Below are 288,358 nucleotides of genomic sequence, written 5' to 3'. Positions count from 1 at the left end.
TTTGATCTGTGAATTCAACTGATCCAATCTGGTTGCAGCAGTTAAAGGTAGGGTAGGCAATTTCGCAGCGGCTAGCAATAGCAAGTTAGCTTTGAAAGCATGAGATCCCACCCTCTCTTCAGAGCATCTCCAAAGCCACGCCTCCTTCAAAACACATGAACGCACACAGCAGACTCTGCAAAGTGTCACGAGAGACATTGTTAAACTACATCATGTCTCAAAGCACATAACGTTACAATAATAATGAACATAAACAACTTACAGAGCTCTATTTGAGCTAAATTGGAGAACAATATCTTTACTCTAGATTACGGGATATTTTAACTAATTTGCGGTATAACTAGTCGATCGTGAGTGGCTCAACAGGTAGATATATAGATAAACTCATCTTTCAGGCATTTTACCGACCGGGTTGACACTTAAGCGTGAGAAATCGGGGGTGTGGCGTGAGAGATTGAGAATTGGGTCAATTGCGTGTGTCTCACGCTCAATGCGTGAGAGTTGGCAGCCCTGGTGTTGATAGTGTTGACATAGGAACACTTAATTCAAAGTCTGAGGACGTGAACAGAAGTCCGGTTAGAACGTCATGGGTTGCCATCTTGTAATTATGGTTACGACATGGTGCAAACACGGCATATGCTTGTTATTTTGGTTCAGGAGGAACTGTAAAAGGCAGCTGCTGTTTCTTTGTGGTCCTCAGTTACTGTCTACAACTCTGCATAGGCTTGTGTAACCACCCTGAGTGGTATTTGAACCGTGGTCTCCGGCGTGGAAGGCGGGCGCTCTGACGTCAGTCACTAGCCTCTTACTGCCCTATGACAGTTACACTTACTTGCAATGATTGGACAAACATTTTATTTTCTTCCACAGAAGTTATGTACATGTTTTAATATTCACAACTTTTCTATTATTGATTGCTATCAGCTATTCACGATCAGTGAAGAGAGTTTCAACCAGTATAATAAAAAGTGTTTATAAAAAAAATTGCCTATACCCTATCTTTAACAACTCACTGATTCATGATCCGGTCACAGCGAGTCTCAAGTAATCAAATCACTGAATCGTCCAAGAACCATTTGTAATAGGATCCTCAGAGGTCATGTGTGCTAGCCAGCTCATATTTCATAACAATGTCAGAATGAGCTATATAAGTACATATTCATAAGTAATTTGACTTTAGATGCTTAAATATATTCAAAAGTAAGTACTTTTGTACTTTTACTCAAGAAGAAATTTTAAAAGATTGGGCCTATTTATACTTTTACTGGAGTAAAATTTAATCCGGGTATCTATGGCACTTTACCACAACTTACTTAATCCTGTGCTTATGTTTGTTGCTGGTTTGTTTTAGTCAACCCATGACTAAATATACTCACTAAAAGTTGTTATTTCTCAATGTGTAATATAAACCACCAGGCAACATGAATCATGGTCCAACATGCTCTAGGTCACATCATTACAACATATCTGCAATAGCAAAATTTTAATTTCTGTCCTTTGTTAATGTATCTACATTTATGAATTTGGCTGAAGCTTTAATCCAAAGCATATTTTCGAATAATCAAATACTATGATTTTGTAGTTGCTACCTTGTGCTACCATTTGAGCTATACAGGAAATAAGATAAATGCTAAGATACAATGTGTTATGTGAACATTGAATCAAATGTCATTCTCTGAGTTCTAGGGAAGAAACAGACGTTGGTCCTCTTGAGTCAGCATTTCATTATGAGCTTCAGTGGAATGAATATCCTGGAAAGTATTGCTCAGTGCGTGATTGTTTTCTTGCTGTTATTTCTGGTTGGAGAAGGAAATAACTGTCTTTTTCATCAGAAGTGTAGGTACATGTACAGCCCTACACAAAAAAGAAATCCTTCAAGGATTTGTAAACATGATCTCATGAGTATTCTTATGTATTCTATGAAATGTTAACATTTACTCGCAATTTGCATTGACAATAAAAACGCATCTAAAATGTAAATAATTTACGTATGAACATTTATAGAACACGTTTACGAATCCTTTTAATGAATACAGAATTCATGAAATTAATCAGTTGATATATTGTACTTATTGAGATTATGTTAAAATGTATAAGAAAACGTAAAAGAATTTAATTAGTAACAATTTCTAATAGATTCACCTAAACGGTCCTAACAATATATTAGAAAGTGAATAAAACAGAGAGCTGCATTAACGCTGCAAATTATCGAAAGATTATCATATAGAAATCAAGCAAGCCTTTAACACAACCAGTGTAGAATCAAAACCCTTGTCCTACATCTGCAAGTCTCATCCCTTTTTGCACAGCTTCAGGACAAAAAAACATTATCCTGCATTCATTATTCATTATGATATTCATATTCATAATTCAGCTGAGTGCCTCTGTGCACAAGGATGAGGTCTCTGAGCTTGAACATGTGCCTCGTGTCATTTTGTTGCTGAATATAATATCTGAAGGATCAGTGGAGTTTGGAAGGATGTAAAGAGTGAGAAGGGAGTGAGGGAAGGAAGTGTATCTGATGGAAGAGATGACACCTCCTCCTCAGAGTCTCATGGCTTTGGTGATGAGGTCGCTCCCCTGGGCTTTGATCTTTGACACAGCAACAAGCGAGTAATGAGCGTGTGTGTGGGTGTGTGTCTTAGGGAAAGAAAAAGCTGATTTGGATTATGTGTCCTCATTGTGTAGTGCTACTGCGTAATATGAACAATTGTGTGTCTGAAGGTTTTATGGCTGATTTCACAGTCAGTTTGCCTTAACATAAGAAAGCAGTGAATCTCATCTTCTAGCCGTATTCTAGCCTCATATGGAAACACATCAACAAAATCATTTTAATTCATTCATTTATTTGTATTTTGTCATAAAGATGTCTTGTTTAAAATTCTTTAAAATTATTTCAAATTTAAGCTAAATCAAAAAAAAAAAAAGACGAACGCACATAAAATTACAAAAACATAAACTAAAATTCAAATAAAATCCTGAAACAATGAAAGTTTTAAAATATTTATAAATAATACTAAAATAATTCTGTTCCAACCCTGTGTTTCCAACTTTTCCTTTATTTATTATCTATTTTTTAATGAAAAATATATGAAAATATAGGCTAGAATATAGGCTTCATTCCCTCTTAATATTTTTTGTTTCTTAGATGACATATTGTATTATTTATATGATTAAGAAAACCTATTGAGTTCTTAGGTTGTGTGCCAACGCTGTTACCATCATATTGTTTCTCTCTTAAAATAATGAACTATTTAAAACTATATGATAAAAAATATTATATTATATATGTATTAAATAAATATTATAATGACATAATGTTTTCAAGCAATGGAGTAAGTCTCTTTCTATCATGTTTTTTGTCGTTCTGAAGGCATAAATAAATCCCAACATTAGAATTTAATAATTTAGCTTGAGATAAAACAATGCAATTTAATAACAGTTAAACACATTACTTGTCTGAATTGGTTTTAAATATGATCAAACTAAAAAAGGATGGAATGACCTTTTTTTAAAGATTTTTTTGGTGCTCTGTGTATGTGTATATATGATTAGTAGGTGTGTGTACTCACCTAATTGATGTGCCATACAGAAATCTGGCACATGCAGTCTTGACCTTTGACCTGTAGCGTCTAGTCACACTCATCCTCTTCTCTCCTGGGGCTCTCCATTCAGAACGAGAAGGACAGCAGCTGCTTGTCTACATGAAGATAAGGAAAGAGGATTTGGATTTGGGTATTAGGGAACAGATGAAAGGAAGGAATAAAGTAAATGATTACTGTATCTTGTTACACAGTCCTCTTGTCGACTAACTATTTGTCTTAACAATAGTTTTATGGATTTATGCTCTGTAAGGTTTGTTTTTTGTTTGTGAAGACCTATTGTTGTCATCATCATCATCATCATCATCATCACGGTTTTCTCCATCATCATTTTTTCACCTCACTTTTGCTTACTCACGCTCACAGTGTTTATCCTGTGGACAGATGTTACATATTTGACCCTCCAAGTAACACCATCAAAACATGAACTTTTAACATGCCACTCTTCCTCTTTCTACTTCCACATGCACTTATCGTGATTAGTTATCATGAACAATTCTGACAAGAGGCGGTAGATTTTAATACACTCTCAAGTAGCCACATTCAGAGACATGTGTAATTCAAGTATGCCTTAACTCCCTAAACAACACTACGTCGGGCACAATAGCGGTTTGTATTTGTATACACATGTGCAAGCTAGTGTATAATAGAAGCACACCCAGTACTAATAAGCATGAAGCAGCCTTGACTTGAAAGAACTATTGTTTACATTGTCTTTATTTCCTGATAAAGGCTGACAGAGAGTAGATGGTGCATGTGTGTGAGGGTGAATCTTTTTGTGCATGTTAGGGGGCGGGGTAACCAAACCTGTTTAATTCAGTTTGAGTCTTTGCTGCCTGGCATCTGCTGATCCCTCTGTCATGGTCCTGGTGGGTGGACTGACTCACTCACTCTCACTCACTCACACACACACACACACACACACACACACACACACACACACACACACACACACACACACACACACACACACACACACACACACACACACACACACACACACACACACTCACTCACTCACATACTCACTCAAGCACTCACAAACTCTCTCTCTCTCTCTCTCTCTCACACACACACACACACACACACACACACTCACTCACACACACACACACACACACACACACACTCACAAACTCACTCTCTCTCTCACACACACACACACGCACGCTTGCTCGCCTGCTCACTCACTCAATCACTCACTCACTCACTCACTCTCTCTCTCACACACACACACACACACACACACACACACACACACACACACACACACACACACACACACACACACACACACACACACACACACACACACACACACACACACACACACTCACTCACTCACTCGCATACTCACTCAAACACTCACAAATTCTCTCTCTCTCACACACACACAAACACACACACACACACACTCACTCGCACGCTCACTCACTCTCACTCTTGTAAGCTTTATGGAAAGTCACTAGACTGTGACCTTATGCTTAGTCAAAACATTTTTCATATCTCAAATGTCTCTTGTACCACATAGGCACTTTTCATTACTTTACAGTAAAAACTCTGAAGCTATAACACATGTGGTTGTGGTCCAGTATATGGCACGTTTTATAATCTAAGAAACATCTCACACATCGATCGCTGCTGTCATCTGGTGCTTTCTCATTATTTTTCTTTCCAGTGTTTTTTTGTTATCCAAAGCTGATGGCCTTATCTTTCATGTTTCATCTTGCCACTCTCTCTCTGTTTTACATAAGTTGGAAAATGAAAGGTAAGAGATAAGAGAACCTTTCCCATGGCCAACAGCATGGACCCTTTCCCATGGGTCCATCATCCAATGGGAGTGAGTCATGGTGCTATAAATAGCTGACAGGCAGGGAAAGGGAAAAATAGTATTTGTTTATGAGAATGAAAACGTGTGTATGTGTGTGTGTGTGTGTGTGTGTGTGTGTGTGTGTGTGTGTGTGTGTGTGTGTGTGTGTGTGTGTGTGAGAGAGAGTTTGTGAGTGTTTGAGTGAGTATGCGAGTGAGTGTGTGTGTGTGTGTGTGTGTGTGTGTGTGTGTGTGTGTGTGTGTGTGTGTGTGTGTGTGAGAGAGTTTGTGAGTGTTTGAGTGAGTATGCGAGTGAGTGTGTGTGTGTGTGTGTGTGTGTGTGTGTGTGTGTGTGTGTGTGTGTGTGTGTGTGTGTGTGAGAGAGAGAGAGAGTTTGTGAGTGTTTGAGTGAGTATGTGAGTGAGTGAGTGAGTGTGTGTGTGTGTGTGTGTGTGTGTGTGTGTGTGTGTGTGTGTGTGTGTGTGTGTGTGTGTGTGTGTGTGTGTGTGTGTGTGTGTGTGTGTGTTGTGTGTGTGTGTGTGTGTGTGTGTGTCATTGGTGAGAGACTGTCATTGGTGATTGAATAGCAGCATCCTGGGCTGGGTTTATGCCAGTCTCTGTCTTAGTGTAAGGAAAAATATGCAGTTTTTAGATGTGGTTTGGGAATATGAAGACATTTAAAAATATGTGTATTAATATTTCATTATACAATTTAGAACAACCAAGCCGTTTTCTGTATATCTTTCACTATGTGATTAGAGGGTTAAAAAGATGCTCATGTATTATTATAGGGATGGTTCATTAAAAAAAAATCTGTAATCAAATACTCACCCTCATGTCATCCCAAACCTCTATGCTTTTCTTTCTTCTGTGGAACACAAAAGAAAATATTTTGAGAAATGTGTTGGTTTTTTTTCATATCAATGGGCACCAAAATATGCACGAGAGAACTCTTACTGTAAAACCTCATCAGTTATCTATGTGAAGAGACTAAATAAAAACAACAAAAGAAGCTTTGAGAGTGTGTCAAGGTGTGCTTTTCCTCTCCTTTAATTAAGGCCAGTTTTGGACCTAGATTAAGCAGAAGATGAAGTCCTGCCTCAGTTAACTGGAAGTCATTGAAAACAGACAATGACTTGTCTCTCCACAAGTTCATTATAATATTTAACTCCAGAGTATCATCAGACAGGTTTTCTCAGAAGCTTCTCAGGAACATTTACTCGGAAACCCGACTACATCTGACTGTGACAGAAATGTCATTGTTTCGCATCAAGTGGTTATAAATGAAATGGATCGTATTTTAGAGTAAAGAGTAATCAAAATGGAATTAAAGGAGATAAACAGTGGGTAATATTTACTCTTTTCTGTAGTATTTAAATCAGGCAATTTTCTTTAAGGAGGAAAGCTTTTGCTTCTCAGTCTTACTGTACATGATAAGGTAAAGCAATAAGCTTATGCATGACATGGTGGTTCTATTCTTTAGGTCTGTTTGCTCTTTTGTTTTGTTTACATGTCAGCATTTTTTTAAAACATACTTCTGTTGCAATTGATAACAACGAGTATGGAAGTGGAACTGATATACTTCCCTATTTCAACTGTTTATTTTCAGTAGAGAGCAGTAGCCTGGCATTTAATGAGACATAATGTTTGTAATGGGAGAGGATTGACGGTTGGGGTTCATGGCCCAGGGGACTGTGTCTTTGTGTCTCTGAGTTCTCTGTTTTCCTCCGTCATGGCTAACAGTTAAACCGAGCATTGAACAATGGATGCATACGGCATTTGGCCCCAGAGTGGGAGTGAGTAATGGGGGTTTAAAGATCAGGCTTCTGCTTTTTTACAAAACAGTTTTCTTATCCTCTGCGTTTCTTTTCGTTAATTAGGTCTCGACTCATCTAGTCTGCACAGACCTCATCTTCAATTAGCAGCAATGTAATATTTTCTTTGGTGCAATATAGTCCCATACAATGCCTGTATATCTTTGTTAATAATATAATAATTATTTGTCTAATAATAATAATAATAATATATATATATATATATATATATATATATATATATATATATATATATATATACAGTAGTCAAAATTTGAAGTGGATCAAAACCTTTCATCAAAATTATAAATGAATTTTGAACAATACCAGTTCTTTTCTTAGGACAACTTTGGTTAACTTTTTTGATCCACTTCAAATGTGGACTACTGTATATATATATGCATACATTATCAAATAAATCATTAAAATATTAACTTAAATTACAATTAAATCACAATTACAGTCAGTAAATTAAATTTAATTAAGCTATTGCATTTGTCTTCACAATTGCATCTCAATAGCACCTAAAGATGACAAAAAGTGAAAGGCTACTTTGTAAGTTAATTAAATCACTTTGAATTCACCTTCTGCTACTTTAGTTTATCAGTCACTTCATTGTATACGCAGACGAGAACAAACACAGTACTATAGTCAATCTGTGCCTATTAATGAATTAACACCATCCCCCCATAACAGCCCTGTCTGGTGCTGGCTGGGCCCATAGACTGGCTGGGCCTCAACCATTTTTTTACAGTCTCACCACATGTAGTCTAACACAACTGCTTTATTTAGATAAAATCACAAATGAAGGTTCCTCCGCTGATTAATAAATATTTCTGTAGTTGTAAACCACCCATCATACTGTATAGTTTGCTCTTGCCTTACCGAGCAGCAGCAAAAAAAAACAAAAAAAAAAACAAGTCTAGGCCATAATTTAAATAAAAACTTTTAGATTTATAGGTTCAGACTTTATGTATTCAGCTTGTAAAGCCTACTCTCCTTGCAATGTAAAGTGTTTATTAGCATTGCTGACATACAACATCACCCACAAATCACTTTGGAAACAGGTTCATTTTAACTCTAAGTTACCTGATTCAGGCCTGGACAGAATTGAAGTATTAATGTGAGCAAAGTTTATGCCAGAATAAAACCATATTATTCGAGGTAACTTATATAATATTGTTTTTTACTCTGATTTATTATCAGTTACTGTGAGTTTTGAATAGAGGCAAACAATTACGTAATAAGTAACACATTCATTGAGCGGTGGTTACCTTGGAAACTACCCTGCGTTTTCCAAACTGGGAAGCGACCAATGGCGGGATTCGGCTCATACTATTATTTGCAGGATTGGGGGTGTTCACGCTGTGTACAGGCACCCTGACCTATTTTTTTACAGTCTATGACCCTGACCCGCTTTCTTGTCCTGCTTTTTTAAAAATGTATTTTATATGGTAAGAACATGTTTAGTAAAAATAAACATATATTTGTGTGGTAAATTAAAGCATATGTTACCGCTGACGTTGTATTTTTCAACCACAATGACATTAAACCCTCATATTTTATGATTTGATAATGGTATATTCCCCGCAGAAATTCAATTCGCTTTCAGTGTTCACTGTTCATGAAAATGTAGCTACTCTCACTTTTTGTCTCAAAGACATTTCAGCTATTAACTAAATTCATACGCTACAATCCAGTTTGAATTTCACCTGTTTAATGCCTACTCTGGAAACGCTGCAGTGTCGCTTCTGAGGTGAGTGATAAATAAATAAATACATGAATGAATTAATTATTCTCAAGTAGACTGAATGTCAATTTATGCTAGTCAAATGATCATTGGGTATGGAATATTCGAAATAAAAAATGAAGCAAACAAATGCTGAAAAGACATTCCAGCTGTTTAATCTTTTGGTTTAGCGGATTTTTCACATAATGTTTACAAAGTATTAAACTCACAGTTTGTCGTTTAAAATTATTATTGAGCACATCCAGTTCAAGCAAATGTTATTACTAATTCTTATATCAGTGAATGGTATCAGGATATTTGTTCGTTTGAATCGGTTCACAGATGGTCTGATGATTCGTTCAATGATTTGTGCAAAGTCTTTTTCAGCGAAGTGGTTTAAGTTAATTTTAATATTGTTTATGTAAAGGCAGATGATATTTGTGTTCTTGCCGATTATGAACTGAGATATATTAGTACAATTTATGAGAACGTTATGCCACCGTGATTCCAGGGACCGCGTGATGACGTAAATAAAATAATCCCTGAATCTTTTGCTTTAAAAAGAACTGTTCGAAAGAACCGATTCGCGGCCCTTTATTGCAGAATGTCAGTGTTGCAGCCGAACTAGGCTTTGAAAATGAATGTATAACGTTAGTCTTGTTAAAAGTGGAGCCCAAGGGCGAGTCCGGGGGTGAAGGTTTACCACACACATTCTCCGAGAGTGATTTAACCTTGACTGTAGGCAGCACTGCTCATTGAAGAAACAAAATAGCTGCACAGAAGTAGAAGTGACAGGTGCTTCCTATCTGTTTCACGTTAGTGTTTCTTTTGCACTATTTTTGTACTTAAATGACGGCTGTGGATAGAGCATATTTTGTTAATAAGGAAACTTGACCATAAGATTTTGATAGGCCTTGTTTGGAAAAATGTGCTTGTGCGTCTGCGTGCTTCAGTCACCAAGTCAAGTGAAACAGATCATATAAGATCATTTAGGAAGACAGATTGGCATTGTTTTGTTTTAATGTACACATACTCTTTATAATGTTCTGACCTCATGTTCTGACCTGATTCCACTGCAAAGGAAATTGAAAGGGATTAGTTTAGGCTTAGAGTATGTTTTTGTTATTCCCTGTTAGTTGATAGCCTGGGCGTTATCATTTCGTGTCTGTCTAAATACTGAATTGCATCATTTTGACCTTTTTGTACAGGATACGTCTTAAAGCATAACAAAAATCATGAACAGCGATTCATGTCTGTGCACTAGTGCCCCTTTTTGCCCCTCTTTGTGGTGTTATTACTAAAATTTTAATTTGAGATCGATGTTATTCTGCATTAGTAAGACATAATTTCCGTCATCAGCACAATCCGCAATTTTTTGTTTGTGCATTGTTTATGTGCAAGTGATTTGAGTGCTCACTAGGCAGTGAGCATCCAGTGAATGCATATATTTTTGAAGGGCATGTGCGCTCAGCAGCAGAATGCGGAAGTAAATCCAGGCCTAAGAAGTATTTGGATGGAGAAAAGACCCTCATCACCCCATATGTGGCAAAAGATTGTCCACTCTTTAGTTGAGTTTTAGTGCTGATGTCAGTTCTGAAATCATCCTCCATAGTGTTGGGAAATGTGGGATCTGTCTGGATGTCATAACACAGTCTCTTCATGGATGACTTCATGGTCTCCTCTATCTCTTATGGTTGTGCTTTGTGAATTTCCAGGATGACTGTTGCTCCGTACCGCAAGTCAAAATCCAATTTAGGAATTCAGTCAGTGGTGAGTAGAGGTCTATCAGCAGAGGAGGAGGGGGGGGGGGGGGGGGGGGGGGGCTTTTACTGTTAAGTAAAGTTTAGTATACATGTAATCTGTGTATTCTCTGTCTCTTCCGGAGCAAAGTCTGTTTTTCTCAAACCATACACACACACACAACCTCAACCACAGACTAGCCACTAGGTCCTAAGCACGTTAGTTTGCAAACCATGTGAAGAACCACAGCCTCTCTCTCAGTGATTGTTGACAGTCTGACTGCCTCAAGGCTCCAGTGAATATAAAATGATCATATGCTCAGCAGAGTTAAGATGATTAGAGAGAGTATCTAAGAAATTTTTGCGTCCTCAGAGTGATCTCATAAAATTTTCTAAAACCATCAAATGTTTCTGATAGTTTGAAAGAAGCGTAAAGCATAACGTCCGTTCTAGCAGGTCACGGTAGTCAAGCTCGCATCAGCTGATCCACGTCTACCTATAGGAATACGACGCCTATCACTGTATACATATAAGCTCCGTCAGTATTATCAGCAGCTATCGCGTTTCTCAGGAGCCAATTACCCTCCTTCTCTCGTCCAGTCAGGATTTGGCATTATATTCCCCCTGAATCAGACTAAAATTCTCTAAGCATGTTGTACATTAAAATTAATTATTATATCAGCAATACATTCATGCTGCTCTCCCTGCTTTTATCCATGCTAGGCTGCATGGATGCGCAGGGAGTTCTTGCCCTGAACAGAACCACCGCCAATCCAAACTGTATGCTGTCAATCGTATTTGATGATATTGGTCCTGTCCTGACAGAATTTAATCTTGGTGATTTCTTTTGGGAAAGTGTTTAAATTAGTGAATAGGTGTCACTCAGTTTCTCAATAATTGATGTGTTGTTAACAGCAAACACACAATAGCCACAGCAGAATATGATGCTGACTGTGACGCTGTTCCTTTTTAACCACATAATGTTTTATTTGAAAGGCTAGTATTTTTTGGACATTCACAATTACACATGAGGCTTTTGTATAATACTGCCAAATATAAAGTTGAAATTAATCAACTTTATATTGTTGATTAATACAATATAAATTGTATTAATCAACAACCCCCCCCCCCCCCCCCCCCCCCTCCAATAAGCAAAAAATGCTTTTTGAAACTTATAGTCTGACTGACTAGGTTTAAACCTTATTGCCTGGCCATAAGAAGCTGATGCTTCTCTCTCAGAATCTTTTTGACCACAACCCCTAGAAGTTTATTATGGACTTCAGAAATGTTTGCTGATCAACAAATATTTGTAGCCTATATTTTATATTTTAACTGCTAGTGTAAACCTAAATAGTGTCTATTGTTGACTTTTGTAATTAAGTTCTTCAAACTGCAAATCAGTTTTGATAAAGAGCATCTGTTAAAATTAATTAATAAATGTAAATATTTTATTTTATTTAGAGAAAAACATCCAGACACACAGTATGAGCATTGAAATTACAGAAATATACAATTCTGGCATGGTCAACAAATATGATCAACCATACAAACAGTTAAAAAAAAAATCTGTTATTTTTATCTCTGGATGATGCTTTTGACCCATAAGAAGTTTGCCACATCAAACGCCCACATGCATTTACTAAATACAGTTCATTCAAGTTCGGACTTCAGAACGTGACCAAGCTTCTCCCTTTTCCTCACACACTCTTCTAAATCTCCAGGTTTTTTTTTTCTCTGAGGAATGTGAGTTGTCTCTTTCCAGCCTCTCCCTAGAAAACTGCCCTCCCAAGATAAACAGCGCTAGTCCAGCCAGCCCTCCGCCCTTCCCAGAAGCCTGTGTTTTCCCTCCGGCACGTGAGAGAATGGATCTCCTCCCCTGTGTGGCACTGTGACTGAGAGTTCACTAACCCCTGATCTCCTTCTCTCTATTGGTTGGCTCAGGTGATCTTGTTTTTGTGTAACCTATTCAAATCTATGGTATTGACTTGGTTGGCATTTATAACAAACAGTTTAACCTTTTTTTAGTGAGTGAAGCAGGTGCTATTTCAGACAGTCCTTTCAATGCCGCCCACTTATAACCAGGCCTACACAGAATTCAGCTAAAACTCTCCATATTTAATTGGAAATTCTATAGTTTCTATTCTGCAGAATTTCATTCAAAAAATTGCTCCGATTCGTCAGGACCTGCTTTTAATGCCGCTTCTGAATTCGGAGGGAATTGGACTGGTATCTGTCTCTATTCTAGCCTTTGATAAAGAATAAAGAACCCACATGCAAATTGAAACCGCTTATTCAAATGCAGCTAAGTATGTAAACAGTTTGTTATGGTAGGTGACTCACCTCACTTTGGTTTTATTGAGTCATTTTCATCACTGTTTGATTAATCAGTTGATCAGCTATGTTTATGTGTGCACATGTGCGTGTTCACAGAGGGGTGTGTGTGTATTTGTGACGATTTAGTGGTGTGAAAGCCCGTTTGGGCATGTCTGTGTGCAATATGAGATGTTCGTATTTGACCCTTTGTGAGTGTGTGTGTGTGTGTGTCGCTCCGAGCCTACTCCGAGCGTGGTCTGATCTTCAGAATGAAAGATGGGCAGGAGTAGTAATCCTACACTGCTTCATAATCCTCTCTTTCAAAGACACTGTCATTCTTCAGCAGCTCAGACGAGCACCCAAACAGATCAGTGCTGACAGCGTTACCAGTGTGGCACACAGGGCAGCCAGGCTCTTAAACATTAGCATTGATCCTGCAGCATGAGCAGCATTAATGTAAACACTTCAGGAACTTGGGCAGGGGATGAAGTTACGACGTGAAGGTGGAAGATCAGAGGTCTTCATATGCATGGAGTTTGAAGATGTATATAGAAGTTGAAAAATAAACAAGATAAATCATCTTGTTGATGAAAGTGCTGCATTCAAACAATAATTACATAGCATGATTAACTAGTGTAGCCTATGTCAACAATTCAAAACTAGTTCAGACTAGAGGTGTTTTAATTCATGTTAATGTGGAGGACTCTGAATACCATACGTATACCCTATGTTTAAACTATATAATAAATAAATTTGACTAAAAAAATCGAATTGGACTGTTAATTAAAACACAGTCCGCTGTGTTGCATTTGTTTGTTTTTTATCAATTTATTTAAATTTTGTCTAGTTTTATGTATTTTGCATTGATGATAACAGAGACTAAAACTAGGACTGCAGAATCAGATATACAAACTGTGAACAAAACATCGCGAGCGCTTTCTTACCATTTTGAATATCAATCATGCTGATCGCTTTCTGCATTCGTGACGGCTAATGTAATGAAAATATTCGCAAATTGAAATGCTCAGGTAAGGTGACGTAAAATTATAACAGCCTCAGTATAAGGTATATATCTGTATATTTTTCTATTAAAATTTATTATAAATATAATATGTAGTGGCGTAATATGTAGTGGTAGGGCATGTGTTGCAACAAAAATCCTTGTTGCTTATCATCGTCTTTATCACAGTTTCACGGTTTTCAGTGAATGTAATCATTGTTTATAGACAGTAAAATGTTGCAACCTTGCACCTTGAGTTTAGCCTGCATTATTTTCACAAGCCAGGGGTGCACATCCGTGTTGCAAATGTGACATGCAACTCAATGTGCAGATACGCTTCAGGTACCTGTATAGGCGGTTTTCACGCATCGTCAGAGTTTATTAAATTATGCAACAATTAATCGTCATTCTGTCAATAACACCCCTATATTTCAGACTTTTGGTAGCATCTGCTCGATTCACTTCCCTCAAAACAGATAGAGAGCGCCAGCCATTCCCATAGAGATCTGTTACCATAGCCACAGGCATACATTCTGTGGGTATTGTGTTTACGGTGGGACTCAGGTATGCCCCCATGGCATGAGAGTGTTGGTTTCAAAGGCAGCCAAATGGAGAGGGATGGGGTAAGAATCCACACCTGGACTTGACTGAATGAATAGACCCAAAGAGGAGGAGCTATTATGGTCAGACTTATTTATTTGTTGTGCATCTGGATGGCAGAGGTTATCTGTTTTCAGGAGAACATTCACCTTCACACAATGGTGGTCCGCCAAACCAAACTTCATTCAACCACTCCTTAAATAATCCGGTTAATCATACTTGAAAAATGGAGAGGTGGAGTCTCCAAAGTGAGTTTGAAGCGTGTTACACTGGCGTGTAAGTGAAAATGAAGTGTTGTTTCACAACTTTCATTCTTTTCTGTCCTCCTGAGTTGGATACAGTCCACTCCCTGCTCTTACAGGATTTTACGGGATGACCTTGTTTTTTCCCAGACTCATATTCTGAGAGCCGAGAAACCACAAACTGTTCTTAGCAGTCTGCTTCCAAGAACAGAAACAGACATACTAGATGATTCTCTCCAGTTTTTCTCAGGTAATTTCTTCAAGACCTTCCTGTAATTGTCCAACCGAATGATGGGATATACTTATGACCACCACTGCTTGTCTTTCTTTTTTCTGGAGCACTCTGTTTACTTTGATGAAGCCGACAGACATTCTTATATCACTTCCTCTCGTAGTCTAGGTGTAATGTGGGAAAAGATTATTAAGAAGTGTTTTGGGAAATTACTGCCACAAATATCCTGGAGGTGACCTCCAATCGGAAGCACAAGCTCCAATGGGAAACCACTCGAGTTGAGACCAAGAATAGGCTGTGGTGGAAATATGGTGGAAGCATGTACTGAGGTGCATGAATGAATTAATTTGGTCATGTGTCCGTAGGGAAGTGTCGTGCTTCCTGCTTGTATTTATCCAGCCCTGCTCTGTCTGAGAGAGTTGGCTGGGAGGAGCTATCCAGGAAAGAGGGAGGAGGACAAGTATTTGAGTTGCCATCTCAGTTGCGCTCACACACACAGACTCACACACACATTAACTGGAGCGCTGCTGACTCTCTGCTGAGCTCTGTTCTTCTAAAGGATCTTGAGAGCTTCGTCCTGCTCTCGGAAAACTTGTCCTGGTAAGTTAAGCAACCCGTAACAGAGTTATGACAGTAATCTATTTACTAGTGGACTTGTCAAATTCTTTCTGAACTTAGTTTGTGTTTACTATGAGATATCTGTTGAACTCTGGCTTTGTAGTTTGTATTAGTTTTTTTTTATCTCTTTGTCTTTTTAAGATTTTATTATCAGCAATTGTATTGACAATAACAGTGAAACTCGTGTATAAGACTTGTCCTCTCATTTCATCATTATTTATGAAGGATGTGAGTCTCTAATGAGTCTAATTTGAGCATGCTGGGACTGGACTAGTACGTAATGGTTGTTTATATGGGATCTGTAAGAATCGTGTAAGTGTATGGGTGATTGAGTTCAGGTTTTAGGCAAATAAAATAGAGATAAACTCCAGGTTTTACCCCCATCTCATTAGGGCTTTTATTATATTAGTTAAAACAGCTTTGAGCTCAGTTGTTAGATTGAGTTGGTTTTTGTGGGTGGTAAATGTTGTTTTGTGACATTGTTAGGAATACACCTAAATTAATATTCTGGTGAATATTTATTTATAAAGCTGATAATTATTTTCATGTCATGGCTGTTTAATATATTGGATGATATTAAAAGTTTAACTATTTATTTCTTTATACTTTATACAATTTTTTTCTAAATACATAAAAAAATTGGTGAATGTAGGAATCATAACATTATAACTATAAAATGTTTTAACATTATTATCAATACAAATAGTTTAATGTTATGGCCAATAACCATTAAATGACATATATTAAAAGTCTAAACTAATTTCTTCAAATATAAAAAAAACACAAATGATTTGTTTTAAATGCTGCAAGTAGGCATCACAGCATTTTTATGTACAGTATAAAAAATGGACAGTCGTTTCGAGATTTGCTAAAAATTACATTTAACAATGTTATTAAATTATAAGTGATTTTAAAGATTAACTTTAAGTTAGCTTTAGATGACAGCAAATGCTGTCTAAATGTAAAAATAGAGGAAAGGAGCATGCTAAATTAAGAATTCAACATTGAACAAAAACGTGATCTGATACATTGTGCATCCCTTATATGGATGGTGTCAAAACAATAGTGACTGTGAAATGAGGAACTGAGTGTATGTAACAACAACTTTGAGGGATTTCTGTGTCATATTGTCTGCATATTCATGAAGGAAAAGATCTCTATCTTATCTATCTCCCTCTCTCTGAAATCCATTAACATTCCTGGCTTGGTCAGGTTAAACTGGGTTAATAGGTGACCTCTGCTTATGTGTGTTTAGAGGCTGTGTTTGTGTTGTGCTCTAGTTTTTTTTAACGTAGTTACTAGTTGTTTGTTATTCTTGTGTGTGTGTGTGTGTGTGTGTGTGTGTGTGTGTGTGTGTGTGTGTGTGTGTGTGTGTGTGTGTGTGTGTGTGTGTGTGTGTGTGTGTGTGTGTGTGACTGTGGGAAAGCGGAATTGGTAGCTGCGGTGGAAGACGGTAAAAACAACACTCTGGGCTGAGGCTTAAACCATCTCATCTTTGTGATTACATACTGTGCCCACACATATGCTTTTGTGTGTCTGTTTCTCTGTTAGCAGACACCTAGGCTGCAATTCTGTGCAGATGTAAGTGTGTATGTTTAGTGAGTGACATATCTCTGCATTACTTTGTCAGGCCTGAGGCAGGCCACAGGGTCAGGGTCCATTTAAAGGACCTGGGGGTCATGGATTCCTGAGATGAGTCTGACATGGACAAGGTTGCCATGGTTGTAATTAAGCGATGATCAGGCCATTTTGCTTGATCGGTATGACAGCAAGTTGCATCTCTCTTTTCATCTCTGACAGTGCTGTGAGGATGTTGCCAAGGCAATTGATCAGTACTGGAATAAGAGTTTAAAGTGTCCTCTGATGCCACAGCTGGTACTGCAGAGCTTCATCTGGGGGAAACGGTAAATCACTAATAATCGTGTAAGTGACAGATCACCCGGGCCTCTGGGGTCAGATACATCTGCGCTGCGTTTAACCCTGGTCTGAAAACTCCAGGGATCTGATTTGATCTAATCTGGTTTTCTATGATTTGAAGTTTTAAAGTGATGGACTAAGGGAAATGTGGAGAATTTATGGTAACAGTGAAGCTGGCCCATGACGGACAGATGGACTTTTTGCTCTCATCTGATTATCTTATTATAGTCAACATGAGAGATGGAGGAATAGACCGATCACATTCTCTGCTTGTTTCCTTTCTAACACGCCTCTGTGACACATAACCATCATGATGTTATCCTACTTTTGTACTTTTTTCTGCTAATGATAAATTGGTATTTTGGGCATGTTAATGAATCATTTTAACTTAAAGGGTTAGTTCTCCCAAATGAACATTGTGTCATCATTTACTCAAGTTGTTTCAAACCTGTATGAGTTTATTTCTTCTGTTGAACACAAAAGAAGATATTTTAAAGAATGTTGGTAAAGAAACGGTTGATGGTAGCCATTGACTTACTTAATAGGAAAGAAAATACTATGGAAGTCAATGGGGACCGTAAACTGTCTGGTTACATACATTCTTCAAAATATATCTTTTTTTTGTTCAACAGAAACTCAAGTTAGGTTTGGAACAACATGAGGGTGAGCAAATGATGATTTTTAGAAGAACTATCCCTTTACTAACCTTATGTTCGTCCGTTTTAAGATTATCCATACTGGATTTTAGGATTTCTCTCCAATTTTTCTTTGTGTTATTTATACCTTTTTGGCATAAAATCTACATCCCCTAAATGATATAAATATTATAGAAAAGATATACAAGATATATAAGATAAATCAAATATTTGATTAATACAATTATTCATCATCATAAATAAAATCATTCATAAATGAAATAATATTAGGGCTGCAACAATTAATTGTTAATAAAATAATGTGTTTGTTTTCTTTTTTTATAACTTTTAATACAGTGATTTTAAACTGCTTTTTGGCTTCAGATCTGCTGACAAACGGTTTTCTTTTTAATAACGTAAGGCTTTTTTTTTTTTTAATTCACATGATGTATAACAGCCTACGTGGATACATTCACTATATTTGTTGTCAACCTTCGATTTGCACAATGGTTGGGCACTGGAATAGCATGTTTTTGTAAATTTGTAAATGTAATTTTTATCTGATTAACCAAAGAAATACTTGACAGATTACTTGATTATCAAAAATAATTGTTATTAGGTACAGCCCTATATATTATTTACATTTGTATATTAATTATAAATAAATAATTCTAAAAATGCTATAATCATTATTTTAAAACAACAGAAGTCTGTTATGCCCTCATTTAGTTTGGTAAACTGTGAGTGTAAGAATTGGCACTAAGGGCAACTGTATTTATCTGTATTTAAACTACATTTATCTGTAGGGATCCACATGTTGGCTGTAATAATAAATGGGAGATGAATGATGATATTATCCTGAGGGCTCATTCAGACATTCAATGTTAGTTGTATCCTGGTCTAGCTGTGGGACGTTTAGTACAATACCAGGCTCTGTCTAATGATGTTGTGTTGAGAGGTCATCCTGGCCTGCTGTGGACGGAGGGGAAACAGCTGTGCTGTGCGTTGCCACACATTGAGAAGAGAAGGCTGTTTAAAACTCTTTATAACCGGCTGTTCCCTCGCCGATAGAGCTTTGTGGTGGTTATGGATGGAGGCACTGTGAAAGGTTATCAGGCTAAAGGCTTGAATCCTTTGGGGCGTCTTTATCGCGGTCGCGGAGGTGAGTTGAGTGAGAGGTGTGACTCTGTCAGTGCAGTAAAAGCCGTCCGGGAAAACCCTTGGGAATGATTCTAGTTAGCTTGTACTTACACCTAACACCTACCGTGTAGTGCAAGAGGTCAAATCTTTAAGTGAACAGTCCCACAAATGAGGTTCATCTGTCGGCCACATCCAAACAAAGCTGTTACTGCTGAAACAAGCCGTTCTCAATAAATCAATTGAGTTCTGTCACATTAAAGCACTAGAAATTTATAACTAGTTGTTGCTGAATAGGAGTGCTCGTCGAAAATTCATCTTATCTGACTCTCCTTATCTGCAGAGGTGATGTTTGCCTCACCGTGACTCTTTATACACCTGGTTGTGATGGTCTCCGCCTGAGTTGGATTTACACATTTCCTCTCTCTTTTCCAACTTCCTCTCATGTTGCCAGTTTGGAGGGATTCCTGAATTCCGTCATTACTCATAGTGACGTCAGATCTTCTGCGCCCAATCCTTGCTCAATATCTGAGAAGATTCACAGGAACTTCCTGGAATATTGACACGTTAAATCAATGATGAAAAGCATGTAGTGTCAGCCTGTGAGGAACAGGAACGTAACTCTAACATTGCACAGGTGACAAAGCCTCAGAGTGAATCCCTTCGGGCTGCTAGGAGCAGGAAATGTTGGTTTTGATCTGTTTAGAGCTGTCAGCATCACCATTTCTATTCTTCCCTTCCATAGCAAAGCACAGTAACTATACATTTAGTTTTTTTATGACTGAAATTTGGTCACTATGATCTACCCAGTGACAAAAGTGTGAGAATTGATAATGAATGAATCAGAATTCAATACAAAGCAATATATGTTGAGTCCTTCATTAAAAACAGATGAAAAAAAAATGATTTCATCTTGTTTTTAAAGCATGTTTTGTTTTTAAAGCAAGTTACATTTTTGGCACATAACACATGTGCTATGAACATGATGCCTCAAATTGTGCATTTTGTTGAGGAAAGAATGTGACGTCATGTTTCTAGCTAAATTTGTCCTATTTTCTACCTGGAAGATGATAAAACATGAATCATAAAAAACAGAATCATAGAGAGATTGGGCTTTTTTGATTTGAGTCAGTAAGCTACCTAGCAACCCCCCAGAACAACACCTTAGCATCCACATAGCAATGGACTGAAAAAATCTTTGAACACCATAGCAACACCTTGATATTGTGATGATGAGATATTCTTTGGCTAGCAACACTCAAGTTATCTTTAGAAAACTTAATTTCTTTGGTATTTATTGTATTACATGCATTACATGCCTTTGGAATATTGAAGACTTCTCCTTTAAAATATAACAATTTATCAACTATCTCACTCTTTATCTGTTTTTCAGATGTCTATCCTTGCCCACATCTCTGTCTCTCGCTCCCTCACTTTCTCTCTTTCATTTTCTATTCCTTGTTCTTTTTATTTTCCCCTCTCACGTGTATCTCTCATTTTGGGCCTGTTGTCGCAGCAGTAATTGATAGATATCCTTAAAGTAGCAGATCCCTTTCAGTCACAAAGAATTCCCCTCTAATTACATTGCGGAGTTTCTTTCAGCCAAAATTAGTGAGGTCATTTTGTACTTTGTCCCTACAGCTGTAGACCGCCGCTCCAATGGGTTTTAGGAATAGCTTATTTGCATCACATTTTCCTCTATGTAGTGTACTGTCATTAAATCATTAAACACTAATAAAATGAACATTGGAAATTATACATCTATTCGAGTTTAAAAACACCCACAAAAACATCACTGTTAGATGCCGTGCTCAAGCCCTTAGCAAACATTTTCCATTCACGTTTTTGCAGCCCAACCAACAGTCCAGTACACCACTAAACACTGTGGGGAACATTACATCAGCTCTCAGAAATCAAGACCAAGATCTTTATTTTGTGCCCAGAAAGGTTTGCTTTGGAGATGCCTGTGCGTTTCTGTGGTTGTGGCAGTCTGCCGTGGGTGTGTGTGCCTCTAAGTGTGTGTGTATTCCTGGCTCTCCCCACGTCCTCAGTGTTCCGGGTCCAGTTGGCTCAGCGCTGAAATGCTTCTGTTATCTCAGTCAGTTCACACCACGCTTGTGCCCAAAGCTGTGGGCTGTTCGTGCCACCCTCGCTGCTGTGGCCCTCACATTCCACTGCGTGTCTGCTTCTGTTAGGGATATTATTTTACAGGAGAAGTAAACACTTTCATAGTTTTTTTGGGATCACTGTGTGCTGTAAGATGAATATGATTTCCACTCCTCTTGGATATATCATTGCTGTAAACAGTGGATCTCAGCTGTCAGGTTGCAACCCATATTTGGGAACCAAGTTTTTCTCATTACAGTCTGCACAGGAGAACTGTATTTTTTACTCATTCAAAGATCAGATTAAGTCATTATGTACAATATCGGTACCCATTATATTATCGGCCCAACACTCTTGATTTAATAACACTGCAAAAAATAATCTTTAGGATATCTCAAAATAAATATAAATTTTTCATAAAAGTTCATATAATATGATGCCTGAATTCATTTGTAGCATTTAAATAGACTTTTAGTGTATTTGTTTTAACAAAATATAGACTTTTAATATCGCCAAATTAAATGTTATCAGACAGCCATACAATGAAAATACTGGTATCTGATGACTTAACAAGCCTAGAATTTCTGCTAGCTCTCATTAGTTATCCATATTTGTCTCTGTAAGCCCTCATGCTTGTGGTCTAGGGATGCACCGAAATTCTGGGCCGAAACCAAAAATTCTAGAAAAAATTCTCTTGGCAAAACAAAATATATAATTATGTATATATATATATATGTTTTAGCATGAGGGCTTATATATATATATATATATATATATATATATATATATAATTTTAAATTAGCTAATTGTTAACAGAAACAAGTATACTAATACATAGAAATTTCATGTTGGCACATTATTTGAGCGGACTTTGCTTTTCCGATGAGCGGTACATGAGTGCAGCGTTCTGGGCTGTGAGCAACTGCACGGAGCGCACGTGCATAGTGGGAAATATTGAGCAGAGCGTCACACCGCGCAGTGATAACGGCTAGAGTTAGAGTGAATCTTTCTGGCCAAAAAAACCCAAAATGATTGAAAGGAATGGGAAAGGAATGATGATCCATTTTGGTTTTTGGACACTAGAGCTGCCTCACCCCTAGCAGCATAGCAGGATCCTGAGCAACTGTGCTTTCTATTAAAAGCTTGGCCATTGAGAGACAGCTGTGTGTGTGTGTGTGTGTGTGTGTGTGTGTGTGTGTGTGTTTGTGTGTTTGTGTGTGTGTGTGTGTGTGTGTGTGTGTGTGTGTGTGTGTGTGTGTGTGTGTGTGTGTGTGTGTGTGTTTGGTGTGTGTGTGTTTGGTGTGTGTGTGTGTGTGTGTGTGTGTGTGTGTGTGTGTGTGTGTGTGTGTGTGTGTGTGTGTGTGTGTGTGTGTGTGTGGATCATCAATTAAATGCACCACAGAATTTGACCTGGATAAGCATTTATTCCAGTACTCTGTCCATAAGCCTCTTATAAGACACAATAACAGATAGATAGAAGCATGCCAAGCATGTTTAAATGGTTCTGTTTCCATAGGAATGGAAACACCACAACACTAGAAATTTCTCAATGCCAGTGCTAACCTACTGTTAACTTACCTGTCACTCTGCTGTTTCAGTTTCTTAGCCATGTATGAGATGGAGTCACGTATCTGAATGGTTCAAAAACCAGAATGGAATCATTAGTAGGAACAGTTATAGTGTTTAATTGTGTATCCAAAGCAAATAACCCTGCAGGGTCATTTCGACGGGGACCCCTTCACAAAATTTAGTTCAGGGCCCCCAGAAGTGTAGGACCAGCACTGTTATTCTTCTAGTTTTTTTTTACCTATAGCCAAAGTGCAATATATGATCAAACTACTTGTGCTACAAACCTGTGTGTTTATAATTAGAACAATACATCAAAACTATTTGGTAGGATATACTAGTTTGCAATATAAAACAAGAAATAAATTGAAGCGAATGACACCGAAAGCCAGACAAACAAATTAGGTATGTTTGATTTGAAGCAGTGCCGAGCAGAATTATCGGTGTAAAAGTACCGCAAGAGTGATTTGTATTTTGAATCTACAATGGCCGTGCCCTTACAAATACTGTAGCTGTGCCCACTCTTACGATAAAAATAAGACGGATACATTAAAATTGCACAATTTTGGCAAAGCCTTTTTATTATAATAGTGTTATAATAACTTTTTATGTAAAAATGTCAAAAATACATATATTTAGCCTACATGACATGTTTCTTTTTTGGAATACAAACATTTACACGGAGGCTGTCATAACCTGTTCCTCAGCATTTAATGAATATATATATATATATATATATATATATATATATATATATATATATATATATATATATATATATATATATATATATATATATATTTATATAGTGCATAGGTTTATCAAAATGTACCTTCATATCGAATGAAAACAAAGCACAAAGCTTATTGCGAAATAATGGATGAGAGATTTGCATGCTGCAAATAATGTTTAGTTCATGCATCAACTGAAAACAGCATAAACTAAAAGATCGATTCTTGGGGTTTAAGAATCGATATTGGTTCATCAAAATGAGAATTTGAGGAAAAAATTGAGTAATCAATATTTTTAACCCAGGCTTAGCTAATAATTATCATAACATTAAAGTTCAATGAATCTCCACTTGAAACCTGTTTTACTTGCGTAATGTGAGAAAAACAGAATATTTGAATTTGAAACAATAGCAATATGTGATTATCCATTAGCCTCTGTAGCCTAAGTGACGGCAGCAGAAAAGGAAAGTCGTTTCAAAGGAAGAGCAAGCTACTACATTTTGACCATTTACAAAGCCTTACAATTTTATTATGTGGAAGAACATGCACTGATAAAATGTTCACAATAAAACCAGGAACATACATTAAAAAAGGAAATGGGGTCAACTTTGATTTCATGTTGAAAATAATTGCATTGTAAGCCAATGAGCTCATTTAAGCAATTTAGGCTATTTATTGTTAAGACTTTTGGGCGAATGTCAGTAAGGTTATTAACAGTTTTCTCTAAAGACGTTTCACACTGTTCTGTGATTAAAGTTTAAGACTTTATTTAGGTTTTAAAGTGAACTGTTGCTTGGTAAGAGAATATGTCTATCTTTTTTATTGCACTGAGTCTTTTCTATCTTATTAGTGGAAGAAAGGCAGGGGGAGCGTAATGAGGATGAGGGGCCCAGACACAAAGTCATGCTATAAAAAGATTAATTAAAAATGTGTATTTGACTATAATGGTGATGATGGCGAGAAATGGCAAGGAACAAGCCTCTCAGCGCTCTTGATGATGTAATCCAAACCTTTAATGCAGTAACAAAAAGGAGTATGTGGAAGGGAAAAATTGCCTTCACTCCCCTGATACCGAGGATCAAGAGAATATGAAAGCATTATAAGTTGTGAAGACAGAGAGAGAGTGCGAGAAGTGTCTAAATTTGAGCCAGAGCCAATTTGAGAGCAACTCTCTTGTCTGTGTATAGTCTTACAGTAAGAGAGAGTTTTACTATATTATATTAAACTAGCTTGTCTGAGTCAAGCTGTGTGGATGCTCATAAGTGTTTCGGACAGATTTAAATAAGTCTTGGCTTAGATCTAGGCTGAGACCAGAATATAAAACATGATAATCTGCCTATAATGTACTCTAGAGACACTACACAAAGTGCATTTGTGCGCTTATGAACACTGAACAAGTGAAAAGCAGGACATTTAAATATTTTTATAAGACGCTACTGTTTGATGTAATTGAATGTAAAAGATTGCAGCTGTTCTTTAGCTCTGCTCTTTTCTTTTTTGTTTCTTTTCAAAGAATCACATTTGAATGAAAATTCAGTAGGAGTGTTTGTTGTGAGTGGGGGGAAGGGTGCGATTGGTCAGAGTTCCAACCCTCGGCCAATCGGAGATCATCTGCTGGCTTACTCCTTTCTCCTCTTGTGCTTGCAACACTTTTCTCTTTCCTGATTGGCTGCTCACACATGCAGCATCTGGCGGCTTTAACAGTGTAGTGGGAAGGGCCAGACAGTGCATTAAAACCAAACGTCTGCCCCCATTCGCTCTAGAGTACACCGGTATCTGTTATGTGTGGAGCAGAGGGAATGAAAGGAGGTCCTCTCTTTGCCTACCCATGTCTGACAGCATCTCTCTATCTCTCTCTCCTTCCTCTAGGAAAACAGTGCAGGATTACAAGAAAAAGAGTTTCAGGTTTTCAAGGAGGGTTTTACAAGTCTGACACATCTGGAGATTGAAAGGAAAGGACTGAGCCGCCGTGCTTCACCAGAACTATTCTGCTAACCTTTCAGCTGCGAAGAGCTCACTTCAGGATCTGCCCGTCCTGGTGGGTCACTCAGCCGGACTGATGTGGAATGCGACCCTTTATGACCCCATCCCATGGGCCTCTATTCAATGAGCCGGACTCGGGAGAGAGCAGATAATAGAGGCGAGAGGCCGGCACACAAAAAGAGTGAAGTAACAGCAGCCGGAGTGTTCAGGCTGGTAAGAAAGTTAAAGAGGTTATTGAAGGTGGGAAAAAAGAGCTTAAAATACAAAGGAGAAGGAATAAAGAGACCAGTGACTACAAAAGTCTTTCTTGGGACTGCAAGACATTCTTAATCGCAAAGAAAACTTTGACCCTTAGTCATTTTACCTTTTAAATTCATCCCACTGCTACCCATCATGCCAGTGGAGACCCTCCGTCCTACAGATGGCCGTCTTACTGGGGGTCCCTTCACCTCTGCCATGCCTTTCCGTATCCTCAATAAAGGCCCCGACTACTTCCGCAGAGCGCCTGAGACAGGAACATGGAAGCTGAGTGCAGTTGAGCGCCTGGAAGCGGACAAGGCCAAGTACGTAAAGAGTCAGCAAGTAGCACTCACTAGACAAGAACCTGTAAAACCCCCAATCATCCGCAAACCACTGTTATCACCAAGCATGATGATGCAATGCAGAATAAACACTCCACCAGCGAGGAAGATTACCCGGCGGCTACTTGAAGCAGAGAACGGACCGGACCATGGCATGAGCAGAGGACCACAGCTCAACCTGGAAGTACTAAATAATCTAATCAATGTCTGCGATGGGCCACTTGCATCCTCCCCTACGCCTTCCTCTCCTTCTCCCTCAGGCTCCTCTCCCTCTTCTGGGGGTCACAGTGTTGGTAGTGGACAATCTGCAGAACCTCAGCACTATACCAGCTTCAAAGCACACCTTGCCTCAACGCCCAACTCTTCTCGCACTTCCTCTCCTCTTAACAATCAATCATCACCTGCAGAACCCAGCCGAAGGCCACCTCCAGTCCCAGCCAGAGCTCCCAGATTGGTACCACAAGGTAGTTACGGACCGCCCAACTCTGTAACTGTGCGGCGGGTGGATGTGCGGCCGCAGGCCGAGAGCAGAAAACCTAAAAGATTGCCTCTACAACCCAAACCTAGACAAACCCAAGTAGCTCAACCACAGATAGCCCAGCCACAGGCGCCTCCCACACCTCCCACTAAGCTGCAACCTTCGGCAGCACACCCTCCATCCCCATTCATACCCACCAGCCCACTGTTTCTGCAACCTGGCATTCTACCCCCCGCTTCCCCCGCGTTCACCCGCCTTTCTTCTGCCAGCTCTCGAGGGTCACGTCCAGGTTCAAGCCGGAAGCACCCCTCCCTCCATCGGTCCAAGTCAGACTTGAGCGACCGCTACTCTCGGGCCACAGCTGACCTGGAGCGTTTCTTCAACTACTGTGGGCTGGACCCAGGTGAGGTGGAAGGAATGGGTGGTGTGGAGCGTTTCGCCCGGGCCAATTCGGACATTGTTTCAGTCTCCAAGCTCCGCAGCGTCAGTACGTCTAGTTCAGAGTGCAGGGATGGTGGGGATGGACGGCAAGGGGAAGAGGAAGATGACGATGGGCCCATCAAGCCCAGTGAGCGGGTTCCTTACGGTATCTCAGTCATCGAGAGGAATGCACGTGTCATTAAGTGGCTCTACGGTATCCGACAAGCAAGGGATGCCTCACAAAACATCTCCAATGTCTAGAAGCTTCTCTCTGGCTGTCTACCAACCCAGGACTACCAGACATAGACAATATAAATGGAACAGAGGTTTGTTATAGCATCCAGTTGATGTCTATCACACACATCTAATATTTATTACGTTCTTGTTTGAAGGCTGTTTGTATTTGCCTTACTAAAAGGATAATGTTAATGATGTTTGTTACATAAAATTTACATGGACATCCTGTTGTTTTTCGAGTGTCTGCAAGAATGATGTACCTCCAAATGCGGAATACTACAGATTCTCAGCACTGTGACTTTGATACATTTTGATTTAAGCAATAAGACTAATGCTAAAGGCACTAAAAGTGATTGAATGGATGCTGATTTTGATGAAGAAGGTAGCAGTCGATCTGCCGTGCTGGTGCTGTTCAGGTACAAAGTCTCTATAAAACAGCAGTACTGTGGGACCCGTGGCCTAAGCTAATTCCTCTAGGAACCATTGTGTTTGTAGTATTGGAAATGAAGCAGGTACTTTCTAGTTTTAGAAATCTTTGTATTGGTTGAAGAATTGAAGAATGATTGAAGCTATTTAGGATGCTTGTGTTTATGAGGTCATCATTTGGTGTCGATTGTAGTAAGACCTCAGGGATATGTTTAATAAGCCACACCTAGAACAGACACTACAAAGTCCTACCAGTACACGCATATAGAAACTGAGATGCACACAAACCCCTGCTCACACACATTTGCTCTATAGGTGTCAAATTCACAAGTGCATCAGAGGTTTGGTGTAGATGTTTTTGAAGGCAAGACTGTGATACTGTGAAGAATTCAGAGCTTCCACAGAGGCACTGCTCCTCTGCAAACATGACTGATAGACTGTTATTGTTAAATATATGTTTAGACATTCAAAATATAAGCATGTGAGAGCCTCTTGTCAGCATGCACATGTCGATGTACAGCTGTATTATGTAGCAAAGCACAGTTGTACAATGTGCACTCAAACATGCATTCCAAAACATGGACATACATTCCATTCAGCTTAATGTTTATGTATGATTTGTGTGGGTTTCGTTTGTTTGTGACTGTTCCTTCTGCCTGTTTCTATGTTTTGGAGAGGTTATGTTATAGGCAGTTGTGTAAGACAGGTTAAGTGTGAGAGCTGACAGAACTGAGAGAGAGTGTTTGGCTCAATACTCTCAGGGTAATCAAAGCTGTTAACTCTGTTAACAGAGTTTTGCATTTTAAAGTAAAAAAGAAAAGCCTTACAAATTATTTTGATGGAATTTGATTGAACATGTGCATATAGACAAGTCATATTGAGGCCACACAAATGTTTACTTTTGGTTGACAGTCTTTAAGATAATGTTTTGCTTTATTAAAAGCGAAATAATCAAGATTATTTTTTTTCATAGAATTGTGCAATCTAAATATAGCCATAAATGCATGAAAAGGTAACGCAAAGCATTTGAATACATTAAAATACATTGCTCTGCAGTACATTCAGAAATAATACACACAAAGGTACAAACCCTCTTACACTTCAGCACAGTAGTTATTAAAGTTGGAGGGAAACATGGTGGATCTGCTCGTTCTCTGAAGTTTACAGTTGACTCAGAAAGAGTCGAATGCAAAACCGGTCTTTTGAAGATGTCAATAAAGAGATGATGTTTTTGAAAACAAGCTGTGATTTCCTTATTTTCTGTATGATTAATTTGAGGACTTTAAAACTTTACCTAGATCTTCTACAGGAAAAGACATTTTAACCCAGGCTGCAGCACTTTTAAAAGCCACTTTACATGAGGAACCAGTTGAAGACGTTATTTTGTCCCTTGAGACAAAGTGTTGAATATGGCATATACAGTCCAAAACAACACTGGATCCCATTGTATGGACAATTAAAATAAAAAACATGCAGGTGCTGGTCATATAATTAGAATATCATCAAAAAGTTGATTTATTTCAAGAATTCAACTTAACAGTTGAAACTAATATATATTATATAGACTCATTACATGCAAAGTGAGATATTTCAAGCCTTTATTTATAATTTTGATGATAATGGTTTACAGCTTATGAAACCCACAAATCAAAATCCCAGAAAATCACACAGTAATTACACAGGAATACCATGGTCATTGAACCAGGTTTTGGTTCTGTTGGCAGTGTGGGCAGGTGCAAATCCTGATGGAAAATGAAGGAAGCATCTCCATAAAGCTTGTCTGCTGAAGGAAGCATGAAGTGCTCTGAAAATGTCCTGGTAGTCGGCTGCGTTGACTCTGGATTTAATAAAGCACAGTGGACCAAAGTCCTCTTTTCTGATGAGAGCAAATTTTGCATCTCATTTGGAAACCAAGGTCCCAGAGTCTGGAGGAAGAATGGAGAGGCACACAATCCAAGATGCTTGAAGTCCAGTGTGGAGTTTCCACAGTCTGTGTTGGTTTGGGGAGCCATGTCATCGGCTGGAGTTGGTCCACTGTGCTGTCCACTCAACGCAGCCGTTTACCACGACATTTTCAGAGCATTTCATGCTTCCTTCAGCAGACAAGCTTTATGGAGATGCTTCCTTCATTTTCCATCAGGATTTGCACCTGCCCACACTGCCAAAAGAACCAAAACCTGGTTCAATGACCATGTTATTCCTGTGTAATTACTGTGTGATTTCATGTAATATTCTAATTTTCTGGGATTTTGATTTGTGGGTTTCATAAGCTGTAAGCCATAATCATCAAAATTATAACAAATAAAGGCTTGAAATATCTCACTTTGCATGTAATGAGTCTATATATTATTATATACTGTATAATGAGTCTAATATATTGGTTTCACCTGTTAAGTTGAATTCTTGAAATAAATCAACTTTTTGATGATATTCTAATTATATGACCAGCACCTGCATTTTGTGTTACACAGAAGAAAGCGGCAACATGGAACGACATGAGGGTGATCTTTTCAAGGCTGATGTCTGCTTTCAAATGTATTCTATATTGTAAAATATTGTGCCCTGAGGTCGAGTCGGAGGCTCTCACAGAAGCAGCCTGTTGCCCCAGTCACCTGTGAATTATGTCTAACCTTGAGCAGACATGCAAAGAATTACAGCCAGGGAGAGAGGGGGATGTGACCATGTAAGAAGATGAAGAGGGCAGAGGTGTGATTAACAGCATCTTCTGCAGGCCAATTAGTTTTTATTGAAGAACCTCCCATTTTAAATGAAACTGGTGGAAGAACGAATAAGGTTTATGGTATTACTGTTCCCTAGTGAGGTGGTTTGAGGTGAGGTGTATTTATCTCTGTGCAGTAAACTCATGTAGACAGATGAGAGTGCGAGTGAACTAGAGACGCTAAGGGAGGAGTACACTCATACAGTATTTACTGACACACCAGCTGTTTCATTCAGAAATGCACACAAAGTACAGTAAACACTTCTGCACCTGCGAGCCTCCGGCATTATATTTTAATTTTCATTTCTGGATAATGACGGGAAACAATTTTTTAGTTGTTTCATAAGCATTTCTTGGTGTAATTGACTGTATTATGCTCTAGTAAGCAGTTCTAGTATATAGTCCCCTGCTTTCATTATATTACAGTAAGTTAAAACATTATACAGCAATTCAATTGGTGTGTGCAGTGTATTTTGGGGGTATGCATGCACCAGTGAGGCTGTAAATAATGAAATTACATTTTATTCAGGGGCTTTTTAAATCGAAGATGAAAAATGTGAATTACATTGAATCTATAAAATTCAAGGGTGCTCCCCAAGGGTGCGTTCTCTCCCCACTGCTCTTCTCCCTGTACACTAATGATTGCACTTCTAAAGACCCCTCTGTCAAGCTCCTGAAATTTGCCAAAGACACCACTGTCATCGGTCTCATCCGGAACGGTGACGAGTCTGCTTACAGACTGGAGGTTGAACAGCTGGCTGCCTGGTGCAGTTACAACAACCTTGAGCTGAACAAGCTCAAAACAGTGGAGATCATCGTGGACTTCAGGAGGAACAGCCCAGCACTCCCCCCACTCACCATCATGAACAGCACTGTGGAAGCAGTGGAGTCATTCAGGTTCCTGGGCACTATCATCTCTCAGGACCTGAAGTGGGACAATCACATTGACTCCATTGTAAAAAAAGCCCAGCTGAGGAAGTTCAACTTGCCAAAGAAGCTGCTGATTCAGTTCTACTCAGCCGTCATTGAGTCTGTCTTATGCACTTCCATCACTGTCTGGTTTGGTTCAGCTACCAAATCAGACATCAGGAGACTACAACGGACAGTCCGGACTGCGGAGAGGATTATTGGTGCCCCCCTGCCAAACCTCCAGGACCTGTACTCTTCCAGAGTGAGGAAGAGAGCAGGTAAAATCATCACAGACTCCACTCACCCTGGACACCACCTGTTTGAACTGTTACCGTCAAGACGGAGACTCAGATCACTGGCCACAAGAACATCTCGGCACAGGAACAGTTTCTTCGCACAGGCCATTTCCCTCCTGAACAGTTAACACTCCTCCCAAGGCATACGCCTGTAAGTGCAATACTCCCACTGTTTAGTGCAATACCCTACAACTCAGGTGATACTTATATGTAGATTTATTTATTCATAATATTCAAAACACTGTAATATATGTTCATAATCTGTAAATCTGAAAATGTCTATTCTGACTAAACCCAACTGTGATACATTCATTCTCATATATTTATATTTTTATTCTTTATTCTTAGAATTTGTAGTTTTATGTTTCATGTTTCTTGTTGTATTTCTATATGTCCACTGGAAGCCTCAGCACCAAAACAAATTCCTTGTGTGTGCAAGCACACTTGGCAATAAAGCTCTTTCTGATTCTGATTCTGATTCTGATTCGGAAAACACATTAGAAAAAAAAAATAGTCTCCCAAAATGAAACAGTTTCATTTTGAACAATGTTGAATTTACAATGTGCATTCACTGTAGCTTTATAGGCTTATTCTTTGGCTGTTGACCGGCTTTACTTATGCTGACGTTGTTTGTGTTGGTGTAAAGAACTTGTTAAATATGTTGCTTCTTAAAAAGGTTTTTTTTTTATATCGCTACATAAGAATTATTATTATTATTATTTACAGTGGTGGTGTGTGTTGATGTAAATCACAAAGCACAGCAGCCACAATGTGTGTCACTGCCTGACCCGTGGGCTCACTCACAGCCGGTCGGGAGGGGGGATGTGGTCGTAAGCTGATTAGATGCACAGGGCAGATGGGTCTGTAAGTGTGTATGAAACTGGATGTGATGTGCGCTGAGTATTGGTGAGTCTCCTCTCACCAGCCTCAAATGCAATGAGCTGAAGCCACTTAACCCTCACTACTCATCTGCTTAGAAACCAGACTGTCAGCAGCTGAATTTAAGGAGATAAGCTGTACAGATCTATGTCAGTTATGGCTAGTCCTAAGCATCAGATTATATTGCTGGTGGGAATGAACTTTGACCTATTTAGTATCTATGCTTTAGCAGAGAAAAGCAAAGTCAGTTCACTCAGACGTGTTTTGCATCAATTCCGGGCCATATTTCAGGTAGCTATTTTGGGGATCCATAAGAAACTCACTTTGCCATACTATTTTAAAGACTTCAAAAATAAAACATTTACATAACAAAATAGCTTTCAAGGTGCAATGACAATTCTATCATCATTTACTCAGCCTTATGTTACAAAGCTGTATGACTCTTTTATATATATTGTCTATATAATGGAAGTCAATGGGTTCCAATGTTGTATGGTTTCCAGCATTCTTCAAAATGTGTCCTTTTGTGTTTTGTAAAAAAGCAAGCGTAAAAGCAAATCATTTTAGGGTGAACTATCCCTTTAATAAAGTCCTGAACTGATCTGATTGGTGCCGAATTATGGACCATAAAACACTTTACTCTTATTAAAGGGAAAAATATGTTTAAGGACAAAATAATTGTATTTAAAAATATATTTATATATATAAATGTATGACCTCATCGATAAGAAAAAAAAAAAGTTTGTGGAGAGACAATGTATAAATGGCCGAATTCTGAAAGGAACACTAAGGGAGAGGATGCAAAAACTGAGGCCGATACTTAATATTTCATCACCTTCAAAGATCTGAGAGAGAAACACTAAGCAGGTGAGGGTACTGTTTAACAGGCATTGCACCCTATGGACATTTGATTAGACTTTCTCAGTCAACAGTCATAATTAAAATTATATGAGAGCTGATTTTGAAGACTAGAAAACTAAAATTGCAGCCCTCTTGAGTAGCTTCCCAATAGTAAAAGTTGCTTCTTTGGCTTTATTATTGTGAGAAGCAGTGTATGCAGTATATGGTAGGAGAGAGCCATTGATCCTGGCTTGGGAAAGTTCTTTAGGAAATGTAGAGCATTCTTATGTCTGTCTGCTCTGTGTTTAAACTCATGAGATAGAGGAGGGTTAGCCAATGGGATGAATGTTTATTTGGACTTTGACCTAATTGCTTTGCTATTCTTGCTGTAAGTTGTAAAAACGTGCCTTAAAATATACCGCTCAAAGACCTTGTCCATATGCTTATTTATTATGTCAGGCTAACAGGTGGTATTCGTGAGATAAACCAACAGCCCTTTTTCATATTTGTGTATCACATGCAATGTCTATTCTGAAATCAAGTCGATGTTTTATGCAACTAGGAGGAAAAAAAAAATCTAAATCAAGGCCTGTAAATAATCTTGATGATTTGCACTGACAAAATCTAAAAATTTGTTAGACAAATTCCAAACTGAGCTGCTATAGATGGTCAATTTAAAGATATTGCCAAAGCAGTGGAGATTAGGTCAAATCCAATTAAATTAAATTTAAATACTGCAAAGTAAAGTTAGAAAGTAGCAGTCAAGATAAAAATACATTAAAAAAATATGACCAACTTTCTTCAAACTCTTTATTTGACTTTTCTGCTTTTTCTCTTCTACCGCTTTACTTTGTGGCTCAATTCCTCTTTTCTTCTTGTCTCTGGATATTCAATTCCAGCCGTCTGTACCTTATAAACGTTATTTCACATTTCCTCTCTCGAGAACAGATGTGTGTCCAACTCTTAGTTGTCTTTGCATCATTCTTTGAAATTACACGGTCCCAACTGATGGCAGGTGTTTTGGTAGATAAGAGCTAGACTGTTTGTCTGGTTCCTGTTTGAATCTCAGAGTCTGTTTGTGTGTGCGCCCAAAATCCTTCCCTTTATTGCTTTGGAAAGGAAAGTAGTTTTGCTTGTCTCTACATGTTTGTTATGTTGTGGGCATAAATTATTAAAGAGAAACTGCTTCATACAATTGGAAAGCTTTAACAAAGCATTGATTAAAAGTAATTCCTCTCTCTGTTCTTTGAGTGTGGCTAATTGATTGTACTTGATATGTACAGACTTCAAAGTTATTGGATGATTTTAATGCAGAAATAAGCTTATTTTGATTAAACAAATGCAGCCTTGGCGAGCTGTTAATGTTTTAAAAACATAAAAAAATATCACTGTACTAAAACTAAAAGCAAATTATTAATATTTTTTGGAAAATATTTAACTTGCATTACACGGATCTTTTTTTAAAAACCAATTATTATTATTCATGTCATTTTATACATTTATTTTAAATCTAACAAAATTATTTAAAAAAAATAGATTTATTTGTAAAGCACTCCCCACTGGTCTTTGTTTGTCACGGAACGTGCAAGGCAAAAAGGTGTGAGGACTCAAGTGCAGGAGAAATTATATTTATTTACAAAAGATAACAAACACAAAACAAAACCCACGACAGGGAAAACATAACTAATAAATATAAAACAAAAACAGAACATGAAACTTACTGGAGGATCACAGGGAGCAGGAAACATTAGACAACGATCCGACAAAGACTGCAAACAAGAGGAGACTTAAGAAGGGAACAAATCAAGAGGGGACAGGTGGAAGAACTCAAACAATAATCAGGTAACGAGGGGGAGGGATCAGACAACGACAAGAGCACATGGCCCAAAATAACAAAACACCCATGTGCAACACAAGACAGGACAGGCATGTGACATTGTTATCAGACAGGAAGTTGCAGTGAGTGACATCCTGTCCCAGTTTTATGCCAAAGGATAATGACGTCGAGAGAAAAAAAGAGACAACTTTTAATTAAATATTCAAAAGACTCTCACTCACCCGAATGCACCTTCAATTTTTCATAGGCACAATTTTTCTGTTGTCATAGAGGTATGCGTACTTGTGTGCACATAGTATTTCATCTTTCAGTGTGTGCATAGAAAGATGGATAAACGGCACACACATCATTTTAGTCACACTAAATGAGGCGGCAGTACTGTAGCGCTGTAGCTCCGCTACTTTATGTGAGGGAACTTGCAACATGTAATTTACATTCCTCAAATCGCCACAATCCTCCCTCCAAAACATGTCTGTCTGAATGGGACAGTAACCGACATGACAGATATGCAGTTGTGACTGGCCACAAACTACATCAAAACAATTCAACTGAAACTAGCAGGAGACAGAGAAGATTCGCTAGTCTGGCGCTAGGAGCTAATCCTTTATGTTTTGACACAAAAACAGTATGTGTGGTAAACTTTGGATTACACTTTTGCATATTCAGACACACAAACAAATTATGAACCAGTCAATATAACATGGGTTCATACTGAACCACTATGATTCATAACAAAAAGGAGCTGACTTAACACAGTTAACACAGTTGAATTTCTTCACTTGCACCTTTATTGCATGTGCTGGGTGGCTCATATGAACTCACTGCATGAAAGACGCAGGGAGGACGGGTGTGGGAGGAGAGGTGAGGAGTCGGAAGGGGAGCTTCATTATCAGAGCCCCAGAAAACACAGCATGCAGGCTGGGGTGTGGAGAGAGCCGAGGTCTGATGTCAGGTGATCCGGAGATTAGATCACCTCTACTGGAGCAATCTGCGTCACAGCTCTGAAGGGCTTCAGGTGAGTCAGAGGACAGGTGAGGAATGTGCCAGGGTGGGCCGCAGGTGATGGGGTGAGTAATAGAAATGATGGTGCATAAAAACCAAGTGAAGAAAAGAACCTGCATGATATTACCCAGCACTACACGCACGAGATGAGTAATGTGTCAAGCAAGAACGCATTAGACAACAACAAGCGGTTCAATCCGGTGAAATTCCACACCTCTCCTCTGTTTCTGCCTCCGGTTACACTAATATCTGCTCCTCTCTCTCTCTCTTGCTTTCTTTTTCTGCATGTTCAACGGGTCTTATGAAAACTCTTGCAAAGAATATTATATTGAGTATATGAGTCAGATTTTTTTGAATGTTTAAATATTTTAAATATATGAAATTGGTTGACTAGATTTTTTTTGTTGTCTTTGTGAGACTTCAAAGGAGAATTTCAAATAGGCTAAAGTTAACAAAATCAAATAAATTATTTACCAAATTTTACCATCTACAAATACTGTTCAGACTATTATTTTATGCTATTGCCATTGTTTTATGTTTTTCGTCAGATTTAGATGCATTAAAGTTGTTGGTAGAATTTTTTTTGAACAAAAACTAGATTTTAATGGAAAGTAAATACATCTAATAGTTTACATAGGCCTATGTTTATAATATCTATATTTTCACAGTATAAATGTGTCTTTATATGTGAAAATATTCATATTTTAGGAAGGGGATCCATCATAAGGGCATCCTCATATTTGGTGATCTAAGTCATCAAAAAGTTTGAAGCTCCCCTGCAAATTCAATGCCATAATCGACAGATATGCTATCTCAGACCAGACTGTACTCAAGAACTGCATTACAAAAACAAGGAACAACCCAAACAAAGGACCTTCTGAGTGCTGTGAGCCTTCCTTCACTGAAACAGTCTTGAAAAATATCTCTGTGGAGGGACAGGTTCAGCTGACCTTAAGACACAGACTGCAGACTCAACATGCTGTGTGATCATATACGTCAGCAACAGAGGCAGTGGGAGTAAAGCTGACGACAGATAAATGTAGACCTTAAAGGGATAGTTCACCCAAAAATGAAAATTCTGTCAGTAATTACTCACCCTCATGTTGTTCCAACCCCGTAAGACTTTCGTTCATCTTCAGAACACAAATTAAGATATTTTTGATTAAATCTGAGAGCTGCATCACTATCTTATGCACTCAAGTCTTTTTTTCTCTCTCTCTGCGCAGATAAGTTGTGTGAGTTTCTGATATTAAAGTCCCTGTAAAGTCAAAATTAAGTATGTGTCCTGAGTTTGTTACACCACAGAAAAATGTGTTATTAGTCAAAATCTTGAAAAAATGAGCAGTAGTCTCTGCTCTCAAACGCTGGGGGCGTGTCTGCTGGCTGCGCTGAAACCACACCCACTCGCGGGAAAGCTGCCGTGTGGACCATAGACATAATAAATACATAGACGCCCTATTGGCTGCTGGAGCGTACGTCAACGGCGCTGCCATATTGCAGAGGGCAACTTTCCCATACCTCTCATTACGGGAATTGAGAAAAATCCCTGTTTCGTGTGCTGCTTGGGGCTGTACAAATCACCACACAATTGAAAACAGGTCTCGGGGAATTACCTTTCACAAACAAGACTGAACATTTTTTTCAGGTTGTATTTGGTCATTATATAATTAGTAATAGTAACGTACACCATATACAAACCACTGAAATCGGTTGATAAATGTAAACGTTATTATTGTTTTTATCCAGGAAAACCACAGCTTACCCGTTTTTGCATTTGTTTACAACGCAGTCTTGCCCTCAGCAAAATGGCGGATGCGTTGACGTATCGCAGCAACGTTCCAAAGCGGCCAATATGGCGTATATGTATTTATTATGTCTATGGTGTGGACTACAGAGTGTTTGCACCTACGTCACGATTTGGTCAGTTATCCGGATGCACAGCCATATTGGAGATACTCGGATGTAAACAACAGCATGGATTGCACTGTTTATGTACTACTGAACACATTGTTACACTAATTTATGATGTCTAAACTACGGAAAAAACACATGGAAGCTGCAAAATCATATAGAGAAGGACTTAGTAAGCAGGAAAGAGCACGGAATTTTAACGAACTAAAGTTAATATGAGGTAAAGATTATTACCTATATTTAATTATTACCTATTATTTAACCTTCCAACCACTATAGATAGATTCTCAAATAGCTTACCTGATCTATCTCAGCTGCGCAGTGCACCCAAACAAACAGATGAACTAGAGGAAATGACTAGCAGTTTGAGCACCATGTTCTCTAGTACACTAGATATTGTTGCACCAATTAGATTAAAAAAGGTTAGAGAGAAAACTAAAGCACCATGGTACAACAGTGCTACGCATGCAATCAAGAGAGAAACTCGTAACTTAGAGCGTAAATGGAAACAAACTAATTTAGAGGTCTTTAGAATCGCGTGGAAAGACAGTATGTCACGTTATAAAAAGGCTCTAAAAGCAGCCAGGGCTGAGCATCTCCGCAAACTAATAGAAAATAACCAAAATAATCCAAGGTTTTTATTCAACACCGTGGCTAGACTAACAAATAAACAAACATCACCAGAGCAAAATATTCCATTACAATATAGTAGTAATGATTTTATGAATTACTTCAATGAGAAAATAGAAAGCATCCGAAACACAATTGTAAATATACAATCCTCTATGATGTCTTATGATTCAGCCTCAATTATGGCCCCTCTAGAACAACTACACCGTTTTACAACTATAGGACAGGAAGAGCTAAATAAACTTATCATTGCATCTAAACCAACAACATGTTTATTAGATCCAATACCCACTAAACTACTGAAAGAAGTGTTACCTGTAGTCGAAGAGCCTCTTCTTAATATTATTAACTCGTCTTTATTTTTAGGTCATGTTCCAAAAATATTCAAGCTGGCAGTAATAAAACCTCTCATTAAGAAACCGCAATTTGATCCAAATAACTTAGCAAATTACAGACCCATCTCAAATCTTCCATTTATGTCTAAAATACTAGAAAAAATTGTGTCCGCTCAATTGTGCTCTTTCTTACAAGAAAATGATATCTATGAAAAATTCCAGTCGGGATTCAGACCGCATCATAGCACAGAAACTGCGCTAGTTAAAATTACAAATGATTTACTTTTAGCTTCTGACCAAGGCTGTATCTCAATACTAGTTCTACTCGATCTTAGTGCTGCGTTCGATACTATCGATCATAAAATACTCTTGGATCGACTACAAAACTACACTGGTGTTCAGGGACAGGCATTAAGCTGGTTTAGATCGTACTTATCAGACCGTTACCATTTTGTCTGTTTAAATGGGGAAAAATCAAAGATAACGTCAGTAGACTATGGAGTGCCGCAAGGATCGGTGTTAGGCCCTCTGCTATTCTCAATATATATGCTGCCACTTGGTAATATTATAAGAAAACATGGAATTAATTTCCACTGTTATGCTGATGACACTCAATTATATATCTCATCACGACCAGATGAAAACACTAACTTATCTAAATTGACAGAGTGTCTAAATGATATAAAATGCTGGATGACGTGTAATTTCCTGCTATTAAATTCAGATAAAACGGAGGTACTACTTATTGGTCCAAAAAACTACCCACAAAATCCCTTACAATACAACTTTAATTTAGAAGGATGTCCTGTTACTTTATCCACTACAGTAAAAGACCTGGGTGTTATACTAGACCGCAACTTGACTTTCGAAAATCATATTTCATATATTACAAGAACAGCCTTTTTCCACCTTAGGAACATTGCTAAGCTACGCAACATGCTATCTGTTTCTGATGCAGAAAAGTTAGTTCATGCATTCATGACCTCGAGACTAGATTACTGTAATGCTTTATAACTCTGGAATAGCCTTCCTGATATTGTACGAGACTCAGACCCGCTGTCCCAGTTTAAAACTAGATTAAAGACGCATCTCTTTAACCAAGCATTCACTTAATGCTTAACCTTTGATACTACTGCTGAATCAGTTCGAATGCATTAACATTATGAACATCAGCTATGCTAATTATTTCCCATCTGCCTTTCTGCTTTTATCTCGGGACGCTAGTCCCGAGGTAAATAGCGTTCGTCAGCTCCAGTTTGTATTCAGCCTCTCACGGAGACTTCAGATGCCCCAACGCCTGTGAAGAGACGACTTGACGCCTGTGAAGAGACGACTCAAAGCCGGCGATATGTTATGCCATAAATTAATACTTGATTAACTAACTGTATTTTTCTATGTACATTTCCGAAATGCAATTTCTGTAAAGCTGCTTTGAGATAATGTGTATTGTGAAAAGTGCTATACAAATAAATTTGAATTGAATTGAATTGAATTGAATTAAAGATCCGACGAGTTAGCTTCTCTAGCCCTTACCGCTATTACTCCTTCTATTTCTTATCCCGACATAGGCTACGTTCAGATTGTCAGAACAAAAAAAGCATATGAAATCCATTTCAAGCTACATCCATTATATGGTTTGAAATCCTATTCAAATCACATATCAGGAAATCCACTTCAGTCTGATCGATCTGATCGGATTTCGCGTGGTATGTGACTTTCTCACGCCACTTAAAATGTAAACGCCAGACGTTGTTATAGGGAACATTCTGAAAGTCGCTGCCGAAACAAGGTGTTGTTGCAAAGTGCCGGAAAAGCAAAAAATTATTATTTTTTAAACCGGTGCAGATAAGAACGCGGAAAAAAGCTGTACATACCAGCCGCCTACAGTTCTACCGCTCAAGACACAGGAGTCCAGCACGGCGGCTACACATTTAGATTGTTGTAAAATTTAAATAAGACAACATCTCTATTGCAAACCTAAATGTTTCTAAATGCAAACCCCTCCATCAATGCAACGTCATTGCCATATTGCCAAACAGCAGCATGAACACACAAATCGGATTCGAACAGTTGCGATACACAGTTTGGACATCATTTTATATCAGTTTCCAATCAGATACAAAGATAATCGGATTTGGACTGACAGTGTGACAGTGTGAATGTAGCCATAGCTAACTACTTTACATCAACATTTTAGCCATAGTCAACGCTTCTTTAAAAACATGTGGCTGATGCTGTGCCTCTCTCAACCAAAAACACCTTCTTTCATCTGTTTTTTTGCACTCTTCTCTTTAACTTTTGGCAGCCTATAGAACTCTAAATGTTTTTTCCGAGTGCGACGATTAGTACAGACCAAAACACAAGATTTTTCAGCAGCAATAATCAGCCAAATATGCAAGTCCGTTCAATTCAGTGCCATGTTTAAACCCTCTATAATTATAAAATAGTTTTATAACTTGTCGGAGACCAGTTTTCTCCGACGAAAGTTTATAAAACTATTCCATGTAAAATGATCACTATAGAGGCGGGTTTGGGGCTGTGTTCCTTTGGCTGTGATCAAGGTGGCTCTTCACAAAATTAATCCAACTCTTCTTGATGTGATCATTTTTCGGAAATTTAAATAAGGACACCGATCTGTTTTGTACGTGATCGCATCCAGGTACTACGCATTTCCGTGACGAAATCATAGCTAGCTAGCAAACTGTAGACTGTAGTAACTAATACTACTGACAGTAACTCAGTACTCGCGATTGAGCGGCAAACTGATATGAATGTTCTGTATTTATATTATTAGGGGAGGAGCCAGCCTCAGTGGCTCTAGTGCGTCATCAAGTAGGGGCGTGTCCAGGAGCTCAGGTGCTCCAGTGCGTCATCAAGTAGGGGCGTGTCCAGGAGCTTAGGGGCTCCATTTCGTCATCAAGTAGGGGCGTGTCCAGGAGCTCAGGGGCTCCAGTGCGTCATCAAGTAGGGGCATGTCCAGGAGCTCAGGGGCTCCAGTGCGTCATCAAGTAGGGGCGTGTCCAGGAGCTTAGGGGCTCCAGTGCGTCATCAAGTAGGGGCGTGTCCAGGAGCTCAGGGGCTCCAGTGCGTCATCAAGTAGGGGCGTGTCCAGGAGCTCAGGGGCTCCAGTGCGTCATCAAGTAGGGGCGTGTCCAGGAGCTTAGGGGCTCCAGTGCGTCATCAAGTAGGGGCGTGTCCAGGAGCTCAGGGGCTCCAGTGCGTCATCAAGTAGGGGCATGTCCAGGAGCTCAGGGGCTCTAGTGCGTCATCAAGTAGGGGCGTGTCCAGGAGCTCAGGGGCTCCAGTGCGTCATCAAGTAGGGGCGTGTCCAGGAGCTTAGGGGCTCCAGTGCGTCATCAAGTAGGGGCGTGTCCAGGAGCTCAGGGGCTCCAGTGCGTCATCAAGTAGGGGCGTGTCCAGGAGCTCAGGGGCTCCAGTGCGTCATCAAGTAGGGGCGTGTCCAGGAGCTTAGGGGCTCCAGTGCGTCATCAAGTAGGGGCGTGTCCAGGAGCTCAGGGGCTCCAGTGCGTCATCAAGTAGGGGCATGTCCAGGAGCTCAGGGGCTCCAGTGCGTCATCAAGTAGGGGCGTGTCCAGGAGCTCAGGGGCTCCAGTGCGTCATCAAGTAGGGGCGTGTCCAGGAGCTTAGGGGCTCCAGTGCGTCATCAAGTAGGGGCGTGTCCAGGAGCTCAGGGGCTCCAGTGCGTCATCAAGTAGGGGCGTGTCGAGGAGCTTAGGGGCTCTAGTGCGTCATCAAGTAGGGGCGTGTCCAGGGGCTCCAGTGCGTCATCAAATAGGGGCGTGTCCAGGAGCTCAGGGGCTCCAGTGCGTCATCAAGTAGGGGCGTGTCCAGGAGCTTAGGGGCTCTAGTGCGTCATCAAGTAGGGGCGTGTCCAGGGGCTCCAGTGCGTCATCAAATAGGGGCGTGTCCAGGAGCTCAGGGGCTCCAGTGCGTCATCAAATAGGGGCGTGTCCAGGAGCTCAGGGGCTCCAGTGCGTCATCAAGTAGGGGCTTGTCCAGGAGCTCAGGGGCTCCAGTGCGTCATCAAGTAGGGGTGTGTACAGGAGCTTAGGGGCTCCAGTGCGTCAAGTAGGGGCGTGTCCAGGAGCTTAGGGGCTAACTCCACAATTCAGTACTTCACAGTTCACAGCCTTTGTAATATGTTTTAGCAATACATTTCTAACATTTATAATGCGTTTCGAATTTTTCTTTAGAATTGGCTTTACAGGGACTTTGAAGGCATGGTGAAAAGGTTGATAGTTGCACCATCTAAAGATCATATTTTCTGATATTAAAGGCATGGTGAAAAAGGAAAGTTCCACCATTTAAAGATAATATAATTGCTGGAATTTATGTTTTTTACATTTTCTTTTGTCACAAAAATGTATGTATTATGTATTATGAATAACAGGAAAGACCAAATCATTGTTAATAGCCACAGCACCACTTTCAGTGATGCTGTTGAGTTGAGTTTGCCTCCTACAACTGCCTGAACATCTTATACCCAGCAGGCCAAGGAGCAACGCTGGACTTCTTGCAGAGGTACGAAACAAGCAGTTAATTTCATACATCGAAACAGTAATGAAATTTTCCGCCATCAGCAGTATCACTTTCTCGGGCCAAAACACCGCCCTTTTCACATCTGTCACCAATTTGGGTGTTAAAATGGACTCTCAACTCACCTTTGACACCCACATCAAACACCTCTGTAAGACATCATTTTATCACCTCAAGAACATTGCCAAACTCCGTCCAACACTCAACCTGGCAGATGCAGAGAAGCTCGTTCATGCCTTTGTGTCCTCCAGGCTGGACTATTGTAATGCACTCCTCATCGGGATCTCTGGCAAAAGCATCCAGAGACTACAATACATCAAGAACAGTGCTGCCAGGATCCTAATGAGGGTGCGCAAGCATGATCAAATCACGCCCATCCTAAAATCTCTTCACTGGCTCCCTGTCCCACTCAGAATTGAATATAAGGTCTCCCCCCTCACCCACCAGTGCATTCATGGGCATGCCCCCCTTTACCTACAGGAACTCATTCCCTACCAGAGCACCGCACGCACTCACCGGTCCTCACGCACTCTCCGGTCTGCAAACACAAACACCCTTTATGTCCCCAGAACCAAGCTCTGCAGCATGGGTGGTAGGGCCTTTTCATCGGCTGCTCCGAGGCTGTGGAATGCCCTCCCTGATCATCTGAGGGCCCCACAGACTACAGATGTTTAAATATATATATATATATATATATATTTTTTTAAAAAAGCTTTCAACGAAATGTATTTTATAGGTTATTTTTTAAAATTATATTACTATAAGCTCTGTAGCACTTTGAGATTGCTAAAATGTAAAGTGCACTACAAATAAAATGTTATTATTATTATTATTATTATTGAAATACTCTCTCTAGCTACATCTACATTAATCCAAAAAATATGTCGCACATAACTTTCTCTTGCATAGCATACATACACACTGTCTCTCTTGCAAACTCCCTCCACAAACATGCTCTGTGCTAGTTAACACTATTTTGATATTTTTACTGTTAATTTATTAAAAGTTATATAGTAGGGTCTAAACCCCAAGAAATCGAAAGTGGAGAAGAGCACTTCAAGAAAGCAGCTGACTGTCAGTCAGTCACAGTATGTGTGTCAAACTACGCTCCTGGGGGGAAACTCCTGCGAAGTGAAGCTCCAAGAAGCTCCAATACACCTGCCTGGAAGTTTCTATCTATCCTGAAGACATTGATTAGCTGGTTCAGGTGTGTTTAATTAGTTTCACAGAGTTTAGCTTCAACCCTGAGTTTGACACCTGTGTGCGAAAGGTTCTTTCACTCTGAACCAAAATGACTGACTATGAATAGAAGGCATACATGGAGAACATTCTTCAGACGAGAGTCCAATCTCCCTCCATTCACTTGCACATCAATTTTCATCAGGGTCATGCATTTGTAATTCATTTGTTGACCAGTGGTAAGGGTTTGAAGGCAGACTGTTTAATTATTATTCAACTGTGTACGTTTTTTTGTATTGTTATATATGTATTCTGCTGCAATTGTTTAAAAACCATTACTAGTTTTAAAACTGTTATTCTGTTTATACTGTTTTTATTAAATATAAATTATGTTTGCAATTAAGAAGCTGGTTATTTGTATATAGCAGTGTTTAACCTTATTTATAGATCATTTTATTGTTTTTATACAAGTGAATATGATCCCTCAATAAACATTAAAAAGCTAAAGAAAAGAGCTAAAGTTTTTCCGTTGTTGTTTTTTCCCGCACCCCAGCTGCCAGAAAATTACTGGGTTTTTTTTTACAGTGCAGTTAGTTACTAGCACAGCTGATGGGTTGTGCCTGAACCACAACAATCCCCTCATATTATTTCAGACCCTTCCTGTCTCGTCCCACGTGTACTCTGACGCACATCTTGGCCATTATGATGAAATATCTGCAAGAGTCAAAAGAGTGTGTCTTTCCTAAAGCATGTAGTCACACTTCAAAATGTATGGTTGTCAAGCAACAAGTGAGTAAATTTGGCCTTTAGCAATATTGGCCAACTTTATTTGGAACTGCAACATAACACATGCTTTAAATAGTTGCTGGTTGCCACAAACCGCTTTAAGAAGAACTTAAGTAATAACTCATCTACACATATTTCTACAGACATCTATGCTATGTCTCGCTGCTTTTTCTGCTTCTCACACGTCAGTGGCGCAAATTAAAAAAGGTTCAAAATGTGCCTTGAGACCCGCAGTTTCTCATGTTTTTAAACGCAGCCAAAGACTTAAGATATACAAATACGGTGCACTCATATTACAATGAACGGGAGAAATTGCAACTCACAATATGGCAGAATAAGTCCCGCCTTCTAAATAAAAAAACCAATCGTGTCACTTCAGCTGCAGTTAGAAGCTCTGGTTGCTGTAAAAAAGTCAACGCTAATGACTCCACATGTGCACTGGCTGGTCCAGCCTGAAAAAATGCAGTCATGAGTTTTTTTTGTCATGATTTGAGCATTTAGAAACAAAATTTATTGGATAGTTTTCAAATTTCATTATTTATTATTTTATAAATTAACATTATAACATTATATGTTATTTTAAATATGAAATTTAACCTTAACCTTGGTGAACAGCTTTGAAGAATTGATGTTCCCCCATTCAGATTGTCCTAGCATAACTAAAATAGCTGCCAGAGAGGCGTTTTAAAGATGGCCACCGAGTGAAATTATTTGCCTGAAAGGGATGTTGGCTGCATCCAAAATCGCATACTGTGGTATAAATGTAATCTGGACGTTCGATCACCATGTTGTCATTATCATGTGACCTTACGGCATCAGTTATGTTGCTTCACTGCCATTCATAAATCGTCTCCTGTGGCCTCATGGGATAGTAAGGAGTCCATTGTATGCACACTTTAGAATCTAACCAGAAGAAGTAGGTCATCAGGGTACTTTTTTCCTACTCTTTTATGAGCACTGTGAATTCAGACATACTACTTTTGTCATATTTCTGTTTTTCACATAATAGGGAAGGATGCGATTTTCGGATGCAGCCAACGCAACATTTAAAGACATCCATCTAGCGCATGTAGAAAAACAATTTAAAGGTAGGGCATAGAGACACAATAAAGCCTTCTGTGTAGCCTTTTTTGTCGGTAAAAAAATTACAGAAATGGATGCTAAGTAATATTATGGCTGGTATCTCTATTCATTGTCGTGGCAAAAAATATACATTTGTATCCTGCGTGTTGGAAAGTTGTAAAACATCCTTATAGGGACCATTCACACAGAATGCATTGTTTTTAGATGTGTCTTTTCACAGTTGAGCTCTGTGTTTTTAGAACTCTTTGTTATGCGCAAAACAAAGAAAAAGACAAGACATGAGCGCAACAACATTAGTCTAAAAACAATGGGAAAGTAGTGCCGAAGAATATAAAAACGCATTCTGTGTGAACAGTCCCTTATTTTACAGAACTTCCCAGTTTAAGAACAGTCTGATTATTTATGGTTAAAGCAACCTGGTAGGCTAATTCCAATAGCGGTGTAAAAGTTGGACATACGATTTACTAATCACAGTAGCCCCTTGACCTTATATTAGAGGATATTTGAAATCCTTAAGTATTTTTCCTCCACACTTTTATAGCACTGTGTTTGTGAGCTTCCTCCACCAATGACTGTGCTGATCTGTGTCTCAGTGCACCAACAGGAGATTCCCCAGGGCTCTGTAGTAGGGGGTCGTAGAATTAGGTCTCGTTCAGGTAGAATAAGAGGCTTTGAACTACAGTACAGGCAAAGCTAGTCTGATCTCCCCCAAATACTCTCTGAGATCTATCCAGCTCAGTTATATGTATAATATGAATACATTTGTGAAGAGAATATCAGTCATGTCCAGTCAATATCTAATCAGTCATGTCCAGAACTTTTGTTGATAAATGCTATAGTATCAGATGCTATGTTTCAAAACCCAGTGAGATTTAACAATTGCATTGCAATGAGTTCAGTGAAAAGAATAAATCTACAATAGCGGATGAGGCAAGGGCAAGATAAATATGGAAAAATATGGAAAATAATAGTTCCGTTTTTTTTTTTTTTTTTTAACCAATTTTATCCAATATGTATGTGTCGTATGTTTAGATGTATTAGAGTATCGCACTAGCTTAGCAACATGGTAATAGCAAAATCAATTCGGAGTCAAATCTCTTACTACTAGGAGTAGCTACTATTTTGTGGTGTGCGGAGTTTCTGCTTGTTTTTTAGTGTTCAAAATCAATCAGTTATGAATTTAGGATGCTGCCTTAGAAGGCACTGTCTTTTAGAACAGAGCTAGTCTAAATTCTTTCTTGAAAAAATCAGATACTCTGCCAAACTGGATTCATTCAAAAAGCATTTCCTGTTTAATTTCCAATCACTGTTCTGCCAGAACTTTACCCTGTTTTTTTTTTTTTACCTTAGTTTGCTCACTTGCTTCCCTTAAGGAGTGAGTGCGTGTGTCTAAGTGTGAGAGTTGGGTTGCAAACCTATTTCCGTGTTCAGTAATGTACTTCATATTTTCTGCTTGCACAAGCTCACTTCGTTAAATCTTGCAGATGGAGTAGTGCATTTTTCATGAGACCTGCATGTGAATGACTCCAAACAGAGAGATTGAAGAATTATCATGGGAATTGCAGTGAGGTCAAAACCTTTAAAACAGTATATTTATGCTAGACTTTTCAGAGCTTAGCCCAATTCTGTACTGATGCTTTTACATCAAACAGATACACTCACACACATGTAGAAAGTATGTCAAGACACAAATAGATCATTTTCAATTTGCTAAAAGACAAATACTCATCATGCTATGAACATACAGTACATCCTTAGGCTATCATGGCTCATTAAATTAAAATAATGCTCAGTATAAAATATGCAATTCAGTTTAAACCGAAACATAATTATCTTGCAGATTGCATTGTAAGGGCAGCCTACCTGCAGTTCCCAAGACAAATGAAAACTGTAGGAGCACGAAATCTTTCTGTGTGCACACATTGTTATCAGCCTCAACCACAGCTTTCCTCCGTCTGTAAGATCCCATGCATACTCAAACGACCCAGTTTGGAGACATTGCCTTTGAGACATTACTGTTTCTTTTTGAAGGCAGCTTGAGCTGCACAGCACGACATCACCATTAGAGAGAGCGTAGGATAGGAATGAAAAGAAAAGAAAATTATTAGCAAACCAGAGCATAATAATAATAATAATAGTGAAATGTAGTAAACAAGTGAAATGAAATTTTAAAAAATATTTATATTTATATTTTATTTTACTGTCATGACACAAACTATTCACCTAATCAGTGTATAATAGATAGATAGACTAAAGAATAATATAGATGATGGGAATAGATAGATTGATAGATCTTGTGCATTAGAATATGTAACAGTAAGAGTCAAAGAGAGGTTGGACTGTTTGAGGTTTGAAATATTAGGACTCTAGCTAAAAGATATATGTAGGTTAAATAAGGTTTAGTAAAATGCCAGACTACATGGTTGCAATTGAGCAAATGGTGACATTTCTCAAATGTGCCAGAGTATGAATCTCTCTGCATGAATCACTGCCTACTAACTTGAAAGTCATTTGTATTTTTGATGTCTGAAAATCTTCACCCACACTCCAGGCTCAGGAGTGTGTGTGAGAGAGAGATTTACATTACTGAGATTTAAAAAGTAGGAAAAAGAGAGAAGCGAGAGAAGCAGGATTGGAAAGTTGAGGCGGCAGAAGCATCATAGCTCTTAACGCACATTAGTGGAAGGCGAAAGTGGGCTAGATTTTGCATTTTTAATTAGAGAAGGGATTTACTATCTGTAAGAATCCTCTGCTGAGTGAATTGAGAGGGAAGTGAAAGGACCACAGAATTAAGAGATTTTGATGATGTTGTTGTTTTGTGTCCTCAATACTGCGTTTCATGATGTGCATGTTTTTCTATAGCCCCATTTTTTTTTCTCATTTCTAAATTCTTTCAGCTACTTTCTCTTGCTGGCATGTCTCACCATCAGTGCATGACTTAATAGGTCTGTGTTTGGCTCTGTCCTCAGGTTCCCACACAGCAGATAAACTAGAAGGACATACTGCACCACACAACTGTTGATGTCACAGTCCAGAAATCTCATCTGTTGCCAGAACACTGTTAGAACAACAAGAACCATTAAAGGAATATACCAGTTCAGTACAGTTTAAAATGCAATTTAATCCTGTGATGTCAAAGCTGAATTTTCAGCATCATTACTCAGTTTTCAGTGTCACGTGATCCTTCAGAAATCCTTAGGTATCATTGGGCGCTGTGGTAAAGCCCCCGTCCTGATCACCGTCAGTCCTGCAAGCTGGCTTAACAACATGATTGAGCTCATATTTATGAGGTGAAACTGATTTGTTTGTAATATGCAGGCCTGCTTTTCCCAATGGTCACTTGGACTGTGAATGAGTTTCCCATTCCAGCAGCTGTAAAGCAACAGAACAGCTGTATGTGTGTGGTTGATACAGAGCTGTATTTAATCTTAAAATGTACACTACTGTCTTTTATCCATCTCTTTCTTTTTATAAGAAATTCACAAAGTCTGCATTGTAGCTCTCACATTTCTTCCAGATCCTGTGCACCTGTTGCTCCCTCAATGTTCACAAGTCATGGTAATAGTGTGAGTGTTGATTACAGCTGTTGAAGTGCAGCTGTGCTCAGATCTGCAGCTCTCCTTGTGTCTCAACTGAGTGCTTACATGAAGACATGATCTTTAAACATACACTCTTCAAATGTTCTATATTGGGTGGATAACATTTTAAAGTGGGTTTTTGAAAATTACCTCTCATGTAGTGTGTAACCTAGCTCTAAGTGAATAAAAACAACCTGCAAAGTTTTAAATCTGAAAGTGCACCGTATATAAAGTCATTGTCTTTCAAAAGTAAGAGTCGACTCTGAATCAAAGAAATGAATCGTTTTTCAAACGAGTCATAAGCCGTTTCGTTGTGACGTCAAGACGAAATATTAGCATATTGCCCGCCCACTTATTGCGCGCGCAGGGAAAACTTGAACCTCATATCCAGAAGAAGCTGTGCTCTGTGTGAAGGTAAAGCCAGTTTTTTTCACTGCCCAAGGATGATCATGTGATGAATCAATGGTTAAATATCATCTTTACCAATATACCACAGCAGTAATCCTAAACTTTTGCTGTGTTCCCTTTATTTTACTGATGACTGCTTCTCAAATCTCTGAGTTCAATGCAGGATTCGTAAACCGCTTGATCTTGAAAGATGGTGTTCAAAATACTTAGTTTTGAGTTTTATATTTGTGTAGGTCTCCTGCTAACTGGTTAACTCACATTATTACTGTCTTACTGAAATACTTCTGCTAATCAGTTGTGGGCCAGGCCACTTTTACCTAAAACTGTGTCTATTAATGCAGATTGTCTGTTGTTCTCACTACTTTGAGGAAAGATTAAGCATGGAAGCAAGATTTGTTTTACGTTTGTTACATCAGTCATTAACGCTATAGCTCAGCTAATGTATACACTGTTATTGAAACAGTTTCCACATGTTCACCGCAATAAATTAGAAAAATGCTCAGTAAATAAATAAGTAAAAGTATAATAATTGGTTTGTTGATGGACATGCACTTGTTAATACTGATGGTGAGGAATTACAGTTGCAACTGCTCATAATGTACCTCAAACTGAGTAGTGTATCACTTAGAAACGTCCTGCTCGGGTCGGTTTGGGCTTGGGTTGAAAACTAGTTCTTCCAATGTTTCAACTTCGGACTCGCGCTCGGATTGATATGGTAAAATCGACGTCATTGTTTTTGAGAGATTGATTTATCTGATGAGTCGATGGAGAATCAAAATACAGGAAAAACTGAAATATTATTACAATTCAAAATAACGGTTTCCCATTTTAATCTATTTTAAAATGTAATTTATTCCTGTGATGCATCATTACTCTCCAGTCTTCCATCCAGTCTTCAGTGTCACATTATGCTTCAGAAATCATTCCAATATGCTGATTTGATGCTCAGGAAACATTTCTTACTATTATCAATGTTGAAAATGGTTGTGCTACTCAATATTTTTCTTTCTTTTCTTTTTTGCCTGTTGAGGAAGCATTTTTAGGCATCATAGATGAGATCCCAAGGAACCGGAAAGTAGGCATCTGAATTATGTTGCCTTAAGATATTTTGTTTTAGCCAAATTCTATGGCAGCATCTCTTGCAGAGAAGACAATTCCAATATCCACTGCAATGAGGCTAGTGAAAAATACATCCAAGATCGCATGTGTCTCATTAATGCTTCAATTGAACCTAACAATAGAAACGCAATTCAGATTAATCCCATCAGTGCTATTAAATACACTCCCCTCCCCCTCACGCACATCATTTAACCTACATACACACACATGCACACACACGGGTCACAGAGCAGCCAAATGTTCACTGATATTCTGGGCATTCAGATGTTTAGCCAGAAGAGGTCCTCATTGGTTGTCATGGCGACTCCTCTCCTCGCACTATTTTATTGAGCATGAGAGGCCATTGCCTGGGCGTCTGGAGGAGGAATACTGAGCAGAAGACCCTGATGTTCGGAGTCTCAGTGTCTGAGAGAAGATGTGATGCAGCTGTGATAGCAGGCCGTAAAGGCCTCTAGACCTGCACAGACATTTTGGTATTGGTTTGTTAATGTCTGACATTTTGTCTCACTTTCATTGTCTGACCTTAGAGGTTCATTGTACTAATAGTGTCATAAAAACATTCACAGTCTCTGACTAATTGTTGATTGCTTAAATAATTACAGGATGAACTGTGGAAATGTCACACCTGTTCTAACAGGATGCGATGTCTGTTTCCCTTTCACCTTCTGTCGGTGCTAATAGGATAGAAATATCACGGAGGTAATGTCTCAGTTGTTTGTTTAGATCGAATGGAGAGCAATTGGAGGCTTTTGCGCAAGTCTCCTGCATTTTAGATTAGAGAAAAACGGCGATAATCTCACATATCTCAATGAATCAATTAAATTCAGCAGTTTGTGTATGATCCTAAAACATAAACTTTAAACTTTTTCATCAGATACTTCCTTCAAATGATCTACTATCCAGATTTATTTTATTGCTCTATACTCTGAATGTATGTCAGCAATTGTCTCATTTGTATATTTTTCTTTTTCTTATTTTCTGAAGAATTTTTAAAGGAAATATTAAGCTTTTAAGAAATTTTAAGATTAATATTTAAAATAAATATTAAGCCATTTTAAGAGAAATAAAGAGAAAAAAATCATAATAGTTAGATATATAAAAGATATATTTTATTAGACAGACAGACAGACAGACAGATAGACAGATAGATAGATATATCTAAAAATAAATAGTTACTCGCTGGTGTGTTCACAGTAGATTTATTACACTCACTCTGTCAAGGGGGAGATCAATCTGCCCTCTCTGCATTATAACCTGTGTGCTTTTGAACACTGTGGGCTCTTGTAATAACAGGCTGGGTCACAAACCGTGAGTCACCTTCTCATTTTCTGAGAAGATATGAGATCTGGGAGGTTTCTCCAGTTTGATGTTCCTTCCACAGTGAAACAGGACTTATAGTGGAGGGAAACTGCTTTGGGTCCATCTATGCATTCATACAAGTGGATAGACAGAGAGAGACAGATGGAGGCAGATTTATGGAACATGGGAGGGACAAGAGTGAAAAAGATGGGAAAAGGGATGGACAGGAGGGAGGAGAGGTGGTCAGGAAGGATGCGGTATAGTGGTGAACTCTGATTAAACTGTCAGAATGAAAAACGACAGGTCATGGGACACACACACACACACACACACACACACACACACACAAAATTCTGGAAGCTTTTTTCCGCCAGGACAAAAAAAAAAAAAAAAAAAAAAAAAATATATATATATATATATATATATATATATATATATATATATAGGCTATTGCAGCTTTTTATCTGACAATTTGGACTGTTTTTCTTGCAATTCTAAGAGGAAAGGTCTGAACTTTGAGATATAAACTTGCACTATAAAACCAAAAGGTTTTGTTAAAAAAAAGTTGCAATTAATTTTTTTTATTTTTTTGTCCATGGCAGGGAAAAAAACGACCCAAAAAACTAAATTATGAGATGTATCTCCGAATTCAGAGAAAAAAATGTCAAGATTGCAAAAACATGGAAAAGTGCCATAAAAGATGCATGTAAAGGGGAAAAGATGACAAGCAATGGGAGAATAATCCCATGACTCTCCGGTTTACGATCAGGCCTTTTCCTGTTGATCCAAACTTTATCTCCATATCTAACCCAGTGAAGAGCTATAGAGCTCCATACAAACAAAGCTAATCCTGGGAGAGGAACAGATAGCACGGGAAAGCGGCCTTGCTGAGTTAACATCAGTTTTCATAGATGTAAATTAAGATTAAACTAATTTGTATAACTGTGTAACAGTATAATTTGTTATCTTTGTACAAAACCACTTCCCTTGTCTTTGATGTCCAAATATTACATTGTCAAACTGAGAGTATCCTCCAAGTGTCATGGATCATTCATGGATGGGAAAGACCAGATCCATCCGTAGTGCCCATGGGAATCGATTAGTAAAGGTGACCATCGTTAGAGAGGAAGTAAACAGCGAGTTCTGTTTGGAAGTCATAATCTCTGATAGGCTCATGAGTCAAAGGTCATGTGGTTAGTTTCATATGAAGGGGTGGTGGCATGAACAGGACGGATGGACGGAGAGATCCTATCTGCCCAACAGTAACGTAATTATTTCTCAAGTGATTTTTAGAAAGTGGAAAATTAGTCTTAATTCACTAGATCAGTTTGCCCATTAAGACACCACCCAGAAGAGAGATGCATCATGGTCTTATCAGCACAGAAATTGATGCACATAACAGTTGCTCTCCCTTTCTTTTAATCATCCCCATCCTGTTTACATACAGTATATATATCCTACAGTATAAATGTGTGGGGCAACCACATGCCTTATTCTTAGGTTACACATCTAAAACATACTCCCATTTCACATAATGCTTTGAAGAATCATGATAAAAAGTTGAAATTCTGACATAAAAATACAAAATTATGAGATGAAGTCATAATTATGACAGAATTTAGACTATAACTCATACTTTTGTTCACCGTCTCACAATTTTAACTTTTTATGTCATAATTATAACATTTATTGTCATAATTTTGACTTTTTATCAATGAAGCTGTCTGCAGTTCACAATAAATATCTTGTATAAATCATGTTCACACTTTATTGAGAGCATCATAAAAACGTAGAACATCAGTGAGCTTGAGTGTTGTGTCAGCTACATTTAAACATCTGATTGGGTGTTGCATTTTTGTGCTCAACGGACATGTCCTGTGATTGGTTAAGGTGCAACGCGCAAAAAAAAGCAAAACACAACCCCCCAATCCCCCCCACACACAAACACAATGTAAATATGTAATTGTGACGCAACTGGAGTAGATGTAAATGAAATTCTCACAGCATGTGTCGACACTGGATTTTTAATATTTCTTTAATACATATTTGTTTGTCCTCTAAAGTCTGCATCCATGTGTGCTTTTGCCCACTCGGAATCTGAGCTTTTGACCCTAACGTTACATAATATAACATTTCCTAAGTGATATTAACATAAACGGTGTCTGATCAGTCATATTGCTAGTAGCTATCTTGCTAATTTACAGTTGTATGCTTTCTCTAGTATCACACCCAGGGAGGAAATTACTGTTATTTTGATATGTTGTCAGAACGTCCTTCCTCATTCTGGCCCTGAGTCTGACTGCTCTTCCTACTCCAGTCGAGGGTCACAGGCCTCTGCTCTTTGTATTGTGTGTTGTGAATTACTTCCCTGGCCTTTAACACAACAGTGACTGCAGGCCCGCATCCACAGCCAGGCTGACGGTGTGGGTTTCCCCACGATAATGCTGGTTCTTCCTCTATCTCGTCTTTCTCTCTGTTCGAACACACCCACACTTTATCATTGTCAACAACGGTTATAGAAAGAGCTGATGCTTTCCATATTTGTGTAATGCTGATTTCATCAGTGAACTTTAGAAACATATTTTAGCATACTTTTTTCATGGTATCTGTTCAATCTCCTGAGAAGGAAAAAACAGTGTTAGATAATCATGTTTAATCTGATTAACGGTTTGTTCTTTGATTCCTCTTTTTTTTTAATAGCAAGGGAAATATTTTAAGTATATATGTTGGTATAGTAGTGATCTCTGAATGCAAATAGCTGCAGAAAGAGGACACACTTTTCTAAATTTATAAGAACATGCAGCAATAATGCATATAAAAATAGAAATGTTGTTTTATTCCCCTAAGGGCCGGTATGATGATTAAAATTTGAGGGCATATTGCTCTCTTGAGCTGCAATGTGTGTGATGGGAAAGGAAAGCTAGGGGGTGAATGATGACAGCTATGCTCTGGTGTTTAGTCATGTACCACAAACTGATTATCTGTGAAGATCAAACGAGCCAGTGCACTGGAAAACAAATAACAAAGCATCACCATGTTTCTCTCCTGAAACAATATGTGCCAAATTAGATCCTTCCAAACTAATTGAGCACATAGTTTGCTTCTGTTTAAGGACCTTTGAATTAGCAGTTGCTAATGAATGAATATTAGAGGAAGAAAGTCCTGCAAAATCCAGGTCACACAATAAATAAGTCATTGTCTGCTCTGTGGTGTGAAATCACGTGTATGTGAGAACTGTTTCAACCCAAATTCTTTGCTTTGGAAATTTTTTTTGCCTAGCTACACATTATTTCTAAATTATTGTAGGCCTACGTGGAAAAAGAAACAATGTAAGTTATTTGCTATCATTTGAACCCCTAAAGATCCCTATTTTTTGTGCCATATTATTATTATTAGCCTATTATTATTAAGGTAGTATTGCATGACAAATGTGGCACCATGATTAAAGAAAACTAACTAATATAATTTCCATAGTTAAAAATTTAAAATATATAATTTGTTTCTAATATAACAAAACATACTTGATGTGGGCCTAAAAAATTACTGCGTAGTAGAGATGAGAAATAAGGTGACAAATAGAATGGACTGTATTGCCATCTGCTGGTTGATACAAATGTTATGAAAGGGATTGCGACCATATGATTGCGACTTACTGCATCTTTAAATTCTCAATTCTCCACGTGTGCTTGTAGTAATAACTGCACTATATATTTTTAATATATATATAAAATTATGCCACCTTATAGACCATATAGCCTACATAAAAATGTGCGAATCAATATTTGTTAGATTTTCTTTTTTTGAGGGTGATTATAAACCTTAAATAAAAAATTTTAAGAAACTTGCCAACATTAATATCGATGTAATGGAAAGAGAGGGAATTGAAAACAAGAAAAATTAACTCTAAACGTTTGCTCCCAAACAGCGGAACTAAGCTTTCGTTTCCCCTGTTTCCTTTCGGATCTTTCCATAGCGTGACACATCAAAATGGCGGAGCGGGAAGAAGCAGTGAGGGGGTTCATCGCTGTTACTGATGTTGATGAAGAGAGGGCCCGTTTCTTCCTTGAGTCAGCCGGCTGGGACCTACAGGTCAGGGTCACACTGATCACCTTTTTACTGAAATATTGTGCTGTGAAGCACAAGCTCTGCAGCTAAGAATTCAACAGACTTAAACCTCCGCTCACTGGCAGCCAGTGAAATCTATAACCGGCTAACGAAATGTGCAAGTCACTCTTCATTATAATCAACAGAAGTATCTTACACTGATTTAAGTCGTTAATCACACATGATGTGATTCACACTTCAGGATTTTGTAATCAGTATTGCCTTGAAGTGGATAATGTTTTTAAACCGTGCGTGCCGGTCTATTTTACATAGAAATCCATCCATAAGCTAGCAGCTTTAGCTTGTTCAAATTATACTAATGTTTACATTCGTGGTTTATAGTTATTATTCGTCCTGAAATATATTAAATTGTGATGTTTTGGAGTCGTTAATATAATTAATCTGATGTATCTAATTACTGAAAGCAAAAATTGTTGTGTTTTCTGTCTGTAATTGACCAACAGCGTGTCTTTCTGTGAAATGAAGTGACAGCTCTCTCTCCTCTGTCCCTTCAGCTTGCTCTAGCTAATTTCTTTGAAGATGGAGGAGATGATGATATTGCGACCCTCCCTCAGCCAGAAACTGGCCCTGTCACTCGATCCACAGGGCCAAGGTAACACAGGTCAACCTACAAACTGTTTGAGCTTCTCTATTATACAGTATCAGCTATATGGTTAAAGTCATAATATCAGGTGTGTTGTGTTTAATGTAATCTCTTCTGATTTCAGTGAACACAGAGTGACATCCTTTAGAGATCTGATGCATGAGGATGAAGATGAGAGTGGTGATGAAGAAGGCCAGAGGTATCAATATCTTGTACAGTTAATAGCAGCTAAAAATGGACATTTCTTAATATTGGGGTTTATATTATTGTGGATTAATGTCAATACATTTTTAAATCATATGCCCTCGTAATCTTTTAAAAACATTTACTTGCCTTCTCTGATGACGTGCACAGGAGTGAGGGCTAGACAATAATCCCTCCCTTCCAGCAACCCCTCACAGATGATATCCCAGCAATTAGCAAAATTGGACAATGATCCAATCAATTTGCAGTGGACAAAATCAAATTTCACCCCCACATTTTTCATTCTCATTCGAGAAGCTGTTTCACTCGGATATACGTCACAATAGGGAAGAAAAGATGACCGCATTTCGTGACTTTAACACGAACATGAACTCTTTTGTATTCACAAGACAAGTTACTTAAAGGGAAATGATTGCATAAAGGAAACACTGTCTTTTAGGTCTTTCTCCGTTTTTGCTTTTTGCTGTTCGTTCCTATGGCCCTGTGGTGACATATATTAAAAGTGGGGGGAAAAAATCAATAAGTGATTAAAAAAATGCATGTTTAATAATTATACCACAGTTAGACATATTGTTTATAAATTTTGTTAAAGTCCCCATGAAATCAGTTGAATTTTTTGGGGTTTTAGTATGAACATATTAGCCTTACTGTTATCTATAAGCTCCATCTATGTGCTCCAAAAAAATGACAAAATGTGCATTTAGAAGATATAAGCATTGAAAACGCACAGTCTTCCGCCAATATGGATTAATGATTTTGATGACATCAAAATGTGACACTCCATACTCGGTTGGACGGTTACACAGCACTTCAGCTTCTCATCAGATTTTTATGTCAAATCAAATGCTCTCTACAATCTAAAGCGTCTAGAATCAATGTCCTTCCGTCTTCCTGTTTCAGTGGACTCTTCCTGTTTCATATGTTAACACAATGAATAACGCTGCGCTTTACAAGGCACTTCAGTGGGCCTTTAAATAAAATATAGCGTCACCCTCCAAGACACTGCTGTCACTGCTTGGCATGTCAACTACCCATATACTCTGTAAGAGGATGTTTTCTCAGTCACACTTTTATTCCATCTCTAATAGCCAGATAAAGACATAAATACTTTCACTTCTGCCTTTACATGCGATTAATATCATGTTTACACATATTTAATGCTCCTTTTTTTGAGTAACATCAGACCTCTCCTCCTGCAGGTTCTTTGCCGGGGGCTCAGAACGCAGTGGGCAGCAGATTGTTGGCCCTCCCAAAAAGAAGAGCCCAAATGAGGTGGTTGAGGACTTGTTTAAAGGAGCTAAGGAGCATGGGGCGGTTCCTGTTGACAAAGCAGGCAAAGGACTTGGAGAATCCAGCAAGTCCAAGGTAGTTCTTCCACAGAGTAAACTTTACTGTATTTTAAAGATAATTTGCTTATTGCATATAAATATATATATATTTATACTTATGTCTCATGTGATTTTGATGTGCTTATGTTTCCTTTCTGTCTGCTCATTCTACAGCCGTTTATAGGTGGTGGTTATCGATTGGGTGCAGCACCAGAGGAGGAGTCTACTTATGTTGCAGGAGCTCGGAGACAGCCTGGCAGTTCACAAGATGTGAGTCACCTAGCCTGTGCCCGCTGAAGTCATTCAGATGTAGAGACAGATCTGCTACAGTGATTTGTGCTGTACCAACAGGTGCATGTGGTGCTGAAGCTCTGGAAGGCTGGCTTTAGTCTTGATGATGGAGAGCTTAGGAACTACAGTGATCCCGGGAACGCTCTCTTCTTGGAGTCTATTCGCAGAGGGTGAGCTCTAAATTAATTCATGGATGTTTGGCAGACGTTTACAGAAGTTTAGCTGATTAGCAGAGGTTAATGTTCCCCCTCAAGTCACTTCCAAAAGCATCCAACATTTTCCATTAAATGCATTTAGTTTCATGTTGGACCCTCTTGACATTAGCATTGAAAATCCTTATTGGTTGAACACTATTAGATAGTCCTCTTCTAACTGGTTGTCAAATTGGACTAGATGATCCACTAAATCTCTTTGTTACTTGCTGACTCACTCAGGGAGATTCCTCTGGAATTGAGACAGCGTTTCCGAGGTGGTCAGGTAAACCTAGACATGGAGGACCATCGGGATGAAGACTTTTCCAAACCCAAGCTTGCTTTCAAGGCCTTTACTGGAGAAGGACAGAAACTCGGCAGGTTGGAAAACTCTTTCTTCTCTTCTGATTTCCTTTCACTGAGCTGAAGGTGGCTTAATTACTTAATTGCACTGTTTCTAATGCTGAAACACATCTGTAGAGCTGCTCGGTTCTGGATAAATTGAGAATCATGATTTTAAATATGAGATCATAATTCTCCCACAGTTCTAAATGGACAACTAAACTAAAAATGTAATTTACTAGAGGTTCTGAAGAAAAGGTTAATCCGTCTATTGTCTATAAAAAAATATCTTTAACAAATCTTCTGAATGAATGACAAATAAATATTTGAACGGTCACTTTATATTTGAAGTGTTATTATTTTCAAAAGGTGATTTACTCTATTTCGATCACTTCCGTAGACATCAGTGTTTATATCCGAACTATGAATTTTGCTTTTTTAAATTACTTTTTATTTTAATATATCGTTTTCAATTTTGCTTTAAATTTCAGTTTAGTTTTAGTTAGTTTCATTAATGGTTTTGTTAGTTTTAGTTTAGTTTTTATTTTGCAAAGACATTTCTATTTAGTTTCAGTTTTAGTTTTAGTAATTATAGTTTAGCAGAACAAACAAAACACTTCCAGTGTAGACCAAAGCGAGACGCTTAATTTCAGCAAAGTTTAATGTTTTCCCAGATTACAGTTAACTCTTGTACATCTTGACATCTTGATAATATAAATAAAATAATGGTTTGAGATTGAACAAAGCACCAAATAAATGGTATAAATGGCAAATAAACTTAAAAGTATACAAGAAAAAACGGTGAAAAAATCAGACAAACTAATACATATTAAAGATGAAATCTTTTTAAACATGACTAGTTTACTTTTTTCAGCTGTAAATGTAGCAGAGTGACCACTGGTACCCCCTGTGTGTGTGTGTGTGTGTGTGTGTGTGTGTGTGTGTGTGTGTGTGTGTGTGTGTGTGTGTGTTTGTATGCTTGTATGCGCGCACTTGTGTGTGTGTGTGTGTCGTGTCCTGGTATTCCATACATTGCGGGGAAATGTCTTAACGTGGATAATAATATTAATGCACCTTTCACCCTGTCAACCTTCATGAAAACATGACATCTGAAACATACAGTAGCCTACTTTAGCCTAGTAGTCTAAAATAAAGTTTTTTTTGTGCTTGACGGACTTGTTTTGCTGTTGCACCCGCGTCTCGCAAATGAAACGGCATTCTAAAAATGCTGCGCTCAAGTTAAAAGAAGTCCTAACCCTAGCCCAATTTATACTTCTGCGTCGAACTCACGCCGTAGCTACACCGTAGGCTGTGCGTAGCGCTCGTACCCTTCGGCGTACCCTGACGTGCACCTCTCCAAAAATGTAACAACGCGTCAATTCTACGCGGACGCAAGCGCTGTGATTGGCCTGCTAGAACCCCTCCCTCGGGTTTCACATGCTCCCTCTGCATGTGTATTTGCGTGTCAACGCGGACAACGACGCAGAAGTATAAATGAAAACCAAAGCGTAGTCTATAGCGTAGAGGCTCCGGCGTAGGTCCTACGCAGAAGTATAAATTGGCCTTTATTACGTTGTGTTATTTCCCATTCCACTGCAACAGACGCATTCTTTATGAACAGCGCTTAGAACTAGCCATTTGTTCTACGTTACGGTCCCTCATTGAGCACATCACAGAGAGACAGCGGTTAATCGCCTCAGCAACTTCTTCACGTGTGAAGCCAAGCGCCATATCAGGCATTTCCTTAAACAGCCACAGGTCAGATTTTCCGCCAAAGTAAAGAGCTTATTAATTATGAAAACAATTATTTATTTTTGCTAATTATTATTTTATTTCAGTTAGTTTTTCAGTAACTGTTGTTAGTTTCGTTTAGTTTTAGTCTTTCATTTATTATGAATTTTTAATTTTATTTCAGTTTAAGAAAATGTTTTTTGACCAATAGTTTTAGTCTTAGTTTCAGTTTTCGTTTACGAAAATAACCTTGTATACATGACAACTGCTTTCTCTGGGTCAGCGGCAGCACCAATGCAGATTTTAATGTTCGTTGTGTTCATACTTGCCAAAGGTTTAATAGACATTGACGAATCATAGTCAACTGTTGTCATGATTGCGGGGATGTTTGAATCGAGTTTGTGATCTTTTAATAATTAATTGTGCGGCTCTATTGGCTAATGTCTCGTTGGACATATATACTTATTGACTGATTGAAACATTGGAGGACAGCCTTTTTTCATTTGACATATTTTTCTTAAATTAAGAGGTTACTTTCATTAGCAATAATTAGAAAAGTAGAGTAGTCCTCTATAGCAACTTCCACGATGACATAAGATAAGACTTCTAGCGTGAAGAAAGAGATTTTTTTTCTGAGAAGAAAAAAGAGTCCCGGTTTGCTGTGGTTGTTTGTAAGGGCGGCACATTTTGGCCCCAAAATTTAGCAAATATATCAATATGACTATAGTAATAATATTAATTATTATTGTTAATAAAATAATGCCGTTTCAAATCCGTAAGACATTCGATCATCTTCATAACGCAAAAGAAGATATTTTTGAATAAATCTGGGAGCTTTCTGTCCCTACATTGACAGCTACGCAACTAAAACTTTTAAGGTGTAAATTTATCGTACAACTGTAAAATTAAAAATGTCTAAATTTTAAACAATCAAGCTTTTATTTTGGCAGTAAACTAATGGGACACCGTAACGCTTCTCTTTTGATGACAATCTTTGTGATTTGATTATCACACTAAGCCATATTACAATTTTGTTTTGCTTCGATTAATCGCGCAGCCCTAATAAATCATGAATTGTTTAGTTTGATGGGCACTTTGGAGCTCTATCAATTCATTGTACATTGTGGTTCTACTTGATAACACTTGATCATTAGATGTTATATAATTGAATGTGGCTGAACTGTCCTCATTCTACACTGTCGTCCCTCAGCGCCACTCCAGAGTTGGTGTCGCTCCAGAGCAACCCGCTGGACCAGTCTAGCAGTGAAGCTGAGGCTAGTGCTTCCATCAGTGTGGACAGCTCTCAACCTGTCACCAGCATCCAGATCAGACTGGCCGATGGAGGCCGGCTGGTGCAGAAATTCAACCACACCCATAGGTAAAAGTGTTATAAAAATGCTTTGAATATAGTGAAAAATCTTCCTCATGACTGACTTGACTGTTTCATCTTTCTCCATCTCAGGGTGTCTGATGTGCGTCAGTTTGTGGCGAGTGCTCGTCCAGCTTTAGCCGCCACTGAGTTTGTTCTCATGACGACCTTCCCCAACAAGGAGCTGACGGACGAGAGCCAGACGCTGAAGGAAGCCAACCTGCTGAATGCCGTCATTGTGCAGCGGATAAAGTGACAGCGCCATCCGCTGGCCTGGCTTTATTAAAGCACTCTTGAGTTGGAGATTCCTGGACTGAAAGGACTTCTAATTACTTACTTTTTTTTTTCTTTAGTGATATGTTATTCCCCTGTGACAGTTTTGAGGGTGGTGGGTGTTTCTGGTTAAGCAGAATGGAGATGAATGGGGAAGCAATCACACTGTGATGTAGTTAAAGGAAAGGAGAGAGAAACCGAAGCGAAGATCTAACAAGTTTTATGATTTTAGAATAACTGTTGAACATCTCAGATTGATTAAAAAGAGCTGAAGAGTGAAGAGTTTTGACATTCTTTTACCTCGATGTCTATCTTGCAGCTATATGCTGCTTCTGCTTTACCACCTCCTCAGTTTGATTTCTTGTTCTGTGATTCTTCTCTTAGCATTTCTCAGAACTGTCATTAAGAATAAAGTAGCCTTAAAAAACCCATACAGTGACACTGATCTCCAAAATCAACCTCAACTGTCAATTATCAAAATGTTTATTTTTACAAAACAATCTTTCTTTTTTCAGATTTGAGGATTTTTTGTTATTTAGGTTGTCATGCTATATTATTGAGTTTTTTTAAAATATTAATTTTGCCTGATAATTGGTTAAGAGCCAAGTTCAGTTTCGGACACTGCTGCTGGTAAACAAATCAGCGGCCTTGTATTCTATGCAGAAACTGACTATAAATCTGGACGTATTGCGTGATTGTGAGCTGTGGTGAAGCTGATATTAAACCCCTTTGTCTGGCATTGGAGAGCGCTTTCTCTTTTTTTTTCTTTTTTTTTGGAGTGTTTCAGAGTATGGGACCACCAGGTGCTGATGCCCTAGGAACTGCCCCCCCCCATCCCCCCATGTCAAGAAGCAATTGTTTTTGAAAGCTTAGTTTGACGTAAGATCATGCTAGATGCGTGATGGAAGCTATTAGTTCAGAAACTGGAGTCATGAGTTTGTCATGCACTCCCAAGGTCTGTGGAGTCCACCGGCTTGCTGTGTATTTGTGAAGAATATTTTCGCATTTAGCACAGTAATGAAATTGAAATCATACATTCTTGACTTAATTGAATTTATTTATAAAAATACATCTTTACATTTTAGCATATGGATTCCACTATAATGTATACAAGTATGCCTCCAGTATTAAATGAGATTACGTTATATGGCCCATTTTATTATTAATTTAGCTATAATTCAGCTAATCGGATATATTAGTCATGGTTGCCTTTTAAGAGTTAACTAAGTTGAGCTAATTTTCGGCATGGGCTGTGCGGCTATATTTCAGCTGTGTATATTTATGTGCGACTACATACGGTCAAAATAAGCGAAAAATAAATGTCTTGTTTGTTGCGTAGAGATATCATGAAGTATATAATCACTCAGTGGAGTGTGTCAACAGCAAACATTCTTCGCATGGCTTGTCTTTTTTTAGGAGACTCGTTGCTATTCCCTTTTGCGCAGATGGATGTACATGATTCCACTGCACAGGAGCAAAGGTACACAAGCCCACGCCAAGAAAAAGCAGTAGCCAAAGTGTCCTGAGCTCAACTCCCGAGAGTCCTGAAGGATTTCTTTATTGTGCAGGGTGTAAATGAGCACAGCAGTGAAGGCGTTGAGGCCTGAAAGGAGACAGAAAAGGTCAGAATTTTTTTTTGTTTTTTCTCGACTTGAGAGCAACTGAAACGAGTGTTTATGTATTTTGGGTTGAAGACGTAAACCTTGGGTAATAAAGCAAATTAATTCAAAGAACACACCGGCAAATGCCTGGCAGATGCCGGTGAGGTAAAAGAGTCCTCCTTTAGACATGGTGAAGAGTTGTCCCAGAAATATCAGGAATGAAATGGAGGAGAAAACCACGGACAGGACCATCAGAACCTGGACAGCTTGAAGCCACTCTGGTGGAAACAAAACATGGAGACTATTCTAGGCAGCTTTGAACCTCTGTTTGGTGACGCTTATCGCAATAAATCCCCATATTTCAAAATCATTTAAGTGCTCAAATGTGTTATTTTACCAGTCTCTTGTGATGTTGCACAAAACCACGCCTCGGTTTCATTGTCAAATCGGCAGTTGTACCACAGGTCTGAGTTTTCTGTGCCTTGCCAAACCCACCAGGACTGAATCATAAATATGCATTAATGTTTTTAGATGAATGCACATTATTCTGATTTATGGGGATGAAGTGCTTCATATACTTACCTTCTCCATGGTGGCGATAAAGAGAACGGCCAGTGTGATGAGATGAAGCAGCGTGACAAACATCAGAAGGGACGCCATGGTGATAAACAGCACCTGTCAACATCTGAAACGTTCTCATCTGTGCATTTCTGTGTTGTAAATCAGGACACCTATTTCACATTTAAAACGTTTTAAAATATTTTATTTTCAAAACTATATTTATTATACAGTTAGTGTTCTTTTATATTTTTTATAATAAAATAAATTATGTAATAAAAACATTATAATATAATAAATAAAATACTATTGTTTGATATTTGATATTAAGTCAAGGGTTCAAGACACAACTGCATAATTGTACGTTTAGCCTCAGGTTTTTCTGCTTTTGCCAAAACCTAGACAGGGAAAAGGGCAGGAAGTAAAAATACTAAGTAAACTAATTATGGCTTAAGTCCAAGGCTGAGAAATGAAGGCATTCTTTCAGACTTTTCTAAGTCTTGAGACACACTGCTTTTCTTCAGGTCAAAGCTAAAGAAGAACAGCCTCGGGATAAGTTATGTTCTCATAACCAGTCTTCAATCATTCTCAGAGAATTTTTACATAAAGAAAAACTAAAACGGTTTTGTAGACTTCTGACTAATAAAATGATGTTCAAGCAGATTCATTCTCTTGTTAAAATCCTTTCATATTCACAGCAGAGTTTGAAGTTGTTAAGTATCTTAAGTTATATTTTATGGTTTGTGTTTTTAATAAGTTTTTTATTATTATTTCACACTATAAACAATAAAAGCAGATCAAATAGAAGTAAACTCACCAAATGAGATCCAAATCCAGCAGTGGATAAATATACGATGTATTGACTCTTTCAGTGTTTATTCAGGTCTGCTGTTTCTCTCCTCCCTTTTCAGCTCCAGTAAATTGGAGGATTTTTTGGGGTCAACTTCAGAAACGCCCATTTCCTTGCTGTTGGGTTAGTTCTGTTGTCCTGCACACAGTCCCATCTGATCCTCCTTGTGTGTTCAGGAAATGCATGAGCATGGGCACACGTCTCTCTTTCCTTACAGTCGTTTATCATCTCAGAGGGTGTGCGCTGAGTTCCTATGGGCGTCTATCATAACTTTAATCTCCTTTGATGATGTCGATTATGTGAGTGGGTTTCATTCATCATTGCCCATGCGATGGAGTTATGGGAAAGCCACCTAAATGGAGTAAACTACAGGAACCCTAGTGTTTATTTGTCCTGTTGTGTGCAGTAAATGTAGGTGGGGTGGACCAAGGAAAAAAATAAACCCTAATATTTATATATGTTATAATATCTTTATATCTATATTATTTCTACAAGTGTTACAAATGCATTGACACAAAAAATACAATACAATATTTCCATTACTGAATATACATCTGTCCATTGTATTGAACGCAATGCATTAAAGGGATAGTTCACCCAAAAATGAAAATTCTGTCAGTATACTCACCTTCAAGTTGTTCCAACCCCGTAAGACCTTCGTTCATCTTCGGAACACGAATTAAGATATTTTTTGATGAAATCTGAGTCTTACGGGGTTTGAACAACATGAGGGTGAGTAAATGGTAAAAACTGACAGAATTTTAATTTTTGGGTGAACTATCCCTTTAAAGGGTAAATTTCTTATATGCGTAATCTATGCATAAAACTGCCAGGGCCGTATATCTACCGGCTCCAGTTCTGCAGCCTCCCCATATAGCTTAATTGCAGTGTTGGAGTCTAGACTGTAAAAAATAGGTCGGAGTTCGCACTCGCCTTTGATTTGATTGGCCATATCTCAAACATTTCGTGCGCTAAGGCAAACCAGCCTAAATATTTTACTTTTTAGACTTTTCGCCATTCTAGAACATCAGAGTGGTGTGTAATGGAGTGCAGCAGACCAGCATCAAGAAATATCGAATTCTTGGTGTTTTTCTTTCTCAAAGAAGGGGTGTTTATGAATATGTGCCAAGTTAGCCAATTAAAGGATGAGGTTGATCACATTTGCATGAAATGCCTTTCCAAAAGACAAAGAATATACGATCTTATATGATTTTAATAATGTTTAAAAATAAAGTCTCACTAATGGGCAGCAACGTCAAATTGTCCGCACGGCATTTACCGCAGTAATTCAGTTGGTGGGTGGTTCAGTTGCTGGTTGTAGTTACCACTCCAGTCCAGTAGAATGCAGTCTCAACTCTATCATCCCCGGTGGTTTCGTGGAAACTTCTCAACGTCAGCGAAACAGCAATGGCGACAATACGCTATGGGTGTTCACGGACCCAAACAAGCAGAGGAAATTCATGCAAAAACATTTTTAATAAAATACAACAAGGCCAAATCACAGGTGTTGGGTTGACTAGAGGGTCTCAGGTGAGATTTTAAGTTATTTAAAGGTCCAAACTGCCCCAGAAACGTGTCTTAGACACTGTTTAACGTTACATACGAGGGCCTGAAGACCCCTCAATCTAAAATAACGTTAGTTCTCAAAAAGTCATATATTGCATTTCATTGAGAGCGATAATCCGACAAACGATTTGAGTAGGGTGGATGACAAATGTGTAGTTGTAGGATTTTTTATTTAAAAAAACTGATTTAGTGATTCTCTTCCTGCTTTTCAACTTAGCAAACATGATTAGTTTATGATTGAACTATTTGATAAAGTACTGATGTTTTATGTATTTTCATTGCTTGCTAAATGTGTTTAGTGCTAAAATAGTCTGATAACAATGGGAGCAAAAAATTAATATATTTGAAATGTATTTATAGTGCTTGAGCAGTGTTGTGTTTGTGTTGTCGAATGAAGATTCCTGCGGTTTTGCTGGAGGAGAGAGATAAGAGAGCTCAATGGCAGGGAATACCAGTGTTATTGAGGAGACTTCATGAGAGCAGCCATCCTAACAGTGATCTCACCAAGATTGACAGCATGGTCATGGTAATCAAAATGTCGTCCATTCATAGAAAATGCCTCGCCTGAAACCCATTCATATAATTTGTGATCAGATGTTAATGGAGTTATTTTGTGATTGTGCAGGAGCTGTCGTCATTGCTGTCTATGGAGGCCATGTCATTTGTCACAGAGGAGCGTAAAACACCACAGGAGTCGGTTTCACCCAATACATATACGTTTGACCTGTTTGCAGGAGTTGATGTGAGTTTCTTGCAATTAAATATAATGCCTGACTAATCTTGTTCAAGATAAGTTAAATTCTATTCATTTTGAAGGCATTCATGGTAATGGCTATTATTATTCATCTTATGTAGTTTCTAGTTTTCAATAGTTCTTAAGCTAGAGCCCCTAAGAAGTTAGACTACTTTGCAAAAGTTTGGGGTTAGTGCGATTCTATTAAAATAATAATACATGTATTCACATAGAGCAGTAAACTGACAGTAAAGACAGTATAAACATTTACAGGTGCTGGTCATATAGTTAGAATATCATCAAAAAGTTGATTTATTTCAGTAATTCCATTCAAAAAGTGAAACTTGGATATTATATTCATTCATTACACACAGACTGATATATTTCAAATGTTTATTTCATTTAATTGTGATGATTAAAACTGACAACTAATGAAAATCCCAAATTCAGTATCTCCGAAAATTAGAATATTACTTAAGACCAATACAAAAAAAGGATTTTTAGAAATGTTGGCCAACTGAAAAGTATGAACATGAAAAGTATGAGCATGTACAGCCCTCAATACTTAGTTTGGGCTCCTTTTGCCTGAATTACTGCAGCAATGCGGTGTGGCAACGAGTCGATCAGTCTGTGGCACTGCTCAGGTGTTATGAGAGCCCAGGTTGCTCTGATAGTTGCCTTCAGCTCTTCTGCATTGTTGGGTCTGGCGTATCGCATCTTCCTCTTCACAATACCCCATACATTTTCTATAGGGTTAAGTTCAGGCGAGTTTGCTGGCCAATTAAGAACAGGGATACCATGGTCCTTAAACCAGGTACTGGTAGCTTTGGCACTGTGTGCAGGTGCCAAGTCCTGTTGGAAAATGAATTCTGCATCTCCATAAAGTTGGTCAGCAGCAGGAAGCATGAAGTGCTCTAAAACTTCCTGGTAGACGGCTGCGTTGACCTTGGACCTCAGAAAACACAGTGGACCAACACCAGCAGATGACATGGCACCCCAAACCATCACTGACTGTGGAAACTTTACACTGGACTTCAAGCAACGTGGATTCTGTGCCTCTCCTCTCTTCCTCCAGACTCTGGGACCTTGATTTCCAAAGGAAATGCAAAATTTACTTTCATCAAAGAACATAACTTTGGACCACTCAGCAGTGGTCCTGTCCTTTTTGTCTTTAGCGTCTTTGTCGAGACGCTTCTGACGCTGTGTCTTGTTCAAGAGTGGCTTGACACAAGGAATGCGACAGCTGAAACCCATGTCTTGCATACGTCTGTGTGTGGTGGTTCTTGAAGCACTGACTCCAGCTGCAGTCCACTCTTTGTGAATCTCCCCCACATTTTTGAGTGCGTTTTGTTTCACAATCCTCTCCAGGTTGCGGTTATCCCTTTTGCTTGTACACTTTTTCTACCACATCTTTTCCTTCCCTTCGCCTCTCTATCAATGTGCTTGGACACAGAGCTCTGTGAACAGCCAGCCTCTCTAGCAATGACCTTTTGTGTCTTGCCCTCCTTGTGCAAGATGTCAATGGTCGTCTTCCCCATGATTGTGTAGCCTACAGAACTAGACTGAGAGACCATTTAAAGGCCTTTGCCGGTGTTTTGAGTTAATTAGCTGATTAGAGTGTGGCGCCAGATGTCTTTAATATTGAACCTTTTCACAATATTCTAATTTTCTGAGATACTGATTTTAGGGTTTTCATTAGATGTCAGTTATAATCACAATTAAAAGGAATGAACACTTGAAATATATCAGTCTGTGTGTAATGAATGAATATAATATCCAAATTTCACTTTTTGAATGGAATTACTGAAATAAATCAACTTTTTGATGATATTCTAATTATATGACCAGCACCTGTATAATATAAATGTTTTTATATCTGACAATTGTGAGTTAGTTCTCAGAATTGTGAGTTTGACTTTATCAGAATTGGGAAATAGTCGCTATTTCCTTTTGTATTTTGTTAATTCCGTGGCAGAAACAAGCTTCCATAATTTTCAGCATTTATAATAAAAATGTTTATTAAGCACCAAATCATCATATTAGAATCATTTCTGAAGGATCATGTGACACTGAAGACTGGTGTAATGATGCTGAAAATTCAGCTTTGACATCACATGAATAAATGCAGCTAAATAAGCAAGGCAGAGGTTGTGCTTCAAATGATGTCACTTTGATTTACTTTCACTGTCATTCCATCATTAAATGTTCTGTTATGCTCTATTTTCATCCGTCAGTAAAATATTGTAATGCTTGATCATTTTATGATGACATTGATGCTCACAAGAAGAGTCTTATCGAGCGCTGTGTTGGATGGAAGGTTATTATAGTTTTGCATTTTTGCAGGTTTTATTTGAATATCAGTTTCAAATTTCCTATAAATTTCAGTTTAATTTTAGTTAGTTTCATTAATAGTTTTGTTAGTTTTAGTTTTTAATTTTGAAACACATTTCTATTTAATTTTTTATATATTTAGTTTCAGTGTTACTTTTAGTAATTATAGTTTAGCAGAGTTAACAGAACACTTCCAGTTAAAGACATTTCAGCTAAGTTTAATGTTTGCAGTTTACAGATAACTCTTGTGCAAACCTCAATAATAAAAATAAAATAATTCTTTGAGATTGAACAAAGAACCGAACAAATGCAACTTAAAAGTGAAAATTATTCATTCATATATAATCATTAGATGGGATGAAATCTTGTTAAATGTGGCGTATAAGAAAAAGAAAAAAATTCATGTATGTCATTCTTTTATTGTTATTTACTATTAATCCTTTCAAACATTACTCTTGTATTGATCCATTAATGCTTTTTGTCTATTGCATCTTTTAATATCATATACTCATATTCGTGTATTCTATTCAGACCAGACATTTAGTATACTTCTGCTCTGACTAATGTACTTCTATTTGTGGGATAGACATGCTATTTGTTTTTTTCCGTTTTCTGCTCAGTGTGGTATCTTGTCTAATATGTGTGGTATTTTGTTTAGATTCACATGAGATGGTTATCTTACTTAAGGTAATTAAGGTACAGCTCTATTTGCATAAGGTGAAAATACTTATTTGGCCATTTCTGCTTCTTAGAGCTGGTTCACACAGAAAGAGGTTTGCTTTGAAGATGCAAAAATGTTACTTATTTTAATTTGAATGCCGCGTTTTTAGAGCGTCGTGTCATGCACGTGATGCTGCAAAAGACTTGAGCGCAACGGTCATACATTGAAAAATAAAGTAGCGCAGTGGGGGAAAAAAACGTGATTTTCCGGTACAGGATGAGAGCTTATTAACGATTATTTATTTTTGCCTAATTATTATTTTATTTAGTTAGTTTTTCAACTGTTGTTATTTTCGTTTAGTTTTAGTTTTTCATTTATGTTGAAATTTCTATTTTATTTCAGTTTACGAAAATGTTTTTTCTACAATAGTTTTAGTCTTAGTTTCAGTTTTAGTTTACGAAAATAACCTTGGTTGCATGTTCTTGGCTTTGTCTTCTTATTTTGCTTTTGTGGTGTGGAAAAGACAGCAGACACTGCACTCTTGAGAAAATCTTACAACCAGCACTTAACTACATGGAATCATAATATTTGAATTTAAAAGGAACCAGTCTGTTACCGTAATTATCATACTGGTAATCACAGTGTACAGATTTGTTAGTTACTCAGTATGCTTTTGTCATTTGTCTACAGCTATTTGTAGAGATTCTGATGCGGCCAACACTCACAGTACAAGGAGATCTACCCATACGTAAGCGTATTTAAATATTAAATCCAAGCTTCATCATTTCCACTCTTCTTATTATTATCTTCTTACTATTTTTTAGGAAAGAGAGAGTGTTTGATGTTTTTCAATTTAATTAAAGGTTGGCTTTATTATTTTTAGTGAGCGATGATCTCATCAAGGACTGTCTAAGCGGACTGTACAACTGCTGTATATGTGTAAGTATATTAAAAAAAACATGACTCTGAAAGGATAGAAATAATAATTATGAATTATTTCACTTGTTTCCTTGTGAGTAACAGCCTCTTCTTTGGTCTGTCAGACAGAGGGTGTTACAAAAAGCCTTGCAGCGAGGGAAGATTTCGTCATGTTCCTGTTCACTCTCATGTCCAACAAAAAGGTTTTCTTACCAACTGCCACTCTTATTGAGGACATTCTGAATGTCAGAAAGGTAAAAACAAATGCATATACACTACTGTTTAAAAGTTTGGAGTTGGTCAAAAATTTTAGGAATTATTTATAATTATATATTTTTAATTATTTATTCAGCAAGGATGCATTAAATTGATCAAAAGTGACAGTAAAGACATTTGCAATGTCACAAAAGATTTCTATTTAAAATAAATGCAGTTCTTTTGAACTTTCTATTCATCAAAGAATCCTGATACAATTTTATATCATGGTTTCCTTTAAAAATATATTAAGCAGCACAACTGTTTTCAATATTGATGATGATAATATTAAATGTTTCTTGAGCAGCAAATCAACATATTAGAATAATTTCTGAAGGATCATGTTGCAGTGAAGACTGCAGTAGTGATGCTGAAAATTCAGCTTTGCCATCACATTAATAAACGACATTTTAAAATACATGTAGATTAAAAGTGTATTTTGTATGATGTTCAGAAATGTTCTATTTCTCTTAGCAGTGTAGTAAATAATTTTATTTTCTATTTTAACCTTAGGAAATCATTCAGCTGGAGAAAATTCCCAACTTGGCTAGTCTGGTCCAGAGCTTCAACCAGCAGCAGCTGGCCAACTTCTGTCGTATCCTCTCGGTCACCATATCAGAGCCAGACGTTGGTGTAGATGACAAACACACTCTCCTGGCCCGCAGTACCCACCAAAAGACCAGCACGTGCACATCACGTGCGGAGAGCAACCAGGGTTAGAAAACACAACTGCAGTTAATCCATAAAATAATAATATACGTTCTATTGTGTCATGTGGTCACACACTTGCTCTGATCTGTCTGCAGTGGCTCTGCTGAATATACCAGGCTTTATTGAGCGCCTTTGTAGGCTCGCAACACGAAAAGTTACAGAGGCGGCGGGTGCTTCTGCCCGGCTGGAGCTGGAAGACTGGCATAGTTGGCTTGACAACGCACTGGTGCTGGATGCTCTCATGCAGTTAGCAATTGAGGAAGCGGAGCAGAGCAGTACAGGTGAGATCCTCTTCTCTTTCTTGCTCTGTTATTTATATTAGCTGTGATACCTCTCCATCCTTTCCTGTTACCTGGTCTCATCCACTCTGGCTGGCTGTCTTTCAGAGTCATCTGATGAGAGCTCCCTGTCCTCCAGTCCGCTCAGACACAGGCTGCCCCAATCTATGAAGATTGTGCACGAGATCATGTACAAAGTGGAGGTTCTCTATGTGCTGTGTGTGATGCTTATGGGCAGACAGCGAAATCAGGTAATGTAATGGGATTGAAGTGACTGTGAATATTAATATGATCAATTTGACATGGAATGAGCTAGGGCTGGGCGATAAATCGATTTTATCGATTTACTCGAATGTGTAGTTTACGTTGACTTGTTTGAATGAAAATCGTTTTTCTCTTTAACATCCGCCGACGCTCTCCTCTTGGCTCCCGTAGTTCCGAACAAACAACATGCCAAATGAACAAGACCATGGCAGCACAAGCACACCCGCCAATACATTTACAAACTGAATCTGCAGGGCTGCCAACTCACAAATTCACCGTGAGACTCACGCAATATTCACTTTTTACACGCTCTCACGCCACACATCCATTTTCTCACGCAGAGAAAAATAGCGAAGCAAATTTTCAAAAGAGGACACTGACAACGACAGACAAGACAGAGAAGGTTACTATTGATATGAAACAAATTCTCAGCTCTCACATTTTCTCAATTTAATTACGAAATCCAAACAATAAACCGTTTTGGTGCTTGTAAATGTGACGTGACAGATCGCTGACAGATCTCAGTTCAAGCGGCACGTGAACCGATCATCTGTTACTCTTTACTACTAGTTAATAGTAAATAAACATGAATGATCAATAGGTAATTTAAAAGATACAGTTCAACTTACCAAAATGTAATAAAATCGATCGATCAGTGTTTTTCAACCGCTGAAAGAGGTCCATAAAACAGCTGGAGAACTATGTCACGTAACGTTACATTTACCTCAGGAAAGCCATTTAATGACCCATAGCACATTAGGTGGACTTAAAAAAATTGCTATAGAGAGGAGTATTTTGCTAAATATAACTATATTACATATTTATTATATTTTTTACCTATATCATTAAAATATTACAACATTATTATAAAAAAAACACATATTTCATTTGAGATGTTATTTTTAAACTTTAATAATAATACCAGCTGACAGGGCTTTGTATGTTTACAGCATTAGGTGAGTTTTTTTTTTTGGAGAACAATTAACATAACACATTAATGTACTGTACCTAATATTTATCCAAAAGAATCGATATTGAATCAAGATCAGAATCAAATCACAAGAATTGAAATAGTGAAATTTGTGTCAAGCAATAACATGTAAACATTGTGTTGTCACTAAACTTAATAAAATTATATTTAGTTACCAATTGTTTTGACAATCACAATCCACTTATTGTGATGCAAGGTTTTTTATGTTTTTTTACAAATCCCCCCAATCCCAATCCACCCGTTTATGTTATGTTATGTTACATTTCACTTAGTAAGCTTGAGTAATAGGTTGATTTTAGGGCTGGAACAATGCATCGACATAATTGATTGCGTTCTGTTTATGTTTATCCCAAATCCCCTGTCATGTTTTACAAAAAATCATACACAGTACCATTCAAAAGTTTGGGGTCGGTAAGAATTAAGTCTCTTATGTTCACCAATGCTGCATTTATTTGATCAAAAATACAGTAAAACAACAGTTTTGGTTTGTTTAGAATAACTAATTTATTCCTGAGATGACAAAGCTGAATTTTCAGCATCATTACTCCAGTCTTCAGTGAATCTTCAGAAATCATTATAATATGCTCATTTGCTGCTCAAGAAACATATCAATGTTGAAAACAGCTGTGTGGCTTAATATTTTAGTGGAAACTAGGATGTATTTTTCCGCAATTCTTTGGTGAATCGAAAGTTTAAAGGAACAGCATTTATTTTAATGCTTTGAAATTTTAATGCTTTTGTACCATTATAAATGCATTTATTTATTTTTGGTATTTTTTTCAAAACAGAGTATTAATTCCTTTAAACCCAAACGTTTGAACTGGAGTGTCAGGGAACTACACTAACATTTTCCACTGGTGGCACTTGCGCTACTAACTTTTTCAGTTACTAGCGCAAAACATGATTTGGTCGCACAAATTATTTATATAGTAAGCCGCTCTGGATAATAATGACCAATAGTGAAACTGTATTGCATACAGATGTGCTTTTTATTTTACTCTCCATCTTTTAAAACACATGCCTTCTTGTTTTCTTTAAAAATGGTTGGGATAGATTTACTGCAATAGAAAATACAGTAGCCTACACAATAAAGTGCTAAATTAATTTCTTTTGGATTTCACCATGCTATGGTTGGCACAGATGGGCAGACTTCTGAACTCTTAAGGAAAATTAAAATAAATATAATATGTCATTGTGAAGCTTCAATGATTCGTGTTTGAATTGTTTTGACGCAGTTACAAATTTGGACAGTCCTGCAATTGAAGGCCCACAGAATTTACAGTAGGGCTGCACGATATTGGTAAAAAAATGACATTGCGATATTTGATTTTTCTGCGATATATATTGCGATATAAAAACAATTTCACCAGATGACTTGAATAGCTCTACTTGGAAAGAATGAATCATTCTAGAATGACTCTTGAGTTCAGTGTTGGACAGATCAGTTGTTATTTTAACCATTCATTAAAGTGAATCGGTTCAAAGGAGTCAGTTCGCGAATCGGACGTGTCATTAACGGACCACGGCACACGTTGTGTGATTATCCAGGCAGTTTAGGACATCGCACAAGATTTGTCTCAACACAGAAAACATTTCATCACCAGATAGATTTTTTGTTTTGTTTATTGAAAGAGTGGTTTATGCCATCTGAATGTGTGGAAAGCTTTTCAGAGAAGATGAGGCAACGTTATTTTAGCACAATTCACAACCAGTGGTAGTTCAGAAAAAAAAAAACTTCGGTCTTCCGACCTTTTACCATCGTGTATTCTCAAAGATATTCAGTCAACTCAATTCATTATTATGAGCGAGGGAGGGAGAGAGAGCGCGCGCGCGACTGGGGCTTTCACTCTCTCTGCTCGTTCTCTCAGTTAAACAAGCGCGAATCCGCGAAGCCAACTTGATGTGTTGAATGCTCAGAGCGCGTTATAAAACGTATTCTTAAAATACACATTTCTATTTTAATAAATGCTCATAGTAAATCATAGCATATTGCCTAAAACATTAGGTAGGTACAAAAATAATCAAACGGTGATACATTTGCGACCCATTAAAAATTAGGGTCGCAATGGCATTTCAAAAGGTCGCATATGCGACCATTTTGGTCGCAGTGTAGTTCCCTGAGTGTATTTTAAAGAATTTATATATTTTTACTCTTGTTACACAGGTTCACAGAATGTTGGCAGAGTTCAAGTTAATTCCTGGACTCAATAACCTGTTTGATAAACTGATCTGGAGGAAGCAGCCATCGGGTCACGTCCTACATCGACAGAACCAGAACTGTGACTGCAGTCCAGTAAGCAGCAGCCTTTCATTACTCAGACTTATTTATATGACTCTTAGATATGGATGACAATATACCTCTTTTCTCCTGCACATCAGGAGATCTCTTTCAAGATCCAGTTCCTCAGGCTGCTGCAGAGCTTCAGTGACCACCATGAGTGAGTATAACACTTAGAAGCAAGGAACAGGGAATGTTAGACTCAATATTTCTACATTTCTTAGCATATACTCAACTTATATTAAACCATCTATTGATCACAGGAATAAGTACCTTCTTCTAAGTGGACTGGAGCTGAATGAACTGAGTGAGATCTACCTGAGTGCGAACATCTTTGAAATGGATGCACTGAATAACACAGACAGGCATGGTGACCCTTTTCATATCATATACTTCAGTGCTTTCTTATGTTTTGAGAATTGGTTTCCATTAACTTTTGTTAATTGTTTTACAGGAACCTTGTGTGTGATGGTAAAAAAGGTCTTCTTACACGGTTAATCTCTGTAATGAAGAAAGAGCCAATTGATTCTTCATTCAGGTAAGATCCATAGTTGCATTCGTAATGTTTCCTTCCACAACATGACATCTTGTGTCTTGAGTTTGACTGGTCACATGACATTTCTCCATGTCTTTTTCACAACTCACTTCAGGTTCTGGCAGGCAAGAGCAGTGGAGAGTTTTCTGAGAGGAACGCCATCTTATGCCGATCAAGTTTTCCTTCTCAGAAGAGGCTTGTTAGAGGTAAACACAATGTGTGTTGAATCCATTTTTATGCTACTGTTTTTTGAAAGAAATTAATAATGGTATTCAGTCAGGGTGCATAAAATTGATCAAAAGTGACAGTAAAGACATGGTAGTCTACAGTTATGGAAATATTAAGCTGTCTCATAATTTTTTTCTTTCAGCACATTCTATATTGCATAATCGACAGTGGCTGTAAGTCGCATGATGTCCTTCAGAGCTACTTTGACCTACTTGGTGAGCTCATGAAGTTCAACATTGATGCCTTCAAAAGATTTAACAAATATGTCAACACTGAGGAGAAGGTGGGATTAGAGTCAGATCTTCTTGATTTTTCTTGTGGCACACACACTAAAGTGATTCAGTCGATCTCAAATCTTTCTTTCGACACCTCAGTTTCAGATGTTCCTGATTCAGATCAACAGCTCTCTGGTGGACTCTAACATGCTGGTGCGATGTATCGTCCTGTCTCTGGACCGTTTTGAGAGCCAGACTGAAGACATAAAAGGTTTGACTCAAGTGATTGAACGATTAATGGAGAGATGGATGAAAGATGAGACATGTTTTCTTTATCTCTTTTTCTCAGTGGTTGAAGTGTTTTCAGAATGTCGCCTCTTGTCCTACATGGCTCAAGTGGAAAACAGGTTGTTCTACCTATATAGACTGATCAGCATCATCAATGTACAAACCCTCACTCAGGCAAGTTGTAAAATGTATTTTTTTTCAGGGGTCGGCAACCTATGGCATTAGTAAAGTGCCAATATTAAAGTCTGCTGAATCAGTTACCAAAGAAATTGTCAATATTTATCAGGAAAATAAGATTTTCTTATCAAAATGATAAAATGTTGTTGCAAATATGAGTAAACATCCTGAAAGTTACAAAATAAATTTAAATCAAAATTTCTGGTGCAAATTAAAGGCATTTGTTGATCAACAGGTCAGGTGATGTTGAACTAAAACATTTAAATAAGTGTTATAAGTGTTATTTAGCCCGTTAAATCCTTCTTAGACTTAATGCTGACAACAATGGAAGCACTTGGGAGAAAATTGTCTGAAGACATTTCTTTGCACAAAAGAGGACAGACACACAAGGATTTCCTAAGCAATGTTTTTAAGGGTAAAAATATATCAAAAGTAACAAACTCAAAAAGAATGCACTTCCTCCCTTCACTTTCAGCTTTCATTTTGTGACGAGTGTTTTTTGCTAAGAAACTAGCAGGAGAAATGACATGCAAGTGTTTCAAAGCTGGCAAAAGCTGTGAGAGGAGTGACTGATTCATCTCACTCAGTAACACGCAATGTGCAGAAGTAAAATGTACTGTTGTTGTCCACACAAGAACTACCTACTGTAGACAAAGCGCAAGAAACTCTTTTAGTCTTTTCCCAAGCCCATATTAACAAAATCAATCAATATTCTGGTCTCATGCTAAAGGTGTGAGAGAGAGAGTTGTGCTTAATCAATGGTGTCATTAATTCACTGGAAACAAAGATTCTACCTTCTCCTCATTCCATGCGTTGTTAGGCGCGTTTTCAACATGACAATGACTTATGACCTTAAAACTGTTAGGCACCTGGGGTGGATCATAAACAGAATGGATGTGAAAATTTGGTTGTGAACTTGTACACTCAATGCCAAGAAGGGTTATAAAGGAAATACTATGCACTAGAATATTATCCCCTGGTTTTACAGACCAGGCTTAAGCTTGTCTGTGAAAAAGGAAAAAATAAATTAAAAAAACGCATGTATGATCTGAGCTGTTTTAACTGAAAGCAACTTTCACTGACATATCTTAAAATGCGTGACTGTCATTGTTCTGTCTCAATTTGTTATATTTAATCAAGGGTGTACTCAGTTTTGCAACCTTTCATGTAAGCACAATTGGCTAATTTGCTTATTTTACAGATATTGATGACATATTCTCTGTTTTTATTAAGTCTGTTTAATAAATTTCCATTTTTCTTGATAATAGTGTAAATATCTATTTTCTTGAATTGAAATAATGATCACTAAGAAATGGGAACGTATCTTTGTTCAGAGGAGGTGTACTAATTAATGCAGAGTTCTGTGAATGTATGTGTGCGTATGGCGCACTGAATAACTAGGAAAAATCAAAATGGCACTTAATGACAAAAAGGTTTGCCGACCCCTAATTTATGCTGTTGCTAGATATCCAAATGTGAGAGATCATTTAAAGGTCACTGACATTACACTAATAATTTTTTTGTCTAGATCAATAGATTTGTTCGAAATACCTGAAAAATGCAATGCATACATAGATTGACTTTACATTACTAGTAATAGAAAATGTAATTGAGTCATACAAAATGTTTTTTTTCTAAAACCAACATGAATACAAAGATTACATTTCTAATTCTTGAACTAAATTTTTTATTCAATATCATTGACCCTTAAAATCTATTGCTGTGGTTTTGACCAATCACAGGAGAATGTGAGCTGTCTAAACACCAGTCTGGTGGTTCTGATGCTGGCGCGGAGGCGGGGGAAGTTGCCTTTCTACCTGAGTGCTCTGCGAGAGAAGGAATATGCTGAGAAATACCCCGGCTGCCTACTCAACAACTTCCACAACCTGCTGCGCTTTTGGCAGCACCACTACCTCAACAAGGACAAGGACAGCACCTGCCTGGAGAACGTGAGCTCCTCTTGATTCACCAAACGCAGACTTTCTGTCACAGATGTGAGTTCATAAGGCATTACCTTTTGTATCTGTTTCTCTACAGAGTTCTTGTATTCCCTTCACCTACTGGAAGGAGACAGTATCAGTGCTGCTGGGTTCTGGTAGAAGCTCACAATGTGCCATTGCCACCTACATTGATGAAGCCTACATGGACCTGGACAGAGACTTCATGGAGCTGTGACTATAGAGACTGAAAGGACTCTCTTTACATCAGAATTACATCATGCCTAAATTTATAAGACCTTGTCCATTCAGATGCATTACAGAATAGTGTGTATGTGCGAAGTGATGAGTATGTGAGTGCAAGTGTATCTGGCTATTCATGGCACTGAGGTTATTGATCTGCTTGTTCAGCCGTGTGTGTGCGTGTTGGCTCACCGTATTAAATGTGAAATGAATGTCCTTGGGAATATGTAATGCCACACTTTAGAGGTGTGTATAGTGTGTGTGTGTATGTGTGTGTGTGTGTGTGTTTGTTTGCAATGGCACTAGAGTCTGGATGTTTTTCAGCTGGTTCGTAGAGTAACAGCCGCCTTGTTCTCTACTGCTGATCTCTCTTGCCTCCTGTGGGTCGAGTTGTCAGTGACACATCCAGACAAACTCCTGAAAGTAGTCAGGAAGAGCCTAACTACCCATTTTCCCTCACTGCAAAAAAGGCTGTTTCATTCAGGGACATCCTAATGTCTAATGTTGGTGGTTGGCTTAGTTTACATACTGCCTGTATATTTATGTATGTTATGTACGTAGTTCTTACTTCAAAATTTAACTTTTAAGCCCTGAATTACAGAGTGACGACACAAAAGAAAATAAAGAAATTGTTTTATCACAAGCATGTTTCTGTCTGGCTACAGCATAAGATTGCTTATTCTATTAAAACAGTATGTGAGATTTTAATTATTTTTTGTATGTTTATTATTTTATTTATTTTTTACGGCAAGTTGCAGTTTGGCTTTACTTTATATTTTATGTAATCTATGATCTTTGTTTAGCTTAGTGAAATGAGCCAAACAGTTCTTCTTAATTTATAAACAACGCTTTATAATAATTTGATACCTGAGTATGTTGGAACTAATACTTTTTTTGTTGTCAGATTTCTGCTAACGAAAAGAGCTTTGCCTAAAGCAAGACACCACGGATGAATAGGGTAAAAAAATAACTCACAATATCACACTTTCCCAGTAGATTGATTCTGCAATTTTATGGTAAAATATTCTTATTGTGTATTTTAATCTGATTAAATATGCACTAATTTGCATACATTTCCAGAACAGAAATCTGAGCATTGGATAAAGCCAGGTTCAAAATTGTTTTTTGTTGACATAAGAGTCTAAGGTTTTTTTAAGAGAGAATTTTAGAAATTTCTTTTACCGTGAAAATACTGTTAACAGCTAGAAAAAAAAAATTAAGAATGAAATGTATAAATCAGGCAAATGATACGTGAAGAAACCCATTGGAATATGTATAGGAATAAAACTAAAGTTTGGTGTAAATGCTACTCAAGCGGAGATTTAATTGAAAATGTGACAAAGATATATATTGCAATTACATTCTGCAAATAGATTAAGTGCAATAAAATAAACACTTACAAGTGTATTTTGAATGTTGACCAGTGTATGAAAAAAAAAAAAGTTTTTGCCTGTAGTGTCTTGCCTTACACAGATGAACTAATCTCCAGTCTGGTTAGGCTGGACAGTTTTGTTGGTTTTACTTCATACAGTTTTTGGTAGCTGAGTCATACTGGGTGACCAGCATGAAGAGCTATGGAAAAATAAATCTTTTTTTTTTGATCTTCAGAAAGATTCCCCTTTTCACAGATTCTACATAATGTTATATTTTAACTATTTATTAATTTGAAATCAGCATTATAAGCTATGAAGAAATTCTAGGAGACCAACTGTGAGAACTTTCACACTTTTAGTTTGCATCCCTAGAAAGAATATAAAGTGATCAATTATCCCACTTTGTTGAAATTGAAAGCATGGGTTTGGCAAATTATTTGGTGATGCAGGTTGAGTTTGACCAGAAAAACAAGAGCAAGGCATTCTTAACATTTTTATTCCACATTAATTTCTGTGCAACTTGACATGATCATGCAAACATTTCCATTTAGGCACTGTTTATTTATCATGTCCAAATAGCTTTTCAAATACACTGTGGACTTCAACTCAGTCCAGTTTAAAATCAGAAGGGTACAGGAACTTTAATGACTGTGATTTTCCACAACACAGCAAATTATGAGCTCTGTAGCTTGAGCCTCTTCCAAGAAGGATGTAGACCGCTTAAAAAAACTTTTCAAGACTAGTGTTTGATATCTGAAAATAAGCATTTTATCTTTGCAGGCTGCAATTGCAACGAAAAAAAAAATCAGTTTTAGTTGACTTTCAGTAAGCATTAAACATTTCCAAAACCTCTGTGCCTTGCAGCATATTACAAAGAGCAAAAAAGAAAGGAAAGGTACTTGTCACAAGCTACATGACTCTTAAAAATCATCTGCTTTAATCATCTTCACTCCACAATCTGTGAACAAAAAGTTATGATTGTTATGATATGACTCACTTTTATTGGTTTCTTTTTCTTCCATTTATTCACTCTTAAAAGGCCAGTTCACCCGAAAATTAAAATTCCGTCATTTTCATTTTCTGATGACTTTGTAGGACTTTCTCTCTTCTATGTAACATAAAAGAGGATATTTTGAAATGTCTGTTTGTTTGTTTTTTGTCTAAATGGCTTCAGTTTTGTTGTGGCAATTCATTGACATAAGTTTAATTTTTGGGTGATCTATCTATACAAGTATCTGAGATCAGTTTACTGTGTTACCTTGACAACATGAGTCTCTCGAGTGCGCACACGCAGCTTGTTGACCTGAGATTCAGCCATATCTGCCCTCTCCTCGGCCTCTTCCAGCTCATTCTGGATCTTCTTGAACCGAGTCATATTGCAGTTGACCTGCTCCTCCTGCCACACAACAACGAGATACAATGCTCTGTAATCTTTAAATAAATGGACAATGCTATATTGTTTGACAGGTCACATGATGAACAAAGGAAACATTTTGTTACTGTCCAACACTGTACCATATTTTTATTTGACTGAGTTGATACTGCAAGGGAATGGAAAATACGTACGACATCCTCAGCTTGTCTCTTGAAGCTCTTAACCTTTGCCTGTAATTTGTCAATCAGGTCTTGCATCCTCAGGAGAGTTTTCCTGTCTTCCTCTGTCTGCACAGAGAACACAAAGTCTTTTAGATGTGCTGGAGATGATAAGGGCACACAGTTTTTCCTGCTGGGTCATGTCTCCGTGAGTAATACCTGGTAAGTGAGCTCTTTAATCCTCCTCTCATATTTTCGCAATCCTTTTTGGAACTCTCCACTCTTCTTCTGCTCACACTCCAGCTCTCCCTCTAGCTCCCGCACCTGATGATTGAAATGTTCCCACAGATACAGATTACTCCATAAAATGTTATATTCATGTCTGGACCAAATGGACTTTTTTTTTCTTTTTTCGCTCACCCGAATTTCCATTTTCTGAACCTGTTTCTTTCCTCCCTTGAGAGCAATCTGCTCAGCCTCATCCAGACGCATCTGCAGGTCTTTGATGGTCTGCTCCATGTTCCTCTTCATCCTCTCCAGGTGACTGCTGGTGTCCTGCTCCTTCTTCAGCTCCTCCGCCATCATGGCTGCCTGATGATGGATATGTTTGATGGATATGTTACAATATAAAACAGCACACTCAAAACAAGTGTTTCAGTGAAAAATTAGATAAGATTTTGACATTTTCTGGCCATGCAAAACTTAGTCATAAGGCAAACAGTAGTAACTCACATCAGTTATGGCCTTCTTCGCCTTCTCTTCAGCACTGCGACACTCCTGCAGAGCATCGTCCACTTCCCCAGATAGCATGGACACATCACCCTCGAGCTTCTTCTTGTGGTTCAACACTACCGTGTTCTGTAGAGATCAGTGGATTGTGAGGTAAGATCATGACATTTGATTATTGATCATTTGTTTCATTCATTTATCATACCTGAGCATGCAGCAGGTTTACTCGCTCACTGGACTCCAGAAGCTCGTGCTCAGCGACTTTACGCATGCGGTCTGTTTGTTCCACCATTGCACGCAACTCCTCCAACTCTGCAGTTAGCAGGGTGTTTCTCCTTTCTGTGACTGCCACTTGCTCCTTTAGGTCCTCACACTGATGTACATACTCATCTAAATCTACTTGCAGTTCCTGAGAAGACACAACAATTGCAGTTGACATTTGAATTTTTACACACTTAAAGGGATAGTTCACCCAAAAATGAAAATTCTGTCAGTATTTACCAACCCTCATGTTGTTCAAACCCAGTAAGACCTTCATTCATCTTCGGAACAAGAATTAAGATATTTTTGATGAAATCTGAGAGCTGGATCACTCCTCCATACTAGTCCATAGGCTTCTTCAGGGATTGACACTTGTTCCCCGAAAAGTTATTAAAGACATCGTTAAAATAGTCCAAGTGACTACAGTGGCTCAATCTTAAGTTTATCAAACGACGAGAATACTTTTTGTGCGCAAAAAAAACAAAGATAACGACTTTATTTCAACTATTAATTTCCTTCTCTGTGGGCCTCGAGTCAGTTCACTAGTGTAAAAGCGTAGAGCTTCTGTTGTTGTACGTCACACATCACACACATGACCAGCGTCGGCCAATAGTGAGCCTACGTGTGACGTAGCTCTACGCAATCACACTACGTGAACCGACTAGAGGCCCACAGAGAAGGAAATGAATAGTTGAAATAAAGTCGTTATTTTTGTTTGTTTTTGCGCACAAAAAGTATTCTCGTCGCTTGGTAAACTTAAGATTGAGCCACTGTAGTCACTTGGACTATTTTAACGATGTCTTTAAAAACTTTTCGGGGCTGGCAAGTTTCAATCCCTGAAGAAGCCTATGGACTAGTATGGAGGAGTGATCCAGCTCTCAGATTTCATCAAAAATACCTTAATTCGTTTTCCGAAGATGAACGAAGGTCTTACTGGGTTGGAACAACATGAGGGTGAGTAAATACTGACAGAATTTTCATTTTTGGGTGAACTATCCCTTTAAATGTATGTTATAAAGATTAGAAGGCATGCACTGATATAAAGATTCTTGGCAAAACAGATTAGTTGGTAATTATTTTTATGTTAAGTCTGATATTAAAATGTATACTATTTTGAATAAATTAAAAATAAAACTTCAAAAACTAAATGCTTTAGGCATCACAACATTATGAAAATGGATTCATTTTGAGATTTGCTAAAGATTACATTTACAATTTTATTAAAGTATTAAAGCTTTAAAGATTAATTTAAGGTAATCCAAATGTAAAAATAGGGAATTGAGCACAATCAATACAATATCAACGAATACGATAAAAAAATCTTAATATTGTGCATCACTAGAGAGTATTTAAAGTTGTAGTTAAAGATTACTCTGTTTCTAAATATTTGATTGTTATTTTAAATCTGCATATTGCTACAATCAGCCCTCCCATCTCACCTTGATTTGAAGCTGTAGGTTGCGCACCATTTTTTGAGACTCCACAGCCTGTCTGTTTGCGTGGTTCAGATGGATCTCCATCTCATTCATATCTCCTTCCATCTTTTTCTTCACCCTGATTGCCTCATTACGGGCCCTGGTTTCTGCTTCCAGAGTGGTCTGCATGGTGTCCAGAATCCGCTGATGGTTTCGACTGCATAGGTAATAGTCACGTGTTTTAATTATATAGTGATATTTTAATAGTTTACTTTTTTTTTAATAGATATAAAAAAGTTCCTTACCGGAGATTGTCAATCTCTTCATCCCTCTCTGCAAGTTTCTTTTCAACCTCAGTCCTGGTCTGGCTGAGTTCCAGCTGGATGCGTACGGTTTTACTCTCCTCGTGCTCCAGAGTGCCCTGAGTCACACAGGGTTAGCAACACATTAGCTTTTCACCCAAGTACATCATTATAAATGTCTGGTGGTGAGCATAGTCTAGTATCTCAGGAAATATTCATCACCTCAGCCTCCTCCAGTGCTGCTTGAATGTTACCCTTCTCATGGTCCAAAACCTTCTTCATCTGTTCAAGCTCATGGATAGTCTTGTTGCCTTGACTAATCTGATCAGTCAAGTCAGTGATTTCCTCTGCAAAACAAAGGTTCATTTTGAAAAACATTCTGGACCAAAATATAACCTCTCTTGATTAATATAAATGTATGCAATTTCACAGATATATTCTTTCCTAAAGTCTATGTACAGTCTTTGTACCCTGCAGGTTCTTGTTCTCCCTTTTGATGGTCTCCAGCTGGTCAAGGGCTTCTTCATAGGAGTTTTTGAGTTTAAAGAGCTCTGTGCTGAGACTGCGTGACTCTTTCTGAGAGCCTTCCAGCTCGGCCTGTGTTTCCTCAAACTTCTGCCTCCACTCAGACAGCACCTGGACATAATAATAATAAAAACAGGTGGTAGTAGAAAATTAATAAGAACAATGCTTATCTCTTCTTCTGGTTAAATGAAATATTTAAATGTACTTTTTTGTCCTGACCTTATCAAAATTGCGTTGCTTTTTGTCCAGTGCAACAGCCACAGCATTAGAGCGTTCCAGGTCAACCATCAAGTCCTCAATCTCAGTCTGCAGACGGTGCTTGGTCTTTTCCAGCGAGGCACATTTGGCATTGGAAGCTTCCACTGCCTCCTCAGAACTCTGGAGCCGTGCAACCAGCTTCTTCCTGAAGAAAGATAAATCAGCTTTTTAAATAAAACAGTCATTCTTTTTGATAAGTGAAAAAGACCCTATGTTACATTGGCTGATGACAGAGTGGTCTCTTACTTGGCATCCTCTAGTTCATCGGTCCTCTGAATGGCATCAGTCTCATACTTTGTCCTCCACTGTGCAATCTCCGCATTGGCTTTAGAGAGAGCACGCTGCAACTCGGATTTGGCCTCCTGCTCCTCCTCAAACTGCTCTCTCAAGAGCTCACAATCATGCCTGGATGACTGTACCGCATGAGCTAAACTGTTCTTTGCCTGGTACAAGGACACAAACACAATATAATATTAAATGTGATTCACTCTTAGTTTAATATATTGAATATATAAACACTACCAGTGAAAAGTTTGGGGTCATTAAGATTTTTTAAGAAGTCTCTCATGCTCTCCAAAGCTGCATTTATTTGATCAAATACAGTAAAAACAGTAATATTGTGAAACAGTTTGTTTAAAATAACTATTTTCTATTTTGATATAATTTAAAATAAAAAATGTTCCTGTGATGGCTAAACTGAATTTTTAGCAGCCATTACTCCAGTCTCTAGTGTCACTTTTGAGCAATTAAATGCATCCTTGCTGAATATAAGTATTCATTTCTTTCCAAAAGAAAATTACCCCAAACTTTTGAACGGTAGGGTACATTTTTTCTAAACTTTACCTCTCTGCCACAATAATGTAATACTTCATGTCTTTCTTCAGCAAACATTGATATGTGATTAATTGTGGTTAGAAATTGTAATTAACTGACTGCCCTAATGGCATAATGCATCCAATGTATCTGTAAATTCGGCTCACTTTGCATTCTTCTTCTAGCTGTTTCTTCATCTCCTCCATGGTCTGGGTGAGAGCACTCTTTGTTCGCTGCAGTTGCATGACCAGAACCTCTCTCTCTTCCAGTCTGCGGCTGACCTCAGCTGATAATTGTAAGAGTGAAAAGAGGGAACATCAGTTGGTACTTTACCAAGTGCCAGTTACTTTGTTCTTAAATTATTTGATCTCTGTGTTGGCACTTGTTTCTAAGAAAAAATGTGAATCATATTTTCTATAGGAGACTTCCAATCATAATGTATAATATATTTCCGGCTCCTGATCTTTATTCCTTTTTAAAGTGTAGGACACTGACCACTTTCTGTCTGAGCCCGTGCTTTTTGAGAGGTGACATCCATTAGCTGCCTCTGGAGTTCCTCCACCTTGGTTTTAGACTCGTTCAGCTGGTCCTCGTACATCCTGCACATTTTCTCTGTTGTGGTCTGCAAACATCAGTCTCTTTGTTAATTCTCTCACAGTTCAATTGGCACTGTAAATATAATAACAATAAATAAAGTATTTTTCACCCCAATTCATGTTTACTCTATATGTTTTAACCATAAACTTTATGAATAGTAACATAATGGCATTATGAATCTCAGAAACCATGTTAAGCTCATTGAGATGTTTTACTTTGGCTCTGGAGAGATGTTCAAGGTTAGACGCCAAATCTTCAGACTCCATTCTGGCTTCTGCCTTTTCCTTTTCCAGCCTTTGTTTGACCCTCTGCATGTTGTCCAGTTGCTCGCCCATCTCTGCCACAGTGTCCGCATGCTTTCTCCGTAGCATGGCCATGGTGGTTTCATGATGCAGAGAGGCTTCTTCCAGATCTCTTCGCATCTTTAAAAAGTCAGCCTCTCGCTTCTTGTTCATCTCGATCTGGGCAGCAGTAGCACCTCCTGCTTCCTCCAGACGTTCACTCAGCTCTTCCAGTTCCCTTGAAACATCACTGCGTTGTTTGTCCGACTTTAATCGAGCTGCTCTTTCAGCCTCAAGTTCCTCCTCAAGCTCTTCTATACGGGTCTGTAAACAGTTTACCATAATACTGTTAGATTAATAACTCATTATGCAAACACGTAATGTTCGGGCAGTAGCCAGATAATTTCTTTACCTGTAATTCTTTTATTTTCTTCTGAAGTTGAATAACCAAGGCTTGCTCCTCTTCAATCTTTGCACCTATCTGAACCATTTCGAGGTCTTTCCTACACAAAAGACCAAGTAAAGATTTCATCAGAGAACATAATCTTAGAGCATTTTTGTAGCACAGTACTTCCATTTAACACGACAACGACTGTGTAATGCTTATAAAAGCTCACTTCTTTAGTCTGTCCTCTAGCTGCTGTTTGTTGTTCTCCAAATCCATGGATGACTCCATGGAAAGCTTCAGATCGCCCTCAAGCTTTCGCTTCACTCGCTCCAGATCCATACGCACTTTCTTCTCTTGCTCCAAAGAGCACTCTAACTGTTCCAGTTAACAAATAATAATAAACAATGAAATCTAAGAAATGTATTACTCAACCATTGTGCTAGGTTACACTGTCGTGCAGGCTAATAAGCTTTTCATTTCCACTGTACTGTGAATAAGGAGTTTCCAATTGCTACAGACTCTGAAATTTGTCTCATAGGGTTTTACTGAGCCCAGTTTATACTCACATCATCCACCTGCTGCTCAAGTTTGATCTTGGCCTTGGACAGCATGTTCACTTTGTTTTCCTCAGTCTGCAGGTCTTCCAGAGCCTGCTGATGTGCATCCTGGAGGGCTTTCTTCTCTTTAGTCAGCCTCAGGATGGATTCATCCAATGCAGCCATTTCCTCCACCAGATTTTTCACCTGAGCCAACCAGAGATAACTAGTTAATCAGTGCATTAGAGAAACTAATGCAGACCACATTGTCCCATCCATGAACGTATCAGTGTTACCTTGTTCTCAGTGGCATGTTTTTCCTTCTCCACCTTGGCCAAAGTAATCTCCAGGTCATCCAGGTCTTTTTTCAGCTCAATACACTCATCCTCAAGTTTGCGTTTCTTGGCCAGGATGGTGGCATTAACCTCCTCTTCATCCTCCAGTCTCTCTATCAGGTCCTTAATTTTCCCCTCCATCTGGATCTTAGCCTTGATCAGCAGGTTACAGCGGTCTTCAGCATCAGCCAGATTATCCTGTTCCTGGGGTCAGAATGTAAAAATGAATTCTTTCCAGCTTTCCTTTGACTAGTGTTTGATGCATAAAAGCAATTACATATGATTGCTATTAACTATGTGATTCTGAATCATAACTTCTTGTTTCATTGGTATGATATACTCTTGCACTCACCGCTTGAAGTTGTAAGGAGAGGTCATTTTTCTCTTGCACCAAAGAGATCTGTTTCTCCTCAAACTCCTTCCTCTTCAGCTCAGACCTCTCAAGAGCCTCCTTTAGCTTCTGGAACTCCTCCTTCAGTGTAGCCAGCTCCTTCTCTGTAGCTGCGCTCCTCAGCAGGGGTTTGATCTTGAAGAACAGACACATCCATGGCCAGTTCTTGACTGCGTAAAAGGCACGGATGTTCCACTGAATCACCATCAGAGCTTCCCTGAGTGAAGTTAATCAGATGGTTGATCAATGACATTCTGTATATGACTATCCATGGAAAAATCAGGTTTAAACACATATGCCAAGTTCTCAGAAATGTACTCTTTATATTCATGTTGGTTTCATATGGTTCAAAAAAACTAAAAGTTTAAATATACTGATCCCAAAAATGTCATCTTGTTTTATCATAAAGTAAAATATAACACATCTTCCTTACATGTGAGTGCACATCTTAATCATTATATATAGATAATTTCAAGGTAAAAAATAAACAAAAAATGAATTACTTCTCAATAAAATAACTTTTAACCTTTTTACCTGAATGTTGGGTGCACTTATAACTTTTAACCTGCATGTTGGGTGCTCCACAACCCTTTCTTTCTTCAAAAGTTTTTAGAATGAAGCTTTTTTCCCCTTCATTTTCTTGATATCAGGAGACTTTTACTACCCTGGTATGTTTAACTTCAAGCTAAAAAAAAATTAAAGGGAATTTTATGCCCCCTAATTTATATCATAGAGGTGCTGTATTAAAGTCAATGTGTGTAAGACTTGCATGTTAAACATATATATTTTTAAATAAATAGATCCATGAAAGATTAACATAATGTCATTGACCCTGGTGCTGGTATATATGGAGTGGTGTAGGAAAATATTTTGGACTACATAAAACATTGGGTAAATACATTACAAAGTTTCAATATAAGATACATAATAGGGATGTCCCAATCAAGTTTTTTGTGCCCCCAAAACGATCCGAGTGAATGAATATTGAGTATCTGCAGATAGCATGTCCAGATTCTATACTTGCAATTTCCTAGTGCTTGGTGCACACTTCAAGTACACTGGATTGATTTGAATGTATAATCATACACACACACACACACACACACACACACACACACACACACACACACACACACTTGAGCTTATTCTTTTCCTTTTAATGGCGGTTGGCAAACCCACTTGAAGGTGCATACCGCCACCTACTGCACAACACCAGAGTGACAGCTGATGTAAAATTAAGGATCAGGCTTACTGATCAATAAAAAAATGTTTAATCGACCCCAATAACGATTCTTCAGATCAGCTCAGGACATCTTTAATACATACTGTAAGACGATCAAGATGAAGCCTTTTACACTCTCTCAAAACTCCTTGTGTCCAAGGATAAAATAACCCGTATCCATATTGTAGCCTGCACCTCAAACTCCCTGCCCCTGTTGTTCTAAATTAGCTCAGTATGTCCAGCACCAAATAGGGCCAGGCTGCCACTCGCCATTGTTTCGTGTGTTCTAAATCAGTAATCCCACTGTGATACTGAGCATGCCTAAAGAGTAAATCAATTCCGCATTGCTGAAGCGGCAACACAATCAGGAACAGTCAAAGGTCAGGAAGAGGTTGTTGATTATCTAAAGCTGAACCCTTCTGAAAAAACAGGAGGACTTATGTCCTGTCACCTGGGATGGCATTCCAGCAGTTTTCAGCCTGCTCCCAGCCATATCCATTCTGGACAAAAGAAGGTTATTTATATTAAAGATCGGAGGGGGCACTCTGGTAAGGAACCATCAACAACTGGTATGTGCGCTGTTTGCAGGATATATGACCCACCTCCACACCTGCTTTTGTAAATGCCATTTTGGGTGGAGGGGGTTTAACTGGCTTTTTCTGTAGTGACCACACACACACACAAAACAAACGGACACACGCCAGACACACGCCACAACATAGTCCGCATACACTTCAGACATTCCTCCCATAGATTTACAGGCTCATAGGCCTACACACCCTCTCAACAGTTTATCGACATGCTTAGAAAGGGCTTAAGGATACGATATCTGCAATCTGACACCTTCTTCAGTCAGTGAGTAACAACAAAACTATTTGCGTTTGGCTATTTAGATGCTTTATGACTATTGTCCAAATAGCACATACTTCTCTTTCATCATCCTTCTGCGCTCCATTTGCATGAGTTTTCCTCTGCAGAAGGCCTGCAGTAAGGTGAGGATCTTAGACAGACGTTCGTCTCTCATGTCCTCCAGCTGGCCAAGAAGTCCCGCCTTAAAGAAAACCTGAAGAAGGACAGATTCACAGGTCAGTGTAGCCTGGGATGTGTTTTAAGTAACTGAAAATACAGTAGTGGGCATGATAGGAGTGAAAGAGAACAATTTCATGAACCTTGCTGTGGCCAAACTTGTACTGTGTGTGGTCGATATCCAGAGACCCAAGCAACTTTTCTACAGCTTTCCTGCTGTCCACATATGTGTCCTCTGGGATGGCCAAAGGGTTCAGGATACGGTAGCTGGTAAATCATGACGGTTTAGTTAAATATCTTTATTCATCTTTCTATTGGGGTTGTGCACCATTCAAAATTGACTTGAGAATGGCTTTTAAATTGTTACATTTTAATACAAGAAAGTAGAATTAAAGTAATGAAAATCAAAGAGATATGCATTACTTGTGATAATGCACTACCTGTGTTAAATTTTCATTTAATTACCATTCACTAAAATAATCTTCCTGTCATTCCAGCATTATCCAGTCTCTTGTGTACCTAATTACAAGTGTGACTTATGAAGAAAAACTCACCGCTGTTTGAACTCTGCATAGAGAATCCGGTTGGGGAATCCCTTCCTGCAAATGCGGATTCCTTCAAGAACACCATTGCAGCGAAGCTGGTGCAGAACCAGAAATGGCTCCATCATCCCTATCAGAAACAAGAACAGAAACTGAAGACTGATGGTGTGTTTGCGGTTGGTTTATGTAGATCTTTCTAGCATAACAAATGGTTTTATCCTCAACACTGAATTTTTTTGTACCTGGGGTCTTTGACTCATTGGGGATAATGCAGCGCACAAAATGAGGCTGGGTGCTTCTCAAATTAGCCATCAACTTGTTTAGATTCTCCTAGAGTGATATAGAAGGAAAGGTCATTATGCAACATGTTAAGATTTAAACAAATTTTAAATCAGCTCACAGTCTCCATGGTTGTAACTACTGGGTCAGATCTTACCTACGTCTTTGCATCTGCAGCTGGTGAAAGCTGAGCCAGCACAGACTTAAAGTGATGTTCATGGGTCAGATTACCTAAACATCACTGCAAGTCTTAACTGGCTCACTTTCCAAAACCATTTCCAATATCTAACATTTGCAGATTTTTTTTTTTGCAGAGAAGTGAAAAGTTGCTTTTATGGTGCATTTAGACATAACGTCATTTGATATCACACAGTATACCTATAGAAAATGCATAATCTCTCCTCCGTATCTCCTCACTCTTACCCACCTTATGCAGCTGGGACACTGTTTGGAATGAAGCACCTTTCTTCCTCTTCTCTCTGCCCCCTGGCTTTGCTTCTGTACTTGTAACAATACGTGTAAAACACCTCAGTACAATCTGGCCTAGTGGAATCATCTTTTTAATATCAGTTGTATTAATATACACCTGAATCTAAGCTGATGAAGTTCTCGAAGAGGACTGCCATTAACTTGTTGGACGATCTCTGGAAGATTCCCACCACTGTTTCATTTAGAGGATCTCTGTTTTTGTCAAGCCATCCATTGATGTTGTACGGCACCTGACAACATACATGTTATGTGAATTGATATTATGTGTTAAGTGAATTATAGTAATCAAGTGATTTATCCTTTGCCACTCTTGAGCTATCACCATTGTGCCATTAAGCAAGGCACTTAACCTCAGCTTGCTCCAGACAATCCCTGTTACTTAAATGGTGCCATTCTAGGGTGGCATTGCATACTGTAAATTGCTTAACAAATTCCAATGGCTCCAGTAATGCGGCTTACAAAGAGTCTATTATTGTATGCTATGGTAAATATGTATGTGAATATGATGTTATTTTCACTCACCACTCCAGCGTAATGCACCAGCTCAAAGTGAGTGTCATATTTGCGTTTTTTGTCTGGCCTCGGTTTCAGGAAATTGGGAGACTTGCCAAGGTGATTATCGTAAAGTTTAGCTTTGAAGCTGCTCTCTGTGGCTTTAGGGAACATGCACTCTTCCTCCAGAATAGACAGTATACCCAATGGCTGCAAACAACACAAGAAGGATGTGACAGCTAGAGTTGCTCAGTATTATCTTATACAAACTTACACATGCTTTCACAGAGTTGTATGTAATTCTATATCAACCTTCTCAATGAGGTCAATGCAGGCTTGCAGATCTAATCCAAAGTCTATGAAAGTCCACTCTATGCCCTCTGTCTTGTACTCCTCCTGCTCTAGGATGAACATGTGATGATTGAAAAACTGTTGCAGTTTCTCATTGGTGAAGTTGATGCACATTTGCTCAAAGTTGTTGAACTGTTCAGGGAAACAGAAGAGAAAGAGTTTTTCAAATAAGTGAGTACAATGAGTACTGAATAATGCATATGGGTGGGTATCAATGTACATTTCCTGAATCCGTTCTAAGTAAGTTCACAATTCAATCTGATTGTTATTTAATGTTATAGTCCACTTTAGACATTCGTTCTACTAACTATAAGTATCTTTGCAACTTTATGTCAGCTACAAGTCATTGGAATATTAGTAGACTGTCTGCTTAATATCTGCTAACGCTTTATTTTGATGGTTTCCAACAGACATTCTACTGACTATGAGTAGCTTTTCAAGTACATCAACTTTATCACTAAAAAGACTGACTCAAAAGAGTTATTTGTTTGTGAATTGGACTAAATTGTGTTTGCAATGCATATTTTTTTATTCACTACCAAGAACCAGTACATAAGACTCGATGAATCCCTGAAAAGTGGTGCAGGAACCACTTCCACAGGGTAAAAAAAATGAGCTTTTAAGAATCAAAATTGTGTCAATCTAATGAAATTTGCGATTAATGGAGAAATTCCATATTTTTCTAATCTTGTATCTTCTATCTTTAAATACACATCTGATGTGGAGACAGTGGTAATGAGTGATGCAAAGCAACATACAAGCAATTTACAAATATACAAACTGACTTACCTCAAAGATCTCAAAGCCTGCTATGTCCAGCACTCCTATGAAGAACTGACGGGGGATGGTCGTGTATAGGGTTTTATTGATTCTGCTCACCAGCCATTTAAACATGCGGTCATACGTGGCTTTGGCCAAAGCACCAACAGCATAGGTCACCTGTCATGACACAAAAGCACAAATACTCTCACTGCTTGGTGAAATTAAATAGCAGGGATACTAATTCATCATTTACTGACCAAACTGACCTGTTCAACTGTCTGTCCTTTGACAATGTACTCACTGCCCACTTTCACTCTAGGGTGAAGCAGTCCTTTTATGAGGTCAGCTGAACTGATCCCCATGAGATAGGAGGCTTTGTCTGCACCTGAGTAACAAAATCACAGCGCTTAGCCAAACCAAGATGCTGGCTGAGACGATGCCCTTGCTAATGACAGAATCCCTCTTACTTTCAGTGCCATCTGCCTCTGCTTGCTCCTCTCTCTGCCGCACTTTGAACTTCATGTTGCCAAAGTGCATGATGGCACCGACTATCTTGTAACAGCCATTCTTCTCCTCAGGAGTGAAACCAAGGGTGTCCATCGCATGCTAGAGAGGAAGGTAAGCAAGTTGCATTAAAGGTGAGTGATCATTCTGTGTTTATGTGGAATAATTATCATCTGTATCTCTTTGCAGTGATCTCCATCATACAAATACTTACATCAGTTGCAAGCAGCTCATCTCCATCATCCATGTGGTCAACAGTTATAACACCCTGCGAGCAGAAGTGGTAGTCAAAGGGATTTGATGACACCAGCAGCATGTCTGTATAACACATGAAAGAGGTCTGGTTTTTAAGTCACACAGTGCACTGAGGATTGAATTCTGCTGGCATTTTAACATCTTTATTTGATGTATACTTAGTTCTTTAGCTAAAATAGTAGTTATGCTGTCTGTGTTTCCTCTGAATACCTAGGAGTTCTGGTTTCCTTTGCGAGAGGATCTGGTAGTAGATGTGGTAGCTTCTCTCTCCAGTTTGCTGAAAAATCACTCTAGATTTTTCCAGAAGATCTAAACAAAAGAGAATGTGAAATGGAACAGGATTTGAAGGAATAACAATATATATAATCTATTAACAGTATTATTTTTCAAATCAGCTTACAGATGTCGATGTCAGAAGATGCAAGTTTCCCTGTAGGAGCAAAATGGATTCGAATGAATTTACCCTGTGTAAAAGAGAAGGAAAAAAGTAAAACGGAGAACGATACTGTAAGAAAATGAGATGTTGTGCTCATCTTACGATGTTTACTCACAAATCGGGATGAGTTGTCATTCCTCAGGGTTTTTGCATTGCCAAAAGCTTCCATAGCTGGGTTGGCCTCAATTATCTGATCCTCTAATGTACCCTATTTACGTTGAAAACAGAGAAATGTTTTATAATCGAACACTAAAATTAGATCTATGAGTAGGATAGAACAAACTAATGGAAATGAAAATGAAATATTATCTGTCATGATTGAGGGGAAAATAGATTAAAGCAGGATTTTTTCTTTTTTTCAAAAAGGCAAAGTGAAAAGGGAGCTTATAATGTTAAAAACAAAAGGCAATATGAGAGACATTGCAAAAAGGAGATGGGCAATGTAAAGAGTGGTATAAAAAGGGTTTATAAAATCATACTGGAACGGGAAAACAAAACTTGGGAAACAAAACTCTGAGGGTCACTCCTTATCGGTTAAAAGGATGTCTGGATCCAAAAGGAATAGATAAACATTTAGACGTGATTAAAAATCCCCAAAAACAAGATGTAGAGGAACAAAAGTAAGACTCGCAGGGAGACAAAAACAAGGGATAAGGATGGGTGATGACAAAAAGAAAAAGAACTAGAGAAGTTTCTGCCCTTACTCCTTTTTTGCCCCCTGCTTCACCAAGAGCAGCTATAATGGCAAAATACTGAATTACGCGTTTCGTGTTGACAGTTTTGCCAGCACCGGATTCTCCGCTAGGCATGGACAAAATTTATGTGAAATATACATGAAACATTATTAAAACCAAGAAGAAAGATTGAAAAAGAAAAAAGAAAATTCTTCAAAATGACAAAAATCCATTTTGTATACCGCTTCATGATTAAATAATGAGCAAAAAGGATTTCAGATCATTCTGACCTAATAGTTGTAGAACAGAATGTCGTGGTGGAAGCTTACTTACGTGATAAGCATTGACTGGTTTTCACGATCTACAAAGAAAAAAGTTTACTGAGTACATGGCAAAGAATAAAGAACGAAATGCATTATCTTTTTACCAAAGTGCTATTCAGAATCAAAACACATGCAACAAGGCCTGTGTGAAATAGAGATCAAAAGTGAAATATGTTTCAGACCATACTTTTTAGCATGTCATTGTAGGCATTGTCTGCTATGGAATAGATGTGAGGCGGAACATCTGAGCGACGCTTTCCCTTATACGCTGCAACCACTTCAGGAGAATAGACAGGAAGCCATTTATACGGGTTCACTGTCACACAAAACAGCCCTGAATATGTCTGTGGACAGACAGAAAAGAACACGCATGAAGACTGAGAAACCCAAAAAATTATCCAAAAGCTACGAAGAACATCAAAGAAACAGATAACTTGAATCTCGAGTTATTTTTAAAACTCTTTTAGATATAGAGAGCTGTTAAATAGTAAATGATAAAGTCGTGTCTCACATAGATCATCCAGAAACTGTAGCGACGGCTGAGGTTGAAAAGAACAGAGGCCTCATTGAGGTGCGTAAGCATGGCCATGTCTTCAATCATGTCAAACTTCGGGGGATTCATCTGCTGAATGTCATCCTCTTTCACTGTTAACAGCTGTCAGTATTAGATTAAAGAATTTAATCACCACCTTATGATACATTTTCTTTTTCCACTGCAGAAGGAATGTAGTCACTTGAATGACAATTGTAGAAACATGTGAAATTGGCCTGGTGAACTTAACTATTTGCTATACAATAAGCACAAAAAAAAAAATCAGCCCACAGACAACATCAGCATTGGTATACACTGCAATAAAATGTAATCTTTTTTCCTCAAGTGAAAACACCTAAAACAAATACTTCAATTTATTTATTTTTTTCCCCTAATTTTTTTAGCATAAGCTTTTTGCTTAAAACAATAATTATTTTTGCCAATGAGGTAAGAAAGATCTAATTTCTTTTCAAAAATTGTAACTTGTAAGAATGTACATATAATTACTGAAAAATAAGACAAAAATAGTGATTCATATTTTTTTCAGTGTGGTCACAGAAAATAACATGGGCAGTTTAAGCATCACTGACCATTCCATCTTTGGTCTCCACCATGACTTTGTCTCCATCGGTATCTTTGATCTCCACCTCAATGTAGGCTTCATTCTCATCTGGAATATAAACACGTTTCTTCCCTGCACACAGAAGTATTTGTCACTTCTTAATTGAACTGTTAGACAGGCAACATAACAAACCATGGTAGATAAATCTCTTATGCATGCAAAACCAATTAAACATAATACTACTATTATTATTATTATATTAATTTATAATTCAGGTTATAGTATATATTGCATTTATTTACATTTAAAATAAACAAAATTGCGTGTTATGTCAAGATATCTATGCGTTTTCACATGCACAATACAGGCTCATCTTAATTGTCTTAATTGGATTGGATTTAAAATTAATTCTTTGAATTTTTATAGGATTCTGCACCAAAAAAAAAAAAAAAAAAAACTCGTTTTCACATAGGACACAAACAGGACGTCTGACAGTACCATCAAACGCATGGGACTGCGCAGCGAGTTGTTCCAGGTTGGTTTTACGCAGGAATGTGGCCGCATCTCCGAACTCCCTCAATTCCATAAAGCGGGACATGATTAACGCTTCCGGTCCCGGACCTGCACTCAAACACCTGTAACGTCGTAGAAACTTTGTTAGAAAAAAAGATTTTCTCCTCTTTGTTTTGTTTCACATAGGCATGTGTTGAAAAAAAGCCAATCTCTAATCCACAATCTTGGTAAATATTTGTGTACAAAAACCTCGGATTCTTCAAAACGGGCAAGGCACGACGCACTATCCAAACAGCGCTGTGGAAAGCACATGCGTTTGAATACTGACCTCAGTAATGTCTAAACGGGTTGGCCTCGGAAGAAGTGGCCTGGTCCTCTTTTATTGTTCCCCTCAAGGTCAGAGTTGGGGAGATATGTCAGATATTCCCATGTGTCCGTGTGTGTTCAGTTGCTCATTGGCTGCGCGTCCGTGCGGTCCGTCCCTGCGCGATCACAAAAGGCGAACAGGTTTGACGAACCGTACTGTAAGGGGTTATTTTTAAAACAACATTGTTGTTGCTTGTGATTAATGTGCTGCTGTCCAGAGGTTAAATGCACGACCTCTCACTATTTCTTTAAAGTCTTCAAATATGTTATGGGCAAAAAATGTTATCAGTAAAAAAAAAACTAAGGCTTTGGAGGGGTTGGACCCTTATCAAGGCCTGAACCCCCATATGGAAGTGCAAACAAAAGATTGGGGAGAGGAAAATGGTATTTTTGTAAAAAAAAAAAATTATTTCTAACAATATTTCCATAAACAATAAAGTTAGATTTTAAATTAAATTTACGCTTGAGAACAGTTTACCTGTGGTAACAATAGCAACAGTAGCTCGAGACTTCCGTTATGAGGAATTGTATCGGACGGTTCATGATTGACAAACCAGTTCAAATGTATTTGTTGTGTTTATACGAGTGGTTTTTTTAAATCACGTTAGTAAATAGAAATATTATTATAAAGAAGGGTTTTGCAAGACAGGTAACCCTTGGCCTAGGCTACTCATAAAATTACATTTAGGCTTTATGAAATTAGTTTATTTGAATATAAAATATAAATGTAATTTTATATGTAGGCTAGTTGAGTTTTAGTTTATTTATATTTTTATTACTTAATGTATATTTATAATATGATTACTTACACATTAACAGCATACCTGATTGAATACAACATGGGCCAGTTCAGATAACTATCAGGGGATTTTTAAGAGTAGGCTCAAACTGTGTTATGACAGGATGGAATATGGTATTTAAAGGAATGGGATCACTCTGTGCCTATAATTTAGGGCTTCCTATAGCTAACTTCTGAGACAAGGATTTTTTAAAATTGTGTTACAACTTGGTGCAGTCCATTTCTGTGAGTGTAGGGTATCTATCTTTGCCTCATTTGACAGACAGTTGAAAGACATAGTGGTATGTTCAATATAACACACAAGATCTGTATAACGTTCATACTGATACAATCAGATCCTTCTTAGCAAATAGGCGCCTCAGAAGCTGTCGACCTTGAGGGGTAAAGCTGAGATAAGTGTCCTCTAGCAGAATCCAGAGCCCACTATGTAGTCCGAAAATAGAAGAGAATACAACTCCTGTTCCCAATAGCCAGCATTCCGTGCAGAGATAGCCATGCTGTCTGGCATGAGTTTGTGGTTAAAGAGGCGGTGCTCTGCTTTGTTTCCTTTAGAAATTACTGAGAGTGATCAGCCAGTGATTAAACACTGAAAGAGTGTCCACACTATCTTCTCAACCCTATAAATACTGAAAGAGGTGCACAGATGTCATCATTTATGTTTGATTGTTGAAAGTGCTGTTAAACAATTCAAAAGTAAGCCTTATTTTTATATTATATTGTATTTTTATTAATTTACTTTTTAATTAGGCCTACATTTATTTTTTGTAGTGACATCAGAAATGATATCGCAAAGAATTAGGCTACTTCATACAGCAATTTCCTTGTTGAGGAAACTGCTTTTTGAAAACATAGTTAGAAAGCTACAAACAAAAAATAGCTAACTATACTGAAGTTGCTTAAGGGGGCAATATGTTTTTATAAATAAAAAGTATACATTTATTCAATGGTGTAATTTATCATTTTAATCAAAACAATGAGTGCTTTTAAATTAATGAAAAAATATGTGGCAGTAACTTAAACAGACCAATTTATACATGGACTACTACAAACACACGCTAACTTAACTAATTAATAGTACATACTGCAAAGACTTCTGTTAATTGTTTTGCACTATTTACTATGAATTACACAATGGAAAGAGAGATTGAATTACGATGAACCAATTCAATAGAATGAATCAGACTTTCCAATGTTAAAATAGAACAGCGACCGTTTAAAATGATTAATTTGTAATAATGAATCAGACTTTCCAACGCTACATGACAGAGAGAACCGTTTAAGATGAACTGATTCACAAGTATGAATCCGACTTTCCTCAACACATCAGGGTGTGGTGTTTCTTTTTAGCTCAGTAATTAAATAAAGCGATGTAGTGTTTGGTCTCGCTACTCATTGTAAAAAAAAATAGCTTGTTACTGGAAAAGGTAAGTTACTTTGAAAAGAATCTACTAAAAATGTAGTTTTAGTTAGTCGTTTTATTTTGCTACTTTTATTAATTTAGCAGACAATTAATGAAGCATTGTCTAGAAACTAACTATATTTTAGTTAGTAACCATCCAACATTGTACAATTCATTACAATGTCACTTGCCATAAAATAGCAACCGAAATGGCACACCTGAACAAAGCTTCCAGGAACCAGGTTTTGAAGTTCTACACATGGTGAGCAGTTGTTACAGATTATCAACTCTCATACAGTGGCACAAGCCTATACCACAGAGGCCAAAAAGGTCAGAGGTAGAGGAAGGAGGTCACATTCTGTACACCAACACTCAATGGAGGCAAGGAAAATACACAAACTACCTCTTAATGAATGTTTTCCACTTGCCAATACAAAAATACAGTATCTCCCGGTCTTTTAAATCCTATGTGTAATCTATCCACCAGGCGCAGACATGTGAACCATATCCCAGCTGAGCATTCGGCTCCCCCCACAATTCTGGATTCTACATTAGTTTTCCCGCTGACCTGCCTCTGAAAGTGGCGTAAGACCCTGGCACACAGCAACCCCCCCTGCACCTGTGTGTGTGATTGAGAACCTAGAAAAGAAGAGTTTGGGAAACCCTAAATGCCCTAATCTCAGGATTACCAGCTGGCCCATCCCCACAAATCGGCAGTAATGTAAGCTAATCAGTCTTTTAGCAAGTGTCTCAGTGGATGGAGACAACCAGTGCCATTCTCCCCCATCCGGCTCCAACGCTCGGCCCGTCTGCATTGTCTTAGGTCTCCATTGCACCACCATCCTTCTCACACACACTCAAACGCATAGCCTAGATATGAGCACCCACAGCTGCCTGTCTATTTTAGTCTGGATTTTGACAGCAGTATATCTCCCCCCGCCAAGATCCCCTGTAACAATCCCTGACGCCTTCACCAGAACAATAGCCAGCAGCTCACATAAACCTTTTAAACTTAGAAAGCGCTCAGGCTCAAGAATAGCCCAGCCATTCTGGCGCAATCTCCTGCCACACGGTAAGCCCAGAGAGGACGGACAGAGTTAACAAGGCCTTGAGTCAACACTGACTTAAACAATCCATGCCTGATATAATTCTATATGCGCAGATGCTCAAAGTTACATTTTATAAAATAGACAGATTCGACTCTAAATTCTGATAGGATGAACTGCATTTAAAGCCGTTGTAAAATATGCATACACACACACACACACGCACACACACACACACACACACCTTAATGCGCCAGGCTGCTCTGCCCATATAAGGCTAATTATTAATTGCTGGAACAATTCTTTCTTCTTCTTTCTTCTCATTATTATTAATATAGTAATGATGAGAAGTATGTATTTTTAATATAATTTAATTTAAGTATTGAAAAACAATCAGATTAAAGTCATGGTCAGCCTCTCTGGCTCATCACTTTAGAATGTTTAACTGCTATACATTTACAGTGATTGAAGTGATAAAATGAGTGTGTGTGGTGTGATGAATGGTGACCATGTGCAAACCCTCATAACCTCACTTTTATCTCTCCATTGGTCTCATTGTCTCTTAACATTCACATTATAAGCTTCCGCTGTCATATTTAGTATTTAAATAGTACATATAACCTGCAATTAAAATTCCCAGCCCCACTTAAATACACCTGCACATCTCCACATTCATTTACTGTCTCTTATCAATAGAAACCTTGACAGATTGGAATGGGAAGTGGATATGGGTTAATTCAGTCTTTCTCCCATACAGCATACTGCTAAAATGTCTCTTAACAATTCAAAAGGGATTGAGGGAAACATCCACTTGGCTGACTCAGAAAACCCACATTAGCCTTAACCAACATGGCAACAACTGAAGGAGAACGCACACGCAGGAATATATACCCACAATTCCCTTATAGTTAGTGAATCTGTTAGCGGTGTGTACTGTATAAATGTTACTTTTTGTAGTTGTTTAGAAATGTTTTCATGTATAAACTTTCTGTATAAACTTGATTATATAATTCTATATTATTTAAGACATCATGTTTGCATGTTCCGTTATGTCTAGCTGGCACAATTTTTTTGTTGAAAATGAAGAAGGTAGTGGTTGTGAAACAAAATATTTCTGTCGTTATCACCTTGGTTGCAATGGCGATCAGGTCAGAGAGATGGTATAGCATTATAGTTTAACTAAGTTCATTTAAGGCTGCTGAAGAAAACTGTCAAGTGCTGTATGGCATGAACAGTGTAGTCATACATTTGTTTTTGTCACAAAGCCCTTTCCCGGATACATGGAAATGTTATGTGAGGGCCACAGCAATTCACTGGTTCTTTTCAAACTAATTGGGCAATATGAGACAAAGGCAGTGCATGCGTGAGGAATTAACAGCTGGCAGCTTTGCTTTTGAAGCTACACTAGTTTTAGATATTAGAGGTTATTTCTAGTGCTATGCACAGGTGGCATATAGATTACGAGTGACACAAGAGAGAAGGGGAACCACTGTAGGCTATCTATATTCACTTTATCTTTCTCCTCTGGCTTCCTTGTTTCTTTCTTTCTTTCTGTCTGTCTTTCTTCAGGAGCAAAATTTAGTTGCTACTGCCATCTATAGGACAACAGACGTAGGCTACGTCTAAGAAGTTACTTAAAAGCTAAGCAACGCATATTATGCAATACTGTAATAAACTATATAGGCAAAGTATTAATATATAATTAAAAATAAATTATAAAGGAATTATTTAGGCTAATACAAATAAATGATTGTGTCCAAGTCCAACCTTACAAACAATGACATGGTAACAATACTTTATTTTTTGACAGATGTGGTAAATACAAAAATGTGCGCAGTTTTATTATGTTAACTTGTGTTTTATATGGTTTGTCCTTGACTAGCAGCGATCTCATTGGACTAGTATTTTGAAATGGTCAACGTCAGCTGATTACAGTGGCAGTGTTGCTCGCAGTAACAAACACGCACATATTGTTATTGGTCTTACTTATCAATACGCGTCACTAAACCTACAGTTAACGGATTTATTTGTTTATCAATCGTCCCGTGATGGCGAAACGGATCACGAGAGAAGATGCGTTAACACGGGAGGGCTTCAGACATGCGTGTCACATTATGCTTTACGGAGACTCTGGTGCCAAACTCTTCGGGAAAATCCCAATCAAACATATAGTTCTGGTAAGAAAGAGTTCGTTTACTGTGACCTAGGCTACAACTTTTTACCTTTATTTGAACAGGGCGACTACGACAGGTTCCAAAGCAGGAAGTTTAAAAATAACGTGTAAATCAATGTACGCCGTTGAATTTATGAACCTGAATTGAGATTATGTCATTCAGATGCAGATGCGCTTTGATGGCTTGCTGGGCTTCCCAGGGGGGTGAGTTCATCTTTCTACACCTTACATTTATACTGATTGTAAGATAGCACAACTAAACAGTCTTAGTTTGTGATAACTCCTTATCAGTACAAAATAATTCAAAAGGGTGGGAATGAAGCACAAGATAATTAATTAAATGACTGACCCAATGCAAGGTTTACTAGAAAGAGAAACCAGAATTAGACCAATAAACAAAACAATTGACAAAACTTATTGAAGAGGGAAAATAAACCTCTAAGGGACAATGAGTTCACACAGTGTATTCAAAAGAAGTATTTGTAACAACAACTTTTATAACTGTCTGCAAACCATTGTTCTTTTGTGTCACACTTCTCATGACAAAAACCTGACTGGTCAGACAGTTTAACTGTGATTACCACTGAGTGCTGGATTTGATGCCGCAGAGAAGAGTGTCATTAAACGAATATTCGATCTGTAATTATTCGAAGAAATAAAATACTATTCGAATTTTACTACGTTGCTTTGCTGGCAGTAAATGCTGTGACTCCATGATAAATCCCAATCACTTACTCGCAGTTATAATTAAATACACTGTTTGGTGCTGTGGAGCGTGTTGATTGTATTTGATCACATCAGCCTCGTGAAGTTTGGAATTACTTGGATGAAAATTATTTTACTAAATGATATTACAAAACGGAATTACTTTTAATCAAATTAATTAATGATACTGAGTTATAATATCACCACCACAATGAGAAATCACATGAAATCCAAACAGCAGTCGAATGAGGAAAGACAGCTGACCATCACTGCATTGACGACTGCAGTAGCGCAGCTGAATCCGAGTGAGCGAGAAGATTACTTATAACTGCTAGAAAAATGATTTTGAGATCTTTGACATATGCTTCATATAAGTTTCGTTAAAAAATCATTCCTTAACAGAAAACGCGAAGTGCTGTTAGAAACTTTATCAGTCACTGTGTATGGCAAGCCGTTTTAACTTTTATTCATTTCCAGGATATGAATTCTTGATATCAACAATTCAATTTTTGATATCAACAATTACATTTTTGATATCAACAATTTAATTATTGATATCAACAATTTAATTCTTGATATCAACAATTAGATTCTTGATATCAACAATTGAATTCTTGATATCTGTAATTGTATTTTCACTAGTGAAATGTCACCATAGGCTGCCATTCAAAATTAATTGTTGATATCAATAATTGATTTCTTACTAGTAGAAATACACATTTTCATATCAATAATTACATTGTTACTAGTAAGAATGTGAATTCCTGATATCAATAATTCAATTGTCACTAATTGAAATGTCTATTCTTGATATCAACAATTTAATTGCTACTAGTAAAAACTTTAATTTTTGATATCTGAAAATGTATTTCTGATATCAATATTATTTCAGATATCTAAAATGGCTTTCTTACTAGTAACAATCACATTCATGATATCAGAAATTAACATTGTCACTAGTGAAAATGGAATTATTGATATCAAAAATGAACATTGTTACTAGTAGCAATTCAATTGTTGATATCAAGAATAGACATTTCAACTAGTGACAATTGAATTCTTGATATCAAAAATAAAGGTTTTTACTAGTAAGAATTGTATTTCTGATATGTGAAATTGGAATTGCAACTAGTAAGAAATCAATTATTGATATCAACAATTGATTTTGAATGGCAGCCTATGGTGACATTTCACTAGTGAAAATACAATTACAGATATCAAGAATTATAGTTTTTACTAGTTGAAATACAATTCTTGATATCTAGAATGAGCATTTTAATTAGTAAAAATGTTAGCATTGTTACTAGTGGAAATGTAATTTCTGATATCAAAAATTGCCATTGTTACTAGTATAAATCTAATTCCTGATATCAATAACTATAATTTTAACTAGTTAAAATTGAATTGTTGATATCAAGAATTCATATCCTGGAAATGAATAAAAGTTAAAACGGCTTGCCATACTCTGTGTCCCTGCAACGTCTGTCAGCGGCAGTGCGGTTTTAACAACCGTGCGTACGGGACATAAGAATCCATAAACTACACAGAACCCCACTATTTGCCGACGTAATGTTTAAATTCAGGCAAACTTTATACTTTATGGACAAATATACATAACGAAAAGATGATACAAAATGTAATACCTTTGGAAATGGCATCTAAGACTTTTTAATACTTTTTAAGGGCCTTAATTTTCTCTAAATTGATTTATCAACTTTTAATACTTTTTAAGATTCCGCGGACATCCTGTGTTTATAAATGCACTGTAATTATTCATGTATAATCCGTAGATTTGTGAACCCGTCTAAGGAGACGCTGGAGGCGGGGCTTAGCAGAGAGCTTCACGAGGAGGTGGGCGTGGCTGTGTCGGTGGGCGTGGACGATCACATATCCTCCTGCCTTTCTCAATCTCCATCCTCCCCTCGGCTCATCACACACTTCTACATTAAGAAGATGACAGAGCCAGAGCTGAAAGAGGTCGAGAGAGCAGCTGTAAATACAGCCACAGACCATGGTTTAGAGGTAAAAGCTCTGTCTATTCTTTTCATGTGCGTGTAAATGTACTCACAAACTCTTACTATGCAACTTTCTTGTCTGTCCCCAGGTAATGGGTATGGTCCGAGTCCCACTCTACTTCCTTAAGAATGGGGGTGGTCTCCCCTATTTTCTGTCCCACTCGTTCATCTGTAACTCTCGGGCCCAGCTGCTCTCTGCCCTGCACCATTGTAGGCTGCTGTCCCAGGGGGAGCTGGAGAAGGCTGTGAGACAGGCTGAGCAGATGAGACACACACACAGCGATGATCCACACTGACATTAGTTTACACAGCGGTGCCTTTTCACCCCTGGGCCATTACAGCTACATCACAGTAGCCCAACCCCCCAAGTGCCGGTAGAAAAACCCTTATGTCCTCACCCTACCTTCAGTTCCTGATTCAGCCTTGTACAGCATGTACTCTTCGTAGATATCCTGTGTCTCAAAGATGCAGACCTGTTTAATAGAACCCCAACCCTTTATCATAATTTCACTAACAATTCATGACCCCAGGTTCACTTAATAGGATTGTTATTGTTTGATAATAATCTTTTTGCATATGGCAATAGTCCCTGTTCTACAATATTAGAGCATAAATTAAGCAAATTAATGACTCTGAGATGTTGATTATACCTAAAAAAATGTAATTTGTTTTTGATAATTTACATATGTAAATGTATTTATTATTTATGCATAGTTGCCTAAGAAAGATGAATGATATCCTTATGGCAGTGAAGCCATACTGTTACTATCAGATCGGTTTATGAGATTTATATATTTGCAAGAGAAATGGTGAATGCTAGTTAGACTAATAAACAGCAGATGACATGTAAGGCTTGTGTCTTCCAAATTTGTATCAAAGCTGAGCTTTTAATCACATCACACTTGCAGTACTTACAATGGCCACAGAATTGTGCTAGCAGGCTGGCTTATTTGACAGGCACTTTTTCTTGCAAGTCTTTTTCTCTGGTTGTAGGTTAAAGCTGCAGTGTGTAATTGTACAAATAATAATAAAAAAATTAAACACTCTCTTATCTGCCATTGGTTTGATTTGATTTATTAGACAAAATAATAGTGAAAAATACACTAATTTGTCAAGGATAACACAATAAAGTTTAACAAAAAACTTGTTTCCATTGTGGTCCTTGATGTAAAGCACAACTTCACTCCTAGAGACAGGTTATCCAGGCACTGCATAGTATACTGATTATACTTACAACGCTACAATAAGAACACACATTATCAAAATTTACATCATACAAACATCCACCCAAAAACATTAATATAAATGAATCACTAAAACAACTTATCAAATAGCCAACTTTTGACTTTCATATTAAAACCAACTGTATTTGACATACTCTTTATATCTAGAGGCAGCTTATTCCATTGCCCGTGAGTATTCAAAAGACCTTCGACCGTACATTGTTTTAAAACGACATAATGTGATATCCATTAGACTCTGCCAGGTATTATAACAGTGTTTCTCACTTACCCTAGAGATATACATATTAAAATAGGAAGGAACTCTTTTATTAATTATCTTGTGTACCATCTTTAATTTAGCAAACAGACAGTCTTTCCCCAAACTCATACCATTGTTTGCACAATGCTGCAGACTCAAACAAACAGCAATGTTTTAATAGAGGTACAGTGTTTACACTTTTTTACACTAATTTGTTGTTTTACATAACCTTTAAATTCGTGTTTAAACGTTACCCATCAATAATTAAATGAGAGTGCAATGCATTAACTTTCATTTTAGCTTCCCCTTTTTTAAACTATTCTGCTGAATTCATGACTTTCAGAATTTTCATAATCTTTTAGTCAGAAACGCCATTATTCAGAGTTCTTTGTTAACTGACTCATGTGGTGGATGCATTTTCAGTAATTCACTGTTCTATAAAATTATTACGTTACGATGTGAACATTTCTTGTAGCATGAAACTTTTTCTGCCTGTTTACTTTTCTTTTATTCTAAACATATACCATGCCATATATTCTGGAAAAATACATCTAACTTCAAGAGAGTCTTAATATACAAGTAGTGGTCTATAAGGTGTTTCTATTTCCCATTTTTCCCATTTAATTTAATTTTCCCATTTAAATTTTTATTGCAAATTATATTATCAGCATCAGAATTGGAGTGAAAGTTGAAATGAAAAATTCCTACTGTCCACAAGTTTGTTTGAAACCCGATGTTCATGTTCTCCAGTAGGGTTATTTGAGATGATTCAAAGATTATCTTGAGATTATTATCTTGAGATTCAATGGGAGCAAGAACACCTGACCCATCTGAATAAAGTCACATGCTGCAAATTTGCTTAAATTTTAATGTAAAATATTTCCTATTCATTGAGTTTTTTGTTTGTTTAAAAAAAATTTTTCAAATAAGCCTCTTTATTTTCAAGTTAAAAAATGATTTTGAACCTCAGATTTTCAGTGTGAGCTAAGACTTTTGACCCTACTCTATGATCAATGCACACGTCTGTGTGTGTCATTGCCACGTTCTGCAGTCCATCAGCATCTCTGAACCGGAGCTTTGTTGATGTGTTCATCAGACCACAGCAGGTGAAATCAGCTAAGTTATCACAACTCTGCGTTCATTTGCATCGCTGCATGTGCAGTTTTGATTATGCGAGGCTATGAGTACGTGTTCGAAACCAGAGACATGAAGTAGGTCAAAGCTGTGAGGACTGACTGACCAAGTGGAAACTGAACTGTCCCTAGGGAGTACAGGCCGGGGTAGAACGGGTTGATGCAGGAAGAGGGGAAATCGTAGAAACAATCGTATCAGAGGCAGTGCCGACAATGTTGAGCTGCATATATGGTTGTTACCTGCCGGGCTCTGTGAGTCGCTTCTCATATTGCACAAATCTGACAACCTGTTATAATGTTCACGTCACATCATGGCTTCTCCCCCAGCCACCCTCACAGTGGAGTCGCCTTTCCAAGCACTCATGGGTGGGGTGATGGTTCCCGTAGACCATTCGTTTGCCACAAGGGAGCTGGAGCATGGGCAAACAATCCTTGTATTACATCCATGAGTTTATAAGTCCTTCTTAACCAACTGCACACAGCATCACACATTCATATCGTTTATTATGCTCACTGAACGCATGTATGTTGTGTTGTGAGTGCGCTCTTTTTAATATTGGTGCTGCTGCACTGAATTTCTCTTTAGGGATCAATAATCATTCTTTTTATACCTAGTGAGATTGGGCCGCACTGCAGCTGCAGATGTTTCTATCAGCTGTGTGTGTTTCTGTCTGGCTGTATGTGTAATATTGTCTGTGTGTGTGTTTGTGTGTGTATGTTTCACATTATAGGATTTAGGGAGCTTTATTTCCCTTTATTTGTCACATCCTGAGGATTTTATAGTGAGAGAAAGAGAACGAACACAGGCTTAACCCGAGAGAGGAAGGAAACAAGCACAGGAAAGATGGGGGAGGTGAAGGGGTTGAACTTCTCTTTGCGCACTATTAGAAAAAAAAAAAGGTTTAATCGGTTTCTACCACAGGGTTCTTGACTCAATTTTAAAAAACTGTTTATACGAAAAGCTATTTCAGTTTTTTTTCTGGTGATAATGTTTACAAGCTGTTCATGAACGTACACTGAACAAAATTATAAACGCAACTCTTTTGTTTTTGTACCCATTTTTCATGAGCTGAACTCAAAGATCTAAGACTTTTTCTATGTACACAAAAGGCCTATTTCTCTCAAATATTGTTCACAAATCTGTCTAAATCTGTGTTAGTGAGAATTTTATTCAAAATGCCATCAATAAAATGCACCTGTGTTCGTCCATAACATACACCTACCCATACCATAACCCCACCATGGGCAAATCAATCCACAACTTTGACATCAGCAAACCACTCACACACACAACGCCATACACGCTGTCTGTGAAGAGAAGACCTCTCCAAAGTGCCAGACGCCATCGAATGGGAGCATTTGCCCAATCAAGTCGGTTACGACGACGAACTACAGTCAGGTCGAGACCCTGATGAGGACGACGAGCATGCAGATGAGCTTCCCTGAAACGGTTTCTGACAGTTTGTGCAGAAATTCTTTGGTTATGCAAATCGATTGTTGAAGCAGCTGTCCGGGTGGCTGGTCTCAGATGATCTTGGAGGTGAAGATGCTGGACGTGGAGGTCCTGGGCTGGTGTGGTCACACGTGGTCTGTTGAGTGGCTGGTCGGATGTACTGCCAAATTCTCTGAAACGCCTTTGGAGACGGCTTATGGTAGAGAATTGAACATTAAATTCACGGGCAACAGCTCTGGTGGACATTTCTGCAGTAAGCATGCCAATTGGATGATTCCTCAAAACATCTGTGGCATTGTGCTGTGTGATAAAACTGCACATTTTATAGTGGCCTTTTATTGTGGCCAGACTAAGGCACACCTGTAAAATAATCATGCTGTCTAATCAGCATCTTGATATGCCACACCTGTGAGGTGGATGGATTATCTTGGCAAAGGAGAAGTGCTCACTAACACAATTTAGACAGATTTGTGAACAATATTTGAGAGAAATAAGCCTTTTGTGTACATAGAAAAAGTCTTAGATGTTTGAGATGTTTCAGTTCATGAAAAATGGGGGCAAAAACAAAAGTGTTGCGTCTATAATTTTATTCAGTATATTAAAAATAAGTTAAAACAAAATTAATTAATTAACTGATGCGCCTGACAGAACCCTTTAACCTTTTTTTCTAAGAGTGCCTAGCTTAGAACAGGAATATTCAATTATTTATCAAATTAAATATTTATTAAATGTTAAAACACAAAATGTAAATGATTACATTTACATTGATCATTTTTTCACACTCTTGTCATTCCAAACATGTATGACTTTCTTTCTTTCTTTCTTTCTTTTTCTTTCTTTCTTTCTTTCTTTCTTTCTTTCTTTCTTTCTTTTTCTGTCTGTAGATATTGAAAAAAAAAGTTTTTTGTTGGCCACAATGAAAGTCAATGGTAACCAAAATGTTTTGTTACCAGCATTCTCCAAAATTCCTACTTTGTGTTCAGAAGAATACAGAAAGTCATACATGTTGAAAAACAGAAGCAGAGAGTGTTTACTTTATCAGGGGAGCCTTAGTATTTTGTCTACATAAAGAAAGTCATACAAGTTTGGAATTACATGATGAGTAAATCGGATGGGGGGGGGGGGGGGGGGGGCAGATAATCTGTGAAAAAATAAAGCTCCTCTGGGTCCTCCCTGTGGTCTAATTGCCATTTGCAGAAATACACCGCTCCCGGTCAGAAACAACCAATCAGAGCCAGGAGGAATGTTTTAGCAGTGTCAATCACGCTCGTGTACGCGTTGATTACCCCTCTCTTGCACAGCGCGAGAGCATACCGTCGTTCGTGACTCTCCTGTTCGAACTTGTTCATCCAAATGAACGAATCTTTTTTTGAGTCATTTCGTTCATTCAATGAAATGACCGATCGTTTCGCTAGATAAGACCCTTATTCATCGTCTGGTATCGTTTAAAGCCATTTGAAGCTGCACTGAAACTGTCATTTGGTCCTTAAAGCGTTTGTGTCCTTGAAGTCCATTATATGGTGAAAAAGCCTGGAATGTTTAAATCAAAAACCTTAATTTCTTTTCGACTGAAGAAAGAAAGACATGGACATCTTGGATGACATGGGGGTGAGTAAATTATCAGCAAAAGTTTTTTTTAAAGTGAACTAATCCTTTAACGTTATCTTACTAGCTACTGTATTTATAACTTAAAGAAAGAGTGCAACGTTATAAAGTTACATGTATTGCAAAATACATAATGATTTGGGAACCAAGTTTGTAGTCAAAGTATGGGAAGGCCATAGTCAATGTAAAGCATATTGTTGATGTTTCGTCCCTATTAGTGAATGTTCCATAACTGTTTATAATCCGCCGTCATCGGTGGTCCTGCTTACTAGCCTGCGCGTTCACGGCAGGGTCCGCTGTGGGGGAGGAGCTGTGGAGGGAGGGCTGTAGTGCAGCAGAGAACAAGGGGGTTGGGACCTGTAAGTTGTGCTTGTTCAAATTTTCAGGCTAAGTCAACATTTTCTCAAAACTCCCTACTGCAGCTTTAAAGGGTAAATAAACCCCTGGTCAAAGCCTGACTCCACCCACTGGCAATATTTGAAAAATGCTGGAAAAGTGGGCAGAGCCCAGCGGACGAACCGAGGGCGGGGCTGAGCGGGGGGGGCGTGCACCTGAGACCCGCAGTGACAGCTGCTGTCAAACTAGCTAAAATGGAGTGACGCAAGTAGCTTTGCAACAGAGCGGTCATTTGAAGTCGAGAACTTTTCTCCCCCACCTTCACCTGAAGTGGAGGAGGGTGAATTGTCTGTGGACACCAGCTCAAACTGTGGTCTTAACTCCCGCATCGCGATCGGCATCCGATTATTCTTATATTCAGTCATTTTGAGGTAATTTTTTCCAGGATTATTATTACTATTACGTTCAATATATTTTGCTGCTATGTGAAAAAAAATTATCAGCAAATCGCTCCGGCGCGTTTGTCGACACCAGAGGATTAACTTTAGCCTAATAAGAAGGAACATAAATTGTGATTAAAAATATATGCTCACTCACATCATGACGCCGCTGCGGTGGTTGAGTTCATGCAGGAAGAGCAGAGTTTGGCAGCGCGAGTTGTGTGGAGAAGCCCATTTCCACCTCCATTGCGTTGGAGAAGCAATCCCACGTCAAATGCAGGTTGCACACTGGAGCGATAGGCGAGATTAACTACCTAGGCTACACAAAATAATCTAAATAACTATATAAATGCTATGCTAACTAGATGCTAATATATACAGTATCTATCCTGATAGTTTTCAATACTTGTAATTCCAACTCCTGACAGTAGTTTTGACGGAACCAGATGCTTTTATACCAGAGGCTGCCAAGGGCGTGGTGAGCTCGCACCAAGGGCGTGACCGAGTGACGTCAGAGAGTATTCTACGTCAGAGAGTACCCCTACTGCAGGAGCTTTCAGTTTAACCTGAAGAGGGCAGCACTCAGACGTTTTTACACCATATATTTGAAAATTAAAACACTTTATACCTTAATGTCAAAACATTTACTCGAATCAATGAACAGCATTTATGAAGCTCCATTCTTAAAAATAATTAACTAAAAAAAGTTGTTTTAGTGTTTAGTTACCCTTTAAGGTCTTCTCATTTGCAAAACTAAAATTGTTCTCATGCATATGCAAATGAAGTAGATATTTTTACAGAAAGATAAAAAATAATAATTAAGCTAACCATTTTTGTTTCAACAACAAATGTAATGATTGTGGCACATTTACAACCGAAGACCCACACACTCAACACTTCTCAGTATCCTTTAGTGGTTGCTGTGATGAGTAAATTGGCGGTTATGTGGGCACATTTTCCTGTTTGGTGCGAACTCATCTAAAAAAATCGTTATTCCTGCTCTTATTGTATGCATGCATAACAAGCAACATGAATATGTGCACATCCAGACCATATACTAGATGGGACAGATAAGCCATTAGCACATGACAGCGCGCGCGCGTGGTGTCAGCAACAGTACGTTCACTCATAACGTGTTGCATTTAAAAACGAGACCCAGCGCAGTTGAATGGAAAACAATGACGTTTTAAAAAAAGTTTAACTTCGACGCGGCGTAACAGTCAACTGTCCTGCTATATAAACGGTGCATGCAAATAAAACATTGCACGCAGTAGAGCTGAAAAACGCATTCTGTGTAAACCGGCCATTACAGTGCCAGCAGGCAGCAGGTGTGTGTGTGTGTGTGTGTGTTTGCACGCGTCGGCCATTGTTTGTTTATCACCCAGCTATAGCTCTTACCCATTCAATCCATTTTGGATTGGCATTAGCATCAGTTTTATAGCTCATCTGCAAGATCATTAAATTGATTCATGACTGTACATTAAACCTGAACGTTTGTTATGTGTGTGCGCGCGCAGAGAAAGGGGGCTGGTAGTCCTCGAGCACAATGCAAGGTCATAAGAGAAGCATTTCATGGCCACAGAGAGGGGGAATATTAGGAATGAGAGATGGAACAAAACAGGAGGGGGGAAGTCTAAGAGAACAAGACAGCATATTCATATCCATCCCTGTATTTATAGTAAGCCTGCGGGGAGGGGGCCGAAGAGGGCGTGGCTTCGGTTATGGTATTCTCTCTGATTGCCTGAGAGCGGAGGAGACAGAGAGAGAGAGGCTGTGTTTCAGCATGCATGCATGCGTGTGTGAACCAAAGGGAGCTGTTTTCTAGCATGCGTGTGTGTGTGTGCATCCACCTGATTTTGAATGCACTCCTGAGAGAGAGAGGGTCATGTGTGTAGAATGTGTCAGAGGGGGTGAAATCAAGCTGGCTGCATGAAATCTGTGTGACTCAAACACAGTGTTCTGTGTGTTCAGCGAGACCCTTGGAGAATGAGGTAAGACTGGGCTTTCTTTATTTATGACTGTAAATTCACTGAGCCTATTCCTCTCAGCATGACGGGTTGTATGTTTGTGTGTTCGCCCTCCATCTCCTCACACGCAGTGGAGGCTCACTGACATGTTTGTGTGTGTGTGTGTGTGTGTGTGTGTATGACAGCGAGCATTTCTTAGTTGCATGCATTGTCCCCTATATAGGATGAGAGTGTGTGCGTGTTTTTGGCAGATCCGTCTGACGCGTCCACACATAGGCTATTCGTGCTTTTGCATATATGTGTGACTGTGCGCATGAATGCCACACATCGAGAGAAAGACACTAACTGACACGGGCTGCTTCCTCTTTCAGGGTGTCTCAGTAGCATTGATTGTTATCAGGCAGTCCGTCTCACCTCTTTGCTTCAGTCTTCCACATCATCACCACTCTCACCTACTCTACCTCTGTGGTGTTGTTATTTGGCTGAGGGTTTCCCTGTGTCGGTGTCTCTCTTTCTCTTCCTCTTCCTCTTGCACAATCTCCAGCCTTTAATTTTCACACTTCAAATCACCCTTAAAGAGACAGTACACCTTGAAATGAAAATTCTGTCATTGTTTAGTCACCCTCATGTTGTTCCAAACCTGTATGGTGTGTCTTTATTTTGTCAAACATGTAAGGAGATGCTCATGCTGCCCTTTTCCATACAATGAAATTAAATCATGACCAGGAGTTAAGGCATCAATCACTATAAAAGTTTCATAAAAGTAGTCCGTATGACTTGTGCACTATTCCAAGTTATCTGAGCTCATACTATAGCTTTACGTGAGGAATAAACCTACATTTATTGTGCTCTTTGAATAAAATTTTCTCCGCTACCCTCGCTCTCAAATCTCAGTTATGGAATCGAAATATTCAAATATTAAATGCATAAACGTATTCAAATCATATAGTCACATTCAAATTTGGCATGTCACGACTGGTTACAAGACACACAAGATCCAGTTACATTTTGCATCACTGGTGTCAAACCTGAATAAATTTTAAAGGGATAATTCATCCCAAAATGAAACTTCTGTTATCATCTGTTCACATCTGTTCACTATCATGTCATTCCAAATCTGAATTGCTTACTTTCTTCTGCAGAACACAAAAGAAGATATTTTGGATGTCTTGTCCATGCCATCAAAATTAATGGGGACGAAAACAACACTGGATTGTATGGCCATAAAAAAGCACTGAGAGATTTTTCAAATTATCTTCTTTTGTGTTCCACGAAAGAAAGTCATGCAGGTTTGAGATGACATGCGGGTGTTGTGAGTGCTAAATAATGACTTAATTTCTGTCGCTTTCTCACAGAACAGTATGGCTTAAAATGGCTTTAAAGACATACGTTTATAGTGCTTTTTGCAAAAAAATTTTAGCTTGACAGACTGGTTATCATTTACTTTCTTTTCATGAAAAAGAGAAGTATCATCATTCTGATAAACTTCTCATTTTGTGTATCATGGATTAAAGACAATCATACAGGTTTAGAACAATAAGAGGATGAGTTCTTTTTGGGGAGAACTAACCCTTTAAATGCGGATATGTAGCATTTGGGATAGATGCTCCCTAGAAAGGTGGATTGAAAGATAGATGTATGAGTCTTCAGAGGCAAAACTTGGCAGAAAAGCAGGGATGAAACGCAGGGAGAGGCGAGATGAGTTCCTTGCACGTCACGATATCAGACTTCAGGGGAAGTGCAGGAAAGAATTCAGTGACTCAAGCTTCTTAATATGGGATCAGTGTGTGTGTGAGAGAGCATGTCCGTCTGTGTTTTCATGTACACATGCTGAAAAGGAGCGACAGTGCAGAAAGGGAATCATGATTGTCAGATAAGCAGTCTCATATCAGCATGACCTCTCAGCTCCTACATTTACTGCTCTGAGCTGTCCCTCAAAGCTCTGCTATCTATACATCCCAGAAGAACATTGTATTTCTCAGAAGCTGCTCTTTCATAGCTCACGTGAGTTATGGGAAATGAGACAATAGGACCATATTGCTGTTTTTATTGTATTTTTGATCAAATAAATGCTGCTTTGGTGAGCAATGAGCATAAAATAATTATTTCAAAAACAATGAATAATCTTACTGACCTCAAAACTTTGAACGGAAGTTGTATGAGCTGAGAAATTAGCTATGTTTCCATCCATAGTGTGATAACTTATGTGCAAATTTGGAATATTGCATAAAACATTTGCGAATAAAGCAGCGTTTTCTTCCCACGTGTTCAAGAGGATAAAATTGTTACTTCCTGGGACATTGGTGCAAAATATCTGTATTAAAAATGGAAGTTTGAGATGCTGCGCGATGCGATTGGTCCAGTTATCCAATCACATCCACTGTTGAGTAAAGTGTTTCCTTCATAGTTTATGTGCATGTCTTCTAATTATTTATAAAAAAAAAAAGCGATTTATTTGACCACATTAGTTTTTATGCCCATTTTTGCGCTTTCCATCTTTGTGTTTCCATCCAGCTTTTTTTATGCGATATCCCAAAATGTGCATAAAAATAGGTGGATGGAAACATGGCTATTGTTGAGATCTCTTCTGAGTGAGATTACTGGACCTTTTCCTCTGGAGAAAAATGGGAGACTTAATCGCATTGCTGACTAGGAGAAACCATTGAGATTATACAAAGATCTCATTTGTGATATTTCATTCCTATGGGGAGCTATCAGAGTAAGGCATATCTTAATCAACTTAGTCTCAGGCCATATTTGCTAATTGCCTTTGCAGAAATGCACTTGATCATAGTCCACAACATGTATGTTCAGAATAATGCTTAGTTTATTGGTGCTTGGTGCGTTTGTGATGTAATTTACTTGTAGATAATGTACATTTATAAGGTCTGTGGACAGACACACATTTGTAGCTTCAAGAGATCACGAGTGTCAGGACTAACTGTGTCACGGATGTGGTTTGCATTATCACTGGTCACATCACATGAGTTTCTGTGCTGTTGTGTAGGTATGATGTGGTTTACTGTTGTGTAATTTGACAAGTTGGTTTGTTTCCATTTTAAATGGTGTTTAATGTTATGGATATATTGCATTTTATAGTGTGACTGTGGGAGCTGCAGGGAAATATACATTGTGTTTTTTAGCTGTTTGTTTTGTATGTCCACTACTGTTCGAGCATGATGCATTAAATTGATAAAAAGTAGTAAAGAGTTTTACATCGGAACTAATGATTTCTATTTCAAATAAATGCTGCATTTTTGAATCCTGAAAATAGTATCACGATTTTAAATTAAATAACATTTTTACCGTATTTTGATTAAATAAATACTGAGCATGAGAGACTTCTTTCAAAAATATAAAAGTATCTTTCCGACCCCAAACTTTTGAAAGATGTGCGCAGTGCACTTCCACAGTTTGTGAGCTTAATGTTATTTAAAGGGATAGTTCACCCAAAAACATTTAGTTGTCTTTCTCTCTCAACATGTTTTTTTCCCCTAGGAAGACAAAATGAGATGCAGAATGTAGAAGCTGCCCTTTTCCATGTAGTCAAAGTAGGCTCCAAAAAAAGACAAACAAGGACCATAAAACTAGTCCATACAACTCATATTCTATTAGCAAAATCTTTTGAAGCCATACTAAAGCTTTTTATGAGCTGTCTATCTGTCAAGGCAAAAATGTTGCCTTGAAAATCATATTTTACAGCCATGGTTACCATTTACAAAAAAGCGCAGCTTAGACATGCAGCTAATTATCATCTTTTGTGTTCAACTGAAGAAAGAAAGGTTTAGAATGAGTGAAAGTAAATGTACCTGATCTTTCATATTTGGGTGAGCTATCCCTTCAAATAAATTTTTCGGGATGCATTACATTCAGCCTTTAATATTTGTGCCTTTGTCCGTGTGGAAGGAGCATCACTCCATGGCAATGAGAGAACACAGCGGTGTGTGTTTGCGGGGTCCCTGTGGTGCTCTGCTCTGAGAGATAAGACCAGAGCTCAGCTTCTTCCCAGCCTCCACTGGGAGCGTAAAACAGGATTGATCCCATGGATCTCCAATTCCCCTCAGTTTCTTTAACTCAAGTCAATACAGTATACAGATCAAGTTTAAACGAGCAGATTCACTCAGTCAGGACACTGGAGTGGTTTCACACAGGCATTCCACTGCTGGATCAATATATATGCTTGCTTGTGTGTAGCTGGCAGATTTCAAGGGTGCCCACAGCATCAACCTGAACCGGGGCCCTGGATACCCCAACTACTGCCCTGCATATAGGCCTATTTATGTGATCGATTTGCCTATTGCCTATTGCATATATATATATATACGGTACACCATTGTCGGTAACGATATAAAAATGTTCGATATAGCGCTCGATTTTTTCATTAAAATGCGTGCATGCATCTCCTGTAGATCTTAAACAGCCTATCAGATGTTTTGATAAATCAGCGTGCTACCAATGACAAGCAAACTACCAATAAGATCTAAACCGCTAGGTTGTGTTGCTCTCATGTTTGGTTGCATCACCGCTTTGACATCCCAATATCTCTTAAAGTTTTAGAGGTTTGTATTACAGATGTTGATCTACCTCAAAGATTGGCTTGATTGTTCTACGTTTACACTTTTACATTGCACACATTTTGTAACATTTTATTTAAGTTCAAGAGTTTTTTTAACACTTACTTTTTTATCTTAATATAAGACATAAAGAACATAATATTTTTGTTTACATTTTATTTTTGACTGCTAAAACTAATATACTTTGTTGTTTGCCTTAATAATGTGGATAAAAAAACAGTGCTTTAAATTCAAACTTTTCTACTTAATAACTTATTTTAAATAACTTATAACTTAATTGTCAATAATTATCGATACCGAACGATATGACACATTATATTGTGATACATTTTTTTAGCTATATCACACAGCCATATATATATATATATATATATATATATATATATATATATATATATATATATATATATACACAGGTCCTTCTCAAAAAATTTGCATATTGTGATAAAGTTCATTATTTTCCATAATGTAATGATAAAAATTAAACTTTCATATATTTTAGATTCATTACACACCAACTGAAATATTTCAGGTCTTTTATTGTTTTAATACTGATGATTTTGGCATACAGCTCATGAAAACCCAAAATTCCTATCTCAAAAAATTAGCATATTTCATCCGACCAATAAAAGAAGTGTTTTTTTAATACAAAAAAAGTCAACCTTCAAATAATTATGTTCAGTTATGCACTCAATACTTGGTCGGGAATCCTTTTGCAGAAATGACTGCTTCAATGCGGCGTGGAATTGAGGCAATCAGCCTGTGGCACTGCTGAGGTGTTATGGAGGCCCAGGATGCTTCGATAGCGGCCTTAAGCTCATCCAGAGTGTTGGGTCTTGCGTCTCTCAACTTTCTCTTCACAATATCCCACAGATTCTCTATGGGGTTCAGGTCAGGAGAGTTGGCAGGCCAATTGAGCACAGTAATACCATGGTCAGTAAACCATTTACCAGTGGTATTGGCACTGTGAGCAGGTGCCAGGTCGTGCTGAAAAATGAAATCTTCATCTCCATAAAGCTTTTCAGCAGATGGAAGCATGAGGTGCTCCAAAATCTCCTGATAGCTAGCTGCATTGACCCTGCCCTTCATAAAACACAGAGGACCAACACCAGCAGCTGACATGGCACCCCAGACCATCACTGACTGTGGATACTTGATACTGGACTTCAGGCATTTTGGCATTTCCTTCTCCCCAGTCTTCCTCCAGACTCTGGCACCTTGATTTCCGAATGACATGCAAAACTTGCTTTCATCCGAAAAAAGTACTTTGGACCACTGAGCTACAGTCCAGTGCTGCTTCTCTGTAGCCCAGGTCAGGCGCTTCTGCCGCTGTTTCTGGTTCAAAAGTGGCTTGACCTGGGGAATGCGGCACCTGTAGCCCATTTCCTGCATACGCCTGTGCACGGTGGCTCTGGATGTTTCTACTCCAGACTCAGTCCACTGCTTCCGCAGGTCCCCCAAGGTCTGGAATCGGTCCTTCTCCACAATCTTCCTCAGGATCCGGTCACCTCTTCTCGTTGTGCAGCATTTTTTTGCCACACTTTTTCCTTCCCAAAAACTTCCCACTTAGGTGCCTTGATACAGCACTCTGGGAACAGCCTATTTGTTCAGATATTTCTTTCTGTGTCTTACCCTCTTGCTTGAGGGTGTCAATGATGGCCTTCTGGACAGCAGTCAGGTCGGCAGTCTTACCCATGATTGCGGTTTTGAGTAATTAAACAGGCTGGGAGTTTTTAAATGCCTCAGGAATCTTTTGCAGGTGTTTATAATTAATTAGTTGATTCAGATGATTAGGTTAATAGCTCGTTTAGAGACCCTTTCATGATATGCAAATTTTTTGAGATAGGAATTTTGGGTTTTCATGAGCTGTATGCCAAAATCATCAGTATTAAAACAATAAAAGACCTGAAATATTTCAGTTGGTGTGCAATGAATCTAAAATATATGAAAGTTTAATTTTTATCATTACATTATGGAAAATAATGAACTTTATCACAATATGCTAATTTTTTGAGAAGGACCTGTATATATATATAAAGAAATGCAGCCTTGCACTTTTTTTGCCTGAAGTATCAGATTAGAGTTTACTATTTAAAATGCTTCAACCACTGCCAAGAGTATATATCAAAAAAGCTCTGGCATGTGCTGGCCTACACTAATTCAATACAATTCAACCCCATTGTGCACAAATCCGATTCAACTCTTGTGAATCAATAATAGCATTATCATAATGAAGTCTCTGCTGAACTCTGATTGGCTGACTCAGGCTTTTGACCTCTAAACACTGAGATGGAGGAAGTGAAGAGCAGACTGTCATGACTGCTCAATGACTAAGAGTACATTATGTGCCTTTTGCATGGAATCAGTTGAGTTGATGAGAAAATGTTGCCTAAAAATAATGTTTATTCTATTTAAATTATGGGTAAATTGCAATATTTATTTATTTATCTATTGCCATTGTTGCATGAAACGCTTTGTGCTCATGTGACAGGGTTAAAAAAAAATTGGTGCTTGATTTAGTTTGAAACAATTTCCACTCTTAAATTGCTAGTAAATTTAACAAATAATTACAAAAAACTAGCAAGTAACAAATTGAATTAAACCTAAAACTTTGAAGTAGTATGTTTTTTTTTGTTGTAAAATTTTCTGTTTTATTTACATAATTTTGCACTGCAATGCTGCTAGTCGATTTTATTACATGTTTTACATTATATTATTATATGATGTATATTATTTTTAAATTATTAAAATTTTTTACTATAATTTAATTTTTTAATTAGTTAACGAATCAATTAATTATATATTGCATCCAAAGTCCTAAATCTGGGATTTGTAATGAAAAGCTAATAATTTATTAAATTATAAAAATATACAATTTTAATAAAAATAACAATCAAGATAAAAGATTAAATATTTTATTTGTTTACTTGAATGTCACGCGACCATTAACAACATCAGAGAACTGCGAACATGCAAATGAAATATTAACTTAAAATCCCAGGGGGTTCTTCACTTAACATTTCACTTCAAAGCAATTTGGCTTACAAAAAAGTTTATGAATCCCGGACCTAAAACACGTATACTATGTGCACCAACACTTTTAAATACATGCATTACTATTTTGAGAAGCCCATATATTAAATACATTAGCTCACAATGTGCCGAATATTTCTTTTTGCATTTCTCAGGTTATATACAAAAAGGAAACCCACCTGTACATGTGTGGTACTCTAAATTCTTAATGCACAGTGCTGGAGCAGCACTCCCCTGGTCTAACTATGACTGTATGGGTTTGTGCCAAGAGCCATGATGACTCAGGTCCCTCCACCCTCTCATAAGACCAACGGCCATCACTGGCGCAACTCACAGGAACTCCTGCGCAGTTCAGGCTGCCATTCTACAACAAACAATCAGTCACGTAGCTTGTCTAAGACAGAGTCAGAGCTAAGTCAGATCTTTCAAAAAATTCCTCCCTTATCTTTCTGATGTGATTAAGGCCTTTAATTTTAGAGTTATTAGCTTAAGCTTTAGACTAGTGGTTCTCAGCTCAAAAGTGGGTCACAGGTTTGTCTGATTAGATTGCAGACAGCATTGAAGATGCTAAATTGCAAATAGTAAAATGCAACTAACCATATAATTGTTCGTAGTTATGATAGCAAAATAAACAGGCTTCCTAAAAAAGAAGTAAACAGTTCCTATATTGTTGGTTGTTGATATCAAAGGCTGTGTGTCTAACCAGACTCTATTTTTGTTGCAAACTGATCTGTCATTTGGTGGAAGCAGCCAATTTAGGCACGTGCCAACATGGACAGTTTGCATTGTACAAAAATAAGTACAATTTTGGTACTGTGTTCGGTTGCCACTTGACGTTTATTGTGAAGTACTGTAAAACTGTTGAGAACTTAAGAGGTTGGTTTTTAGAAATAGTAAAATGTGTGGATATTTAACTTAGGATTGACAGGATGTCTTCATATGACAATCTTTCTGAATCACTCACACTATAGAAGACAAACAGGATGTGGGCAGGTGCATTCTTTTTGCTTAACCGTTTTCGTCTTATGGAAGTGCCCGTGACACGTCATATTAAAGTAACGTTCTTTTCTCTCTCTTCCTCTCCTGTCTCTCTCTTATCTTGTATTTACTTCCATGTTCCATTTTTGGGTTGTTTCTGTCTTATACATTTGTCCTTGTCACACCTTCTTACAAAACTTCTGTGTTTCTCTCACTGTCTCTTCCAGGCAAGGACAATCGCATTTAACCACTGCCTCAGGAAACAGATCTAGAAAACTATCAGGCCCCTGCAACGTTCTCTGCTCTGAAAACTAATCTTTTAATGCACATGCTCAGTGCTGAGAGAGAATTGCTTTGATTGGAACTCCCTCCGTGTTCACAAACACACAAACTCACACACATCCATACACATGCACACAGAGACTTCCCTGTTCCGTTTCTGCTGAGGGCACAGATTGAAAGACTGAAAAGAGTGAAAAGATTTTTCTTTAGAAGCCCAGTATAAACGTTTTTCTATAATGGAAATATAAATCATTTTGCAAAATAAAAACACCAAAACGGAATTAGAGTATTTTCCTCGTGAAGAGGAAGGAAATCTGCGTGATCATCTCAGACTGTGAGCCACTGTGAACAAGTCAACAGGAGCGCTACACCAGCAAAGGAGACCATGACATCACATGGAAAACTGAGAAAGGAAAAGGGGTGTCTGGCGGAGTATGAGACTCAAATCAAAGGTAAAAGAAATCTATTTGATTGTAGAATATTTAGTAAAGATGTTTGTGCAAATCCTTTAACCATCATCTATGGCATTGTGTGTGAAAAAAACACTTTGTCAGAAAGTGCATTGGACTGTATAGCCTTTAGTTCTCTGTTGGCAAGGTGCTTAATTTTAATTAATTGGAAACAGTCCTGTCCCCCTTCTTTTAAACAGTGGGCCAGAGATGTTTTACATTTCCTAAGTTTGGCAAAAAATAAGACTTAATTTAAGGGGCTCTCGGTCTAAGTTCACTGTCATCCTTTCATAAATTATCTTCAAAACCAATTATAACTGTAAGTGGGTGAACTGATGCTGGTGTCAGGTTTTGCTTATGATTTACTGATGTTATTCTTTATCTTTTTTTCTTTATATACACATACAATGTAAAATAACAATGTCTGTATGTATGCTGTGTTGTTGGTTTTGTTTTTGTGTGAATATGTTTGCTGTTGATTGTTGTTTAAACAAATAAAAAATGGGTAAATAAGAGAGAGAGAATTAAATCAATTTGATCTCATGCTCTCTTTTACTTGGCTAGGTAGTACAGACTAATGTACATCTCAAAATGTAATGTGTGTTCTATGTGTGAGATGTAGGCCTGCACTGTGATGTATTTATAGGCAGTATTAGGGATGCTGTCTTCCCTCATCCAATCAGCTCTGAGCCCCAGGCCAGAGCCACTAGTGCCAGGAGATGCAAATTCATCCGTTCATGGTGCTTTTTGTGCTGAAAACCATCTATACATGATCTCTTTCCCTTCTATCTCTTTGTTCAGAGGTGCGTGGTCAGCTATCAGAGCAGCTAAAAATCCTAGACGCGCAGCTGGAGGTCAAGACCCAGCAGCTGCAGGATCTAAGCGAGTACCTGCGCAGACGAGGGGAGATTGAGGCAGAATATGCCCGCTCTCTGGAGAAACTCAGTGAGAAGTTCACAGTGAAGACTAAGAGGTACCCACCCTGCTTTTTGCATTGATGTGTGGATGGATGGATTTGGGTGGATGGAAGTATGGATGGATAGGTGGGTGGGTGGGTGGATGGATGGATGGATGGATAGGTGGTCGATGGATGGATGGATAGGTGGGTGGATGGATAGGTGGTCGATGGATAGGTGGGTGGATGGATGGATGGATAGATGGATAGGTGGGTGGATGGATGGATGGATGGATGGATGGATAGGTGGGTGGGTAGATGGATGGATAGGTGGATGGGTGGATGGATAGGTTGGTGGATGGATGGATGGATGGATAGGTGGGTGGATGGATGGATGGATAGATAGGTGGGTGGATGGATGGATGGATAGGTGGGTGGATGGATGGATGGATAGGTGGGTGGATGGATGGATAGGTGGGTGGATGGATGGATAGGTGGGTGGATGGATGGATGGATGGATGGATAGGTGGGTGGATGGATGGATAGGTCGATGGATGGATGGATGGATGGATGGATGGATGGATAGGTGGGTGGGTGGATGGATGGATGGATGGATAGGTGGGTGGGTGGATGGATGGATGGATAGGTGGGTGGATGGATGGATGGATAGCTGGGTGGGTGGATGGATGGATAGGTGGGTGGGTGGATTGGTGGATGGATAGGTTGGTGGATGGATGGATGGATAGGTGGGTGGATGGATGGATGGATAGGTGGGTGGATGGATGGATGGATGGATAGGTGGGTGGATGGATGGATGATAGGTGGGTGGATGGATGGATAGGTGGGTGGATGGATGGATAGGTGGGTGGATGGATGGATAGATGGGTGGGTGGATAGATGGATAGGTGGTCGCTGGGTGGATTGATGGATAGGTGGGTAGGTGGATGGATGGATAGGTGGTCGATGGGTGGATGGATGGATGGATGGATGGATAGGTGAGTGGGTGGATGGATGGATGGACAGTTGGGTGGGTGGATGGATGGATGGATGGATAGGTGGGTGGGTGGATGGATGGATGGATGGATGGATGGATAGGTGGGTGGATGGATGGATGGACAGGTGGGTGGATGGATAGGTGGTCGATGGATGGATGGATAGGTGGGTGGATGGATGGATGGATGGATGGATAGGTGGTCGCTGGGTGGATTGATGGATAGGTGGGTAGGTGGATGGATGGATAGATAGGTGGTCGATGGGTGGATGGATGGATGGATGGATAGGTGAGTGGGTGGATGGATAGATGGACAGGTGGGTGGGTGGATGGATGGATGGATGGATGGATAGGTGGATGGATGGATGGATTGATGGATGGATAGGTGGGTGGGTGGATGGATGGACAGGTGGGTGGATGGATAGGTGGTCGATGGATGGATGGATAGATGGATGGATGGATGGATAGGTGGATGGATGGATGGATGGATGGATAGATGGATGGATGGATGGATGGATGGATGGATAGGTGGGTGGATGGATGGATGGATAGGTGGGTGGATGGATGGATAGGTGGGTGGATGGATGGATGGATAGGTGGTCGCTGGGTGGATTGATGGATAGGTGGGTAGGTGGATGGATGGATAGGTGGTCGATGGGTGGATGGATGGATGGATAGGTGAGTGGGTGGATGGATGGATGGACAGGTGGGTGGGTGGATGGATGGATGGATGGATGGATGGATAGGTGGGTGGGTGGATGGATGGATGGATGGATGGATGGATGGATGGATAGGTGGGTGGGTGGATGGATGGACAGGTGGGTGGATGGATAGGTGGTCGATGGATGGATGGATAGGTGGGTGGATGGATGGATGGATGGATAGGTGGTCGCTGGGTGGATTAATGGATAGGTGGGTAGGTGGATGGATGGATAGATAGGTGGTCGATGGGTGGATGGATGGATGGATGGATAGGTGAGTGGGTGGATGGATAGATGGACAGGTGGGTGGGTGGATGGATGGATGGATGGATAGTTGGATGGATGGATGGATGGATGGATGGATGGATGGATAATTGGGTGGGTGGATGGATGGATGGATGGACAGGTGGGTGGATGGATAGGTGGTCGATGGATGGATGGATAGGTGGGTGGATGGATGGATGGATGGATAGGTGGATGGATGGATGGATGGATAGGTGGGTGGGTGGATGGATGGATAGGTAGGTGGTCGATGGGTGGATGAATGGATAGGTGGGTGTGTGGATGGATGGATGGAAGTACAGTATGGATAGGTGGTGGATGGATGGAAGGATGGATGGATGGATTGGTGAGTGGATAGGTGGGTTTATAAATAAAATATAATTTTGTAACTGTGCAAACAATCATGAAAAAAAGAATATATTGTATTTATGCATAGTTTAATACAAAGAGCTGAATCGCCATTCTCACAGAGAACATTTTTTACATTTAAAAACACGAAATGCAGTGGAATAGAACCCCCCCCCCCCCCCCCCCACACACAGTCTCGAGACATTGAACTTTTAACATTTTGGATGGGTGGATAGATGGATAGACAGATAGAGTGGCTTCACGCAACGATTTGTTCAAACATATCATTTTATTCAGTTACCAAATAAGTGACTGTATTTGTGAGTGAGTCATTGAATCATTCACTCAACCAATTCGTTCAAAAACACTAATCAATTTAGGAACACCACTACTGTGTTATTGCTCTGAGATGCTGTGGCTTTGTTCTGAAATATTTTCATTGGCGGAGCAAAAGTACATGAAGTAACTGGCAATATTGTGTCTAATATGTGAGCTACTCCATATTAACTGTTTAATTGTTTTTTATTCATGTTTCGCTTTTTTGTATATTTTTGTATATTTATTTTTTATTTTTTTTATTGACCTTGTAATTTTGAATCAAACTGGATTATCTTGTGAAACGGAAGACTTCTCTCCAGTGATATATGCCAGACTCACAGACTTCTCCAATCATTAGTCCTCTTAAAACCGCTCATTTCTCGCAATCAACTGCAAGCTCACATTCAGAGCTGCCTTCATTCAAACAACAACCAACGGATAGAACCAAGTTCCCAGCATACATTTTTCTTTTCCAGGATTCCGTTGAACTCTGAAGTATGTCACAATAAGGATGAAAAAATCTGTTGCTACTTCTATTAGATTGTGACTTTAACCAACTCTTTCATTGTCTCTGTTCCTTTCTCTCTTTAGGAAGGAGCAGTTGGACCTATCGGTGGCTCAGTGCTGGTCTGTTCTGCTGACCCAGACCAGGCAGGAGAGTAGAGATCACAGTTCACTGAGTGAGCTCTGCGGCAACACACTCACGCAGCGGCTCTCACACTGCATAGAGGACACACACCGCCTGGCAAAGCGGGTATAGAATCCCCACCATATTACCAGCTCCGACATCTAATTCCTCTCTCTTTCTCTTCCTCTCTTATTTACCGACATGAAACACTCCCACACAAAACACAGCCAAAGTATCTTCCTTATTTCACACACCAACTCTTATTCTCTGTTTCAGAGCAAGGAGGTGGGACTCCAGATGCAGGATGAGCTATTGAAAGTCACCACAGAGATGCAGACGGTAGGTCGGAAGCTGTTTTGCTGTGAACATGCTAAATTTACACTGAGCAACACGCTCTAGTGAACTGAAATAGTCCAAATGGCATCAGCTTTGAATAACATCATCTCACTGCGGCCAAAGACAGCATGATTAAACATGACTAAATACCACATGATACACATATTTGCTCATGCATTCACGATTGAATGTGTCTGGATGTCTTTCTATAGACCTCAGTGCAATTTGGTCCATCCTGTAGCACAAAAAGCCCACGTGGCCCCCTGCTTTCCAGAGCTCATTTTTCTCGCTGTGCTCGGGTCAGAGCTGCAAGATCAAGCCCACTGACCCCGGCTGACAGCAGCTGTGTGCTCTCTACCCTCCAGTAGACCAACAGCTTGCCTACCACAAGTGTCTTGGCTCAAGGCTCAGTGGTTTTTTTTTGTATGTCTTTTTGCAGTCTTAGAAGGTATTTAATGTCTCTTAAAATAAATACGCTAAGCTTGATCATAAAAAATAAAAATAGAGATTTATAAGAGTATGTAAAATGGGACGTAATTGAGTATGTCACCTTGGCAATTAGTTTTATTTACCTGGTTTTATTTATAAATCAAATAGTAATCTTAAAATGTATATTCCCGGTTTCACAGACAATACACGGACTTGAGCTGTCTTAACTGAAAGAAACTTCCACTGATATATCTTAAAATATGTCAGTCTCATTGTTTTGTCTCAAGATGCACATCAGTAATGTTTTTTTCTAGGCACTTTTATAAAAGCTACTTAAATGTCCTAATTGAAGTTTGAACCAAGGCCTAATCATGGCTTAATCTAAGCCCTGTCTGTGAAACCGGGCCATGGCTTATTATGGTAAGTAATAAAAAGATTAGCCCATGGATTAAAAATAACTTCATATTATTATTATTTATAATAATAAAAATGTATTATAATTGTATTATTGTTATAATTATTATAGTTTTATCTAGTTTTATCCATAGATTTAACAATAAGCTTCAAATGTCTGGCTTATTATGTTAAAAACAATAACAGCAATTATTTGCCTGTGAATAAAACAAGAAAAATTCAAAATAATGATAAAGATTAATAATAAGAATAATAATTCTTAATATTATTGTTGTTTTAAAAGATATTTAAATATTACTGATAAACAAGATACAATATGAATTTTCTGTGCTTCTCTTACAGGCTTTGAAGACTTATCATCAGTACCACATCGACTGTCTGGCTGCTGAAGGAAAGCTCAAAGAAGCCACACGACTGGAGGAGAAACAGACGGGCAAGTCATCTGATCTCGGGCTCATCCAATCAGGGGGGCAGAGGCGCAGCTCTGTGAAAAAAATCGAGAGACTGATGGAGAAGGTAAAAGCGGTAGTTTGTGAAAAAAGAAATATGTTAACATCCGGAGCTTTGCTCTGTGAAGATGGCACAGGAAGAGCAAGATCTCACTTTATCTCTAACCCCCAGTTTCCACTGTACTTGTGTTTCTTTGTGTGTCTTTACAGAGACAAGGGAAAGTACAGGAAACTCAGCTGAAGTGTACTAAAGCTCGTAACGATTACTTGCTCAACTTGGCAGCAGCTAATGCCTCCATGAATAAGTACTATCTGGAGGACATTTGCACTCTGATTGATGTGAGTCTAACACACTGCTGTCCCATTACCATCTGTCTAGACACTCTTTAGGATGTGGTTGTTTTAGTTCCCTTTTCATTTTGAATTGACCTCTGACCATAAAAATGCACAGACCATTCTATCTAATGTATTTACTGTATGTGTCCATTGAGAGAACACTAGAGAAAACCATCTACACTACCAGTGAAAAGTATGAACACGCTTCTTAAACAGCTTTTGATCTGAAGATTTATGCTTAAATGCGTTAAAAGCTATATTTTTAGGGCCTATGTATGAATTTCTTGACGCAACTATTTTTCATGAATGAGTAGGATCCCAAAGATGAAAAGAAACGAGCCAACCACAGCATACATAGAGTACTGTTAAAATCCCAGGATGCACCTCACAAAGTCACTAGATAATTCCCACGCTTCCATTTGTGTTATTTCATAGTTTCAATGACTTCACTATTGTTCTACTTTTTGATAGGCAGTGTGCATCTTTATGCCACTGATATCTTCAGCTCTCAAGTGAGCTCTGAAATGTGTGTGATGGTTTGTTATTCCCATTGCCTGAGGCACGTAGTAGAACATGTCACGTCAAAAACATCACAGCAGGTTTAGTCAGTGAGCATGAATCAGAACATTCCTGTTTGCTTAAACAATGACTGTATTTTCTTCTTTTTGTCTTTATCTTGCCATCCGGCTGATGTTGAATGCAGTGCTCAGATCTGGGGTACCACCTGTCTGTGTCTCGGGTTATACGCGGATACCTCTACAACAGAAACCGAACCCTCCAGAATATGAAAAATGGCTTTCAGCAGCTAGACACGGCAGTGACTGGACTCAACCAGAGCCAGGATAGAGATGCTCTGCTTCAGGCCCACAACACTGCATTTTGTCTGCCTTTCCGCTTTCAGTACCAGCCTCACGAAGGAGACCAGGTAACGCATGAGAGAGACTAAATGCTTTCAGTGCAGCTTTAAGTAGCTCTTGAATGAATGAAATCCTTGAAATAAATAATGCTAATATATTAAGAAACTAAATTTTTGTAATGTTTTACTAAAAATGCAATATATATTTTATATGCACAACCTAGTGTTTTTTAAAGAAATTATTTTATTCAGCAAGGATGCATTAAATTGATCAAAAGTCCCCATAAAGGCATTTATAATTTCTATTTCAAATAAACACTGACCGATCCTGTATCCTGAAAAAAAAGTCACAGTTTCCATAAAAATATTGAGCAGCACAACTGTTTTCAACATTGTTAACAATAAGAAATGTTTCTTGAGCAGCATATCAGCATATTAGAATGATTTCTGAAGGATAACATATTCAATATATATAAATAGAAAACACTTATTTTAAATTGTAATATTTCGCAATATTACTGTTTTTTCTGTAGCCTTGATGTGAGCATAAGAGACTTCTTTCAAAAACATGAAAAATCTTTGCAAACCCCAAACTTTTGAATGCTAGTGTATAAATAAATAATAAATAAAAATGAATAAAACTTATATTGTATATAAATAAAAGATTTTAATATAATTTAAAGGCATAAGTAAATAGTTTTAATAATAATTTTTTTCACTGGTCTTGAACTTTATACTCACCAGCAATTGTGGTCACCCATAATTAATTTTTTGGCAACTGAAAGAGTTTGATAATAAGGGGTTACCTAGATAAAATGAATAATATTGAGCTGGTTATGTGGCCATCATGAGGGGCGGGTGTTATGTAGAATAAATGTGTATGTGTGTTTGTGACAGGTGTGTGAGGTGAGTGCAGAAGGCCAGGTGAGGTATGAGCTTGAGACCAGATTCCAGCAGCTTCAGTCCAGACTGGCATCCGTTACCTTGGAAACTGACGAGGTAAAATCTATGCTACACTCTTTACTTTGGTGCACTCCTCCAGAGATGCTCATAGCAGCGCTATGCTTCTCTTTCACACTGTTATTTTCATTTATCAAGTGGATCATTGAACAACACTCTGTGCCGCTCATATATCTCACACCTGTGAAATTCCTTCAGGTCAGTAAGACACTTAAGACAACACACTCAAATCTTCTGGAGAGTATCTGTGATGATGATTGCATCCCCAACCCGGACGCCTCCGCCGCCCAATCAGTGGAGAGCACAGGTGACGGAACAGGAGCCAAACCCAGCCTCGCCAAACGCAGAGCCAATCAACAGGACACAGAGACCTTCTACTTTACAGTAAGAGCTCTTCCCAACGTGGATTGATGTGATATATGACCAGAAATATGTGGAAACTCCCTTCTATTCAGCAAGGATTCATTCAATTGATCAAAAGTGACAACATTGATAAAATAAGAAATGATTCTTGAGCAGCAAATCAGCATGTTTGAATGAATGAGTAATGATGCTGAAAATTCAGCTTTGATCACAGGAATAAATTACCTTTTAAAAAATATTGCAATAGAAAACAGGTGTTTTAAATTGTAATAGTATTTTGAAATATTACTGTATTTTTGATCAAATAAGCAGTCTTTGTGAGCATAAGAGACTTCTTTCAAAAAGAATGGTAGTGTACTGTATACTTTGGGCTTTATAATGTTCATGCAAATCATATAGCAGAAAAGTAAATACCTTGATGATTAAAAATAACATGGTCATTCATATTCAATGTATTTTATTTTGTTTTTTGTTTTTCAGAAAGTGAAGGAGAATGTAAGCGGCAGCTCTCTGATCTCCAAACTCGAAGCCAAGCATGACCTACTTAAAGAGGCCATACAGAAAGGTAACTAACCACAACTAATCAGTTCTGCGACTAAAACTAAAAATATACAGTAAATAAAAGAAGAAAGAATGAATCTAAGAAAAATCACTATCCCCTCATAAAATATAGGGTAAGATGGTGTAAGATGCCTTATCACAATAAAAGTTTACAGTTTTATTGTGGCAACAGTGACTTTAGTAACTATGTATTCTGGCAAAAAATGATGTGTTTGAGACTCTCTATCCTCATTTTCCCTCTCTCTCTCTTTTGCAGCCGAAGCCATTGATAGCGACCCCTCCAGGTACGTCTCCCATCCCATCTGTCTCTCTGTGACTATGAGCTGTTCACACAGTCATGTGCTGACAACACTGGCCGCAATCCAGCAAACATCTGCTCTTGTTTCCTGGCTGACAGCCTTTGTGTGCTCAGCAGAAATTAAGACGGCTCCATTGAGAAAAGTAACGATCAGTTTAAATGACTCGAGTGATCGAACAAAACACAATCAATTTCATAATGAGGCTAAAACATCTCATTGTGGGATAAATAGAGTGCGTATTGCCCCCAAACGTTGTGCATGCTCTAGAGTACATGTCTGTTGTGTTGTTGTCTGTTCTGTGTGAATTACTGTTATGTTAGCATGTTTGCATGAGTACACTGATGCCATAGTGTCACAGTGGAGTGCCGGTGTATATATTTCCCAGAATGCAGCCTGGTAGGGCAGTGCGTGTGCGGAAAACCAGGCCCTGCTCCCAGTACAACCACAAACTCTTCTCTGGAGACATGCTCTCCTTCATTCAGGTATAGCCCTGCGGCTGACAGCCCTCTGCTCTGTAACAGACAGATTTCTGTAATGTTCTTGCTGTGTTCCTCTAACTCCATTCCCTCCATGGCTTCCTTGACACTAGTGCCTCACTCTCATGTGCTTCTGGTCATGTGTGTTGCATTTGTGCAGTTCTGATATGGCTTTGAGCATGGCCTTCCCTCTATCTGATTATTGCCTCTGGCCTGTTAATGATTAATTGTGAATTTTGGTGTGACCAGTCGGCTTGTAAATCTACAAGGGAATGTTAAATAATGAGAACATCCATGGAGATAATGTGATCACTTCATGCTCCCCGAGTAAGGTTAGAGACATTGGCGCGGTTTGCACGATTGTGTACCGAATCTTATTTGAAATGACATGCTACGTTATTTCCATAAGGTGACATGGCTGCTTATTAAATCGGCTGAGACAGACGCGCTCACAGTGTTCTCTCCAGGCATCTGTGCAGCCTAATAATCCGTGTGCTAAGCACCAAAAATCTGTGTTCACCTGTGTGATTGAAGGCATGCATATTTTTCTGCATGTGTGTGCTTATAATATCCATTGTGTTGTTCTCTGAAAACTGCATCATTTCAACAGTTATCAAAGCCTCTTGCTTTGATTCTCGTATTTAATGCATCTTCCATGTTATGGCCTATAAAAACAATGTGTCTTGCTTTTCATTGAAACTGCTGTAAAAAGTGTTTTTTTAATAGCCTTGGTTCTGGAATTTCTTCCTTGTTTTCTCCATAGGGATTTAAAAAATACAAACGGGGAATGAACAGTTCAAGGAATTAACTACAATCCCATAGAGAATTATGAATGAATAAAAATCCAAAGGCGCAATAATAAACTATTGACACTTTTACATATTTATATGTGTGTATATTTATAAATGTGTAAATATAAGTATATGAGTAATATGAGTGTAAATTTAAATATTCACTAATTTATTTATTATGTAAAATTTATGTAAGTATAATAAAATGAGTAAATTAAATTATAATTATATAATATATAATAATGAATCTATATTGTATTTTTAATTATTTATAAATACAATAAAATAATTATAGTTCATTAAAATAATACAAAATAATATAAATAATTTTTGTTATTATCATCATTAAATATTCAGATATGTATCTTTGTTGATTTACGTCTTGATTACATCTTACTAATGTTTCATGTGAGTGGGTTGTTTCTCTTGAGCCCTTTTGTCGCAATTTCTTTTTCCTTGTGATTGGTGAAGATTTCTGTATCTTTGGGTGTTGAATGAAGTTAAAATTACACTTGTGGCTTCTACATAAGAATAGATTGCTTTTTATGCTGTCTAAAAATCTATATGGAGAAAACGAATGGGATTTTTTTAGCATTGTATGATGCCTCCTTTGGCTAACTCTCATTTGCTTTGCTGAGTTGGTGTTTTACAAACTTAGATTAAGAGTGGTTTCAAGATGTAGCCCTCTGATAGCACTGGGGAACTCCAGACTTCACACGTTTTTTGAGCGTATACCTTAGCTGTTGCAATAGAGCTCGGGTAGTGTATAATACCAGCTAAATTCTGCACCGTCTAAGAGCTGTCACTCTTGCTTTCTGCCTTATCTGCACTTGATGTCCTTGGCTCTTTAGCAGTGTCCTTAGAAGACCATTGACATCTGACCACCCTGCTGAAAACACTAGCTTAGACCAGCATGCATTTGGTTGCTTGAAAATAATGTCCATAAACCATTTTATTTATGAATATATAAGAGCAATATATATTTTTAGGTATGTTTTTAACAATTTTTAATCAACATTTAGCCTTTTTGCTTTTTGCTTAAATGGATAGTTCACCCTGAAATGAAAATTCTGTCATCATTTACCACCCTTATGCTGTTCCAAACCGGTATGAGTTTCTTTCTTCTGTTTAACACAAAAGACGATATTTTGAAGAATGTTGATAACCAAGCAGCATATAATATACATATATATTTTTTAACATCAATGGCTACCACCAACTGTTTGGTTACCAACATTCTTCAAAATATCTTCTTTTATGTTCTACAGATGAAAGAAACGCACACCCTTTAAGTAGTTCTGAAGTGTGAAAAAAAATGAATTGATAAACATACAGAAATTCCATCTAGTCTCTCAGTTAATATGAGGCCATAATTGCTGCTTGATAATTATGTCAATTACTCCTTGAACTTCCTTTTCTATGCTATTCAAGGGTGATTATTGTTGGTCTGAGCATAACAAACATTGAACATAGGTCAAATTGGTCAACCAACATGGTCTTTCTGGTGAAGCTGATCAGCGAGGGAAATCTTGATGGTTATGCTATTTAAGAAGCATATTGGGGAAGCCAGCATCCACCAGACAGCATATGCTGGTGAGCAGTCATGCTAGTGGTTTCAGCAGGATGATCTCTATTCTCTGAGATTCCCACCGTGTGTCTCTCTGTCCCTCTCATTTCCTGGGAGCTCAGGCCTGTAGAGCACTGCTCTGCCATCTGGCTCTCTTGCACCATGAGAAACTACTTCCTTCTTCCACTTCCATTCTCTCACACTTTTATTCTATTGTGGTGGAGTGTCTAACAGTGTCTGCTACATCCTGCATTAGCAATGGCTAGTGTATCTCTTCATCTTAAGTGGACAGTAAATCTATGAGATGTGCACTCTCGTTACACCGCTAATAATTGGATAATGCAGTCAGGGCCACAGAATTGCTTTGCCAACAACACTTTTTTTTTTTTTTTGGCTTGATTGGTTTATCAATGGGTGCAGCCCAGTAAAATGGACATTTATTTTTTTCCAAGAGGATTGAAATCAGATTTAGGAAAATTGCTAGCATTGAGCTACTCTAACATGTTGTTTCTGACCCCAAATCCCTTAAGGAGCATAGTTTTGTGTCCTATATTGACGAATTTCCCATTGAAACAAGATGTTTGGGTGAGATATTTCCAAGTAATTGTTATTTCTTTTTTATGATAAAGGATTAAATGATTAATGATTATAGGCATTATATCTGCTCCTTTCAATAATTCTAAATACTTTTTATTTCTGAAATGTTTCGATTTTTAGAATGGACATTAGCTTATTTAACCACATCAACCGTTTAAAATGTACTACAGTGCATACAAATTTTGTCGGATTTTTGCATTGGTCTGAACAAAAATGGCAGACAGCTTGAATGAAAATCCACTCTCTGTCAGTAGGTGGCGCTTATGGAACGGCTGAACTAGAGCTGTTACACAAAGCATTTTGTGTTTTATTATGACTTTTACATTTTCAACGTTCTTTAATGTTGCTGTTTGAGCATGAAAAAGGTCTGCAGAGTTAGAAAGCACAAAGTCCTTCCAAAGTCCATCTCGCCAAATGATGGACCACTGTTCACATTTCCCGTGATAATACATTAAGTAGACTAAATATTCAATAAATGAGTAAATAAAGTGAAAAGTGAAACAAGTAAATTAATAAAAGAGGCGCCAGGGTATATTATGTTCACACAGATGGCTTCGAAGACGTGGGTAATATGGTTTAGACATTTTGCAACGCGAACTGAAGATAAACTACAGTTTGCTAAATCCGTTTGCCAGTCGGGAGAGATTTATCGCGCCCCGTTCCCCTCTGTACACTGCACGAACACTGCACAAGAGCTGAAAATCGTCCCAACTCAAAAAACAAGAGTCGCTTTATTCAGAATCTGGCTCAAAATCGGACGAAAATCGCACCATATATGCCCATAAAAGGGCAAAATATGGCCTCTTTAAGGCCAATTGAGACTGAGACTATGCTAACTTTGCTTAATGTTGGATATTATTTACTGTGAGTTTTTCAAATTATAATAATCAAATACGGTTTTAATGATAATTAAAATATGCTATGGTGATACTAACCGTCTGGAATTTTATCATGGCTTATCGCCAAACCTTTCCTACTTATAAATGTCTTTACTGCCACTTTTGATCAGTTTAATGCATTCATGCCCAAAACACCCCAAGCTTTTGACTGGTATTGTATATATCTACTAAAAGTGTTTTTTGTCAATGTCCAGGAGTACACTAGCAAATAAATAACAAAACATTGACTTATCTAATTTTGATTTTATGCTACCTTTAAGCCCCTTATTATTGTCTAGACTCTAGCCAGTAGGCCTACTACCTTAAAACAGAGCATCTCTGACATGTTGCTTTTCATCTAAACTCCTTGTTCTCTGCTTTTGTCTTTCTCCCTTACCCCAATTTTTCTTCCCCTTTTCTGACTGCCTTTGCTTTCATTTGCTTTTGTCATTCTCTCCCCATTTTTCATGTTACACACTCCTTCTGGTCATGCCAAACAATCTACTCCTCCGTTACATGTCCCTCCTGTCTCTTTCTTTCCTTGCTTGGCTGGCTGTGACTGTAGAAGGAGGAGACGGATGTCGAGGACTCAGGTACAGCTGTTTCCCCTGTCATGCATGCATCTGTTTGTGTGGGTAAATGTATCTGTGCTCTCTGCACTTTTTGTCTCTCTATTGGCACATTGTGTTTACTATTCTTCATATGTATATTTGTTTTATTTCTTTCATGATTGATTGCAATACAACTCTGTTCCCATCCAGATGTGCATAATTATTATTCCCTTTTTCCCTCCTTTCTCTTTCTAACAGAGCTCTGGGCAACAGATCCCCCTAGTGGTGGAGAGCTGCATTCGCTTCATCAACCTGCATGGTAAAATTGTCAATTGCAAGACAATCCCTTATTATAGTTACACTCTGTCTTTTTTCCTCATTAAATAGGTTTTACACATAATGAAACATAATACTTTTAATATATATATATATATATATATATATGTATGTATGTTTGAAATGATTTACAATTACATATGAAAACAGTCATATATCAGTATTATTCATAGCTGACTGCTAATAGTACATTTACTGTGAGCACCTTTAATAATGTAGGTAGTATTAATGTAAAGGAGTGAGTATTTATGTATGTGTGAATATGAATGTGATATTTTAACAGGTCTGCATCATGAAGGCATTTTTAGAGTTCCTGGATCACAGACTGAAGTCAATCATATCAGGGATGCCTTTGAAAGAGGTATGATCATGTTTAAATGGATGAATACAGGGTGTATTAAAATAAGACTGTTGCATAAAGCAATGCCTATTTGGCTGGTAATTATCACAAAACAAAAATAAATCACTGTGTTTATCACAGTGTTTATATTGCAATAATGACCGACTGAATGTAAACTACCATTCAAAAGTTTGTAGGTTTGTCAGAATTGTACTTTTTTCGGTAAGGATGCATTAAATTGATCAAAAGGGACCGTAAAGACATGTATAATGTTACAAAAGATTTCTGTTTCAAATAAATGTTGTTCTTTTGAATTTTTTAGTCATCAAAGAATCCTGAAAATAATGATCATGGTTTCCACAAAAATATTAAGCAGCACAACTGTTTTCAACATTAATAATAAGAAATGTTTCTTGAGCAGCAAATCAGCATATTAGAATGATTTCTGAAGGATCAGCTTTGACATCTCAGGAATAAATTACATTTACAAATATATTCAAATAAAAGAAAAGATTTTAAATTGTAATACTATTTCACAATGTTACAAGTTTTACTGTATTTTTGATAAAATAAATTCAGCTTTGGTGAGCATGAGACTTCTTCCGAAACCATAAAAGAATCTTACCGACCCCAAACTTTGAACAATTAATAGTGTATATTATCTTATATTTATATACAAATATTCCTTTTTGTTCAGTCTATTGTCTGTTTCTCTTCTCGCTAACTGTTCTTCTCTCTTTTATTTGGTGATGCAGGAGAGGACCCGCTCACGGACAGTGAGAGTGACATTGATTCAGTGGCAGGGGTTCTGAAGCTGTATTTCAGAGGTCTAGAGAAACCTCTGTTCCCCGAGGAGAGCTTTAGCCGTCTCATGGAGTGTGTCCGTAAGATGCCTTTCATGTCTGCACATTAATTTGCATCAGATAACAACATATCAAACCTAGTGGCATCTGCATGCAAATGAAGTTAGAGCATTTCTCAGAATTTTAAGTTCAATTTAAGTTTGGGGTCAGTAAGTATTTTTGTAAAGAAATAAATGAATACTTTTATTTAGGAAGGATGCATTTCATTTATCAAGTGACAGTAAAGACATTTATAATATGTCTTACTGGCCCCAACCTTTTGAATGCTAGTGTATATTGCTTTAAAATAGTTAATGTAATAAGTTACTGTTTTTGAAAGTCTTAATTGAGTTGACTATTAACTCTGTGTCTCTTTCAGAGATGGAAAACATGACAGAAAAAGTGGTGCAGATTAAGACGATAGTCTCGACCTTCCCCAGACCCGTCATCATAGTGATGCGCTATCTCTTTGCCTTCCTTCATCAGTGAGTCCTGCTCTTTTTTTTAATAAAGGCCCACGTAATCATTCCAAACCTGATTATGCTTTGCAGTGATACAGTGTGTAACCTTTTTTGTTTGTGTCTGTTCAGTGTCACTCAATACAGTGATGAGAACATGATGCAGCCGTATAACCTGGCCGTGTGCTTCGGCCCCAGTCTGCTCAGAGGGGTGGAGATGGGTGGTGATGAAGTGACCCTGGCACCTCAGATCAATGACCTTGTCAAGACCATGATCCTCCATCACGAGAACATTTTCCCAGGGCCATCTGAACTCCCGGGCCCTGTCTATGAGAAATGCATGACTCTGGAGCAGGAGTACTGGTGAGTCATAATGCCCTGATATACTCACGACGTATCTCCTTTAAGGGGTAAAAAGAAGTTTGAAACACCTGAGCAATGGTATACTGTTAGCAAACATACTGCTTAGAGGAGTGTTTAGATGAATATGTAAATATGGGCTGCACGCTTTCCGCTCAATAGTAAAATAAACACAACAAAAATGACAGCAATCAGAAAACAGCAGTTAAGAAAGCATCTGATCAGAGCGATATAGTTATGTTTGCATCAGCTCTGCAATTCAGCACTCCAGTCACGTCACATTTATTTATACACCACTTTATACAATTAATTGCTTTAAAGCTAGCAGCTTTACAGTGTTAAACATGAAAAACAGTGATGCTTTCAGTTAGAATTATAACTTTCTACTGTGAAGCAGCGTGTTCATATTTTTACTCTCATCTTGACCTTGACGGACTGAACAGAAGAAATTAACCAGAAAAAGATTTCCACGTCAAAGAGCACATAATTGCCACAGACCAGTGGTAGTTTGAAGGTGTTTACCAGGCAGAGCGAACTTCCCCGGAAAATTTGCTTTGGTGTTATTGAACTTTGAACTGTTTTTGGCCTGATTTCGTTTAAAATGACATCACACCAGTTTGTTTTTCAATCTCGCTTAAAGTATATCAGGGCCTTTAGAGGGACAGTCATCAAAAAATAACAATTCTGTCATTGTCTTTTAAAAACCTTTTGCTTTTGTTTTTGGGTGTTGCACAAAATATATCTTAGTTTTAGAAGAATAGGAAGCAATTCTTGCCAGGATTTTTCTAGTGTTTTTTTTTAACATTTAACTAACGCCAACCTCTTTTTCCAGTGAACCCATCACAGAGGAGGGCGAGGGAGAAGCTGAACATCCTCCCAGTGAAGATGGTAAGAAAGTACAACATACATCATGACAATTTATTTTGAAACCTTTGAAGTTTGAATTAATCTTAATGTATCCATGTGTGTTCTATGTTGGGTTTTTGTGTGCTGTGCATTGTGGACATTCAATGTTGGATTTTGGCATATGTGGCATTTCTGTTGCCATGCTTTGTGTTGTCTGTATGCTTTGTATGAGCAGAGTGTGAGGCTGTGGCAATGTTTGATTATGTTGCACGCTCTGCAGCCGAGCTGTCATTCAAGCAGGGTGACCACTTCCTACTACACACCAAGGTCTCTGCTGATTGGTGGAGAGGGGAACTAGGAGGAGTGAGAGGCCTGATCCCCCATAAGTACATCAGTATGGTAGAGGGGTAAGACCATATTCACCATAAACCACACGAGGTTCCTTCAAACATTGCATTGGTGTTACTATTATAGCTACATATGAACAATAAGACTTATACAAAGAAAAGTTTAAAATGTTACAAGCACCGTTTCAAAACTTAGTCGTAGATTCAAAGCCTTGTTGCTTACTAGTTACAAAGACAGCATCCTGACCCAGTAAGGGATTGATTTATAGCGTAATGTACTTTATAGACAGCAACTCTGTGCTCCACACTTGTGTCTCGACTGGATTAAATTGTTCAATAGTGGCAGTAGAGACATTTATAATGTTTCTATTTCAAATAAATGCTGTCATATAAAACTTTCTAATGATAAAAAATCCTGAAAAACCTTACCAACTTTTGAACGGTAGTGTAAACATAAATATGAAAAAAAGACATAGCACAAACAAACATTGGGTAAAATAATCTTACACTGAACAATTTTTGTCAATATTTCCAGTGTTGAATGCTTTTGAAACAGCTAATGAGTATAATTTGCTAACCAAATTGATTATTAATTATTTGAAAAATTTGTTGATTAGCAAATATCTGAGCACTAATTAATCTGCTTTTACATTACCATGTTTCAAATATGACTGATACGAAGCATAGGAAATCAGTCAGATATGTCATATTTCATTTGTCACTAACAGTAAAAAAGACTGTGAGGGACAGTTCATTCAATATGTCATGCTGAAAATAAGGCTCAAGGTCACATCTAATGTTTTGTTGACATAAAGTTCAACGCCTCATTCATGAAATGCAAGAAGACCAAACCTTTACAACCAATCTTGCATAAATTGTCGCATTCAATTCACTGCAGCCATTTACCTAAGAATGGATTTATGAATGATATACGCAGATTTGTTCTGCTTGTATTGTTTTATGAATGAGACTCATCAAACGGGCTGTAAATCAATCCCTCGCAGCCTTGTTTTTGCATTAAATAAAATATGGTGTCTAAACTGATTAAAGTCTATGGAAACCATTGCAGAGACATAAAGAAAACATAATAAACAAACAAATTGCTTTTGTTCTAATACAATATCTTGGTAGCCATAACCTTACCATTAGCTTTGGTAACCTCATCTTGTTGTCTTCTCATCCTCAGAGCGGAGCGAAAGGAACGAGGGAAGAAGGATGACAGCAGAGGGGGAAGTACAGGAAACCTATCAGAAGAACAGCAGCAGTCTGAACAGAGCACCAGGTACATTCTCTCAGACCGCTGGTAATAATGCACCATGGATGCTCTACACAGGCCCACTGAGATCTTACTGTATCTGCACTGTTTGCTGTCGTTCCCCAGGATGAGAGTGAACAGTGACAGTGCTTCTTTGCCCTGCCGGCAGAGGACCAGCAGTGGAGGAAGCAGTATAGGTGGAGGCAGCAGTGGGAATGTGAGCCCCATACGGAAGCTCACCCTGCAGGTGCCCGAGGGACGACTCATCCTTCCTCCTCAGTCAACTGCAGCTGCACGCCAATTCTCAGGGTAGGAGAACAGAAGCTGTTGTTTTGATTGTACCAGCTGCTGAAAGGCTCATGCATGAGGCGTGATCTGAGGATGTGAACACCATTAAACCCCAATGAACTTAATGAATTATTTTTTGAGATGAAAAAAATGAGTTTAGGGTCAGTAGGATAAAAATTAAAAAAAAAGAATTATTCTTTTATTTTGGAAGGATGCATTAAATTGATCACAAGTGACAGTTGAACCATTTATAATGTTACAAAAAGATTTCTATTTCAAATAAATGCTGTGCTTTTGAACTTTCTATTCACCAAAGAATCCAGAAAAAATGTATTGCGATTCCACAAAAATATGTTTATCTTTGCTACAGACTGTGCAATTTTTGTAATTCTATAAGATCATTACCAATCACACTGTACAACATGGATCTAATAAGCATGGGTATGTAGACTGTATGATAATGACACCTACTGAATTGAAGGCTATGACGCAAGTTAGGAATGGAATAAATCGTCATCAGCATGCGCTAGTGGTACACAAACAGAGCAAGATGAATCGCACTTTGGCAATTGTGGTTTTTATGTGCGCTGAAGGAAAGGGGAATATGGAAGCGGTCATGGCGAGGGAAAAGAGGCCAACTTGGCATGGCAATTTTGTAAATGGTTTTTTGGGAAAGTTTAGCGCAATATCGCGTTGATCAATATGCCATTTCATGTTGCATTTTTATTGGCTAGTCAGGAAACAGAAAATGTCAGAGAATGATCCTAGGCTATCTTTGGTCACAGGACCGTGTCAACGGCCATCTTTGAACCTCTCTCACTGTATGACGTAGGACCACTGTTTAGGAGACATGACCACAGAAATGACCATGATTGGTCATCTTTCGTCTGGAACAGCCCAAAACAATACAATGTGTACTGGGCATTAAGCTGCAAATTAGATTGATTTCTGAAAAAATCGTGTGATATTGAACACTGGAGAAATGATGCTGAAAATTCAGTTTCGCATTACAGTAATATTAGAAAGTATTAAAATAGAAAACGGTTACTTTGAATTGTAAATCTATTCCATAATATTACTGTTTTTCCTGTACTTTTTGATCAAATAATTGTAGCCTCGGTGACCATAAGAGACCGATCCCAAAATTTTGAATGGTAGTGTATGTTGTTATAAGTAATTTCATTTTTTTCACTTCTAAATGCCTTTTTTTCTCTTCAGTCATCAAGAGCGCAGACACACTTTGGACAGTCTGAGGCCAGTAGGAGGAACACCAGACAGACAGACAGTACATATCGACAAGGTCTGATTCTCATACTGACTGACATTTCACAAAGATTTATTTATTTATGATGAGCTAACATATTTTTTCAGGTTTAAATTGCTGAGAAATTGTAAAAATCCCCCATAACTAATAAAAAAAAGGTTTTTGAAACTAGATTCATGTATTTAGTTGTTAATCATCAATTAATTATTTTAATATATTTCCATTGTAAATAAAACAGGTTTGAAAACAAGCAACTTTGTCATTACAGCAGAAGTACCAGAAATATCTTATCTTTGTATATTACTTGGACAATGGGGGCAGAGCCGATCCTGACCTCCCTGGGGCCCTAAGCTAAATTCTGTTAAGGGGCCCTCCTATCTGACCCATGAGCCATGTAAACCATTTGCCATTGTCACACAGTCACACCTGACACCCCAATGCTCCCACTCCTTTAACTAGTACTAATGAAAATGTAATTCCTGATATCAGAAATAGACATTGTTACTAGAAAAAGAACATTCTTAATATCAAGAATTCACATTTTAAATAGTACAAATCTAATTATTGATATAAAAAATGCATCCTGTATTAGGGATATAGGTAGGCTATGTCCAGCCAATCAACATTTGAAATGCAATATAGCCTATAAATCAAAAGTCAATGTCAATACATTGCTTTCCATCTTGCTTTATTGCAGAGTTGTAACTAAACTGACTTGGAGACTAGATAATCATTGTCTTGTTTTAAAAGTATGTGCACCTATGAGGAGTGCCATCATGCCCATATTGTACTGGTCCCCACAGATGTTTTGCTGGAAAGTGCGCGTTTCATTTCGTGCACGCGCATATGAACGCATGTTAACCCATGTTAACGCACGACGCGGTTATCTTTTCCGAGCTGCAGTATATAAACAAAGCCGTTGTCCTTTGTTGTTTATCAAACGTAATAAATAGTTGTATTTCACTCTCACTTTTTGTGTCAGGCACAAAGTCACAGAACACAACCCTCAAAGCCCTGGAAGTGGCCGGTGTTTTAAGCAAGACACAGAAAGACCAAAATATGCACTTGCCAGCTGGGTTAGCAAGACAGACACTAGAGATAGATACACATCAAATTAACTTTACTGTTCTTTGCTGACATCAAACTTGGAGAGGAGAGAACACAAGTCTACCTGATTGCTGTTCCCACAATTCACTCTAATGGTGTTTTTTTCCTCTCTTTTCGTGATCAGAAGAATATAGTTCCATTTAATTTTCTCAGCGAAATTGTAAACTTTGATAGACATGGTTTGACACGAGGGGGAGGCGGGGCCCTGAGTAATTTGCGGGGCCCTATGCAACTTGCGTAGTGTTTGCTTATGTGGCTGATCGGCTCTGAATGGGGGCCTTAGAATCTAAAAACCTGAGAACCACTGATTTAAATCTATGAACATGGAAACCTATATAAAAATCCTTATGTTTTAATGACCGATTCTCTCGTTCTCATAGGAGGTCAGTCGCCAGATGAACTCTGTGTTTAGGGAGCTGTTGTCTCGTCAACCTCCTCAGGACGTCTCGGGTTTGAGTGCTCCCCCCTCCTCTCCCCCTGCATCTGTCCCGTCGGTTTCCTCCGCTGCTGCTCGACCTCCGGTGAAGAAGGGAGGCTTCGGCCTGCGCAGCAGAGGTCTCTTCAAACCCCAAGACCAACAGGACTGAGGGAGAAGAAGGGATTATATATGCGTGAATCTGAGTATGAGTGTAGGGGGAACAGCAAACTCATCACAGATATGAATATATTTTTCCAAACATACAATATATGGTACTATTTACACCTTATTAACTAAATTTCTGTTGACAGTAACTGATTATGGTTTTGTTCGTGTGAGACCAAGTCATTGATCCTATTATTGGTTGTATTTGTGTTTTACTAGCTTTGATAACAGTTAAGCTGGTCCTCGGTCAAGAATTTCCTACTCTAATCATTCACCGCAGTGATGTCCAATGTGTCTGATGTTTTTGACTGTAGTGTTGGCTGTGTTCTTTTGGAAAAACATAACTTTCTGCTGATGATGTATTCATGGAGCACCATGGAGTCCCTCAAAGCACATAGATTCTGATCGGCAAGTGAATTGTGGGAATGATGTCCATGACAGACAGAGTCCACACTGTAATTTTAAATATAGACGTGTCACCCTGAATGTAGCAAGAGATTCACGAAGGCCACTCAGATGTTTGCGAACCAAGAGATCGACTTTCTTATTGGAGTTTTTCTTATTCAGTTTTAAATGTTTTTTTGTTGCTTTTTGATATTATGCATAGCTCAAGTAGTTCTAGGTACAACATGAATATTAAAATGCTCCAGTGTTTAATTTTTAGATAATTAATTTAGGGTTTTTTTTGTATCATTTGCCATTTAATGTTTTTCTTTTTTCTTTTCTTTTTTTACATTTAATTGCATTACTATTTGTACAATTATTTTGCATTACAATGGATAATTCTTTAAAAAGCATTCTGTCGTAAGGGAACCAGCACATATGCATGCAACAGGTGGGACGGCCAAAATAAGCACAGCTCTGTAGCCTTTTTTTATCCCGCCGGCTCCATGTGAAAAATACAACTGTGAAGATAAGTGCCACAAAGAAGCTCAGGAACTGTCCAACAGAGAAGTGACTGGAGAAAAGAAAAAACTGTGAAAGGCACATGTAGTCACAGGAAGTTCAATGGCACTCACTTCCTTTTCGCTGCACATATTAATGCCTCTGGTTACTGGTCTCCCTCGACTTCCACCTTCCCCTTAGCAGTGTGTGTCTCTGGTAGATGATGTCATCATTGATATGTGGATTACAATATTATCTAAATAAATTATAGATTATAAAATAATGTCGACTTGCCAAATATTTCATGCAAAATAATTACTCTTACAATGTTATAAAATATTATATATATATACTCTTTTATCATTTATTATATTAAACTAGATTTTTATTTTTCAGTTTTCATTTTATTTTAAGTTTATGTAGTATGTTTTGTTTGTTTTGATTTGGTATTTCTAATTAGCTTTATTCTATTTTTTCATATTTAGATATTTAACTTTTAACTTAGATAGGTACTTTAACTTAAACTTGTATTTTATCTGTTTCAATTTCTTTTTAAATTTTCATATTTGATTTTATTTCAGCTTTATTTCAATGAAAACTATTTTTATTAGTTTATGGGTTACATTTCACAACAAGGTCCTATTAGTTAATCCAATAACTAACAATGAGCAATACATTTGTTACAGTATTTTTCAATCTTTAGCTATTAAAGATTATTTATTTGATCATTTCATTATTTCAGGTTAGCTAAAATTAATTAATGTTAATAGATACAACTTTTGATTTTAATAGTAAATGTTGGAATTAACATTAACCAAGATTAATAAATGCTTTAGAAGTATTTTTCATTGTTTATTTTAACTAATGAAGTTAATTGATGTTAACATATGGAAACTTATAGTAAAGTGTTACCAGTTTTGCTTTTAGTTTTACACTGTAATACAATGACATACAAGTGTCTCTTACCTGTCCAAATATTTTTTTAGGGCCACTATGTTTCCTAAAAGAAAAAAATAATGTATCTAGGCCTAAAATTAGATGGTATGAGAGGAAACTGGCTGTGTGCGAATAGGGTTAGCCTGTCCGGTAACCTGATTAGTGGTGCCCTCTCCATTCCTCTCCCCAAAATAACTCTACGCTCAGCCTACTAATTCTTCACTGGGTACACACACTTCCACAAACTAGACTATGGTAAAGAACAGAAGGGAGAGAGAGTGAGGTCACACTGCCTTACAGTAAAACGCTCCGCTCCATTCCTTCTGATATAGGCCATATATTCATCTGTTAGATGTGGATGACGAGACAGTTTATGGAGATTTGCAGTGTCTGACTGATCAAAATAGTCATAACCTACTGCCAACTAGAGTTTATTTTTGGAGCAGGACTGAATATTGAATCGGGTAAGTGATAAATATTCAAAATGGCTAAAAAATATATTTTGCTTCCCATTCATCCATATAAAATGCAATTCCATATAAGTATTCCATGTAAAATTCAATGCATGTATGTCAAATGTTTTTTTTTTTACACAATCTTTTCAAATTGATTCATGAAATGTCTACGCCCATATGCCATATACAGTAGGCCTACTGGTGGGTTCATGTCATCGCTTCTCAGCCAGACAAGCATGTATGACAATATGATGCGTAATGAGTGAATGTAGTAAGCAAGAGTTGTCAGGGTGTGTCTTGTCTGACTTGGGTTTGTATTTGTCACATATTTCCTGTAATTTAGTGGTTCTCAAACGGGGCCTCAGCACACTTCCAAGGGGAGTGCAAGATCAAAAGTGCAAGGGCTCAAAATTATTTAAAATGTATAGCCTAAAACGTAATTGCGAGATTTCAACTTTTCATTATTTTGGTCGATCTGGACATAGGCTACAGTATAAAGGAATTTTAAAAGTGTGATTTCTACACCTGGAAAAGTCTTGGAATTAACAAAATAAATGTTTATACATGCATGTAGATGGCATAAGCATTACTTATGGAAAAATAAAAAAAATAATGTAGGCTATAAAAAAACCCTGTGTACAAACTAGAAGTTATGTAAATTCAATTGTAATAAAAAAGGAGCAGTTTTTATTTATTTATTTATTTTTTATTAACAGAATTTTAAAAGTGTGATTTCTACACCTGGAAAAGTCTTGGAATTAACAAAATAAATGTTTATACAATACATGCATGTAGATGGCATAAGCATTACTTATGAAAAAATAAAGAAATAATGTAGGCTATAAAAAAAACCCTGTGTACAAACTAGAAGTTATGCAAATTCAATTGTAATAAAAAAGGAGCAGTTATCCGGATTGTAAGATTTAACTATTTTAATTATTTTAATATGATGCAACTCCTAGTTTATGTGAATAAAAAGTTCGAACAGCTTTGTCATCCTATAGCAGATATCTTGTAGGGGTCTTCAAATAATGTCTTTGACAACGGTGGCCTTGAAGTCAAAAACTTTGAGAACCACTGCTGTAGTTTATCTGAACTAAAATGTTTAATCTAACATGTTTAACCCACAGATATGCTAAAAATCTATCATTCCTACACACTGTAAAAACACATTGTTTGTTAAACTTAAAAAAGTAAGTAACTTGTTTGACTTAAAAATGTAAGTTCATTGAAATTAAAAAATGTAGTTAAAACAATTGAGATGGGTTTAATCAACAGAAACTCAAAATACCATGTTATCTGAACCACATAAATTATCCAAGGTAATTTGACAAAAGGAAAAAAATTTACTAAATCATGAAAATTTTTACTCGGTACTGTACTGTTCTCTTACGAGAGTGTCTCTCGTACTGCGTAATATCTTACGCTATGGGGAAAACTTCTTTTCCACGAGATATTGAAGCCAAAAATTATACTTAATTTTGAATGAATGTAAAACCCTGTGCAGCAGCATGCGGACATAGGCAAGACGGCTTGCGCGCCTATTGGCTGCCCTGCGGCAACAGCAGCAGCCTATCCAGAGTGGCCCTGCGTGACACTTATCCAATGGGGGCATTTCGCGCCCATTTCGTCACGTCCCGCCAGAAAAGGCGTGGTCTCGCCCTATAAATATAGCTCGATAAGGCTGGTACAACTGATTTTCATCTCTTCAGCGAATCACTACTGCATCGCTGGATCCGGAGTGAGAAGCCGCGCCGTTGACAGAAAGCCTTCTGCGGGACGAGCCTAAAAACCTGAAGCCGCTGGCCTTCACCTCGCCGCCTTCCGTACCTGCTACGCTTTCCGGCGTCTATATCCTTTCAATGCTAAGAGTGTGTGTTCGCCGCTGCGACTCACACTCTCACTGTATATATCTCTCTCTCTCCTGAAAGAGCTGCGTCTTTTTAAAGATCCAAAGATCCTGCGGCTCGTGCCGAGCCACAATCAGCGACGGGCGGCTCTCGCGCTCGCTGACGGCGAATGCCCTCATTACGAGCTGATGTCCATGGTGACTCTGAGGACTCGTCTGGCATCCTTCTCAGAGCCTGCTCTTCCGCCCGCTGTAGTGCCGCGCCGTAAAAGCGCCGTACTCAAAGGGTCCACGAGCCTTCTCCAGCCCGTGAAAGCTCACCGGTTCGCCCGCCAGCTTCACCATCTTCACTCGAGTCGCTCGCTGACGGACAACGGCCGCCGCGCGCCGCCGTTTCCGCCGTTAATGACGACAAGATAGCTGCATCTGTAGAGAAGGGCAGCTGCTTTACCCTAGCGTCGGACAGTGAGGACTGGGCGAGCTCTGTGGACGCCCCCCCCTCTGCCCGAGAGTCGTCAGGGAAACGGGCCAGCATCAAAACCGCGGCGCGGCTAGCTTTCTTTACGTTACAAGAAAGCTACCCTGCCTCCCGTGGACATGCGTCACCGGCGAAATGAGGAAAGAGTGCTTTTTGGTCCCGCCGAGGCCGGACCAATCTCCATTTCTCAAACATTTCTCAGCTCCTCGTAGTCTGAGCGGCTGAAAATGTCAATATTGCAGCAATGAGCCTGTTGTATAACATGCAAGCCTGCAAACAAACGCCGAAACACACAAAACTGTGATGACGCTCTCAACCCGTGGGCACTTGTCACCGGCGAAATGAGGAAAGAGTGTGTTTTTGTCCCGCCGAAGCAGGACCAATCTCCATTTCTCAAACATTTCTCAGCTCCTCGTAGTCTGAGCGGCTGAAAATGTCAATATTGCAGTAATGAGCCTGTTGTATAACACGCACGCCTGAAAACAAACGCCAACACAGACACAAAACTGTGATGACGCTCTCTTATTTGCACGAGAGACCTGTGTTCGATCCCAGCTCTCGCAGCAGATAAAAAATGAAAAAATTTTAAAAAGTCTTGCCGCGGCCAGAACTTCCACCGAACTTTCGCTCGTTCAGTTCCAGAAAATGCGACTGTTCCAGTATATTTTGCAGTAAACGAAATCTGTCTAATCTGTCATAGAGAATTCGAGCGCGACCAGGCTGCCCGCCGTGATAGGCGCGCCTCCCGCCTTGCACACTGTAAACACAGTGTTTAGAGGCTTGTTCGACTTGAACCGGCGCTGCACAGACCGATCGGTTGATGATATCAAAGTACCGCGAGAGCGATTAGAGAGCAGATGGCTCCTTATGCTTTTGAATCGCTCTCGCGGTACTTTGATGTCATCAACCGATCGGTCTGTGCAGCGCCGGTTCAAGTCGAACAAGCCTTTAGTCTCAGCACACCGAAGCTCTGCGGCCGCCGCTATGCCGCGGCCAGAGCCCTGATTTCATTCTACCTCTAGCTATTCACGAAGAGGCGTGGGCAAAGCTTCCCGGGGTATCAAAATGGGTGTTGAACACTATAAAAAGAGGCTATTCGCTAACGGCGCGAGTCGAAACCACGTTAAACAATGAAGTATCTCATCTACTTCGAGCAGAAATAGCGTAACTGCTGAGCAAAGGGGCCATAGAACCTTTATCTCAGGCTCAGAGCGAAGGGGGGCTCTACAGCAGATATTTTCTGGTACCGAAAAAAGACGGGGGTCTCAGACCCATTCTAGATCTGCGACCGCTGAACAGAGTGCTTATGAAGCGCCAGTTCAGAATGCTGACAACCAGTAAGATCCTCGCGCAAGTTCGCCAAGGAGACTGGTTTATGTCAATAGATCTGAAAGACGCCTTTTTCCAAAATCAAATAGCATCACGTCACAGGCGATTCTTGAAATTCGCCTTCGAGGGCCAGGCATATCAATACACAGTCCTACCATTCGGCCTATCCCTCGTACCCCTGAGACTTCAGGACATGCAAGTTTTGAACTACTTGGACGATTGGCTGATTCTAGCTCAATCACATTCAGAGCTTATAGAACACAGAACCACATTACTCGAGCATCTCGAGAATCTGGGTCTCACAGTCAATTGGGCAAAGAGTTCACTGTTTCCCAGCCAAAAAAATCTCTTGTCTGGAAACAGTGCGGGACTCGCTGTCTATGACAGCACGTCTGTCGCCGGAGTGCGAACTGGACATTCAGCGCGCCACGAAATCCTTTCGCCGCGGCACTAGTCCCGCTCAAAAGGTTTCAGAAAATGCTGGCCCACATGGCCTCGGCATCTTCGGTACTTTAGCTGGGCCTGCTTCACATACGCCCACTGCAGTTATGGCTGAAAGCGCGAGTTCCACCCCGGGCATGGACCTCTGGTCTGTTTCACCTCAGGGTCGACATGAAATGCGTTCCGGCTCTGGAACCTTGGAAAATAGCCGACTGGTGTCAGTCAGGCGTGAGTCTGGGGACTCCCTCGAGTGTGACGGTGGTGTCCACGGATGCCTCCACATCGGGATGGGGAGCGCTGCCCGAGGGCAAACCGTTCTTTGGCCAGTGGTCAGAACGGGAAAAGCTCCTACACATAAACTGTCTGGAAATGCTGGCAGTCGACAACGCGCGTTTGTCCCCAGATAAAAGGCCGCCATGTCTTAGTCCGGTCAGACAACATGTCAGTAGTGGCATACATAAATCGCCAGGGTGGCATCAGGTCCCGAAACCTTTACAGGCTGACGGAACGCCTCCTGATCTGGGCTCAGCACAGCCTGCTTCCACTGAAAGCAGCGCATTTGCCTGGTCGCCTGAATCTGGGACCACACTCTCAGTCCAGAAACAATGTCCCAGCAGGGGAATGGTCGCTGCACCCGCAGACGATCCAACTGCGGTGGGAGACATTTGGCAGAGCGCAGGTGGACTTGTTCGCGTCCCAAGAAACAATCACTGTCCGAACTTTTTCTCCAAGAGCAGGGATGCGCTGGCCCACGTATGGCCCCACTGCCCCCTCTATGCTTTCCCCCCCGTCTCGCTCCTGCCTCAAGTGCTGGAACGAATCAGGGAAAACGGATGCCCAGTGCTGCTTGTGGCTCCGCTCTGGACGAACCAGACTTGGTTCCCAGTCCTGACGCGGCTGACCAGCACTGCCCCGTGGCCGATACAGGTGAGGAGAGACCTCCTCTCTCAGGCAAAGGGCTCGATTTGGCATCCTCGCCTGCAACTATGGTCCCTACATGCATGGGCCATCAACGGGTACCCGCTAACCTCCCGGAGGGAGTGTTAAACACGATCACGCAGGCGAGGGCCCCGTCTACTAGACGGCTCTATTCCTCGAAATGGTCTATGTTCTCTGCCTGGTGTCAAGCTCAGGGCTTTTTACCCGTAGACTGCGGGGTCACGGAAGTACTCTACTTCCTTCAAGAGCTGCTGGATAAGGGCAGAACTCCATCCACGCTCAAAGTGTACGTGGCGGCCATAGCAACGTTTACAAAACCTGTGTCTGGCCAGTCACTGGGGAAAAACGACCTAGTCGTGCGATTCCTCAAGGGAGCTCGGAGGCTGAACCCTCCCAGACCTCCTCCAGTCCCGGTGTGGGACCTTTCTACGGTTTTGGAAGCCATGAAAGGTGCCCCGTTCGAGCCAATCCATTTGTCAGACATGAAGCATCTGTCTTTCAAAACGGTGTTTCTTTTGGCTCTCGCTTCAGTGAAGCGCATAGGGGACTTAGAGGTTCCCGCCTTACAAGCCAAGCTTCTGTCGGTATAGAATTCAGTGCTATCTGCCCCGCTGTGCCCAGATGCTGAGTTTTGCTTGTGCATCGCTCACTGAGCGATATAACCGCTCCATGGGTGTTGAATAACCCGTACTATTACCCAGTTCAGGCTGAACACGTTAACCCTGTCTGTGTGAAACACTGTTAACATAACTAGCTCCTGTAGGATGCTATTTCATGGGGAATGATGCTTGCAGCCTCTCTTATCCGACTCTCTGTGAGTCTATGGTGATTATGCACTATATGAGCCCCGGGCTACTGCCCTTGGGACTTTGGTGTCGGATCCCAGTACGCACGGCGTTTTGCATTGTGTTCCCCATAGCGTAAGATATTACGCAGTAAGAGAACGTACTCGGTTACTAACGTAACCTCGGTTCTCTCTAGAGAGGGAACGAGTACTGCGTATCTTGCGGTGTATACACAGCTCTGGTTCGCTTCGGCGATGAAAACCAGTCCTACCATTCTAATCGAGCTATATTTATAGGGCGAGACCACGCCCTTTCTGGCGGGACGTGATGAAATGGGCGCAAAATGCCCCCATTGGATATGTGTCACGCAGGAACACTCTCGATAGGCTGCTGCTGTTGCCGCAGGGCAGCCAATAGGCGCGCAAGCCGTCTTGCCAGTGTCTGCATGCTGCTGCATAGCGTTTTACATTAATTCAAAATTAAGGATAATTTTTGGCTTCAATATCTCATGGAAAAGAGGTTTTCCCCATAGCATAAGATATTACGCAGTACTCGTTCCCTCTCTAGAGAGAACCGAGGTTACGTTAGTAACCGAGTACGTTTGCTGAAATGTTTGTTGAAATTTCACTCAAACACAGTGTGATCTGCTTTGCAGTCAATATGATGCGAGACGAGTATTTGGTGGAGTGTAATATTGTTGATGATGATGATGATGATGATGAAGAAGATTATTATGTGAAGAAGATCCAGTCGTCTCCGCCTCCTCCACCACGGTTCTCCACCCCTTCCCTCGCTCATGTTGAGATCAGGGATCCCTGTGGCATCAACAAACACTTGAAGGTGAACAAACTCAACAAAGTGTTCACTTTTCTCATTCCGAGGATGGACATTCAGGATGTTATACAGTAGTAGCTTACATGAAATAAGAATAACCAGGAATAAAATTCACGTAACTTTCTGTTCATTGTGACACCATCAGGTAGAGTTTAGCGATGTTTTGGCAGAGCCCGCGTCCACACACAGCTACGACCGTGTGTGGGTGTACAGCGGAATCGCCTTCGAGTCCACGCGGCTGTGGGTTTATCGCTGCCTGACGGCGCTGTGTGCGGTTCCCCTCTCCTGCCTCTGCGGCTGCCTCTTTGCCCTGCTGGCCTGTATGCACATCTGGTAGGCTCTTTTTTAAAGAATTTTTTTTTATTATAGATGTTCCTTAAAGTTTTTTTAAAGGGATATTTTACCCCAAAATGAAAATTCTGTCATTTACTACTCATGTTGTTCCAAACCTGTATGAGTTTCGTTCTTCTGTTGAACACAAAAGAAGATATTTTGAAGAATGTCTATAACCAGACAGTGGAGATAGCCATTGACTTCCTTCCATAGTATTGACACAAAAAAAAAAATACTATGGAAGTCAATGGGGACCAGAAACTGTTTGGTTACAGACATTCTTCAAAATATCTTATTTTGTGTTCAGCAGAAGAATGAAACTCATACAGGTTTGGAACAACATGAGGGTGAGTAAACGATGACAGCATTTTCATTTTTGGGTGAACTATCCCTTTAAACAGAAATATTATCACTGATTCTATTTCCTTCTTCTTGTCATAGGTGTGTGATGCCTTGTGTTCAGGTGTGGCATACCTGCCTGCCCTGTGTGAGGTCACTGTGGATGAGTGTGGTTAATATCTTCATCACTCCATTCTGCACATCTGTGGCTCGCTGTTGCAGTGGCATATATGTGACAGTCACCAAAGAGTGATGAAACACAATTAAGGAGGACTTTGAGGAAGCTTGTTAAACTGCTTTCCTCTGAATTAAAATGACAAACATGAATCCTTCGAATTTTTTATTGCTCCTTTGAAGTTACAAAATAAAGCATGTATTTAAACCATTTAAAGAAGAGGATTACATGCTATTATAGCCTGTAGGTTTTTAATCATATAATAATAATCGTTTTAAATTATCTTAATGTAATAAAAATGTTGCATGTCAGAAGATAGTTTGTATCTTTCTAAGCATAATACAAAAAGAGCCTCACACAAAATATCAATAACATCTTTTTTCATATAATCTGTTTATATTTTTCTGTTTGATATAATGTGTAATTGTCATGTATTATCGATGAAGCCAGATGTCTATTTTGATGATTACCATGTCATACATGTATTTGAATTAAACAAACACTTACATTTGTACATTCAAGTTCTCTTTATTTATCAAGTTTTGTCAACAACATTTTTATTATGTGAATTAAGTCAATCTGGACGATAAAGCACTCAAAAGCATTAAATACTTTTTATTTATTTTTCTTGTATTTGTGAGGCCAAACAAAAACGTTTGTATAATGGTATTCGTAAAATACTTTTCACATGTTTCAGTACTACATGTGATTGAGCTGAAATTGCTGTGGTGGACTGTGTTACCATGTAGGACTGGAGCATTTTATAGCCCAAAACAGAGATAGTAAATTTGTGATCATTTTGATTAAAAAAAAGAACTTTACGTTTTTATTATTATTGTTGTAGTTGTTGTGTTATAAACAGCTAAAAAATAATAATTTGTTCAGGTCTTGAAAAAAACTATATTATAGGATCTCTGGAGTATTCTTTACCAAAAACATGTCAAAAATGCCCTGAAGACATAAAAAAAAAGGGGTTAAAACCTCATTAATAACAAAAACGCCTCTGGTGAAGAAGTCTTATGTGACTTTACTGTCATTTGTCTTCCCATAATTCCTCTACCCGGAAGCAGTGCACAGTGTGATGAAGCGCGGAAGTATCGCGGGGGAATTCCTCGACAGTTTGCACCTGTCTGAGCTTTTCTGGATGTTTTCATCTGATTTACTATATCAGCATCGATTCTGATTTTCCAGCTCGGTGAGGTTGAAGATGTTGGCCGACCTGACCGTCCGCGTTTGACTATAAACAGGGCCGTGTTTCTTTGGCGGAAGACCGACAGACAGTGGATCTGTTTTCGCCGTAGACTTATATACTGTAAACGGCTTAAATAAGGTAATAATTACCTTCATATTACATCCTACGATATATTTATCAGAGAATATATGTGTATATAATGAGTCTGAATTGTGTTACTATGTGGTTTTGCATGTTTTAGGGTTTAAAAGCACTGATGCTAACTTAGTTCGTTAGCTGAACGCGTCTGTAACGAGCCTGTAAACAAAACATTGAGTCTCGCCTTTCAGAAAACGTAAGTTGTTTAAAATAAACCTGTCGATAAGAACTAAATATGAGGTCAATTTAAGAGTCAACGGCGTCTTTGAGGTAGCTGCTATGTGTTTGTTTTCAGCGTGAACACCGCAATGAGAAACAGTGATATTATCTTTCTTTATGGGAAAAGGAATCATGAGATGCCTAGACTATAGTTTTCTTAATTTCAATATGATTTAGGGTTATTATTTTATTTTAGATTTGTTTTTAAGGGCAGACGTGTCAGTGAATAGCCTAATTTAACTGTTTTAGCATTTGTTGTAAAGTGAAACCGGAATGAATCTATTACACTTTAAATTAGATGTGAGATTGTAAAATAATTTTCATCCAAGTTTGTTAAAAGCATTACCATTTAATTGTGCATAAATAAACTGTACCTAAATGTAACTTAACAATAAAAAAAATGGAAATATCAGGGAATGTTAATTGTTTCAGTTCCTGCACCGAAAAAGTCTGAAATTAATAACATTGTAAAAAACACCAAAAAAACTCTTGTGAAATATTATTGCTATTGGTACAATAGTTTTATTTGTCAACATTAGTTAACTACATTAGTTAATATACACTAACTATGAAAAATATTTAATAAAGTTATACATTTATTTATTTGATTTACTAATACATTAAGATTAAAAGTTATATCTGTTAATATTATTTAATAGATCTGCTCTAATATGAACTAACAATGAACAGTTATATTTGTATTAACTGTATTTTTATTAACTTTTATTGATAATATATAAATCAATAATATGAATAATTAATTAGTCAATCACTCTCAAATGAGCAGTAGAACAATTTATAGCCCAAAACAGATTAAAATACATTTGCAATCATTTTGACACAAAGTAATATGAATAGAATAGAAAGACACATAGAATAATAATGAATATTCATAACCAAAAATTTAATTTCAAATCTAGTTATGATAAAGTTGTTTTTACTAGGTGCTGTTCCATTCTTTTAACGCGTACACATGGTAATTTATTGAAAGGTGAAGAACCACCATCATGCCTTCCATGTCAAACTCTTTTAAACATATTTTACTTTACTGCACAATTTTTAATGTACAAAAAGTCAACATTTTTACTCAAAGATATGTTTAACTGATGTATTTAAAAAAATCTGACATGGCGTTAAAAATAATTTAAAGTAAATAAATTTAAACTGATATTTAATATCCTTAGCCATGAATCATAAACAACTGGAAAGGTAATGGCGATTCAGAGCTGCCGATGTTTATTATTGGCTTGTCTTCTCTCTCTCTCTCTTTCAGGATCATGGTCCAGCCGCAGCCGTCAGGCGGTTGCACTCTGCAGTGGGAGCTGACTGGAGAGGAGACAGTGGGTGCTGGAGGTCAAGGATCATTGTTAGCCAGTTCACAGGGATCTCTGAGGGTCCCCCCTGAATTAGCGGGAAATGAAGTGGTCCATAGACTTATAACAGATAATCATCAGCTACGAGGTGAGACGATGAAATCTATGCCAGACTCATTGCCTATTAAATACAATGCATAAACAAATCCAAACGTTCCACAGAGGCTCTGAAGCGAAGCAATGATGCCCTCAAAGAGAGATGTGAAGAGATGGAGGGGTGGCAGAGGAGGTCGCGGGAGGAGCGAGAGTTCCTGAGCTGTAGATTTCGTGAGGCCAGATCTTTAGTGCAGCGGCTGGCGCAGGAAAACCAGAGCCTGTTAGGACAGCTCAACCACAGCATTGGTCCATGTGTCGGCATCTCTAAAGATACTGGAACTCAAGGCCAGGACCAAGAGCTGAAGTGCACCAATGCAGAGAAGTCTGCCCTAATGGACTCACCAAAAGTAGGCTCTTTTGTTAATCCTCTATTCATAAGGAACTTGCAGAAAGTTTTTAGTTCATTGAATTAAAATTAACTTCCCCTTTTTGTTTCATCCCGCAGGTATTAAATGAAGCTGTACTGATAGACCGAGCTGAAGGAGACACTGACAGACACACAATGCCTCAAAGTTTGGTAATTTACCATAAATCTTATTCTCAGTATGTGAAATATAACATTGGTTTTTTTTGTGTGCAACATTGCAATCTGCTTTAACTTCTTTTGTGTGTGGTGTGTTTGTCCTCCTCTTCTTTACTGTGTTAAAGTACAGACCATGGCTAAAAATAATGTTGTTTTTTTAATATAGCCTATTTTTGCCCTAATCTTTACAAATCTCTTTACTCTTAAGCCTGTTGATGGCTCTAATGAATTCCTGAAACTGCTGAAAAGCCATAAAGAGAAGCTGGAGGAAGGGATGAAGGTGCTGAGGAGGAGGAATGAGGAGCTGGAGAAGGAGAAAGCAGAAAGTGAGAAAGAGCGAGTAAATCTCCTTGCCACCGTGGAGCAGTTACACTCCAAACTCACTCAGGTAGAGCATTTTATTTCCACAAGTTTATTGCAACAATTAGATGTGTCATATGGTTAGTTGACAAATAACATGCTTTTTTGTCATTTATATTGTGTAACTGCTCACTGGAGCTCATTTGGAGTTAGTTCTGCAGTGTCTCATTAAAAACTGCATGCATAATATTTATACAAAAAGGTTATTTTAAACAATAATAGATGAAACTACCATTAAGTTTGGGGTCATTTAAAAAAAAAAAAAAGTTGCTTATGCTCACCAAGACTGCATTTATTTGATCAAAGTAAAAACAACAATATCGTCAAGTCACATTTATTTATATAGCACTATTTACAATACAGATTGTTTCAAAGCAGCTTTACAGAGATAACAGAAAAAGATTTACAGAAAATAATGCAAAAAAGTTTGTTTCCAGAAGAAAATAGCGTCAAAGTCCAGATATAAATATATCGTGAAATATTTTTACAATTTAAAGTGTTATATATTTTAAAATGCAAATTTATTCCTGTGATGGCAAAGCTGAATTTACAGCAGCCGTTACTCCAGTATCTAATATGCTGATTTGGTTGAATGTGATTTTGGCTCAATGTTGAAAACGGTTGTGCCGCTGCGTAATATTTGTGTGGAAACCATAATACATTTGATACATGATACAATTCTATTAATTGATGAATAGAAAGTTCTTTTGAACTGCATTTATTTTAAATGGAAATCTTTTTTAAATTGTAGCCTTTTAAATATCTTCTCTGTCACTTTTGCAAAAAATAACGAATTACTGACCCAAAACTTTTCAATAGTAATATAAAGCATGTCACACCACAGGACACTGTTACTGGTTTCTTACAGGATGTTAAATAGCTGCTCTTGTTCATAGCATACTTTGGTGTAGTTTATGATCTAATGAACTACTATTGATTCATCCTCTCTTTATCAGAATGTTACAGAAGAGTCAGTCCAGCAGACTTGCGCTCTCACCGTTCCTGCAGAAAGGTACTTTCCAATATTCAGTTTACTCTGCTGTCTTTCCCTACAGGTGATAGTGATGCTCCTTTAACTTTGCATGCTTGGATTGGATTGTAATAAATCTCAAGGTGCTTTGCTTCCTATCTTTTAATGTGAATGGTTTGGAATCTCTCTTCTCTGTCTTCTGTCTCGACTCACGTGTCTGCTTAGCCCTCACTTGGCTAAACTAACTGAGCAGCTTCAGGCTACACAAGGCAGGTGAGGGGAAACGTATCTCACTGTATGTGTGCATTGGTGTCCTTCCCCCTCATTCGTGTTGCAAGAACATGTTGTCTGTAACTGGAATGAGACATGCACTGACTAGCATAACTAGTATTAATTCGGGGTCGTGAGGATTGTTTTTTAAGGAAAAAAAGTAATACTTTTATTCAGCAAGGATGCATAAAAATGATCATATATATGGTTCCAATGTCTTGAAGAAAATATTTTTCTACAAAAAAATTAAGCAGCACAGCTGTTTTCAACATAAATAATAATAAGAAATGTTTCTTGAGCAGAAAATCAGATTATTGGAATGATTTCTGAAGGATTATGTGACACTGAAGACTGGAGTTATGGCAGATAAATTACATAGAAATTCCATTATTTTAAAGTTTTATAATTTCACAAACTACTGTTTTTACCATATATTTGATCAAATAAATGCAGCCTCGGTGAACATAAGAGATTTCTTTCTAAAAGCATAAACCCCAAACATTTTCATCAGTAGTGTGTGTATATTTATTGATAGATTTTTAGTTGGACCAAATGGTGAACATAGTAAATGCAGCTCAGCATACATGAGAGCTCATTGTTGTCCTTGCATCTAGCCAAAGGGAAAGTTATTTGAAGAAGCTAAAATATAAGATTTCGATTTGTTTAACATTTGGTCACTAAATTTCCCCCACACTCGGTTATTTATTTTTTCATTTTGATTACTTTACTGTTACTTTAAAAATGTAGAAAATACTAATAATAAGGAATGAATTGATGTGTCAAAATTAGGGATGTCAATTTTCACAAATTCCCATGATCAATCGTCGTTTAAATTAACGATCAATTAATCGATTAATCGTTAGCCGTAATACTGCAATATGCGTCTACTGCCGGTAAACTGGGGCACTTTGCTAGCGCGTTATTTAACTCAAAGAAACGCATCCTATGTGAGTTTAATAAATAAAAGACAAAATAAACATAATATTACAAATTATATCTGCACAAAATTTACGAGAATGCATAAATGAATTTGAACTAAGTTATGTGCCATTCAGAAAGACTCATGTAGTGGAGTCTTCCTGGAGCAATGTGACATAGCAACTAAACCAAAATAATTCAGTGTTTTATTACAGTATTGTTCTCTTTATAATGTTATGTAATATGACAGTCCCAATAGGCATCATTAGTCGTGCATTGCCGTTTGAGCTGCGTGCGCTGAAGCGTGAAAGGATCACCGTACACTTTACTACATACACTTTTAACCAAATGCATCCTATATGAGATTAATCAGATATAGATAGGCCTACACAAAATAAACACAATATTACAACTTACATTTGCACAAAACAAAAGGCTGCGAATGCACACGCAAACTTAGTCATGATGGTGTAAAATGGTCCCAAACATAACTCCGGCACGCTCGCTTTACATTTTTCGCGGTTGAGCAGCACGCACGTCCATGAACCTGCTTAATCGATGATCGAGAAATTTTATCGATTAAACGTATTATCGACAATTAATCGATCGTTGATTAATCGTTAACATCCCTAGTCCAAATACAAGTGGCAGTACTTTCAGTGGTGAACTGCAGTAAGATGACCGGTTAATCGTGTGTCTGTCTGTCTTTGCTGGGATGTAGATACAGGGAGCTCCAGGAGAAGCTGGACTGTCTTCAGAAGAATTCTGCTCAGAGAGACAGAACTGAGACACTTCTCAAACAGAAAGAGAAGGACTTTGTTCAGGTACATAAGCAAAGATACAACCTCTGATTCCTCAGGCAAATGCCACTTCTTTCTGTGTTGAGTTACGGCAGCATTTCCAGTAATTTGAGATGAGGGATCATCATCATCATCTTTGTGTTTGTAGCTGACAAAGGATAGTGAAGCTCTGAGAGCTCAAGTCACGTCCCTTCTCGGTGAGTTGAATGAACGACAAAACTGGCTGGAGAAAAGTGAAGCAGAGAGACGAATATTAGAGGATAAGTGAGTGAATCTCTTCATCCTTGTGCATGTGTTTGATTATGAGAGTCGGCAGCTGTGTACAAGACCTGTTTGATCTCCCAGATTGGGCAAGAAGACAGAACGCCTGCAGACTTTAGAGAGAGACATGGAGCAGCAGAAGAAGCAGCACAGTGTGACAGTGGACAATCTTTTATTGCAGACACAGAACCTAGAAACTGCTCTGAAGAACGAGAGGCTCGTCATAGTGGAGGAGAGGTGAGTTCAGCTGGATGGAGAGCCCCTTAACAAAAGCAGCTTCCCTTTTTTCATTGTTACCGTTGTAACAGTAACCCACAATTCCTGTTGCTCTTCCTCATCTAGGAGGAAGCTGGCCCAGCTCCAGCATGCATACACATGTCTGTTTCAGGATTACGACAACAAACTTAAAAGTGAAAAGCAAGCCAATCACAGGGTAGGTAGCTGCTATTTGTGCTCTATTATGTTGGTTATGAAACTCTAGTTAGCAGAATTAAAAATATATATTATGTACAGAAAGCGAATAAAGGTTGCTTCCATTCTAATCTATGAAGCTTTCAATCACAACTCGAGGTACACAAAGCTGCACTCTTGCAAAACTCCTGTTATGAAGCTGTCTACACTAATGGATCATTGTGTTTATACTTTGTTGGTTACAAGGAGTGGATTTGCGAGCGTGCAGAATTCGTGTTGTTGAGCGGATTCTGACTTAAACACCTCGGATTGGCCATTGCGTTCACATGCTCAACAGATATGTCTGTGATTGGCTACAGTGCTCAACACTGCAAAAACATGTTGTAAATCGAAACCTTTTTAAAGGTGCAGTGTGTAGCTTTTGGCGACAGCTTTCATTGCGAGTTTGCACTAAGGGCTCAGCTTACTGCTCACCCCTCCCTTTCGAAGAAGCTACGGTGGCTAAAACGGGACAAACATCGTCGTCTGAGACGGCAGAGAATAGCCAGAGTAAACCAAGTTTCTGTACCACAGTCCATTATAAACCACATCATGGATAAAGATTACAAAGCCATAGTCAGGTGAGGATCAAGGGTCTTAATACATAATATAATAATAGTAATCAGCTGATTGTCTCACGAACGTAACCAGCACATTCTCCCCACATAGCAAACCCATAATATAGCGAGGGAGAAGAACCACATGAAACTATGCAACTATATATTTTTTCTAACAGGGTAGTAAAAGTTTAGCTGGCTAATATGAGCTGTTACTGTGGCTGAGCTGGTTAAAGCGTTAAGCCTTGTTTAAGCCTTGCGGCAAAAATGACATGATTGTAACAGCGCGCGCCTCCGCATCCCCTAGACACCATTTACTACACACAATAGGCTTTTTTCTCTGATTTTGGAAACTCGATCGACTTAAATGCTTCCAAGATTGACGGGTTGGTGATTCCTGTAACTGTTTTACGGTCAATGACAAGAGTAGCCTACTAATCAGCTGTCTCACGAACGTAACCAGCACATTTATCCCCACATAGCAAAGCCATAACACAGCGAGGGAGAAGAATTAAGTTACATGAAACAATCCAACTACATATTTACCACTGACAAGGGAAAAGTCATTACTCACGGTGTTTATGGCTAGCTTCTTCTAGCTTTCTGCGGCTTCTCTTTCAAGGTAGTGACGAAACGCGTTCTGTAACGCTGTTTGTTCGCTGTCGGCTACGGTAGAAACATGACGTCACAATATGGCGACCTTCATAGAAGGGGATTCCCGCGCCTATGTAGATATAAATGTCTCACTCTAAGGTAATAAAAACATTACGGTTTATTAAGTAAGTTCTTTATACACCACTGAACACATAGTTATGGATGTCATATTGCATTTCTGTTAATAGATACTCAAAATGTTTACACACTGCACCTTTAAATACTTATATTAAGTATTTATGAATCATTTAAATTAGTTTGTTTTCAGTTTTCATTTCAATTTTAGTTTAGATTTTTGTAATTTTATGTGCTTTTGTCATTTTTATTAAAATAATTGTATATATATATTTTTCTTATTTCAGTTTTTAGTATTTTTAGGACTTCAACCTAACCTTTTTAGATTTTAGTAGTTTTTTTTCAATCTAATATTTAATTTTATTTTATATGAGCTTTTTCAATTAAAGATTGAAGATTGACATTTTAGTTAACAATAACAACACTGGTGCTGTGCAACCAAGATACAGAAAAAAACATCAAACAAATACAAAACCCTTTGTGATTGTGTGTAAAAGTCAATAAGCCTAAATAAATATTTATTAATAATTTGATATTTGTAGGATACTTTTTTTTTACCCCACAAATTATGTTTATATTGCTGTTATATTTAAAAATAAAAATGTTTTAAACCATTTTTAAAAGATTTTTTCTTTACTTTATGGTGGACATTTATTAGTCATTGACCCATCTCTTAAACTCATATGCTTCAAAACTAGAAAACTGTTATGGTTTCATGTTTGTGGTAAGCACTTTTGAAAATGGGTCAGTGCATGGTTTGCACTATATGTGGTTAATCGAAAGTGTATGTGGTATTTCCATTTCAGAGTGGAGAGGCAGATACTCTAGCTAACAGGTTAGCAGAGGCTGAGAAAGCTCTGGCCCTGAAACAGGATCACATCGATAAACTCAAGGAGGAAATGGAGCAGCTGAGAGCTACATTAGAAACTATACCAGTGCTGAATGCTCAGGTGAAAAGAACACATTCAAATAATCACTTACTTTGTCTTTGTTATAAATACTCGTTCAACATGCATGCTGCATATAGTAACAAACACAATCGAAAATTTTCTTTTTTGCAGGCAGAGATCTTTAAGATGGACTTCCTGGCTGAAAGGGAAGCCAGAGAGAAACTCAATCAAAAGAAGGAAGAGTTACAGGAAGAGCTAAATAAGGCACTAGTTGAGATAGACAGACTCAAGCAAGAGGGAACGTCACGGTATGAAAAGAGATGGAAGCAGTGAACAATACTTGATATTTGGGTACCATAATGATTATTTACTGATTTAAAGGCATAGTTCTCCCAAAAAATGAAAATTCTGTCATTAATTACTCCGCCTCATGTCGTTCCAAACCCGTAAGACTTTCATTCATCTTCGGTACACAAATTAAGATATTTTTAAAGAAATCTGAAAGCTTTCTGTATCTCCACAGACGCAACTACCACTTTCACGTTTCAAAAAAACTCATAAAGAAATGGTGCAAATGGTGTGGGCGGTTGTGCGCGTTGGATGCGCAAGGCCCCATTTCTTGTGGCGGTGTGCACGGCTTTTTTGTAACAGCGAGTGCGGCTCCGCATCCGAAGATGCACGACTTTGAGCGAATCTAGCCGACCATGTTTATCTCACAGCACCGGCACCAAGTTCTTGCGTCTAAATTAGTTGCTTACATTAACAAAATGAGCCTACATTAGCAGACATAAGCCCCTTAAATAAAAATAAATGGCCATGTTTTATAAAAATGTTCACAAAACTAAATGAAAATATGTAAGATAATATTAATTTAGTTGTAGGTTACGTTCTCATTGCTGATTCCTGATGGTTTATAGCACAAAAAATTGAGTCGCCCCCTGTCGTTTCAAAGAATAGTACAACGGCAAGTATAAATGCCTCGTCCAAATGCAAAGAACCAGCTTTGGGGGGCCCAGCTTGCAAAAGGTTGAGAGTCCCTGCTTTAACCTTTTGAAATGTTTCCACACTTTGGATTTTCTGCCTGACATATTACCACATGGACCAGCCATGTTAGCGATCTGTCACTGCGTGACTTCGCCAATTCCTGTTTTGTTTTTTTTCTTCTGCGACTAACCAACTAATAAAAATTTAGTCAACCACGCCTCTTCTCGTCGACTATGAGGCGGCAGCCCTAGTGCTTAACATGGTGGATGCATGTGCGCCTTACAGTGTGAAACACGTTCCGGACAGTTGAAGGAACTGCCACTGTCCCATTCGGACCAGTGCTGCACGGTCACAAAAGTTTATCATTTGCACTTGTTTTTAGCCAAGTCAATTTAAACATTCGAGACGCGAAAGAGAACGCAATTCAACACAAAATGTCCAAGAGTTATATGTTGATGTTGTCTCTTCACAGAGCTCGCATTGAAGAGATGCAACAGAGACACTTGGAGAACTACAGGCCTCGACCTCACCCGCCCCCTCCAACTGGTAAAACCCCTTATTCAGAGTCATTTTCCTTCATTTTGAAGGACTTCATCTTATTCACTGGCTACATTGTAAATGTAACAATTATCTGTTGTATTACTTTACCTGAAAATGTTTGGGGTCTCAACTTGAAATGTCTGCTTTTGAAGCACCTTTCACAGGAGCAGCCATGTTCAACCCAGCCCAGCCTCCATCTGCACGCAGAAGAGATGATGAGCAGGACGAGCTGCCTGATTACCGCTGCCCAAAATGTATGTACAAGGCTCCAGACATGGATACCCTGCAGATCCACGTCATGGACTGTATCCAGTGAGAAGAGATGTTCAGGTGTTTTTTCATGACACCTGAGTGAACTCTAACCACAACAACAAAAAATGAGAAGAGAAAATCAAGAACCTGCTAAAGACAAGAAGAGAACTGACTGAGGACTCATTTAATCCTACTGCAGATTGACTTGAAGTAGACAGATGTTTAGCAGATGTTTTTATCACGTGGCTATAGAGCTGCCACCATGTTCTTGTACACTTAGTGTGTGTATCTCTTTAAAATAAAGCTCATCTGTACTGCCTTTTTGTGACAGCAAAGTGTAATGTACTGCACGTGTGAATGTTTGTCTGCTTTACGTCTGCTCACATCTGACAGTGACAATGTTTCCTTTATACCTGTGGTATTTCTTTCTCTAGATGTATGCACTCTTGAGGATTCATGCCCGCCTGTGTTAATATTGTGTATCATCAGCCAAAGTGGATATGGAAAAAACAACTTTGTACAGACTATTGTTATGGAGAGATTTACTGAAATAAAGATATGAATATAATGAGGATCTACTCTAATTGACTTTCTGTCAGTTATTCACTTTAAAGGAATGGTGAGAAACTCCATCAAAAGAAAGAGTTGCAGTAGGAGCTGAATAAGGCACTAGCCAAGACTGACAGACAAAAAAGAGGGACCCTTATGGTACAAAAATAAATATTATATTACCATGGATTTTTAATAGTAATATTTGTTGTCAATTAAAAATTCCAACTGAATTAATAGTAAATTGTGGAAGTTTAATCCAATTTAATTGCATATGTTTTAGTATTTGCTAATAAAATCCTACCATTGCAATTGTTAAAATATCAAACGTGAAATTTATTTGTTTTATTTTAAGTAATAATTCCTTTTTATTTTAACAACCAAAACATTTCACAAAATTTGAGGTTAAATATATTTCATATTTATTCAACTTAATGTAAATATTGTATTAATTAGATTACAGTAAACAATACAGTTTAATTAGTGCTGTCAAATCGATAAATCGCATCTAACATACAAGTTTGCGTTTATATATATATGTGTATAAATATGATGATATTTCTATATATTAGTCTTAAGTATATACAGTATGTCTCTGTGTGTGTGCGTCTGTATATGCACACACACACACACACACACACATATATATATACTATGTGTGTAAATACTGTATATATACACACACAGAGACATAAAAAATATATATATAAATATTATAATGTAACATTCTGTAAAAAAACTTTTATGTTATATTATTTTGACAGCACTAATTTTAATACATTCAAATTACAATAACAACGTATTGGTTACCATTTATTTTCTTACGTGTTCAAATCATAGACTGTAGGTTAAATTACTTTTGGGCCACTGTAGATAAAATACCGATGAAATGTGGATGTTAGTGTTTTGCTGAGGCCCTCTGGCTGTGGGTTTGAGCATAGACTGTAAGGTTTTGAGCCACTGCCACAAGTCCTGCAGTACCGGCGGCTTTCACCAGAGGGCGCGCTCGATATCATACACGTCATTCTTCCGTTAGGGTGACGTGTCTGTCTGTGTTTCATTGGGTGGACGCTGCTGGTGTTGCTCTCTTTCCCAGGTTTGAGCGAGTAACGTTAGAGGTGGATTCAACTGCCCGGAGATCAACATGATGCGAGTTATACCAGCTATTTTGGCTTTATGTCTGAGCTTTTGTGCAGGTACTTTGCCACTTCTTTCAATTAATGTTAAATATACATCACCATTCATTCTCAGCTTTCAATCTATCGAAACAGGCTAACAAGAAGATGTTGCGAGCTAACGTTACATCGAATTGATTCCGTTTTATCTCATTAATCCATTATAAATCTTTATAACTAGCGTTTACTTGAATTCATTCAGGGACTAAACTTGTTATTCATAAAGACTGTAACGTTACGTGTGACCGGGGTTTTCTTTCCTCAGCTGAGACTTGCACAGACCCAGTCATTTCTCCGTCTTCATACACGACCACAGACGCGCTCATCTCTTCTGAGACTGTGTTCATCGTTGAACTGAGTCTGGCGTGTGCAAACGGAGCTCAGGTGAGTGGATTGACGGTGCTATACAGTTTTATATATATATATATATATATATATGCACGGTTCATTAATACAGAAAAGTAGACAAACCCAGCTTGTTTTGTTTTTAGAGTGTTGCCCTCTATGCAGATGTCAATGGCAAACAGTTTCCTGTGACCAGAGGCCAAGATGTTGGCAAATACCAGGTACGGTTACAGAGGTTTTAAATGGATAGTTCACCCTACAATTCTGTAATCATTACTCACGCTAATTTCATTCAAAACCCATAAGACGTCCGTTCATCTTTGGAACCCAAATGATGATCTCTGAGAGATTTCTGATTCTGTCTCTCCATTAAAAATCTATTCAAATGTGCAATCCATGGCTTCTGTAAAGGCATGATTGCTTTATATGATTATTTAATTTAGGCTTTTATTCACACATAAATGTTTATCAGCAAATCTAGGTAGAGCGCTCAAATATGGTAAACGGAAGCTCAACCATACTTTACTGATTCACTAGAATGAACCTCATTAGTTCTTGCTGAAGCACAAAGGTGCAGCGTAACACGAGAATTAACCTCATTGGTTCTCACACACTTACGTTTACCGTATTTGAGAGCTCAATGTACGTTTACTGATCATATGTGAATAAATGCTAAATTAAATCTGTTCATCATAAAAGCAATCGTGTCTCTTCAAAATGCTTGGATTAAACCATTCGAGTTATATGGATTTCATAGTCCTTATGAACTTTTTCGAAGTGTCATAGTTCTAGGTAAATAGACTTTCAGTGGAGGGACAGAAATCTCATATTTAATCAAAAATATCTTCATTTGTGTTTCAAAGATGAATGACAGTGTTATAACTTTAAGGTCTTTTAATGAATCTGTTACATGTAAGATACCTCTACATATGTAACCAACTGTTCCATTTATCTTTGTCCAGGTCTCATGGAGTGTTCCTCATAAGCAGGCCAGCTCTGGCACATATCAGGTCAAATTCTTTGACGAGGAGTCTTACAGCACTCTAAGAAAGGTTGGTGAAATTAAGGAATGATTGATTTAAGATATAGATCACTTAAAACTGAAAATTCTGTCAATTACTTATCTTCATGTCATTTCAAATCTGTATGAATGACTTTCTTCGGAATATTAAAAGATTTTGAAGGATGTATTTTTTTGTGCATACAATGGGAAGTCATAGGGCACCACCAATATTCTTCAAAATATCTTATGTTCTGCAAAAGAAAGTAAATTGTAGATTTTGGAACAACATGAGGGGGTAAATAATTACAATGTTAATTAACTATCCCTTTAAGATATTTGATGAGACCGTGTTCAATGGCGCTGATGAAATTTTTGAATGCTTTCAGGCTCAGAGAAACAATGAAGATGTTGATTCTATCAAGCCTTTGTTCTCTGTCAATGTGGATCACAGGGTGAGTATGCATACTAATCTTGATTGACAATCATCTACCGTTTCTGTAATGAAACTAAGAACAATCTATAAACTTGCATTAACAAAAATATACCACCCACACAGGTTAATTTTGCCACTACTTGTTTTCTATGATTTGTCTCTCTATTTGTTTATTTACCAATATATCTATATTTGAATTGCAGGGTGCATGGAATGGTCCCTGGGTGTCTACAGAGGTCCTGGCTGCTCTGATTGGCATTCTGGTCTACTACCTGGCCTACAGCACCAAAAGTGCTATCCAAGCTTAAGATGAGAAGAAAAATCCATTTTCCACCATACTTTTCAAACTGGTCTTCAGGCATTCCTCCTGCCATTTTAATGTGCAGAGTTTAGTGCCATGGACACCTTGGCTGAAACAACAGTTTGGTTTGCTGTAGAGCTTAATTGAAAGTATCAGTATGATCAACTGTTGAAGTGGTGTTTTTTCTAATCTTTTTTTTTTTTACCAGACACTGTCAAGAATTTAAGACTTAAAATTTTCATCTATGCTATCATTATTAAACCTCAAAAGGTCAAAAACTGAGGTGATTTATCTGTGACTCATCATCATAGTCCAGTTCTGAATGTTGAAATGCCCCAAATATCAATGAAATTCATTGAATATGGGAATAAACATTTTTTCTGTAAGTTTTCCTGAGTCATTTAAGTTGATGAAGAGTGTGTTTAGTTAACCACATTTACCCCATTAAAATTGAGACATCAATAAATGCAGAGAAGCGCTCCGAACCGGGTGACGTAGAATCGGCAGACAATCGCTCACTCCGGATGCACGCTTCTACCTCAGATTCCATGAGATTGCTTTGACTTTGCTTTTCAACCCTGAAGAATCAAATTGCTCTGAAAAATGCAAAAATAACCAATTTCCACTTACTGATAAAATTTAGTTTTTTCAGCGCAGCCTGTACATATGTGCACTCTTCATAAATGGTGTTTTGTGGTTTCATGACACTTCAATATTGCTGCCTTATGCTAAATTACTTATTTACTTAACGTGAAAAAAAAAAGAAATTTAATCTACACCCCTTACACCATAATACACTTTTCAAATGTATTCAAAATAAGAAATTTAATAATATTGCATAAGAATTTGTTTTCTGGGACACTTGAAATTCAGCTCAGTAGCATTCCAATTTACGTGTAGATGTTATTTCACTTTGAGTAGAGTAAACCTTTGCAAATTCAATTGAATGGATATGATTTGGAAAGGCACATACCTCTCAAGCTGAAAATGCATATCAAAGCAAAAACCAAACCATGAGCTCAAAAGAACTGCCTGTAGAGCTCAGAGACAGAATTGTGTCTAGACAGATCAGGGGAATACTACAAAAAATAATCTGCTGCATTGACGCTTCACAGAAGCATGTAGCCTACATCATCCTTAATGGAAGCAGTTTGGATCAACCAGGGTTGCATTTCCAAAAAGCATCGAAAGCCTAATTTTATCATAGAACAATTGCCACCAATGGTCTGTACGATCAACTTAGGCGTACAATGTTTTTGGGAAACTTGGCCCGGGACTCTTCCTAGAGCTGGGTTCCTTGCCAAACTGAGCAATCAATGGAGAAGTGCCTTTGTTAGAGTTGTGACCAAGAAGCTGAAGACTGATCATGCCCAAACGTGCCAAATCAGAGACAGCTGCGTTCAGCCAGCGTTCAAAATCCGAATCGTTGAAAAGTCTGTAAGTGTTCAGTCTTAGAATGTTTCAGCAAGTCGTTAAGTGTTTCCCCGGCTTAAAGGACCCTCTCAGACTGTGAAAAACAATATTCTCTGGTCTGATGAACCTCAGTTTCAAGCATCATGTCTGGAGGAAACCAGGCACTGTTCATCACATGCTTAATACCATCTAAACAAGTGTGGTGGTAGCAGCATCATGCTGTGGAGGTGTTTTGCAGGGGCTGGGGAACTCGTCAGGGTAGAAGATAAGCTCAACGCAGCAAAATATAGTGATAGCCTTAATTAAAACCAGTCCGGAGCACTCAGAACCTTAAACAGGGCAGAAGGTTCACCTTCCAACAGGACAATGACCCTAAGCATTAGCACACAGCTGAGACAATGCAAGAGTGGCTTATAGGCAACTCTGTGAATGTCCTTGAGTGCCCAGCCAGAGACTGGGCTTGAACGCAATCGAACATCTCGGGAAAAACCCTGAAAATGGCTGTCCATTGACGGCCCCCATCCAACCTGACAGAGCTTGAAAGGATCTGAGAAGAATGGCAGAAAATTGTCAAATGCAGATATGAAAAGTTTGTCACATCATACCCAAAAAGACTTGAGGCTGTAAGGTGCTTCAACTAAGTACGGAGTTAAGGGTACAAATACTTATGCAATTTACTTATTTCAGTTTTTCCTTTTGTAATAAAACAGTGTCACAAATCTGTTTTTTGCTTTGTCATTATGTTATATGGAGTTTAGATTGATAGTAATTAAATAGTAATTTAAAGTAGATTAAAATAAGGCAGCAACAACAAAATGTGAAAAAAGGCCTATGAATACTTTCACAAGGCGCCAATGTTCTCACATTCATATATTCACTATTCACTACCTATTTGCAGTATATATATATATATATATACTTTTTTTGAGGCAGCAGACGAAACAAGGTCATGATTAGCTTCGAGTACATATGGGATTGTCCATAGTACATTTGCATCAATCCCAACGTCTGATGTACCTTGATGGGCAGAACCAGAATAGGCGGAGCTTAAAATAGCAGACTATGCCTATGCGATGTTTATTTCTGAGGTGGGTGAAGTGTGACCAGTCAAATGAAAAATATGCTAGCGATAGTTCAGTTTGGTGCAAGATTGATTTTGCCAATTTTTCTCTCTTATGTTAAGTATATTCAACTAATAATTTGTCTGTCTGCGACGAATTATCTTACTTGTGCCATAAAATGACAACCAGCTTCCCTCTGCAGGATGACTTGGTTCAGTCCGCAAGCACGCGTCCATACTCATTTCTATGACCAAGCGTGTAGAATAAAACACGCTCTCTGTTTCTTTGAGGCGACTTACGTTTCCTCTCACTTCGCCGTGTTTCACCACCTGAATGAGTAATAAATACAATTCAGCATAGCCATGTCAGTTTCCGAGCCACAGTCAGTGGACTCTTGCGGAGCGGGAGGGTATGGAGCCTTTTACCCGGCGGGATACCAGGCGCTTCACCCGGAGGAGCACGGCCTAGATCGCGGCTTCCGACTCACGGCCTTTTCCGATATGAAAGGATGAGGGTGTAAAGTCCCGCAGGAGACTCTGCTCAAACTCCTGCAGGGACTAGAGCCTGACCGCCCGCCCGGAGAGGACGGCGGCTCGGGGACGGGTGTTGGAGACGAGACCGCTGATTTCGGGCAACTTGTTTCAGTTCCCCAGGGTCCTCGACTAGGTAAAGTATGAGTCGTGCGCTGATCTGTCACACCATAGCTGTCAAAAAGCGAGCACTGATTCGTGAACCTTTCGTTCTTTTGACTCGGATCTTTTCAATGAATCGGTTCCCCAAAGAGCAATTGGACCCAGAAACCAGAGTTTGTTACAGATAGTAAGATCATTTGAAGTGAACCGAGGTTTTGTCTGATAGGGTGAAAAGTAAGTAACTTAAATACCCAAATAGTATATTTTTTTTTAAATAATTTTATTTTATTTTATTTAAAAATAAACATTTTTTATTTTTTTTACCCCCCCACTGAATCAGTTTTGTGAACTGGGTTGTAGAACGAATGGTTTAAAAGAAGCGATTCAAGGAAATGAGTCAGACTTCCCCATCATTGCTTTCAAACTGATATAATGTCATTTTAATAGAATAGTTAATCAACCGGGTTAGCAAAGAAATGCTTATTTATGGAGACGTTTTTTGCTGTAAAGTTTTGTTTGTGTGTGTATATGTATATATATGTAACGTCTGTGTTAGTAAAACTCTTTGTTTAACCTTTGACTTAAATCCTGTTAATTTAAAACTACTGGCAAGTATAATGCAATAATGTGAAAGAGATGTGAACTATGGACTCAGGATTCTGCAAAAATGCTTCTTACCATTGCAAACTGAATGATTTTTATAAAGATTTAAGACCCCATAGTATATGATTAGCTTCTATAAACATTCATGCACTTTGCAAATTATTTTACAGTGAGTGAAAAATAACTTCACTGTTCTTGTCTGCAGGTATTGGAATGGACTCATGTGTGATCCCTCTGAGGCACGGGGGTCTCTCCCTGGTCCAAACCACAGATTTCTTCTATCCTTTAGTGGAGGATCCTTACATGATGGTGAGTGAAATCTTATTAATGTTTCGTAGAAGTTTTGCCAAACTTTACAAAAAAATGTGTCCAACTCATGTCTATTCTTTTACAGGGACGAATTGCCTGTGCAAATGTTCTGAGTGATCTGTACGCTATGGGCATCACAGAGTGTGACAACATGCTCATGCTTCTCAGTGTCAGTCAGAAGATGAATGAGAAGGTGCGCTGGAATCTCTCTGATTTCATTCTCGCTGTCGTATAATTTTTTGTTTTATTTTTTAAAGCTAATGCAAAATGTCATTTTCAGTATATATGGATTTGTTCAGAATGTTTACTACATTTTTGCATTATGTTTGTGTAAAATGAGAAAGCTGAGTGTGGCTAATTTGATTTGTACTGTGCTGATGTTCTCTCAGGAGAGAGACCAGGTGATGCCTTTAATGATGAAGGGCTTCCGTGATGCGGCGGAGGAGGGCGGGACTTCAGTAACCGGGGGACAAACAGTCATCAATCCCTGGATCATTGTTGGGGGCGTGGCCTCTGTTGTGTGCCAGCCCAACGATTTCATCATGTGAGTGTTTCTGTCTGGTTTCTCATGTATCAAATGTCTGTATATCTGTACACTTGGTTCTGAATCATCTAGTTTTTGCTAAACAAACATTTACCACATTTTCAAAAGGAAATATTTATTGTCTGACACTTCACAGTTTGTTTTTGTGTTGTAAATGCTCATATATGTCCGCTTGTAATATATATATATATATATATATATATATATATATATAAAATGCAGGCCTGAAAGTGCTGTACCTGGAGATGTGTTGGTTCTCACTAAACCTTTGGGAACTCAAGTAGCAGTAAATGCCCATCAGTGGCTGGATATAGTGAGTATACCACTTTCATCTTTGGAATGATTACTTGTGTGGTTCTTTTCTCCCTTTCTCCTTTAAAGGTGCTCTAAGCGATGTCATGTGTTTTTTAGGCCAAAACATTTTTTGTTACATACAGCAAACATCTCCTCACTATCCGCTAGATGCCTGTCCTCTCAACACACTGTAAAAAAAACACATTCTCTGCAGACACCCCAGGCTCCAAAAACAGCAACAAAAACAAACTGGGTTAACCCGCACCGCGAAACATAACAAACTGTTCCAGCCAATAACCGACAAGAACGATTTGAGGGTGGGATTTGGGGGATTAGTGCGCGGATGAGGAGGAGGTAGGGTCTAGCTGGCCTCCGTTTTGTTTGACAATACTTCGAACATCAACAAGAAGTTACGTCACCCAACATCGCTTAGAGCACCTTTAAGTAATGAAGAGATGGCAACCTCATCTCATTTCTCTCTGTATCTCTTTTACCTTTATGCTTAATTTCTTCAGCCTGAGAAATGGAACAAGATAAAGTTGGTGATTTCCAAGGAGGAGGTGGAGCAAGCTTATCAGGAGGCTATGCTCAACATGGCCACCCTCAATCGCACTGGTATGTCATTGCATAAGCATTATTAGCATGGATTATTTTTTAACAGTGGGGCCAATATTCATTACACACACACGTCCTAGTTTTGCAACTCTTTTTGTACTAGATCAATTGGCCTATATGCGTACTTTCAAATGACGAGGAACAAAGAAAAAATTAATATCTTTTGCAGTACTAATAAAGAAAGATACATTTATTTTTCATTTGTTGCTTAATTTAATTACTACAAGACCTCTCTAGGCATATACACTACCGTTAAACAATTTGGGGTCAGTAAGATTACAGTTTCCAAAAACATTAAGCTGTATTTTCAACTTTGATACTAAGAAATGTTTTTTGAGCACTTAATCTGCATATTAGAATGATTTCTGAAGCATCATGTGACGCTGAAGCCTGGCGTAATGATGCTGAAAATTCAGTTTTGCCGTAGAGCTCTATGATTCTGAATAAATTGATGATCACAATTTTTAGTTTCAAACAAATTCATTACGATTCTGCCATGAACAGACATCCAAACAAAATAACATAATTTACTAGAGGTTCTAACAAAATCTTAATTTCTGCAGTCTATTTAAAATATTTAATTAATTTGATTGAATGATTTAAAATTGGTTTGAATTAGGGCTGCACAATTCATCACAATTTACATTTAGTGGCACTTAAAATCGATTTGGCTCATCGTGATTTTTGGAATTGCAAAGGCTGCGATTATTGTTTTTATGCGTTGGTCGTCATTGATGTACCGTTCTGTAAACGCTCCATCTGAAAGCACTGTGAGTTTGGGTAACTTAACGTGAATTTGAAAAAGCAACACGTGTCAAACATCTTTCCTAACATGAGAAGCATTTAAGAACCTCATGTCCAACAAAAGACGACATTTAATAACATGCTTTTACACCAAACTCACTTTCATAACAACAGTTGAGCATCCTTCTGTGAGAGAATGTGGCTTCTTACACAGAATAAGGCAGTTGTGTGTTTATTAGGCCTCGTTTACACTGCAGGTCTTGATGCCCAATTCTGAATGGTTGCCTATATCCGATTTTTTTTTGACCGTCAGTTTACACTTTCTTTCAATTGTGACCCATATCAGATTCATGTGTTTACACTTAGATCTGAAACGTTGTGCATGCTTAAAGGGGGTTCTTGCCCAAATGGACGAACGCAAAATTATGCGTGCAAATGAAATGCACTGTAAACCCTTTGGGTTGGATTAGGAGTGTATGGAGTGCATGTGTATTCGCCATAAAGTGCATATCATATGCACGCAAAAACTGCTTATAATATGCACTCAAAAACTGCTTATCATATGCACGCAAAAACTGTTTATATGCACGCAAAAACTACTTTTGGCTAAACTATTATGAAAAATAATATATTTAATAATATTTGTAACTGCTTTCTCTGGGTCAGCGGCAGGGCTACGTGCCGGCGGGCTTTAGAATATCATTAACTATGACCGCTGTTATGCAGTGGAGTCTCAAGAGAAGCCAGGTTATCCTGGTACATTTTTCTGTTGATATGAAAAATCAAGTATATTTAGCAATATAGCAGGTGAATTATGTATATAATGTATACTGTATTACAATGTTATGATGAACTATATGCCTTTCTCCACTGATGCTCTGAGTTGTTCAAAGAGTTTCTAAGGATACTGATTTTTAGAAGGCAGCTGATTATTAGCTGTTTGATAACGTAGTCAAGAAAAAGGCTAATCATATTAATTACCATTATGTGTCCGCTGTTGTAGAGAGCGATACATAAAACGCATCACCAATCTGAAACATCGACTTGTAGACGAGCATGTATGAGTGAGCGGAGGCAGGGCTCATTTGCATATTCATGGATCCGCGTATACTACATGAAGCTAGAGTGTAGTGTAGTCCAAAGAAAAAACTTTAAATATGCCATTTTGGTGATCAACGATAAGTTAAGGAATACAATTATTGACAACAGGGGGACTTTAAAATATATTACAAAAGAAAATGGTTAGTTTAAAGTGTTATAATATTTCATAATACTACTGTTTTTACTATATTTTTGATAAAAATTAAATGTAGCCTTAATGAGCTTAAGCGACTTTCAAAAACATGAACTAAATTTTATTGAGCTTAAACTTTTGAACTGTGGTGTATAAGGTAATTTCAGCAGTTTTATAACAGGTTTTACTTTGTTTTTAAATTATTTTTTTTTCTCTCTCCAGCTGCAGCCTTAATGCACAAATTTAATGCACATGCTGCCACGGACATCACAGGCTTTGGGATCATAGGTCACGCACGGAATCTCGCCCAGCAGCAGAGAAATGACGTTGCCTTTGTCATTCACAACCTTCCCATTATCTCCAAAATGGCCGCAATCAGCAAAGCTGGTGGCAACCTATTTGGGCTTTTGCAGGGCACCTCTTCTGAAACATCAGGTGAGGGTCACAGCTCTGTGCACGAACACAATCGTTTTAAAGTGAACTAAGAATTATCATCATAACTTTGCAATTACACTGAAAGTGGGCTTAACATAATCAACATTGGATAATTTCTTTGTAAATAAATATTGTATTCGCTTCAAATACTGTAACAAAAAGCACTGTTAGTCTGTCGTTCTCCCTTCATAATCCCAACTGACAATCTTAAATTTGAAGTGAAAGGTAATTTCAAATGTTCAAAGACTTGTATCTTTATTTTCTATACATTTTGTAATCAGTAGTAATAAATTAATGGTAAATTGAAGAATTAAATTCTTACTATTCAGCTAAAATATATTAAAATACAGTTGACTAACAATATGGATATTCACATTTGTTCAAATTAAATAAAATAAAAATAAATGCACATGGGATTCAAGGTCCTCCACAAGTTTTTTTTACGGTATTAACATTAATGATTAATCAAATTAATCATTTATCAATTCCTGAAAATGAACAACCCTGGTCAGTAGAGATTTCTTCAAGCTCTTGGGTAGATAAAATCTTTTTCCTGCCTCTCTCAGGTGGCCTGTTGATCTGCTTGCCACGGGAGCAGGCAGCCCGGTTTTGCGCCGAGATGAAATCCAGTCGTGTGGGTTTGTCGGGAGCAGTGGGGCAGGATGGAGGGGTGGGCGATGGGCAACAGGCTTGGATCATTGGCATCGTGGAGAAGGGCAGTCGCTGCGCCCGCATCATCGACAAACCTCGGATCATAGAGGTCCCGTACCGTGGCTCTGTGGTCAACGCGCAGGAGGCGAGCAACAATAATGCTAGTCCTCCTCAGGTTCAGCAGACATAACAACTCCGCAATGCCACAGGATCTCTTGTGATCATTACACTTTACCCCTGACCCTTACTATGATTGATTTGAATGTGTGTGCTCATAACAGACATGGTGTTTGTGAAGGACAGAGCATCTATGGTTACTCTTGCTGTCCATTCCCTCCCCCCGTTCAACCAAAGGGTTGAGAGCAACAGACCAAAAATATTTGAACAGACCTGGTGGGAGATGGAATGGACAAGCTAACGTATTTTCATCTCTCATTCTTTTTCAACTCATACTTTCAAACACACACACACACCTCCACTCTGTTTTCTTTATTTTTTTTTCCCGGTTGACTGTTTTTCAATGTTTAACAGCTATTCTTTAAAATAATAGTTCGACCAAACCATAAAAGCCAACTTAAGTTATTAACCCTTATGTTCTTTTAAATCTGTATGCAGCTATATGCTAAATTTTTTTTTGTTGAACACAAAAGGAGGAATTTCAGGCAGACATTTTTCTATAAAAAACAGTGAAATCGGTCCTTCTGCACTATATTTCAAGTCTTTTGAGGCCACTGCAAAAAGGGTTTTTTGTCTTATATTACAGTACGAATATCTAATCATTCTTACATTAGGAAACATTTTCTTGAGAAGCAAAATGACATCTTGTTTATTGAAAAAGTATCAAAAAGAAGTGATTTAATACTTAAAACAAAAGAAAAATGTTAATGGGGAGAGAAAAATAATCTTGTTTTTATAGTTTTCTTACCCCGTTGGCTGATTTGTTTTTCTTCTTTTTTTAAGTTTAAACTCACTTAATTTTGATACATTTTTCAGAAAACAAGACAATCTTATATTTATTGTTTCTCAATTCAGTGTATGAATGCTTTGAACTTTTTCGGACTAAGAAAGTGAACAGACAAAATTTGTTAATATTTTTGACTTGTTACTCGAGATTAAGCAAGTAATTGTATATGGAAAAATTGCTCATAATTCTGTTCAATTGAAAACAGCATACAGGTTTGGAACAACATGAGGGTGAATAATTAATTAAATAAAACCATTTTTTTTGTTGTTGTTGCAGAAATGAGAATGAAACCATATCCAGAGCTTAATTTTTTCTACTTGATGAGGTGGAGGCTTTGAGACCTCACACTAAAATGAAGCCGGGTTTACTAAGAAAACATTCCGATGAGATCTTGATCGATCAGATTCATTGAATAGCAAATATCCTTAATGACAATCAGACGTGTTTTTTTTTTTAAGCCATCTGACAAAACCGTGTCAAAGAAACACTATCACACCAATGTATCCTGGGGCCTGAGAAATCATAAATGTTGGATTAGTTGAGATGTTTAGTGGTACAAACAATATTTATTTAGTCCAAAATTGAAATGCAATTATCCAAATTTCAAGTGTTTTTAGGTAGCGTTTATCTTGTATCCAGTCTGATTCATCCATCTGGTTTAATAGGTCATTCTTGTAACATTCAATCATGTCTGGTAAAATTAGGTTATAATTTAGTCTTGTGGGTATTTTTCCTCAATAGAGTGACTTTTTCACTAGTTAAAGTAGGTTAGACCGGTTCTTCATTTATAAAAATATGGACAACATGTGTCATGGTTTTAGGGGCAGCAGATAATTATGAATGATTGTGGTGAGACACATGGATGATCTTTTTCTTCTCTCTCAATAAGTCTGTTGATTTTGAACAGAAGATAAGGTAGTCTGGTTCTCCCTCTTGTATCTGAGAAAGGGTTGAGCAGCTTTCTCCGGTCCAGCGGGTGAGTCCAGAATGCCAGTTGTGCTGTTTGAATGGCTAGGATAGACCAGCAGTGTCCACAGTCCTCTTTATGACACCTCTCTCTTTAACCCCAGCTCATGGGACAGGTGAGGTTGATGTTAGATAGGAAGGGATAGGCTGAACTGCCACGTTCATTCTCCTAGCACTGGTTTTGTCATTGCAGTTTTTATTCATTAAACCAATGTGACTCAATAAACTTGTAATTTCTCCAAACTGACTCTTAATCATTGAAGCTTGAAGCTTGTTTTATTGTCTCTGTTGTTGACTGCCTAGATGTGTTGTATGTAGTTCACCACAATGTGTCAGCAGAGTGCAACACTGTAGGATGGAAGCGGCCAACAGAGTCTTGACTCTGTTCTCTTTAAAGGCTTGTCTCAACATCATTTCTTTCTGCTTTAGTTGATATTTTTTTAAATCTCAAATGCAGTAATCGACAGCTGAGTGTTTGATAAAGCACTTTTAAGCGTATGGCAATTGGCAATTGTTTTTTGAGCGAGGGGATACTGAAAAGGAATGAATGAACAGTCAGAAATGTGCATAATCAGAAACGCATTGTTTTCATCTTCTGCCAGCAGACAGATGTAGGTTGAAACATTTGACTTCCATAAAATTTGAGGTAATATGAAGAAAGAGTAAGTGGCAAATAAACATCACTTGACTTCTATCTTAAATTGCATTTGCTGTTAGGTTCATGCAGAGAAAAGCAGAGTACTGGAGAATACACTATCCATTTAGAGAAAAAAATGTCTTAATTTTCCATTTTAATCTATCCCTCAAAATATTTAGAGTCTGTTCCAATGCTTCAGTATGTGTATCAGCTCGATATGAAAACTTATAAGAATTTGTGAAGGCAGAGTTCTTCCCATTTCTACCCTGTCCTTTCACTTTTAGGCGTTGTCTTTTCTTGCCTAAATGGGCAATTAGACCACTAAAGATAATCATCTCTCTTTCCATCGACCTAAAACATTTTATTTACCAGATCTACTCCTGCTATCATCTAGTTTGATTTGATTATGAAAGAGCGAGATTCATAATCTCATATTTAGTTTTCCCCCCTCACATTCTGCAACTCCTCTTTTCTCTTACATAATGTCCATTTTGGTGCAGTCTTTTCAGGGTGAGGAAATACTTTAACTGCTTCTGATTCCACTCATTTTCTGTTCACTGACTCTGTCACCATGCCCGGTCTAAACCTGTTCAGCAGAAACCTTGGTGGACCAATTGTTGCACTGTCCATTGGTTCTCTTTGTACAGCAGAGCATTGAGTGTTTGTGCTCATCACTGATTATTCAATTTTTGTGTGTTATGATTAGGGATTGAATATTAATTTTGAAAGCTTCCCTGCTGTTGAATTTATGCTTTCGCTGTTAAATCCTCAGTCCTACAGCAAAAAAACCTTTTTTGTTGTTAATTTGAATTGGCAGTTTGTAATTAACATGATACTATACATTTTTTCGTCCCAACGTGCCTCAAGGCCACCACCATTGTCCCTGTGCCGAAGAAGTCCACAGTGTCCAGCCTCAATGACTACCTGCCCGTCGCACTCACACCCATCGTCATGAAGTGCTTTGAGATGCTTGTCATAATGCACATCAAGACCATTCTGCCCCTACACATACAGTTCGCATACCGCCCCAGACGCTCAACAGACGACATCACACCCTCCACCCAGCTCTCACTCACCTGGACAAAAAGGACACATATAAGAATGCTGTTCAAAGACTTCAGTTCAGCATTCAACACAATTATTCCTTAGCAGCTGATTGGAAATCTGACCCTGCTGAACCTGAACTTTTCCCTCTGCAACTGAATCCTGGACTTCCTGTCTGAGAGACCTCACAGTTCGGAACAGCTTTTCCAGCACACTGAACACCGGTGCCCCACAGGGCTTTGTGCTTAGTCCATTGCTGTTTACTCTGCTGACTCATGACTGTGCAGAAATGCACAGATCAAACCACATCATCCAATCCGCAATGCTCAACTGTGGTGGGTATCATCAGCAAAGACGATGAATTGGCATACAGAGAGGAGGTGCATCGGCTAACGAACTGGGGCAAAGTCAATGTGGACAAAATGAAAGAGATGGTTGTTGACTTTAGGAGAGCACGTAACAACCACTCTCTGCTTAGTGTCCACTTGGCGGAGAACCTCATGGTCTCTCAATACCAGCTCCATAGCGAAGAAAACCCAGCAGCATCTCTACTTTCTACAAAGGCTGAAGAAAGCCCATCTCCCACCCCCTCATACGTACCACTTATTACAGAGGGAGAGTTGAGAGCATTCAGAGCACCTGCATCACTGTCTGGATCGGGAATTGCACCATCGAGGAACGCAAGACCCTGCAGCAGATAGTGCTCGGCTGAGAAGATCATCAGGGTCTTTCTTTCGCACGCACGCACGCACACACACAAACACGCACGCACGCGCACACACAAAAAATCTCTGAACATAAAATACCAAACTTTGCTAATTTAATCACTCAAAAACTCCCCACTGTTTCTTGTCTCTTATTACTGTGCCCTGCCCAAAGTAAAATCTTTACTGTCTCATGTTGTTTGCACTATCCACAAATGTACTTTATGTAGTCTGCATATAAATGTTCATTTCTTATTTTGAAGAACGCTCAATGAAGTGCACATACGACACACTGAGATCTAATGTTCCTGATCAATTAAATTTTGAGTTGCAGCAACTAATTCATACAAACAAGTAAAAATACCTAGCTATGTTTAATCTATTTAGTATAATTTAAATATGTACAGTTTAGTTATGTAGTCCAGTGTTTGTCTTATGTACCACCATGGTCCTGGAGGAACACTGCTTCGTTTCACTGTGTACAAGCTCTATATAGCTGAAATGATAATGAAGATACTCTGACTCTTATAGTTCCAAAATGTTATAATAGTTGCAAGATTCTTTATGTCAGCAAAGTATACTTTTATAACTGAAAGATAAGCAAATTAATCAAAATTACCTGTTTGATTAGCATTGATAGTGTCTGTAGTTATGTGAGCAATTCATTTGTGAGTTCTGTATGGAGAGCACAAGCCCCTAAGGATCTGCATAGATGAACTACAATGACTGCCTCTGATGTAATTGCATTTTTGCAGGCAATCTCCAAAAATACCCTTTGCAGCTGTTCTCAGATCTCCACTTCTAGACATCAAGACTGAGTGGTGTAGCAGTCAAAAAGATTCATCTTTTTCAGTGGGGGTTTTATCTTGTCAACAAGGTAAAGCGAGATAGTAGGGTGCTGTATAAAAAAAATCTAAGAAAGAAATTAATTTTATTCAGTAAGAATGCAGCAAATTAATCAAAAGTGACAGTAAAGACCTTTGCAATGTTTCAAAAGATTTTTTTTTTTCAGATAAATGTTATTTTGGACATAAAAAATATATAAAAATATTAAGCACCTAAGCTGTTTTCAGCATAATAATAATAAATCATTATGCACCAAATCAGCATATTTGAGTGATTTCTGAATGATCTCAAAAATTCAGCTTTGCCATCACATTTTAAATTAAAATAGAAAACAGCTATTTTATTTTGTAATAATATTTAAAAACATTACAGTTTTTGCTGTATATTTGGTCAAATAAATGCAGCCTTGTTGAGCATAAGAGACAGAAAAATCATACTGACCCCGAATCTTTGAACGGCGTAGTGTGTATTCATTTATAATTAGAAGACTGTATTCAGTGCTGAACAGTATTCAGGAAGTTGTAAGCTAGTGTTCCATTCTAAACATATCCAGTTTCTATTTCTCTCTCCTCTCCTAGTATCCCATGTGACCCTTTAAGACAGGCTTGATTAACCAGTTAACAGGGGTTAACGGGCATGGAAGAATGTGCTGTGCATTACAGTTAATCTTTTCTTTCTAAGTGGGATCTGATGGTGATGATCACATCAGGCGTCTTACAGTAGCACTCAAACTGAGATTTCAGATTAAGAGAGATAGCCTACTGTAGTATCTTCTAATTCAACTGGTGAAATTCCCCTTAAAACATGTGGCTCTTCTTATACAGTCATCTGGAGAAAGTATGATTTTTCTCATCTGTGATGCAGAGGAAAAATAGCCTGTCATGTTTTTGTGAAGTTTCTTTGCATAAAGGAAAGAGACATGCAGCCAACATCTTGACCCCAGGCATGGCACCCGTCTGCCTGTCATCTCCCAGTCAGCAAAGGCAGGGTAGATGTAGACCGAAAGCAAATCCACAAGCATATGGTTGCACTGGAAATCCATATTATAATGCATTTCGTTTTTTTTAGCTCTATTGTTCCATAAGCCCCTCCAACAACATAGAGTCGTTCACATGCCACAAAATATCTGGGATGATATCAGTAGAGGCTGACACGAGAGCCAGTCTGTCTACAGTCAATTCTCATAAAATTACAGATGTGCAACTAATCTCAAATAATGTTTGCAATGTATTTGCACTTCTCATTTGCATCATCACAAGTTTAATTCACAGAGCAAGTCCACTCAGTATTTTTAATAGTAAGTATAAATAAATGGATGGCACAGGAGTAAATTATTCTCGATTTACTGCGAATAGAGTATTTCTACAATGGTATAACTGAAAACATTTTTGATTTACAATAATTTTCCATTTGTATATCAACCAGTGCAACAAAATAAAGAAAAACATTGCCATTGTTTTGGTTGCGATTTGGTGCTAATTAAATAACCTCAACATACGTGAAGTTGTTAAACAATTCAAGTGAGTTTTCCTAGTACATCAAGGCTGTAGCTGCTGTTTAACAAAAGTGTGTTTTAGATGCCTATGAATGTGAGATTTTTTTTTATACAAGTTATATATATATATATATATATATATATATATATATATATATATATATATATATATATATATATACACAGGTTACCTTATGAAGATGAAGCAATTAAAAAGGAAATAAATAAAGAACAACAAAGTAAAGTAATATAAAAAATAATTTATTACATTGTCAATCATAGGTATTGCACATCTTATGTATCAAATATGTGATTTATATTCATCATTATGCATTGAGGATATTAAAAAGGTCACTAGCTGTTAGTTTTCTCAGAATTGTTTCAATATGATTACTATTAATATCTAATGGTTAGTAGTTTACAGTTAATCAAGGTCAATGATATACTGTTAGATAATAACATCGAGAGAAACCTTACATTTTTACCAATCAAAAGTGATTGTTCAATTATATGATTTGTTACCAATTCCTTTGTTAAATGAGGATATATTAATGCATTTCTGATCTCAATCCTTTTGTCATCAAGCATGAAATGTGATAAGCCAAAATATTTGGAAAAAACAACTATTTTCTCAAGCTATGAAAGTAAGGCTTTCCTAAAGAGTGTTTTAGACTTTCCAAATAAATCTAAAATGCTTGAAAAGTGTGTTTCTAATAAATACTTGCAGGGGTGAGATTAGCACTCAAAAATGTGAGATTGAACTAGTCCTAGAACTACCACTATTCTACTGAATTCCTAATTGAACTAATCAAGTACATCTAGAATCTGTGCATTACAAACATGTACATATAATACTTTTCTTTATAATAAGGCGCTTAAGTTGCAGTGTACATTTTTTCTTAATCCTTTTACACTACTTTATTATAATGTTAATATTTTCTGTACAAATAAGTTACTCTGAAGCATGTGAATGGTCCCGATTCCAAATGACACAAAAAAACAAACAAAAATCAAACAAAGAGCAGAGGTAGAGAGCTAAAAGAGTGACAAACTTGTGGATGAAACTGAAATTGGTGTGATTAGTTTTTACATATGTACATAATGTAGAGTCTTCAACTATAGCAGTTGCTCTTGAAATGTTGCTACCTACAATACATATACCTGTATATTGCTGTTCATTTACCATTACACTGTTTCTTCTGTAAAAAAAAAAAAGATATTTTTGTGTCTAGCGGTGGTCAAATGTAGATTTCTGCCTGCTGTAAACCCTTCCACTGCAGCAATTCCAATAATTTAGCTAGTACTCAAATACTGTAGACCAATTCAATGCACAGTGTCTTTCTTTAGATTTGACATTTAATTCAGAAAATCACTAAGCTGTCACTGTGTTTGATTCCCATGTAATAGGCTGATATTTTCGTAACATTCGCAGCATCTTGCCGCTGGTCTTGTGCAGCTATCTAGAGTATATCCAGATAACGTTTTGTCCATTCTTTATGTGTTGTTTACATGCATTTTCCACGCTTACTTTGTACTGTGAATTCTGATATAATCCTGTGATGCTAATCTATGAAAGCACTCGGTTGAGGCATGAAAGAAAGATGGAGAACAATGGAGGACCTCCGATCCTTCGCATCCTAACACATCCCCCTCCTCTTCCCCTTGATTCATCACCCCAGTCTGATTTTGTGTGACTGAATGGACAGTTGTCTGTAAAATGCACTAGGCATGGCGATGTGGTTTTGTCTTTCAAACTGATGCAAGTTGTTATTAATGGATCAGTATCTGCTGTTCATATTGTGTAACCACCATGTACCTGAATCTAAAGGACATGTGTGGACATTGCCCCAGTCCTGTATCAAACGGCGCACTTCATGCACACTTGTGGAGTTGGCGCGTGCCTGTGAAGTTCATAAGATCGCATGGTGAAAGGCTGTTCACGAGCCCAAATGTATCCGCCATTATGTCACCGAAATGTGGGCAAAGAGTAGCATTTGGGAAAGGGTCTATCCCATCACATCAGTGGTGTGTTTGCCATGTGCTGGTGTGTGTGTGTGTGTGTGTAGAAGAGTCAGGCCAGAGGTCAGTATATGGAGTCCTTGGTGTTGGTTGACGTGTGAGTTGTGGTTGAGTCGTCCGGCAGGGAACCTCGACGTGGGGATCCGGTTTGGCAGTGCAGCAGTGCGAGCAGCTCACGGGACACACTGCTGGAGAAGGCTGTGTAGATCCACGGGTTAGTGCAGGAGTTTAGACTGGCTAGCAGCATCAGGATAGTGAAAGCAGCCCCTGTATAAGAGATAAAAGTCAACTCAAAGCCATTAGTGTGTATTAGTCTACTGCATTGACAATATAGCAATATCGTTGTGTAAATAATCTGTGCAAGTCTATGAGATCATCTACCAGGTGAAAATCTTAAAATCGCTTCGAATAATAGCTTTAAAGACTGCACAAATGCAAATAATAATCCCATATTCATATATTTTGAATTTGCAGTAGTGACATTAACTGTAATTACCTGGACAGAAGCTGTAGTTTTTGTAAGGAAAAAGTCCATAAATGAATTACAAACTAACACAGTGAGTATATTTGCATATAAGACAAATATAATACGCTACCATTTTAAGGTTGTTGGTAAGTTTTTTAAGAAGTCTCACTGTTCACCATGGCTGCATTTATTTGATCAAAACTACTTTAAAAACACTAATATTGTGAAATATTATTATAATGAAAGTGTTATTTAGTCTTGTGATGTCAAAGCAAAGAATTTTTAGCATCATTACTCCAGTCTTCAGTGTCACATGATCCTTCAGAAATCATTCTCATATGCTGATTTGCTGCTCAAGAAACTGCTCAATTATCAATGTTGAAAACAGTTGTGCCACCTAATCTTTTTTTTTTTAGGATTCTTTGATGAATAGAAATATAGATTTTTTTTGTAGAAAAATGTTGAAACATTAATGTCTTTACAGTCATTTTTTTTACTTTTACTTTACTGTCAATTGTGCTGATTTTCATAGTGATTTGGTTTCCAGGTGGCCGGTCAAACTGTGCAGACAGTCCAGTTTAATACAGAGGTGTAAATACCAATGAGATTACCCAACACTCAGAAGAGTGAGCAGGTGTTTTTCTGTTTATGTGTTAAAGGGAAAGAAAGCAGGGGACAGTTAAAAAAGAAGAGCAAAATAAAAAGGGACACATTGAAAACATGATTGATTATTTCTGCTTCTGGAGATCTCTCCTCCCACAGACTTTAGTTCCAGCCAAGCTCGAACACACCTGCCTGCAATTTCCCAGTAAACTTGAAGACCCTGCTGAACTGATTCATGTGTTTTTGATTATACTTGGAATGAAACTCTGCTGGAAGGTAGATTTCCAAGAACAGGCACCTCTGTTTTTGAGAGATTCCTGGAGAATGTGTTGATTGTTTGGTTATTTAACACCCCCCTGCTGATGGCAAGGCTGAATTTTCAGCATCATTACTCCAGTCTTCAGTGTCAGATGATCCATCAGAAATCATTTGAATATGATGATTTGCTGCTCAAGAAACATTGTCTTCGTATTATCAATGTTGAAAACAGTTGTGCTGCTTAATATTTTTGTGGAAGCTGTAATTTTTTCCTTGATCATAGAAATTTCAAAAGAACATATTTTAACTATTTAAAATTGATCAAAAGTGACAGTAAATGGATACTGGCTAAATGAATGTATTGAATAAATAAAAAATAAAAAATTGAACTGAACTGACCCCAAACATTGGAACAGTAGTGTATTTTTCGAATCAGCCATAAAATCTGACAACAATGGTATACTAAATTTGACTTCTTTAGCTAAAATCACCCCCCAATTTTTTTTCTGAGTTAACTAATTCACATGCACAAAAAAAAGTCTCTATAGTCGAAAAAATATTATTGGAACTTTTAACTAAACGGCGGGACTTTCAGACTGTCACGATATTGACCTTTGTGATTTCTCCCATTCATTTTTTGCGAGTGGACTGTCTCTTCTAGCTTATATCGTCTCCGATTTGATTAAAAGTGTTGCATGATTGTGAAGCAATTTCCTATTTCAAAATATTGCCTATTATATAATGAACCCTTTTAAAAATATACATCACAGTGTTTATGGCATCCAAGAACCCTATAGTGTGCAACAGTCAGGCTCCAGAAGAAAAAAATCCATTCATTTTCTCCAGAAGTAAATTGATTTTAAATGATAGCTTATAAACTTTTAAAGACAGACCAACTGTGAGCTACGAGGTTGTTAAAGTCCCTTGGGTGTTAAAGTCGGCCTTCATCCTCCCGTCGTGCGCCGACAACTGGTGACATCATCGGCAGTGCGTGCCCACCAGTTGCCTTGTGCGCTTATGTGAACCTAATAAGCTGATAGGAGCATCCATTCCGGCTGTAGCGGGTGACAGTTGAGTGTGGCAACGGCTTTACCGCGAGTGGGTGTGGTTTCAGCGCAGCCAGCGCACACACCCCCAGCGTTTGAGAGCAGAGACTACTGCTTATTTTTTCAAGATTTTGATAGCTTATTTTATGTACTTGCCGGCTTTTTTATCATTCAAATTTGGCTGGGTGTCTAATAACACAATTTTCTGTGATATGACAAACTCAGAACACATACTTCATTTTGACTTTATAGGGACTTTAATCAATGGTATTTGCCTCTGCTGAAGCCGTCAGGCCGCATGATTTCATCTTATTTTTTAAATAAGCGTGTTTAACAGTGGAATTCCTGGTGAAAAACTACATTACCCATGCTTCTGTACAGAAAATTACACCAAGCAGCGAAGCAACACAATCCAAAATAGCTCTTTAGCCCCGCCCACTCCCATGAGGCACTGCAAATATTATGTACTGAAATGTTTGTATATGTATATTTTGCAATAGACATTGTTTTGTTTTTTGTTTTTTTACATATAATCAACATTTGTTAATGAGTAGTCTTATATTTCTCCATTGTTTTTAATTTGATTATGTTGTTTGCATTGCTTCATGGGATTGTAGTTCTTTCCCTCAACAAAACCATTAAAGGGTTACTTCAGGATTTAGCATTAAGATTTGTATTAGTAGAAAACCAGTAGTATTTTCGAATTACCTTGCTTCCCCCCCTCATTTCCCCCTGATATGAGAGATTTATGTATTTTTAGTCTGGAAAAAATCCTCCGATGACGCAAAAATCGTCATTTTGCGTCATCGGAGGATTTTTGGGCCAGAGGCTTAAAACTACAGCCAGTACTAGTAGCTAGTTCCGCATGTTTTCACTACGCCCGTATGGGGCGGGATCTCACTCACAGAAAGTAAGATATTGTCAGCCATCTTTCTGTAGAAGCTAAGCTAACAGGCTCTTGCTCTGTGTATAAAGTTTGTATAGTGGGCTAATCACGATAGCGGAAGGTAACGTTAGTTTAGAAGTTGAAATGACAGAAGGGGATTTCGAAGATCAGTTGCGCGAATCTGATGCTCGCGGCTACCTGTACGAGCCGCAATACAGCGATGAACAGTTGCGGGAGATGGAGGAACAAGATGCGGCCGGAGCAGCTGCTGCAGCAGGGGAGCAAGACCTGACTCGAGCCCGGCCAGACTCCAGCTGGGGCGGACTGGAGCTGTCAGTGCTCACGCTGTGCGCCTATGGAAACAGATAGAGAGTCCTATTGCTGTCGCGAATTTCAACGATCCCATTTTCTTCTGGACGAGATAAATTGGAAACGCCAGCCAAAGCCCGCAGGGACAAACGGACGGCTTAGTGTAAAGTGAGTAACGTTATTTGGTTTGTTTTTCTTTTTTTTACCAAGACGTAATGTACAGAGTTTGGACACCCGGCATTATCACAATGTTCTTCCCTCGTAACGTTAGTCAGCTGAGCTATTGTTGTTATATTTACATCTATGATAGTATACTGTGTGCAAATAGTTCGCATTGCTAACGTTGTGCTTACTGTTTTGTAGACAATATCGCCTAACAGCCTATCGTCACTTTATGGAATGGTTCCAGCAAGGCGAGCGACTTGGTAAAGACTATCGTCTCGTTTTGCCCACCTGTGTTGTCCAGGACATCAGACGGAGATATCCAGCTCCTGACTGACAATACTGTGAATGAATATAAGGAAACAGCCGAAGCTCTGGAAGAGCTTTGAGTGTAAAAGTGTTAATATTAATTTTAAGTTAATATAAAAGTTATAACTCCCATTGGTTGTGGTTCTTTTTATAAACCTTTAAACCTTTACTGTTACTAGAGTATGTATTAGCCTAGAGAATGTGTGGAGAAATTTTTCGGATACTGCCGCCTGTAACCGGTAGGCGTGGTTTGGGAGTGGCCTGGCCTCGTAAGGGCAGCAAAGCAAGTGCATTCTGGGAGTTGTTGTCTTTCAGCCACATGAGTAAAAAATACATTTTCTGCCTTTTCTCAGTCTAGAATGCTTCAATTTAAAAAATAATTTCACATTTCTACTATATAAATGATCACTATTAAATACACATTCATGTTCCCAGAGCTGAAGTATCCCTTTAAGTACTACAGTCTTGTACCTTTGTGTTTTTGTCTGATTTTCAAAAACTTTTTCTGCAAACCAAAGTTTCAGTTTTGTGATTCACCTTGTATCTGATTTGTTCATGGCTTTTAACTCTTTAATGAAGACTATTTTAAAACCCCTATGGGAGAAATGAAAAAAAAATAAAAAGTTCTTCCAGAACCAGCGCAGCTGAAAAATGGGGTGGCACTGTTGCAAAATGTTGTGTGACTATACAGGACATGCATACATGTATGTATATCTACAGTAGTTAAAATCTGACCTTGGTTTGGTGGGTTGGGGTCCCAGGCTGCCCATAACTGAACAATAAAGAAGGGAGACCAGCATATGGTGTAGACCAGCACAATGACAAGGGTCATCCTAACTGTCTTAGACATGGCCTTGGTCACACCTGGGAGAGGTGGCGGGTGCGAATACTCTGTCGGAATGGGAAAAGCATCTGGAAGCACATCTGGCCACAGTTCAGAAGCTCCAGAGCTGTTTGGATGTCCAGCCAATGCACAAACGCTATTGGCTGATAATGACTGAGAATGGGAGGGGTCTGAGAGATGGTTGGGGGTGTTTTGCTGGTGAGTTGTGATGGAAGTGGAGGAGCTGTCTGAAGGGGGGCGGGGGCCAAAGCAGGGATCACAGATAGAGCTCCTGCAGGGCAAAGTCTGAGAGTAGTCATCATATAGGCTTGAGTGGGACTCTTCCTCTCTGGCACGATGTGAGGAGCTGCAGTGAGCTTGACTGAAACTGCTGTCAGCATGGTGAGTGTGTCTGCTCTGTCTGTTTCTCTCTCTGCCCCTTCCCCTGCCCCCCTCCCTCTGAGCAAAGTGGAATAAGACAGAGTTCCTCTTAAATTCTGCCGTCACCACCCGCTCTGACTTCAGGTAAATATTGTCATGGATTTCTCTGAAGATGCGAACCTGAGATGAAAAAGATATATATCAATGTAAAAATAGTTCTATCACAGTACAGAGTTGTGTACGGAAGCCCAGAACCGCAACGTTAAAAAAAAAAAAAATCTGTAAAAAAAATAAAATAATTCTAGCATTTCAATAACTTCATTATTGAAATATTTCGGCTTTAATCTCGCAATGCTAGAAGTATTTTATTTTTTTACGGATTTTTTTTTTTTTACGTTGCGGTTCAGGGCTTCCGTACACAGATTAAAGTCAAAACATTACGAGAAAGTCGTAATATTTTGAGAATAAAGTCAAAATTACGAGAAGTCTTCCGTAGAAGTTTGTGTGTGTGTGTGTGTGTAAAGAAATGCTCTTGTGAAGTCGAATTGCCTCGGAAATGGATCTTCGTGCTCGTCTACAGGCTTCCTAAAACATATGGTAATGCTATGTTGTTAGATTAGCACCTGTAGAATTTCCTTTTGTTAGAATCCCAGGTAAAAGTAAAAGCTACTATTATATTTAGATCCATCAGAACCAGTTCGACTTCACCAGCGCATTTCTTTACAAACAAACAAACAAATAAATAAATAAATAAAGAACTTCTACGGAAGACTGTCTTCTCGTAATTTTGACTTTATTCTCAAAATATTACGACTTTAATCTCGAAATATTTCAACTTTAATCTCTAAATGCTAGAATATTTTTTTTTCTTTTTTTCTACGTTGCGGTTCAGTGCTTCCGTAGTTGTGTGCTTTTTAAATTCCAGTTAAGTTCCTGGATTCAAATTGTTACTTTATATCTAAATTAAAATCTGTGGGTGTTTTGAAAGTATTACATTTAATTCATATAAACATTCAAATTCTGAGAAAATTATGTTCTACATTGGAATAACACAGACAAGCTTTACAGAACATCCCATAGGAGACGAATTGGAGATTTCGGTGAACAGTGTTATTTTTGGTAAACCATGCTTTTAAAGTGGTAAAAATGTGTTGGAAATTTGTAAAATAATATGAATAATATTTGAAAAATATTTTAAGGTCAACGAAACCAAAGAAAGAAAATGAGCTTATCAATGCATATCTAAATTCGCGCCTACGGTATCTTTGTAGAACTTCAAAAAAAGAAACAAAAAAGATGCTGCAGCCAATGAGCAGCCGGCGGGGGCTGGCTTCAGGACGACTCAACCTCCATGGACAGTTTTTAACATTTTATCATACAATTACTACTCAAGATTGTGCTTTAGTATAATTTTCGGGACAATTAGGGCCGGATTCTGGTCACCCTAAGTAGGCTATATAAACAAATTCACAAATAATACACCATTTAAACATTATTAAAAATAAATAGGCTACTGAGTTACTAAAAAAATCTTTGTCAAAGAATACACTTGGAGCACTAAATGTTATTCAAAGTCAAATCGCATGCTTTTAACATTAAATAAAGCAAATAAACAGTACCTCAGATATCATTGCCACACTTTGTGTTTTTTGTTCCAGGCTCGACGTCGCAGAAAAATAGAAACCGTTTCTAAAATAGAATTGTCGCGTCTCGCCGCGGTTAGGACAAAAACTCTGATTAACATGGAAAAGATACCTTTAATCGCATGTCACGTCGCGTGTAGTTAGCTTATAGCTCGCCCTGGGTCGACATTTCATTCTGTAACATCAGGCACTTTTGATTTATATGTTGCTTAATATTGATGACCGCGTTATTTTACATATGCATCTGATTACATATGCTATTGCTAGTTTCTGTTTCTTCTTCCCATGTGTTTTGATCAGGATATTCAGAATTCTTTCAGAAGATGCCAAATTGTGTCCCTTAGCGTTTAGTCAATGGCGGGGAAGCGTTGTCTCATAAATGACGAAAATTTCCAGCAATGGCGGGAAAAGAGTTAAAGTAGGACTGGTCAGTATAATGCTTTTAAGGTGAGGCTTAGCCATTTACATTTATGCATTTGGCAGGCGATTTTTCTAAAATGTGATGCATTGCATTCAAGGTATACATTTGATCAGTTCATGCATTCTATGGATCGAACCCATGACCTTGACATTTTTAGTGCCATGCTCATTGTTTTAAACTAAAGGAACACTACATCAAAATTAGTCAAAAGAAAGCCAAAATTCCAAAATTCAAGAGACGTCAAAGCCATATAATTTAAATTGAAAAAAAGGTGAGTAGGGAGCGAGAGATTGAGAGAGAAAGAGAATAAGCTGGAGATACCTGACAGACAGTGATGATTAAGGCTGGCAATACGAACACAGCCACAGTCATCCAGGTGACGTATGCTTTAAGACCCCATGGCTCAGCAAAGTGGCCCCAGCATTCAAAAACCCCAGGGGACACCTCTGACCGTGAGAAGATAAACACCTATGTATGAGTGAGCAGAGAGTCATGAGCTTGAACAACATATTAAATAAATCAGTCAAGAATGATCTGAGATTTATTCCTCACCTGTGGTAAACTGAGCAAAAGGGCCAGGCCCCATGCAACCATGATAGGGGTGTTCCAGCGAGAGGGCGCGCCCCCACGATATGCCTGCAGGGGGCAGCAGATGGCATAGTGCCGATCCACAGTCATGGCCACAATCATATAGGATGATGCAAACATCCCGACAATCTGCAAATATTTGACGGAGCGGCACAGAGCGTCAGGGCCATGGAAGTGCTCAGTGATGTCCCACACCAACTGTGGCAGCACCTGGGGACAAAATAAAAACATACAATTAGAATTTAGATGGCACATCATTTACTACATGGCACAAGCTGATTGGCCTCTGTTGATTCTGCAGCCAGAGAGATTGCTTGCACAAAATTTAAATAGTGTGGTTCTGTGTTCGCTGTAAGCTGGTCCTGCATTGCGCTATCAGAGTTCCTCTGAAATCCTCCACCAGCTCCACCTGTCTAGAACTCCTAAGGATGTACATGTACAACTTGTACAACTTACATGCTCACTTGCTCTGAAACACCATGTGTATGAGATCTTGTCCACCAAGACCAAATACATTAACATTATCTTATCTATTAACATGCTAAAACTCAATCAAGAGTTGTCATGATTAAACTGGCATTATTTTACCATGACAAACATATTCTTTGCCACATTACCAGATAACATCTAGGGATGCACGGTTTGGAAAAAAATTGAATTGCAATTTTTCTGATACAAAATGTGATTGAGGGTGTAAAATCTCATTATCCATCCATCAATCCATCTTCTTCCGCTTATCCGGGCCGGGTCTTCCTTGGGGTCTCCTCCTGATGGCACGTGCCTGGAGCACCTCCGGAGTGGCCAAGCTCTTCACCCTATCTCTAAGGGAGCGCCCAGCCACCCTACGGAGAAAGCTCATTTTGGCCGCCTGTATCCAGGATCTTATCCTTTCGGTCATGACCCACAGCTCATGACCATAAGTGAGAGTAGGAACGTAGATCAACCGCTAAATCGAGAGCTTCGCCTTACAGCTCAGCTCCTTCACCACGACAGACTGGTACATCGAGCGCATTACTGCAGAAGCTGCACCGATCCGTCTGTTAATCTCCGGTTCCATCCTTCCCTCACTAGTAAACAAGACGCCAAGATACTTTAACTCCTCCATTTGAGACAGGAACTCTCCACCAACCTGAACCTAAAGCCACCCTTTTCCGACAGAGAACCATGGCCTCGGACTTGGAGGTGCTGATTCTCATCCCAGCCGCTTCACACTTGGCTGCAAACCATCCCAGTGCATGTTGAAGGTCCTGGTCTGATTAGGCCAACATGACAACATCATCTGCAAAAAGCAGAGACGAAATCATGTGGTCCCCAAACAGGACACTCTCCAGCCCCTGACTGTGCCTAGAAATTCTGTCAATAAAAATTATGAACAGAGCCGGTGACAAAGGGCAGCCCTGCCGGAGTCGAACGTCCACCGGGAACAAGTCTGACTTACTGCCGGCAATGCGAACCAAGCTCCTGCTCCACTCGTAGAAGGACTGGACAGCCCTTAGCAGAGGGCCTCGGACCCCATACTCCCAGAGCACCCTCCACAGGACGCCGCGAGGGACACAGTCGAATGCCTTCTCCAAATCCACAAAGCCTTCTCCAAATCCATGTGGATTGGTTGGGCAAATTCCCATGAACCCTCCAGCACCCTGGAGAGGGTATACAACTGGTCCAGTGTTCCACGGATTGTTCCTCCTGAATGTTGTCCACAATGTTCCTCCTGAATCCGGGGTTCCGCTATCAGCCGGTTGGAGGAACACACCCTCCGGTCACCCTTCTTGAGAAGAGGGATCACCACCCCGGTTTGCCAGTCCAGAGGTACTATCCCCGACCGCCACGCGATGCTGCAGAGGCGTGTCAGCCAAGATAGCCCCACAACATCCAGAGACGTGAGATACTCAGGGCAGATCTCATCCACCCCCGGTGCCTTGCCACCGAGGACCTTTTTAACTACCTCGGTAAATTCAGCTTGGGTGATGGACGAGTCCACCTCCGAGTCCTCGGCCTCTGCTTCCTCAATGGGAGACTTGTCGTTGGGATTGAGGAGATCCTTGAAGTATTCATTCCACCGTCCAACGATATCCCCAGTTGAGATCAACAGCTGCCCACCTCCACTGTAAACAGTGTTGATAGGGCACTGCTTCCCTCTTCTGAGGGCGCCGGGCGGTTTTCCAGAATCTCTTCGAAGCCAACTGATAGTCCTTCTCCATGGCCACACCAAACTTATCCCAGGCCAGATTTTTTGCCTCCACAACTACCGCTTGGCCTGCCGGTACCCGTCACCTACCTCAGGGGTCCCACAAGCCAGCCAGGCCTGATAGGACTCCTTCTTCAGCTTGACTCCATCCCTTTTTTGCCACCTCGACAGGCACCGGAGACCTTAAGGCCACAGCTCAGAGCGGCCGTATCGATAATGGAGGTGGAGAACATGGTCCACTCGGACTCAATATCTCCAGACTCCCTCAGGATCGAAGCTCCGCCGGAGGTGGGAGTTGAAGATCTTTCTGACAGGGGACTCGGCCAAACATTACCAACAGACCATTACAGTACATTTGGGTCTGCCGAGTCTGTCCAGCTTCCTCCCCCGCCATCGGATCCAAATTACCACCAGGTGGTGATCAGTTCTGCCCCTCTCTTCACCCGCGTGTCCAAGACATACGGCCGGAGGACGGATGAAATGACTACAAAGTCAATCATCAGTCTCCGGTCTAGGGTGCCCTGGTGCCACGTGCACTGATAGGCAAGGCAAGACAAGTTTATTTATATAGCACATTTCATACACAATGGTAATTCAAAGTGCTTTACATAGAAGAAATTAAAATAATCAAAAGAAATCAGAATAATTAAAACAGTTTAGAATAAAAGATAAAATACAGAAATAATCAAATGAAATCAGAGTAATTAAAACATAAAATAAAATACAGTGCAAACAGTCGGACGAACAGTGGCACAGTGCTCATTCAGTAAATGCACAGCTAAACAGATGTGTTTTGAGTCTGGATTTGAATGTGACTACTGTAGGAGCACATCTGATCTCTTCTGGAAGCTGGTTCCAGCTGCGGCTGGCATAGTAGCTAAAAGCAGACTCGCCATGCTTAGAGTGAACCCTTGGTATTTCTAGCCGATGTGATCCTAATGATCTGAGTGATCTGTTGGGTTTATATTCAGTGAGCATATCTGCAATGTATTGAGGTCCTCGGCCATTGAATGATTTATATACCAGTAATAATACTTTAAAATCAATCCTAAATGTAACTGGCAGCCAGTGTAAAGACCTGAGGACTGGTGTGATGTGTTCATATTTTCTGGTTCTGCTCAGAATCCTAGCAGCAGCGTTCTGTATGAGCTGCAACTGTCTTATGGTCTTTTTGGGAAGGCCAGTGAGAAGTCCATTACAATAATCCACCCTACTGGTGATGAAAGCATGCACACGTTTTTCTAAGTCTTGACTGGAAACAAAGCATCTAATTCTTGCAATATTTTTCAGGTGATAGTATGCTGATTTAGTTATTGCTTTGAAATGACTACTGAAACTAAGGTCTGACTCTAGAGACACACCCAGATTCCTGACTTGATTTTTAGTTGTTTGACCCCATAGACTGAAGGTATGCGTTCACCTTGAGAACTTCATCTTTGTTTCCAAACGCAATGACTTCAGTTGTCTTTGTTTAACTGAAGAAAGTTTTGGCACATCCAATTGTTTACTTCATCAATGCATTGGCAAAGGGAGTCAATGGGGCTGTAATCGTTAGGCGATAGGGATAAGTAGAGCTATGTGTCGTCTGCATAGCTATGGTAAGCGATTTGGTTCTTTCTCATTATTTGGCTCATTGGGAGCATGTACAGGTTGAATAGGAGTGGCGCAAGAATTGAGCCTTGAGGGACTCCGAATGTCATGGATGTCCACTCAGACTTATGGTCTCCTATACTCACATAATAACCTCTGCCTCCTAAGTATGACCTGAACCATTTTAGGACTATCCCACAAAGTGTGGGAAAAAACTATCCCGACCCAGTTTTCCAGCCTATCAAGAAGTATGTTGTGATCGACAGTGTCAAATGCAGCACTGAGGTAGAGTAGTACCAGCTCTGATAATTTGCCTGTATCAGTATTTAAGCGAATATCATTTATTATCTTTATGAGCACGGTCTCTGTACTGTGGTGCGGTCGGAAACCAGATTGAAAATGGTCAAAGTATCCATTCGAGCTTAAGAATTTGTTCAGCTGATTGAAGACAACTTTTTCAATGATCTTGCCTATGAAAGGAAGATTTGAGATCGGTCTATAGTTGTTTAATATGGTCTTATCCAGATTGCTCTTTTTCAGGAGGGGCTTGACAACAGGAGTTTTCAGGGAGGTCGGAAAACTCCCAGAGAGAAGTGAGGTATTTACCACTTCTAGGAGATCTGCTTCTAAGCTGTGTAACACATTTTCGAAAAAAGATGTGGGAAGTGCGTCAAGGGCGCAGGTTGATGTTTTTAGGTGCTGTACGGTTTCTTCCAAAATGTTGCCATCAATTTCTTCGAAATCAGACATAGTGGCTACTTTCTCAGGCTGTTGTCTGATCTGCCTGATATTATTGATTTTCTCAGAGAAGAAAGAAGCAAACTCACTGCACTTTCTCACTGAGAGCATTTCACTGGGAATCTGGCTTGGGGGGTTTGTCAGTCTCTCTACAGTAGCAAAAAGAGTGTGCGTGGTTTATATTTCTGTTTATAATATTCAAGAAGAAAGTCTATCTCGATAGACACCCTTATGCTTGAACATGGTGTTCGTTATGGACAAGCTGTGACTAGCACAGAAGTCCAATAACAGAACACCGCTCGGGTTCAGATCAGGGGGGGCCGTTCCTCCCAATGATGCCCCTCCTGGTGTCACTGTCGCCACCCACGTGGGCGTTGAAGTCCCCCAGTAGAGCGAAGGAGTCCCTAGTCAGAGCACTTTCCAGCACCCCTCCCAGAGACTCCAAGAGGGCCGGGTACTCTGCACTGCCATTCGGCCCTTTGGCAAACATGACAGTGAGAGACCTACCCCCTCTTGTTCAACAGGGTGGAACTCCAACACATAGCGGCTGAGCTGGGGGGCTATAAGCAAACCCACACCAGCCCACCGCCTCTCACCATGGGCAACTCCAGAGTGGTAGAGAGTCCAGCCTCTCTCGAGGAGTGTGGTTCCAGAGCCCAAGCTGTGCGTGGAGGTGAGCCCGACTATATCTAGTCGCTACCTCTCTACCTCCCGCACAAGCTCAGACTCCTTCCCCGCCAGTGAGGTGAAGTTCCACGTCCCTAAAGCCAGTTTCCGTGTCCAGAGATCTGGTCGCCGGGGCCCTTGCCTTCGACCGCCGCCCGGTCCACTATGCACTGGCCCCTTACGATCCCTCCTGCAGATGGTGAGCCCACCGGAGGGCGGCCCCACGTCACTCTTTCCATGGGGGGGGGTGGCCACCAGGCGCTCGCATGCAAGCCCCAACCCCAGGCCTGGCTCCAGGGTGGGGCCCCGACTGCGCCATGCAGGGCAAAGTCTCGGCCCTTGATTTTTCTTTCTTCATAAGGGGTTCTGAAACACTCTTAGTCTGACCTGTCACCTAGGACCTGTTTCCCTCGGGAGACCCTACCAGGGGCATATGACCCCGGGCACCATAGCTCCTAGGATCATTCAAACCCCTCCACCATGATAAGATGACAGTTCAAGGAGGGGCATTATTAATAATTATTAATTCTCATTATTATTTTGATTACTATTATTACTATTAAATAAAAATGTTAAACAAAATAAGGAATATTACGGTTGTAACATTTCACCTTTTTTTTGGTAAAAAACAAATTGTATTTAAGGAACATACAATAATGATAATAATAATTTTATTTTACAGTAAACTGTAAAATTACAATACTAATACTTCATTTTTTCAAACGTTAAATCACATAAAAGAACGAAAAAGTTGGAAACAAGCCATCATTACCCCAATTTTCAAGCCTGGCGCAAAGGACCAAGCAAGCAACTATAGGCCAAGTTCAATATTGCCTGCTCTGTCCAAAATTTTAGAGAAGATTATCACAGAACAGGTAGTAGAGCATCTTGAAAGTAACAAACTTATCAACTCTAAACAGTTTGGATTTAGACGAGGGTACTCTACAGAAATGTCGAACTTCTACCTTACCGAGAACATTAAGAGTAAAAAAAAGAACCCCTTATGAACATTAAGAGTAAGTTGGACAAGGTTAATGTTGTGGGAGCGGCGTTTATAGACCTAAAAAAGGCCTTCGACACCGTGAACCACAATATACTCTTGAATAAACTCACCACCTTCAACTTCTCTGAACATGCTCTCAGCTGGTTTGCATCATATCTGGAGCATAGAGAGCAACGTGTTAAAATAAACACTGAACTCTCAATGCCACTACAATCACAATGGGTATTCCACAGGGCTCCATCTTGGGGCCTCTGCTCTTTAGTTTATATATAAATGATTTACCAACATGCTGTCAATCAGCTAACTGTCCAATGTATGCTGACAATACAGTAATCTATGCATCAGCTAGGACACCAATTGCAGTAGCAGAGACCCTGACTAAGGAAATGGAGGGTATATCCCAGTGGCTTAAAGACAACCATCTAATGGTTAATGTTAAAAAGACTGTATCTATGTCCTTCTCTATAAGAGGGAAAGCTAAGTGTACTATCAAAATAGGTCAAGAAGCCATAGAGGAAGTTGAGGAATTAATTTGTAGGTATTATTCTGGATTCACAACTCAAATTCAACAAACACATTAACAACTCTGTAAGACGGTCTGGACAAACCTGAACTGTTTTAGAATGATAAGGCATCATATAGCTTTACTTTTTTTTCATGCCATGATACTCTCTCACTTATCTTATTGTGTTACTATATGGGGCCAAGCCTCCCAGACAACAGTCAAACCCATTATATCATTATGCAAACGGGCACTGAAAATAATGGATCAGAAACCAACTATGTGGCAACACTGTTTGATTGTACAGAAATATAAGCTTTTAAATTTTGATAGCTTTATTAAGTTCTCTTTTCTTAAACTGACTTTTAAATGCGCAAATAATCTAGCTCGAGCCGTACTCTGTCCTTTTGTGACAAAAATAAACACAAGGAGAGTGGCCACTAGGAGAGCAGTGTGTAGCAAATGCATAGCAGAAAGGCGCAAAACCACTTTCGGCCAATCATGTTTTTCAGTGATAGGGACCCATTTTTTGAAAGATTTACCAACTGAAATAAAAACACAAACCGAACTGAAAACATTTAATAGAGTAGAACACTGGCTGAAACAAAACCAAACATGTGGCCACGGAGTCAGTTTTGTTGTAATGTATTGTCTGTGCTAGATGCCTGGCTGCTTGCGCATGGGTGCCAAGGTTCATCCCACGGGGCGGGGTCTGGGTATGGGAGAAAAACTTGTAGCGGCCCAGGCCCACACTATAAGGGTGGGTATAGGTGAGCAGGCGCGAGTGGCAGGGTGCTTGGGGCTTGTTTTGTTACATGATGTGCTATTTTGTGTAATGTGGTCACGATTCTGTGAAATGTTGATGTAATATATTAGTATACAATTAATATGCTGCATGATTGTGTAACTCACAATATGTAGTTTATTTTATTTTTAGATTTGGATTATCTTTTTAGAAAGGCCTGACCAGGGACTGGGGTTGCAAATTAGCCTATTGGCTAGAAACCTTTTATGCAACACATCTACACATATTGTTATGGCTTTGACTGTGATAATTATGTATGTAATAATGTGCGTTGCATTGTCCCTGACAAATAAACTAATAATAATAATACAGTGCTGCACTTTACTCTAAAGCACGCTGCACACTTATTTAATTAAATTTCAGCCTTTGCACAAAAGCCATATCACAATTATTTTGATTAATATTTATCTACAACTTATACAACTTCCCTGCTGACACATGATTACTCCCAAGCCTGAAACGTCAACTGCATCTTAATAAATGTAGTCTCACTATATGTTTCCACTCAGGTCAATGATTACTCATTACCCGCTCTTTTCTCCGTACTCATCATTTTAATAGTCTGAAGAGGCGGTTACCTGAAAGAAGGCCACTACCAGGTCAGCCACGCACAGATTGACCATGAAGAGGTGCATGGGAGCATGTTTCTTCCTACGCAGCAGCACCCACAGCACAAATCCGTTACCCAGAGCAGTGAGAGCAAGCACCAGCCCCAGCACCCCAATCTCCGCCTGGGCCAAGGCTTGGTCCCGTACCCGTGGAGGGGCAACTGGCTGCATTGTGGGCCTCATGGTGGTCCATGTGACGTTCTCTGATGGAAACAGCCAGAGGAACGACCCTGTGGCCCCATAACTGCTGCTGAGATTGAAGAGGGAGCTGGACAGGTCTGGTGGCCCCTCCATCTCCAGCACAGAGCGATTGGGCTGACCCAAATTCTCTTCCCAAGAGGCCATTCTCATGACCTACAACAAGAAGGACAGATGTGAGAGGCAAAACTAAAACATTCTAATACCATTCTAATACTGATCTCTCGCTGGCCTAAATTGGTAAACAAACAGTTGTAAATCATTTTAATAAAATTAGGTCAAATGAATTTCATTTTGTTGGCTATTTCTGTAGCTCATCTACGCGAGTAATGGAATGGTGGCGTCTAAATCAAATGAGAACATTAGGGGGATGTCTTCCATATTATCTCAAATTAAATTCTCCATCTCTACTTCTGTTTTTGGGGAGGTTTTAGAGAAAGCTCTTAAAACACGTTAAATCATTGTGTATTAACTTAAACAGAAAGAAACTCATTATACATGTACTCAAACTTTTGAGGGTAGTTTTGAGGTTTAGATAGATAGATAGTTTTATTTGTCCTCGAGAGGAAATTTGTTTCCACCTTAGATGCACACATAACATGTTAAATTATCAACATGTCATTACATACAGTGTACATATATCATATCAATCATATCACATCATATCATATAGGTTTGTTTGAGAGAAAGAGGAAATACAATTAGATTAATTGATTAAATACAGAGTTAACTCATAGTCTTTCAATTCCGAACACTGCGATATCTTCATAAAACATTTTTAAGAAAAACTCAGTTCTCTTTGTATCTGCCTTGTTAAGATGCTGCGTAGTAATGATGACCAGCTGCTAAAACACATTTAAGCAAATTTATTTAGCAAATATCTGAAAGACAAATTTGAGAATCTCTTGGCATTTACTCATCCTTTATCTCCAGACACAGGAAAACATATTTGCGGTGAGACTGAGAAAAAAATGAAAGAGATATGGGAACAATTGTGGTTTTAATCCCTCTTTTGGATACACAGCGCATGACAGAGGCATGGATGGGAGGAGGGCAGAAGGACAGGCTTTCAGGGACTAAATAGAGAAGAATGCAGACTTAATTATTATGTGCTGACATACAGTGTATAAAACTGAAATGAAAAGTAAGTTTTGAGTTTGCTTTTACTTAAATTAAACTTAATTTTTGCCTAATTTACCGAATACGCTCATAAATGTCATGCTTTTAAAGTATTTTAAAGCAATTTACCTTACATGTATACTGGTATTAAGGAAATATGGTAAATCAAATACGTGGAAAAGAGTGAAAGTGCAAAAGCCATTTAAGAAAACAACATCGGATGATAAAGGCAGAACAGAGTGGGTTATAGTGAAGAGTGCTGCCACTATAAATTAGGAGAAAATTTGCATCTGTATCAGTAAGTCTTACAGAAGTGAAAAGACTAGATTCATTAACATCTTTACATTTATATATGTGGAGATACACTGGGACCGTGTGCTGCTTTCGGGGTCCGTGTAACTTTGGATAATTTGTTTTCTCGTTTTTGTCTTCAAAACGAAAAAACGGGGAGAAAAAAAACACACTCATTTATCATATATTCGACCCTTCTCATGAACATAAAAATTACACAAATTCACCCACGCGTGCCATGAAATATTAATTTAACTTCATACACAATTACCCCTAGCCTACATATTTGGCACACTGCTTGTTTTATTTAACTGACCAACTATCAAAATCTGTGTGGCAAAGCTGCTCGATGCACTACAAAAATTAACCATGCTTTTACTACAAATAAAAAAAACCCCAAAACATGGTTAATATAGTTAAACCATGGTAACCACACATTGACCTATAATAGTGTATTTCTCTAGCGCTCATAGTTAGCCATAGTGAACCTATGTCTACACAGAAGATTGTGTCAGGCCATTATTTAGTCTGGCAGTTTGATGAGAAAGAGTTCATGTATAGTTGCAATTAACGCTTTAAGAATCCGTACAACTGTAGCAGCGCATGACTGTTATTCTGTTCCACGGAACTGGGGAACAACTGATGCTTAATGTTTGGTTGACCAATCAGTGGAAAGGGGCTATCAATTCCTGCACATGTAGAGATTGAATATTCAAGCTGTTTATTCATTTGGATTTGTCTTTCTAGTTGGTGAATATAGCCTCGTTTTCACCGCAGGAACTTTCCCCATGAGGTAGGGGCTTTTGAATGATACTTGGTGTGTTTCGATCGCAGGGACCAGGGTCTAAATGAGGTTCTGGGTAATAATTTCCCCCTCAGAAAGTCCCTGCTTGCGAGGTAGTACCTACTTTTTCAAAGTTCAGGAACTTTCGGGGGTGGGACTTGGTTGATTCACACAGTATTTTATTTCAACCACCATTTTTAAAAGTCTGTTGCGGTGCGTGCAGTAACAGTTGTTTGCAATTCGAATCAACAATGGAGTTTAAAAAAATACAACCTATGGGCCGATGACGAGGTTCAGGCTTTATTAAGTTTATATGCGGAGGAAGAAATTAGCAATCATACGTTACCGGACTAAAGCCTGGTTCACACGGCAGGATAATTAGGCCGATTTTAGCCCCGATTTACCCCTTCCGACAATCTTAAGGATGCTCCGATTATCGTAAAATAATCTGACCAGATATTCCTGCCGTGTGTGGTGTGTTAAGAGTGCTCTTGTCTGCTCGGAAGGACGGGACCGCTCCGATCTCAAATCGGGGATATCCAACATGTTGGATTTTTTTGGCCCGATTTCTCCTCGTGTGTGGTGTCCCCCAGGGACAAACGAGCACGCAGCCTGTGGACTGTGGCGTGTAGCCAATCAGAAAGCGAGGTGACGAGGCGCCGGGAAACAAAATCAAAACAGCCAGTGGCATGGCGCACCAGAAAGTCCGGTGGACGTCGGAGATGGAGGACCAACTCGTCAACCTGTGGCAACACCGTGAATGTTTGTACAACGTTTCGAGTAAACTATCATAACCGAAATGACAGGGAGAGTAATTGGGCAGAAATTGCTGCTCGACTTGAGATACCAGGTAATGTTTATCTACACTACCCATCGCTAGCATGATGATAACATTCGTTTTATATAAATGTCTCGTGTCATGATTGTTTACTCTGAAGTTACGTTTGATCTCGAGGTATTTCGCAAGATTTTCCGTCTGACCTGGGAATGCTCGGGAGGCAAATCGGTTTGTGTGTGATGTGTTGATCTTGCTGTGTGGCTGCGCACCACACACTGTACGACCAAAACTGTTAGACCCGTGATTTTTTTAATCGCCGTGTGAGGGGTCTCTCAGGTTTGGAAAATCGGCCGACAATTTTAAAATCGTCCCGTGTGAACCAGGCTTAATTTGCCTAATCTTCTTGGTACTTTGGGCCCTGTCCCAAACGGCGCACTTCATGTGGACTTCTGGTCTCGTGGACTTAAATTGTGCGTGCTCGCTGAGTCTATGAGTCCGTAGGCCGTCCCATTCATCATTTTAATGCTCTGAAGTGTGCTCAGCAGTGCCCCCTTTGTACCCTTGAAGCGGTCTTCTGTGAATCTCGCATGGATGCAGGCTCCACACACTTTAACTGCCCAGTAATCCTTGCGAATGGCCAATCAGACAACGGATGGGAGGAGATTTCGCTCACACACAATTGTTAACATGGCTAGGAAAAAATATTTAAGTGTAAGTATCATTACATTAATCATCATTAAGTTTATACAAACATTATGGTCATCTACCTGTAGTTGATGTCTCAAACATAGGCTAATTAGCGCGCTGAATAATATGATCGCATTATGATTCATTAAATAAATAGAACCAAATGTCAGGGCTTTACCGAGTCATATGTAACAACAACAACAACAACAACAATAGGCAGCATATTTCCCCAAACCTGCAGCTTCTGTCCATAACAACAACCAGACCGTCTTCCTATTTCCGGCGTGATGATCGAGTCTGTCCCAAAAATACCTCTAAATGCGCCCTCGTGACTCACGCCAAGGGTCCTATAGGTCTGCACTACATGACGTCACCAAAATGTGGACTCTGAGGAAGTCCACAAGTCCGGAGTGTGCCATTTGGGACAGGGCCTTAGACCGCGATGGAAATGCAGACAGCAACAGGGGGAAAAAAAGTTCCTGGGAGAAATTGTTCTGGGTCATTCCGGTGAAAAAGCTTCTTTAGAACAAAGTGTGATGAAAACAAGAGATTTTTTTTTTATGTTCATGTTGTAAATAATATAATAGGCTTTGTGACAAAAAAAATATTTCCCCCTTTTTTCCTTTTTGAAGACAAAAACAAGAAAAATTATCTGAAGATACGATCTGCTCTGGAACACTGGTTGAAGATCCAAACGCAGCTTTATTAGGGTTAATCCAAAATCGTAATCCATAAAACAGGCAATGGTCAAAACCAAAGGGCAAACAATCCAGATAATAACAGAGTCCAAGACAGGCAAATCCAGGGAGACTAGGCAGGAAGTCAAAACCAAACCACAGGTAAACAGAAGGCAAGCGCTCAGTTTTTAACATTGATAATAATAAAAAATGTTTCTTGAGCAGCAAATCAGCATATTAGAATGATTTCTGAAGGATCATGTGACACTGAAGAGTAATGCTGAAATGCTGAAAAATCAGCTTTGCCATCACAAGAATAAATTACATTTGGAAATATATTCAAATAGAATGCAGTTAATTTAAATGTAGTAAATTCACAATATTACTGTTTTTACTGTATTTTTAATCAAATAAAAGCAGTCTTGGTGAGCATAAGAGACTTCTTTCAAAAACAGTAAAAACTTCTTACTGACCTTAAACATGTGATTGGTAGTGTAAATCATTTGAATACTTAAAACTGTAATTGATTTTGTGTGGTCGTCCTTTGCATTTGTTTTCCCTGATTTTTTCCTTCATTCTTCTGGTGTTTGTTCATGTGTGCTGTTTTGTCTTCCATATGTGTATTCATTTGCTTTGTTTGATTTATGTGTGGATTAGTGAGAATGGAACCAGAAAGCTCTCGAATGCAATTTGTTTTAAAATTAGCTCTTGATTCAAGCCCAAGTCTGTGTGACCTGAAATATTTCATTCACTTCATTCATTCATTCTCACTCACTCTCTCTCTCCATCTGGAGTGGCGCTTTTCATCTTGTGTTTACATAATCAATTCACACCAGAAATAGCCTCTTCAGAGCTGGAGTCCTAATGAAATTAGTGAAGGTCTTCCTTTGACTTTTGCCTGCTGAAGACCCGTCAGTTGCTTGCACTTTTTGCATGTCCTGACTACTTTCCATTACCTACTTTGATACCTCCTGGGAAATTACAGAAAGAGCCTCCTCGTGTGCTCTGGGTCTTTAAATGTTTCCGATGCACACGCGCTGGCACTGGCTATTCATCAGGAGGCTGAAAGCGGCTCTGTTATTTGCCCCTGCTGGGCATGTGTATATGAACCGCTCAGTCAAGTCTGCCCGTTGGAGAGATAAATCCCCAAAATAAGATCTCTTTCATATCTCAATTGTTTCTCCTATTTAGCAGAGAGATTACAGGGAGAGCAAATGGAGTCGCCATCTCAGATTTTGCAGGAGACTCACTTGGTCTCTGTAATTTCACTGCTGTAAAGCAGAAACAACTGAGATATGAAAGATCTCATTTTGGTTCCAATAGAAATATCACACAGGGTTTTAAAAGAGATTGCAACAATAACTTTTAAAACACTGACTGGTCAATTGTGTGAATTCTTTTTTTTTAAATGATCCCGTATTTTTACCTGAAATATATTTTACATTTTTCCTTATGGAATGTCATTGTTGTGAAATGTTAACAGTATTTTATGCTACAATCTCCTTTTTTTACATTATACTCATTGTAATTTTTCCCATCCATGGGATTGAGGACTAAATTATTTGAGCTTTGCTATCTGCATGGATTTTATAGCTCTAAACTCTTAGGCTACGTCTACATTGAAAACTGAGTTTTCGTTTCCAAACGCTCATTTCCAAGCGTTTTCCAAAAGTCTCTCATCCACACTGAAATGTCGGAAAACACTATATTCGCCTTACAGCGCATGTGTAAACCCTCATAAAAGCTCACTGAGATGAAACCGACAGAACAAGACATAATCAAGTTATCACGCAATTCTTCTGGCGGGATCATTTTATTTAGCAAAATATTTCATCATTCGCTGATGCAACCAGGTCGCACTCACTCATCATTATATGTTTGGTCTAAAACGCAACTGCTCTCATGTTTTGCCGTAGGACAGCAAATGCGAGTGAATTTTCTGTCATCTTTGCAGGACTGTGATATCAAGAGTGTGCAAAGTAACATATTTTAGCAACAGTGCGGAAGTGAATAACACATAACAGGCACAATACCCGTATAGACATGAATATTTAAATGGTACAATATGCTTCACATGACTAAACATCCATCTTCATTTTGAGATCCCTTCGGTTTCACAGTCCACGCTACAATGCGAAAATGCCATTTTCAAATTTATCCACTTTGGAGAGCGTTTTCAAAAAGCTTTGTTTTCATTAATAAAAACTCTTGTCTTTCATGGACGAAAGGCCAAAACAGAGAGAAAAAGCTGCCTTTTCAAATGAGAAGTATTAGTGTGGACAAGGCCTTATTGTATGTCCACAAATGTCTCATGTGTTTTTATTTCTCCTAAAGATTTTAGAAGACACATCTGAGACAAGACTCCTGAGCTAGGAAAGAGCAACTTCGGAGCAATCAAAGAATCTGAGCAAAACCACACCAAACAGAGACATGTCCTCCGTCTCTTCAACCTTCATCTGCTGGTTATCAGTCGGACACTAAAAATATTTCCCGTTTCCCGTGGTGCTCTGCTTGGAGGTCAAGGGGGTAGATTGAAAAAGAGGAGATGAGAGTGGAGGATGTGAAAGCCAACTGTGGAGAGCAGCAGTGCACTCATACATCTCTCGCTCCTTTGCTCCTCTCTCAGTTTGTATCATCTCGCTGACACCTCTGCTGTTCACTGTATCTGATTTTTACGTAAATATCATCCTTTCAGCAGATCATGCTGTCCTTGATAGCTTCTATTCCAGGTCAAAAGCAACTGCACAGTAATAGTTGAGCAAAACTCAACCTGGCTCTTCACTTCATCAAAAGCTGAGCTTCAGATGTAAGCAATACCTTTCAGATGCTGAATGACGCTCATGGATAAATAGTCATTTTAAAAGTGATGGTGTTATGTGCCAGTCCAGGGTCATTTGAAAGGAGGAAAGGACGTTCATGGCACAGCAGTGGGGTGCACTGGGACTTGAGCACATGAACCTTTAACGGCACTTTCTAAAGGTGCCTTTTGCCATCAAATAAATAAATAAATAGAGGTGAAAAATAAGAGAGAAAATATTAGAATACACGGACAGAAATAGAAGAGAGAGAGAGAATACAAAAATACGTACTGCAAATTTAAAAATTGTAAAATGAATTTTAAAATTAGGGAGCAAGATGATAAGAAACCGTGTGTATGATCCAGATGTTAATGTGACAACTATAAATAAATGTTTAAGTATAAATTAAGTATTAATATAAATGCTACTTACATACTGTATCAGGGGCAGGGCCAGATTCACTGGTTGAACTGCTACTGTAAATAAATTGCATTTTGTTGCACACAAAATAAATATACACACATATATATATATATATATATATATATATATATACACATATACATATCATAGATTTTTTATCCATTTTTAAAACTATCTAATATATTTATGTTGTCCAAAATATATTTGAAAAAAAAAAAAAATAGATTTGCAAGTAGCTACATGTTATTACATATTTTGGCATTTGAAAGTCTACACAAAATCCATTTTAATTTTGAAACATATATTTTCTTAAGCTACACTGTTTAAGATGTGTATTTGAAATACATTTTACCCAGAATTGTATTATTATTATTGCCGTATGGGTATACATGCATAATCATTCTTCATTATATGTGTTGTGCAGTTTCAGAAATGTAATTCAAATCGGAAAAACTATGATTTTATAATGGGGAATTGAAATGGGTCACAGCGTTTCTTGGTTTCCTCAGGTTTTGTGGTCAGCGATATCTAGTAGGTTGCTCCAGGCCTGGACTGGGACTAAAAATCGGCCCGGGCATTTTGGCCCAGACTGGCCCACTGCCACTACATATAATAATAAACACAACCAATCTTTTCACACCCCTGAATATGTATACTAACTCCTATTAAAACCACTAATGCCATGTAGCCTAATGAGTGAGTAGGGATGAGTAAGAGTTAATAGATGAAATAACTACTAATTGTAAAATACAATCGAACTACCCCACAATGATGAATCCTAAAACAAGCTATAAGTTGCATTGGCATAGCAATACCAGTGTTTGACAAAGAATTTTTGGTAAGTCTGTGGTGGGTGGACTTCTGTCCCTTTAGGGGGGTTCGGGGGAGCCCCCCATAAGAAAAATGTGTGCTTTTTAATGTTAAATTCATCAATCTGGTGCACTTTGAGAGTTAAAAATTAAAAGCTCCAACCCATAATCAGTGTGCAAATTGAACAAAGAAAAACCTCAAAGCTGTGATATAGTGTCTGTCTGCATTACACTACTGCATAATAATAGTTATAATATTAATTCCATGACATTAATAGCCATATTGTAAAACAAATGCACTGAAAAATAAAAGGAACTTTCATAATTAGTTTTGTACTAATTTCCATGCTTGAAAGAGATAACACATGATCTTTTAATTTTTTGCGGAAAACATGGTTTACAAACGCGTCTCATTACAATTCTAGTAAAATGCGTAATTATCAACTATGCCGATGTGTAAATAATGCGTAACTGGGTGATGGGTTCCTACACTCATAGCCTACCTAAGTGTTCTGAAAGTTGTCTAGTTCTGCTTAACACAGTTCTCTACACTCACTCATTCTCTCCTGATCCTCCTCAATATCCTCATCAGACACTTGAAGGGCCCGTTTCTTTTTTTCACGCTATTTCTCTGCACATTCCTTGCGTTTCTTCTCCATCTCTGACTATTTTGACAGATACACACTGACACTGCACGCGCGCTCGGAGCCCAAAGGGGGAGGAGTTTAAAGATGTGATTGGACCAACCCAGTGCCAATCAAGAAAAGAACCAATGGGCCGCTGATCTACGCGTTTCATGGGCCGGTCTGTTTCCGGTCAAAAAACTGATTTTTTTTTGTCCATTGCATTACACCGGTACAAAGATCCCAGCGCCGCCAATTAGGCAAAACTAAACGAATGGGCCGCCGATGTACGAGTATTATGGGCCGTTTAGACAAAAAAACGTTTTTATATATATATTTTTAAAGAATGATCTGTATCGGCCCAAAAAGCACGTCGGCCCAACGCGCAAATGCCCGGTATGCCCGATGGCCAGTCCACCCCTGGGTTGCTCTACTTTTTCTAGTGTCAACTTATATGGTCCGTTATTTCAAGGTACGATATATGTCACTGGTCAAAACTGGTAAAAACAAATCCTGACTGAGAAAATAGCAGATGACAACATAGCTAAGGAATGATAAGGAGCATATACTCATCTCACAAAAACGGTAAACTAAAAAGGTAAATTTACCTTAAAAAAATCTTACTTGTAGCCTAGAGTTAATTATCGTAGAGCTTGTGTGAAATGAGAAAATAGTGTCTCATAATTGCTAAAGAAAATACTACATTTGATAATATTCATGTTGAAAATAGAAAATAGGCTTAGAAGGGCCATCATGATGATTTCTTTTGATGATCCTTCTGCCAATGAGTATGTGTGGACCGATCTCACACTGAGCAGTGATGAAGTGCAGATAAGGAATTTATCAATGTACGTCAGCACATCAGATCAGCGTGTTATGTGGCTACACTGGAATCTGTGTGCGTGCGTGTCTGGTGGACTAGGTGAAAAAGACGTGTAAGGAAAGTAATCCCTAATTTATGAACACGCCCCAGGAATGCATCACAGCAGGAGAAGTTACTGTATAGTGCAGCATCGCTATCTGGAAAGGAAAAGGAGGATAGACAGAGGAGAATAGAGGGAATCAATTGAACATTATCATTTTTTCTTTGTTTTCATTTTTCAAACCCCTTACACTTTCAAATTTAAAGATTTTTTTTTTAAATTTGAAGTTTTAATATGGTCTCTTTCTGACTCAGATAATTACTTATATTGAAAAAAGATCCACTGCGGTTAATTGCCACTTTTTTCAATATAAGTAATTATCTGAGTCAGAAAGAGACCATATTAAAACTTCAAATTAAAAAAAAAATCTTTAAACTTGAAAGTTTAAGGGGTTTGAAAAATGAAAACAAAGAAAAATGATAATGTACTTGATGAGTAATATTTCAGATTCTGCACCTTTTTTTTAGGTCAGTAATCAAATTATTGTGACATTAATTATGTGACTTTTTGTACAGACGGTCAGATGTTCTTGTTTTCAAGATGTTCTTTTGGATCAAATCATGATTGAAATCATGATAATCAGGTTTTAAATTAACTCATGATAAGTATCAATTAAATTTTTCCTTCAAATTTGCAATATTGATAGTATAATTTAATTAGAAAACAATGCATTTTCACTATTTAAAAAGGTATACAACTTTTGAATGCAACTGCACACATTTAACTTTGAGCAAAAAAAGCCATTCTACATAGCCCCGGCTGTTTCCAAGAAAAAAACACTTGCAAGTATATCTCGATCCTTCTTTATTATTATTTTGCGTCTTTGTCAATCACAGGAAAACAACCACACCACAGGAAGGATGACTGAGTGATCCACCTATTTTCATCTGTTAGCTCTTTTGTTTATCTAACCCATTTCCGCTGTCTGTTTATCCTTTCATGTTTCAGCTTTGTTCTGTTCTCAGTCCGGGCCAAGAACACGGCCGCATTCCTCCAACACTGAGAGACATTTTACTAAAGTATAGTACAGTGTAGTATAGTATAGTAGCAGCAAAAAATTTTTTGCTAATATTATTCATTTTACAGTTTTTCAGGTACATTATTTAAAAAAAAAATGTGATTAATGTGTGTGTGTGTGTGTGTGTGTACATGAGGACATGGAGATCTTGGAAACAGGTTCATGCTCTACTGACTGGTCTACATATACTCATTAACTCATTACATATATCCCTGTTTAAACAGATCACAGTGTAGCAGTACATATATCCCGGTTTAAACAGATCACAGTGTAGCAGTCTTTAAAAACACACCGAAACTTTGGAAACAATGAAAATAACACAATCGAAACTACAAAAACAATACGAGCAAACAGTCCATTCCTTTTTATCCTTCTTTATTGTGCATAGTCTGGGCCATACACAAGGGAACCATAAGTGAATACATCATCAGACATCGATGGACTTTGAAACCTCTCAGGTTCACAGAGTGTTTAGGTTTGTTTACTTATAACAGGAGTCTCTCCATGATTTCAAGGTTCTTAGTGAGATACATTTACATTTAGGCATGAATCCAGCCTATGTTAGTTCAACTGCTGAAATTTGGAACAGCTGTGGGGCACTTGCAACCTAACTTGACCTAGTATTTGTTTTCTCTCAGTCCAAAAATCGATAAAGCTTTGTAAGGTTTCAACAAAAGCAGGTCACACATGTTGACTCAAGACAACTGAGATTCCAGTTTTGCAGAGTTAGGTTCCATTGCATAGCTACTTTTGTTTTCAAAATCCTGAACAATTAAGCATGCAACGCACTGAAGATTTTAATCAATCACTGCATTTAGTTTTTGTTCTATATGGATTAATGCATGGAATGTTAAAGGAGCTTTATGTACGAATTTTATTTAATGTATTAGTTTTTTTATTGACAAAAACTGCTTGTAACAAAATTTAAAAAACAAGACCTTTTCTGACTTTGTCTTTGAAAGCCTGTAGACTGATTTTTATGTGAAGGACTTGGGACATTTTGCCGGGAAAATCAAAAGGATGTGATATTTGCACGCGCTCCCGAGAGCCTCTTTTCCGTTCAATCACACATGAAACAAATGCTAATGTTAAGGATAATGCCGAAAGAGCTATTCTGTTTAATGACCTCACATTTCCATATTCTACACTCAACAGGCCACTTTATGTACACTTTCGGTGCACCTTGCTAGTACCCGGTTGGGCCCCCTTACCAGCAGAACTACTGTACCTTAACTCTTCATGGCACAGATTCAACAAGGTGCTGGAGACATTCCTCAGAGATTTTGGTCAATATTGACATGAAAGAATCATGCAATTGCTGCACATCCATGATGTGAATCTTCTGTTCCTCCACATCCCAAAGGTGATTTATTGGATTGAGATCAGGTGACTGTGGAGGCCATTTGAGTATAGAGAACTCAGTGTCATGTTCAAGAAACCAGTTTGAGTTGATTTGAGCTTTGTGACGTGTGTTATCCTGCTGGAAGTAGCCATCAGAAGATGATACACTGTGGTCATAAAGGGATGGACATGGTCAGCAATACTCAGGTAGGCTGTAGTGTTTAAAGGATGCTCATACTAAGGGGCCCAAAGTGTGGCAATAAAATACCCCCTACACCATTACAACACCATTACAACCAGCCTGAACTGTTGATACAAGGCAGGATGGATCCATGCTTTCATGTTGTTTATCCCAAATTCTGATCCTACCTAAAACCTATCGAGACTAGGCAATGTTTTTCCAATCTTCTCTTGTCCAATTTTGGCGAGCCTGTGTGAATCATAACCTCTGCTGGTTCCTGTTCTTAGCTGACAGGATTGACACCTGAGTGGTCTTCTGCTGCTGTAGTCCTGTATCTGCTTCAAGGTTTGTTGTGTTGTGCGTTCAGAGATGCTCTTCTGCAGACCTCGGTTGTAACGAGTGATCATTTGAGTTACTGTTGCCTTTCTATCAGCTCGAACCAGTCTGGTCATTCTCCTCTGACCTCTGGAATCAACAAGGCATTTTCACCCACAGAAATGGCACTCACTACAGTTCTCTGTAAACTCTGTAAAGATGGTTGTGTGTGAAAATCCAAGTAGATCAGGAGTTTCCAAAATACTCCAACCAGTCTGACATCAACAACCACTCCACATTCAAAGTCACTTAAATCCCTTTCTTCCCCATTCTGATGCTCATTCTTGAACTTCAGCAGACCGTCTTGACCATGTCTACTGTACATACCTAAATGTTTGCTGTCATGTAATTGGCTGATTAGATATTTGCGTTAACAAGCAGCTGAACAGGTGTACCTAAAGTGGCCGGGTAGTGTATAGCCCTTTTAAATGAAAATATTTGTAAACCTACATCATTTATAGCCTAACATGAAATTCTTATAAGATAAGACAAAATTCCACAAAAAATCATTTAGAATGCAATTAATCACAAATGTGATCACCCTACATTATCACTATGACCAAATGTCCACCAAATCATCGGGCGTTCATGGGTAACGCTTTTCATGAAAGTCTGTATTGGATTTTAGAGTCCTAATTAAGAGGAAAAAGAAAAGCATCAAGTGTAGTTAGTGCCACTCTGAAACACACGGGCCTCCATGTGTATATGAGAGTGATGGATGTATAGTGACCTTTCCAACTGACCTCAGCCATATAATTCCACCATTCAGAATGGGTGTTTACCTCAAAATGAGATGAAGCGAATTAATTTTATGAATACTTTGTATGAACTGTATAAAGTACTGTTCACATTATGTTCTTCAAGTTAATTATTTCAGCATTGTACTGCAGATGACTCTGAACTGAACGGTGATTTAACCTAACTCTAGTGGCCTCCTGCACCCATGCATAACTTTACCTGTGACAAAACAGAAACTATTCTGTCCATATTCTACATAGTAAAAAAAATCCCATAAGATGTATTGTCAAAAACTGGGAGCTCTTTCTTTGCCAGAAATTCATAAATAATGATGGCAGTTCTTCAGGCATAGTTTACTTTTTAAACATAAAAACATATTTCATTAACTAACATATATTTAATGTATCAATTGAATTATTTAAACATTACACGATGAAACAAAGCTCATAAAGTTGAAGTTCTCTATGAGCATTTACTAGCTTAATTTGTAATGAGAATGCGCAATATTACCCACACAAACACAAAAAGCATGACATTAAAATAATAAATCAAATATTAACAAAGTAACATAAAATGTTACATATAGGCTATGAGTAAAATATGATTGAATGTGACATGCTATACAGAGAATTATGGGAACATACTTTTACTGTTTATCATATGACTCACTTTTTACTTGCTTTTATCAATATTTTTATCTTTGACAAAAAATATATTGTAATCATAGATTACAAGATAAATAATTTTATCACAAAGAACATTTTTAAAGTAATTCAAGGTGTAACTTATCCAGTGCAGTTTTTACTGTATTTTCCATTCTTTTCCTGTTAAAATTACTGACATTTTAAAATTGTTGAAGTCATAAAGTCAAAATTTATAAAGTAGCCTACTCGAACTCCACGTGATTTTATTTAACACATTATTTAATGTCTCTTTATCTTTTTTAATCTCAAGCCTATAAAGAAAATAAATGGATTTATGGTAAAAGTTATCTTTTGGGGGTTAACAAAATAAAAATGCACCTTATTGGCCCTCAGATAATTTGAAAAAGACAGAATATAGTTTTAATACAGGATATCATTTGCAATTTTCGTTTGTATAATTTATAGCCATTAGGATACATACAGCAGGAACGCTATTTATTCCAATGGCCAAACACTCAATACATAATCCTAAACAAATATTTGCATTCAACATTAAAATCATTTTTGACATTGTAGTGTCTGAAGAGAACACGTGAGTGACATAGTTAAGTGGTGCGCGCGAACAGAAAGCGCTACATGTGACCGCTGATCGATTAGCAGCACTTACCTTCAGTCAGCTCCTTTTCTTCACTGTAAGTATTTCACTTTGCAATATAATCCACAGTTTTCTTCACGAACTAAGCCACATATTGCTCTGTCCATGCCACGTCCACGCCTTCTGGCTTGACACTGAATCTCTTTTAGATATCCACCGTTTACCATTGTGACTTTACTTAGGAATTATGTAAAATAATTTATGTTAAATTTGCTCCTATCCGTCCAGCTGTCAGACAGAAAAGCAAAGTGCGTCTTTATGTCTTATGCTCTGTCAGTTTCAGTTATGTCTCAGTATATACTCTGATCTAGTGAGCGCACTAAACGTATTTTGCCTGGGCTACTTGTGTTCCTCCTGCTGTATCCCTCTCTCCATGAACTCCTCCCCTCATTAACCTTCATCCACACTCCAGCTGCTTTAATCATATACAGATCAGTGTCATCTAGAGCAGTGGTTCTCAATCCTGGTCCTGGGGACCCACTGCTCTGCACATTTTATACGTCTCCTTTATCTGACACAGCCAGTTCAGTTCATAGAGCTCTTTCCTAACGAGCTGATGATCTGAATCAGGTGTGTTAAATGAGGGAGACATACAAACTGTGCAGAGCTGTGGGTCCCCAGGACCAGGGTTGAGAACCACTGATCTAGAGTATGGGGAAATGATACATTATATAAATACACACACTCAATAAAATTATGGCAACAGATTACAAGCAACATTACTAATTAAAAACACATCTATGTATAGAATTATGTATCAATCATAAAAGCTTCTTAAAATGAATAACTCAAAATGAGTCACTGTAAATAGATTTTGTTTAAAAAACTACAATAATTGAGTTAACTGAACCACTATGTTTCTGTCAGGGTTTGAGGTTCATAGATACACTAGATGTCGCCTTGGGGTTCTAAGCATGCCTCAAAACCGCTGCCATCTTGGAACAGGGGTCTTGTCATAGGAAGTACCTAGGTAACGCTGCTATTTCCACCTGTACTTCGAATTCATGGATGATGCCGGACTTTTGTGCTGCGTATGGATGTTCACATGAGCGAAATCTAAAAACCAGACAGCAAGGGATTACATTTCAAAAGAATGTGAAATTTTGTAAATTTTTTAAAATTTCTCTGGACTGTTGGAACGAACCAAAAAAACTAGAAAATCACATTCATGACGATTTATGGTGATTTTATTTCCATTAGACCTTTTCCTACATTGACACTGATGCATTAAAGAGGAGGGGCTCCCCTGTTCTATGATGGCGGCTCTATTGACGCATTCGTTCCAATGAACTGCCGTAGCCAAGATGACTTCTATGTTTGGGGTTGAGGAGAGGACTCTATCGCAGAAGAATGAAGGCTTTTATTAAAAATAAGAAATAAATAAAAAAAAACTACCCCTAGGGGGAATACGTAACTTGACAAAACCACAGGAAGGACACACAAGGGTAAACATTCGACAATGAACCAGCACAGGACTGTAAACACAAGGAGAATAAATAGGGAGCAAACAAGGCAGGTAACAAGGGAGGACAGGTTTAGTAAATGAATCAATAATCAGGTAACAAGTTGGGCGGGGCTAGACAATCACAGGAGAGCACATGGCACAAGGAAACATACATGGTAAGCCATGTACTCACACCAAACATGACTAGTGTTACGTTGAAGGATGGATGGATAAAACACAGACAGACACGAGTAGTAGCTTAGCATTTCTTTTACTTTTCTCTCCTTCCCCCTTGCATCAGTTTTACATGTAAACATATCAGTGCCACCTTGTGGACATGAACATTATAACAATGCAATAGAGATAACACAACATCTTCCCCTTTTCAGAAAGAATCCAGCTGTATATCACAACAGAAATAAACAAAATCAAGAATAAACAAATATTTTAAAACAACAAAATAACTGGTTTTAACTTTTCATATCTTTTTCATTCAAATATCACCTCTGCTATCTCAAGTTCTTCATTTCCTTGCATATCTAAAATATAGTCCTTGGTCCAGACGGGTTATTGTCTAACTCTAACATACCTATTCAACGGACTTGTTGTTGTTCCATGTTGTACCTCAGTAGGAGTAACGCTTCCACTTGCTTTCGGCATTTCAGCAAGACGTGAGGCATTCCACACCTTACCATCATCAAGCAGGTAAGAATCTTCACCTTTCTTCTGTACCACAGCTTTTGGTTGTGTGAACTTCCGGTCACCCTTCTTTACCATTCAAGGTTTCTTAACTCAAACTAGATCACCAGGTCGGAATCTTGAAGGTTTTGCATTTCTGTCAGTTTCTCTTACCGGAAAGTCCATGATTTGTAACTTGGTTCTCATACATCAACCATGGAGTAACTCAGATGGTGTAACTCCTGTAGTAGCATGAGGAGTACTTCGATAGTCCATCAAAAATGTTTGATTGAACATCTTCCAAGGTTCTCGTTGAATTGAAGCAGTTTGTAGGCAATCTTTCAGAACTCTGTTGAACCTCTCGACTTCTCCATTCGCACGTGACTAATAAACAGCAGATCTAAAATGATGACGTTTCACTCTCTCAGAAACTCAGAAAACTCAGTCGAGATAAACTGCGGTCCATTGTCTGAGACCAACTCCTTTGGATTTCCTTCTCTAGTAAAAACAGCAATCAAGAACTGTTTAACAGTAGCCGTGTCAACTCTAGACGCAAAAGCGACATCTGGCCATTTGCCGAAGTAATCCACAAGCGTTATTGCATATCTGCAGTCTAACGGTGCAGTTTCGAATGGTCCGACAATGTCAATAGTGACCTTTTCCCATGCAGCAGAAGGCAATTCAACAGGGTTGAGAGGAGCATCATGAGTCACAGCAGACTTGTCGTTTTGTTTGCACGTCTGACAGTTGCGTATCAGCACTTCCGCCTGGTTGTCCATCTTTGGCCACCAGTACAATTGCCTGAGTCTTTGCTTTGTACGAACCATGCCTTGATGTGATTCATGTGCCAATTCTATAAGTTTCTTTCTGTAGTGACTCGGCTACCAAGAGGCGGTATGTTCCTCTGACAATACATCCATCCACGACAGCGAGCTCATGTCGGACAGGAAAGTATCCCTGTACGTCCAGCAGGGACGTTTCAAGCAAATGAAATCAGAGCAACATACTCAATGGTTTCTGCAAAGTCATGTTCATTGTTAGTGAGGGGCAATCTTGATAAGCAGTCAGCAACACTGTTCAATGGACCCGGCCTGTATTCAACATTATAGTCAAACATTAAACGTGCAGACCATCTAGCATGCGTAACCCAGCTCAACAACTGCCCGTCCAGAACCTCCTGGTATACGCCGATCTGAAACGAGCCATTCTCCAGAGGGTCGGCCTCAACCCAGAACAACATCGTCAACGCTTCCGTTCACTGAAACTGGCGGAAGCAGGCCGACCTTTTGTCTTGGCGCAGCAGCTCCGGGACTCGGGCCGCAAATGGCTGTTGGCCGGAGGAAGCGACGCCGAGGCCATCATCGACAAGGTGCTACTGGAACAGTTCGTGTCTCGATTACCGAAGAGGACTGCCCAGTGGGTCCAGTGCCACCAGCCGCCGTCGCTGGATCTGTCCATCCAACTGGCGGAGGATCAACTGGTGGCGTGCTCCGGGGTCGGCGAATCTCTTCCATCCATATCTCTCTCTCTCTCTCTCTCTCTCTCCTCCTGTCTCTCTCTCTGCCTGTTCCTTTTCCCAGGACCCGTTTCAATGGACCACCGAGGGCACCTCCCCGCTGGAAGGCTGGAGCCGAGGGCCCCCGATCAAGCCTGGTTATACCAGATACCTGTGAGTATAAAGGGGGGTACCTATCAGGCCTTGGTGGATTCAGGTTGTAACCAGACCTCCATCCATCAAAGCCTGATACAATCCGGGGCTTTGGATACGGGCCGCATGGTTAAGGTGAGGTGTGTGCACGGGGATATAGTGGAATACCCCTTAAAGACCATCACTATTAAATTCAGGGGACAAAATCATTGTGTGGAGGTGGCAGTTAGCCCGCGCCTCCGGCATCCGTTAATTTTGGGAACGAATTGGCCAGCTTTTGAACAATTATTGGGATGTTTGACAACGGATGTCTCTGGGAAAAAGAAAAGGCGGGGAAGGGGGGCGAGCGCTCAGGTCGGAGAGGCTGTTCCTGGACCCAGCGGAACTGTTTCAGAGGAACCGAGCGGCTTGGCGAGGCTAAACCTCTCGAGTCGCGATGACTTTCCCCTGGAACAATCCCAAGATGAGACGCTCAAACATTCGTTTGAACAGGTCCGTTCCATCGATGGGCAGATCCTCCAACCTAAACGCACGCTCTCCCATCCTTATTTTGCCGTTATTAAAGACAGGTTGTATCGGGTGACCCAAGACACTCAGACAAAGGAAGATACCACCCAATTGTTAATACCACGGAGCCGTCGGTAAATGCTTTTCCAGACGGCACATTGTAATCCAATGGCGGGGCATCTAGGGGTGACAGCTACGTTAAATCGTCTAATGACCCGATACTTCTGGCCGGGCATTCAAGAGAACGTGCGCCTGTGATGCGAGTCGTGTCGGTAATGTCAGTTGGTAAACGCACCGGCCGCCCCAAAAGCGCCATTGCGCCCTCTACCTCTTGTGCAGGTCCCCTTCGAAAGAATTGGTATGTCTCCAATTCTTTTGGAAATTGGCACTTCTCGCCCTCACAGCTCACTGACATTACAAGATTACAAAGAGAATTTGCGGATGTGTTTTCACCCCTGCCTGGTCTTACTAATCTGATCCAGCACCATATTGAGACAGAGCCGGGCGTGGTAGTTCGCGGCCGGCCGTACAGGTTGCCTGAACACAAAAAAAAGTGGTTCAGACGGAATTAGAGGCAATGCTAGAGATGGGAGTAATTGAGGAGTCCCACAGTGACTGGGCAAGCCCGATAGTTTTAGTTCCTAAAACGGACGGCTCGGTACGGTTTTGTGTGGACTATCGCAGGGTGAATGCAGTGTCGAAATTCAATGCTTATCCAATGCTGCGGATTGACGAGCTGCTTGATCGGCTAGGTACGGCTCGTTTTTATTCGCCGCTGGACTTAACGAAAGGATATTGGCAGATCCCCTTGTCTCCCATGTCCAAAGAAAAAACAGTCTTCACCACGCCGTTTGGGTTACACCAATTTGTGACACTTCCTTTCGGGCTGTTCGGGGCCCCGGCCACGTTTCAGCGTCTCATGGACAGAGTTCTGCGACCCCATGCTCCGTATGCCACTGCGTACTTGGATGATATCATCATCTACAGTAATGACTGGCAACGGCATATGGAGCATTTGAGGCCCGTCCTCGGGGCACTGAGACAGGCGGGGCTAACGGCCAACCAGAAGAAGTGTGCAGTTGGGCGGGTGGAGGTAAGGTATCTGGGCTTCCACTTGGGTCATGGGCAGGTGCGTCCACCAAATTGACAAGACAGCAGCAATTGCAACCTGTCCCATACCTAAGACCAAAAAGGAGGCTAGGCAGTTCCTTGGGCTGGCGGGATATTACAGAAGGTATTACAGATATTACAGATATTCCTGACTATTCGGACCTCACCAGCCCACTGACTGACCTCACTAAAAAGGAGGTACCAGATACGGTCCAGTGGACGGAGCAGTGCCAGCAGGCTTTTACCCAGGTTAAGGCTGCTCTGTGTGGTGGACCGCTCCTGCACTGTCCTAATTTCTCTCTCCCTATTCTTTTGCCGACTGACGCGTCGGACAGGGGGCTGGGCGCTGTCCTGTCCCAGGAGGTGGAGGGGATGGACTGCCCGGTGCTGTACATTAGTCGTAAGCTCTCAAAGAGGGAGACTAAGTACAGCACCATAGAGAAGGAGTGTTTGGCCATCAGATGGGCGGTTCTCACCCTTTTGCTGCAGGCCGGATGGCTCCCCGGCCTGAGTCGGGTGGTGGGGGTATGTGGCGGGGGAGGCGTGGTTCAGCGAGGTCTGCGACGAGAGAGAGAGTGGAGAGACGAGCGGCGGTAAGTGGGTCAAGTGCAAAATGACTGACACCTGTGTCTCGTTGCAGTAATTGGTGTGGGGAGACCGTATAAAAGACAGACTGGAACCAGCGATCGAGGAGAGAGGGCTGAGGACTCGTAGGATCGTGGAAAGAGGACTCTGTGGAAGGAAGACAAACCCTATCGAGTATTTTGAACTGTGAATGAGATTTATGTTTGACGTGCATGTGGCGCGAGCGTATCGAGTATTTTGAACTGTGAATGAGATTTATGTTTGACGCGTATGTGGCGCAAGAGTGAACAGAGTTGATTTAATAAATTACCCACGAGCCTCAGCCTGCTGACCCCGGTCTCCTTCCTTCTCATACACACACGAAGGGAAAGTACTACACTTGGGTAACCCCATTTCTTAAGAAACCTACCCTAAATCCAGCACATCTGGAAAATTACAGGTCGGTATCCCTTCTTCCATTCGTTGCGAAAACACTTGAACAACCTGCACTGTCAAACCTCTGCAAATGATCCAAAATGTTGCAGCTAGAGTTGTCTTTAACGAGCCAAAGAGAGTACACATCACTCTTCTCCTCACAAAATTGCACTGGTTGCCAGTTGCCGTTCGCATCAAATACAAGTTACTGACATTTGCCTACAGAACAACCACTGGCTCTGCTCCCTTTTACCTAAACTCATAAATTCAGACTTATGTGCCATCCAGAAACTTGCGCTCTGCAAGCGAACGTCGTCTTGTGGTGCCATCTCAAAAAGGTACAAAATCTCTTTCTCTGACCTTTACCTTGACTGTTCCCTGCTTGTGGAATGATCTGCTTAACTCAACCAGAGCTGCTGAGTCCATAGTCATTTTCAAGAAACGGCTGAAGACGCATCTTTTTCAGCAGCACTTGATCCAGTAATACTAACACTTTCTCTTCTCTTCTATCCTAGATGAAAGCGTCAGCTAAATGAATAAATGTAAATGTAGGACAAACACGTGGAGCATGAATGTCCGAAACCCAACACAGAACCGAAACCAAACTAAACAGATGTGCCGGGATCCAAACACCATGCCCCGCACATGTAACAAGGCATACAGACAAGAGAGCTCACGGCTCGACAACGCTCAAAGTCACGCGCCCACACAAAGACGTGACAAAACGGTGTCAGAGTCAGATCTCTGTCACAACAACCAAGATATAAACTAGACAGAAGTGACAACACAGACAGTTTCTGAATGGCAGTTTTACACTTTCCAATTTACATTAAGTATATAAAATAAAATGATAAAATATTCGTTTATGTACGCCATCTCAACAAACTTATCTTTTCAAGTAGAGGAACAAACTCATCCTGACATTTCAAAACAATAATGTGACCAAATCAACATCAACAGTGTAAATACGCTTGCAAACTGTCAAATATGAATTATTCATGCCCCAGTGCATACTGGCATAAGGCTGAATGGGTAATGCCTATACATTTAAAACAGCTTGTTTGCATTTTGTTGGATTCACTCAGTAATTCCTAATTTTTGTTCAAAAAGGGTCATTATGCCTTATGAATAGATTTTTCTTCCAGACATATTTAAATGGTTTTAAATGAACCCATAGACAAAATGCATTTTAACACAATTCTAATGGTGTTCACTTTGAAGTACAAGTGAATACATGAAGTATACAGAAGCACAGTATATATTTTAAAAAATCTGTTGATATTCTTATATGGATTAGCTCAAATTAATTTTCACTCACTGATATCAAAGAAGAACTAAAGAAGGTGTTTCTTATCAGTGATTTTACAGTACATACAAAAATATGTGTGAAATGCAAAACTGGTAATATTGCACCTGACTTAAAAAGTTCAAGAACAGGCTTTTTTTGTGTAGTCGAGGCTGTTTGATTGTCTCGAACTGGTTTGGACATGGAGTTATGTCACTGAAGTAATCACAAGTGAAACACTCAAGTTGTCTAATGCACATCGGTTTCATTGTAATCACAAGTCCTTTGTGTATCCTGTTTCTTGGAATGGTAAAATCTATTCCAAAATCACAGGAGTGAATGATGACTCTGAAACTCAACACTCTTCATACATCTTGATAATATATGTGTGTGCAAACAGCACAGAACAAGAAATCCCATGTTTTTCTTTTCCCTCCAGGAGGACGAAATTAGACCTGACAGGCTCATTATACAATGAAATTAATCACATTAAAGGACTGATTAAAACATGGAAGAGATTACACACTTACACTGAATACATAAACATGAATGTGCTCAGCCTCCGAGCGTTTCTAACACCTGCTCCTCTGAAAGGGATTAAATGGAAGTTTGAGCAAATGACCGTCTCTCTTTTCCCTGCAAGTTAAATGAGCTCAGAACTCCATCCTCAGCAGTCTCAGTGCTTGAGTCAGCCAAAAAATAAAGAGTGACATAAATCCCTTCCCTTCTTTTCAAGCTCTCCCTCAGTACTGCCTAATCATTTTTCCTGATGACGGAACAATGGATAGATAGATTAAATGGAAGGATTGATAGAGAAGAAGTAAGAGTGGGACTGATTTGAATGTTTAAAAAGCAATTAATTGCATGGGTAAATGGAATACAGAGCTGATTCATGGTTTGGTTAGCAGTGACCCTCTGTGCGATTGTTTTGCTCTCACAGAGAAACCGAGGAGGTGGGCATGTCAGTGCGAACGAGTCTGTTCATTCTCCCTGCAGAGGCAGCATGAGTGTCCCCACATACACACTAGTAGCACTGAAAGAGGGAGAACGCTACATGCCGATTACTTAAAGTGTGTGCCAGTGCGAGAGAATTCAAGCTTTGTGACACTTTCCTTCCACAGACCAAATCAAGTTTCAAACGTATTACAACTTGTCCCAAACAAGCAGGTCTATTATAGCTGAAGAAAGCTCTCTGTTAGTGTTCCCATTCACTGCAATTGTAGTGGCTCTGCAAGCACAGACATCCCCGAATGTATGTGATTTGATATCTGCCATATTTGTTCATGTGGATTCGGCTCTCGCCAATCACTTGAGCTGTAAATGCCATGCGATTCTGATCTGCAGGAAAATGGCATCATAAAAATGCTGATTGACTTATTATTTAAAGCTTGTCACTCGTCTATCGCTGTGATGTCAAAAGCAGTAGAAAAAAAACATTTCATGCTCCAGTCCTCCAAAAATATGTCAAGTCATCTTTATTTATATAGAACTACATACTGTTTCAAAGCAGCTTTACAGTGACAAACAGGAAAATAACGATTCAATAGCCGTACTTCCACTGTTGGGCCAAAAGCGAGCGTGCTAGTACGTGCCAGGGCCAGTCATGTTTCCACTGTCACTTCTGGGGCTTCCTCTGGGCCAACAGCCAGTGTTGGGCAAGTTACTCAAAAAAAGTTATCCACTACAAATTACTAATTACTACTTTAAATTGTAATTTGATTACATTACTGATTACTGCATGTAAAGTAATCAGATTACTAATTTCTTTACTTTCAAGTTACTTTGAAAACCTATCAAACCTACAAGAATATACTACAAAGTGCAACTCAGTTCTTTTCGTAATTTAATATTGACTGAAAAATATTACAGAAGTATGAAAACAGCAACTTGACTTTAAGATCCAATGCATTTCTAGAACTTAAACTTAACATTCTTAACATAAACCTGCCTAACAATGAAAACTGTAGTCTTTTTAAAAGTGTCTGTACAGTGTCTTATCTACAACATTCTTTGCTGTGTGTATCATGTAATGTATGCGTGTGCTAGCTTAACTGTGTTTGTGTGCATTAAAGACAGAAAAAAATACTTTCAATTGATAACACTTGAAAACAGTATATACTGTATATACACTGAACAAAATTATAAACGCAACACTTTTGTTTTTGCCCACATTTTTCTTGAGCTGAACTCAAAGATCTAAGACTTTTTCTATGTACACAAAACGCCTATTTCTCTCAAATATTGTTCACAAATCTGTCTAAATCTGTGTTAGTGAGCACTTCTCCTTTGCCGAGATAATCCATCCACCTCACAGGTGTGGCATATCTAGATGCTGATTAGACAGCATGATTATTGCACAGGTGTGCCTTAGTCTGGCCACAATAAAAGGCCACTATAAAATGTGAAGTTTTATCACACAGCACAATGCCAAAGATGTCGCAAGTTTTGAGGTAGCAATTGGCATGCTGACTGCAGGAATGTCCACCAGAGCTGTTGTCTTTGAATTGAATGTTCAGTTCTCTACCATAAGCCGTCTCCAAAGGCGTTTCAGAGAATTTGGCAGTACATCCAACCGGCCTCACAACCGCAGGCCATGTGTAACCACACCAGGCCAGGACCTCCACGTCCAGCATCTTCACCTACAAGATCGTCTGAGACCAGCCACCCGGACAGCTGCTGCAACAATCGGTTTGCATAACCAAAGAATTTCTGGGGTCATCGGGGTCTCGACCTGACTGCAGTTCGTTGTCGTAACCGACTTGAGTGGTCAAATGCTCACATTCGATGGCGTCTGGCACTTTGGAGAGGTGTTCTCTTTACGGATGAATCCCGGTTTTCACTGTACAGGGCAGATAGCAGACCGTCGTGGCGTCGTGTGGGTTAGCGGTTTGCTGACGTCAACGTTGTGGATTGAGTGGCCCATGGTGGCGGTGGGGTTATGGTATGAACAGGCGTATGTTATGGACAACGAACACAGGTGCATTTTATTGATGGCATTTCAAAAAGTCTTAGATCTTTGAGTTCAGCTCATGAAAAATGGGGGCAAAAACAAAACTGTTTATATTTTTGTTCAGAGAATATATATATATATATATATATATATATATATATGTAAATAAATTGCATATTTGAATGCTTGTAGTTGTTTTTCAGTATGCATGTACTGGAAAGTGACTTCTACACTACTACTGTAATGATTTGGTTGTGATGGTGAGACAGCATTCGGCAGACAGAGTGAAAATCCAAACGCAGTTTATTATCAAATGTAATCCAAGGTCATAGTCCATACCAGGCAGAGGGTCAAGCACATGTAAACAGTCCGGAATACAAATCCAATCCACAGAGGAAGACAGGAACCAGAAATCCAAAACACGGGAAAATGTAAATATAAAGAAACCAGTGACTGCTCAAAATACTGACAGAGTGTGAACCAAATCAAAAAGGCAAACAAACAAGACTCCATTCTGAATCAAGGCAAAAGGCATTTAAATAGACCAGGAGATGATAAAATGAAACAAGACACAGCTGAAACAGATAAACTAATAATGAGCAGAGGGTTCTTGGAAATGATGTCCGGGAATAACAGAGTCTAATGCAAATGGTGAGGAACTAGGCTGCCATCAGTTGGCACATGGCACCTGCAGCTGACAGGTGTAACAACTACAGGGTACAAATTCATTTTTATTTATTTTTTATTTTACTTGTCAAAAAAAAAAATAGTGGTTGTATCTCATCTAAAGAAGTTTCTTAAATCGCTTGCTGGAAAGTCTGTTTCTCTTTGGGGTCAGCACAAAACTCCCTAAACGGAAAATTCTCTCCAGATTGAGCACTCGATGGTGTTGCCAACACAATCTCATGAAAGTGCGTATCTATAGCACAAATTTTATTTCTCGTGCCATTTATATGCCAAAAATAGTTTATGAGTGCATATGATACGCACTGTAACCCCTTGGGTAGGATTAGGGATGTGGAGTGCGTGCGTATTACACAACATAAAGTGCGTATAATATGCACACGAAAACTGCGCATCATATGCACGCAAAAACAATTTTTGGCATATAAATGGCACGAGAAATAAAATTTGTGCTATAGATACGCAGTGTTGTACTTGAGTGAGATGACTTTAAGGTTTAGAAATGACTGTGATTCCACAGTCGTCAAGGGCAGCATTTCCGCCACCACATATGCTGCTACTCTCTTCACCTGTCCAGAAGTTACCTTCCCTCCCGATCCTGAACAAAAACCCAATCTAGCTTGTTTAGACGAGGATGCACCGTTCTCGTCTCGGGGGTGGGTATTCTCCTTGGCGACGAGTTTTGTCGCAGAATGCATTCTGTTCAAGTGCTTCAACAAATTGCTGGTCGAGTTAATAGCGTTAATAAGTTATTTAGAAATTGTGCAGAGTTTGCATTTAACAGTTAAATTTTTGTTTTTATGCTCAATGAAATCCAAATTATGTTTATATTTCCACTTGAAGAAACAACTACCACACTCGTCTGCTCCATTTTAGCAGCACGCGTTCTCCGGTGATCCACTAAAGCGCATGCTCATTAACTGACGCAGACGCGCCAAACGTGATTGGAAATGCATTTTACTTCATATTTTTTCTTAACAATAAATTTGTAACACAAGTAACTTAATTTTATTGACATCAGTAACTGTAATTAAATTACATAAATTTTTTATGTAATGAGTTACAATACAGCGTTATCAGGAAAAGTAATTAGAATACAGTAAGGTGTTACCCAACTCTGCCAACGTTTTCCCACCAGCGGAGCTAGTTGATATATTAAACTTTTGCCGTATCCGGTCGGCAAAACACCGAACACATTTTCCTTTTGTAAGAATGACTTAAGTTCCGTTCTTTGTTCTTCTCTCAAAGAAAAGCTTAACTCCAAGTCCTCCAGAGTCGCGGCCATAGCAGATTCGAAAGACCGCTGTTCGCCAGCAGCAGCGGTCATCTTCTTTGTTTTCAAGTAGTAGGGAATTCATGCGGAACCGTCACAACTCTGCCATCATTATGTTAAGCCCGCCCACCAACTCTATACACGATGTGATTGGCCTGACTAGAGTTTGTTTTTTCCAGCCCGAAAGCCAACGGAGAGTTGCTAGACTACCCTGGCTGCAAAATAAATTTTGCTGCCGCTAGGGTGCGTCTAGATTTCTTGGCTACGTATTTTGTTTTAAAATAGAGATCACGATTCTCACACGATTCTGAACAGACAAAAGACAACTGAACAAAATAACATGTTATGTATTAGAGGTTCTGACAAAATTTTAATTACTGCAGTCTATTTAAAATGTTTAATTAATCTATTAAAAAAATGAATGAATGATTCAATGACTCACATAAATACTTAACTTTTTTCATTACTGGACGAAGCAGCGTTTTTGAATGATACTCTTAAATGAATAATTCAATGACATGAATGATTCACTTGTAAGTCACTTGTAACAAGGTAATTGATACAATCGTTATTTGAAGCTTTCTGTAGACATTTATGTTTATATCCAAGCTATAAGCTTTTATCCCAGTACTTCTGTGATAATTTGAATATTTGTTACACTTAAATAATAATACTGTGTGGTTGAAAAACTGCGGTTTCATACCTATACATGAAAACTTCTCTCTCTCTGGGTCAGCGGCAGCGCAAACTCAGATTGTTCTGGTGTGATTTTATCATAGGTTTGAAAGAATTTTTAGGAATGAAATTGCGTAGATTTTTAAATCGAGATACCGATCTTTGAACGATTAATTGTGCAGTTTACATTCAACCTAATAATCAGTTTGTAATTGGATCGATGGCTAAATTGAACTGAAAAGAAAAATGAAAGTTTGATCCGAATGAAATTTCGGTCTGATTGAAAGGGGTGGTATAGATAAAATATCTGTTTGACTGGAAAATGTTATCCATACATTGTTTAATACGATTGCTTCATCAATCAGATTCAGTAAAAAAGTGACTTGATGCGTAGTTTTTACAAACGTCTTTAAATGTCTCTTACATAATGGTGGAGACAGAATATTTGCAAAAAAAAAGCTTTTCTGACATTGTTTTTAGTCATCAAGGAAAAAATGGTAGTTCTCTTACGAGAGTATCTCTCATACTGCGTAATATCTTACGCTATGGGGAAAACCTCTTTTCCACGAGATATTGAAGCCAAAACTTATCCTTAATTTTGAATTAATGTAAAACGCTGTGCAGCAGCATACAGACATAGGCAAGACGGCTTGCGCGCCTGTTGGCTGCCCTGCGGCAACAGCAGCAGCCTATCGAGAGTGGCCCTGCGTGACACATATCCAATGGGGGGGGGGCATTTCGCGCCCACTTCGTCATGTCCCGCCAGAAAGGGCGTGGTCTTGCTCTATAAATATAGCTTGATTAGGCTGGTACAACTGATTTTCATCTCTTCAGCGAAGCATCACGCATCGCTGGATCCGGAATGAGAAGCCACGCCGCCTGAGGAAAACCACACAGCGGGACGAGCCTTGAGTCTGAAGTCGCTGACATCGCCGCCTTTAGCCGCCGTACATGCTACGCTTTCCGGCGTTATATCCTTTTCAAGTGTGTGTGTGTGTGTGTGTTCGCCGCTGCGACACACATTTTTTCACTGTCTCTCTCTTTCTCCTAAAAGAGCTGCGTCTTTTTGAAGATACATAGATCCTGCGGCTCGTGCCGAGCCACACTCAGTGAAGAGGATCGCCATGTCATCTGCGTTTCCTGCCTGGGTAAGGATCATGCGCTTATGTCTCTCGCTCTCGTCGACGACGGATGCCCTCACTGTGAGCTACTGCCGATGGTGACTCTGAGGACTCGCCTGGCATCATTCTAGGAGCCTGCACTTCAGCCCGCTGTAGCGCCGCGCCGTAAGAAGCGCCGTTCCCAGCGCGGCCCCGAGCCTTCTCCTGCCCGCCAAAGCTCGCCGGTTCGCCCGCTAGCTTCGCCGGCATCGCTCGAGTCCCTCCCCGACGGACAGCGGCCGCCGTCCACCGCCGCTTCCGCCATTGAGGTCGATGAAACAGCCGTGGCCTGTTCTATCCTGGCGTCAGATAGTGAGGATTGGGCGAGCTCTGTGGACCTCCCCTCTGCTATCCGCGAGCCTTCTGGGAAACGAGCCGGCATTTAATCGGAACTGATGCGTCTGCTCTCTCAAGCCGTCTACAACCTCGGCCTCAACTGGGAGGCGCCCGCGCAGCCTGCGCGCAACCGACTGGACGGATGCTCCCTCAAGAAGGACCACGCGCCGTCACAATCCAGGCCCGCGCCTTTTCTTCCTGTGCTTCACGAAGAAGTCCTGGGGCGCCCCCCTCTCGGCCAGGGTGCGTACCTCTGTCTCGGCTGCATTCTCCACTGTGGACGGTGCGAAAGACAAAGACAAAAAATACCTTTCTCTTCCTCCAGTGGAAGCACTTTCCTTCTCTGCCCGCCCTCTGCTGGACGGCGAGCGCAGACGGCGCTACCATCTAAAGCCTGCCGAGTGACGTCAGCCATGCACGGTCGGGCATACGCCGCCGCCGGGCAAGCCGCGTCAGCATTACACACGATGGCCATCTTGCAGATCTTCCAGGCCGACCTTCTCCGAAAAATGGACGAGGAAGGCGATGGGTCAATCAGCATTGCTGATTTGCGGAGCGCTACAGACCTGGCTCTACGCGCTACGTGGGCCCCGGCCGAGGATCGAAATCAAGCCCGAGGTCTCAAAGCCTTCGTAGCCTCTCTAGGAAAGCGACGGTGTTCAAATCCCGCTGCGGACGGATTTTCACCGAAACGTTTCGCTTGTCCAGTTCCATGCAATTTGACTGTTTCAGCATATTTAGCAGTCAACAAGCTGGTCCATTTGCCCGCTTGCCTGCACACAAAAGCCGTTTTTACGGCTACCCAGATAAATCCAATAAAGAGTGTATTTTCTGGTGTTCCGGCCACGGCCGATGGTGTTATGAGTTGTAAGAATGCCCACATCTCAGTGCCCATTCCCACACACAGACACAGCCCGCCACAATACAGGGCTAGCACAAATAAAATCGAGTCATGTCGATTGTGCAATAAATGTAGTGTACGTGCCCACGACACAGTGCCCACAAACACTACACGAAGCATGTCCCACGGTTTCTGTAAAAACAAAACCAACCCAATTTCAGTCGGCGCGAGCCGACAGTGTTCTCAGTGCAGTGAGTGTGCCCGCTATCCCGAGCCCACATTCCCTCACAGACATGCCGAATCCCACAGGGCTCGTCCCGCTCGCCTTCTCTCCACAACCTGTCAGAGAGAAGCTGAGCGCAGTCGGGCCTCGCACATCCCCCGCCTCGCACACTGCAAACACAGTGCAATAAATTGGTTATGTCTGGGCTATGCCGCGGCCAGAGCCCAGATTTCATTCTACCTCTAGCAATTCACGCAGATGCGTGGGCAAACCTTCCCGGGGTATCGAAATGGGTGCTGAATACTATAAAAAGAGGCTATTCGCTGCAGTTCACTCGACGCCCCCGCCGTTGCGCGGCGCGAGTCGAAACGACGGTAAAAAACGAAGTATCTCATCTACTTCGAGCCAAGATAGCGAAACTACTGAACAAAGGGGCTATAGAACCTTTATCTCAGGCTCAGAGCGAAGGGGGGCTATACAGCAGGTATTTTCTGGTATAGAAAAAAGACAGGGGTCTCAGACCCATTCTAGATCTGCGACAGCTGAACAAAGCGCTCACGAAGCTCCAGTTCAGAATGATTACAACCAGGAAAATACTCTCGCAAGTTCGCCAGGAGGACTGGTCTATGTCAATAGATTTGAATGACGCCTATTTTCAAATACAAATAGCATCACGTCACAGGGAATTCTTGAGATTCGCCTTCGAGGGCCAGGCATACCAATACAAAGTCCTGCCGTCCTGCCATTTACGAAGTGCATGGACGTGGCTCTCGCACCCCTGAGACTCCAGGGCATGCGAATTTTGAACTACTTGGACGATTGACTGATTCTAGCACGATCACAATCAGAGCTCATAGAACACAGGGCCACATTACTCTAGCATCTCGAGAATCTGGGTCTCACAGTCAATTGGGCAAAGAGCTCGCTGTCTCCCAGCCAGAAAATTTATTTTCTGGAAACAGTGCTGGACTCGCTATCCATGACAGAGCGTCTGTCGCCAGAGCGCGAACTGCACATTCAGCACGCCGTGAAATCCTTCCGCCGCGGCTCGATAGTCCAGCTCAAAAGGTTTCAGAAAATGCTGGGCCTCATGGCCTCAGCAGCTTCAGTACTCCAGCTGGGTCTGCTTCGCATCCGCCCACTGCAGCTGTGGCTGAAAGCGCGAGTTCCGCCCAGGGCATGGACCGCTAGTCGGTTTCGCCTCCGGGTCGATCTGAAATGCGTTTCAGCTTTGGAACCTTGGAAGATAACCGACTGGTATCAGTCAGGTGTGAGTCTGGGGACTCTCTCGAGTGTGAAGGTGGTGTCCACGGACGCCTCCACCTCGGGATGGGGAGCGCTGCTCGAGGGCAGAACGTTCTTTCGCCAGTGGTCAGAACAAGAAAAGCTCCTACACATAAACTGTCTGGAAATGATGGCAGTCGACAACGCGCTACGGCGCTTCTGTCCCCAGATAGAGGGTCACCACATCTTGGTCCGGTCGGACAACATGTCAGTGGTGGCATACATAAATCGCCAGGGCGGCATCAAGTCCCGAAACCTTTACAGGCTAACGGAACCCCTCCTGGTCTGGGCTCAGCACAACCTGCTTTCACTGAGAGCGGCGCATGTGCCTGGTCACCTGAATCTGGGACCAGATAGACTTTCCAGAAACAATGTCCCAGCAGGGGAATGGTCGCTGCTCCCGCAGACGATCCAACTGCTGTGGGAGACATTCGGCAGAGCGCAGGTGGACCTGTTCGCGTCCCACGAGAACGCTCACTGTCCGAAATATTTCGCCAAGAGCAAGGACGCGCTGGCCCACGTCTCGCCCCGCTGTCCCCTCTATGCTTTCCCCCCCGTCTCGCTCCTGCCTCAAGTGCTGGAACGAATCAGGGAAAACGGATGCCCAGTGCTGCTTGTGGCTCCGCTCTGGACAAACCAGACTTGGTTCCCAGTTCTGATGCGGCTGACCAGCACTGCCCCGTGGCCAATACCATTGAGGAACCTCCTCTCTCAGGCCAAGGGACCGATTTGGCATCCTCGCCCACAACTATGGTCCCTACATGCATTGGCCATCAACGGGTACCCGCTAACCTCCCGGAGGGAGTGTTAAACACGATCACGCAGGCGAGGGCCCCGTCTATAGACGGCTCTATTCTTCGAAATGGTCTGTGTTCTCTGCCTGGTGTCAAGCTCAGGGCTTTTCACCCGTAGACTGCGGGGTCACGGAAGTACTCTCTTTCCTTCAAGAGCTGCTGGATAAGGGCAGGACCCCATCCATGCTCAAGGTGTACCTGGCGGCCATAGCAACGTTTACAAAACCTGTGTCTGGCCAGTCACTGGGGAAAAACGACCTAGTCGTGCGATGTCTCAAGGGAGCTTGGAGGCTGAACCCTCCCAGACCTCCTTCAGTCCCGGTGTGGGACCTTTCCACGGTTTTGGAAGCCATGAAAGGCACCCCGTTCGAGCCAATCCATTTGTCAGACATGAAGCATCTGTCTTTCAAAACGGTGTTTCTTTTGGCTCTCGCTTCAGTGAAGCGCATAGGGGACTTACAAGCGCTTTCAGTAAGCGCGTCATGTATGGAGTTTGGGACTAATGACTCAAAAGTCATACTCAAACCAAGGCACGGGTACGTGCCCAAATCCCTCAACACACCGTTCAGGGCCCAGGTTATTTCCCTGTGCGCACTCTCGGTTCATGATGAGGAGAAGGATGCGAGTCTCCGATGCCCTGTCAGGGCACTGAGAGCTTATGTGTCCCGCTCGTCTGTCTTCAGACAGACCGAGCAGCTCTTCGTTTTGTTTGGCGGACGCTCCAAGGGACTAGCCGAATCAAAACAGAGCCTATCCAGATGGATAGTTGACGCCATAGCACTGGCTTACACTTCTAGGGGCCTGCAGTGTCCTTTGGGTGTCAGAGTGCACTCCACGAGAGGCGTGGCCTCGTCGTGGGCGTGGTATAGTGGGGTTACCCTGCAAGATATCTGTACGGCCGCGGGCTGGGCCTCGCCGTCTACATTTATAAGGTTTTATAACCTAGAGCAGGGGTAGGCAAGTTCGGTCCTAGAGAGCCGCTGTCCTGCAGAGTTTGGTTCCAACACTGAAAAAAACCTCACCTGCCTATAGCCTTAATAATCCTGAAGACATTGATTAGCTTGTTCAGGTGTGTTTGATTAGGGTTGGAACTAAATTCAGCAGGAAAGCGGCTCTCTAGGACCGAACTTGCCTACCCCTGACCTAGAGGTTCCCGCCTTACAAGCCAAGCTTCTGTCGGTATAGAATTCAGTGCTATCTGCCCCGCTGTGCCGGCCCAGATGCTGAGATTTGCTTGTGCATCGCTCACTGAGCGATAAAACAGCTCCATGGGTGTTGAATAACCCGTACTATTACCCAGTTCAGGCTGAACACGTTCACCCTGTCTGTGTGAAACACTGTTAACATAACTAGCTCCTGTAGGATGCTATTTCGTGGGGAATGATGCTTGCAGCCTCTCTTCTCCGACTCTCTGTGAGTCTATGGTGATTATGCACTATATGAGCCCCGGGCCACTGCCCTTGGGACTTTGGTGTCGGATTCCAGTACGCACGGCGTTTTGCATTGTGTTCCCCATAGCGTAAGATATTACGCAGTGCGAGAGATACTCTCGTAAGAGAACGTACTCGGTTCCTAACGTAACCTCGGTTCTCTCTAGAGAGGGAACGAGTACTGCGTATCTTACCGTGCATACACAGCTCTGGTTCACTTCGGCGATGAAAACCAGTTGTACCAGCCTAATCGAGCTATATTTATAGGGCAAGACCACGCCCTTTCTGGCGGGATGTGACGAAGTGGGCGCGAAATGCCCCCATTGGATATGTGTCACGCAGGGCCACTCTCGATAGGCTGCTGCTGCTACCGCAGGGCAGCCAATAGGCGTGCAAGCCGTCTTGCCTATGTCTGCATGCTGCTGCACAGCGTTTTACATCAATTCAAAATTAAGGATAATTTTTGGCTTTAATATCTCGTGGAAAAGAGGTTTTCCCCATTTCGTAAGATATTACGCAGTACTCGTTCCCTCTCTAGAGAGAACCGAGTTTACGTTAGTAACCGAATACGTTATGCTTGCAGTAGCTCCGGTAACAATCTCGCAGTGAATTTCTCCATTTCTGACGGTGGCAAATGGGAAGTGCACATGTGCGGAAATTATGTAGTTACGTTTAGAATAGATTTAATACAAGTAAACGATTATGGATCGTTAAACGATATAGGATAGCAAAGTTTAGGGTTCATATACACAGAACTTATAGAATCTGAAATCGGATTGGATTCATTCGGACTGAGATGAGATTTTACTAGGGGAGGGGCTACATGAGTGACATGTCAGCTGTTTAGGACATAAACCTTAAATTAACATGGGTGTTAGGCATGTTCACAACTATAATGATAAATATAACTATAAAGTTAATAACCATAATATTAATCATTCTATTTCTGAGAATAGGGAAGTCCACACCACAGCTATAATGATAGTGACATAGAGGTATATCATTAATCATATATCACTTTCAGAATGTTTTTTTTCCAGCAGCTGAACGATTAAAAAAAAATTGATAACCATTCAGAATCTGCTAGAGCAATTAAAGTGGCAGACGACAAAACTGCAGCACGCTTATAAGAAACAGAACGTTATCATATGTAGGTTTGGAAGCTAATATAGTTATCTTTAGTTATTCTTGGTATGAACAGGCCTTTATCTTGTGGTCTAATTTTTGCTGGTCTGAAAGTAATTACACTCTGTTATTTTTCATTTGTTTCATATTGGCTTGCAGACCAATTGTTATGTGGATAGCAGATGAACCCAAGCGCAGATGGTAGACAATCAAACGTTTATTATAACAGAAAACAGGGGAAAACAAAATCCACGAGGGGGTAAAACAAGGCAATACGAACGAGGGATAACTAAACTAGATTACACTTGACGAAAACTAGACTATTAACAAACAGCAAATACAATATCAAGACTTATACAAGACGTTCTTCTTAGACAAGATACTCACGGCTAGAATCTCACAAAGTGTGACACACAATGAACCGGCACAGGACAGCAAACACAAGGGGATTAAATAGGGGAACACTAATGACGAGGACAGGTGAAACAGACTAGACAATAATGACAAGACAAGGATAACAAGGGGGCGGGGTTACGTAACAAGACAACACAAGCACATGGCTGAACACTAAGCCATGTGCTTGCACACAAAATCAAGGGCAAGAGGGCAGAATCATGACAGAACCCCCACCTTAAGGAGTGGCCTCCAGACGCTCCTCAAGGGGACATTAAACACGGGACATGACAGACTGTGTTAGTTTTTGTCATGTATTGTTGGCTTGTGTCTTTGTCAAAGGCATACAAGAGAAAACAATAACAGGATTGGGATGGAACAATAAAAAACAACAAACATGGCATCACCTCAGACTCTGGAGAGGCGTTGAATGTTGCAGGCTCGGGTGCATCGCTTTCGGCGCCTGGCGTGGGTGCTGCGCTCTCGGCGCCTGGCGTGGGTGCTGCGCTCTCGGCGCCTGGCGTGGGTGCTGCGCTCTCGGCGCCTGGCGTGGGTGCTGCGCTCTCGGCGCCTGGCGTGGGTGCTGCGCTCTCGGCGCCTGGCGTGGGTGCTGCGCTCTCGGCGCCTGGCGTGGGTGCTGCGCTCTCGGCGCCTGGCGTGGGTGCTGCGCTCTCGGCGCCTGGCGTGGGTGCTGCGCTCTCGGCGCCTGGCGTGGGTGCTGCGCTCTCGGCGCCTGGCGTGGGTGCTGCGCTCTCGGCGCCTGGCGTGGGTGCTGCGCTCTCGGCGCCTGGCGTGGGTGCTGCGCTCTCGGCGCCTGGCGTGGGTGCTGCGCTCTCGGCGCCTGGCGTGGGTGCTGCGCTCTCGGCGCCTGGCGTGGGTGCTGCGCTCTCGGCGCCTGGCGTGGGTGCTGCGCTCTCGGCGCCTGGCGTGGGTGCTGCGCTCTCGGCGCCTCGGTGCACACATGGGATCGGTGCTTACGGTAACTGGACTGGGAACGGTGCTCTCTGGATCATTTGGAACAGGGACTGGGGACAAGGCAGGACAGACTGGGACATCTAGAATTCTGACAAGACGGGAAAGATATTCGGACAGGGTTCTAGCAGCGATGATGACTGGAATCTCCTGATGGGCTGATACGGACTGTATCAAAGCCTTCGCAGCGGAATCGGCTGCTGCTTTCTCTTCAGCAGACATGACTGAAGACTCAGAGACGACCTTCACAGTACAAGTCTCTGGAATGGGCCTCCCCAACACCGACTGGGTAACAGCGCTTTCGGCAGCAGGTTGTAGAACTGTGTCTCCTGTTGCAAATACCAGCACCGCGCTTACAGCAGCAGGGCCAGGAACAGCGCTTTTGACTTCAGCGGCGGGTTGGCAAGCCATCGCAGACTCAGGGGGAGCTTGAGATGGAGAACCAGAAGCTCCCTTCTTCCTCTTCTTCTTCCTGGGTCGCGGAGCGGAGAATGTGGCCAGACTGGGGACCGGAGAGGGAGGTGAAGCAGGAACCGTGACAGGAACTGGGAAACTCACAGCAGGCGAGGAGGATTCCGGGCAGGAAGACTCCGATGCTGACTCCCAAGACGGGTGCCTTCGACGCTTACCATGAAGATTGATGGACGTGGAAGGCGTTTCAGGAGTCGCGGCGGGACTGGTCCCCAAGTGTAGCAACAGCTAGCAGACAACCCTCAGGGGTCACAGGAAGTGTAGTGGGAGATGAAGACCTTGTAGCACCCTGCAGCTCCCTCCGAGACAGACTCTCCACCATACTGTGGAACGGGCGGCTGACCAGTCTCTCGTTCAGCTAGAGGAGGAGGGACGTTGAGACCCGCAATGAAGTAGTGATTTACCAGGATCTACGGCAAGAAGAACCTTCTCTCCTCCATGACCTGGGCGTAGAGAAAGGAAGCTTGCCTTCCAGGCTGTCAGCGATGGCCGACTGCCACCATCGTTTGGGGTCAGACGGCTGCAGAGTAGGGAAAATAGGCGCGCTGTCTGCTGGGTTCTTTCTTGGCCGGTTCATTCTGTTATGTGGATAGCAGATGAACCCAATCAGACGGTAGAATATCACACAACGTTTATTATAACAGAAAACAGGGGAAAACAAAACCCACGAGGGGGCAAAACAAAGGCAATACAAACGAGGGATAACTAAACTAGATTACACTTGACGAAAACTAGACTATTAACAAACAGCAAATACAAGATCAAGACTTATACAAGACGTTCTTCTTAGACAAGATACTCACGGGTAGAATCTCACAAAGTGTGACACACAATGAGAAACAATGAACCGGCACAGGACAGCAAACACAAGGGGATTAAATAGGGGAACACTAATGACGAGGACAGGTGAAACCGACTAGACAATAATGACAAGACAAGGATAACAAGGGGGCGGGGTTACATAACAAGACAACAGAAGCACGTGTCCGAACACTAAGCCATGTGCTTGCACACAAAACATGATTCTGTCATGATCCTGCCTCACGACTAGGGAAAATCAAGGGCAAGAGGGCAGAATCATGACACTGAGCTCTTTGCTGCAGTCTCACCATGTGATCAGAATTCAAATTGAGTTTGGTCAGAGGTGACTCTTACGGAATGAAAATGTATTTCCTATTTATGAATGATCAATATATGAAATGGTTTAACTGTATATTTGGAAATATACAGAATAATATATTGTGTTAATAGGGACAATATACAATATACAATTACAATATATTGAATAATACATAAGGAATTGACGCTTTTCATTTATTGAAAAATGAATATATTTATATATATTTACTAACATATCATAATGTATGTTATTTTATATTCAGTAATATACTTCATAATATATAGATGTATATGTGATCATATATACTACTTCACTTGTAATATATTGCAGATATATTTACTCATGCAACATAAACACACATTTATAGAGAAATATATAATGTATTATATTTCTTATATATATATATTTAATTATTTACACTATAAGTTGTTTCATATTTTCAAGCTAGTTGACAAGCACACTTGCATTTTTTAAAAGTTTTTAGCCAAGAGATTATCACTGTACTGAGGAGTGACCAGTCATTACTTATAAAATATAGAAAATTATAGTCTTAATAGTGTTTGGCCAATCGTCAACCTAACCACAGGCTCTACTCTTCAGCACAATGGTAACCCCAAAAATTCACACATACCAGAAAACCTTTTTAAATTAAAAAATAATAGAGCATTAAAAACTAACAAATCTCCCCCCTATATTAATATTGAGCCAAAGACATTAAATAACACTTAATTTTAACATTTACTCTCCTTTAACAGTCAGAAGCAAAGCATGCTGAGAACTAGAAATCTGATTGTAACTCATTCCGTGAATGTGTGTGTATATATATGTGCGTGAACATACATTCACATTTATATGGGAACATGTATGTGCAATATATGTACACAATAAAGGATAAAACTTTGTGAATATTACATGTAATGGTATTTTTGTCTTCATTAAGAAATATTTTATATTCATAAATATATAGCCATACATGGTCAATGCATATATTGCAGTATATTGAAAAATATAAGCACTAAATTCCCACATGTGGAAATGTATTATGTAATATATCGCATTATATTTTGCAGTATATTCCGATACATTTTTATTCCGCAAGGGGAGAGGTATATCAGCTCCTTTCTTCACCACTTCATAAAATGCTGCTCTCTGCAGCACATATCTTGATGCTTTGAGTGGTGTGTTTATTAAGGTGCATTTGGTGCACACATGGACTAAGTATTAGTTGATACTCTCAAGGCGACATATCCTTTAGGAGGGGAGCTTGTCTGTCTTTACAGTGGATTTAGATCAAAACCTCAAAACTTCCTCTAGAATTCATCCCAAAGTCCCTTGTGTCCTTGTATATTCTATGCTGGAGACCATCTTTGGCTCTCTTTTAAAGTTTCAGATTCACATTCTGGTGTCCAAGGATGTGTTAAATATATATACATTTATATATACGAGTACATTTTTTCTATGAGGACTGCTGTAAAAAATTATTTCACAATAAACTAATCTTTTGGGTGTTGTGGTTGAGGAACTTTGGTGTGTGAAAGCCCAGGGGTTTATTAAGGACCAGATTTGTTCCAAGTTTTCATGAAACCCAAAAGAAAGACTCAGGCGGCTAGGCAAACACACATGAGCTTAGGTGAGAGAAAGATGTGGAAAACCAGATAATTTCTATTTGTTTTCTTATCTTATACTTCTGCTTTCTATTTCCTTGTTTTTCTCTCCTTGCCCATTTATACTTTCCATTAAACAATGCCTTTCAGCGGCTATATTTTGACATCCATTTTTTATCACCCCGGTCTTACATTTTTCACCACTGACCAAAAAAGAAATAACAAAATATAAGGACTGTTGAGCTTGCCAGTGAAAGCAGCATTAACAGTTCATTTAGGCTTTTCTACTTCAAAAATGTCTCAAGGAAAAGACAAAAAAATTACACTTGAAATATCTTATTTCTCAGACAGCAATGAGATCAAATGGAAAGCAAATGGAGTCTCCTCAGATTTTTTTCCTGACATAACATTTAACATGTACATTTTTTAATTATTATATTTAATTGTAAATAATTATTATTTTTTAAGTTGCAAATGCATTTGCGCCCATTTGTCCATTTGTGCGCCCATGTGCGTGCTGGTCTGAAAACGAGGTGTATTTAGGCGCATTGTTGGCGCATTGCTATTTTGAGGCAACTTAAACAGACTGTGCCATTGACCAACAAAAACCTGGTCTAAAATCAATGGCACAGTATTTTTTTGTTGTTGTTATTTAAAGAGCACGTTAGTAATGTGCACCTATGGCGGATCACAACGGGCATACACTCTGCTTATTACACACACACAGGAACGTGCAGCAGCACACAAACATGCCAAATATTAAAAATAAAAGGATTTCAATACATAAGATTATTATCGTGTACATAAAGATATGGTGAAATCCGGCTTGTCCCATAGATGGTCTGCTACCTGCTATTACCTCGTGCATTAGCAGATCCGTTTCCTCTCTGGAAATGCGTTCAGTTTTTCCACTATCAATTTCTGCAAGCGCAACTGCCATTTAAAGGGAATGGGAAATGAGACTCTGATTGGTTGCCAAAAACACACCCATTACCACAACCAAAAAAACAGCCTTGGATAAACAAAGTTCGTACTTTAAGAAAAGAGTGTAGAAGAGCAGAAAGAAAATGGAGGAAGGACAAATTACAAATCTCCTACCAGTTATTACAAAATTCCTTAGTCAAATTTCAAGAGGAGGCTGCCTTTCAAAGGTCTAAATATTTTTCTAATTTGATTGCTCAAAATTCCCAATGTCCAAAGTTTTTGTTCGCTACTATAAATTCAGTATTAAATTCGTCAATTGAGATTGGTATTGTTCAGAGCACAGAGTTGTGTGAGAAGTTTTGCAGCTTTTTCATAAACAAAATCCTTTGCATTAAATCACAGATTGTACTGAATCCATCCCAGAAGGTCTGGCATTTGCCTCTGAGTAGAGCTAAATTTTCACACTTCCGTCCGATCTTACATTCTGAACTAACGAATATAGTGTCCAGTTTAAGATCGACCACTTGTTCACTTGACGTTATACCAACTAAATTACTAAAGGAAGTTCTGGACTCAGTTGCACCAAATCTAATTTCTGTCATTAACAGTTCCTTTCAGACGAGTTCCGTTCCATCTTGCTTCAAACATGCAGTAGTTCATCCGCTGCTTAAAAAGGAAAATTTGGACACATCCGATTTTAATAATTATAGGCCTATTTCGAAACTGCCTTTCTTGTCGAAAGTATTGGAGAAAGCTGCTTTAAATCAGTTATCCTTACTTAATTGAGAACAATATACTGGATCCGTTTCAGTCTGGGTTTAGATCCAAGCACAGTACTGAATCAGCCCTGCTAAGAGTGGTAAACGACTTTATTTATTATTTGTGGATTCCGGAAATTGTGCAGTTCTGGTATTGTTGGATCTCAGTGCAGCTTTTGATACAGTGGATCACTGTATTCTTTTAAATAGGTTAAAAACTGAGGCTGGTATTTGTGATTCAGCTGTAGAGTGGTTTGAATCCTACTTCTCTGAGAGGAGTTTCTCTGTTGAGATCGGTCAGTTTCATTCATCACCTGTTCCTGTCACGGGGGGAGTACTCCAAGGCTCCATTTTGGGACCGATTTTATTTTCATTATATATGCTACCGCTTCGTTATATTTTTGAATCTCATCAGATTCCTTATCATATTTATGCGGATGATACCCAGTTGTACATGCCAATAAAATCTGGGTCTAAGTCCTTATCCGATTTATTAGCCTGCGTAAGTGACATTAAAAGTTGGATGGGTGAAAATTTTCTTCAGTTAAATGAAAATAAGACTGAAGTTATTTTATTTGGCGCCCCCCATTTGGTAGATAGTCTGACCTCTGATTTAGGACCTCTGAAAGCTAACATCCGCACTCATGTAAAAAACCTGGGTGTCATTGTCGACTCTGAGTTAAAATTCGACAAGCAAATAAACTCGGTTGTCAGAAGCAGTTTTTTTCAGCTCAGGAGCTTACGAAAACTAAAATCTATTTTATGTTTTGGTGACCTAGAGACAGTCATTCACGCTTTCATTTCAACAAGGCTAGATTATTGTAACGCTTTGTATGCCGGTCTCAACCATTTTTCATTAATGCGCTTGCAACTAGTACAAAATGCTGCAGCTCGTTTTTTAATGGGTAAGAAAAAACGTGAGCATATCACCCCTATTTTATCACATCTGCATTGGTTACCGGTCAAGTTAAGAATTGAATACAAGGTTTTGACTTTTGTATTTAAAGCTTTGCATGGTCTTGCTCCAGTTTATATCACAGACCTCATTTGTCCATACTCTCCACTAAGAACTCTTAGATCATCTACTGAAAAATTAACTATCCCTCGCTCTCGCTTGAAAACGAAAGGTGATAGAGCTTTTTCCGTTTTGGGTCCGAGGCTGTGGAATTCGTTACCTCAATATGTTAGGTCAGCTTCCTCTTTATATGCATTCAAGTCAGCTTTGAAAACACATCTTTTTTCTCAGGCGTACTCATAACTGAGGATATGTAGTCTTAGTGAGTTAAAATTTTATACTATGAAATTTTGTACGATGTTTGTTTTTTATTGTGTTTTAATTGTGTTTTTGTGAAGCACCTTGGTCAGCAGAAATGCTGTTTTAAGGTGCTATATAAATAAAAGTGACCTTGACCTTGACCATTACTCATTAAGAGAATAGGGACAACCCTTTTAGACCATGCACCTGGCACGCCAACCATTTTTCCCGTTGTTAAACTAGCAAAAGTGGATTCGGACACGCCCTAAGTGCACTTGCACGTGTGCTTTAGTTTAGACCATGTTCTTAGATAGTTAAAATAGGGCCCATTGAATTAAACATGCAATTTAGAAGTAATAGTATTTTCTTGTAAAACATACTCCAAAGTTTATTCATAATTTTTAATATCAGTGCTTCAATGCTAATTTATCTGGACTCTACCATCCACATTAAAAGTATAACTATGCTCTGACTCTATATTGATTAATATATTTTCTCTTATTTTTCTCTTTGTGTCACGGAACGTGCAAGATAAAAAAAGGTGTGAGGACTCAAATGCAGAGAATGGTAATTTATTACAAAAATAAACAAACACAAAGCAAAAACCCACGAGGGGGAAAAACACAATAAATAAGAATGAAACAACTGAACCTTAACATGAAGTGGGGAACGGGGAATCACGGGGAACAGGAGACATTAGACAACGATCCGACAAAGACTGCAAACAAGAGGAGACTTAAGAAGGGAACAAATCAAGAGGGGACAGGTGGAAGAACTCAAACAATAATCAGGTAACGAGGGGGAGGGATCAGACAACGACCAGAGCACATGGCCCAAAATAACAAAACACCCATGTGCAACACAAGACAGGACAGGCATGTGACACTACCCCCTCCCTACGGAGCGGCTTCCAGACGCTCCATAAGACCAGGGTCGGACAGGAAGGAAACACCAGGGCGGAACGGGAGGGACAGACCAGGGCGGGACGGAGGGACAGACCAGGGCGGGAGGGACAGAACGCTTACTCCTGGGAGGCCAGGGCGAAGCAGACAGTCCATCGGGCGGCCAGGGCGAAGCAGACAGTCCATCGGGCGGCCAGGGCGAAGCAGACAGTCCATCGGGCGGCCAGGGCGAAGCAGACAGTCCATCGGGCGGCCAGGGCGAAGCAGACAGTCCATCGGGCGGCCAGGGCGAAGCAGACAGTCCATCGGGCGGCCAGGGCGAAGCAGACAGTCCATCGGGCGGCCAGGGCGAAGCAGACGACCCCTCGGGCGGCCAGGGCGAAGCAGACGACCCCTCGGGCGGCCAGGGCGAAGCAGACGACCCCTCGGGCGGCCAGGGCGAAGCAGACGACCCCTCGGGCGGCCAGGGCGGTGAAGACCCCTCGGGTGGCCACGACGGTGGCTCAGGAACAGCAGACACCGGCTCAGGAACAGCAGACACCGGCTCAGGAACAGCAGACACCGGCTCAGGAACAGCAGACACCGGCTCAGGAACAGCAGACACCGGCTCAGGAACAGCAGACACCGGCTCAGGAACAGCAGACACCGGCTCAGGAACAGCAGACACCGGCTCAGGAACAGCAGACACCGGCTCAGGAACAGCAGACACCGGCTCAGGAACAGCAGACACCGGCTCAGGAACAGCAGACACCGGCTCAGGTACAGCAGACACCGGCTCAGGTACAGCAGACACCGGCTCAGGTACAGCAGACACCGGCTCAGGTACAGCAGACACCGGCTCAGGTACAGCAGACACCGGCTCAGGTACAGCAGACACCGGCTCAGGTACAGCAGACACCGGCTCAGGTACAGCAGACACCGGCTCAGGTACAGCAGACACCGGCTCAGGTACAGCAGACACCGGCTCAGGTACAGCAGACACCGGCTCAGGTACAGCAGACACCGGCTCAGGTACAGCAGACACCGGCTCAGGAACAGCAGACACCGGCTCAGGAACAGCAGACACCGGCTCAGGAACAGCAGACACCGGCTCAGGAACAGCAGACACCGGCTCAGGAACAGCAGACACCGGCTCAGGGACAGACACAAGAACTGTAACAGTCACAAGAACAAACACAGAAACAAACACTGGCTCTGGCGCTGGAACAGGCGCTGGCTCTGGAACAGACATTGGCTCCAGCTCTGGAACGGGCACTGGCTCTGCCTCCGGCTCTGGAACGGGCACTGGCTCTGCCTCCGGCTCTGGAACGGGCACTGGCTCTGCCTCCGGCTCTGGAACGGGCACCGGCTCTGGAATGGGCACTGGCTCTGCCTCCGGCTCTGGAACGGGCACTGGCTCTGCCTCCGGCTCTGGAACAGGAGACACTGGCTCCGGCTCTGGAACAGCAGACACGGGCATGTCCAGGATCCGAGCCAGACGCTCCAGATAGTCCGTGAGTGCCTTGGCGGCCACACAAATGGGCATTTCCGGATCTGTCTCAGACTGGGCAGACGTGACGTGAACAGTCTCTCGCTGGGCAGACGTGACGTGAACAGTCTCTCGCTGGGCAGACGTGACGTGAACAGTCTCTCGCTGGGCAGACGTGACGTGAACAGTCTCTCGCTGGGCAGACGTGACGTGAACAGTCTCTCGCTGGGCAGACGTGACGTGAACAGTCTCTCGCTGGGCAGACATGACGTGAACAGTCTCTCGCTGGGCAGACGTGACGTGAACAGTCTCTCGCTGGGCAGACGTGACGTGAACAGTCTCTCGCTGGGCAGACGTGACGTGAACAGTCTCTCGCTGGGCAGACGTGACGTGAACAGTCTCTCGCTGGGCAGACGTGACGTGAACAGTCTCTCGCTGGGCAGACGTGACGTGAACAGTCTCTCGCTGGGCAGACGGAACGTGAACAGTCTCTCGCTGGGCAGACGGAACGTGAACAGTCTCTCGCTGGGTAGACAGAACGTAAACAGTCTCTGGCATGGCCCCTCTTTTCCGCTGAGTCCTCATTTGGTCGGATCGTTATGTCACGGAACGTGCAACATAAAAAAGGTGTGAGGACTCAAATGCAGAGAATGGTAATTTATTACAAAAATAAACAAACACAAAGCAAAAACCCACGAGGGGGAAAAACACAATAAATAAGAATGAAACAACTGAACCTTAACATGAAGTGGGGAACGGGGAATCACGGGGAACAGGAGACATTAGACAACAATCCGACAAAGACTGCAAACAAGAGGAGACTTAAGAAGGGAACAAATCAAGAGGGGACAGGTGGAAGAACTCAAACAATAATCAGGTAACAAGGGGGAGGGATCAGACAACGACCAGAGCACATGGCCCAAAATAACAAAACACCCATGTGCAACACAAGACAGGACAGGCATGTGACACTTTGACCACATTCATAGAACACCATTGATTCTCCTGAGCTACACTCTAAAAAATGCAGGGTCGTTTTAACCCAAATTTGGGTCAAATATGGACAAACCCAGCCGTTGGGTTAAATTTTTTTCATTACTTTTTAACCCAACAGTTGGGTTTGTCCATATTTGAGCCAAATTTGGGTTTAAACAACCCAGCATTTTTTAGAGAGTATGAATAAAAAAACTGTTGAGCAATGACTGATTCCTCTGGGTTCAGTACAGATCCCAAAGCCTCACTTATATGTATAACCCATTACTGAGCTGTAGTGATTGTGTGTGTTTGTGTATGTCTGTGTGTTTTACCATGCAATCCTCCATATGACAGAGGGCCTTTTCATAATCATCAATTACTGAAACTGGCCACAGGAATCCTCGCACACAATATGCTATCATACATTATGCCTAATGGTTTATAACCAGGAATCCTCAAACAGACATGAACCGCTATCTTAATCATGAGGGGCCCTTAAACACACGTGAACAGCTATCTGCTCATGAGAACAATGGTGGTTATGAGCAGTGGTCCTGTAATATATACAGAGTACATATAGGTTAGGGTGAAAGGTCCAGTTCAGGGGCTGCATACGTTGTTAGATGCAAATTCAGAGCTTTAAGGCTATTGGTCAAGATGCGGTCACACATGTAACTACATAAACAAGAAGGTTTGATTGACAGAGAGAAGGGATGACTGCATCTGGATCTGGATTACAGCAAGTGCATCTGATTAAGTTCTGAATCCTTTGAGGAAGGTATGAGGGAGAAAAACACTTGGAACGGGATACTAGAGTTGGGTGCCAAGTTATCACAAATCCAGCTGCAGGTTACAGTTATCCAGCCTTATACTGGACATCTCATTTAAAATAAACTTAGTATATTACACACATTAAAGCAAATCAATGCTGCTGCTGTAAGACGGACTTCAAAGTTCAGGTTAGATGATGCATCAAATTCTATGATATACATTCATGACACATAGTGATCTGTAAAGAAAGGCCAGAGCATTGTATTCATTCTGATCTGCAGGGAAAAAAAGCATAAAGATAGTGTAAACACACACTACAGTTCCAAAGTTTGGGGTCAGTTTGAAAGAAAAAAACAACGGCTTCACAAAACAACTGATTGGGGTTTAAGCACAGTGGTCAGCTTGAGTGCTCAACAGAGGAAGTGAATCGCTTCCTACAGGACACAGTGAGCGATTCCCTGAGAGAGCAAGAGCTGGAGCCCAACAGAGCTCTCATCAGCCTCGCCCCCCCAACAACAGAGTTCAACCTGAGGGAGCCAAGTTTGAAGGAAATTGAGGAGATCATCAAGGCAGCCCGCATAGCATCTACCCCAGGCCCCAGTGGCGTACCTTATTTGGCCTATAAGCGCTGCCCAGAGCTTCTCCGGCACCTGTGGAAGATCTTGATGGTGATTTGGCGTAGAGGAAGAGTTGCTGACCAGTGGAGGTGTGCTGAAGGAGTGTGGATCCCCAAAGAGGAGAACTCAAAAAACAACAACAACCAGTTTCGATCCATCTCACTATTGAGTGTTGAAGGGAAGGTGTTTTTCAGCATCGTCTAAATGAAGACTGACAGAGTTTCTCCTCAAGAACAACTAAATCGACCCCTCAGTGCAGAAGGGGGGGATTCCTGGAGCTCCCGGCTGCTTGGAACACACTGGTGTAGTTACACAACTCATCAGAGAGGCCTATGAGAACAGAGGCGAACTAGTTGTCTTGTGGTTGGACCTGGTCAACACCTATGGGTCCATACCACACCAGCTGGTCAAGCTCGCCCTACACCTCCATCATGTTCCCAGCTAGATTAAGGACCTGATCCTGGATTACAATAATAATTTCAGGATGCGGGTCACTTCTAGTCAGAAACATCAGACTGGCATCGTATTGGGAAAGGAATAATAACAGGCTGTACCATCTCTGTTATCCTTTTCACTCTTGTCCCAGGGAGCAGGTGGATCCTACAAGGACTTGAGAGACTCATCACCTGGGCAAGAATGAGTTTTAAGGCATCTAAGTCAAGGTTCCCCTTCAGGGACTACCGCTGCGTGTAATCGCAGTGGGAACGCCCCCCAGCGTAACGCGTCTGAAGCATGAATGAAATCAGTCAAAGGAGAAAAGGGAGCGTCACAGCAAGGGACGTCATTGACCAGGAAGCTATAAATATCCCCTGAATACACAAGCCGCCAGCTTCTGTCACTTCAGCAGTGCGCTGTGTGTGTGAACTGAAATCTCGATTGTGTTTGTCTGTTCTGTCAGGAGTTTATCACTATATATATATATTAGGGCTGTCAGTTAAACGCGTTATTAACGGCGTTAACGCAAACCCATTTTAACGGCGTTAATTTTTTTATCGCGCGAATAACGGTCTTTTTGGCCTAGCAAACTTTGTAGTTTTTTTTCACATGCTTTTGCAATAGGACGCGGCATGGACGTTTTGAAAGCGCAAGCGGATCTAGCTAGACCGGAAACAAAATAACAGGCACACCGCACACACTTGTTTGGGCTTGCGAGCCGGATGCGCGAGCGCGAATCTCTCTGCTCGCGCGTGGAATATAATGTGCCGAGCACGAATCTCTCTGCTCGAGTCGCGCGCTCTCAGATACACGCTGCTCTTCTTAGAATTTTCTCTGGGCTCGCTCAGACAATATGTGCCTGCACTTAAAACGTGTTCCGTGCAATCGCGAATCTCTCCTCTTCCCCAGCTAACAATTTTAGGTTATAAGAACGTTTTCATAACGTTCCCATTAAGTTATAAAAACGTTATTTCTGAATGTTATAGGAACGTTCAAAACGTCCAGTTGTGAGTGGATGACGAGCGCGAGACACCGAAATGGATGCCAATAAGATTCTGAATGGAACGTTTACTTTTAAAAAGTTGCCAAATGGTTCCATTGACGAGACCAAAGTTATCTGTGTGTTTTGTCGTTGTGAACTGAGCTATCATCATCGCAGCACGTCCAGTCTGAAATACCACTTGATGATGGCCAAACACACACACACACACACACACACACACAGCTGATGCGAATTCTCCGCCCCCTCGTCAATATCAGGACCTCGTCAGTATTTCTTTCACCCTTTTATTGATGGACAGTGTTACATTGTGTGAGAGATTATTTGCTCCAAGTAAGAATGTTTTAGTGTGAAATTGAACACAATATATGCCAATGTTGTTTTCAATAAAAAACATTTGCACAAAGCAAGCCGATCCACTTTTCCATGTTGATAAGAGCATTAAAATGAGAAAAAATAATGGGACAAAAAGAAATCAAGAGACATTTAGAATAGATAAAAATGTGCGATTAAATGCGATTAATCGCGAGTTAACTATGACATTAATGCGATTAATCGCGATTAAATATTTTAATCGTTTGACAGCACTAATATATATATATATATATATATAAATATATATAAAAAACCAAAGAATATGAGCGAGCAGTATAAGAAGTGTGTTTCCCCCTGTACACGATACATCACGGGTGGGGATTCACACCAGCTATGTGTGGCTTGTTTGGGAGTTCAGCATGCCCAGTCGGCTCTCGAGGGAGTCGATTGTGAGCATTGCGAGCGTTTTCCTCTGAGAACTCTGCGCTCTTCGAGGAGAGCGGTATGCTGCGAGCACCCCGAGGCTCGGGTCCCGCTTCTGTTGAGGCAGAGTGGCGGCGTTTGTCTTGGGGCTCGCAGATGGATCTCATCTAGAAGCACGCGCTGCGGCGGTTACTTCTGCCCGGGTGGAGGCACATGATGATGTTGATTGACCTGGGTTAGACCGGTTTCTAGCAGGATTTACACAAATCAGTCTAATGCTTATGGTAACATTTCTGGTGCTTAATCTGCTGGTTATGTGACGATGCCGAAGGCAGAGGAGACGCTCGCGAGATATCTCTCGCCTGCTTCGTCGTCTTCACTTAAAGCACCGGCTCTTCCATCGAGACCACTAAAAAATACCTCTGTGCCGGTGGGCAAGGCTTACTCGGCGGCTGGGTAGGCGGCTGCTTGTCTACATACGATGGCTATTATGCAGGCTTATCAGGCCGACCTGCTAAAAGATGCGTGTGAGGGGGGGGAAATTTCCGCTGATATGATTAGCGAACTCAGGCAGACTGCTGATCTCACTCTTCGTGCTACCAGAGAGACCGCAAAATCTATCGGTCGGTCTATGGCAGCCATGGGGGCCACAGAAAGGCACTTATGGTTGAGTCAGACCTCCATGAAAGAAAAAGACAAATCTCTCCTTTTAAATGCTCCCGTTTCGCCTGCGGGCCTCTTCGGTGATGCTCTTCTTTCTGTCACGTAGAGTTTCCAGGAAGAGAAAAAACAGGCAGCTGCTTTTCATAAATACATCCCTCTTAAAGTGCGTGTCACTGGGGCTGCTGAATGTGGGCAGTCCCAGCCGTCGAGTTCGTCCTCCAAAAGAGCACAGCAGAAGCGGAGTGTTGCGTCTCGTGCCCCCCCGCAGAGAGACTGGAGGGACGAGGCGGGGCGCTCTCCGGCGCGGCCGCGTCAAAAAAATCCTGACGGGCTGAACTTCAGGACTCTGAGGGTGGTCCCCATCGGGAAAGACTTGAGTTCACCGCACAAAAACACGGTGCCCTGTCTTTCTCTATGCCCTCAGGGGTCTGTTCTACTAACCCTGCCTATACAGGGCGTAGAGAGACTCGGCGAGCAGTTTCCCGAGGGACGTTCGCCCCCTCTGAGGAGGGTTGTGAAGTGCTCAGACCAGCTGTTTCCTGCCAGTATGTTACAGGGCGCTGCGTCTGTCACTCGGGATGTTCATCCAGAGGCCAGCCTCGAGAGGCTGGTTCCCTTAGTAGAGTTCCTGGCGGAATGGGAAATGCTTCCCAATGTTTCTCAGTGGGTCCTGAATATCATAAAGAACGGGTACGCTATTCAGTTCAGAACGCGTCCACCTCGGTTCAGAGGGGTTCTGCCTACTGTGGTGGGCCCCGAGCAGGCTCTGGTATTAGAACAGGAGGTAAAAACTCTGCTGCAGAAAGAGGCTATAGAACGGATTCCTCCACCCAGCAGGGAGTTAGGATATTGCAGCCGGTACTTCATCGTTCCGAAAAAAGATGGAGGGCTGCGTCCCATTCTAGATCTGCGTCACTTAAATCGCACTGTTGGGAAGCTCAAATTCATAATGCTCACTCTCAAGCAGATCGTGTCACAAATCAGATTCGAGGACTGGTTTGTCACGATAGATCTAAAGGACGCCTACTTCCATGTTTCTATCCTCCCTCAACACAGGAAGTTCCTGAGGTTCGCTTTCGGGGGCGAAGCGTACCAATATCGGGTTCTTCCGTTTGGCCTAGCACTGTCACCCCGCACGTTCACGAAGTGTATGGATTCAGCTATAGCTCCGCTCAGGCTGCAGGGCATCCGTATTCTGAACTATATAGACGATTGGTTAATTCTAGCTCAGTCGGAACAGCAGGCGGTTCGGCATCGAGATGCTGTTCTTGCTCACATCAAAAGATTGGGGTTGAGCCTCAACGCCAAGAAGAGTGTTCTTTCTCCATTACAGAGAACCACCTTTCTCGGTGTAGTATGGGATTCGACGACGATGAAGGCACGATTGTCACCTGCTCGTGTTGCTTCGATTCTCGCCGCAGTATATCAGGTCAAGCTAGGCCACTCCTCCACCGTAAAACAGTTCCAGAGACTGTTAGGTCTCATGGCGGCTGCGTCCAACGTGATACCCTTTGGCCTCCTGCATGAGACCATTACAGTGGTGGCTCAGAACCAAGGGGTTCTCCCCGAGGGGAGATCCTTTTCGCATGATCATGAGTTCGCGACGGTGTCATCTTGCCCTGGTTATGTGGAAAGATCCTTGCTTTCTGTCCCAAGGACCTGTGTTGGGAGCTTCTTGTCGTCGCGTTTTGCTAACGACAGATGCCTCTCTCACGGGTTGGGGAGCGATCATGAGTGGTCGCCCAGCTCAGGGTCTGTGGAAGGACCATCACCGTCTATGGCACGTAAATTGTCTAGAGATGTTGGCAGTATTTCAGGCTCTGAAACACTTCCTCCCAGACCTAAGGGGCCACCATGTCCTTGTCCGAACAGACAACACGTCGGTGGTCTCTTATATCAACCATCAGGGGGGTCTGCGTTCTCGCCCGCTGTACAGACTGGCACATCAGATCCTTCTATGGTCCCAGGGGAAAATTCTTTTTCTGAGAGCTATTTATCTCCCGGGGTATTTAAATCAGGGGGCAGACATCCTGTCGAGGCAGGGGCCGAGGCCCGGGGAATGGTGTCTTCACCCCGAGGTGGTGGAGCTCCTATGGGAGCATTTCGGTCGTGCCGAGGTAGACCTATTTGCTTCCCGAGAGACATCTCACTGTCCACTGTGGTTCTCTCTCAGCCAACCAGCCCCCCTGGGGTTGGACGCGATGGTACATCAATGGGCGAGGTCACGCTTGGACGCTTTTCCCCCGATCGCTCTGCTCCCGGGAGTTCAATTCAATTCAATTCAATTCAAATTTATTTGTATAGCGCTTTTCACAATACACATTGTCTCAAAGCAGCTTTACTGAAATTGCATTTCGGAAATGTACATAGAAAAATACAATTAGTTAATCAAGTATTAATTTATGGCATAACATATCGCCGGCTTTGAGTCGTCTCTTCACAGGCGTCGAGTCGTCTCTTCACAGGCGTTGGGGCATCTGAAGTCTCCGTGAGAGGCTGGATACAAACTGGAGCTGACGAACGCTATTTACCTCGGGACTAGCGTCCCGAGATAACAGCAGAAAGGCAGATGGGAAATAATTAGCATAGCTGATGTTCATAATGTTAATGCATTCGAACTGATTCAGCAGTAGTATCAAAGGTTAAGCATTAAGTGAATGCTTGGTTAAAGAGATGCGTCTTTAATCTAGTTTTAAACTGGGACAGCGAGTCTGAGTCTCGTACAATATCAGGAAGGCTATTCCAGAGTTTAGGAGCTAAATGCGAGAACGCCCTCCCTCCTTTAGTGGACTTAGATATCCTAGGAATGACCAGAAGCCTCGAATTTAGTGATCTTAAAGAGCGCGATGGATTGTATGGCGATAGAAGGTCTGTTAAATACACAGGAGCTAAACCATTTAGGGCTTTATAGGTCAGTAGGAATACTTTGTAATTGATACGTAACTTAATAGGTAACCAGTGTAGAGATGATAAAATAGGTGTTATATGATCATATTTCCTTGATCTAGTAAGAACTCTAGCAGCTGCATTTTGCACTAACTGTAGCTTGTTGATTGAGGATGCAGGACAGCCAGCTAATAAAGCATTACAGTAATCTAGTCTCGAGGTCATGAATGCATGAACTAACTTTTCTGCATCAGAAACAGATAGCATGTTGCGTAGCTTAGCAATGTTTCTAAGGTGGAAAAAGGCTGTTCTTGTAATATATGAAATATGATTTTCGAAAGTCAAGTTGCGGTCTAGTATAACACCCAGGTCTTTTACTGTAGTGGATAAAGTAACAGGACATCCTTCTAAATTAAAGTTGTATTGTAAGGGATTTTGTGGGTAGTTTTTTGGACCAATAAGTAATACCTCCGTTTTATCTGAATTTAATAGCAGGAAATTACACGTCATCCAGCATTTTATATCATTTAGACACTCTGTCAATTTAGATAAGTTAGTGTTTTCATCTGGTCGTGATGAGATATATAATTGAGTGTCATCAGCATAACAGTGGAAATTAATTCCATGTTTTCTTATAATATTACCAAGTGGCAGCATATATATTGAGAATAGCAGAGGGCCTAACACCGATCCTTGCGGCACTCCATAGTCTACTGACGTTATCTTTGATTTTTCCCCATTTAAACAGACAAAATGGTAACGGTCTGATAAGTACGATCTAAACCAGCTTAATGCCTGTCCCTGAACACCAGTGTAGTTTTGTAGTCGATCCAAGAGTATTTTATGATCGATAGTATCGAACGCAGCACTAAGATCGAGTAGAACTAGTATTGAGATACAGCCTTGGTCAGAAGCTAAAAGTAAATCATTTGTAATTTTAACTAGCGCAGTTTCTGTGCTATGATGCGGTCTGAATCCCGACTGGAATTTTTCATAGATATCATTTTCTTGTAAGAAAGAGCACAATTGAGCGGACACAATTTTTTCTAGTATTTTAGACATAAATGGAAGATTTGAGATGGGTCTGTAATTTGCTAAGTTATTTGGATCTAATTGCGGTTTCTTAATGAGAGGTTTTATTACTGCCAGCTTGAATATTTTTGGAACATGACCTAAAAATAAAGACGAGTTAATAATATTAAGAAGAGGCTCTTCGACTACAGGTAACACTTCTTTCAGTAGTTTAGTGGGTATTGGATCTAATAAACATGTTGTTGGTTTAGATGCAATGATAAGTTTATTTAGCTCTTCCTGTCCTATAGTTGTAAAACGGTGTAGTTGTTCTAGAGGGGCCATAATTGAGGCTGAATCATAAGACATCATAGAGGATTGTATATTTACAATTGTGTTTCGGATGCTTTCTATTTTCTCATTGAAGTAATTCATAAAATCATTACTACTATATTGTAATGGAATATTTTGCTCTGGTGATGTTTGTTTATTTGTTAGTCTAGCCACGGTGTTGAATAAAAACCTTGGATTATTTTGGTTATTTTCTATTAGTTTGCGGAGATGCTCAGCCCTGGCTGCTTTTAGAGCCTTTTTATAACGTGACATACTGTCTTTCCACGCGATTCTAAAGACCTCTAAATTAGTTTGTTTCCATTTACGCTCTAAGTTACGAGTTTCTCTCTTGATTGCATGCGTAGCACTGTTGTACCATGGTGCTTTAGTTTTCTCTCTAACCTTTTTTAATCTAATTGGTGCAACAATATCTAGTGTACTAGAGAACATGGTGCTCAAACTGCTAGTCATTTCCTCTAGTTCATCTGTTTGTTTGGGTGCACTGCGCAGCTGAGATAGATCAGGTAAGCTATTTGAGAATCTATCTATAGTGGTTGGAAGGATTGTTCTGCCTGGTCTATAACGTGGCGCAACATGACAAATTTCAGCAGTACGTATTATACAAGTTACCATGTAATGATCAGTGAGATCATCACTTTGCGGTATAATATTTATATCAGTTGGATTGGTTCCATATGATATAATTAAATCTAGTGTATGATTTAGACGATGAGTGGGACCACTGACGTTTTGCGTGACCCCAAAGGAGTTTAATAAATCTGTAAACGCAGTCCCTAACGCATCATTTGTATTATCTACGTGTATGTTAAAGTCTCCAACAATTATTGCTTTATCGACATTGACCAATAGATCTGAGAGAAAGTATGCAAACTCTTTTAGGAAGTCAGCATAGGGCCCTGGAGGTCTATATAGGGTAGCCAAGGCTAGAGATAATATGGATTTGTTTCTTGCATCTAAGAGCGTAACATTTAGCACAAGTACTTCAAACGAATTAAACCTGTGACCTGTTTTCTGAGTAACATTAAGAATATCTCTATAGATTGTTGCAACACCGCCGCCACGACCGATCAGACGGGGCTCATGCTTATAACAGTATCCTGGTGGAGTAGACTCATTTAGACCGAAATAATCATTTGGTTTAAGCCAGGTTTCAGTAAGGCAAAGTACATCGAAACTATTATCTGTGACCATTTCATTAACAATAACCGCCTTAGGTGTGAGCGATCTAATGTTTAGAAGACCTAGCTTTAGAAATTGTTTTTGTTCACTGATATTTAGATTTTCTGGTTTAATTACAATAAGATTTTTGCTAGATCCTACACTAGATTTATTGTTTGGCCTCACTAAGCGAGGAATAGACACAGTTTCTATATAATGTTCTACACTACTTATATCAATTAAGTTGGGACAGCAAAGACTGTGATTTGGACTTTGACTTACTAGTCATATGGTGTGTAACGTCTTGGAGATGTTGTCCGACAGAACAGTCGCTCCGATTCTGCTGGGGTGCAGGCCATCAGCGCGGTAGAGCCTAGGTCGCTCCCAGAACAGATTCCAATTATTTACAAAGAGCAGTTTCTGTTCATTACACCATGACATTAACCATTCATTTAGAGCAAATAATCTACTGAACCTTTCTTGTCCTAGTCGGTACGTGGGAAGCGGTCCAGACACGATGATCGTTGCTTCAGGCGATGTGCTGCGAACCGTCTCGATCAGGCTTCTGTAGTCCTTCTTCAGAACCTCCGTCTGCCGCAGCCTGATGTCGTTCGTCCCCGCGTGTAGGACCACAGCTCCGACGCGCTCGTCACCGTTCAGGATCTCGGGAATCTGTGCAGCGACATCAAGAACACGAGCACCAGGAAAGCAGTGAGTGCGCACCTTACGCTTACCTGAGGTAGCACGGACATGACGGACCATGGAAGTGCCGATGATCACGGCGGTGTCACGTTCCGGCTCGCGAAAAGGGGAGAAGCGGTTCCGGGTGGAGATCTCGAAGACCGGGAGGGGCGGGGAAGTCCTTGGTCTGGTCCTGGCTCGTGTCTTCCGCTGTGGGATCACCCAGGGTCCATGGTGTTGCCTCGGTGCCGGAGTGAATGAAGGCAGAGATGATCGCATCCTTCTGGGCAGAGAAACGCACGGAGTAGACGAAGTCGGAGTCAAAAAGTTACTAACCACTGACTTGTGAGCATCGGCGCGTGATGTTTCAAGCGTTGATCGCCGATCTCGCAGCTCGGCTTGCTTCACCAGCAGAACGCGGATCTGTTTCTCCACCGACTCCAGCTCCAATCGTACCGAAACCAGCTCGAATGTGTCCTCACCTGCACTCAGAGGTAACGTTAGACACACATCCGATATGTTCGCCATTATAACAGATGAACAGTAAATTAGTAGTGATACTACCAATATCACTACTAATTTAGGACTGAAATGATGGATATAACCCGTATCCTTTCAGTCAAACGGGTGTAAAATGAGAGGGTCGATAGGCGCGAGGCCACGCGTGAAATGCTAGCGGGCTAAAGGCTAGTAGCCGAGATTCGGAAAGTTGGATCTAAGTAGCGATATCAAAGCAATCCGATTGTTTTTTATAAGGAATAGTGTCGAGGATAAGTTCACATGATATAAAAATAGAAAGTGCTTGTTTATAAATGAGTGGTAAAGAAGAAAATCAGGGATTAATGAATCAATTCGACGGAGCTCCAAACACAAACACAGATCGCACGCGCATGCGCAAAATATGAATGCATACATACAGTGTCGAAGACATGTTCTGGAGAGGGTTCGCCGGGACGGGCTCAGTCTTCTGTTAATAGCCCCATTCTGGCCGGCCCGAGTATGGTTTGCGGACCTAGTGTCTCTCCTCGACGGCTCTCCCCTAGAGATACCGATCAGGAGAGATCTACTCTCTCAGGCGAGTGGGTCGATCCTTCACCCCCGCCCAGAACTATGGAGGCTGTGGGCTTGGCCTCTGAGGGGGCCCAGCTCGTAGACTCTGGTCTCTTGACTGAGGTCGTTGAGACCATCCTCCAATCCAGAGCTCCCGCCACGAGGAAGTTATATGCCGCGAGGTGGAAACTTTTCACCTCTTGGTGCAGAGAGCGCCAGCAGGACCCAGTTACCTGCCCAGTTGGTACAGTGCTGGATTTCCTGCAGGACCGTCTCTCCACAGGGTTATCCCACTCCACACTGAAGGTGTACGTGGCGGCCTTAGCTGCTTACCACGCTCCTTCAAGCGGAGGTTCTCTCGGGAGACACCCACTTGTATCTCGCTTCCTTCGTGGCGCCCTGAGGCTGAGGCCTGCAGTTCGCACGAGGGTACCATCTCGGGATCTGGCCATTGTCTTAGAGGGTCTCTCCCTAGCTCCCTTCGAGCCCATCGAGGAAGTTTCGGAAAAGTTCCTTACACTTAAGACTATCCTTCTTCTCGCTATCTCGTCTCTAAAAAGAATTGGAGATATTCAAGCACTCTCGGTGGCTCCCTCGTGCCTGGAATTTGCTCCTTGTTCGGTTAAGGCTTTTTTCTGTCCTAGACCAGGGTATGTTCCTAAGGTGCCAACCACTTCCGTTAGACCTATAGTACTGCAGGCCTTCTGTCCTCCGCCTTTTTTGACGTCAGACCAGGAGAAATTGAATATGCTGTGTCCCGTTAGGGCTTTAGATGCTTATGTCCACAGAGCTGCCCTGTGGAGGAAATCGGAACAGTTGTTCGTCTGTTTTGGGTCACCTAAGAAGGGGTGTCCTGCATCTAAGCAAAGGATGAGCAAGTGGGTGGTCGAGGCCATCTCACTCGCTTACGTTTCGGCCGGTCAGCCTTCACCTTTGGCTGTAAGGGCCCATTCTACCAGGAGTATTGCTGTCTCTACAGCTCTTCTTTCAGGGGCTTCTCTTCAGGACGTTTGTGATGCGGCAGGCTGGTCCTCACCGCACACTTTCGTCAGGTTTTATTCTCTCGATTTTAGCTCCACTCCTGGGGCTCAGGTTCTCTCTTCGGCTTGTGTCTCCTAGTCACACACGACGGGGACCTGTTCGTATGGGGATGTGGGTATTGCGTTCCCACTGCGATTACTCGCAGCGGTAGTCCCTGAAGGGGAACGTCCCGGGTTACGTATGTAACCCTAGTTCCCCGAAGGGACGGACGCTGCGTGTCCTGCCATACTCCCGGCATCCCCTTGGGTCGCTTGCTTCAGTAACATTAGAAGCTGGTGGCTTGTGTATTCAGGGGATATTTATAGCTTCCTGGTCAATGACGTCACTTGCTGTGACGCTCCATTTTCTCCTTTGACTGATTTCATTCATGCTTCAGACGCGTTACGCTGGGGGGCGTTCCCACTGCGATTACACGCAGCGTCCGTCCCTTCGGGGAACTAGGGTTACATACGTAACCCGGGACGTTCATGGTGCTGAAGAAGGGGAAAGTGGTTGACAAGTTCTGTTTTTCCATCTCAGGAACTGTCATCTTAACCATCACAGAGCAACCTGTCAAGAGTTTAGGGAAGCTCTTTGACTCCAGCCTGAAAGACTCCACCGCCATTCAGTAATCCAACAAAGAACTTGGAGCTTGGCTCACTAAGGTGGACAAGTCCGGTCTGCCTGGTAGATTTAAAGCCTGGATCTACAAGCATTCCATCCTGCCCCGAGTCCTGTGGCCCCTGCTGGTCTATGCAGCCCCAATGAAAACAGTTGAGTCCCTAGGCAGGAAGATCAGTGGCTTTCTTTGGAAGTGGCTGGGTCTTCCACGCAGTCTCACCTGCGCTGCACTGTATGGGATGAGTAACATCATGCAGCTGCCCATCAGTGGCCTCACTGAAGAATTCATGGTGGTACGCACCAGAGAAGCCCTACAGTACAAGGACTCTAGGGACTGCAAGGTGTCACAAGCCGGCATTGAGGTGAGGACAGGAAGGAAATGGAAGGCTGGGAAAGCAGTGGAGGAGGCAGAGTCACGCCTGAGACAAAAGGGAGACAAAATACTGGTGGGCACGTGGCGACAGGCAGAGGGGGCTTGGGCTACTTCCCAAAGACTCTGGTCAGCCAGGCCTGCGGAAAGTAAAGACACCATCTAATCCAGGAAGAGGTCCGAGCAGGCGTGGAGGAAGAGCGAGTGAGCAGGTTGGTGGGACTCCAGCAGCAGGGAGCATGGACTAGGTGGGAGAGTACACTGCAGGGCAGAATCACCTGGGCAAACATCTTGCAGGCAGATTTCCATCGGGTCCGTTTCTTGGTACAAGTTGTCTATGATGCTCTGCCAAGCCCAGCAAACCTCCATGTCTGGGGGAAGAGCGAGACACCTTCCTGCCTTCTTTGCTATGGAAGAGGCTCTTTAGAACATCTCCTCAGTAGCTGCCCAAAGGCGCTGGCTGATGGTCGCTATTGTTGGCGCCATGACCAGGTGCATAAGGCAATTGCCGAGAGCTTAGCCTCAGCCATCAGCACCAGCAAACACCATCATGCTCCAAAGAAGGCAGTCCCCTTTATTAAAGCTGGAGAGAAACCCTGGGTGTGCCCACGATTAACAACAGGCCTCCTCCATAAAGCCTCGTACTGGCAGCTGTAGGTCGACCTGGGAAAACAGCTGAGGTTCCCACAGAACATTGCAACAACAAGACTCCACCCAGACATGATAGTTATCTCCAAGGTTTCAAAACATCTGATCATGCTGGAATTGACGGTGCCCTGGGAAGAACGTATTGAGGAAGCCAATGAGAGGAAACGCGCTAAGGACCAGGAGCTGGTGGAGGAGTGTAGGGAGAGAGGCTGGAAAACCTTCTATGAACCTATAGAAGTCGGCTGTAGAGGCTTTGCAGGACGTTCATTTTGTTCATTCAAGTCCTCAGTCGTTTGGGCGTTATAGGGGCGGCCAAGAAAAGGTCCATTCAATCCGTGATCGAAGCTGCAGAGAAGGCCACAAGGTAGCTTTGGATTAAGAGGGCTGATCCGTCGGGTGGTACTGGGACGCAAGTCGGGGCTTGATCAACCCCAGCTGGGTCGCCTGGGGGAGGGTGTATGATCTTGCGAGACCCGAAACACCCAATGATCCCAGGATACATCACTGAGGATGCGTCCCAGTGCATCCATGAGATGTTTCTGCATAGCTTATGTTTGAGCAACTCAATTTAGTTCAATTTAGTAAAGAGGAGAGCCTTCAGAGCATGCATTCAAAAAAGTATTGTAAGGACTGGGCTAAGTGGGTGAATCTGAATAACTAAATACATTCTGCTAAAGACCAAAAATCTCTGAATGTAAATTAACCCAACACACACACACACACACACACACACACACACACACACACACACACACACACACACACACACACACACACACACACACACACACACACACACACACACACACACACACACACACACACACACACACACACACACACACACACACACATTCCCCCACCAGTGAAGACCACACTCAGGACAGAGCGTGGTGTCCGCTTACAAGACATTTTATGACTGATCGGAATGTCCCAAAGGAAGTGGATTCCAAAGCGAAAAGGAACTTCTTTTCTTTAAACCAGATATATTCGATGTGTTTTTTTTTTGTGTGTCCATTTGCCCATGTCACATTGGAATGACTATGATTTTATCGTAGCTTAAGGTGAATTATAAAACCTTCATTATGCATTTTAAATATAACTGTCTATTCCCATAACTTGTACACATAGTACATAGTGCCTCCAGAATGCTTTCGGTGTGATCAATCAGAATACGTACAGTAATATCCAGTAAAATATAGTTTACTATGTTTTCCATCTTTGGAGTGAAAAGAGTCCAAAACTAACATCACTGGTGTTCTTAGATAACAGCGTTTACGACCCAAAGGAATGTTCACAGAACTGTGGCTCTCTCTGAATTCTAACCAAGGAGGAGAAATGAATCCTGTATTCATATATATATATATGCTATTATATATCCACTTGAGAATTGTATGAACAATGTATCTAAGTTCCCTATTTCATGAGTTGCCTTTTTGTGGTTTGGTCTATGTTTCTCGACAACTCTAATGCGATAATGTTTTAAACTTTGCCAACTAATGTTTAACCAAATCCATTTGTGGCAAGTTTGGTCTCAATAAACTCCAATCTTCATTCCCCATTTGTTAATTGACATTACATTTTGCTAAACTTGTGACACATTAGTATTATAAGAATTGTGAAGATTCTGCTCTTAAACACCGACGAAATTAGGGTTTCAAATGTCTCTCTCTTAGACAAAGAGCAATAAAAACCAAAGTCCCGCCTGTGAAATTCCAACCCTCTAATTGGCCAAGTCAACAGGAAGAGGCCGGATTTCTCCAAGGTGATAAATGACGCTTCCCCCCTCCGCTCGCTCTGTTACTTCGCCTGTCTTTGTGTCATAATGTAAGGTCTCGCCTCCGGGCGAGCTCTTCGCCTTTCTTTTATTTGTTTCTAGTTTAGTTTGTGTTTTTCAGTCTTAGATAAGTCTCCGTGTTTAATTCCAATCGACGAGTGAAAAGAACACCGCGTGACATATCTCTTCAGCAAATCCATCTACCAGGGACCTTTAAACGAGCGCGCGCTCGTTTTGAAGGAGAAACACGCGCACGTGACCACGTGGCGAGAGACGCACACACGCTTCTTCACCAGCCATGCGAAGATGTGACGTTAACTCCGCGTGATTTCCCCGTAGAGATCTTTATTTCTTTTCTTTGTTAGTCAAAGTTTTGTTTTCCGTAGTCGACTCTGTTCACTTCCACAAAGTGAAACGAACTTAGCCTAACTATTTTCCTTTGGTAATGTTACCCCAAAGACTTGGAAACTCCGTTCAACACGCGCGCCAAGCAGCACCCAGTGACGCTTCCTAAAGGACTCCGCTCACGCACGCGCAGGAATGCCGCGACACAGAGAGACCCAGAAACTTAAGTATATCTCTTTATAGAGCTTCTAAGAAGCATTAAGATGATGTTTTCGTGTTGTTACAGACAGGGGACTGTCAGGGGGAATGTTGCCAATGCTCTCTCTCTCTCTCTCTCTCTTCCTCTTCCCCTCTCACACGTGTTTCCATTGTCCACACTCTATGCATTTCTCGTTCATCGATGCCTTATCGTGTATTGTTGTTTATCATGTTTGTAAATACATATATCCCATGTAACCGTAGTAAATACATAAGTAGTTCTGCCTTATTAAATTCATTATATTCATCTGATTGATGTACTGCCTTTTTGCTCATTTTCAAGTCCCTTAAGTGCCAATTAAAAGATCTTATAGCAACAAGCTTACAAATTAAAGATACTTTAAAGAGTATGTGTTTATAGGGCAGGAAACCCAATTCTTGTGGCCACAGAATTGCTTTTCCTGAAATCCTATAAAGTAAGATGATATTGTGGAGTCCCACAAATATTAGTCTGACAATTGAGCTAATTAATTTAGCCTGTTTTGTAAGACGTGGTCCGTGTAGTTAATTGCAATCAACTTGTGGTTAACTGCAAGGATACACAGACATGCATGCAGGTAAAATGACATATCATCCCTTATCGGGAGTTTTATTAACATGTAAGACTGATCTAATCCAAACATGTATGAATACTTATTAATTACCAATTATTAATTATGATATGCAAATTCCCCACGGATTAGATCCGCCCCAGAGTCTTTACAGTATTGTTTGTTCAGTTTAATTAATTAAAAGAGCTCAAGTAACATGATTTTTTAAACATTTTGTCACAACTTCAATACTTAAGGCGAGACACGGCAGGCAAAAACATCGTTTTTTTTTCACTGGTCAATTTTGAGATTTTGGGATATTTGTCTTCAATAACATGTCTTTTTTCAGACTTGTGGTGAAAAAAAGTCCGAAATACACATTTAGGTCTTTATTTTACTACACTTTGTCTGTTTGCGACTGTAGATTTCTCATAAATTCATCAAAAGTTGTCGTTATAAATCATCCCTCTGCTCCGCGATCGTGATCTGCACCCTGTCATCACACACACCATTAGAAAGCTCTCTCTCTTCTGAACAATACTGCCGGGTCCAAATATGGTAATTTCCTTTTTTATCAGCAACCAATCATGAAACTAAAAGGGGGGGATTTAACTCTAAATGCGCAATCTTATTGGCTGGTGCTAAATCTTCAAAGCCCTTTTTCTCAAAATGACTTTTCTATCGTACTCAAAGTCCGAAATCTCCAGTTCAGTAGCACCTATATACACCAAACTTCCAAGTCTTGTACCTAGTTATATTATAAAGACATTTACAAAGGGATTTGTAAATATATTATTCCTAGCCTGATTTATATAACATTTTATTCCAAAAAACATGGAGAAAATCGTTTTTTTAAGGCTATTGGCAGTATATTCTGATTTACAGGATAACAAAAGTAGATATCCATAAATCCCTCTGTAATTTTTTCCCATCTAATATGTGAACACAATCAAAAAATAATTTTGAACCTGGCTTTATTAAATACTCAGATTTCGTTTTTTTTAAATATATGCAAATTAGCGCATATTTAATTAGATAATGCATCATTTGCATATTTAAACATTAAATTACAGAAAACTTGTATTACATTTTTTTCTCATCTTAATGTAGGTAATCAGCTGGGAAAGTTTCATGGGGATATTTGCTAGCTAAAAAAAATTATCCTATTCACCTGTAGTGTCTCGCCTTTACGGTATTCAATCAACCAAATATTTAAAACTGAGGTTCACCCAGGGGCGGAGCGGGGGGGTGGCTAATTGGGCTTAATCCCCGAATGGTTTGTCAAAAGCCCCGAATCTTTTAGATTTTTTAAAATAACTTCAACTTTGTTTAATTTCCTCTCAGAATTTCTGATGGAGCGGCAAAAAATTAAACAATGTGCGTGGTGGCGGACGGAAATGCATCGCGCATCACTCAGCTTGTTTGCCAACTGCCAATAAAAACTAACGAAGAAGAATATAAATTAATCTTCTTCGCCGTTGTCATCAGGGGTTGGCCGCTTGCGGGCTGTTGTATGTTTAAACCGGCGTCGTAGCGAGCTTACTGGCTAACCGGTTGAAGTTATTATGGACATCATAAAGTTTTTTTATACGGAACACTAACAGTAAACCTCACCGGCCGGAGAGAGATTCAGAAGCAGCGTCAGACGAACCGCGGACAAGTGTTACATGTGAATCTGCTGTTGTAGGCCTAACACTTGAGTTAAGTGATGACAACAATTCCAAGTACAGATGCATCAATATCGTCAATAAGTTATTTTTCCCCCGAAACTTTAATTTAGGAAGTAAATCTTTAATATATTCTAGATTCATTACATAAAAAGTTAAATATTTCAAAACTTTTATTGTTTTAATCATGATGATGGGCTTACAGCTCATGGAAATCAAAACTCCAGTACGCCTATCTCAAAATGTATTAGAATTTTAGAACAAAGAATTTTTTATACGACCTGACAAGATCTCTAATCAGCTAATACACTCAAAACACCTGCAAAGGTTTCCAGAGAATTCAATCTGTCAGTTTTGTTCGGGTGGTGCAGCACAATGACCTTTTCCACAATATTACATTTTTTTGAGATGCGCCTGTAATAATGTAATAAACATATTAGTATTTACATAATTAAAGGAATTGTTATGGTGAACAGTGATAATGAATAAATGGTAGCAGCAGAGTATTGCTAATTAAATGAATATCACTGTCCACAATTTTATATGTAAGCTTTTTGGGCAACGCATCATTAATTTACTGTAACATATTACACAATATCATCAATATTTAATGCAGCAATTCTGAACAAAAAGTATACATATTTAATAATAAGACACAGGTCTTTGGAACTTTTATTGCACACATGAGACTTAAATTATTCTCAGCGAGTTATGGTGGCGTTTTGGCCCCAGTCTAAAAGGGCTGCTATATAAGTTTTACACGCCACCAGATACCACTGTGTTTTACCTATTTAGGCAAACTTAAAAATAGTCAGATAATGGTTGCCTCTTTTTAGTTGCCAGGGGTGAAAATGAGTCATCCTTAACATTTTTGGTGTTTTGGATTCACTACAGCTGGAGAACAATTACATACAAAATAGGTTGTAGGCTCTACTCTGTGATTTTTTTTTTTTTTACTGAGTAGGCCTAACTATCATAATTTTCCCAGGTAGTGTATAGATTTTAGGCTTTCTAATATCTCAAACAGCCTGAAAAATAGTGCATTTAGCTGACGTAAATGGGGAAAAAATCTCCAAGGGAGTATGCCCCTGCCGGGACCGCCCCTAGGTTTGGGCTAAGCCCCGACTAATTTCTTCACGCCCTGACGTAACCTACCAATTCATAAAATTAACGGAATGCATAGCTGATATAAAAAACTGGATGACTAGTAATTTGATACAACTTAATTCTGAAAAAACAGATTCTAATTATTGGACAAAAAACTTCCTCACATACTAACCTAGAATACTGTTTAACACTTAATGGCTGCTCTTTCAAGTCTTCGTCGTTGGTTAGGAAACTGGGTGTGCTCTTTGATACCAATCTTTCATTTGAAAGTCACGTGTCTAGTATCTATAAAACGTCTCAGGTTACAACTGTAACCTATGTTCCCTGAGAACAGGGAACGAGACAATACGTCATCGACGCTATGGGGAACGCCTCAGGCGTGACAGGTGTCTGAAATCAAGTATCAACTCACAACAATCATGTTGACCGGCGACAGCCCGTGCTTCATCAGCTCGAATGATGAGCACGCAACCTGGATGTATAAAAAGGGCGCCTTGAGACCGTGACAACATCCTATCGTCTGAAGGGACTGTTGCAGGCAGGCCCCGAGGTATGGCAGGGAGACGTATTGTCTCGTTCCCTGTTCTCAGGGAACATAGGTTACAGTTGTAACCTGAGACGTTCCCTTTCGAAGGGAACTCAACAATACGTCATCGACGCTATGGGGAACGAAATACCCACGCCGCCATACTGAGGGGAGTGCATGCCCAATGGCAGTGACAACTGTCAGAACCAGTAATACAAAGGACACTAAAACCACTCACCCTAGGTCACGTTGGGCTGTCAGTGACAGCACTCCCTACCGATCATAGCCCAAGCTAATGAACCGAGAAAACTGCCAGAACATAGTTCACGGGAGGAATATCTGGGCCAGCTCAAAGGCTTAGGACCACAACTTCCAAATAGAAGGGGTCCCTTCTAGGGAGTGTGGCTAGGGGACTCAAGGGACACCCAGCCAGTCACTATTCAGGAGAGCATGCCTCCTGACATGCCACCAGGCTGGCCTGGTGATCTATCCTAAGACGCACAGTCTGGCCATTGCCTGTCTGTCCGAGACAGAGCCTCTGGAAACTGCCTTGGAAAAGGCATCCAAAACTGAAGGCCTGCAAAGCTGGCAGAAACCATTCAGTTCCGGATCACAGAGACGGGATTCCCCGGAGAGTGTGACTCAACCTCAAGAAATGACGGAAGACGTCCACTCAATCCATGGGCCTACCCAGTGTTCGTTCTGAACACTGAGAAAGAGGGATCAAAACCAGGAAGGTCTTCTGAAGCCTAAGACCTGATAACCCCCTATGTGGGGAGCTCCAGTACATGAGGGCTCATATCAGGAAGGCCGGTGAGGCCTGAAACCTGACGACCACAGCATGTGGAAGTACATACTCAGGAAGGCCCATGCGGCCTGTAACCCGGCGACCACAGTATGTGGGAGCTCATATTCAGGAAGGCCGGATGAGGCCTGTAACCTGGTGACCACAGTATGTGGGAGCTTATATCCAGGAAGGCCGGGTGAGGCCTGTAACCTGGCGACCACAGTATGTGGGAGCTCATATTCAGGAAGGCCGGGTGAGGCCTGTAACCTGGCGACCACAGTATGTGGGAGCTCATATTCAGGAAGGCCGGGTGAGGCCTGTAACCTGGCGACCACAGTATGTGGGAGCTCATACCTGACAACCACACCATGTGGGGCTACTTCCAGAAAGGCCATAAATATGGATTTTTAGAAAGTACATGAAACAAAAGTGCATGAACTTAGCCATTCTGAGTCCAGGAAGGCCTGGATCAAAAGTGGAAGTTAGCTAGAGAAAGGCGTCTGTCGTAGCATACTTTGATGACAGGACGCATCTAGAGTGGGACCCAAGGTGAAAGACCGGGGTCTAGCCACATAGGAAGGGACTGAAGTGTACAGCGCACGACCCTTACCATAAGAAATGGATTTTAGGAAGTACACAAGACGTTTCGTCGTGTGACTTACCATATGTATGGGTTTATTTAGAAGGTACGGAGCGTACAAAGAAAATAGATGAAGTAAATGTGCATGTACTTCATCACTCTAAATTCAGGTTTTGAGGCCTGAATTTACCCATGATCAGGAAGGCCAGATGAGGCCTGTAACCTGATAGTCATAGTGGGTGGGAGCTCACATTCAGGAAGGCCTGATGAGGCCTGACATGTGAAAGCTCACAACTACACCCTAGCGACCACAGTGAGTGGGAGTTCACATTCAGGAAGGCCTGGTGAGGCCTGTAACCTGGCGACCACAATATGTGGGAGCTCATAACCAGGAAGGCCGGGTGAGGCCTGTAACCTGGCGACCACAGCATGTGGGAGCTCACACCCAGGAAGGCCTAAGAGGCCTAAAAACCTGGTGACCACAGTGTGTGGGAACCCACATTCAGGAAGGCCGGATGAGGCCTGTAACCTGACCTGTAGAAGCTCATGGGGGCTCACACTCAGGAAGGCAGGGTGAGGCCTGTAACCTGGCGACCACAGTATGTGGGAGCTTATATCCAGGAAGGCCGGGTGAGGCCTGTAACCTGGCGACCACAGTATGTGGGAGCTCACATTCAGGAAAGCCGGGTGAGGCCTGTAACCTGGCGACCACAGTAGGTGGGAGCTCATATCAGGAAGGCCAGAGAGGCCTATAACCTGGCGACCACAGTAGGTCGTACTCAGGAAGGCCGGTGAGGCCTGTAACCTGGCAACCACAGTATGTGGGAGCTCATATTCAGGAAGGCCGGGTGAGGCCTGTAACCTGGCGACCACAGTATGTGGGAGCTTATATCCAGGAAGGCCGGGTGAGGCCTGTAACCTGGCGACCACAGTATGTGGGAGCTCACATTCAGGAAGGCCGGGTGAGGCCTGTAACCTGGTGACCACAGTAGGTGGGAGCTCATATCAGGAAGGCCAGAGAGGCCTATAACCTGGCGACCACAGTAGGTCGTACTCAGGAAGGCCGGTGAGGCCTGTAACCTGGCGACCACAGTATGTGGGAGCTCATATTCAGGAAGGCCGGGTGAGGCCTGTAACCTGGTGACCACAGTATGTGGGAGCCCATATTCAGGAAGGCCAGGTGAGGCCTGTAACCTGGCGACCACATTAGGTGGGAGCTCATCCACAGTGCGTGGGAGCTCATAACCAGGAAGGCCGGATGAGGCCTGTAACCTGGCGACCACAGTATGTGGGAGCCCATAACCAGGAAGGCCGGCTGGGGCCTGTCACCTGCCACAGAATGTGCCGGGCCACAGTATCTGGGAGCTCACATTCAGGGAGGCCGTGTGAGGCCTGTGACCTGACATGTAGAAGCCCATCACCAGGAAGGCCGGTGAGGCCCGTAACCTGGCAACCACAGTATGTGGGAGCTCACACTCAGGAAGGCCGGGTGAGGCCTGTAACCTGGTGACCACAGTTTGTGGGAACTCACATTCAGGGAGGACGGGAGAGGCCTGCAACCTGACATGTAGAAGCCCATCACCAGGAAGGCCGGTGAGGCCTGTCACCTGGCGACCACAGTGTGTGGGAGCTCATAACCAGGAAGGCCGGATGAGGCCTGTAACCTGGCGACCACAGTGTGTGGGAGCTCATAACCAGGAAGGCCGGATGAGGCCTGTAACCTGGCGACCACAGTATGTGGGAGCTCACACTCAGGGAGGCCGGGTGAGGCCTACAACCTGACAACCACAGTTTGTGGGAGCTCACGTTCAGGGAGGCCGGGTGAGGCCAGCAACCTGACAACCACAGTATGTGGGAGCTCACATTCAGGGAGGCCGGGTGAGGCCTGCAACCTGACAACCACAGTATGTGGGAGCTCACATTCAGGAAGGCCGGGTAAGGCCTGTAACCTGACATGTGGAAGCTCATAACCCGGAAGGCCTGGCGAGGCCTGTAACCTGGCGACCACAGTGTGTGGGAGCTCGACTCACAACCTTGCTTACCAAACATGTCCCCGGCTCTGTACAGGAGGCGAGTTCTGAAAAAGAAGAGAAAAATGTTATTTGCGCAAAAGAACATTTTCACTCAGCATAAAACCTGCAGCATGCGAAATGAGGCACACCGGGAGTCAGAAACTCAGTAACCCCCTCTTTCTTTTCTTTGTTTTTTTTTACTGTTTCACAAGTAAAGGTAAGGCGCTCCTATCAACCAAGCTGAAGCGGGCCATCAGAGAATTCATGTGCTCATCATGGGCCCCGCCCCAGGACTGATGTACGAGGAGCCTGGGAGCGATGGTGGATAGGAAACAAGATCCAGGGAGGTTAACGTTTGGTCTGAGAACGTTTGCTCTGGATCACCTCCCTGAGATCGTGCCTCACGCGGGAGTTACGCCTCCTGCGCGCCCTGCTCCCTCTGCTAGGAGGATGGGGCGCGCGGGAAGCGACACTGGCCTTCTGGGCCTGTCTGTGATCCTCAGACCACGACGGACCAGGCCCTCCCACCTGCCTGGGCTGGGCCGAGGACCTCCGCGGTATGCAGCTCTTAAACGCCGCAGAGCGCGTCCTCGCCTCCCTGAATTTATCGACCACCGTGTCGATAGAAGGTCCGAAAAGCTCGGAAGGCGAAACCGGCGAATCGAGGAGAAAGGTCTTTTCTTTCTCCCCGATGTCAGCCTGGTTGAGCCACAGATGCCTCTCCGTGGCCACCATAGTCGCCATCGAACGACCGATGGAGGCAGCAGACTGTTTGGTGGCCCGGAGAGACAAATCCGTGGTGCGGCGCAGCTCTGCGACCGCGTCAGGGGACAGACCGGCCCCCTGATCGAGGTCCCGCAGCAGGTCGGCCTGGTAGGCCTGAAGGACCGCGAGGGTGTGCAGAACCGCTCCTGCCTGACCTGCTGCTGTGTACGCTCTGCCATTCAAGCGTGATGTAGTCTTAAGCGGCTTGGATGGCAGGGACGGAGCTCCTAGTGACGAAGACCGACCAGAGGCGAGATAGTTGGCCAACGTCTCGTCCACTGGTGGCATCGACACATACCCGTGCTCCGCGGCCCCATCCACAGCAGCGAAATTATTCCGCTGATGCAGATGAAGACGCGCAGAGAACAGGTTCTTCCATGCCTTCTCGATCTCAGAGTGGAGATCAGGAAGGAATGGAAGGCTCGTCCGGGCTGGTGGTTTATGGGAAGGGAGGAACCGATCGTCCAAAATACCACGAGCAGGTTCCTCCCGGACGCGCCTCCACTGTAGCTGTAATCTGTTGGTGGCGCGCCCCATAACATCCACCAACTCAGCGTACACTGGGCAGGAGGGCTGAGATGGTTCAGTCTCAACCAGACTGACATCATCAGCAGCCAACTCCTGCCCGGCCCGAAGAGAACCGGTTACAGATCCATCAGAAAGAGAAAGAACCTCTTCAACATCGACCTGTAACTCACCCTCGTCAGCTGGCAGATCATCCGCGAGGTTAACGCCCCTCTCCAGACGATCTGCCAGCTCCATCTGAGAGCCCCACGAGCTCACGCGCCGCTGAGCCTCAGCCCGAGCGGGACCAACACCGCGGGGTTCAGATGCCGCGCCCACTTCCCTCGAGAAGTGGGACAGAAGAGAACGGAGCGTTTTCAGAGAAAAACGCTCACAGTTTGCGCAGGAAGCTCCCTCGAGAACTTCCCGCGCATGCTCTTCTCCCAGGCAGAAAACGCACAGATCGTGTGAATCCTCCGGTGTCAAATATCTGGGACACGGGGCGGCACATTTGCGGGAAGTATTTCTCCCCTTCTCTGCACGCTTCATTTTTGTTGACTACTCAAAAACAGACAAACAGTCCCTGAAGACGAAAAGGATGTTGTCACGGTCTCAAGGCGCCCTTTTTATACATCCAGGTTGCGTGCTCATCATTCGAGCTGATGAAGCACGGGCTGTCGCCGGTCAACATGATTGTTGTGAGTTGATACTTGATTTCAGACACCTGTCACGCCTGAGGCGTTCCCCATAGCGTCGAAGACGTATTGTTGAGTTCCCTTCGAAAGGGAACCGCATTTTTCCATCTTAAAAATATGTTTAAATTACATCATATGCTCTCAATGACAAATGCGGAACAGTTAGTTGATGCGTTCATGACATCAAGGCTAGATTATTGTAATGCTATTATGGGTGGTTAGGAGGTAAATAAAATCAAAGGTGCCTTTTACCCCGGTGAGCCTTTAGCCCTGACAACACATACTATTACACATACTCCTAGAACTAAGAAAGAATTAAAAAAAAAAAAATTATTTCCTTTATTTTGAACTCTCTTTTTTGTCATTGATTTTTTGCAAACTCACTTTATCATGGTGACAAAATCCACAGGAAACACCCCAGTCTTTAGCACATGAACTGATGTCCTATATGTCCTCTACTTTCCCTCCGATCCTCTCAAACCTGCTATCGCACTCTACACACATATTTCACACCCACCACTTTCCTTTTTTTTAATGAAAGACGGATGTAAGTATCCCAGAACAACTCTCAGTGAGGTGCATTAGTCATGCTTTGATTAATCGTTATTATATGGCTTAATTAAAAGGAGCAGAGTGTAAGTGAGCAATTACATCAGACTGCTCCTCCTCAGACTGTCATCTTTACCATTCTCTCACTACCTCACAATACCCTCATTACGATAGTTCCACGTTTGGTCATTTTTCTTCTTTCCCCTAATAACTTATTATTTTTTCCTCTGTCAGCGCTGTGGGAATTGCAGAAGCAGCTTTTACCCAGGCCAGTCTGAGAGTATAAGACAGTGTGCTCAGGGTCAAAGATGAAGAAGGGCCAGGGCATTTGCCCAGCCCCTCATGGCATGGGAGAAGGGCTCCTAATATTTGTCAACTGGCCTGCTGTATAGCTTTATGTTTTCACATGTCACATAAGCAAACAGAATGTAATATAAATATAATGTGGAGAAAAAAATGAACTATTTTAAATAAATATATATATAAATAAATAAGTTCAAATCTCTGTGGAATTAGTGGAATTCAGTTAATGAAATGCTAATGCATTTCAAAGCTATGCTTTGAAGCATAAATTATAGGTTTTAAGTGAGTTACATTTTGCAGATAAAAAAAATAATATTTTTTAAACAAACATTTTATATAAATATTGTTCTTTTGAACTTTATATTCATCAAAGAATCCTGAAAAAAATGTTTCGTGGTTTCCACAAAATATTAAGCAACACAACTGTTTTCAACATTGGTAATAATATGAAATGTTTCTTGAGCAGCAAATCATCATATTAGAATGATTTCTGAAGGATCATGTGATTCTGAAGACTGGAGTAATGATGCTGAAAATTCAACTTTGACATCACAGGAATACATTACATTTTGAAAAATGTTAAATTCTACTAATATATGTATAATAATTCTTGGTTAGACTTTAAAAACATTTAAAAATCTTACTGAACCCTTACTTTTGAATGGTAGAGTATATATAAAAATAGCATAATATTTAGCTGTCATTAGACATTAGTTCACAAATCTGTCATCATTTATTTACCATCAAGTCATTCCAAACCTGTATGAATTTCTTTCTTCTGTGGAACATAAAATATATTTTAAAGAACATTGGGCTCCAAATAACACTGAATCCCATCAGTGGCGGCTTTTGTATTTTAAAGTAGAGGAAGTGCATTAATTGTAGTGGTCTGGGGATCCTCTCCCAATTATTTATTGTTATTATTATTATTAACTGCATGGAATTATAAAAATGCACGAACATAGATGTTCACTCCCACCTATCCTTCTGTCCTTTAAATGTCCGTGTTAAAAGAGCGCGTTCGGCCGTTTGGGGAAGCTGAATGCTGTAGCCTATTAGCCTATCAACTTTGATGTGGGGTCTTTGTTTGTTTTTAATTTGTAGCTGCTACTCGGATCTTGGAAAATTTGTTTGCGATCAAATATTTAATATCTATACTCTCCAAAATTAAAGTAGTTTGCTAGATTATCATTGAAAGAAGTTTAAACTAATATTATGTAATTTACCTCTCTACGATGATGGTTGATACGGGTTATATAGCAAGGGAGGCTAGCCTCCTCTGCGTTGTATTTTTTCTCAACACTCAAACCACTAATTTTTTTTTACCAACGGAGCGAGATGTCTCTGGTTATGAATTTGCCTCCCCTCCCCTTCCCTATCCCCTCAGACTCGCCTTAGTACAGTTTTCCGAACAGCAGACTCGGGATGTTCAAGCAACAGCAGTGGTGGTTCTAACTTCATTAATATTTTATGGTGTTACAATGGCGAAATTACATGATTCTGAGACATGAAATGAAAAATTGGGCATTTTATTAACATTAAATAGTCCTTCTCCCATATTCCACCTCAAAATTTGGGGTAGGCTGTGCCTCCTTTGAGGAGCCGCCAGTACTAACCAACAGAAACCAATCAGAACCAACATGGAAATTAAGAGTGTGTGAATCACAGTGGTGTATGACAGGTCAGCAGGTCGCATCATGACAGGTGTTTCATTATCGTAAAAAAGTACAGTATGGATTCTGGCATATGTTGTCATGTTACATAAGCAGAATTCATATAGCTATAGTTAAATGTGCAGTTTAATCAAGGGTAGCCTAAATACTGCGTAACTGGTTTAAGTAGTTCGGTGGAGTCTCATGTAGTGAAGAAGTAATGACATGGGGAATACAGTTGTCCACAAGGATTTAGCGCAAATGAGTGGAATTGGTAAAAGTAGCAGATGGCTCACACTGTAGGTGCATAAGCAATGGAAAACATAAAGGTTAGCAAAAAGAGAAGGAGAGGAGAGAGTGAAGTGATCATGATGAATGGAGCAGGCAGTAAAGGAGAACACTCCTGAACCCTGGAGAATGTATTCTGATGCATCTCAGGTCTCCAGACTGTTTTTCTCACGTACACCACTGAATTAAAAACACTGAGATGGAGCGAAACCAATATTTATAAGCACAGTGCACAGCTTCAGGCGTGAGATAAGAATTTTTTTTCTGGAGAGTGTGATAAAGACCCTTTCGTTTTCTGGATGGGCAGTGTGGAGTTAATTTCAGCTGATAGAGCTAATTAATTGCCATTCTGTTAGCATCATTAGCATACGTGTGGGTGAGGGCCCATGCTAATCATCCAGTTCCTTGCATATCTCTGTGGACTTAACCAAATGATTCTCTCCATGAAGAGTTTTGTTTTTATCAAGTTATTTGTGACTGGGTTGTCACGAGCATTAAAAGTGCCTCATTAAGGCAGTTCAGTGTTTCTGTCTCCAATTTCCTTTGCTTTGTCTCCGTCTGTCGCATCCTATTTACTGTCGGTCTGAACTACAGATTTTTGTATTTTGTATGACCATGATGTATTTCTCTAGCAGATAGTAAAAGCTTTATTAAGGACTCCACTTTGCATTTATCCTCATAATCTGCAATTATGTTGTCAGGGAAACTGCAATTGTGAAGTGGCACATCAAAGGATACATGTGGAGCGGTCATGTCATGGGCCTGTTGGTAGGAAGGTCATTTGAGAGCACCTTGGGTGAAGCATCCATGCATAAAAGACTAAATTGAAATGCAAAAATAAATCTTATGAAGAGACATATTTTTCTAAACATATAATGTCTCCCAAGTTGAATGAGGTCCAAATCTGTTTCCAGCTGTAGGATTTTAAAAGCTGTGCACCTGGTGAGGATGTTGAACGTGACAGAGGAATGTGGCAGTGAGGAGGAAATGGACAGATGGTGGAAGACATTCTTAGAAAGAGTAGGAAAGAAAAGCAACCACAGATATATGGATGGATGGATAAATAGATGGATAAATTGATATATGCTGTAGATGGATAGATGTAAAGTCTCACAGTCCTTTTTAATATTTCCCAGCAAAGAATGCTTAAGCACAATACAAGCCATGAAAGACATATCCAATTATATGCAATTTCTCCAAGGATCATTTTATTATTATTATTATTATTATTACAGGCAGTCAAAATTAGCCTGGTCCTTCCAGACTCTCATACATTTCATTTGTACAGAGAGTCTGGCCACTCTCCATCGACAAGCGTTAACAAATTTCTTTTGAAATGCTGAAAAACATATTCGGTTACGTACGTAACCTCTGTTCTCTCTAGAAGAGGGAACGAGTATTGCGTAAGTTGCTTATGCTACGGGTAAAGTCATCTTTCCTCGAGATATGAAGCCAAAAAATTATCCTTAATTTTGCATTTATTGTTAACGCAGTGCAGCAGCCAGCAGACCTAGAGCAGGCTGTCTAGCGTGCTCATTGGCTGCCCTGCGGCAACTGCAGCAGCCTTCCACTGAGCCTGGAGTAACGTCGCGCCCTTTACGCGTCACTGCCTGCCAGAATGGGTGTGGCATAGCGTATAACAGTACGGCTCGGAGGCTGCCTCTCTGGTCTTCATCAACTGAAGCGAAAGTCGCTCGTGGCGCGAGCACGGCAGGTTACGCAATACTCGTTCCCTCTTCTAGAGAGAACCGAGGTTACGTACGTAACCGAGTACGTTCTCTTACGAGAGGTTCTCTCGTATTGCGTAAGTTGCTTACGCTACGGGAACCCTTTGTCAACGCCGTGCGCGCCAAGCATCCACTACATGAATCCCAGGGAATTCGGGGAACATAGATAAGTGGGAATAAGGTGGCCAGCAACGCGGGCCAGCACATATACATAAGCACTCATAGGGAATACAGAGCGACGCTGCCGGTCTATATAAAGCATATCAACCCATATAGTGCAGCTCAACCAGGAGAGCTCAGTCACGTGAGAGTAGTCTGCGCACGATCAGATCTGGGCAGAACGTACAACCCACTCATACTTACAGAAGTCTAGCCTGCAAGGCGGTAACTTCCAGGTTATAAAACCTAACAAATGTGGACGGGGAGGCCCAGCCCGCCGCCTCACAAATGTCATGAATGGAAATCCCGCTGGACCAAGCCCATGACGCTGGACCTGATGTCCAAGGGGCATTGCAGACCTGTAGACACATAAGCATTCGCTATAGCGTCCACTATCCATCTGGACAGACTCTGTTTCGAGGCGGCGAGACCCTTGGTGCGCCCACCAAACGAAACAAAGAGCTGCTCCGAGCGGCTAAAGGGGGCGGAGCGCGTAATGTAAGCTCTCAGCGCCCTGACAGGGCAGAGGAGACTAACACCGCTCTCATTATCGGATGCTGGCAGAGCCGATAGAGACATGACCTGCGCTCTGAAGGGAGTGCCCAGCACCTTAGGGACATAGCCATGTCTAGGTTTGAGGATGACTTTAGAGTCATTTGCCCAAATTCAAGACACACAGTGGATAGCGCGTGTAAATCCCCCACACGTTTAACTGATGACAGAGATGTCAGAAAAACGGTTTTGAGCGATAGGTACTTTAGGTCCACAGAATCTAGCGGTTAAAAGGGGTATGCTTTCAGGGCCTCTGGGACCAAAGACAGATCCCATATAGGAACCGACGGGGGTCGCGGGGGGTTCATCCTCCTGGCTCCTCTAAGGAAGCGGTTGACCAGCTCGTTCCTTCCTATTGACTGGCCTCACATCGACTCAGCAAACTTTGCGACGGCCGCCACATATACTTTAAGCGTGGAGGGGGACCTGCCCCTGTCCAAAAGCTCTTGAAGGAAGCTTAGCAACCACGATAGCCCACACGTTCATGGCTCCAGATCTCTGTCGTGAACACCATTTGGAGAACACAGACCATTTAGACGCATAGAGCCGCCTCGTAGAGGGAGCTCTGGACTGCGTGATCGTGTTCATAACTCCTTCTGGCAAGACAACGGGTATCCGTTGATTAACCATACGTGCAGAGACCAGCGCTCTGGATGGGGATCCCAGATTGAGCCGCGGGCTTGAGAGAGGAGATCTCTCCTCACCGGAATCGGCCAAGGGGCTGTACGTGACAGCCGCGTCAGCTCCCGGAACCAGACTTGGTTCTCCCATTGCGGGGCTATAAGGAGCACCGAGGGGCGCTTTCCCTGATTCTCTTGATTACCTGTGGCAACAGTGAGACCGGAGGGAAAGCATAAAGTGGGCGGCTGATTTGGGCCAGCGCGTCCTCGTTCTTTGAAAAGAACATCCGGCAGTGAGCGTTGTCTTTTGACACAAACAGGTCGACTTCCGCTTTGCCGAAAAGGCACCATAGCAACCGGACTGTCTGGGGGTGCAGAGACCGTTCCCCTGGGGGAACGTTGTCTCTGGACAGTCTGTCTGGTCCGTCGTTCAGATGGCATGGCACATGCGCAGCTCTCAGCGAGCGCAGTAAGTGCTGAGACCATACGAGGAGGCATTCCGTCAGATTGCAGAGATTCCTGGATCTGACACCGCCCTGTCGGTTCACATAGGACACCACTGATGTGTTGTCCGATCGGACTAGAACGTGGTGGTCTCGTATGAACGGGAGGAAGCGTTTCAGCGTGTTCTCGACCGCTATCATCTCCAGACAATTTATATGAAGGTGTTTCTCTCGGGCTGACCACAAGCCAAAGACCAGTCTGCCCTCGAAAAGAGCGCCCCAACCTAAGTTGGAGGCGTTCGTCGAGATGACCTTTCGGTATGAGACAGCCCCCATCATCACTCCCTGCTGGTACCAGTCGGCCGCTAACCAGGGCTGCAGAGCTGAAACACAGCTCTGAGTCACTCTGATTTATCTGCAGCCGGACGCCCAAGCCCGGTGAGGCACCCGAGCGTTCAACCAGCATTGTAGCGGGTGCATGCGCAGTAGGCCCAGCTGGAGCACCGCTGCAGCTGATGCCATACAGCCCAGCATCCTCTGAAACATTTTCAGAGAAGCGACGCTGCCCTTCTGGAAAGATGCGGCTAGGTGTTGAACAGAGTCCAGCTCTATCCCCAGAAAAGAAACTGACTGACTGGGCAGTAATGAGCTCTTGGTCCAGTTGACTGTAAGACCCAGGCTTTCCAGATGACTGAGGAGCACTTTTCTGTGAGATAAGAGTTCTATCTCTGACTGTGCCAGAATCAGCCAATCGTCCAAATAATTCATAATCCGAATGCCCTAATTTCTCAAGGGGGTTGGTGCCGCGTCCATGCACTTCGTAAATGTATGGGGTGCTATAGACAGGCAGAACGGCAGGACGGTGTATTGATATACCTGACCGTCGAAGACGAATCTCAAGAATAAACTGTGACGGGGTATTATCTGAATCTATCTATCTGAAGAGTAGGCATCTTTCAGATCGAGAGAGATAAACCAGTCCCTCGGGTGAATTTGCGCGAGAATTTGTCTGGTCATGAGCATTTTGAACGGTCTTCTCATGAGAGCTTTGTTCAAATATCTCAGATCTAATATAGGTCTGAGAGCTCCGTCCTTCTTGGGCACGAGAAAATAACGGCTGTAAAAGCCTGATTCGCTCAGAGAAGGATGTACCGGTTCTATGGCCCCTTTGCACAGCAGCTTGGCTATTTCTGAGCGAAGTAGATGTTCTACTTCCACTTTCACTTTCGTCTCGGTCTGTGCTCGAAAGCGCGGGGGACGGCGAGCGAACTGTAGTGAATAGCCTTGTCTTATTCTGCTTAGCACCCACTCTGATATCCCTGGAATCGCTTCCCATGTTTTTACATGTACAGCTAGGGGCAGAATGGCCTCCGGGTTCCGATCGCCGCACTTCGTGGGCTCGGGAAACTGAACCGGAGGTATGGGCGCGGCGCGCGAGCCCTCGGTGCTAGAATACGGCGGCTCACTGCCAGCAGTGGCTGGGCGTTTCATATGTGACGTCCCGATTGCGTTGAATGGGGAGCGTTTTTTGATCACTTTGTGATGCGCGAGCGGCGCCCTGGGCGAACTGTTTGTTAGTAAGCGTGAGCGCTCGTGAGCGGGCATGTAACTTACATTTATATGTGATGTCCCGATTGCTTTGAATGGGGAACGTTTTGTGAAAACTTTGTGAAGCGCGAGCGGCGCCTGGGGCGAGATGTGTTTTTGTAAGCGTGAGTGCTCGTGAGCGGGCACATAACTTACATTCATAACTTGGCCGATATGAGGCTGCTTTGGCCGTGCAACAGAGCCGACAGAGGGTAGTCGTGGGTATGTAGTCGTGGGCACGTTTCCTACATAAAGCGGCATTCGCCAGCTTTATGAGAGTGGGCTCTGTGAGAGTGAGAGACATGGGGGGTATAGTGCTTGTGTGTAGGAGTGAACACTGAGATGTGGGCACATTTTCTACACTTATGACACCATCGGCCTGAGCCGGATAACCAGACATTATACCCTTTTTTAGATTTCTCTGGGTCGCCGTAAAAACGGTGGTTGTGTGCAGGCGAGCGGGTTGTATCACCGGCTCATTGGCTTCCAAATACATCTCTGCAGTAGCCTTTACTAAGGGGACTGACAGGGCAAAAAGCTTTGACGGTGGTCCGGCCTTTGCGTGCTCAGGCTTCAACGAGATCTTAGGTCGAGGTCTCCGCGGTGGAGGTGGCCTGTGGTGGCTGGATGAGCGCGATCTAGGGCGGCTGCCCTGTCGTCGCTGCGAAGTTTGCGGCTGAGCTGGATGCTGTGCAGTGCTTTCCGCAGGAAGCTGGCAAGTGAGCGGCCTGCAGCTGAGCTGGGGTGTCGAGCAAGAAAGAGATTCATGGCCTGCTCACTGAGGAGATCGGCCTGAAGGATCTGGAGAACAGCCATAGAATGCAGGGGAGACGCGGCCTGTCCGGCGGCTGAGAATGCGTGGCCGACAAGGGCTGACATGGTCCTGCAGGCTTTGGACGGGAGGGCAGACTTTGAGCACCATCTTGCAGAGGGTGGTCAAAGGTGCGCTGCTGCCGCCTCCTCCACTGGGGGGATAGATTTATACCCCTTCTCGGCGGCGGCGTCCAGTTGGGAGAGTGTTGAGGATATATGTGAGTGGAGCCTCGCGGAGAATGGTGCATTCCACGATTTAGCGAGCTCTGTCCGAAGCCAGGATGGAACAGCTGTCACCCGCGGCATCTCGTGAAGCCGGCAGCTGCGCGTCCGTGAGAGGCGGAGAAGGGGATAGAGAAGCTCGAGGGAGGGGCTCCAGCCAGCGTTTCACTGTTGCCTCAGGCTCCGGCGGCCTCTGAGAACGGCGCTTCTTCTTACGCGGTCCAGAAGAGGGCGGAGTGACAGCATCTCTGTTGAAGACTTCGAGTCGAGCCCGCAGGGTCGACATCGGAAGCTCTTCACAGTAGACGCAGTCTCTCCCGTCGAAAGAGAGAGGGCTGCATGGTCTGGGCCCAGGCAGAGAGCGCAGATCACATGGCGGTCTCCGACGCTGACCGTGGCTCGGCACAAGCCGCAGGAAGTGCGGGATTTTTACAAAATTTTGTTTGCATTTGTTTGCATTTTGACAAAAACGCCTCGTGCTCTTTTAGAAAGTGAGTGTCGCGGTGGCGAACACACACAGCAATGCAAAGGAGCAAAGGATACTCGTCGCTGGATAGCGTAGCGGGCATGGAAGGCTGAAGGCGGTGAAGGCGACCGGCTTCCTCAGGCGCTTTCCTCTGCTTGCAGTCGCTGGTTTCAACGGCGGCGGCTTCTCTCAGGATCCAGCGATGCGGAGAGCTTCGCGGAAGAGATGAAAATTAGAGAGGCAGCCTCCGAGCCGTACTGTTATATGCTAAGCCACACCCATTCTGAGGGTGTAGAGAGCGCGACGTCACGCCAGGCTCAGTGGAAGGCTGCTGCAGTTGCCGCAGGGCAGCCAATGAGCACGCTAGACAGCCTTCTCTAGGTCTGCTGGCTGCTGCACTGCGTTGACAATAAATAC

General features: G+C 40.3%; 12 protein-coding genes, 1 long non-coding RNA gene and 1 pseudogene across 23 annotated transcripts; 10 read left to right on the top strand and 4 right to left on the bottom strand.

The window, feature by feature from the left end:
- The first annotated feature begins 8,835 nt into the window (after positions 1 to 8,835).
- On the top strand, positions 8,836 to 29,153 carry LOC143722796 (protein FAM110A). 2 transcript variants are annotated; one of them, XM_077214370.1, is made up of 2 exons: positions 8,836 to 8,981; positions 25,660 to 29,153. In XM_077214370.1, the coding sequence occupies exon 2, from the start codon at positions 26,167 to 26,169 to the stop codon at positions 27,511 to 27,513; it is 1,347 nt and encodes a 448-aa protein (XP_077070485.1). In that variant the 5' UTR covers positions 8,836 to 8,981; positions 25,660 to 26,166; the 3' UTR covers positions 27,514 to 29,153. The 2 variants fall into 2 exon arrangements, with proteins under 2 accessions (XP_077070485.1, XP_077070484.1); XM_077214369.1 differs by lacking the exon at positions 8,836 to 8,981 and adding an exon at positions 15,497 to 15,680.
- Positions 29,154 to 57,220: 28,067 nt separating this feature from the next.
- Positions 57,221 to 64,458, top strand: nsfl1c (NSFL1 (p97) cofactor (p47)). The gene is made up of 9 exons (XM_077214365.1): positions 57,221 to 57,371; positions 57,902 to 57,999; positions 58,115 to 58,189; positions 59,394 to 59,559; positions 59,697 to 59,792; positions 59,874 to 59,983; positions 60,248 to 60,385; positions 63,288 to 63,455; positions 63,540 to 64,458. The coding sequence occupies exons 1-9, from the start codon at positions 57,270 to 57,272 to the stop codon at positions 63,700 to 63,702; spliced, it is 1,116 nt and encodes a 371-aa protein (XP_077070480.1). The 5' UTR covers positions 57,221 to 57,269; the 3' UTR covers positions 63,703 to 64,458.
- A 300-nt stretch (positions 64,459 to 64,758) lies between these two features.
- Positions 64,759 to 66,902, bottom strand: emp3b (epithelial membrane protein 3b (MAM blood group)). Of its 2 annotated transcripts, none has more exons than XM_077214367.1 (5): positions 66,696 to 66,902; positions 65,903 to 65,995; positions 65,718 to 65,820; positions 65,458 to 65,598; positions 64,759 to 65,322 (listed from the first exon to the last, which is right to left on the bottom strand). In XM_077214367.1, exons 2-5 carry the CDS (start codon positions 65,978 to 65,980, stop codon positions 65,147 to 65,149), a joined length of 498 nt encoding a protein of 165 aa, XP_077070482.1. In that variant the 5' UTR covers positions 65,981 to 65,995; positions 66,696 to 66,902; the 3' UTR covers positions 64,759 to 65,146. The 2 variants fall into 2 exon arrangements, with proteins under 2 accessions (XP_077070482.1, XP_077070481.1); XM_077214366.1 differs by having other exon boundaries at positions 65,008 to 65,322; positions 65,458 to 65,601; positions 65,721 to 65,820; positions 66,696 to 66,822.
- A 1,162-nt stretch (positions 66,903 to 68,064) lies between these two features.
- trpc4apb (transient receptor potential cation channel, subfamily C, member 4 associated protein b) lies at positions 68,065 to 81,980 on the top strand. The gene is made up of 19 exons (XM_077214363.1): positions 68,065 to 68,258; positions 68,692 to 68,820; positions 68,920 to 69,036; positions 72,710 to 72,767; positions 72,903 to 72,958; positions 73,063 to 73,191; positions 73,706 to 73,907; positions 73,999 to 74,184; positions 74,290 to 74,432; positions 77,601 to 77,729; positions 77,816 to 77,874; positions 77,978 to 78,079; positions 78,169 to 78,252; positions 78,365 to 78,455; positions 78,620 to 78,760; positions 78,852 to 78,963; positions 79,042 to 79,154; positions 80,900 to 81,106; positions 81,195 to 81,980. The coding sequence occupies exons 1-19, from the start codon at positions 68,136 to 68,138 to the stop codon at positions 81,330 to 81,332; spliced, it is 2,319 nt and encodes a 772-aa protein (XP_077070478.1). The 5' UTR covers positions 68,065 to 68,135; the 3' UTR covers positions 81,333 to 81,980.
- Positions 81,981 to 83,190: 1,210 nt separating this feature from the next.
- On the bottom strand, positions 83,191 to 100,482 carry myh7bb (myosin, heavy chain 7B, cardiac muscle, beta b). 3 transcript variants are annotated; one of them, XM_077214360.1, is made up of 43 exons: positions 100,365 to 100,482; positions 100,022 to 100,158; positions 99,552 to 99,655; positions 98,941 to 99,084; positions 98,617 to 98,773; positions 98,440 to 98,467; positions 98,137 to 98,233; positions 97,548 to 97,640; positions 97,397 to 97,460; positions 97,207 to 97,305; positions 96,956 to 97,059; positions 96,705 to 96,843; positions 96,504 to 96,622; positions 96,265 to 96,414; positions 95,437 to 95,607; positions 95,155 to 95,334; positions 94,730 to 94,862; positions 94,571 to 94,647; positions 94,107 to 94,194; positions 93,877 to 93,994; positions 93,466 to 93,589; positions 93,223 to 93,359; positions 91,036 to 91,291; positions 90,645 to 90,887; positions 90,379 to 90,555; positions 90,042 to 90,187; positions 89,837 to 89,927; positions 89,359 to 89,748; positions 89,042 to 89,168; positions 88,714 to 88,832; positions 87,980 to 88,176; positions 87,695 to 87,878; positions 87,421 to 87,586; positions 87,173 to 87,297; positions 86,954 to 87,069; positions 86,673 to 86,865; positions 85,178 to 85,381; positions 84,976 to 85,101; positions 84,664 to 84,834; positions 84,463 to 84,567; positions 84,277 to 84,372; positions 83,969 to 84,106; positions 83,191 to 83,668 (listed from the first exon to the last, which is right to left on the bottom strand). In XM_077214360.1, exons 2-43 carry the CDS (start codon positions 100,119 to 100,121, stop codon positions 83,657 to 83,659), a joined length of 5,808 nt encoding a protein of 1,935 aa, XP_077070475.1. In that variant the 5' UTR covers positions 100,122 to 100,158; positions 100,365 to 100,482; the 3' UTR covers positions 83,191 to 83,656. The 3 variants fall into 3 exon arrangements, with proteins under 3 accessions (XP_077070475.1, XP_077070476.1, XP_077070477.1); XM_077214361.1 differs by having other exon boundaries at positions 94,571 to 94,641; XM_077214362.1 differs by lacking the exons at positions 98,137 to 98,233; positions 100,022 to 100,158; positions 100,365 to 100,482.
- Positions 100,483 to 105,549: 5,067 nt separating this feature from the next.
- Positions 105,550 to 109,686, top strand: LOC143722792 (U8 snoRNA-decapping enzyme). Its single transcript, XM_077214364.1, has 4 exons — positions 105,550 to 105,823; positions 105,983 to 106,023; positions 108,315 to 108,546; positions 108,629 to 109,686. Exons 1-4 carry the CDS (start codon positions 105,695 to 105,697, stop codon positions 108,833 to 108,835), a joined length of 609 nt encoding a protein of 202 aa, XP_077070479.1. The 5' UTR covers positions 105,550 to 105,694; the 3' UTR covers positions 108,836 to 109,686.
- A 7,052-nt stretch (positions 109,687 to 116,738) lies between these two features.
- On the top strand, positions 116,739 to 149,488 carry arhgap4b (Rho GTPase activating protein 4b). 4 transcript variants are annotated; one of them, XM_077214356.1, is made up of 24 exons: positions 116,739 to 116,979; positions 125,768 to 126,274; positions 127,073 to 127,244; positions 130,398 to 130,560; positions 130,711 to 130,773; positions 131,956 to 132,129; positions 132,273 to 132,401; positions 133,102 to 133,323; positions 134,152 to 134,253; positions 134,413 to 134,598; positions 135,058 to 135,142; positions 135,395 to 135,422; positions 135,823 to 135,919; positions 140,556 to 140,616; positions 140,917 to 140,994; positions 141,729 to 141,857; positions 142,195 to 142,300; positions 142,406 to 142,636; positions 143,466 to 143,521; positions 143,715 to 143,886; positions 145,013 to 145,108; positions 145,208 to 145,390; positions 146,588 to 146,669; positions 148,121 to 149,488. In XM_077214356.1, exons 2-24 carry the CDS (start codon positions 126,208 to 126,210, stop codon positions 148,325 to 148,327), a joined length of 2,889 nt encoding a protein of 962 aa, XP_077070471.1. In that variant the 5' UTR covers positions 116,739 to 116,979; positions 125,768 to 126,207; the 3' UTR covers positions 148,328 to 149,488. The 4 variants fall into 4 exon arrangements, with proteins under 4 accessions (XP_077070471.1, XP_077070473.1, XP_077070472.1 ...); XM_077214358.1 differs by lacking the exon at positions 135,823 to 135,919 and adding an exon at positions 140,312 to 140,339 and having other exon boundaries at positions 116,740 to 116,979; XM_077214357.1 differs by having other exon boundaries at positions 116,741 to 116,979; positions 143,760 to 143,886.
- An 877-nt stretch (positions 149,489 to 150,365) lies between these two features.
- On the top strand, positions 150,366 to 158,615 carry cav4b (caveolin 4b). Its single transcript, XM_077214354.1, has 4 exons — positions 150,366 to 150,608; positions 157,076 to 157,260; positions 157,400 to 157,587; positions 158,029 to 158,615. The coding sequence occupies exons 2-4, from the start codon at positions 157,081 to 157,083 to the stop codon at positions 158,177 to 158,179; spliced, it is 519 nt and encodes a 172-aa protein (XP_077070469.1). The 5' UTR covers positions 150,366 to 150,608; positions 157,076 to 157,080; the 3' UTR covers positions 158,180 to 158,615.
- A 539-nt stretch (positions 158,616 to 159,154) lies between these two features.
- Positions 159,155 to 170,207, top strand: ikbkg (inhibitor of nuclear factor kappa B kinase regulatory subunit gamma). Of its 2 annotated transcripts, XM_077214352.1 has the most exons (15): positions 159,155 to 159,431; positions 160,924 to 161,111; positions 161,186 to 161,466; positions 161,565 to 161,636; positions 161,851 to 162,030; positions 162,959 to 163,014; positions 163,198 to 163,245; positions 164,882 to 164,984; positions 165,109 to 165,224; positions 165,306 to 165,458; positions 165,564 to 165,654; positions 167,764 to 167,907; positions 168,019 to 168,155; positions 169,304 to 169,377; positions 169,524 to 170,207. In XM_077214352.1, the coding sequence occupies exons 2-15, from the start codon at positions 160,928 to 160,930 to the stop codon at positions 169,685 to 169,687; spliced, it is 1,803 nt and encodes a 600-aa protein (XP_077070467.1). In that variant the 5' UTR covers positions 159,155 to 159,431; positions 160,924 to 160,927; the 3' UTR covers positions 169,688 to 170,207. The 2 variants fall into 2 exon arrangements, with proteins under 2 accessions (XP_077070467.1, XP_077070468.1); XM_077214353.1 differs by lacking the exon at positions 163,198 to 163,245.
- Positions 170,208 to 171,192: 985 nt separating this feature from the next.
- On the top strand, positions 171,193 to 173,815 carry ssr4 (signal sequence receptor, delta). Its single transcript, XM_077214389.1, has 6 exons — positions 171,193 to 171,368; positions 171,613 to 171,731; positions 171,839 to 171,913; positions 172,655 to 172,744; positions 173,082 to 173,147; positions 173,332 to 173,815. Exons 1-6 carry the CDS (start codon positions 171,317 to 171,319, stop codon positions 173,434 to 173,436), a joined length of 507 nt encoding a protein of 168 aa, XP_077070504.1. The 5' UTR covers positions 171,193 to 171,316; the 3' UTR covers positions 173,437 to 173,815.
- Positions 173,619 to 176,626, bottom strand: LOC143722814 (uncharacterized). The gene is made up of 2 exons (XR_013197000.1): positions 176,070 to 176,626; positions 173,619 to 175,389 (listed from the first exon to the last, which is right to left on the bottom strand). It is a non-coding gene; the product is annotated as an uncharacterized LOC143722814 (long non-coding RNA).
- Positions 176,119 to 184,137, top strand: sephs3 (selenophosphate synthetase 3). The gene is made up of 8 exons (XM_077214386.1): positions 176,119 to 176,569; positions 177,344 to 177,447; positions 177,533 to 177,640; positions 177,837 to 177,991; positions 178,214 to 178,304; positions 178,801 to 178,900; positions 181,101 to 181,313; positions 181,880 to 184,137. The coding sequence occupies exons 1-8, from the start codon at positions 176,266 to 176,268 to the stop codon at positions 182,152 to 182,154; spliced, it is 1,350 nt and encodes a 449-aa protein (XP_077070501.1). The 5' UTR covers positions 176,119 to 176,265; the 3' UTR covers positions 182,155 to 184,137.
- A 4,723-nt stretch (positions 184,138 to 188,860) lies between these two features.
- avpr2ab (arginine vasopressin receptor 2a, duplicate b) lies at positions 188,861 to 222,064 on the bottom strand. 3 transcript variants are annotated; one of them, XM_077214384.1, is made up of 6 exons: positions 221,709 to 222,064; positions 206,605 to 206,988; positions 198,499 to 198,744; positions 198,268 to 198,414; positions 195,414 to 196,062; positions 188,861 to 190,906 (listed from the first exon to the last, which is right to left on the bottom strand). In XM_077214384.1, exons 2-6 carry the CDS (start codon positions 206,983 to 206,985, stop codon positions 190,704 to 190,706), a joined length of 1,626 nt encoding a protein of 541 aa, XP_077070499.1. In that variant the 5' UTR covers positions 206,986 to 206,988; positions 221,709 to 222,064; the 3' UTR covers positions 188,861 to 190,703. The 3 variants fall into 3 exon arrangements, with proteins under 3 accessions (XP_077070499.1, XP_077070498.1, XP_077070500.1); XM_077214383.1 differs by lacking the exon at positions 221,709 to 222,064 and adding an exon at positions 210,727 to 210,771; XM_077214385.1 differs by lacking the exon at positions 188,861 to 190,906 and having other exon boundaries at positions 195,192 to 196,062; positions 221,709 to 222,057.
- Positions 222,065 to 254,138: 32,074 nt separating this feature from the next.
- On the top strand, positions 254,139 to 267,469 carry LOC143722552 (uncharacterized; annotated as a pseudogene).
- The last annotated feature ends 20,889 nt before the right edge of the window (positions 267,470 to 288,358 follow it).

The sequence above is a fragment of the Siphateles boraxobius genome, unplaced genomic scaffold (assembly GCF_051911475.1).
Source record: "Siphateles boraxobius isolate OS27281-9 unplaced genomic scaffold, OSU_SipBor_1 68, whole genome shotgun sequence".
NCBI lineage: Eukaryota > Metazoa > Chordata > Actinopteri > Cypriniformes > Leuciscidae > Siphateles > Siphateles boraxobius.
This window is presented reverse-complemented; position numbering and strand designations above follow the sequence as displayed.

Coding starts and splice junctions, on each gene's coding strand:
- LOC143722796 (XM_077214370.1), top strand. CDS start 26,167: ATGCCAGTGGAGACCCTCCGTCCTACAGATGGCCGTCTTACTGGGGGT.
- nsfl1c (XM_077214365.1), top strand. CDS start 57,270: ATGGCGGAGCGGGAAGAAGCAGTGAGGGGGTTCATCGCTGTTACTGAT. Junction 59,560..59,696: donor GAGAATCCAGCAAGTCCAAG/GTAGTTCTTCCA, acceptor CTCATTCTACAG/CCGTTTATAGGTGGTGGTTA. Junction 63,456..63,539: donor AAATTCAACCACACCCATAG/GTAAAAGTGTTA, acceptor TCTCCATCTCAG/GGTGTCTGATGTGCGTCAGT.
- emp3b (XM_077214367.1), bottom strand. CDS start 65,980: ATGGCGTCCCTTCTGATGTTTGTCACGCTGCTTCATCTCATCACACTG. Junction 65,821..65,902: donor TTATCGCCACCATGGAGAAG/GTAAGTATATGA, acceptor TTTATGATTCAG/TCCTGGTGGGTTTGGCAAGG. Junction 65,599..65,717: donor TGCAACATCACAAGAGACTG/GTAAAATAACAC, acceptor TGTTTCCACCAG/AGTGGCTTCAAGCTGTCCAG.
- trpc4apb (XM_077214363.1), top strand. CDS start 68,136: ATGGCGACAATACGCTATGGGTGTTCACGGACCCAAACAAGCAGAGGA. Junction 68,821..68,919: donor AGATTGACAGCATGGTCATG/GTAATCAAAATG, acceptor GTGATTGTGCAG/GAGCTGTCGTCATTGCTGTC. Junction 78,080..78,168: donor GCACTGAATAACACAGACAG/GCATGGTGACCC, acceptor ATTGTTTTACAG/GAACCTTGTGTGTGATGGTA.
- myh7bb (XM_077214360.1), bottom strand. CDS start 100,121: ATGTCCCGCTTTATGGAATTGAGGGAGTTCGGAGATGCGGCCACATTC. Junction 96,415..96,503: donor AAGGACAGACAGTTGAACAG/GTCAGTTTGGTC, acceptor GTGTCATGACAG/GTGACCTATGCTGTTGGTGC. Junction 93,995..94,106: donor CAATGAGTCAAAGACCCCAG/GTACAAAAAAAT, acceptor TGTTTCTGATAG/GGATGATGGAGCCATTTCTG.
- LOC143722792 (XM_077214364.1), top strand. CDS start 105,695: ATGGCGAAACGGATCACGAGAGAAGATGCGTTAACACGGGAGGGCTTC. Junction 105,824..105,982: donor CAATCAAACATATAGTTCTG/GTAAGAAAGAGT, acceptor TATGTCATTCAG/ATGCAGATGCGCTTTGATGG. Junction 108,547..108,628: donor CCACAGACCATGGTTTAGAG/GTAAAAGCTCTG, acceptor GTCTGTCCCCAG/GTAATGGGTATGGTCCGAGT.
- arhgap4b (XM_077214356.1), top strand. CDS start 126,208: ATGACATCACATGGAAAACTGAGAAAGGAAAAGGGGTGTCTGGCGGAG. Junction 135,143..135,394: donor TAAAGAGGCCATACAGAAAG/GTAACTAACCAC, acceptor TCTCTTTTGCAG/CCGAAGCCATTGATAGCGAC. Junction 141,858..142,194: donor CCGTCTCATGGAGTGTGTCC/GTAAGATGCCTT, acceptor TGTCTCTTTCAG/AGATGGAAAACATGACAGAA.
- cav4b (XM_077214354.1), top strand. CDS start 157,081: ATGATGCGAGACGAGTATTTGGTGGAGTGTAATATTGTTGATGATGAT. Junction 157,261..157,399: donor GCATCAACAAACACTTGAAG/GTGAACAAACTC, acceptor TGACACCATCAG/GTAGAGTTTAGCGATGTTTT. Junction 157,588..158,028: donor CTGGCCTGTATGCACATCTG/GTAGGCTCTTTT, acceptor TTCTTGTCATAG/GTGTGTGATGCCTTGTGTTC.
- ikbkg (XM_077214352.1), top strand. CDS start 160,928: ATGGTCCAGCCGCAGCCGTCAGGCGGTTGCACTCTGCAGTGGGAGCTG. Junction 165,655..167,763: donor AAAAGCAAGCCAATCACAGG/GTAGGTAGCTGC, acceptor TTTCCATTTCAG/AGTGGAGAGGCAGATACTCT. Junction 169,378..169,523: donor TCACCCGCCCCCTCCAACTG/GTAAAACCCCTT, acceptor CTGCTTTTGAAG/CACCTTTCACAGGAGCAGCC.
- ssr4 (XM_077214389.1), top strand. CDS start 171,317: ATGATGCGAGTTATACCAGCTATTTTGGCTTTATGTCTGAGCTTTTGT. Junction 171,914..172,654: donor AAGATGTTGGCAAATACCAG/GTACGGTTACAG, acceptor ATCTTTGTCCAG/GTCTCATGGAGTGTTCCTCA. Junction 173,148..173,331: donor CTGTCAATGTGGATCACAGG/GTGAGTATGCAT, acceptor TTTGAATTGCAG/GGTGCATGGAATGGTCCCTG.
- avpr2ab (XM_077214384.1), bottom strand. CDS start 206,985: ATGAGAATGGCCTCTTGGGAAGAGAATTTGGGTCAGCCCAATCGCTCT. Junction 198,745..206,604: donor TGGTAGTGGCCTTCTTTCAG/GTAACCGCCTCT, acceptor TTTTGTCCCCAG/GTGCTGCCACAGTTGGTGTG. Junction 190,907..195,413: donor CCCCAACCCACCAAACCAAG/GTCAGATTTTAA, acceptor TCTCTTATACAG/GGGCTGCTTTCACTATCCTG.